The sequence below is a fragment of the Thermobia domestica genome, chromosome 1 (assembly GCF_964235325.1).
Source record: "Thermobia domestica chromosome 1, izTheDome1.hap1.1, whole genome shotgun sequence".
Taxonomy (NCBI): domain Eukaryota; kingdom Metazoa; phylum Arthropoda; class Insecta; order Zygentoma; family Lepismatidae; genus Thermobia; species Thermobia domestica.
In genome coordinates this window covers 34,939,560-35,227,917 of record NC_137454.1, presented here as the reverse complement: position 1 = coordinate 35,227,917, position 288,358 = coordinate 34,939,560, and the positions used below count along the sequence as shown (strand labels likewise).

The 288,358-nt window shown below is 35.8% G+C and overlaps 5 protein-coding genes across 11 annotated transcripts; 3 read left to right on the top strand and 2 right to left on the bottom strand.

The window, feature by feature from the left end:
• Positions 1–59,155: 59,155 nt before the first annotated feature.
• On the bottom strand, positions 59,156–59,503 carry LOC145679050 (histone-lysine N-methyltransferase SETMAR-like). The gene has a single exon (XM_081749671.1). It carries the CDS (start codon positions 59,501–59,503, stop codon positions 59,156–59,158), a length of 348 nt encoding a protein of 115 aa, XP_081605797.1.
• Positions 59,504–68,004: 8,501 nt separating this feature from the next.
• Positions 68,005–101,241, top strand: LOC145665994 (gamma-glutamylcyclotransferase-like). Of its 2 annotated transcripts, XM_081733100.1 has the most exons (5): positions 68,009–68,129; positions 78,273–78,371; positions 78,601–78,790; positions 93,467–93,600; positions 100,862–101,241. In XM_081733100.1, exons 3-5 carry the CDS (start codon positions 78,605–78,607, stop codon positions 101,169–101,171), a joined length of 630 nt encoding a protein of 209 aa, XP_081589226.1. In that variant the 5' UTR covers positions 68,009–68,129; positions 78,273–78,371; positions 78,601–78,604; the 3' UTR covers positions 101,172–101,241. The 2 variants fall into 2 exon arrangements, with proteins under 2 accessions (XP_081589231.1, XP_081589226.1); XM_081733105.1 differs by lacking the exon at positions 78,273–78,371 and having other exon boundaries at positions 68,005–68,129.
• Positions 101,242–124,192: 22,951 nt separating this feature from the next.
• LOC145684442 (gamma-glutamylcyclotransferase-like) lies at positions 124,193–147,104 on the top strand. Of its 3 annotated transcripts, XM_081756838.1 has the most exons (5): positions 124,193–124,380; positions 131,655–131,696; positions 134,425–134,620; positions 139,118–139,251; positions 144,809–147,104. In XM_081756838.1, exons 3-5 carry the CDS (start codon positions 134,519–134,521, stop codon positions 145,104–145,106), a joined length of 534 nt encoding a protein of 177 aa, XP_081612964.1. In that variant the 5' UTR covers positions 124,193–124,380; positions 131,655–131,696; positions 134,425–134,518; the 3' UTR covers positions 145,107–147,104. The 3 variants fall into 3 exon arrangements, with proteins under 3 accessions (XP_081612964.1, XP_081612955.1, XP_081612974.1); XM_081756829.1 differs by lacking the exon at positions 131,655–131,696; XM_081756848.1 differs by lacking the exons at positions 124,193–124,380; positions 131,655–131,696 and adding an exon at positions 131,713–131,859.
• Positions 147,105–149,587: 2,483 nt separating this feature from the next.
• On the bottom strand, positions 149,588–225,431 carry LeuRS-m (Leucyl-tRNA synthetase, mitochondrial). 2 transcript variants are annotated; one of them, XM_081756774.1, is made up of 12 exons: positions 225,079–225,431; positions 211,778–211,987; positions 206,789–207,031; positions 201,629–201,771; positions 198,195–198,983; positions 196,631–196,797; positions 183,430–183,603; positions 172,548–172,730; positions 168,988–169,229; positions 156,411–156,575; positions 155,942–156,010; positions 149,588–149,869 (listed from the first exon to the last, which is right to left on the bottom strand). In XM_081756774.1, exons 1-12 carry the CDS (start codon positions 225,190–225,192, stop codon positions 149,633–149,635), a joined length of 2,736 nt encoding a protein of 911 aa, XP_081612900.1. In that variant the 5' UTR covers positions 225,193–225,431; the 3' UTR covers positions 149,588–149,632. The 2 variants fall into 2 exon arrangements, with proteins under 2 accessions (XP_081612900.1, XP_081612910.1); XM_081756784.1 differs by lacking the exon at positions 225,079–225,431 and adding an exon at positions 224,986–225,007.
• Positions 225,432–225,728: 297 nt separating this feature from the next.
• On the top strand, positions 225,729–247,962 carry RpL13 (ribosomal protein L13). Of its 3 annotated transcripts, none has more exons than XM_081756799.1 (5): positions 225,729–225,884; positions 234,623–234,875; positions 239,305–239,481; positions 242,652–242,783; positions 247,789–247,962. In XM_081756799.1, the coding sequence occupies exons 2-5, from the start codon at positions 234,630–234,632 to the stop codon at positions 247,897–247,899; spliced, it is 666 nt and encodes a 221-aa protein (XP_081612925.1). In that variant the 5' UTR covers positions 225,729–225,884; positions 234,623–234,629; the 3' UTR covers positions 247,900–247,962. The 3 variants fall into 3 exon arrangements, with proteins under 3 accessions (XP_081612925.1, XP_081612933.1, XP_081612943.1); XM_081756807.1 differs by having other exon boundaries at positions 225,833–225,961; XM_081756817.1 differs by lacking the exon at positions 225,729–225,884 and adding an exon at positions 226,076–226,099.
• The last annotated feature ends 40,396 nt before the right edge of the window (positions 247,963–288,358 follow it).

The window sequence follows — 288,358 nt, the reverse complement described above, 5'->3', positions numbered from 1 at the left end:
AAAAACAGGTTGAGATTATTTAAATGGTATTTAAAATAATAATAATAATAATAATAATAATAATAATAATAATAGTAATAATAATAATAATAATTTCAGAAAAGGCAGCATTGCGGTTGCCTCTTCACAGTCCACAATCGATCTATGGAACAAATGCCAGCTTAGACACAGAGTACGTGACTATTTTTTATGATCTATAGCGTAAAGTAGCATGCAACCACAAGATTGGAAATTTTCTTGTTCTGTTTTTGTTTTTGTTTTTAGATTTTTCCGTACTTGTGTTTTAAATTTGATTTACTTTAATTTGATTTATAATCTTTGTTATGCTTGGGAATGAATACTTCTTTGATTATGATGGAGATTTAAACCCTATTTTTCCTAATATGAAGGATATTCAAACCCTACATACTGGGTCGCATAACTAACAGGATAAACAAAAGGGCAACTATCCTAGATTCATAATTTCTTCATATCTCCATTTTGTTCATTTCCCCCATGTTGATTTCTTTTTATTATGACTTCATATATAACTTCATGACTTCATGACTTATTATGACTTTATTATGAATATGCTAAGACATATTCTCTATAAAAACGAATCCAACGACTCCTTTGTTTAAATCGTTTATGTAAGTTTCGGCTGTAGAAGATAACAAATTAATATACATACATACATCTGTGAAACTCAGTTCTCGCGTTGCCGTAGTTGGGTAATTCAAACAAGATCAACAAGAATTCCCCTTGTTAATAATTTATGTAAATAGCAAGCCGCTATATTTGTAGTACCTTACAACCATGTTGATTATTTCATTCTTCTTTATATATTGAAGTGATATGAAAAAAGAAAATTATAGAAAAAACTGAAGTGAAAAATTCAAATACAAAAAAAAGAAACAAAAATACGCGTCGCCTTGCCACTCACTCACTGTAGCTATATTGAAGAAACCTATCAGGAAGAAACCTGCGGCATTACTGACTGCCTGTGCATCCGCGCATAAGAAAGCATTAACGCCAACAAAATCGGAGTCGGAGCCGATACCGACATTGTCGGCGACTAGGGCGACTGCATTTGCCGGTCCCGCCGGCTTTTTTGCCGGGTCGGAAGGCGTGTGCAAACTACCATTTGATTACATTGCCACCGATTCCATCGCCGGCATTGTCGGAATCGGAACCGCCATTGCCGGGGACTTGTGCAAACGCTGTTAAAGGGAAAACGAAGGATTTAGTGGTGGTACACACATATGCACCGACGACTTCGCATGCAACAGAATAAGTAGAGGAAAATTATTAGAAAATAGAAGAAATTAAGATAGGAAAAAGAGTGGTGCATGCGTAATTGTAATAGGATTTTTCAATGCAGTTGTGAGAGAAAAACAAGAAGGTAGTATTGTAGGCAAATATGGTTTGGGCAAAAGAAATGAAAGAGGAGAGGGACTAGTGAACTTCTGTAGGCAGAATTCATAGAAACTGGGACCACTAGATTGAATCAACACAGAAGTAGAAGATATACAAGGAAATCACCAATGGACGGTGGAAGATATCAAATAGAGTATGTTATGATTCAGGACAGGTATCAGAATAGCTTAAAGAACGCAAAGACCCTTCACGGGACTGATATTTATCCGATCCTAATCTTGTGCTGGCCGATGTAGATATCCAACTGAAAAATGTAGGCAGAAGAAAAGTTGATAACAAAATGTTGAATACTGAAAAGTTGAAAAACGTGAAATAAGAAATCCTTTGGTTGAGGAAAGAATAGGTGCAGATAGTAACCCACGGTGGGAACACATTAAAAATTGCTTTCAGCAGGCTGCAGAGGTAGTAGGTTACCGCGAACACAAAACGGCTAAGAAACCATGGGTTATAGAGCAGATGTTGCAGAAAATGTGGGAAAAGAAGACGTGGAAAAAGTTTAATACAGAAGAGGGCAGAAAGATGTACAGAAAGGTAAATAATGAGTTACGGAGAGAAACAGTCAGAGTGAGGGAAGAGTTTTACAAAACAAAATGGGACGACATAGAAAAATTAGAAAGAGTTGGGAAATATGAGGAAATGTATAATAAGGCGAAATCTATGGGATTTCGGAGGAAACAAGGGACTATTAGGATGACAGTAGAAAATTAGAATGGGAAGGTAGTCAGGTAGAAAAATAAGGTCGTAGAAAGATGGAAAGAATACGATGAAGACTTATATGAGAGTAGGGATAGACCGTGTAGCCTAAATGTTGAAGTAGAAAATTAAGTAGGCGAGTATGATAAAGGATTTTTTATTTGTCGGGATGAGTTTGAAAACACTATATCTGAAATTAGGAATGGAAAAGCAACCTCGATAGATAATATATCAATCAAATTCATTAAAAATATATAGGAGACAAGGGAAAGAGAATTTTTCCGACTATGCAATTAAATACATGAAACAGGGGAGTGCCCAAAAGACTTTCTGAAGATGATCATGATATTGATGGCTAAGAAATCGAACCCAAAGAGATTTGAGGATTATAGAACTATTAGTCTCATATCTCATGCAGCTAAAATTTTGCTCCGAATACTAAACCAAAGGTTATATGAAAGAAGAAATGAAGAAGTTGAGGAAGAGCAGTTCGGGTTCAGAAGAGGTAAGGTCACTAGAGATGTTATTGGATTATTAAGGGCGTTCTGTGAAAGACATAAAAAAGCGGAAAGAAGTGTATGTTGTATTTACTGATCTAGAAAAGGCTTTTGACCGCGTGAATTGGGAATTGTCGTTGGGAGTTCTGAAGAAGATAGGGTTGGAATGAAAAGATCGAAGACTGATAAGAACCTTATACATGAACCAACAAGTAAGTGTTAGGATATGGAAAGAACTGACGGAAGAAAGTGCAATTGGAAGGAAAGTTCGAGAAGGATGCTGTTTCTCGCCAACACTATTTAATGTCTATCTAGAAGAGACAGTGAAACAGACTTTACATGATGATGACGGCATTTTGGTAGGAGGTATAATGATTAGATGCATAAGATTTGCAAATGATATGGCGCTTGTTGCAGAATCTGAAAAAGAAATCAATAAAATGTTAGAAAACCTCAAGAAGGGCTTTGAAGAATATGGAATGAATATAAATGTTAGAAAGGCAAAAGCCATGGTGATTGAAACGAAGTGGTCTGTGTCAAATATAAAAGTGGGAGAAACGAAAATAGAACAAATGAATAGCTTTCGTTATCTGGGTAGATTTTTAGCAATGACATGAAGTGCAAACGTGAAATAAAAGGAAGGATAGGAATGGCGAAAGAAGCCTTTAGGAGGAAGGAAAGTCTGGTTTGTTGGACCTTGAATAGAGAGCTGAGAAAAAGACTCATAAAATGTTTCGTGTGGAGTGTTGTACCGTATGGGGCGGAAACGTGGACATTACGTAAAAGTGATGAAAAAGGAAAGGAAGACTTCGAAATGTGCGTGTGGAGAAGAATAGAAAGAATTAGTTGGGTCGAGTGAAAAGCGAATGAGTGGGTGTTACAAATGGTGAGGGAGAAAAGAACACTTTTAGATATTATTATGAAGAGGAAGAGAAACTGGTTGGGACATTGCCTAAGAAGAAATTGTTTCATGAAGGACGTCCTAGAGGGTATGGTGGAGGAAAGAGAGGGAGGAGCGAAGGAGACTACAATTCATGGATGATACAAAAACAGAAAGATCATACGTGAAGACGAAGAGGTTAGCAGAGGAGCGTGGAGCATAGAAGCTTCTCAGCTGCTGCAGGTGACCTGCAAGTAAGGGCAGAATTCCTATGTTGATGATGATGATGATGATGATATTGCTAAATTGCATACCTCTCAAAAAACTAAAAAAGCAGAAGATAAATTAGCAAAACATACCTCATAAGTCCCTGCACCACTCTTCATTTAGTCAAGTATTTTTCCTCTTTCAACCACGGATAGCTGGCGGGGAGGAAACAAATTTGTTTTCACTTTCTCTCACCTGATGTCGCTAAAATTAAAATCTTACGGTTTTCCTTTTCGAAACAGAGCATGCTCTAAACACAAGAATTCACATGGGATCGTTCAGAATATAGGAAATGTCATGTGATCTGATGCTATACAGGTTGAGATTTTGACTCTAGGAAAAATCGCGAGACATTTCCTAAAATCTATCCTATAGTTTACAGCTGGCCTTAATGTTGGGCATTCATTGTTTTGTATTGTTTGTTATACTGTTTTCCATGACCATGATAGAATAAAACTTAAAGTAATTTTCTATAGAATCCGTACTGGAAACTAACATATTTTCTTGATATAGGAAGAAAGACAGTAATATAATATACATAATTTTATATCATTTTGTTCAATTATAATAATGGTGTAAAGAAAATATTCTTTTCTTTAATAAAAGAAGACAAATTCTTTTAATTATGAACCAATTCGATATGTCTTAACTTCCTTTAAAAGCTCTTTTATTTATTTTCGTCTTTAGTGATATTAATTTTAGATTTCCTAAACTACGTGTTAGACTTATGATAGGTTTGTGATACACTTTCTGTACTATAAATACAAGTATTTGGTATTTGGAGAGTTAATAATGTATTACTGCTAATAGCCCTTTAAACACTTTGGAATTTTTAAAAGAAATTGTACACTTTCAGTAAAGTAGTACTGCTTCAGTAGTGTTCATCAGAAATTGCTGGTATGGACGTCATTTTCTTCAGAAAAAAAGAAAAGATTGCTCCGCACACGTAAAAACAAAGGGAAATTAGGGAAAAATTAGAAAAATCACTCCACCCTTGAACGACCACGGATGAAAGTGTGTGAATATACCACGAAAATGTACGGGTGTATTCTAAACATTTTCACTAAGAACCAGTTTGATATTGTTTCTAGTTACGAGAGAAATATATTTCCTAATCCTGTTGTAATATACAAAATCGTAGAAAATAGGTAGGATCTGAAATAAAAATTTCTGAACAGAGCAAGCAATATTAATTAGATTTCATGGTTGTTGTATGATTTTGTCAGAACAAAACAAGGTTTTAGTTGGTATGATTCCCACTGTCTCAAGACGTACATGGATGTGCTAGCCACTAAGCCAGCGGGTAGAGCTAGCCACTAAACTACACAGGCAAGTTATAAAGTCAGCTATAAAGTCAGCAAGTTATAAAGTCAGTCCTACTATAAATACTCGAGGTGTAGGTATGCACTTGTAATTCCTTGCGTGATTTATTCGAGAGAAGCAAAGCTCTTTTCCTTGTTTTGTTCTTATTTTGTCTGCTGTTTATATTTTGTGTGCAATGCATGATGAAACAAATATATTTTTCGCTACGATGTCAAGGAGAGAGATGGTGTGGGTCAATGAAAACTTGACCAACCATCCACTGACCCACCACCCATCATGACCCACTACCTACTGTGACCCACTCTGACCCACGACCGAATGTGATTCACTCTGACCCACGACCCACCGTGATCCACTGTGACCCACCACGCACCATGAACAACTCTGACCCACTGTTGCCCATCAAAACCGAAATTGGAACGTTCAATTTCAAAATCATCTTGCTAATCACTTGGCTAAGATAATAGTTACGTAGAGTTTAACGTCGCTGAGCGTTAATATTATATGAGAGGTGAGCTAAGATTCTAAAGAGGATTCCAAGCCTTTCGTAATATGTTCAAGGCTGTTTCATCGGAAAGCGAGGTGGAATGATATATGTTAAATTTGATTTCTCACCGCAGTTAGATCAGGTTGTGAATGTTTCATGATTTTATAGTGAATTCCACGAACACTGAAGCGAAATATGTAAAATGATGTGATTCACTGTTTGAAGTGTCTAGTGTACCAAGGCTGGTACGGTAAATAGTTACACAATTACTCAAAATCTCTTTAAGAAACAACCACTATTACACAATTTCATTTTCACAAACCTGTTATTATAGCAACTATATCGAGTTTATAATTAAGTTCAATTTACAATATAGATAATTGTGCCTTGTAAAGCAGGTAATAATCATGTTGTAAAGTGCAATCATTCGTTGTAAATGAACAACAGAAGTAAGAGTAGTAATTGCCCCACTTGGCCGAAGTTTGGACTTTGACCCCGACCTTTATGACGTCATAGGTCAAAGGTCAATGACCTTGGCCCGGGGTCAATGACCTAGAGGTACTTAGGACCACCCCCTCTAAATTTTGGCAGGGGTACCTTGGCCCACCCTCTAAATTTTGGCAGGGGTACATAGGACCACCCCCCTTAAATTTTGGAAATTGCCAAATCTAAAAATTTGGTATGGTAGCCTAGGACCATAGTATGTACCTCTATCAGTATTGAGGGTCTATGTCGTTCCCTTTCATGGGTAAATAATTGCCAAAAATTCAAATTTTGGGGGTTTTTGACCTAATTTATCCCCTTTGATGAGGTGTTATTACCCTATATGGTTATACAGGCGTATACAGGGGTCCATTACCTTTCATAAAACATGGGTATATTAATGCACCCCTTGAAAAATTTGGAAGGGGTACCTTGGCCCACCACTTAAATTTTGGAAATTGACCAATTTAAACATTGGGTATTATAGTACAGGACCCTAATATGTATTATGATAAATTTGGGTGGTCCACCTCATTTCCTTCTAGGGGTACAAAATTGCCAAAAATATAAACGTAAGCAGTACGTTATACCATGTGTTTGGTTTTTGGTCGATTTTATCCCCTTTGATGAGGTGTTATTATCCTATATAGTTATATGATCATGTATAGGGGTCCATTCCCTTTCATAAGATATGGGTATATTTGTGCACCCCGGGAGGGGTACCTTGGCCCACCCCCTTAAATTTTGGAAATTGCCCAATTTCAACATTTGGTATTATAGTACTGGACCCTAACATGTATTATGATAAATTTGGGTGGTCCACCTCGTTCCTTTTTAGGGGTACAAAATTGCCAAAATTTTAGTACAACCACGTGTTTGGTATTTGGTACATTTTATACCCCTTTGATGAGGTCCTATTACCTTATATGGTTGTATGGTCATGTATAGGGGTCCATTATCTATCATAAGACATGGGTACATTGGTGCACCCCGGGAGGGGTACCTTGGCCCACCCCTTAAATTTTGGAAAATGACCAATTTAAACATTTGGTATTATAGTACAGGACCTCAATCTGTATCATGATAAATTTGGATGGTCCACATCGTTCCCTTTTAGGGGTACAAAATTGCCAAAATATAAACGTTGTATCACGTGTTTGGTTTTTGGTCCATTTTATCCCCTTTGATGAGATTCTATGATTACAGGGGTCCATTTCCTATCATAAGACATGGGTATATTGTTGCACTCTTCTTAAATTTTGGCAATGGGGGTCCACTGAAATTGTCCAATTGAAGCATAGTACAGGACCTCAATATGTTTCGGTGGTCCTATTGTCAAATTTTTAAGTACAACCACGTGTTCGGTTACTGACTCAATTTATCCTATTTGATAAGGTTATAAGGTATGGACGGGTATCCCCTTTCAATTTGGTAGGACCCTTCGGGTGTAGTACGGTCACGTGATCAATGATTTGGTTTTGATGCGCGACGAGGTCCCTGGTCAATGTTCTCTAGGAATTAGGTGGAAACTTTGAACAAGATTCATGCCATTTAAAACTTTCTTTTCAACTTTCAAACTAAAAAAATCAAAGCAAAAATTGAAACGAAAACTTTTAAACAAAAATCTTGAAACTAAACAGTTTTCAAAACAAAAATTTGAAACGCAAAAATTTCAAACAAAAATTTTGAAACGAAAAATTTTCAACAAGAAAATTTGAAACGAAAAATTTTCCATCAAAAAGTTTTGAAACAATAAATTTACAAACAAAAATTTCAAACAAAAAATTTGAAAAAATTTTGAAACAAAAATTTTCAAAGAAAATTTTTGAAACAAAAATTTCAAAACAAATTTGAAACGAAAAATTTTTCAAATAGAATTTAAATGAGTGATCAGCTTTTACGGTTAACCGTTAAATGTTATCCGGTTTTTAACTATTCGATTAAAAAATAAACGGTTTTCAACTATTCGATAAACAGATGAACGGTTTTTTCCTTTTCACACCAGTGAGTGCAAGAATTTACAAACTAAAACAAAAAAAATTGTACTCGCTTTAAATACGCATCATTTTTGAAACAAGGTGTTAGTGTTCATCATGGATACACAGTGGAAACATCCATTTACCTGTATTCTCGCAGGGCCTAGTGGGTGTGGAAAATCGAATTTTGTGAAGCGATTACTGTCACATCTCCCAACCATGATCAATGCAAAATTTCGTAAGATATACTGGTATTATGCAGAATGGCAAGACGTGTATGCAACAATGCCGGTTCCAGTAGAATTTCACGAAGGACTTCCACGAATAAAAGATTTTCAGCCTCAAGATGGACCACATTTGATTATTATTGATGACCATATGCGAGAAGTGAATAGTGATATTGTTGATATGTTCACAAAAGGATCACATCATCGAAATATTAGTGTGATTTTTATAACACAAAATGTATTTCATCAAAGTAAAGCAAATAGAAATATGAGTTTAAATTGTTCGTATTTGGTGTTGTTTAAAAATCCACGTGACAAGTCACAAATCAAGCATATGAGTTATCAAATCATGCCTGAGCATCCACTGTTTCAACAAGAAAGTTATGCAGACGCAACAAGAAATCCACATGGTTATTTACTGATGGATCTTAAACAAGATACACCCGATGAAATGCGATTTCGTACAAATATTTTTCCCGACGATTTGCATCATTATGTTTACGTACCAACAAAACATGTTTAAATTATTGTGCATGTGAAAAGAATGACTTAGTCTGTCACGATGTCTCCTACAGTGAAACACGCTGATCTGCTACGTGCTCTGCACAAAGCTAAACCAAGATTGCGTAAAGCTATTATTGCCAATGCAGACGCTTCATTAATTCATAGTATTTGTGAATGTTGTTATAATGTCTTAAAAGGCAATGTTCCACTGACAAGTGCGCAGAAATCAAGATTAAAGCGTTACAAGAACACGCTCCGCTATCTCGTAGACAATACAAAATCATTGGATAAAAAGAAGAAACATTTAGCCGTACAACAAGGAGGATTCTTACGTGCATTACTTGCACCTATTGTAGGAAGTGTGTTATCCAGTATTTTGTTTAAACAATAAACTTCATGGAACATAGCAAGAAGATGGTTTTAGTGCCACCAGAAATGCTTGAACGAATGCATGCATCATCATCCCGTGTGAGTGAAAATCGAGAATCTAATCTCGATCGTGAAATGCAATCTATATTGAATACATCGTATCCAAGTGATGAAGAAAAATGGAATCAGTACAATAGAATATTACAGAAATATCTTTATGTGATACGTAAACAAGAAGAACCAATACCACTTACAATTACATCAATGAAACCTGATAGTGGCGTCCCGAATGTTGACGATAGCACGAAACAAGAATTTTTAGCCGCAATACCACAAATGTATCGTAAGAAAGCCGAACTACTATTCCGTCGTTTAAAACAAGATGACGCAATTACGTGGGATCATAAAGGAACAGTGTACATCAATGATAATAAACTACATGGATCCAATATTGTAGATTTAATGTGCGATGTGACTCGACCGAGGAAACATTCTAATCCTCAAGGCTGGGAATTGTTTTGCAACTATCTTGCATCGTCAAACACACCTCAAGAATTGATTGGTAATCCACGAAGATTAAACTATATTATCAAGCATAATACTACAACAGCATCTGAAGGATCTGCACCACCAAAACCGGCACCTGAATTATTTTCTTCCGGAGAAGAAGAAGAAGAAGATGATGATGATGATGTTTTAGAAGTCCGACCAAAAAGAAAACGTATCATTCCACAATGGTCAACGTACAAACCATGAACAAAAAGTTGAAATCCATTTATTACAATCCTGCACATCCTGCATCATTTTCTACTGCAAAGAAATTATGGCAAGCCACAGGAAAATCTATACCTCTAGCCAAAATAAAACTTCGGTTAAACAAACAACCTACCTACACGTTACATCGTCCTGTACGTCGTCGTTTCCGTAGAGATTTTTATCTTGTTAACAATATTGATGATCAATGGGAATGTGATTTAAATGATTTACAATCACTTCAAAACTATAATGACAATTACCGCTATATTCTTACGGTGATTGATGTGTTTAGTCGGTACGGATGGGCTGTACCACTAAAATCAAAAAGTGCCGAGGATATAGTGAATGCATTTGAAATGATTTTCCAGGACAGGAAACCAATTGTGCTACGTAGTGATCAAGGAACTGAATTTACCAACAAGACAGTACAAAAGTTTCTCAGGAAACACAACGTGCAACATGTTACAACAAAGGATCCAGATATTAAAGCCAGCATCGCAGAAAGATTTAATCAGACATTGAAACATCGTATGTGGAAATACTTTACCAAATATCAAACATACAATTACATCAAAGTATTGCCTTTACTTGTAAAATCATACAATGAAAGTCGGCATTCCAGTATTAAAATGGCACCTGCAAACGTTTCTCAGGACAATTTACTGTAGGTGTGGCATAACTTATACGACAAAAAGCTACAACGTTCAAAACAAGATACGGATTTATCTGTTGGTGATACTGTTCGTATAAGTAAAACAAAACGTATCTTTGACAAGGGTTACCTCGAGAACTGGACTTGGGAAATATTTAGAGTAAAAGCCATTGTACCAAGAAACCCACCAGTGTATCGACTAGAGGATTTAAATCATCAACTCATCGATGGTGTTTTCTACAGAGAAGAATTACAGCCAGTGCCGCTCCCTTCGACGTTCCTCATCGATAAAATATTACGTACAAGAACAAAAGGTCGCAGAAAGGAGTATCTCGTCCAGTGGAAAGGATATCCTTCCTCATTCAATTCGTGGATTCCTGCAACTTCATTGAAGAAGAAGAATGGAACCTGATCAAGATTTTTACGTTACACTTCCCAGTAATAGTTCCATGGATTATTTTCCAGAAAATACATTGACCTCATATATTACGAAATTACAACGACGTGTAGAGTTTCGCCAGAAATGGGATGTGGCAATTGTAGAGATTCATTATCCACATTCTTTGCTGAACATTAACAGTAAAAACAATAAAATATATTACAAATCATCAAGTAGTAATGACCAAGAACCGTGGAAGGTTGTAACGATCCCTGTACGCTATTATAACAATATACGGGATCTTATTCATGCAATTAATATACATCATAAAGAAACCAATTTATTTATATCTCATGACGCAACTAATAATATATGCCTCATAAGACATCCCAAAAAGGAAATCCATACTTCTGTACAAATCTCACCAAGTGTTAGTTTAATGCTTGGATTTGAACCGAAAAGTGATTTAAAAGATATGGAAAAGGGACAATATACACCGGATGTACGATTAGGTTTACCATCACAAATGTACGTCTATTGTGACATTATTGAATCTGTCATTGTTGGAGACACAATGGTACCCTTGCTACGAATTGTCAACATGGATCCTGTGAATCATACTTTTGGAAGTCATGCAGTACAAATCTTTAATCCTGCACATTATGTTCCGGTGGAAAAAAAATGAATTTTGAGCAAATACAAATCGATATAAGGGACAGCACAGGTCATCGTATGCCATTCACCTTTGGAACGGTGTGTACAAAACTACATTTCCGTCGTCGTCATGACTGATCCGTATTTGCAATATTACCAAAAACAAGCGTTGTCCGGTATCGGCAACGTCTATGTGGGAAGTCCCTATCAAGCAGGACATGGCATTGGAAGTTTCCTTGGTGGCTTATTTCGTTCAGTGTTACCACTTGTGAAGCAAGGCGCTAAAACTGTGGGAAAAGAATTATTAAAATCAGGTGCCAATATGATTAATGATGTGGTGATCTCGAATCAACCGCTGGAAGAATCGTTTCATCAACGTATGCAAGAGGCAAAATCAAATTTACAAGAAAAAGCTAAAAATAAGTTGAAAAATATGCTGGGAAGTGGATATCATAAACGAAAATGGGATGACTGCTCAGTTTGAGGTTGACCTTCCAACGATCAACAACATCATCAATCCTACGAAGAGACGTAAATTATCACATAAGAAGAAGAAGAAATCATTGGCATCGTCACCAGATATTTTTGATTAATTCAACGATGGCTTTCTTACATCATCAATCCTGTGAATGTGTAAAAAGTGAATTGGACATTTTTTCAACGTTACCCACGCAAACCAGTGTTCTGGACAATCGTATTATAGGCTACAAACCAATTAGTTCAATAGCTGAAAATTCACCAATAGAATTTGTAGTGAGTGGTAGCAGTGATGAATATATTGATTTGCCACAAACCTTATTATACATCCAAGCACAAATTGTGAAACCAGATGGTTCCTCCTTCACCAATACGGATAAAGCAATTGCACCTGTCAATGATTTTCTAAATGCTATGTTTAGTGAAGTACAAATCTACTTGAACAATAAACTGATTTCATTTCCGTCACATAATCATCCATATCGTTCGTACATGGAAAAACTGCTCAATTATAGTGATGGAGCTAAAAATACACATTTACAAACAGCAATGTGGTTTCAAGATACGGCTGGTCATATGAACGCAACCACAAGTGAGAACAAAGGATTTCAACAACGCTATGAACTGACAAAACAAAGTATGAAATTCGATATGATTGGACATCTTCATTGTGACATTTTTAACCAAGATAAATTTTTAATTCATGGAGTGGAATTACGTGTGAAACTTATTCCTGCAAAACCAAACTTTTGTCTCATGGCCGGTGAAAGTGGTGTCAATGCAAAAATCAATATTCTAGATGCATCGTTGCAGGTGAAGAAAGTCAGCATCAGCCCTAGTGTCAAATTGGCACACAATAAAATTTTACAATCTACACCGGCAAAGTATCCTCTGACAAGGGTTCAAATGAAATCATTTACCATCCCGGAGGATATAGAATCCAAAACTGTTTATGGGAACATTGCCAAATCGCATTATTGTAGGATTTACATCGAATGAAGCATCCAGTGGAACTATTACCAGCAATCCATTTGAATTTCAACATCTAAACATTAATTTCTTTACATTGTACGTGGATGGAAAAGCTGTACCTTCAAAACCATTGCAACCCAACGTTGAAGAAAATCTCTACATTTCATCGTACCACATATTGTTCTCAGGCTCTGGCATACATTTTACCAATACTGGAAATACAATTTCAAGAGCCGACTACAAGAATGGATATACACTGTTTGTATTTGACGTAACTCCCGATTCTTCTGCTGGAGATTGTCACTATTGGAATTTACAACGACATGGAGCAATCCGATTGGAAGTTCATTTCCAAGAGAAATTAGCAGCACCTGCAAACTGTATTGTGTATGGGGAGTTTTCCTCACTCCTAGAGATAGACCACCAGCGCAACATTATCCTGGACTTTTAAATTACAAGGTACGTATACGTTATATATCATTTCCATTCACGATGTTGAATACATTACAATTAGCTAGTGCTTTAAACGGTAGTCCATTGTTCAGAAATCATTTTACTGGGGTATTTGCAAGCGATGAGTTGCCCTCACGGATTTCTCTTCCTCTGGCAATCATTGTAAATACAGATCCATCTACAAAACTAGGAAGTCATTGGATTGCAATTTATATTGATAATCGCGGTGTTGGAGAATATTTTGACAGCTATGGCCTTCCTCCTTATGTACCACAACATGTTGCATTCTGAAAACTTCATTGTATGTACTATAAATATAATAATAGCCAAATGCAAAGTCTTGGTTCATCCGTATGTGGCTATTATGCTTATTTTTATTTGTGCTGTAAAGCCCAAGGAAAATCTCTGCGTGAAATTCAATATTTGTTCACAACAGTACCCACGGTTAATGATCGTAGACTGCTGCAATGTACATTCCAGGTAATTTTATCATATTTATCATTGTGTATTTGTTTGTGTATTTGTTCTGTTTGTTATCAAGTGTATTTGTTTTATCATCATCTATTTCTATACTAATCATCTTTTTCCTCGTTCTTTTTTACAGAATTCACAATACGAAGCTTTGCAAACGGGCGCTATGCTGCAAAACATGGAAACAAATCATTACAATCAAGAAGAGGAGGCGGTCTAATGAAGAAACCCAGCTCAATATACAAACATTGTCAATACCTTAGTGTAACAAGAAAGAAAAAGAAGAAACCAAAAAATTAAGAAAATACAATTTATGCTTATTTATGTATTTTTATTGTCCATTCCACATATAACGTTATCAGATTCTCCTAAAAAACTGTGCGATATAAGACGAGAACCCTGGGCAAAGTTTCCACCTAATTCCTAGAGAACATTGACCAGGGACCTCGTCGCGCATCAAAACCAAATCATTGATCACGTGACCGTACTACACCCGAAGGGTCCTACCAAATTGAAAGGGGACCCGTCCATACCTTATAACCTTATCAAATAGGATAAATTGAGTCAGTAACCGAACACGTGGTTGTACTTAAAAATTTGACAATAGGACCACCGAAACATATTGAGGTCCTGTACTATGCTTCAATTGGACAATTTCAGTGGACCCCCATTGCCAAAATTTAAGAAGAGTGCAACAATATACCCATGTCTTATGATAGGAAATGGACCCCTGTAATCATAGAATCTCATCAAAGGGGATAAAATGGACCAAAAACCAAACACGTGATACAACGTTTATATTTTGGCAATTTTGTACCCCTAAAAGGGAACGATGTGGGCCATCCAAATTTATCATGATACAGATTGAGGTCCTGTACTATAATACCAAATGTTTAAATTGGTCATTTTCCAAAATTTAAGGGGTGGGCCAAGGTACCCCTCCCGGGGTGCACCAATGTACCCATGTCTTATGATAGATAATGGACCCCTATACATGACCATACAACCATATAAGGTAATAGGACCTCATCAAAGGGGTATAAAATGTACCAAATACCAAACACGTGGTTGTACTAAAATTTTGGCAATTTTGTACCCCTAAAAAGGAACGAGGTGGACCACCCAAATTTATCATAATACATGTTAGGGTCCAGTACTATAATGCCAAATGTTGAAATTGGGCAATTTCCAAAATTTAAGGGGGTGGGCCAAGGTACCCCTCCCGGGGTGCACAAATATACCCATATCTTATGAAAGGGAATGGACCCCTATACATGATCATATAACTATATAGGATAATAACACCTCATCAAAGGGGATAAAATCGACCAAAAACCAAACACGTGGTATAACGTACTGCTTACGTTTATATTTTTGGCAATTTTGTACCCCTAGAAGGAAATGAGGTGGACCACCCAAATTTATCATAATACATATTAGGGTCCTGTACTATAATACTCAATGTTTAAATTGGTCAATTTCCAAAATTTAAGTGGTGGGCCAAGGTACCCCTTCCAAATTTTTCAAGGGGTGCATTAATATACCCATGTTTTATGAAAGGTAATGGACCCCTGTATACGCCTGTATAACCATATAGGGTAATAACACCTCATCAAAGGGGATAAATTAGGTCAAAAACCCCCGAAATTTGATTTTTTGGCAATTTTTTATCCATGAAAGGGAACGATATAGACCCCCAATACTGATACAGGTACATACTATGGTCCTAGGCTACCATACCAAATTTTTAGATTTGGCAATTTCCAAAATTTAGGGGGTGGTCCTATGTACCCCTGGCAAAATTTAGGGGGTGGGCCAAGGTACCCCTGCCAAAATTTAGAGGGGGTGGTCCTAAGTACCTCTAGGTCATTGACCCCGGGCCAAGGTCATTGACCTTTGACCTATGACGTCATAAAGGTCGGGGTCAAAGTCCAAACTTCGGCCAAGTGGGGCAATTACTACTGTAAGGTATTTAAGATTACTGGAATTTCGATTTAATTTGAGTTTAAGCAATATATATTTTCTACGTGACTTTTAAATTCCTTTATAAAAATTATATAATGAATTATACTAATCTTTTAATGAAAAATACAAGTTTATATAACTAACTAACTACTGTATATGGCCTATAGAACCCGGAGGTTCAATGCCGCGTTTACAAAAGCTCTCCACTGACTTGTATCCTTAGCTAACTGCATCCAATTTCTATTTTGCATTACAATCTCTGCGAGATCCATCTTAATATTGTCCTCCCATCTGCGTCTAGGTCTTCCAAGCTTATATATATATATACTAACTATCTATATATACTAACTATATATAAAACTACGTGAGATTAGATACATTATTGAGCACTCCCTGTAGGGCTACAATGATTAAATTTGGTATGGCTGTAGCTTTCCGGAACTAACCGACAGGAAAATTGCCAAAAGTGAATATTTTTAATTTTTAGGGGGTCTAAAGAGGGGATGAGGAGTTTCTCTATGTTATATAAATGGGCCTTTTTTGGACCGTTAATCTCATGTTTTAGGTACTTAGAATTTGGAATAAAAGCTTGAAATTTGGTATGCTTGTACCTTTTCGTTAGTACTATCTAAGTAAATCAGTAAAAATGAAAAATTTCAAAATTGGAATAGTTTTATAGAGAACTCAAAAACCTTTCCCATGTTATTTATATGGAATACCTTTTATACACCCAAATTATTGAGCACTTCCTGTAAGTCTACAATGATGAAACTTGACATGATTGGAGCATTTAAAAACAAACCCACAAGAGAATTTCCAAAATTGAATATTTTTAATTTTTATGGGGTGTAAAGAGGGGATGAAGAATTTCCCCATGTTATGTAAATGGGTCTTCTTTGGACCTATAATCTCATGTTTTAGGTACTTAGAATTGGAATAGAAACTTGAAATTCAGTATGCTTGTGGGTTTTCGTTAGCGTTACCTAACGTAAATTATTCATCAGAAATAAAAGTTTCTTAATATAGAAAGATTTCATGGGGAACTAAAAAATCCTTCCCATATTATTTACATGGTACGTCTTCTACGCCCCAAAATGTTTACGCACTACCTGCAGGATTAGAATGATGAAATTTTGCATGATTGCAGCCTTCCAGGACTGACAGGAAAATTGCCAAAAGTGAATATTTTTAATTTCTTAAGGGTCTAAAGGGGGATGAAGACATTCCCATGCTATTTAAATGGGCGTTTTTTTTTCGGATACAAAATCTTATCTTTTAGATAGTTGAAATAGGAAAAGAAACGATAGAATTGTGGGTTCGAGAGGTGCGAGGCCGTAGGCAGAAGAAAGACAGTGTATGAGGGAGAAGCTCCTGGATGGGAAGATTCAGGAAATATAAGGAGCAAGTTCACGAAATTCACTGTTGATGCAAAGGCCGATAGATAAGAAAGGTGAGGTCGTAGGCCGAGCAGACTTGGGGGTCATATATATATATATATATATCAGAAATAAACTCTCAACTCAAAAATCTGTTCTCATTATAATAGGTTTACGTTCTTCATTTTAGGGTTTCATATATAAATGACGGACATGTCGAATAAATTTGATTGAGCCTTGAAACGGACAGTTCATCCGATTTTTTTTTCTTCAAGCACTTCAAAGTAGCGATTTATATTTTAAAAAAAAAGGATTTCCGTATACTAAAAAACGCATTCCGCATTCAGACTCGAACTGTCGATCCTATATTCGAGGACTCAAACATCCTGATTAAACCCGCTTGCCACGGAGGCAACTTACGAGAGAGTGTGCTGAAATATTGCTAATAGATAGCTCCAAGTGCATGTTCACACTTGGAGTTTTAAATAGACATGTTCTAATTTTTCAGTAATTTCAACTTCAGATATTGATTGATTAGGCATATTGGAACTGTGAGTGAAGTGCGAATTCTATGCTGATCCCAGAAATATGCAGTTTGAACGTCTAATCTTCTTTACATTTAGCATATATTTTTGTGAATGTTCCGAATACCTGCGCAGTGTGTCGAGTCATTTTCCCTGTAATTTCCGTTGGAATATTCTTCGCGTAATTATTTGACTGATTAAGGTTTCATAACAATAAAGGTGTTTTGCTTAAAATTTTCTTGTTTTGCATTATTTCTTTCTCGAAAAGCATAAACATTTATTCATTACTACACTTCCTTGTCAAAGAAAGCACAAAGAAGCAATAATATCTGGAGAAAACTGAGTTATTAATGGAAATGTGGAAGTTACAGTATATGCGAACTTTTTGCGGAGCTCAGTACGTGCTTATAACATACCTTAAAAATGTGCGATGGTATTCTATATATTTTCACTGAGCACCAGTATGATATTGTTTCTATTTACGAGGGAAAAATATTACCTGATTATGTTAAAGGGTACAAAAACATAGAAAAAATAATTTCTTTCGTGCTGCAGAAGTACACAAACCAGACAGGAAAATGTAAAAGATTCCTTGTCACTAGCCCACACAAGCAAGAAAACAACGTTCTAGCACATACAAAATCCTTCAGACCAAAGAATTGTTTCTTATCACAAATGCGAAGTATGTTTTTCTCCAAACAAAGCCCGTATAACCTAATGGAGGAAGGAAGTGGGGAAGGGAAAACCAGAGTAAAACATATGAGACTGTATCTATGAACTCAAGCAGTAACAAATTTTAAACATCACCAGCAACACCTTTTGCCCCTTTTTTTCTGGAAAGAAAATTTTATCAGCAAAGCTCTGCCATGAGCAAATATTTTTTAAGTATGACCTTATCGCCTCAGAGTGTAAACACTTGTCAAAACTGTGTTTATTATTTTTGTATTACATTCCTTTAGACAATAGAATAGGAAAAAGCGATGAATAGAGTAGGAAGTAGATGGATAACAAAGCCTAATAATGTACTCTATTAATCCATGTTGTCACGTTAACGTGTAAAAAGGAGTAGTCATAAAGACGTTTGCTATAAAATTAACACAGATTGTTAAGTCCCGAAATCTATTCACTGGAGTCAAATTTAGGACAATGCTGCAGAAAAAACACAATATTAGCAGACCTTCCGGATAGTAATCTGGTTAAAGGAGTAAAGATACTTTCATACTGTATTAGCTTTTTATGAATGGGTAATCTACAGATGATTAGAAGTACTATTCCAATATTATAATATTCTTTAAAATTTCAAAGATATAATTATATCATGATGATATCATTATAAGCAAAATATGTAACTAAGAAATTGAGATCCTTTAGGTTCCAATGTTTTAACAAAAATTTCAGAATTATAATTTCACCAATGTGTGTTTTGATGAATATTTATTGAAATTCAATATATTCTATAGTGTATAATAACCTACTTCTACATTACAGATTTCTAACTGATCATACCCAAATCTGAAGATGGAACAATATCTTCCGACATGGCAATTCTCAATAAGAATATTAATTGTTCTGAACATTGCTGAAATTTGTCATGCCAGAAATTATTTGGGACCAGACAATTTTACAAGTAGTAATTGTCATTGGGGAATGATAGATGCACTTTCGACGATTTGTTCAATACATTGCAGTAGTTCGAATCAACTAAGTATTATTAGTTTGTTTGATGTCTCGGGTGATATCAGTTTATTTTTGAAATATTTGAACCAGAAATGTCACACACCTTTAACCTTACATTATTGGACAGAAAAGAATGGAACAAAGGCAGAACTTCCCTCCTATAAATACAAACCAATTGGTAAAAGTGAATGTTTCGTATTCTTCATTCGTGATGTCAGTTACATTTCCAACATTGTATCTGGAACTCAGCAACTAGATTACTGGAATGGGAGAGCAAAAATAACTGTTTTGCTCACAGATAACACGGTAAATACCGATTTTCGTAGAATTTTTAATATATTTTGGAAAATTAAATCTTCGAACGTAGTAGTTCTGGTAGAAAACCAATATTGCTCGACGCTACATGATTTGCCTAAACCACACCGAATAGTTTGCGTGTCGTACAATGAATTTAAGAGGAAAAATCATCAACAATTCGATATATTAGAACATAACATGTCAGATGCATCCGTTCTTTTCCAAGATAAGACAAAGAATGTTCAACGCTACCCTTTGGATGTTTTGGTATTGAACCTAATTACAGTAAAAACAGTCCAAATGAAAAAAGATGGAACATATTATCTAACATATAAAACAATTCGTACAGTGGTAAATAGTATGAACTTTACAGTAAGGCCCGTAATGAAGGATGATAATCAAATTTTGGAAGCTGAATTTAACGAACTGGCATCTACGTTAAGTTCCTCTGCAGACGTCTTGAGTAGTCCGATCCCCCTTTTCCTTGGCTGGTGCGATGTAATAGAATATACGACAATACCGTACTTTACAGCTTTTACTTTTGTTACCCCGCGAGCGACTCCTGTTCCACAGTGGAAGAACATTTTCATGGCGTTCAGTAAGCGATTATGGGCTATAGTTGCTGGACTGATCATCTTCGTTATATTCTCAATTCATTTCAGCAAATACATACTTTCACAAAAGTATCAACCTCTAAGCATTATTGAAACCATTCTGTATGTGTTATCAATTGTTCTGGGGATATCTGTACCCATTCCTCACAAATTAACACTGAGAACAATATTTATTCTTTCAGTTATGGGATTTCTAGTAATCAGTACTCTGTATCAAAGTCTTTTATTAAGTTACATTGTCAATCCTTAGTTAAACCCTGCAATTGAAACAAGGGAAGATGTTGCCAAATCCAGTCTCCCAGTTGTATTATATCATGATTATATTGGTCTAATATCCGACAAATCTGACCCAATAATGAGAGAAATATTCAGACGAAGGAGGTTAGACACTGGATTTAATTCCATTCCTGCACTTGCAGAAAAGCAGGACCGAATTGTAATTGAACTGGATAGTTTTGCTAGATCGGTAGCTAAAAGTACCAAACCACACAAAAGTGGTCCTATCTTTCATATTTCAAGCGATCATTTAGGATCAGTTCCTCTATCTTATCCTGTGCCTAAGCATTCTCCATACCTCCCGAGAATGAATGTTCTGATGCAGATACTCGTAGATGGAGGTCTTGCTCATAAATGGAGGAAGGAGCAATATGAAATTAATAGTTTGCATGAAACTTATTATCGTGCAAAAGAGGAAGATATCTCGTTATCTATTTATCATCTTCAATCATCATTTTACATTCTTGCGTTTGGACTATTCCTTAGTGTCATCACTTTTTCCATTGAAATGTTTCCAAGGCTATGCAAGGAACATAACAGACACTGATAGTCATGTAGGAAAATATTGCTTCCTATTACGTTAGGACAAAGAAAATTAGAAACAATATCAGTCAAAGTAGTCTCTGTTACCTTAACAAGTTGAGAGTGCTCCAAGAGCATTGCCAGAAGGAAATTAAAAAGAATGGAGAGATGGAGCAGGAAGGATAGCTGTGATTGTTCTTACATATAAAAGTAAATCTTTTTATCAACACCTTCTTCTCTTTCGTGCAAAAATTCGCAAAATATCATCTCTCTATGATTTACGGTTCCCAACACATGGCTCCTTAAATCTCCGAAAATCGGCCATCTTTTTTTACTGATATCTTGGAAACGATAAGAATGACGCAAAAAATGTAATCACTTTGTAGGATAGTTTTTGATGCTCTATCGAATACAGAACTCAAAATTGAAAATATCGCAAATAACGGGCATACGGACAGATAGAGGGACACACAGACATAGAAAATTCAGTAACGAACGTTTTACGTCCGTTGAAAATATACATAAGGTTGTTTTATTTTATGATAATTAAAGAACATTTAATTCACTTGTTTCTCTCAGCTGAAAAAGTGAAAGATGAGATATTATCCTACAAGGAACTACAGGTTCTATTCAATTCATCTGTTCGATTGATAAAATGTCTTAGCTTCCTGGTGACTATCTAACTATAAAATAACCAAAAAAATAAGAATTGAAATACAAGTGTCCAAGTGTTCAAACTCTTCTATTTTTGATGGTATTAAGAAGGTAATAATTCAGATTATAAATCTATTATCGTATTATTAACTAGAAATTGTGCAGATATGTTAATATCTAATCGGTTGGATTTACGATACGAGCTGTACTATTTATTAATAAAAATAAACGTAAAATATTACACCATTAGTAGTAGGTTGTCTTAAGGATTGTTAAAAGTGAAAGACATTTTTTTCCACGTTGAATCTGAACTTTAGATTCTCCCAACATGGAAACTAGTAACGACTAGAATTCAAGTAAGAAATAAGCGTTGTTTAATACTTAACACCAGCCTTTCCCAACCTGGGGTAGGCAAGACGATATCAGGGGGTCCGCAAGCCAATTTGAGAAAGGTACACACAGTGGTGAGAAATAAATAATTTCAAGTTAAATGATAGAATCAATAATGAATTTGCGCGATAAGTGATATATGACCTACAAGAAGTTGCCTATAATCCAAAGGCATTTTTAGACAGAGCCAAAAAAAGCGTGTAGAAAGTGATGTACGTGTTTGTAAAATATCTTCAAACAAAATTCTGCTTTGACACAATAGATGACTCGAAAAGAAAAAGGGAATGATTATATTATTATATTTGTTCCGCAATATTACTGTTATTTTATACTTAAAATTTAAGAAAGGGTAAGACCAACAACAACTGTTTTATTATTCTTACGAGACTTTTTGAGACTACATTGCAACAAGCCAACTTTATCTTCTCTTGCACGAAGAATTTTCAGGACATGAAAAGTAAGCAACATATTGTGACAATTGTCTAGTGTCCAACACAATTGTATTATAAAAGATTTTGTATGAAAATGTATAATGCTGCTATAAGTACACACATAAGACATAATTGTTTTGTTGAACAAACTTTCATGATATTATAATTTGTTAATATTATAACTTATTAATACGAACATGATGTGGCAAATACTGTAGCAATATGTTATCAAATACAATACATTGATTGTGGATTGAACGGTGCAACTTTATTATTGATGAAGTTCTACTAAAGACATTCTATCTCGTCAAAATCATTAGGGAAATTAAGGTTACATTTCATTATATTCGTATTTTGTGAAGAGTTTATTGTGGAAGATTCCAAGTTCTACGATTTCTTGATCCCATATAACCAGTTCTACAAGTTTAAAAGCACCTATAGAATAAAAGTCGCATGAGATATGTATGTGGAAGATATCGTATTCTATCAATATCTACTATATATACTGTATATCAATATGTACTGTATATTGATAAGTGTAATTGCCATTTCTATACTTGATGTTAATACTTTTGCTTATACAGGGGAAACTATACAGTCGTGGGCACTCTGATAGTGATGGGCACCTATGCAAATTATTTTCAAATAATAAGAGTCTGAGCGCCTGTAGCGAGCTATTGACGATTTTCAAATGTTGGTACGCTTTTCTTCTTTACGTACACTCACAGTTTGTCAATTGTCTTCCTTCTTTCGTGTGTGTGGCGGAGTGTAGAAAGGTGCGCGATGTGAAACGTTGTGATGGTTGTTGTTCATTTCTAAAGAATTCTTTTAATCAGATAGGTGTACTGATTAAGGTTTTGTTTCATTATAAATGAATTGGAAATTAAAATTTTGTGTTTTGAGTGATTATTAAACGATAACAGCACTTCATGCTAACGAGATGTAAGTCTAAATGAGTTTTGCTCTCAAATCATGAGGTGCTCACCACTGTATTTTAATTTAATGGAACATGACAGTGATGGGCACATAGTGCCCATAACTATATTTTACTATATGATTTTTTTTGTCGTTATTTTAAGCCTAAAGTGCATTTCAGGCTGTCGTGTTTCTTGCACGAAAATTTCATGAAATTTAAAGGTTATTTAACAGTGATGGGCCCAGTGCCCATTACTGTAAACTCACTATGCCCATCACTGTATGTTTATATTGGATTAAGCCACGCCCTCCTTTGTTATACAAGCCAGGACCTTGAATGTGGCAACTGCGCAAATCGGCCTGCCATAGACTATCCATCTTCAACAGTTGGCAGTCCACAGACTATTTCTCTACCATTTTAGCGAGGATCCTCCCCTTCTCTAGACATTAATGCAGAGAATTTGGGCAGCCGGCTGTGCTGGGTGGATAGTCTGTGGAAGGCAAAAAGGCGCAGTTGCTATTTCAAGACTGGCTTGTATAATAATAAAGGCGGCCGTGATTAAGCATAACAAGAGAACTAGGCTTATTTTATAGAGACTCCTTTCTGGAAAAAATGTACAAGGGAGTGTATAACTACGATCTCGGTATAGGGCCCATTGTAATCAGGTTACTTAAGTAGATTTAAGTTTCTCATGTATCTGGTTACATTTAATTTTAGGGAAAAGGAGGAAATCTGCACTCTTACCAATATAAAAGGAAGGTTTCGACGCTTCGACTCAGCTAGACCTAGATCATGATCCCAAAAATGAACAAGAAGGGGAAGCACTCCACAAACGTCAATGTGCGTTGGAAGTCCGAAACCTCTTTTTTCATATTGCTAAGTGTACAGTTTTTTCCTTGAAAATTAATAACAAGGCCTATTCATATTTATCACACATGATTACATTTAAAATATAGCTACAGTCCTCGTGCTAGGAGATACGCCAGTGACTTACGTTGTGGCCATGTACAGTACTTACACGTGAAGTTATATTGTACACTTATTGTACGCCATCACTTATTGTACGTATGAAATAGGCCTAGTTGCTTTTTAAGCTGAATTCTGTGATGTAATGGCCAGTGTCTATCGGTGATTTTTGCATTGATGCCTCGGATGTGATTATTCCGCACATCATTTGCCACTGCTGTTAATATCGGCTTTTAAGAAACTAATCACAGCGTTTTCACTCAGGTAGCTGCCCAAGTTAGTTTGCGGCGCTGAGTGAGGACTGAATTATTTTCAAGATTATTTAAATACAATTTAAATGCAATCAAGTTTTCATGATTTGACTTATGAGAAGTATTGTGATTTACTTGGGCCCGAGAAGTATAACCAGATAAAACAGTTTACAGATAAAGCTGCAAATGGCCATGAAGAAAAATGTGAAGATTTTCGCCTTCTCTGTAAGATATTTGAAGAATTTTCTAAAGATGAAACGCTCATAAAAATCCACACAAATGATGAGTTGCCGTCAGATGAAGCTTCAAACTCACCAAGATTACAACAGACTGAAAGTGCTTTAGCAGAACAACTTGAGGAAGCAAGCACTTCTCTACAAGTTGAGGTGACACCAAAAGATCAAAACAGAATTACTGACCGGGTTAATATGCCGCTTTTAAAGGACTGTTTGGTATGGCCATAAACACCAAAGCGGAAAGGTCGCAATATTCAAAGATTCCCATTTGTAATAACATCAGATAAATGGAAAGAGTTGCAAAGAGAAAAGAAATACAAAAGAAAAACAAGAAAGGAAGAAAAAGGAAAAGAGAAGTTAAACAGTCAGGTCCAGCTGGGAAAGTAGAAAAAAGACACGAAGATACTCCTAGTGTTAATCTACTGTATTTTCTTCTGAACGTACAGGTATAACTGGAGCTGATGTGGAGAAATTACCTTCTGCCCCTCTGGCTAAACAAGTGCTTTTTGGCGAACTGCAAGAGAACAAAAATGAGGGAGTTCATTCTTCTTCAGCATCCAAAGAAGATTCAAACATATTGAAAGTGAGGGTGTTGGAAAACAGTACGGAAGAACAATTAGAAAACCGCACTTTTTTCACTTTCTGGATTGTATAACCAGTGTGGTGAGAGTGTAGGAGCTCGTATAAAAGGAATGAACTACAAACGCTGTGGACAGGCTTTTCATAAAGTTTGCCTCCTTGCTGTGAAGAAGCCTACGATGATGATGTATGTTATTGTATCCAGCGTTTGCAGATCTTAGACGAAACTGAAAGTGACAGCGATTAGGCAAACAGAGTGCCTGATTTCATAAGTTCTTAATTTTTTATTAAAATTGTTACTACAAAACTACAAAACATCAAAACGAGATGCTGTATTATGCATTTATGTAACAAAGTAATGTATCTTGACATTATTAAATAATTTTAGAAATTTCTGCACAGGTGCCCATAACTGTAATCAAAAGTGCCCAACTCAGTCTCTGTAGGGCCCATCACTATAAAAGTTATAGTACTTTTTAAAAAAAATATTACACGCACCTAACGTTACACTTCAGTCCGATATCATATTTATTTTAAAGCCCATACTGTAACAATATTATTTGACAAATATTAGATACATATGGCCAAACGTATAAAAGTTATAAATTAATTACTTGATAAAAATGCCTTAAGGTGCCCACGACTGTATAGTTTCCCCCATTTGATTTTATCTGTGAAAACTATATTTTTTCATTAATATGGATGATATTTAATTGCATTCATATAGTAGTCAGAAGGGCTTTGTTTGACTTTTGTACTCAGCTCTGTTCTACAGTTTATAAGAATATACCAGAAAATACTATTTTCTTTCCCACTAATCTAAGATTTATTAATACTTATAAATTACTTGTGTTTAGGGATTTAACTTTATATTGTAGATTAATTAACTTGAATTTTTGCTATAAGATATTAGTTCTTCTAAAAATAGAGTCGGGTAATCGTTATAACCAATTATCACATTTTATACTTCTCTTTTACAACTATTTTCCTCTTTAATAAAAGAAACTGATGCTAAAACTCAATACTGTGGAACGACGCTACTTAATTATGTTACAAGTTCCACGTCTTATACAGGGTGTTTCAAAACAACACCGACAACGTTTGGGAGGTGATTTCTGACACCAAGATAAGACAAAAATATATACCAACCTGGATGCACAAATGCTTCCTTTCGGAGTTATAGGCTGACGAAAATATGAAAAAAATTAACTTTAAAGGTCCATAACTCCAAATCTATGGGATCTACCGTAGTCGAGTCAAAACTTCACTTAGGAACTAGTATGTGCAGAATCCAAAAATAAATGTTTCAGAATTCTAAGGTACTCACGCAGCAACTTTTGCAGAGGGAGTTTGGCTACTGGTATATAACTTGAAGTACTCACCAACTACCTCTATGAAAACTGTTACGGAAGTACCGAAGGATTCTGAAGCATGGATAGCCTTGAAGCAACACCTTGAATAGCCTTGGTGCTGAGAGGAACCCTATAATCTAATCCACTTAATCAACAAACTATAAGGATTTATTGACAAATAATGTCTCCATGGCTTTAGAGTTTTTATTTGTTAACAGAATTTCAGTCTTTTTCGTACCTTGTAAGTGTAATTGTTCTCTACGTTAAGCACTGTTCACTCTTCAACCATGGAAACATTACTTCTTAATCGATCCTCATATATTTCGAGATTTAACTTCGATTTGAGTTTATCGCCTCTTTCATCAGTGAGGCTATATGAGACGTGGACTTACAACTTAACCTGGGATCCCAATCATATGAACTCCAGCCGGAAATGGAACCCGTGTCTCCTACTCCAGAGACGTGTACGGTAACCGCTTAGCTACGAGGGACACAAAGATATAATTTGTGATAAAGCTTTACCCCATCATCTTTATATAGAAGGGGATTCAAAATATATAACAGTTTATTTTAAGTTGATAAGGATTAATTCACAAAAAAACGTTTATTATGAAAAGTATTGAGAAACCCAACATTAGAGGGTAATATCAAGCTCCTCTTTTAGCTAGAATTTTCTTTCCAAGTGCAAATAAATCACTTGTCAGTGCAAACACATGTTATTTATGCAAGACGTGGTATTGTTTACAAGAGTCATTACAGCAAAGGATACACATGAAACAAGGAAGACAAGAAGAAAGCATGACGGGAACCGAGGAGGAACTAGCCACCCAGAAATGGCCTATGAAAATGGTAGTAGCAATCAAAGTAGCAATCAGTAGTAGTATAACAGTGATAGTAGGAATCAAAGAGGGATTCTGGAGATATAAGCTACATAGTTTCCAAGCTCGTCGACTCTTTGGCTGTTTAAAATAAATAAAAAAAGAAACATATATATCAGCTGATTTGCGCTAATCATGCATGGTTACAGTAGAACAAGTTATTCGCAGCACAAAAGTATCTAGATTTGTAAGTAAGTCAACAAGTTGTCTTTTAAAAATGACCAAAAGAGTCGCTAATCGGAAACGTTATTCTTTCTTGTCATCTTACAAGTTAAACCCACTAGATTTAACGACTTTTTCCGCAAATTGGCAACATTGGTGCGAATGAGTCAGAGATATTTTGGACTACGCTTTGCGTCATCTATTGAAATTTTGCTTATGCTTAATCAGGGGCCATGCACGAATGAATCAGAGGTACCTTGATCCGGCGAACACGTTCCTATGACGTCACTGAATTGCGATTTTTGGATCAGAGGTTTTGGTGGTTTATTTTTCTTTTATGAGTATAAAATTACTAAAACAAGGTATTTGATCTCTTCTTTGATGATTTATTAGGTTATGAATTAATATAGAGTTTTTGAATGCTGTTCATTTCGTTTCATTTTCTTTCATAAAATTTGGAGATTTTTATCCGCTTTGATAAGATGTTATTACCTTATATCGTTATCTTTGGAGTAATGCTGGTGCGAATGAATTAGAGGTATTTAGTCAGAGCTAATATGTTTGTATGACATCACTGAACTAGATTTTTTAGTTTGGAGGTTATGATGGTTTGTTTCGTTTCTTTTACGGTATAAACTTAATAAAACCAAGGTCTTTGATCTGTTTTTTGATGATTAATTTCCTTATGAATTAGTATATAGTAATAATATGAATTAGTATTAGTATTGGTATAAAAATCGAAAACTTTGGAAGGAATATTTAGCTTTTGGGTTAAGTTTAGTTTTCATTAATGGGACTCTTGAAACTCGAACCACGATATTTAATTGTCAAAAACTGTGTCCATGAAAGCTTAAATTTATTTGAGACGCATAAAAGAGGGCGAGGAGCGATCCTGGATCTCGCTAAGACCTCTTAAATAACAACCATAATTTATATCGTTCTAGATCGTGAATTAAGTAAAAATGTTCCAAACTATTTTTTAAAAACTTCTTCTTGTATTGGCTTATAATCATATTTTTAAAAGCAAGTGTCAGCTATATCGTATAACATGTGGTTGCGTATTCGTTGCTAGGATCGTTGACATTCTTTTATTATTGCATATCGAACATACACGGTCTACAATTGTCAAATAGTGCGTAATGGTTTTCTTTGAAAGGATACATTCATTTTTGAGAAGGTAAGAGAAAAAAGGGATGAGGTACTTTTGGACCTAGTTACTACCTCTCGTTTCCGTTCGTGAATTAAAATAAAAAATAACGTCACATTTACTTTTTGCTTAAATCTGATTGGTTCATTGTAATAATTAATCATACTTATTTAACGAGATAACACCGAGGAGTTATTTGTTACAACAGGCAGATTGAAAGCGTGAGGTATTGTAACAGCGCGATATGGTATACGACTGTTAACATACATTTTTTTAAAGCTAGCCAACGGCTAGCACCCTGTTAGAGGGTTACGCCCTCTTTTAGGTAAGGGAAATTCGAATAATTATTGGATCAAGGATAATGGTTGGTCTAAGGGATGTTATGGAGTAGAAAATCTTTATTTATGTAAACATATTAACAAAAACAGAGGACTTAAGGCCATTTGCGACCTTAATATATTGGATGGAACAGGAAAAGAAGACAAAAAAAACAAACAAACAAAATAAGTACAATATATGCTGTAATAGATACACAGAATCAGGATATTACACGACATACATATTGAGAAAGAAACAAAGTATTATTCATATTATTAAGCAAGGGTGATTGATGAAAGGAAAGTAATGATGATGTGAAAATGAGGCTAGCGGCATATGTTTATATATAAGATAAAGGTTTCGATATAGGAATAAGTCTTGTGATTATGGAGATGAGGAATGAGATGAGGTGCAAATCACGCCACAACACGCAGGTTATGTACGAGCACAAATGAAACCATCTTCTTGCCTAGGGGCTACTCTAGGCTATAATGGAGACAGAGGGAAGCCCATGTTAGTTAAAAGGGAATGTCACTGTGCACTTTATGATGGGAAGATGAGAGGGTGATGAAGGTGAGTATGAAAATCGTCAAGTAGAGGAATATCAGGATGATTCGGTGGAAGGGTGTAGCAGTACAGTGTGAATAATAGTGACAGGAGTGTGTGCATAAAGCGAGAAGGTGCGGGGTGTACTGCTGAATAATGCATCGTATCCAACAAAAGAGGATGATGATCTTGGTAACGTCGAGTGATATAATTTACCCTGAGTTTCTCGATGTGGTTATGTAAGGTAGGAAATGTAATGAGACGGTATAGGTATTGTGTAGGACTGCGTAATTTAATCCGGTAAGCAATTCGGAAGGCATGTCTTTCAAGTATGAGTAGTTTCTGATAAAAACTGTCTGGAGCTGTATGGCCATGTGTAAGGGTCGGACGCAAGAAGGCTTTGTAAGTATTGAGCACAGTGGCAGGTTTTAAGCCCCAGGTTGTGCCAGTTAAACTCTTCAGAAGATTTAGGCGATTGTAGGCTTTACTAGTATTCGTAGTAAGGTGTTTCTTCCATGTAAGATGGCGATCGAACGTTACACCTAGGTATGTTGCTATCTTACTGGCTTGTATTGGGACGTCGTCTACCTGAAGCGTTAAGCGGTTTGGATTACGCCGTACTTTGGTTGACTTTTTCGGCGGTAGGAAGACGATAGCCTGAGTTTTAGAAGCGTTAATTAATAAATGCCATTTTTTGCACCACTGGATAGGAATTATCTATGGCTGTTTGTAAGAGTGTATTGATTTCCTGGACTGTATTACAAAAGGCTAGGAATGCAGTGTCATCAGAGTACTGAAACATGTGCAGTTTTCTGGAAGTTGAGGCATATCCGTAACAAAGAGGAGATATAAAAGAGGCGATAACGCAGAACCTTGAGGGACACCAGAAAGTATAAAAATTGGATGTGATAGATGATCGTTATGGAAACGTATGCAAGACGGCCAGTCAGAAAGTTGAAAATAAATCTGATATAAGGGATTGGAATATGAAGGCGAATAAGTTTGTGAATGAAGCTAGATGCCAGACTTTGTCAAATGCTTTTTCTAAATCGAATAGTAAAAAACAAAAGGGTTTGACACTATTATAATGTGTAGTGATCAGATTCGTAAGTCGAAGAAGTTGGTCGCTGATGGAGAAAGCAGGTCTGAAGCCGGCTTGATATACCGGAAGAATGCTATGATGAGCAAGGTATGTATGGAGTCGTTTGACCAGTATCTGTTCGAGGATTTTGCTAAATGTGGAGGTAAGCTGAATTGGACGATATGATGAAACATCATCTAACGGTTTGTTCGGTATAGGAAACATAAGTGTTTTCGAAGTTTTCCATAGTGTTGGGAAATATCCAGTGCGGAGAATGAAAGTATAAATCGTTATTAAAAGAGTTAACAGTGATAACGGGCATTCTTTGATATGGCGGTAAGATAGTAAACAAATATTTAATGAGAGCTCCCTCATGGCTAAGCGGTTAACGTACGCGCCTTTGGCATGAGTGACCTCGTTTCTTTCTACGACTTTTCTTTCAACCCCTATTTAACATAGCAAAGATTACAACTACTATGTAAGAAAGGGTATAACCACCTTTGAACCCCTTACTTGCAGAATTTCGCAATTCCTATTTAACATAGCAGAGAATACATAAGGCTACGGAATATTTTCTACCTCTGAAGAAGTATGGTCCTGGTACTCCGTAACTACCTTTCAAGCCAAATGTAACATTTTTCTTCTGTTTCCGAACAATGTTTCAACCCCAATTTAACATAGGAAGGAGTCCATGAACATTTTTATGATCCTATGTAACATAGCAGAGATTACAGGTCAAAGGTTTAATGTAACTCGTTAACGGCGTAAGACATTAAAATTTCGTTTTCGCATTTAGCAATAGGACTATGACTTCGAGGTTTAAGTTCAAGTATTTAAACGTGTATAACATGGAAACCTTACAATATACTAAAATTATGTTTCCAGTTTCAGTATATGGACATTAAATGGTATCTTGAGGTCAATGGTTAAATCATGTTCAATTTTTCGAATTTTGCCCCATTGTTCTCAGAAGCATGAAACTTTAGAATATATGTTATTTGTCATGGCAATGCAGAATTTGAAAACTGCATGTTCCTAGCTATTAGAGTTCTCGTGATGTTGCGGTTCGAATCTTTTCAAATTTGCCCCTCTGGTTCCGGTTTGTTACGGTAATGTTGAATTTGAAAACCGTACTCTCTATGTTAGCTTTTCTCGAGATATGATGGTCGATTTTTTTTACCCGTTGTCCTCGAACTATGAAAGTAATATTGCATTGTTGCTGGCACTATAAATTTTAGAGAGGCCGCTAACTATTGATTCAACACTAATATCTGCTTTCTTCATTTCTTTTCCATGTCAAAAAATTACCTTCAGGTTACTAATGGAGCTGAATTTAAGACATCTGCAGTATCACATTTGATATAAGCCACCTCGAAAGCTATGAATTTGACACTAATATGGATCGTTTCTTACCATTATATATGCTCCCTTCCAATAAACCCTAAGAGTGCTAGAGGGTCTTACTCAAACTGGAAGCTGACTTTGGACGAAAAGAGCACGAAAACCGTCACCAAACAATTTACGGAATATGGCAAATATAGATTCTACACTAATATCGTTCATTTTCAATTATTTTCACATATCACCCCTCAGGAATACTAATGGAGGCTGAATTTGGATTCAAATATCATCGGAAGTGTCACTGTTCATCTCAGCTACACCAAAAGCTATGGATTCCAAATTAATATCTATCGGTTTCGATTATTTTTATATTTTTGCCCATTCTTTTCCCCATAGATGCACAAGGGTGCTCTTATGATGACAGTGCTTTTTTTCCAGACTGCAATTAATGTGCGTACCACGTGCCATTGAAATTGTTCCAGCAGTTTCAGAGTTATGTTGAAACAGAGACATGCATCAATCCATATATATCAGAGATATTGAAACAAACAACTTGTAGTCAATTTCAACTTGTCAGTCAAATTTTTATAGTGTTGTTCATGTCGGTAGATAGATCAACGATAAAGAATGGAGTAAAATTAATTTCAATAAGGATGTAGAAGGCTACTTACGACATTTGTATCCAATATTAGTTGAAGGAAGATTTATGGTATTGGTTACCTGTAGCGAATAAATATGGTAATTCTAAAGAAAATTTAAGAACCAAGCCCGTTTCCTCGTCTGTTGTAGCAAATATTCCTATGACAGTGAAAATGCTTATTGGAGTTCGAGAATTTTAGATTCTCCCACAAGAACTGAGAAAGTGAAGCTTGCCTCTTTTGTAAGCAACAAGAAGCATCTGATCTCGAATAGTGTGATCTCATCGTTCCAAGTAATGATGAGAACTTTCGGACAGACTCATTTCAAGAGGAATTTCCCAAAAGATTTTTAAGAGTTGTAACAGCAATTGCAAACTAATGGTGATAGTGACTTTATGTTTCATAGTAGGACTACGGTTGTTAGCGAAGAGGTTCAAGAAGAAATTGCTGTTGTTGTTGAAGGTGGTGTCAGTTCAGTTAAGGAAGGGAAGTCAAACACTTCTTAATTCAAATATTGGCAGAGTCAGAGAAGCTTCCATGATTTCCTGACAACGTCTGTTATATTTCTCCATGTGGAATCTAGTGTAGGAGACACCTATTATACGTGAGTGAACTTTGAGGCTCGTATCATGATATCTGTCACGATAATCTCAAAAATTCTATTTGACCTAACACTAGCTTCGTCAATGTCATCTGTAATAAGGCAAATAGCAGACAGTTTAGCACTGTTTGTGAAACATTCCTTATTTCGCCTCTATCGTACATGTATCTAGATTTGCAATATCATTCAAGGACTTCAACATGGAGAATTCCCATAGGATTCGATGCTTATACATGATGATTCTTTTCACACATCTAATCTTACAACGATACTTATATTTCATCACTCTTTATTATATTTTTATTTGTATTTGTGGGTAGAATATACTTTTAAATTATGCACAAGCTATTCAAGAAAAGGATGAAGAAGTATATGAAACAAAAAAGGATATATAGATGTAATTCCTTTGCAGTTGATATATGTTGCTGTTTTGTTATAATAGAGATTCGTTGTCATGACAACGAAGAATAAATAAGATAAAATTCCGGATCCATCATTTGTAAACTACATGCCTAATTTAATGAGTGAATTCATTTAATTCACGATGTGCCATAATAAAAGGTAATATTTAGAATGCAATGTGTAAAATGATTTATGGTGGTTTTCGTAGCCTTGCTTGTATAAAACCTTTTGAGTAACGACGTTCTATATATATTGGTGGTTCATCGCAGAACTTTATTTTGAATAAGTGTCGTTATAATGTTTGAAGATTTGTACTGCCGATTTTGTGTTCCTTTCTGAGTCACCTGTCTCCACATACCTTTAGAATTAACATTGTTGCCATTATCCACCTCCATCTTTATTTAATCACGGTGTTGAGATATTCACTTCCTTAACACAGCATTTTTAAACCTTTAGTTACATAACCACTTCTATTGGTTTAAAGTATCATCATCCCTCTTGCATTGACAACAACGTTTGGTGAGTACAACGAAGGAAGGAAGGAAATAGTGTATTGTAACTCAGTGGTTCGTCTCTATTACAAGAGATCCCACTTTTGATCCCATGCAGTAATTTGTGATAGAGAACGCCATCTTCGCCTTTTATTTTATATTACTTTTACAGCGAATACTTCCATTTCCTCACACATCGTTATTACACTAATTCTCCAAAATTCTTAAATAGCATTAATTATATGTCTTATTTAAATCATAGGCTAAGATCGTGGATTATTGAACTCAATATCTTTACTAATTTCATGTTATCCTCTGTAGAATTCATGCTGTAATTATGCAACCACGCATAACATATTCGATTGGTTGGTTGATTTACTTAAGCCTCTCCCTATCTCAACACTAAGGCTATATGAGACCTGGACCATGAGTTTAAGGCGGAATCCGAACAACATGAGCACCACAAAAACCTTCGCCACCTTAATTTATTTATTTATTTCATAAGGACAAGACAACAGGCTTAATGCCAAGTTATAATGTTGTGTACATAATTTTCTAACATTCATTAATATATTTACACATATATACATCGTTTAATTATGCAAAATTTACTGTCTGGCAATTGTTTTGAACTTGTTTTCGGACGTACTACATACACCTATTACATGACATCTAATGATTTCGTTATATGAAGCACACATTCTCCACAGAGGAGACTTATGTAATATCTTAGTTCTTGCTTTTCTACAATACAATATTCCAACGTTTGCTCTTTTAGTCTTACCTGTTGTGACACATAATAATACTTCTGAAACTAATTCTAGACAATCAATTTTACCATGTAGTAATTTCTGTTACAACAAGAAATCAAACCCCATCTCGTTTCTTCTAATGTTTGAAAACTAAAATTCGTTACGAATTCTTCATAGGGGACTACTTTGGGTACAAACCGATTTTAATGTATACAAGCATTTATAACAATTTAAATTGTATATTTTATATTCCGTCAAAGTATTTAATGACATTTGGTGCCCAAACTGTATAACAGTATTTTAATTTTGACCTTACATACGAAAAGTATAACCTTATAAATGTTGTTTCATTGTAGAAACCATGTTCTATGCTATAAATTAAACCTAGGTTTCTACATGCACTACTCATTATTGTGGCAATGTGTCAAGCAAAGATTAACTTGCTATCAAATATAACTCCTAGATTTTTGATAGTATTTGGGATAGACCAGGGAGTGCCACTTATTCTATAAGTAAAGTTAATTGAATTTTCTTTACTCGTGAAAGATACAGATTTACATTTGGACACATTCAGAGCTAATTTATTCTTAACACTAGAAGGACGGAGCGGTCAATTTTACCGTTTTTTCTAACTTTTCCCTCTGCTCTTCTTTAACCGTTTCACTTAGAAATCTGAAAGTCCCTGAATTTTTTCATTAATAGGGTAGGTTATGTGTAAAAATTTTGGAGATTGTCACATCATTAGGGGGCGCTATGCCGCAATACCCCTAGATGGACTAAGCGGTCATTTTGACTGTTTGCGTATACTGACACTGAAAAAATATTTTATTTGTAATTAGTGTTTTGTAATTTGGTTGCGATTGTGGTGTGTGGTCATTGTACCTAAAACTAATAATACTTTTGTTGGTAAAATCAAGCCCAATAGAAAGGAAATTCCAAAAGGAATTACCCCCCCCAAAGAATAAGGAGTTTATATAACTGACATTTACAAAGACAGTAACGATAAAGCAATGACAGCATACAGATTCAAGAAGAACAAGATCATTCTTCACTCTTTCGTCACTTCACTCTTTTCAGTACTATGCATAACATATTTCATGTGTCACAAGTTAAGGAAAATAAACTTGAGAGTATATTTTATTACAGAAAAACAAATTTGGTGTCGATGACGTTTTCCAGTTGCTTCAGAAATACTCTCTGAAAATACCAAACAGATTAGTGTCAAATGAAACTGCTAACAAATGTTACAGTACTTCATTTCATACATGTTATAATTACAAAATATGAAAATAGGAGAAATCAGTTCAACATTCATCACGAAGCACAAAAATGTTACTTGTGGTGGGCACAGTGGGCAAACACGTACACAGACTTCCTTTGATTAAGATTGGAATATTATTCGTAAGACCACTCGCATATGATACAGGAAATCCTCATTTCACCGTTTGGTGTATCTAAAAACAATTTCCCATTGAATTGGCTGGGCGTACCCATGAGCGTGGATGACATTGATGCGAATTTCTAGCTTGTTTTGTGTTCCCGTGCGACATGACATATGCTCAACAACTCCGGTTACGAAATTCTAAACGATAATGCAAACGGTTTGTTAGTAGTCTATAACCGCCAACTTCTGTCTTACCTCTGCAAATGCTTTTTTTACTCAATGTTACGTGTTCGCTTCTACATTTTCTTTACCCAACTTTAAAACAAGCAGCAAGTGTGAACGTTCACACTTGCCCTGTACACTCTCGCCCCTCTTCAGGCATCTTCCAATAATTGCCAGCCATCTCCAGCCAGAGCACGTTTTTCTTTTGTATGCCACTGATAAGAAATACGAACTTATACAGCTTTTCCAGGAAATATTTCCAATCCTGCATCTTCAGCTGAAATTACTTTATAAACTGTGGCACTTACCTACTCTTTCACTTCTTTCCTTTTGAAACAAACTTCCAACTCTACTGCTCTTCACACCGCACGCAAACGGCTCCCCTCCTTTTTCGTTCCTACATGTATCATGCCGAATTAATTTTCAACATTCGTTTGTTTACCGACGTTGCCACTTCTTCGTCAACAGCATTTTCACTCTTGCCCCAGCGTTCACTCTTGCCCTGGTTACCCATATATATTACATACTTATAACACTCTAGTAAAAGCATATTCGGCTATATACTAAGTACGAAATTTATATTTCTGTTTACTTATTATGAAATAAATAAACCATTAAAAATTATGATTGGCAAATTGAAAATCGGATGCCATAAAATATTATCAGAGAAAATATTCAATAGATCGCTAGTAACCCGCTTCCACCTTCAAAAATAATGTAGCGGTCAAATTGACCGCTTCGTCCTTAGTGGGGATAAATTTTCCCAGTCCTTCTAGTGTTAACACACCATATTTGAACTCTTTGTAAATCCTGTTGAAGTTTTACGCAGTAATCAATTAAACTTATTTTGGAGTATAATTTTAGATCGTCGACAAAACGAAGAACTTCATTCATTGACTTTTTAAATTCACAAAGGAATGTTTAATAACAAGAAGAAACAACGAGGGACATAAATGAGAAGCTTAAGGGACTCCCGTTAAAGTATTGAACTTCTCATTAACAAATCCTATGTATGAAACATATTGTTTTCGATCATGCAAGCATGTTACAAGATACTCCATTTCTTGTTTCGAAAAATTCAGGGATGATACTTTTAGGAGCAAAACATCATGATCAACGACGTTATTTTCTTAATTTGATTATAAGTAAATCAACATGGATAACTTCCGCTGATATGTCTTTTAGGTGGAACATATACAAAAAACTATATTGTCAATTATTTAATAGAAGACTCTTAATCCAATATTTACATCATTCAATCGCAAAAGGCAATCCCAGTTTACTTTACGTTCGATTGTGTTCGAGATACCGATATTCTGTGAAATAATTTTTGTTACTATGTGGGTCGTCATAACACGTAAGAAATTGCACCTATCTTTCCTAACAGAATATTCGGGAATCCCTCTTTTACTGTGAAATTTTTTTTCGCAGTTACCAAACAAGTTCTGAATCTTGAATTTTTGTATAGAGCAGTTTACAAATCTTAGACGATAGCGTGTCGCCTCAGCTCAATGTGTAGTACTTTTGAGTTCAATTTTCCATGCTCAAACTTCATTTTGCATCAGCCTATAACTCTGAAACTAAATGGTGCTGAGTAAATATTTACTGGAACGCTTTTTATCTACGTAAATATGATCATATAAATTTGATTTGTTGACATCCCAATTTAGCCCCATTAGATATTAACTTGTGAGCTATTTTATTTATTCTTTCGTAATTATGAGAGATATTTGTACCCTAAGTAATTAAAATAATAACAGTAATGATCAGTAGGATAAAGGAACACCAGTGGTACTAGTAAATACGGGAATGATGTCGAATTATGAAGTGCTTTATTCCATTATAGATTATTCAGATATTAGATATAGCATGTACGTCCAGTACTACAATTAGTTTAGTAATATATAAAAGAAACGAATTTTCTTGGTCTCTAGAATGAATAAAGTATTGAAAATATACCTTTACTAATGTATTACATATGTCGTAGTTATAGCTCTATTAAGCCCTTTTAGTCACGCGTATTATTACAGCAAATGGAAGTTAATGGAAGTGCCCCACAAAAGAATTTTCAAACAATGATAAACATTGCTCATTTATCGATTTGGTTTTACTGTGGAAATGTCCTTCGAAAGCTAAACAACCCATATGATGTACATGGCTCAGTTTCTTTATCATAAAAGTCATTTTCCTTACGATTACATTTATTTGAGGTACACAATTTAAAAATTACTTTTCCAGTAATTCCACCGTAATCAGGATGTAACCTACGATATATTTAAGAGATGTTACATACAAGATGTTTTGTGATTATTTTATGGTGCTCTTTCCAGACGACTGAAATGCCAGGCAAGTAATATATTTTCATGCAACTTTTTTTTTCAGCTTCTTGATCAGTTTCACCATTTTGATAGAACAGAGCGAGCAGACACAACACCAGACAAAACGAACAAGAAGATCCTTCCCTTAGAAGCACTTGGAAACCAGTCAGCGAACATTTCCTGTTACGCTGAAAGGAGACCTTCGTGCTGAACAAACCACACCCCTTAATGCAATTCTTTCTTTCTTTATCCAACAGCACGTACTTTGAGCAACCCAAGAAACAACTTTGAAAGATTCCTTTTTTAATTTAAGGAAAGAAACAATGACAAAACGTAATCTTTCCAACAACTAGTTTCAACTAGAGTTAAACACAGTCCAATATTTCTTCTCTTCGTACATAATTGACGAAATATTTATATTTTTTTTCAATCTTTGTCGAGTCCATTTTTCGAAGGGGTCTGGAACTTGAGAAACATGACTCGTTACAAAACCTGTTTCATTAGCTTTCAAACGAGGTATAATATGTAACATAACCCAACTACAGGGTGTACTGGAATGTTTCAAACGAAAATTGGCAAGTGGAAGAGGCAAAAAAGTTACCCGCACCCCTATCTCCGGAAAGAGGAGGAATAGACCCTATGTTCACATAAGCATTTCTGCTTAGAATGACCTCCCAAAATCTTTGACTTTAATCTCTCTCTTTCTCTCTCTCTGTATGTATATATATATATATAGAGAGAGAGAGAGAGAAAGAGAGAGAGAGAGAGAGAGAGAGAGACAGACAGACAGACAGAGATAGAGTTGTGCTGTATTGTTAAGATAGTAATGAAATATTTAATGAGAGCTCCCTCATGGCTAAGCGGTTAACGTACGCGCCTTTGGCATGGGAGACCTCGTTTCTTTCTACGACCCTTCTTTCAACCCCTATTTAACATAGTAAAGATTACAACTCCTATGTAAGAAAGGGTATAACCACCTCTGAACCCCTTATTTGCAGAATTTTGCAATCCCTATTTAACATAGCAGAGAATACATAAGGCTACGGAATATTTTCTACCTCTGAAGAAGTATGGTCCTGGTACTCCGTAACTACCTTTTAAGCCAAATGTAACATTTTTCTTCTGTTTTCGAACAACGTTTCAACCCCAATTTAACATAGGAAGGAGTCTATGAACATTTTTATGATCCTATGTAACATAGCAGAGATTACAGGTCAGAGGTTTAATATAACTCGTAAACGGCGTAAGACATTAAAATTTCGTTTTCGCATTTAGCAATAGGACTATGACTTCGAGGTTTAAGTTCAAGTATTTAAACGTGTATAACATGGAAACCTTACAATATACTAAAATTATGTTTCCAGTTTCAGTATAAGGACATTAAATGCTATCTTGAAGACAATGGTTAAATCATGTTCAATTTTTCGAAATTTGCCCCATTGTTCTCAGAAGCATGAAACTTTAGAATATATGTTATTTGTCATGGCAACGCAGAATTTGAAAACTGCATGTTCCTAGCTATTAGAGTTCTCGTGATGTTGCGATTCGAATCTTTTCAAATTTGCCCCTCTGGTTCCGGTTTGTTACGGTAATGTTGAATTTGAAAACCGTACTCTCTATGTTAGCCTTTCTCGAGATATGATGGTCGATTTTTTTTTACCCGTTGTCATCGAACTATGAAAGTAATATTGCATTGTTGCTGGCACTATTAATTTTAGAGAGGCCGGTAACTATTGATTCAACACTAATATCTGCTTTCTTCATTTCTTTTCTATGTCAAAAAATTACCTTCATTCTACTAATGGAGCTGAATTTAAGACATCTGCAGTATCACATTTGATATAAGCCACCTCGAAAGCTATGAATTTGACACTAATATGGATCGTTTCTTACCATTATATATGCTCCCTTCCAATAAACCCTAAGAGTGCTAGAGGGTCTTACCCAAACTGGAAGCTGACTTTGGACGAAAAGAGCACGAAAACCGTCACCAAACAACTTAGGGAACATGGCAAATATAGATTCTACACTAATATCGTTCATTTTCAATTATTTTCACATATCACCTCTCAGGAATATTAATGGAGGCTGAATTTCGATTCAAACATCATCGGAAGTGTCATTGTTCATCTCAGCTACACCAAAAGCTATGGATTCCAAATTAATATCTATCGGTTTCGATTATTTTTATATTTTTTGTCCATTCTTTCCCCATAGATGCACAAGGGTGCTCTTATGATGACAGTGCTTTTTTCCAGAGTGCAATTAATGTGCGTACCACGTGTCATTAAAATTGTTCCAGCAGTTTCAGAGTTATGTTGAAACAGAGACATGCATCAATCCATATATATCAGAGGTTTTGAAACAAACAACTTGTAGTCAATTTCAACTTGTCAGTCAAACTTTTATAGTGTTGTTCATGTCGGTAGATAGATCAACGATAAAGAATGGAGTAAAATTAATTTCAATAAGGATGTAGAAGGCTACTTACGACATTTGTATCCAATATCAGATGAAGGAAGATTCATGGTATTGGTTACCTGTAGCGAATAAATATGGTAATTCTAAAGAAAATTTAAGAACCAAGCCCGTTTTCTCGTCTGTTGTAGCAAATATTCCTATGTCAGTGAAAATGCTTATTGGAGTTCGAGAATTTTAGATTCTCCCACAAGAACTGAGAAAGTGAAGCTTGCCTCTTTTGTAAGCAACAAGAAGCATCTGATCTCGAATAGTGTGATCTCATCGATCCAAGTAATGGTGAGAACTTTCGGACAGACTCTTTTGAAGACGAATTTCCCAAAAGATTTTTAAAAGTTGTAACAGCAATTGCAAACTAATGGTGATAGTGACTTTATGTTTCATAGTAGGACTACGGATGTTAGTGAAGAGGTTCAAGAAGAAATTGCTGATGTTGTTGAAGTGTTGAAGGTGGTGTCAGTTCAGTTAAGGAAGGGAAGTCAAACACTTTTTAATTCAAATATTGGCATAGTTAAATTGGCCATGAGAAGCTTCCATTATTTCCTGACTACGTCTGTTGGATTTCTCTATGTGGAATCTAGTGTAGGGGACACCTATTATACGTGACTGAACTTTGAGGATCGTATCATGACATCTGTCACGATAATCTCAAAAAATCTAGTCGTATTTGACCTAACACTAGCTTCGTCAATGTCATCTGTAATAAGGCAAATAGCAGACAGTTTAGCACGGTTTGTGAAACATTCCTTATTTCGCCTCTATCGTACATGTATCTAGATTTGCAATATCATTCAAGGACTTCAACATGGAGAATTCCCATAGGATTCGATGCTTATACATGATGATTCTTTTCACACATCTAATCTTACAACGATACTTATATTTCATCACTCTTTATTATACTTTTATTTGTATTTGTGGGTAGAATATACTTTTAAATTATGCACAAGCTATTCTAGAAAAGGATGAAGAAGTATATGAAACAAAAAAGGATATATAGATGTAATTTCATTTCAGTTGATATATGTTGCTGTTTTGTTATAATAGAGATTCGTTGTCATGACAACGAAGAACAAATAAGATAAAATTCCGGATCCATCATGTGTAAACTACATGCCTAATTTAATGAGTGAATTTATTTAATTCATGATGTGCCATAATAAAAGGTAATATTTAAAATGCAATGTGTAAAATGATTTATGGTGGTTTTCGTAGCCTTGCTTGTATAAAACCTTTTGAGTAACGACGTTCTATATATATTGGTGGTTCATCGAAGAACTTTATTTTGAATAAGTGCCGTTATAATGTTTGAAGATTTGTACTGCCGATTTTGTGTTCCTTTCTGAGTCACCTGTCTCCACATACCTTTAGAATTGGCATTGTTGCCATTATCCACTTCGATCTTCATTTAATCACGGTGTTGAGATATTCACTTCCTTAACACAGCATTTTTAAACCTTTAGTTACATAACCACTTCTATTGGTTTAAAGTATCAGCATCCCTCTTGCATTGACAACAACGTTTGGCGAGTACAACGAAGGAAGGAAGGAAATAGTGTATTGTAACTCAGTGGTTCGTCTCTATTACAAGAGATCCCACTTTTGATCCCATACAGTAATTTGTGATAGAGAACGCCATCTTCGCCTTTTATTTTATATTATTTTTACAGCGGATACTTTTATTTCCTCACACATCGTTATTACACTAATTCTCCCAAATTCTTAAATGGCATTAATTATATGTCTTATTTAAATCATAGGCTAAGATCGTGGATTATTGAACTCAATATCTTTACTAATTTCATGTTATCCTCTGTAGAATTCATGCTGTAATTATGCAACCACGCATAACATATTCGATTGGTTGGTTGATTTACTTAAGCTTCCCCCTATCTCAACACTAAGGCTATATGAGACCTGGACCATGAGTTTAAGGCGGAATCCGAACAACATGAGCACCACAAATACCTTCGCCACCTTAATTTATTTATTTATTTATTTCATAAGGACAACACAACAGGCTTAATGCCCAGTTGTAATGTTGTGTACATAATTTTCTAACATTCATTAATATATTTACACATATATACATCGTTTAATTATGCAAAATTACTAGCTGACAATTGTTTTGAACTTGTTTTCGGACGTACTACATACACCTATTACATGACATCTAATGATTTCGTTATATGAAGCACACATTCTCCACAGAGGAGACTTATGTAATATCTTAGTTCTTGCTTTTCTACAATACAATATTCCAACGTTTGCACTTCTAGTCTTACCTGTTGTGACACATAATAATACTTCTGAAACTAATTCTGGACAATCAATTTTACCGTGTAATAATTTCAGTTACAACAACAAATCAAAACCCCATTTCGTTTTTTCTAATGTTTGAAAACTAAAATTCGTTACTAAGTCTTCATAGGGCATTTCTAAGAATTGATACTGTATATTTTATATTCCGTCAAAGTATTTAATGATATTTGGTGCCCGAACTGTATAACAGTATTTTAATTTTGACCTTACATACGAAAAATATAACCTTATAAATGTTGTTTCGTTGTAAAAATCATGTTCTATGCTATAAATTAAACATAGGTTTCTATATGCACTACTCGTTGTTGCGGCAATGTGTCAAGCAAAGGTCAACTTACTATCAAATATAACTCCGAGATTTTTGATCGTAATTGGGGTAGACCAGGGAGTGCCACTTATTCTCTAAGTGAAGATAATTGAATTTTCTTTACTCGTGAAAGATACAGATTTACATTTGGACACATTCAGAGCTAATTTATTCTTAACACACCATATTTGAATTCTTTGTAAATCCTGTTGAAGTTTTACGCAGTCATCAATTGAACTTACATTCGAGTATGATTTTAGATCGTCGGCAAAAAGAAGAACTTAATTCACTTTTTTAATTCACAAAGGAATTTTTAAGAACAAGAATAAAACAAGGTACATAAATGAGAAGTTTAGGGGACTCCCGTTAGAGTACTGAACTTCTTATTAACAAATCCTATGTATGAAACATATTGTTTTCGATCACGCAAGTATGATACAAGATACTGCATTTCTTGTTTCAAAAAATTCAGCGATGCTACTTTTAGGAGCAAGACATCATGATCAGCGACGTCATTTTCTTAATTTGATTATAAGTAAACCAACATGGATAACTTCGCTGATATGTCCTTTAGGTGGGACATATACAGAAAATATATTGTCAATCATTTAATAAAAGAATCATAATCCAATATTTACATCATTTGATTGCAAAAGGCAATCCCAGTTTACTTTACGTTCGATTCTGATCGAGATACCGATGTTCTGTTAAATTATTTTAGTTACTATGTGGGGCGTCATAACACGTAAGAAATCGGACCTACCTTTCCTAACAGAATATTCGGGAATCCCTTTTTTCCTGTGATTTTTTTTTCGCAGTTACCAAAAAATTTCTGAATCTTGAATTTTTGTATAGAGCAGTTTACAAATCTTAGACGATAGCGTGTCGCCTCAGCTCAATGTGTAGTACTTTTGAGTTCAATTTTCCATGCTCAAACTTCATTTTGCATCAGCCTATAACTCTGAAACTAAATGGTGCTGAGTAAATATTTACTGGAACGCTTTTTATCTACGTAAATATGATCATATGAATATGATTGGTTGACAACCCAATTTTTCCCCATTAGATATTAACTTGTGATCTATTTTATTTATTCTTTCGTAATTTTGAGAGACATTTGTACCCAAAGTAATTAAAATAACAGTGGTGATCAGTAGGATAAAAGAACACCAGTGGTACTAGTAAATACAGGAATGATGTCGAAATATAAAGTGCATTAGTGCATTGTAGATTATTCAGATATTAGATATTGCATGTACGTCCATTACTACAGTTAGTTTCGATATATATAAAAGAAACGAATTTTCTTGGTCTCTAGAATGAATAAAGTATTGAAAATATACCTTTACTGATGTATTACATATGTCGCACTTATAGCTCCATTAAGCCCTTTTAGTCACGCGTATTATTACAGCAAATGGAAGTTAATGGAAGTGTCCCACAAAAGAATTTTCAAATAATGATAAACATTGCTTATTTATTGATTTGGTTTTACTGTGGCAATGTCCTTTGAAAGCTAAACAACCCATATGATGTACATGGCTAAGCTTCTATATCATAAAAGTCATTTTCCTTAGGATTACATTTATTTAAAAATTACGTTTCCAGTAATACCAACGTAATCAGGATGTAGCATACGATATATTTAAGAGATGTTACATACAAGATGTTTTGTGATTATTTTATGGTGCTCTTTTCAGACGACTGAAATGCCAGGCAAGTAATATATTTTCATACAACTTTTTTTTTCAGCTTCTTGATCAGTAGCGTGCGCAAACAAAATTTCAAGATTTTCCCAATGTTGATCAAAATAGCATGGAAAAATAAGTATTTACTATATTAAGATTTGTTTAAAGCACCAGAAATTATATAAATTTGTGGACTTAAAGTTGATGAAGTTGATTTTCAATTTAACATCCTTTTTCAGCAGCGGGACTATGAGGCGGGACCCACTGATTAACATAAAATCCGAAACATATAAGCTCCCGCCGGAAATCGAACTCAAGATTCACCAAGCCAAAGGCGCGTACGCTAGTCGCTTAGCCACGAAGGAGCTCTTGTAGGCTTGAAACCTCCTTAGACAAACATCTGCGTATGACAATATTGATATATAATCAATAGTGCTAGACCGTAAAAAAGATGAGTTATTAAATGTTTTAAGCGAGCATAATTAAGGACTGACATTCATCTCAATGCATGTTTTCTAGTTGTTGGTTACATTGGAGTTTCGACAAGTCCTTCAGCATGAGCCCTATGTGACACAGACATTCAGCTTATCGTGCGATTTGAATCACATGAGCTTCTACCTGGGATCGAATCCGGATTTCCCTCACTAAAAGCACGTAAGAGAAATATACTTAGAATTAATTGCTAATAATTAATACCATCTATATTTATGTTATACAATATAAATTAATTACTTTGGTTTGAAAACAATGAGGAGCAACAGCTGAATCCATTCCATCTGTTTAGAATTTTGTTTAACGTTAATTTTCCTGTAAATAGTCTGGTTTTCAAATTGCATGCCAGATATCCTCTTAGTTGTTTCAATGGGAACTATTGCTTTGGGGACTAGTTACATTGAAATCCTAATTTTAAAAGTGAAGCTTTCAGAGTAACTCCTGTTCTACTTCTACTATAACTACTACTAGTACTTTTATAATAATAATAATAATAATAATAATAATAATAATAATAATAATAATAATAATAATAATAATAATAATAATAATAATATCTTAATGTAATACCTACACTTTCAAATTTATTTCAAAATTTAATTCATTATTTATTAGAGACGAGTATATAATATTATCTGCAGTGCAACCTTTGACTTCACTTACACCTTAAATTGTTTCAGTTTCAAATTGTGCTTGTAGTGTTCGTTGCCTTCAATTTTTCATTTCCCTTCTTATTTAAAGGTTGATATAGTAAATTTGTTTCATATATATATATATATATATATATATATATATATATATATATATATATATATATATATATATATACACTTTTGTGTTGAATGATCTTATTCTATTTTGTTGTTATGGCAATATATTATTATAGAAATCGCATTGGATCTACTTCAGTATATAATCTTGTATATTTCTTCAGTGTAAGTTGACTTATTTTGATTTTGAAATGTTATTGTAACATAAATTTAGTAACTACGTTGACAACTTCCCATTTGTGTGTTACCATTAAATTATTGAAAGTGAAAGGTTCATATCCCAGTTTATGATGTAGGGAACTAATTTACACTTATCCCTTGAATTCGAGCCTCCTCGTTTACATCATGAGCATTGATGTGTATCTTTGTTTTTCTTATTTCAGACTTATTCCTATTTCAGGCACTGTGCCTTAGTGATAGGATTTACTTCTGGTGTGTATGATCCTGATTAGATCCCCGCCAAGTAAGTTTTTAGTGGAAAACACCGCTAACGTGGGTTTCCTCAGGGTATTCCCGTTTCCTCTTAAATTACAATTCCACTGAATCTTCTATCACGATTCACTTGCCTTATCACCCATTTCATTAGCCTAAAACGCGTAATCGACGAATGTTAAGCTGAAAGACATTATTTTCGCATTCTTAGTTGACAATTTGGTTGGTGTTAAAGACGTTCCGAACAGTAAATGGTAAAAGAAGTTAGAAAATTTAATTTGGGTCCATATCCAATGCTGAAATTGATTCTATAGTTTCTCAGTTTGAAAACTCATGATGTACCAATAACGTATCCCAGCTCTAATCTTTTATTAAATTTCAACTGATTTGTCTTTCCGTAGTAGGCCTACTCTATGTTGTTCACTTGCAACTCACATGTTCTCCAACACGCTGCTAAAGAGGTGAGAGCCAAGTTTCCGGAGGTCAACTCTCTTATATCTTCCACACCAAAGATATTTTTGAAGCCACCACAACGTGTGCAAGTTTACAAGGAGCAATGGCAGGCGAGCCACTTCCTCCGGAAACTACCATTAGTAGATATGACACCTGGATACGGGAAAGTCTGTTTTACAACGAACATTTTGAACAAATTAAATCTGTGCTTGACCCATTTGTAGTAGGCTTATCTATATCGGAACGCTTAGCTCAAAATCTCTTCAAGGACTCCAAACTTGTTTACGATATGACATGCATTACAGCATTTGTAGTTGTATTGCTACAATCATGAACAAACATGAAACTATTCAGCTTCATGAACAGTTAACCCTCCTAATTATATTTCTCCGAACCGCATTTACTGCTTCGGTTATTCTTGAGACGCAAAAAGAAGTTTCTCTGCGCATCAAAAAAATATTCTGTTCGGCGACAAACATTTACCTGTAAACACTTGAAAATGTACATAGGAACATATTGTAAGTTAAATCATTGGGCATATTCTAACGGTGCAAAGTAATTTGAACTTTTGTAAGTATATTTTGTGTGAAATATGTGAGCAACAGACAATTAATTCGGAATATTTTGCTGTTTATCTGGTTGTGACATACTGTAAATTAAATAATTAATTATATTCAAGCTCTTATTAATATCTGAATAAAAACAAAAGAATAAGAACAGCAGAAGATCAATAACACTTAATGTAAACATTCTACTATTGTAACTTGAATATTTGTAAGTCCTTTCAATATTTCCTTTACATATTTCAGACATTACATATTTATGTACATGTTTTCTGGGTTTATATTACATAAAATCAGTGTTCTTCTTAATCAATGACGTTATGTTAGTTACCGGTTTAACCGATGCACTCTCTCTGGGAATCATTCTAATCTCTGGTGTTAAAATCTAACACTATAAATATTTAGTTCATAGGGAAGTTCATGCTTGAAACTCTAAATAACATCATTTTACAACCATTGCTTAAAAAACTATTATGGTGGATTATACAAGTGTTGCAGTACAAAATTAAACGTGTATAACATTTTTACTAACATATTTCCCTAACTTTCCTCATTTCAGAACCAAGGCAATGATTGACCAGTGAAGAGAATTTTAATAAGTACAGTTTCCAATCGAAACAACATGAGATTAATCTCACAATTACATATTTCTCTGCTCCTATCAGTACAATTATATAACATGGTTAATGGGGAAATTATATCTTACGAAACTGATTGCGATACTGATTGTCATTGTGATATAAAGGAAATCTTAAACGCTATTGGACAACTAATAGTAAAGGACTTTACGGACATTGAAGAAGTAACAATACTTCATGAACAACAACAACATGCAAATATAATTGCACATTCCCACCAAAATTTTCTGAACTATAATGTGACCTTAAAGATAACTACTGACGTGTATTTTATTCAAAATTTAACCATGACAGAAAATACACACCTAGTAATCAGTTTCATACAAAGTTGGAAAACATTTAAATTTTGGATGCAGAACTATGAATATTTTACAATCAATAGCAGGTCAAGGTATATTATTATATACATGCCCTTAGTTTCTCAATATTATCCACAAAATCTAAATGACATTTTGCCAATTAGTATTGGAACACAATTACTGCGACTTCTTGTAATATATTTATATAGATATGATAAAAACTTGTATGAATTATGCTCTAGATCTTACAAGTTAATTCCTACTACTGTAGTTTCGTATGATCCATTCATCAAATACCACCATTTGGAAAATGTTACTATAGGAAAACTGGGGGACTCTAGAATGGTATTTCTGAAAGCATTATCCTTCAACAAAATACGAAATCTTCGTGGATATCCCTTACGTGTTAGTACACTTTATGCAAATGACTTCCCAGCTTTCCATTTAAGAAAAACAAGCCACGGGTACTATTTTGAAGGATATGTTTTCAAAGTACTGGAGTTCCTTTCAACACAACTGAATTACACCGCTAACTATAAGAAAATTCACAATATCGGAGAATATGGCAGAAAACTTCCAAATGGAAGTTGGACTGGTGTTATGGGTGATCTTGTAAAGAGAGAAGTTGATATAGGTTACTCAAATTTATTAATGAATAACGAGAGATATGAAGTGATAGAATATTCTGATTTCTACTACATAATTCTTTCTTCAATTCTGGTACCTAAAGGTAAAAGAAGACCTAATCGGATGTCTTTTCTCTGTGTTTATAAGTACGAAGTACTTTGTGCAATTTGTGGATATTTCCTTACAGTAGTGGCCATCACAATTTTAACTAATGGTGTGCAAACCAAGAATGATAAGTTCTTCATAAGTTCCCAAATACTAAGGCTATTTGGAATCCTTCTTAGAATGTCTGTGCGACAACCAACACAAAATTCAATGAGAATCTTGTTCTTTATATGGGTGTACTTTTCACTTATAACAGCAGCGATATACGAGGGAACGATAGTAAGTGAATTAACGGTACCGGAGTATTATCCAGATATGAATACATTTCAGGAGTTAGTGAGTTTCAAATTTACCCCTGTAGGAAGCCTAGCTTTCAAAGCTTATCTTGAAGATAGAAGTAATCCTATACTGTGGTCTTTATATGAAAAATATATCAAGAATTTGGATTACAAGAAAATTATATCAATGATTGCTGAAGAGAAACCCTTCGCTTTTATCAGTTCTAAGCCAAATCTAGAATATTATACTACCAGTCTTCGTCCATGTCCTTGCTGCACGGAACATTTTCACATAATGAAAGAACACTTAGGTATATTAATCCGCGGATTAAATTTTCCTAAAGGGTCGCATTTTCTTCCTCGAGTTAACGTACTCATCGGGAGAATGAGACAAGTAGGATTGGTTGAAAAATGGTATTCTGACGAAATCAATAAATTGCGGATACGTTTTACTTGTAATAAATCATGTGCCATACACAAAGTAATTTCTATGCACGATGTACTATTAGTGTTCTACACATTACTGGGTGGCATCGCATTAAGCGTTCTTGCGTTCTTCGCCGAAAAATGTTTTAAGAAGTGCAGAAATAAACTTTGCTTACGTAGATCAAGTACTTGATAATATCCCATACTCAGGATATAAAAAATGTTTCTCCTTGTTTACATTTAACTACTATATTGAGCTTGGACCTATATTATTGTAATAAGGTCCCATTATGTACGAAGTATATCATCCAACAAGGAAGAGAAACCAAGTCTCCTGTAGCAAGCATAGCAAATATGGCATTTAAAATTGAGAATGTGTATAAAATGTTATTGTTACACTGTGTGCAATGAATACAAGTCTATCTTGATTTTAGATTTCAAAGGCAAACTACTCTCTTCTGATTGTTTTCTAAGTTGTTTGAGAAGCAGATACTTCTTAAAATATTTAACTTGAAATCAACTTCAGCTAATTGCAATTTTGCTAAATATATTTGTTTCAAATATTTAAACCTTAATATTCGTAGCATATTGCAATATTTTCATACGTCATTATAATAAAGCCCAAAATATCAATCTTGTTGAAGACAGTACAGTCTTTATTAATTGTTTCTGGGTTTCATATTCTATCCTGAAATTTTACCCATTAAAGAGGATTCCAGGTACTTAACGCAAGTATTAATCACATTTCACGCATGTGACTTAATTTTCAAGATGGTAATTTATGATTAAGTGGAAAAGCAAAACTTTATTATATTGTTTGTAAAGGAAATACATCCGTTCCTTTGTTAGAAACAAATTAGTTTCAACAATATTTGATTGTGCTGAGTACTTTAAGCAAAGACATATTCTATTGCTACCACGTAAAACCTTTTTTGTAGCTTGTGAAATACAACATATTCAGAAATTAGAATCAATAAGTAAGTAGAAAATAAATACTATTGATTAATTTCAAGGCTTATCTACACAAAAGGAGATATTTAATCGTTGTCACACTTGGAAGAAAAATATGCTGCTTCAGGGGAAATTTTCCACGCGTTCTCCTCATCAACATTTTAAACAATACACGAACAACTCATAGCTCATATTTTAGTATTATTTTCAGTGCACAACTTTTTGCACAGGTTTACATAACTAACTCAATATTTAGATTGAGCTAAGACCGTGTATCCTAGTCCTAGAGTCCACTAAAGTTTTGGTCAGGACGTTTGACCAGGTTTTAGCTTAAACTATTGGCAGAGCTTTGACCAAGAAAAATGTAAGCTTCTGTAAGAGGATTTCTTACATAAAGATTAAATGTCATGATCAAAGTTAGTGTAATTTTTACATTGGAATATTAGAATAGAACAAAATATAGCACCAGGTATTTACTAAAATTATTTTGTAACTACTTAGAATGGTTCATTTCATTTGCTAATACTTTACAAAACAAAACGAGAAAAGGTTTGGGATCTTCTTCCTTCAATTCTACGTATTGTCTTTGTATTTCTTATTTATTTACTTGTACGTTAAACATAGTACGTTCTTAAACATTTTAGCTGCAATAGTACTGGTCCCTTTTCACCTTCATGTGTGAACAGAAACATTTCAAGTGCCTTCCAAAGCACATAATTTCTTAAGGGTACATAGGACCTTTCCCTCTAAGTTTTGGCAGTCTGTTACGGCTCAGTCCCTAAATTTTCGGAAAATAAATACGATCATCCCCACAAATTTTCAGAAACAGTCAATTTTAAATTTTAAATTATAATATAGAACTCAAGTATATATCTTGGCAAGTTTGATTGGATCTTTACGTTCGCTTCCATTGGTAAGAAAAAATCAAACATGTAAATTTCAAAGCTTTTTTCCTAATTTAACCCCTTGGTAAGGCTTCATCAGGCCATATTTGTTATATGAATGAATCGAGGTGACCTTGTCTTTCATAGGGTATAGGCAAATTCGTGATAACTTGTCAACATTTCGGACGGATATGTTATCCTACATCTATCGAGAATTGTCAAAAATTTAGTAAATGGGCTCTGGAACTCAACCATAAAATTCTGTAAATTCAATTTGTCCAATTTGTGCTTTTCTATGGAGTAAATTAAGAAAAATATATTTATTTGTCATGTAATTGCTTATTGACCAAATTTATCATCCTTTGATGAAGCTTTACTATAACCTATAGTTATATTGTTGAGCACAGGATCCATTGTCTTTCACAAGGCTTTAATACATTGATGTATTCCTTTTAATGTTCGATAGGGGCACATACAATTAACGTTTAAATTGATTATGAAATTAATGGTAAAAATATTAAATTTGAAAATGTTCTCTAGGAAGCAAATACATATCTGTGTAAAATTAGTTAGTTCTGTTTGATTTTATGTGTATAACTTAATAAAACATTCTCTTGGTCTCCATTGGTAAATTGTCTCTATAACTAAAATATCCACTAGTGTAAACTTGGATGATCCATGTTGTTTCCTTCTATTAGTAAAAAAATCAAATTTAAGACTTTAGTGACAATATTCTAGAAGATATGGTTTTATTGTAACATTTGATTATATGGAAAAAGACAGAGTCTCATTTTTGTTCATTATATATGAGTATATTGAGATATTCTTCTTAAATTTTGGGAAAGGTTCACTCTCCAAAAATTAAGGGAATTGTCAACACGATAATTTAGTAATTGTTCTCTAGGTCTTTGATATATAAGGCAAAAATTTGAATAGTTCACGTTTATCCCTTGCTTGGTTTAAAATATCAAAAATTGAAATGTGATATTTTGACCTCATCTAATATGAGAAACTTTATATATTACATGATCAAATGAATGACTGGAAGACTTAGTCTAAGGTCATTGAGAAATTTTATCTTTGGCGAAATCTGATTCGTTGATTCCTATTTCTAATTTGAGGCTGAGACCATTTGATATACTTCAAGAACATCAAACATTAAACCACGACTTGAAACTGTAATTATTAAAACCGATTAATATGTAACAATTCACATTTTGGACTTCATTTGTAATTCATATTCTTAGGATTCTGGTATATAGTTATCCCTGGTGCAACCTGATGGGCAGATCACTTTGGACCACTTGTTTGGAATTTTCCAAAATTTATTTTGAAGAAAAGCTTTTATTCCTTTTAGTTGGAAACAAAGTGCTTAATCGAGGTTTAATTTTTTTCTAAAAACAAAATCTGTTTGAATGTTTCGAAAACTACTATTGCCATGACGACTCATAGTATAGGATTATTGATGGAAAGTTATTGTTTGAATATTCAAATTGGCTGATTACTTTCAAATAATTGTTTATTCTTTTAAAAGATTAGAAAATTTTATTTAATGTTTTTGTTTAAAAGTTTCGACTTATGTTTTATATCTTGTTTGAGAACTTCTGAACTTAGGATTGTAATCACGACTCGTAGTTTAAAGTTATTGGTGGAAAAATTAGAACTTAAAATCTAATAGTTAATTTTTAAAACCGATTAGTATCTAACAAAAACAATTTGACACTTTGAAATGTACTCAACTTAGAGTTCAAGACAATTAGTGGAAAATCATCCTTGGTGCAATGTCATTAGGTCATCACTGAAATTTTACATTACAATGTTCAAATGTTGAAACTTTATGTTTAAAATTGTTTGATTATTGTTATTAAATTTTGGTTTGAAAATTCGTTGAACTTTAATATCTTAGATACCACTCATAGTCTGTGATGATTGTTTAAAAAAAAAGTACTAGTGGAAACCTGGTAGGCAATTATTCAAAAATGTGATAGATAATAAAAACAATTTCACTCTAAAATTTAACAATATCTCATGGTCTAAGACCATTAGCGAAAAGCAATTTCATTAACTGAACATTTTCATAGTTTTTTTTTAATTTGTACTACTTCTCTGACCACTCTTTTGCGTTTTTGTTTCAACTTGCTTGTTTACTTTTAAGGTTAAAATTTTTGTACGTATTAAAATTTATTAAATTTTAGGAAATATTTTATTAAATTTTAGGTTAATATTTTGGGATTCTAAATATTTTCGAAAACTTTTCGAATATTTCATAACTCTTACAGATTTGATTTTTTTTTCAAGCTTGAACATGGTTTATGATAGAAGGGGATCGGACATCTCCTCCAGTACTGTTCTATCATAAGAAATACATTTAGGAATTTCCAAAATATAAGGCGACTAATCCTATGCACCCTTCAAAAACGTTTAGGGATATGGCCAAGGTACCCAAGCAAATATTTAGTGAGGTGAGCATAGTCATTTTCTGTAGTATGCTTGGTTTCCGCTAGATGTAGCTAGTTTGTTGTAAAAGGCTAAATGATGCAAAAATGTAGGTGGCACATTGGGTTGGGATACTGACATGAAGCTGGCAGCTAAAGAACTAGTTTTACTACTGTATTTTCACAAAAATGTATTAGTTAAAGTCAGCAGGGGGCACATTTTTTTTTCTAGCCGCGGACCTTCAGATGGGTTAATCCAGTCCTGACTACGGTAAAAGAACAATAATGTGAAAAAGATTTTTAAAAAATGTTACGTCATTATTGGAGAAGAACTTGATCTCATTCTTCGTGATGATGTAAAATATAGAAGAAAAAGCATGGATGATAGAGAAATATAAATTTAATGATAGTGTTAATGGTATAATTTCTACATTAAGACAAAGTTCTCTAAGGATCGTAATGCATAATATAAAAATGCAGAAAGTGATGTACCAGTTATAACCAGTGATCCAGTGATAACTCATTGTACTGGTAGAGGTAGAAACGGTACTTTTTTTCAGTTTTATTTTCTCCTTCCATTCTAGAGTTGTTTCCTTCCACTTGTGTTAATCTTGATGTTTTTGTCAATAATTTTGTTGATTTCCGTTGCACTGTATACGTTGTTCAGCTCTGTTTGTTTGACGTGGTTATCTTAGGCGTTGATCTCATTGCTAGTGGTGGCCACAAAAACCGGCATTTTGGTTTCCGGTTTTCGAAAATGATCAAAAACTGTTTTCACCAAAACCGGTTTCGGTTTTCTCCAAAACTGGTTCGGTTTTCACCGAATTCGGTTTTAGTTTTCTCCAAAACTGATTCAGTTTTTCATCGGAACCGGTTTCAGTTTTTTCAAAACTTCTTCTATTTCTGAACAGAATAGAGTTTCATTGTTTTCCTGAAAACGATTCCGTTTCCACAGAAATAGTTTTATGTGTTTTCCAAAATAGTTTTGGCTTTTATCGTTTACTAAAACCAGTGCGATTTTTCCGAAGCCGAAACCAGTCGGCAAAAAAACCGAACCGATTTCGGTGAAAAGCCGAACTGGTTTTGAAGAAACCGAAATGTCGGTTTTTCTAAAAACTGGTTTCGGCTTTCTCCAAAAACTGGTTCGATTTTTCGCCGACTAGTCTGAAACTGAAATTCAAATAAAATGTCTCGGCTACAAGCATTCACTGTAATACGAAGAAAACTGTTTCAATAAGTCTTACGATATTTTTCAAGTTTTTGCTAAAAATTTGCAACCAATCTCTTCATACATCACTTTGTCCGCATATATGATCCTTGTATACTAGATTAGGTACATATAACTAGTTGCAAGCACAAGCTTCTATTATTGATTATTCACTGAATTCACACAGAATGTCATGAGATCGAACATCTAACCTTGAACTTCATAGTTATTGATCTGTTACGAGTTTGTATTTTTATACTGAGAATGACAATAAAAAAATAATTGTTTAATACATACTGTATATGTTATATAGCTATATATAATTGAAATTTATTCCCGAAAAACATTAAAATAGAAAAGCAACGGCTTTACTAGTTGTGATCAAAAAAGACTATAATTGTAACATGCTCAAAATACAGTACAGGCTGATAGACAATTATATCCCCGTTTTCATTTCACTATTATTCTGTCGTTAACAACGTTACATGGTTGCTGTCAATTCTATTATGTACTATGGTCCTTGGTATTTCATTTAACGTAGGCACCAGCATTAGTAGCAACCGTTGCAGTCAGGGCCCAACGTTCCTCACAGACTGTTGCAACATGTCGTTTGGTACCCGCACACACTATTCCTTAATGACTGCTTCCAAAGTGTTCAAATCACGAGGTTTTCTGTGATATACTTTCTCTTTCAAATACCCCCATAAAAAATCCAATGGGGCCAAGTCTGGACTTCTTGGTGACCACTCAACATTTTCGCAACGTACAATAACGAGGCCTGGAAAAGCATTGTCAATTCCTTCTCGCGAAATTAACGTAAAATATGAAGGTACACCATCATGCATAAATTACAAATTCTCCACTCCATCCCAACATAAACAAACGTTTGTAGCATGTGCACATACCTTTCCGCTTTCATTGTTTCACAAAGGATGTAAGGAACAATAAGAGTGTCATCACGAGTACCACACCACACAGTCAGCGAAGAACGTGACTGCAATTTTTCAATTGTAGCTTTAGGGCTCAGTAATGACAGTTATGGCGATTTGTGAACCCACCCACATGGAACACAGCTTCATCTGACCACAGAATGTTACTCAGGATATCTGATTCTTCTTCCATCCGTTGTAATGTGGATTCAGCAAATTCTATCCTAATATCACAGTCTTCCAATGACAATGCCTTGACAAAATGTTGTTTCCATGGTCTACGATCGATCCTCTTCATTAGCCGTTGGATTGAACTATACGAGCAGCGTTAGCTTTAGCCTCTTAAATGACAACTCTCATTGCGAACCCAATACCCTTTTGTTGAGTATCCGAACCCGTATGCAACAAATTCGCATGTAGTATTTTTATTGATTTCACATCCACAGTCGCGTGTCTCCCCTTCTCCCATCTCCACTATCTTTGCACCATCACTGCCATACTTCCATCATCGCTGCAATCCGAGCACGGTCAGCAATGTTCAGTCTCTGCGCCATCTTCACTTAATTACTGGTTAGACCTGCAACAAACAGCAATAACGTAACAATTACATAAGGACACGTAATGACATAGAATGGAGCATAATATAACGGTAGAGTTATTTATATTACATCTTTTATGATAAAATAGCAGTAAAATAAAAATTGGGACATAATAGTTGATCACCCTGTATATTCAACATTAAGAAAGCACTAATTTTGCTTACATTGAATTTTACTTTATGTTCCTAGGTCGTATCGAAATTATGAAAGATAAAACCAAGCATTAAAATGGAGTCCCGGGTTCGATGCCGTTGTCGTGGTCCTGTACTACAACTGTTTTTGAATTCTAGAAAATGTGGTGAGGAATGGCTTAAAGATGAGGCTTGATCTTGCATAGTTGATTTGTAACTGCTAACTGTACTTGTTTGAAAATCCCGTTGTGCTTTTGTTAGTAGCTCCCATCTTTCATTACCAAGTGCTGCATAAGAACGGAAACCAAACACGACCTCCTCTACGCGTTTCGATTTTCATGTTTGGTTTCCAAACTGAATTGAGCTTGCTAGAATGCATACCCGAATTGAATGCGCTAGCAACAATGCTAGGAAAGAGTCAATATTCTGCAAATGATTCTGCTCTAATTGTTGTCGATCGGCATATTATTGATGGCTATACACAGTATACCAGGCCCGTATCCAGGGGGTCTAGGGGGCCGCCCCCTAAAATTTTCACGGTACGTTTGCAAATGAACTATAATATGATGATGAACTATAATAAGGTTGGATCGGACACCCCATAACTTCAGCCCCCCACTACATTTTTGGGTTGGCTACCGGCCTGCAGTTTACTACACGTAATTTTAATATGCAGTATACTCTAATCATGCTGCAACCTTGTGCGAAGTAGTTCTCTCCACTTACCTAATAGTTCCATGGTTATATCCGTTTATATATATATATATATATATATATATATATATATATATATATATATATATATATATATAATCGCAAGTTCAGTTCTCTTTACATATTATAAAGCATACAAACGAGCAAATTATCCATTTCTTGCCGGCAAATTTTCAAAATTTTGCTAGAAACAAACGACCAACTTTGGAAATGTTGGGAATGTTTGGCTCTTGGAATGTTTTTGTGCAATGTTTAGCTCTTGGGCAATCAACACAGTGCTTACATGACGGTCAGACGCGACAATGCCCATGATTTTATCGACATTTTCGACACTTGGCCTTCCAGTGCGTGGTGCATCTTTGACATCAAAATTACCGGAACGGAATCGACGAAACCAAATTTGCGCGTGATTGCCTGTTACAGTATCAGAACCATAAACACTATTCACATTTGCAGCTGCCTGGCTTGCGTTTTCGCCTTTATCGAAGAAAAACTGTAAAACATAGCGTATTTTCTCTTTGCTAGTGTCCATTTTGACTCGCGCTCACACAACACTGACGAGGAAGGTCCATAAACCGTGAGAGTTGAATTTGAATGGAAATTTGTGACAAGATTCAGTTCGAGCTGCTAAGTAATGTAGTAATAGTCACTCGATGCGCAAATGCTTCGTTGAGTTGTTACACCGACGCCATCTTGAAATCAAGTAGGCAATGTCAAGAATACCCTTTTGGCACAAAAATGAAAAAGCTTTCGATAGATCTGAGTTCAGTATTGTAAACCAAGGTGGAGCATCTATATGTGGGAGTACTTCCAGTGCATGATCGCCATCTTGAAGGCGCCATATTGAATCGCGGTCAAATATGATAAATAGCAAGGGGACATGTGGGGGTATCAAATAGCACTGGAATTTACTCTTGAATCCACTTCCGCAACCAAATTTTATATATCTGTTTTTACTTCAGACTTAAGAGCTCTGTTACCCACAGGAACTTATAAAAACTGTGTGAGTTAGACTTGTGTTATGAAACACGGTCGTGCAAGCACTTGCAGGGTTTTAACTAATGCAGTTGTTAATGTAGTACAATAGTCATTATACCAATCAGATCTTGAGACTAGTAAGAGAAATCGTTAATTAAATTGAAATGCCTGTAGTGAAAAATGGAATAGCAGCATGCTACAAGATATACCTATTTCAAAGTGCGATGGAATAGACTGGTCGTCGATGAAACACACGCCTAATAGTAATGACGAGCAGAGAATACCAAAGGGTTTGTTCGCATATATATTAGAATGATAGAAGTTGGTGAATATTAGTTGAACGACCAAAATGGTTCGGATTCCACTCTAATCAGTAAGTCCACCTCCTTTAGCCCTAGCAGGCATAAGTGAGGGACGTTGGTGCCGGATTTACGTATAAGCTAAACAAGTTATAGCTTAGGGCCCCATACTCTTGGTGGCCTAAAAAGTTCAAGGAAAAAATTGAATGCTCATTTCCAAAATATAAGATAAACAATAAATAAAATAGCATCTACATACAGCAAAAGTGCTTCGTTTGTGTAGGCCCCTATGATGTAAGTGATGGGGCCCCTTCTGCTAGTCTGCTTCCTAAAATATCACTGGTTTCTTCATTTCTATATATAGGGTCTTACGTTCATCTGGACACATAAAGAGCCCCATTATCTACAGTAGCTTAGGGCCCCAGCAAACCTAAATCTAGCTCTGTTCTGGAGATTAGAAAATAGTGTCTATGGTCATGAAGATTGTGACGTAAGTGCATTTGTTAAGTGTTCGTACTGCTCCACGATACTGTGTGCTAATCACTTCATTTTGGATCTCCAACATCAGAACTGAAGAGCAAAAGGTTAATAGGTTAATATTTGCTTGTGTGCATCAGTTTATATTATTTTTTGATTAATTTTCTAATAACTTCAAGACATACTCTTGTAAAGTCATATGTGCCGTTGCACTTAACTTATTATATAGCATTTAAATCCATGCATAATCGCAACACACACAGACTCATATATATGACGCACTTTGAAATAGGTATAATTTGTTACAGTGCTGCTATTCCATTTTTCACTACAGGCATTTCAATTTAATTAACGATTTCTCTCACTAGTCTCAAGATCTGATTGGTACAGTGCCTATTGTAGATCAAGTGACTACTACTACATTAGTTAAAATCCTGCAAGTTCTCGCACGACTACATTTCATAACACAAAGTTTACTTGGACAGTTTTTATACGTTCCTGTGAGCGAGAGAGCTCTCTGAAGTGAAAACAGATATGTAAACTTTCGTTACGGAAACCGATTCAAGAGTAAATTCCAGTGCTCTTTGATACCCACATATGTCCCCCTTGCCATTTATCATATTTTACCGCGATTCAATATGGCACCTTACAAGATGGCGATCATGCACTGGAAATACTCCCATATACAGATGCTCTACCTTGGTTTACAATACTGAGGTCAGATCTATCAAAGGCTTTTTCATTTTTGTGCCAAAGGGGTATTCTTGGACATTGCCTACTGGATTTCAAGATATATACGTATGAACTCACACTTCACTACACATATGATATGAAAAATTCGTATGTGTAAAATGATGGTTCTAGTGTCATATAATAAATTGACACATAATAATGCATAAGTTTTTTTTAAACATAAAATTGAAATTGGAATCATATTTTCAGTGTACATTTTCGTACACGGATGGTGAAAAATAGTAAACAGAAAGCGATAACATATGGTTAAGATTAGTTGTGTGAATAGGAAAACAAACTTTCCCATCAAAAGCAACAACAAACAGCCAGTTGACCTCTACGTAAGCTTCTCGGTCCGTTGCTTTTACAAAATATAAACACATCTGGTGACGTGATATAGAAAACAAATGCATGGACTTTCCAGAAGAAAAATAGCAGCAACAGAACTACTTTTTGATAAACATTTTTTTTATTTATTTTTCTGCACGTTACATCAGAAGGTTGAATAATATAAAAAGCACGGGCAAGAGGCATGGATAATGGCAATTAACCTCTCCGTCGAATTATACGTACTGAGTCAAATCTTCATTAATCGCCATGGAGTTTGGGACGCTTGCTTTGTAAGTACCTTTTCTTTTCCTATGATATCCCTTCTCCACTTTGCGGAGGAGTTTCAGTAAAACTCTGCCATCTGGCATGTATGAGTAGTAAAGTCATTCATCATTGTGGGTGCAAGTTTCCTGGTGACACGCAACCCACTGTACAGTTCAGCTTCAAAGATTTTATTTTCATTTTTGTACGATTCAGGCATAATAAATTGTATTTGCAATGGGGCCTCATGTTATCATTTCAAGCCCTGATATTTAACAACACCCAGAAATTTAGGTTGGTTTAAATTGCACTTAAATTCAGTTTACCTATATACTTATTTACAATGTGTTGCTCTTTGCATTTTTTAAATATTTTAATAGATACTGAAATTTACGACGTTTATATTATAATGAATGTATTTAGCAAGTTAATAGAATATGACGGAAGTGCTACAATTCTAATGCGAGACTATGGCTTATTATTTAAATTGGATCAGCTGCTCGTAAAATATAGTTCATGTATTAGCTGACGTAGTTCTATGGTGCTGATGTCTACTATTGAAATATGTTTTAAATTCGACTGAAAATAACCTCATTCCGTGAAATATCGTCCCTTGTATTCGATGTTTAACTGAGACTTTGAAGGAATGGTATTTTTTTATTATCGATGCAATACATATGTGCTCTTCTTTCAGGAGTTACGCCATTTAAATAGTAATTAGGGAATTAGGTATCAAATTTCTTTATACCTTGTAGGACTTCCTCGACGCGCAACGTACCCGCCTCTTACATGAAACTCTTTCTGCTATCTTATAATTGATATATAATAGCATGTTTATATTATACCTTAATAGATTAGTCGAAATACTTATCTTTCCAAATGGCAAACATGCCGGATTGTTATAGGATATCGCCACTGATGAATTCACATATTATCTCAATGAACTGTGTTTTGGACTTCTACAACACCACCCCGTCTTCTCCAACGGTGTACACAGTTTCTGGTCACCCCGTCTTCTCCAACGGTGTACACAGTTTCTGGTCTCTGGAAATCGTTCAAACCGGAATACATAATTAGCGTTTGTACACCGGCAAGGAAGTCTTCTCCATTGGAAAGTGGTATTGTCGTCAAATACAACACAATCGATGGTGGAAGAGCGGACTCTTATAGGTAAATGAGCACTTCAAAGTTGTGCTAATGAAAGCCTATTAGCTACTGTATCTCATTTCTCTCAAATATCTATGAGAACTAATTATTTAACTGAAATATATTATACACAGAAGTAGAAGAAAGATATTAAGAGAAAGATCACTGAAAACATATTTACAGAAAATTAATCCGTTTATGTCTGATTGATTTGACAACGCTGCTGTCACATGTGTACGTGAAGCAGAATTATAAACACGCCATTGTATCTCATCATGTAGGTGTTGAAGTATTAAGTAGGTGGTATTAAAATGCCGCCGAAAGTGACTCATTATTAGGAAGTTTCCAGGCAGTATTATTACCATTTTGTACCGCTAAGAGTCAGCAACGAGCACTAAAAGAGATCTTTCTGTGTATTTCATTATAATGTAAAGAAGTTTGTAATTAGTGTGCAACAGCATTTCCGTACCAATAATTGAAGAGTCCCACCTATGGGGAAGGCCATTCATTAGTGGTAGGTAAATAGGGTTGCCAAGTTTTGAAAATGAATATCAGACACCCTCCTGGAGCACATACACTCCGAAGATTGTGACGTCATCGGTCGTCAAAAATGTGAAAATCCTGAAAGCGGGTACTTCACACAAAATTGAGTGATTCGGAGTTCGAATTTAATGACTTTAGTTACTTTTGAAGCATTAACTTATTTCAGTTTTGGTTCAGTCAGTACATGTAATTTTTGTAGTTTACCGTCAATAATACAGGGTGATTTTTTTAAACTCACGGATTTCATTTGGAACTAGAATTTCTAACGGAAGTCCGATTTTCATGCGGTTTGTGACAAATGATCAACTAAGGATGGGAGATTTATGGGACTATGTTTACTGGTTAAAATTCACCCGGGTTAATATCGATCACGCCTCAAGAAAAACAGCAAAATTTGACCAGTGTACCTTACAATTTGAACTAGGTGTCGTGCGATGTGGAGATTTGAGTTTTTTCCGTTAGATGGCAACCTCACCAAGGTCAAGAAGAAACAGGAAACTGGGAAACTGTAATGGGAATTGTGCTCTATTGTTATGTACTACTGTTTGGGTATGATCAGGACATAATGAGAATAGTGTATTCTTTGGAACAACACGAGTTTGTCGTTAAAATTTTGGAGAACGGAATTTGTTTTCGCTATCCAAAGGGAATTCAGAAACAAATTTGCTTCACGTTCTGCCCCAGACAGGAACACAATATGGTCGCTAGTAAATAAATTGGAACAAACAGGATCGCTTCTGAGTGAGACAGGGACGCATCGGACCCCGCAGCTGGCTGTTATGGAAGATATCAGTTATCGACTTTTTAGATCGCCAAAGAAATCTCTCCGGCGTTAGTGGCAAGAAACCGGCTATAGCTATCCACATGTGATTTATGGGTGTTACTACTAACACTTAATTTGTATTCTGACTAACACTTAATTTGTATTCTGCAATTTCGCTTAAAAAATCCAAAACCTCATGCCAGTTGTAAGGTACACTGGTGAAAATTTGCCGTTTTTCTTGAGGCATGATCGATATTAACCCGGGTGAATTTAAACCAGTAAACATAGTCCCATACGTATCCCATCTTTCCTTGATCATTTGCCACAAACCGCATGAAAATCAGACTTCAGTTAGAAATTCTAGATCAAAATGAAATCTGTGAGTTTTAAAAGAATCACCCTGTACATAGTATTTAAAACAGAAAATCAAATTGACAATACTATCATGGTACGCACAAAATATACTTGAAAAATAAGTTTCACCAGCTCCGCTGAGACTGGTAATGTCTCATAATGCCTGCATAAGAAACTTCCATAAAATTAAGGCTATATAACATTTTGCATATTTCTATGGCCCAATGCCTCTCTAAATATACTAGATTTAGCCAAAAATAGGACAAATTGTCATCACTACCACCTTGCAAACGATAACATCATTGCAACGGAACAACAAAATCGTTGCAGAATGGAATTGTGCTATGGTCGTGATCAGCGGGTTGCCAAATGCGGTTTATTTTAGAATCCAAATTCAACAAAATCTACTTTCCACGGAATTAAAAGAATAATTTAAATAGAATAGAGCAAAACGAAAACTCACCGGACTTTTAACGTCCGGTTTCAAAAACGAACGTCTGATAAAATATCGGACGGTTGGCAGCCCTATGTGAACATTTCGGGGATTCGGGTTGTATCTGTAAACGCAAATCGACTGGCCGTCCATCGACTACTGAAGAGACAGAGGAACTAGTTCATACATTTTCGGCATGATGTGTGCCGTGCTACGCGAAGTGCTCACATAGAACACTTGACATGTTTGAAGAAAACTGTCTCAGTTTATCTTTCTTAGTACATGTTCTGCTAGAGTCGACCAAAATGTCTCAGTTATAAATATGATTAAGGACAGTGTTGTCAAAATGTTAACACAGAAAGTCGCCAAATGGGAGATTAAATGACTCTAATATAATGCTTATAATGTGTTAGACCAGTTTCAGGTCATAGCTGTATCTATTTTACAAAAGCATAAAAGAGAAATGAATTATATGTAGCTAACAATAAATGTTCTATGTCACTGAGATTAAGCACGTTAGCAATAATTTCCTTTTCAGTACTGTATATACTATAGTATTGTATGGTCAACTTTACTTCAATTAAATAAAAAAAAAGCATCACTAGAAAACACGTACAATATTTACAACACTTTAGAAAAAATGTGCAAAATAAAGAAAATGTAATCTTCACCCACTTCAGTTCCATACGCACTTCTATAGACATCTGCTAACGCTATGTTATTTGTGCCCCTCAATGGAAGCTCTGAAAAATTAATTGACATTAAAATCTCCTGAGGTACATGATAGGTACATGTGATTGGTACTATCTGAGAGCCTACTCTATTCTTACAAGAGCGACGCATGAACCATAATCCTACGATAATTAGGGATGAAGCTGTACCTTCTTGACTGAAAGTCAACAAAAGCACTTAAAAACCCCATACCTTTAAAGGCTTAAACGATTTTCATCATGCATTCTCATTCACACCCGAAAAAAATATCTTCGATTATTCTTTCTATCACTGAAGGTAATAATTTCTATTTCTTCTTCTTTCATTTGTATACACATTATCATTTTTTCATTATTATGTCACTTATTTCTTCTTCGTTAGTTTTGTATACTTATTCTTATTTCTTTATTTGTTCAATATTATTATAGATAAAACTAGCAGCGTTCACCCCGCTTCGCTGCGGTCACCCCGGAACGCAATAAACGTTGTTACTTAGATAATTTTTACTTTTTCGCTTTCAAGTGATATGATAAAAACCATAGAAGATTGCAGTAAATGTTAACATTATATCGCCTGTCATTTATGTTAACCCGCCCCGCTTCGCTGCGGTCACCCCGGAACGCAATAAACTTTGTTACTTAGATAATTTTTACTTTTTCGCTTTCAAATTGCAGTAAATGTTAACATTATAGCGCCTGTCATTTATGTTAACCCGCCGAGTCACATGGTCATGCGGGTTGCATATAAATACGTTTATTTTTACCTATGATGAACTAATAACAAAGGATTTGTACGTATGGACACTTGAATGGTCAATTATCTCAAGACACTGGTAATTAAAAATTAAAGTGATATGATAAAAACCATCTAGGGTCCAAATCCTAACAACCCCCCAAAAATGAAAGAAATTGGTTCAGCCGCATTAGCGTGATGAGTTCACAAAGGATTTGTGCGTTCTCTTTTATATATATAGATAAATTTTAACTTCTACCTATTACTGCAGGTTATCATTTCTCCTTCTTCTTTGTTAAAACTTGTTTTAAACATATTATCATTTCTTTTTCTTCTTCTTCGTTTGTTTTGTATGCATATTATCATTTCTTTATTTGTTCATTATTATAGATAAAATAAATTTTGTTGTGTTTTTCAATGTTTTCATTTCAGAGATTAAAAGATCGTCAGCGTGTGTACGGGCAGCATCATTGTACAGTATGACTTCTAGCTACGTTTCATCATCATCGTCAATATGGAAGAATATTATTTTAGTGTATGTGTAAAGTAACAAACTGAGAACAGTAACAAACCTGTTCGAGCTTCCGAAGCACAATTTGCTCATAAGGGGGAAAGCGTCCCACCTTCCCCCCCTGATGGGCACCCTTGACAACGAGCGTGCTGATTATAACAGAAATTATTTACAACTACGCAATTACAATTATTCTCTTTTGGACTAATGCTCACTTAAAAATAAAATACATAAATTGTTCTAAAACAAAAAAGCGTTTAAAATTACATGTTTAGTGTTCAGCCTTTGTATGTTTAGGTAGCCTACTTTGAGTACATAAGTAGTTTCTCCAATTACACTCGCCAACTTCAAGTTGGGTCATTATCAAATTCTACAGATCTAAAAACGATTATGGGACATAAGTATTGCATTACACGGGACAGAAAATTATGAATTCATGAGCTGAACCAATTTACAGTACATGGAACGCTATTTAAATGTAGCATATGTCTTGTGAAATGTTTTGTATGTGCAGATCAACATATTTTACATTTGGGAAAGCTTTACATGCTTTTGCTAACTTAAGTTAAAGAAAAATGTAACATTTAGTAATTAAGACAAAGACATTTCCGCGCCATGCTATTACAAACAAGCATAATTACATTAATTTCTCAATTTTGAGGTGAGATAAATATAATTTCCAGTTCGTAGCCAATATAGATGATATGTCCTACCACCGAATATTAAATGCCTTTGTGTTTAGAAGATAAGGAAGAAAATTGAGGATAGTTTGGTATTATTGGTGTGATTTCTTGAAGACAGATTTTGACGCCGTATTGCAGAAAATAGACATTTTTACGCATATCTCGCATAAAAATTGATATCTGATTTATGCCTGATAGATTCAAGGTAATATATTAGACCTATAATATGGATTTTTCTTTTCATTCTTGATAACATATGTGTACAGACGTACAGTTGGTTTAACTGTTAGAGGTAGTAGATAAATAAATAACAAATCTTGATAATAAACGTTTTGATGATAATTTAAAATACTGTTAAATTGGAAGGAATCTTATGTTTCGCTGCTGTCTCAGTTTAGGTAAACATATATTTGTAAAATTTACGAAAGAAATGCATGCCCGTATCCAAGGGGGTCTAGAGACCGGGCCACCCTAAAGTTTTACTAGCCCTCTGAAATTTTCATGGTAGGCTTGCAAATGAACTATAATATGGTGACGAACAATAAAATCGTTGGATTGCCTTCCCCCCCGCTAAATATTACCGGGCCCCTTACATTTTTAGGCTGGCTATGAACTTAAAGAAATGTGATGTATTATTTTGGAAGATCAATGTATAAGTACTGGAAATGTTCGGAATTTACCTCTTACATGTGCAATAAGGTAGAAATATGGAATGCAAAGAGTCAAACTTACTATGTCACACATCATAAAGAACCCACGATGAAGTGAGGTGCTATGTGAAGGCAGTTACAAAGTGAGGGTTAACTGTCGCAGATGGCAGCCTCGAAATGCAAACTTTACGGAAAAATGAACAGATCAGACGAAATGACAGCATAAGAGTATTAAAAAAAACAAATACTATTAGTATAGGTCGTTTAATAAGAGGAAAATCCCAGTTAAATTCTGGACTAGCCTATATGAATTCCCCTATTAATGTAATATTAGGTATACCAGCAATAGAGCATAATATGGCCCTCTGCTGCACTTGAGCCCTAGCTCAGTTAGATAGAATTCTAGCTTTTACAGGGCCACTTAGCAGAAGTTGGTTAGTTTTTCTGTTAAGTACGTATGGCGTAACTCACCACGCTGTATTTGCGCCCAATACACTAAGCCATCCTAAAGGAAATTTGTACTCAGTCATACAACACCTCCCTTAAGACTCACTTTCTAAAATACTAACTGTAAGAGTGGAATTCTTGATAAAAAGAAAGGAAAATATCATGAATGAATGTATGTTTACAAGAACGCCAGAAAATCATCCCGTAGTGTAAAATGTGATTGTGAAATGATTATTTTCTTAGTGTAGTCTTGCACCCTTATCATATTATTGAGGTACTTTTGAGAAACAGGCGATATTAAAACACTACCAAATAAAAGTTTAGATTTAAGATGTTCTTTATATATGTCGTATCACTAAATGACATTAGTTCCTATTTTTCTATAACTCTTATGATGTTTGAAATCTGCCTAGTTTTATTCGAACACGGATTAGTGTGAAATATTCAACCTAATCCAGAATTAAGGGAAATGCCTAAATATTTGAAGGCAGGGATATCCCTTTTATTACTAGCTTTGAATTTAATATTGCGTTTTTTGTGAACACAATGATATTAGTATTGTCCCAATCTATTATTAAAAAAATATTTGTTTCACCTTGATTGTATGACATGAATTAATTCTCATAAATTTGTGATACTTCTATTTCTTAAAATTTGAACGTAAAAATGATGAAATCATTCGCATTATCAAATAGACACAAGTGTTGTTTTTTTTTTTTAATTTCAGTGTTAATTTAAAGATATTTCACTCTCCTAAACTATTTTTTCGATATGCTTACCAAGTGTTAATTTTATTCAAAAGGTACAATATGGGTTGTAATTTTCTTTTGATGCACATAATCTTATTTTCCACCTAATTTAGAAACTAATTTATGTAAACCCAAATGATATAACTGGGGTACTAACGTACAAGTAACAGTGCAACGATTTCCAGTATACCTTGAAAGATAGTTTCTTATCAGAGTAGCTTGATTCTTGTGTAGAGATTCACTTTAAGAGGGCTTAACCCGTATACTGCACCAGTACTATATGTATAAATACAGCATACGGATACAAATGACATTCATTCATTCAAATATTTATTTCGTCTTTTTAATCATACATATTGCATGATTACGTGCTTATTAATAAGGCTCGTCAAAGATACAAAGATATGAAACATACACAGTTATGACAAATATATATTGATTAAATTAAACTATACATCTACGATATAAAAGAACTACAAAAGTTATATATTCTCAACACATGGGCGCTCGAAGGTGCAGGCAGGGTGGGGACCGGGCCCCCCTCTGGCTCACGAAAATGTATACGTAATATAGCAAACCACGTATATTTAATACCAGAAATACCAGACGAAATATAGCAACCATGGAGATTGCCCCCCCTCTAGAAAATTTTCTTCTGGCGCCCCTGTCTCAATACCATTAGTAGGCAAATTCAAGTGCCCAAGACATTAACTCACGTGTGCTAGGTGTACACTAAAAGCAAGAAATATAACTAACAGAGTATATTTATCATTTAAGTTAATCATTTGCCTTGTTTAGCATACTTAACATAATCTTAGGGAATAACACTGAAAAATTTGATTACATTTATTAACCCTTTAACGGTATACAGTACTATCCTGTACATTATTGCAACGTCCTTTCGAATATTTACAGGTAACTTACATCATCAACAATTATTAATAATAAAATTACTAAATAGATGTGAAGTTGAAATCTGCTTAACACTCAACAGATGCATGTATTCCCTTTAATATTATTCCCGTCAATACGACTGTTTCAATACAGGGCTGTAAAAACTTTTTCCTTACTTCTTTGTGGACCACAGATTATGTCAAAGTAAGATTTAACACTTCCATGACATTAATATATTAAGGAGATGATATAAACTCGGTCATGCTTCGGTCAGATTATACCGCTTGTAACCATTTAACAGGTTGAGTTAACACCTGAGCAGTATTAAGATGAAGATAGGGTGGAAGAATAGGTCCTGCCCCCAATAGAGATAAAACTTGGACCTTCAGGTTGGTAGGTAGTAGCTTTTCAATATGCCATTCCAGCTCTTAGAACAAAGCCATACGAAAAAGATGGTGGGGGGCATTGTTTCGTAAACTTTAGGAAGAAACATGAATTATGATCTCAAAAAATAAACATATAAGAAATCGGAATATATGTGGATCTTCTCTGTAGCATGCATAAAACGCGAGAATATCTAATACAAAGTCTGCACTTGTAAGCACATAAAAACGTACAGAGTGAGGTGCAAGAGTATGCACATAAACTTAATTTCGATCTAGCTGCATTATATTGAGAACTAAAAGAAAGTTTCAAACATGAATGGAAATATTCATCCTTGGACAACCAAATGATACAATTTGTGGGTCCAAGGTACATAGTGTGCTTCAGAGAAAAACAATTAAACAAAACGAGTCAAATGCGTACTCTTAGATTGCTTGAAGTCAAAGAGTGCGCAAACAAAATGTGTAAGAGTGTGAATTAACAGTAATCACACACGAACGGTCCCTGTCCTTCATATCCCGAATAAGCGTCGTGTCACCATGTTTTGCACTGTCCACACTGAAACCAGTCATCAAATGATTCACGACATCGCGCACAAGAGTTATTTCAGCTTCACTTAATTCGTTCTCTTAGGTTGAGAATGGTCCTGGAACTACTAGTTGTTCTTCCTCTGGAATCTTATTGGCCTTTGACCTCGCTTTTTCAATTTTTTCCTCTTTGTATCGTTCGCTTTGTTTTCTTCTATCTTCCGTAGCAGTCTTTTCTTGCTCGGTGATGATAATATTTCAAACTGTTTCAGTGTAGCTTTTCATTTCTTGGTGAGCGAAGCTCTTAGTAATATACACACATCGAAAATACTTTGACGCGGAGACACTTTTGTGCAAATGGACACGGGGAAGCTGTTAGTGTTGGCAGATGTTGAGGACTGTGGAGAATTGACGATGCAGATAAATGCTTGCTGGTCTGAGACGATGATTGAAGTGCTTCATCAGTCACATTGTTATGATTATCTATAGTCTGAGCAGGTGAAGCATTCTCGCACTCAGTAGCGTTATCATCATCCGTAACCGTAATTGTTCGTACCTCTGATGAGGTGAAGTCTTCATCGGAAAATATATCATGATTGAAATGGTAAATGCAAGTTGCTGAGAAAGCATTTTCTGCTTTCTGAACATTCACCACTCTTGTATACGCAGCGTTGGAAAGCATTGCAACGTATTATTACTGTAACCGCTTTTCTAAGATTAGATGTGAGCCATTTGTCAACATTCTTATAAGCATTCATCACCATCATGGGTATTCTGCTCTTACAGGCAGGTCACTTGCCGCAGCTGAGAAGCTTCCATCCGCCATGGTCTTCCAGTAACGTCTTCGCCTTCACGTATAATCTTTGTTTTTATATCGTCCATTAATTGTAGACTCCCTCGCCCTCTCCCTCTTTTTCGTTCCAGCATACCCACTAGCACGTCCCTCATGATACAGTTTCTTCTCAGGCAATATCCCAACCAGTTTCTCTTCCTCTTCTCAATAATACATAAAAGTATTCTTTTATCCCCCATCATTTCTAACACCCTTCCATTCATCTTCCGTTCGACCTTCAATTCTTTTCCACACCCTCATTTCAAAGGCTTCCAGTCGTTTTTCATCACTTTTACGTAATGTCCATGTTTCCGCTCCATACAGTATAACACTCCATATGAAGCATTTTATGTCTTTTTCTCATCTCTTTATTCAAAGTCCCACAAAACAAACTTTTCTTCCTCCTAAAGGCTACTTTCGCCATTCCTATTCTTGCTTTTATTTCAAGTTCGTATTTCATATCATTACTAAGAATACTATCCAGATATCGAAAACTATTCACTTGTTCTATTTTCTCCCCTCCCACTTTTATATTCGACACAGAGCTCTTCGTTCCAATCACCATGTCTTTTGTCTTTCTAACATTTATTTTCATCCCATGTTCTTCAAAGTCCTTCCTCAAGTTTTCTAACATTCTATTGATTTTCTTTTCTGATTCTGCAACAAGCGCCATATCATCTGCAAATCTTATACATATAATCATTCTACCTCCTACCGAAATACCATCTTCACCGTGTACTTCCCTCTGTCAGTTCCTCCCCTATCCTAACACTTACTTGTTGGTTCATATATAAGTTTCTTATTAGTCTTTTATCTTTCCATTCCAATCCAATCTTCTTTAGAACTCCCAACAACTATTCCCAATTCACGCGGTCAAAAGCCTTTTCTAGATCAATAGATAAAACATACACGTGTTTTAATTGAGCCGAGCTGAAAAATCCTTTGTCTTGTGTCTGCATTTTATGACTCGCGTGAGATGAAATCAACAGAAGAGTAATATAATAAGCTCGATAAAACAGTACTGCACCAAGAGAACAATGAGAGACATGATTATCTAAAATGAGGTTTGGTCATGGCTTGATGTAGTTAGCAAAATGTTCCAGACACGTTAAAAACCTTTTGCATTGGACTTCGTTGAATCCAACAGCTCTCACAGTACCACATTGCTCCGTTGTCCGTAAGGATAGATTTTGCCTCTTACAGAAACTCAGCAGCCAGTCTTTTCCTGCTCTCTTCTTAGTTGCGTTGAATCTGGAATGAATACCATTTCTTTCCGCGAATTCATAAGCTAAATCCATGAGTTGCCTGCGAGTTAACCCATGAAATCTTTCATCCATTTGTCGAATATATGTAGCTAATTCTTTCTCCAATTCCAAATCAAACACATTGCAGAGTCTTCCCAAAAAATCCGGAATAGTACCCAGAAACGACACAGAAAAGAAAGTGCATTGCGTTTAATGTAAACCTAAACAGAGTTGAGTTGAATTGAATTTGAGTTTAACGTCCCTTTCAGCAGCGACGCTATAAGAGACGTGGACTTACTGATTAACGTGGAATCCGAACCACATGAGCTCCCGCCGAGAATCGAATCCGGGTCTCGCACGCCAAAGGCGCGTATGCTAACCGCTTAGCCACGGATGAGTTCTAAACATATACAGAGGAGGATTAAAGATGAAAACACAAAATATAAGTAATTAATCGAAATTCAGTTGTCTTGTACTTTTATCTCATGAAAACCGTAGAAATAATATTGCAGAAACTGAACATAATTACAAGTGTCTCTGAATAATATGAATGCAACAGTTGAATAATGATAGATATTCGAAGTTTATAATTCAAATTACCCTTAGTAATTATAACTGCCAGTTTACAAGTTTTATACGACGTATAGACACGTGACGTTATGAGCGTGCTATTTGAAATTATTAATCTCGCAAATTTTGAAAGTATTATTCTGTATCATCTAATATACTTTATGCTTACAATTCTTCTCTGCAACACATCACTGGTTTAGTAAACTTAAAATACATTCGTGCGCATTTAACTACTATTGTCAAGGGACGAATTATTATGGCGCTTCGGAGACATTTAATTCCGTCTCCAGCGAAACCGTTGTAGCCAACAATTTGGTCACAATTTGCTGTAATGCTTGGATCACAACAACTTACCTTAAGACAGAATCAAACTAGTCTTCAAAACATCATAAGTACTTGATCCATCACAGCACGGTTTGAACGTCAGAAAATACGTTTCAATGTACCTTTAGGATGTGATTATGCACATTTCAAAAAGATGTCAGAGAAACTTTCTTTCCGTTTCCATGTGAGAACTGGCGTCCCAAATGTTTTTCACCGAGGTTTCTTACATCCCGTATGTCTTATCAATGGTTAGTTGAAATACGTTTGACTGATTATAGAATGTTTAAAATAAGGTCGCGAGTTCGTATTTCATAAGATACTTACAATGGGCAGATAAGGAATGTGAACATTGACATTTACAAGCGTAAAACTAAAAATGTCCGCACTTTCGCCATAATTTTCTTTGTGTTGGCCACACTGCCTTCTGCGCTCTCATGCTGCAATGTAGTACCCTTGTAATTACGCTACAGGGGTGCAGGAAGTGATGCATCCACGGATGTGTGACCAATGAGATACGCAAATTTATGGACCGATGAAGAGAGTCCTATTTTGTACTACGTTAAAGAAACGAGAGTGTGGATAACTTTAGATTTACCCTTGTATGTAAGTTACTTTTCAGAGAAGACGTTATCAAGTATTTTCATTTTCAGTCTCTTTCCTAAAGTGCTTTCGTTAGTGCCGATATCTCTCTTCGACTTTCCTAGTTCTATTCTTTGACACGCCTCTTCCAATAGTTCTTGTGTAAATACAAGCTTCCGTTCTACTTGTTTTTTATACTTTCCCATCCTTTAACACCTGTCACAACATTACATAACTTGTTAACAGTCTTAAAGCTTAAAGAGGATAACGAACAACAAACTAGCTGCAGATTTTTAAATGCCATAACCCACTTCTCCCTAATTTAGTAGTGGTAATATTTAGGTCACTCCACGTAAGTTGGAAAAATAAAACAGAAATTGGTCACTTTTAATATTACAGTCAAATTTTTACATTGAAACAATCTACTTGAAACATATTGAGTGGTGACCAAGAGTACACATGCGCACTCTTACCCGTCTCGTGCATGCGGATTCTTACCTGCACCCCACTTGCTTCCTGAAATCGTCCTACATAACAAAATGTTGGCACTGACAGAAACATTACAGTCATTTGTGATATAACAACCCTGGTGTAATTACTATTCTACACAGAAAGTTTAGAGTAAGTTCCAAAATCATAAACTTATATCAAATGTATGCAAAACAATTCTTTGCCTTTTTTTGTCTTCTGTAGACCAGTTTTAGTACACTTCCATACAACTGGAGGGACTCATTCAAACACATAATGTATTTGATATCTCGATCAGTGTTACCAATTGCCCAGAAACACAGTCGCGCCCTCTTAGACGCTACATACGCTTATCCCCCTCTCCTTTAAGTCGTAATCCTTAAAGGTCAAAGTATTTGAAAGATATCCAGAGAGTGTCCGACTCATTCCAGTGAGCTGTCTGAAGTATGGCATTGGCAGTGATGATAGTGTCCTAGAACAGTGTTAAGTTATAAAGGACCTGGCTGGTGTCGTGGTCAAATATCTAAGAAAATTAATACAGTAGCTTGAATTATCTGATATGGGAAAGGATAAAACATTTGGATCTCAATGAATTCCTAACGTTCAATTCCTCATATTCCTAGGATGTACGAAAAGAATGTAATGTTTTTTTTTTTCAATTTTGCTCAAGTGAGATGTAATACCTGAGCAATTCGAGGAGCATATCAAAATTAACAAAGGGAAATGAATCCGTTGATGGCTTAACGTGGTACTGCGTTGACGCTAGACGTGAAATAAAAGAAAGAAATTTGTAATGAAAAGGTGCAGAGGGAAGAATAAAGAATTGGTAAAACTTTCTGTGAAATGCAAGCTAGTTTTGTTGTTGCATATACAGTACGCACATATTCACCACCGGTGATGCGCCTGCTCCCTACAGACTCAACCGTCGCTAGGGTCCCTTTGCTGCGCATCTACTTTCAAAGGTTAGATTAGTTTCGTGCATTTTAGTCGCCACCTATTAGAAAAGAGTGCATTTTCTGCTAAGAGAAGTTCATATTTCAAGAATATAAGTATGCTCCCATAAAATGGGATAGCACGAAGAAGTTTTTGTAGGGCCTCTTGTTACAAATATTTTAAAATGGTAAAATATAAATTATAAATATCAGTCTTGAAAGTACAAAAAATAGAAGTACATTTAATTTTAGGAAATTCACAACGCATTTGCGGTCACAAAAACTTAACAATAAAAAGAAAGAATCTAACTTACTTGAATGAAAGGTTGCATTTACATAATATGAAACTTTAGAACTCAGTCTGAGTCACATATGTAAATACATCGAAAAATCGGTCTGTCATACAAGTATCATCCTATCTGCTCATTTGCCTATTATAGGTTCAAAAGATCCAATATATTCCAATCAAACTTTTCTCGTATGCCTTATATCTTGAGAACTAAGTATAGTGTATCCAAACCTAAACTATCACTTAACTCAATATGATGTTCTTATTCCGTAGAAAATACGAAAACTCAATTTAGGGGCCGATCAAAAATCTTGTGGCCTCTGCTAAAGAAACTAACAATATCTTTCAATCAAAAATTTTCTTGTAGGCCTTATATCTGGAGAACTAATATTAGTGTAGCTAAACCAAAAACCATCACTTAACTCAGTATGGTGTTCTTATTCCGTAGAAAATACGAAAACTCAATTTAGGGGCCGATCAAAAATCTTGTGGCCTCTGCTAAAGAAACTAACAATATCTTTCAATCAAAAATTTTCTTGTAGGCCTTATATCTGGAGAACTAATATTAGTGTAGCTAAACCAAAAACCATCACTTAACTCAGTATGGTGTTCTTATTCCGTAGAAAATACGAAAACTCAATTTAGGGGCCGATCAAAAATCTTGTGGCCCCTGCTAAAGAAACTAACAATATCTTTCAATCAAAAATTTTCTTGTAGGCCTTATATCTGGAGAACTAATATTAGTGTAGCTAAACCAAAAACCATCACTTAACTCAGTATGGTGTTCTTATTCCGTAGAAAATACAAAAACTCAATTTAGGGGCCGATCAAAAATCTTGTGGCCCCTGCTAAAGAAACTAACAATATCTTTCAATCAAAAATTTTCTTGTAGGCCTTATATCTGGAGAACTAATATTAGTGTAGCTAAACCAAACACCATCACTTAACTCAGTATGGTGTTCTTATTCCGTAGAAAATACGAAAACTCAATTTAGGGGCCGATCAAAAATCTTGTGGCCCCTGCTAAAGAAACTAACAATATCTTTTAATCAAAAATTTTCTTGTAGGCCTTATATCTGGAGAACTAATATTAGTGTAGCTAAACCAAAAACCATCACTTAACTCAGTATGGTGTTCTTATTCCGTAGAAAATACGAAAACTCAATTTAGGGGCCGATCAAAAATCTTGTGGCCCCTGCTAAAGAAACTAACAATATCTTTCAATCAAAAATTTTCTTGTAGGCCTTATATCTGGAGAACTAATATTAGTGTAGCTAAACCAAAAACCATCACTTAACTCAGTATGATGTTCTTATTCCGTAGAAAATACGAAAACTCGATTTAGGAGTCGTTCAAAAACTGTCCCCCCTGATCCAAAATCTAATTATTACTGGCTAAGATAGGAATCTTTTAATTTTTTTACAAGTCCTAAAATTCTTGTTTTTCTTAACTAAATTAGAACTGAGCTATGAGAAGATTGTGAGGTTACAACATGGGTTAAGGAATTCCGACTCCAGACTTCTTTCGCTACGGAATCCAATTTTTGGCTGAGCGACATGTAAGTATTGTTGTAAATAACGCCTATTTTCATTAATTGGGCATTCTAGTTTTCATATGTTTGATCTTTGAAAATGATGCATTCAGGTTGGATATTTCATTCTCATCTACCTACTATATATTCTAGTATGATGTGGGAAAAAGTAGTTATTTATAAAAATTATGAAAGTTATAAATTCAAGAGTTAACAGCCAAACCATCTCAATGTGATCGTACTTTTCTTATTATAGTCAAATGTTATTACTTCCGTGTTTCCAACAAGGAATAAGTCTTTTGGGAAAACCAACTAAATCAATTGGAGGAAAAGCAACGATATCCAGTGCTACTTTTTTATATTTTGCATACGGCAGCAATCTCTTGGCCGAAAGAATGCATATTAATAATCCCTCGGCGGTAAGAAGAGGACCAGCAAAATTACCAGTGAGTGCCTTTTTGATAATATTACGGTATTTTAGATTAGATTACAATCTTGAATGTAAAATGTATATCTATTTTCAATTTAAACTTAATATTTTGTAAGTCCTGTTACATGCTATAAAGCGATATTCATATGCCTATAAATTAATGATCAAATTAAGTTTTTTAGAAATCAGCAACTACGTCGTTTCACTAACAATATGCGCCTAAGGTTCTAATTGCTTCTGTTGACTTCACTGGTGATGATGATGGAGCTGCAGACAGACAAGCTCATATTTTATGCTAACAATGTACTACCATGAGCAAAATAAATGACGCGTCTCTTTATTTTGAAGTTTTTTGAAAATATCTCCGTTTTCTTTATATGTTCGAAATCTCGGAAGGTTTCCCCAGCAGGACAGATTAATAACAAACCCGTTTTTAATATTTGTGTTAGATATTAGCTTAAAATAAAGAAATTAGAAGCAAAAAACATTAAATCGACAGAAATCTCGAGAATTACCAACTCTGCTAAAGTGGGAAATTTTCAAGAACGCGAGGGAATTCTGCAGTTCAACACGAAGCAGCGACATCTATGTCAGTGAGAGAAGCGTGGATTAGATCTACAAACGAAAATTTTAACGAAATATTTCTAGTATGTCTTATTATATGCATAATCAGCGAACTCCAAATATATGAATCTATGCTAAGTATTAACGTATAGATAGTGCAAATAGTGGAAATTACCTATGGGAAAAGACGAATTGTTAGCCCAATCGTAATGAAAAATCGTCTTTACTGTAGAACAGATTCAGCTTCCGTAAGAAAGCAAATAGCTCAGTTAGATAAAGCAACGAGTTTGTATACCGAAGGCATACGGTTCGAATCCCGTGAAGGACTGTTGTCATTTTTATCACTAAGGTTATTTTATTTATTTTTTATTTGGGAAAGAATCAAATTGTAACATATGTTAAAACTCAGGACGATACAAAAAAAAAAAAAAAGAGAGAGAGAGAGAAAATATCGTCGCATTTGCATTAGTGTCTCTAATTTTTGTTTGCAAACAGATTCGTAATTATTTCCCCTGTGCTCACTGATGCATAACGAATGTTTTCCAGTAAATGTTAATTCTAATTTGGAGAATTTTATAGTTTCACAATTCCTCACTACATAGTCTTCTATCTACGTGTTTGGATATTTTGATAACAGATTTCCCTATTAAATGTTTAATTTTCTCTATAAATATTTGTCTTAAATTGAAATTGTTTTGAATTTACTACATAAGCAAAGTTGCCCGAAGGAGGAGAGCTCAAGTAACAGATATTCTACGTGAAAGCAACCTATTGTAGAATGATGATGCTTCTTACCTTCAGCACATAATCTTAACGTTAGAGTGTCAGAGAGAGAAAAATCCTGTTTTTCCTCCCCTATGACCACTCATCTTAAAGCTCTACCTATAATGATTCGTGTCACATACTTTCGGCTCTCCAAAGACATTCATATTTATTATTATTATTATTATTATTATTATTATTATTATTATTATTATTATTATTATTATTCCTGTGACTTTTTGGCGCCCTTCCCCTAGTAGTAGCCTATATTTTACATTTTATCATAGTGTTTTTAATTGTTTAAACCAGGAGCGTCATTTCAGATTTTGCTTTGGGGGGGGGCAAGACCTCTTGATATAAGTAAAATTTCGCGTTTTTCACTGATTTACTACTATTCTAATGATAAACTCTATATACATCTCAAACTCAGGGGGGGGGCAAATGCCCCTCCCTGCCCTCCCTAAATGACGCCCCTGTTTTAAACCCATTTTCAAAAAGAAATCCTTACCTAGGAAAACTTCACAAAGAATATGGCCCGCTATAAACAATACCAACTCCACCCCCCCTGGTCTAGTGGCTAGCACGCCTGCCTTCTGTGGTACCGGGTCCAATTCCCGGTGAATTACTGTTGAACGATAAAAGTGGTTCGGATTCCACTATAATTAGTATCCACATCTCCCTTGCCCATTAAGGCATAACCGTGGAACGCTAAACTCAAGCAAACAAACAAACAATACTTAATTCCCGGCACTCTTTATTCTACATGCCATCTCTCAATTTTTCGATACAGCCCCCTTAGTACTATGAAACTCTCTTCTTCCATAGTGAAATGGAAAAAGATCATATAATTGCCACTACTTTACAAGAATATAAACCAAAAACGTCAGTAGAAAGCACATTATAAAATTTACTTTTTGAGGCTCGTTTTGGTGCCCCTCTTTCTCTGGCGCCCCGGGCAGTCGCCCGGCCCTTAGTCCGCCCTTGAAAGTACGGACGCATAACTAAGGACTGCGGAGGAGAGGTTAACCTTCATGTTATGCCACTGGTTTGACGTGTTTGAAATGTTCAGTAAGTGATCGGTTAGTGAAATAATTTCGACAGTTACTGATGTTTAAAGTTTAGCTAAGACAAAGCTACCTAATCAAATACATTTGATATCGGGATGTCACAATTTGATTTTTCCTCACATAAAAGAGATAAAAACAATAGTAATAAAAACCCTTACTCGTACTGGGCTCCTAACTAACTAACAACCTAATTCTTACAGACTAGTTGCTCTGACCAACTGAGTTTCGATTTCTTACGCGAAAGAAGTCTGTTATATTAAGAGGCATGCTTTTCATTATCAAAACTGTTCGAAGTAATACGAACATGGCTTAAGAACAGAGACGGAACTGAATTACCACTCGATTGACCTTGAGGGCAAATCACCAAAGCGTAAAGACGTAAGTTCAGCATGCATTTCTCTGGAGTTGTGTTCAGTATTCCTATCTGCCAGTCATGCTTGTTCGTAGAAGTAATATGTTACAAACCTGACCTTTCGATACAGCACAATAGCAAAAGAATAAAAGGGAAGGAATTCTTGCCCTTGTGAACGTTGGATACCACCATGTGCAATAAAACTGTCGCGTCTCCTTGAAGTGATATTTTATCGAAAATAACTCGTTTTCCTTTATATAGTCTATCCGAAGTTTTTGAGGGTTTCAAAATGAGGAAATTTTACTGACAAACAAGGACGCATTCAGGGGTGGGTCCAGGGGGTCCGGACCCCCTCTGAAACCCCAACTTTTCTGTAAATTTAGCCTAATTTTGGGGATTATCTTTTAAAATTTTATTACAATTTATCCTAATATTGAAGTCGGACCCCTCCCGAAATAAATTACTGCATACGTGTCTCTGACAATTTTCAATATATTCGTTAAATAATAAAGTAAAATAACTAAATTAGGAGCAAAAAGCTTTAATAATAATAATAATAATAATAATAATAATAATAATAATAATAATAATAATAATAATAATAATAATAATTGAAGCGAGCTTAACGAGTTTCAACCGTACGACTCAACCAACGTTTGGGTGCCTGTTCGTTCGTCTGCTCCTCTCATAAAAGACATTTCATTTTAATGAAACTAGTAAGTGCCTTCTTTTAGCTCTGCGGAGTAACTATTGCTTGGAATATGAATCTGCAAAACATAAGAGGTAAAATTAACCAAATGGTGCAAGTTTCCACTTATATATATAAAACAATTTTGCAATATCAACTACGTGAATCTTGTCCCATAAAGAAGCCGAAACCCCTACACCGAAGAGCCCTCCGAGATTTGATCATTGTCCACACGGACTGAAATTGTCATTTGAAGCCAAGACTTTAATATGAAGCCAATAATTTCTTTAAAATAGACGGAAAATTCGGAAGTTATAAGCATTTTCATATTTTTGCCTTTTCCCATAAGGGAGCCGTAGCCCCCTATACTGAAGAGCCCCCCCCCCGGAGATTTGATCATTGTCCACTCGGACTGAATTTGTTATTTGGAACCAACACTTTAATACGAAGCAAAATATTTCTTTAAAATAGACGAAAAATTCGAAAGTTATAAACATGTTAACAATTTTGCCTTTTCTCATAAGGGGGCCGTATTAGCCTACACTGAAGAGTCCCACGAGATTTGATCATTGACCACTTGGACTGAAACTCTCATTTGAAACCAAAACTTTAATATGAAGCCAAAAATTAAACTTTTACATCAATTTAAACTGACTGGGTCCCGGTTCCCCCCACTATTGTTTAGTTTAGTTAAGTGGTAATTTGTGACAGCTTCACATCATCAAAAGAATGTTTCACTTCCCCTCCCCTCCCCCAGGAGTTCGTGCTGGATCCACCACTGGAATCAATAGACACTCTTCCTATTCTTTTTGTCACCCTTGATTGTGTAGGGGCTCCTTCGTACAAATAAAGAAGCGGTAATATTACAATCAAGGGGCGCTATATATTAGGTATTCTTTTAGTTACATACCCCTAACCGCACAGGGCCATCTTTCGTAGAATAAAAAATATTACGTGATATTCCAATCATGAAAGGGGAGAGGATGCTGTAAATATATTTCTTATTCATTTTGTCTGTCCTGCTTATCAAAAATTACTTTCTGTTGGAAGGGTACTGAAATGAGAGGGGCAAAATAAAAAGTCGTACCCCCTCCTACATGGTTGCTCAAATAAGTACTAAAGAAAGCATTTTAAACTAAGATATTTAAGATTTAAACTAGGAAACTAAGATATCCTTACATTATGTAAGGATGGCATATTCAGGATTATTATTATTATTATTATTATTATTATTATTATTATTATTATTATTATTATTATTATTATTATTATTTGAATGTTTTTGGAGCACCGAAATTTTGTGAGACAAACAACGATATGTAGAGGTTTAAGATGGGTGGTCATAGAGGAGGAAAAACAGGATTTTTCTCTGTCTGACTCTCTAACGTAAAGATTATGTGCTGAAGGTAAGAAGCATCATCATTCTACAATAGGTTGCTTTTACGTAGAATATCAATTACTTGAGTTCTCCTCCTTGGGTCTACTTACCTTATGTAGTAAATTCAAAACAATTTCAATTCAATACAAATACATTGTAAAACTTTTCCGTAATTAAACATCTAGGGAAAATTAAACATTTAATAGGGACATCTGTTATCAAAATATCCAAACACGTAGATAGAAGACTATCTAGTGAGAAATATTGTGAAACTTTATAAAATTCTCCAAATTAGAATTAACATTTACTGGGAAACATTCGTTATGCGCCAGCGAGCATATGGTGAGCAGTGAGCACAGGGGAAATAATTACGAAACTGTTTGCAAACAAAATTAGGGACGCTAGTGCAAGTGCGACAACGGCATTTTTTCTTTTTTTGGTATCGTCATGAGTTTTACACATACGTTACAATTTGATTCTTTCCCACATAAAAAAATAAATAAAATAACCGTAGTGTAGTGATAAAAATGACAACGGCATTTCCAGGGGATCGAACCCGCTACCTTCAGCATACAGACTCGTTGCTTTAACTAACTGAGCTATTTGCTTTTTACGTGAACTGAGCCTGTTCCGGTAAAGACGATATTTCATTACGATCGTCCTACCAATTCGTCCTTTTCCATAGATAATTTCCACTATTTGCTCTATCTTTATGTTAATACTTAGCATATATTCATATATTTGGAGTTTGCAGATAATGCATATAATAAGACATACTAGAAATATTCGTTAAAAGTTTAGTTTGTAGATTTAATCCACATTTCTCTCAATGACATAGATGTCGCTGCTTCGTGTTGAAATGCAGAATTCCCTCGTGTTCTTGAAAATTTCCCACTTTAGCAGAGTTGGTAATTCTCGAGATTTCTGTCGATTTAATGTTTTTTGCTTCTAATTTCTTTATTTTAAGCTAATATCTAACACAAATATTAAAAACGGGTTTGTTATTAACCTGTCCTGCTGGGGAAACCTTCCGAAATTTCGAACATATAAAGAAAACGGAGATATTTTCAAAAAACTTCAAAATAAAGAGACGCGTCATTTATTTTGCTCATGGTAGTACCTATCGCATGTGGTTGAAATGACTTGCATCGTCTGTAAGAAACACTGAGTACCAAGGCTGCTGATGATGAGTGTATGTCAATTGAGGAGTTAAATGTAATAAGAGCGTAAGCAAGTTTACGCCCTTTGCATCAAACGCATTTGTGGCTTTTGCCATGCTTGTTTAACCTCCTGGTAACATTTCAATTTAATATCGGAATAAAATGCTGTATATTACATTGTTTTATGTAAGAAAAAACACTACTTAAATTTTCAACATCGTTTTTTTTTCCAACTGCATGTTTCAGACGCCCTTATTGCATGGAACTCCCACGCATTACATTAACTAGAACCCACTAAAGAGTCCGCCTTGACCATTGTATAGTACAGTGTATCGAAAAAAAACGCTCTTTTCAGAATAATGTTACACTTAACGACCATTTTTGGCCAAATGGTGTTGATATAACAGAGAAATTTCAGATGTATACCTAAATTTTTTGAGGTGCCGTTATTCATTTAAAATTCAATAGATAAATAAAATTGTAGATAAATAAATTACCTAAAATAGTAGTTATTAAATTACAAGGTATTACCCTGATTTATGATTGGCCTTGAAATAGTTCATATATAATACAGAAAAAAATCAGAATGATACCTCCAGTTTTTTGGTACAGCCATTCCTTTGAATTGTGAAAATTCCGGGAAAATGTTTAAATCTATTAACGAATATTTTCATCTTAAGTATAATACACTATAGAATATAAGTAAATAAAATGGAACTTATTCTAGTTTTCACACATTTGAAAATTCTAAAATATCTTTAAAATTGTAGCTCTGTAGCTTTCAACAATGAAAATAATTTATATTTGCAGTACCATATCCTTATTCTTGTAATTATGGAAATATGCTAGAAAATTACATTTTCGAACAGATAATAACTATTTATGTGGTGGACTTTTATATAACCCTCCCTTGGTGCACGATGTTACGCGCAACTTCTTGGTGCACGTAGGGTAAATAAGGTCATGAATTTTAACAAACCAAATGTCGATATATTCTTTAATAAATATATACGTGTATTAGAAGCGAGAAGTTTGAACCTCAGAACACTCAAAACATTGGTTAAACTATATTACTACCCTCCAAACGTCCAATAAAATTGTCGGTTACAAAGGGAAAAAAAGCAAATACAAGTCATTGTAAGTGTTGATAATAGTAGCTTACTTACAATATGTTTCGCAGTGAATGCCCGTTGAACAGTGTCCTTCCAATGTTCGTGTTTTCGAGGGTATATTATCGTGATTATTTCGTTAGAGGTGATCTTCCAGATTGTATAGGTGCAGTAGATATAAATCCAGATGGACGTAAGCCGCAAAATTTCTTTCATCCATTAAGCATTTTGCAAAATATGTCAGGTCTAGTTTGGAGAAAAAAGTGCTAGTTTTATTATACAATCCTGAGCCACACATAAATTCCAGTCATTGACTTTTGAATGGAAAACGGAATAGTGTTTCTATCATTTCTGACTCACTGTTTTTATAAACTAGAACCGCTTGATCGTGGAGTTTCGTCTATTCAAGGAACAAGTGGGTTCTGCCATTGATCAGTGGATGAAAAATAATCCAGATAAACGAATATCAGTGTGTGATATCTCCGAAATATTTCTGTGGCATTACCTCTTACTGCCACTCCTAAGAACATAATGTTAGGATTTCCTGTGAATGGAAATTGGCCGTTTAACAGAAGTTTGTTCGATAAAACTGAACTTGTTCTACCATTAGTTACTGATAAGAGTTGTAAAGCTGACCCCACTTATGCAGCTTTACTGCTGACGTCTTGCCACGTGATAATTCTTCTATGTCCTCAGTGTATGAGATACTCCTGGCACTTAAAAGGAATTTTCATCAGTTGCTTTCCGTCCTCTACCTAAGAGGCCGTAAGCACCTCAGCAAGACAATAAATCCTGCAGGCATTAGAGCCAGGAGATAGGGAAAAAGATATCACAGAAACCCAAGGAAAGGAGTAGGAACAAAAACGGGGAGAAGCATTAACTATTCTGTTCGCCCCAATTCACAATTCAGTCTACAGAATGTTAAACGTTTCCTGACATTCTTATTTTGTATTTTAAGAAGGAAAAGAACGTAGAGCCAAGAAAGAAAACTAAGTAGAATGTCAGGAAACGTTTAACAGATTAGGAGACACCCTTTGTTTAGTGTTTTCGGACTATTACTAAAACAGTTTACCCAATTAGTATAGGAACCAATATATTGAACGATACGTGTGTAAATACATTTAGAATGCACTCAGTAATCTTCCTTTTACATATGCCATGACTGCCTGTCAGAATGAACTGTTCACAAATTTTCTTCCTTTTACGTATAAAATTGAACAATATTTCATTTTCAGCTGTAGGAGCTACGCGTATTTTTAGTGCTCAAGAGAAGACAAATATAGCAATACTGACACTTAGAAAGTGTTGAAAGTATAAGTAGGGCCTATTGCATTTATACTTATACTTTCAAATGTCTCTCTCTTTACATCTAAATTGGAATATGTATATTGTAGCCTAATACTATTCATTTATATACTATACAGTATATAATAATACCTTAATTGTTATTAAACCATGTATTGTTTCGCCATGTCATAAATCATGGGTGGCGAATAGGGGGGCAAAGGGAACAGTTGGAAATATAAAGTTTTTGTATGCATTAATGGTTCATAGAATAAAAATTGTGCCATAAAATATTTGCCGTTCCGTGAGAACGTATTGGTTGTCTTCCTCCGAAGTTAAGAAAGCTACAGAAATTGCGTTTTAATTGGCACGAAAAATGGCCCAGAAATTAACCTATTGAAGCGCCACAATTCGAGTGTACTTTCATTTCTCCTTACAAGGGCTCGACATGTTAGTCAGCCACTTTGGAACTAATTGAGAAAACATTTCGCAAAAAAAAAAAAAGTCCTTCACAAGCAGTGTTTCAGAAACAATGTTCCGGGGATCACACTTAGTATTGCAGGAGGCCACTGCAGGGACTATTCTAATTATGATTATAGACGTATTATTTTCTCCATCGGGGGCACTCTCAGAGCTTCAGGGGGCAGTGCCCCCGTAAAACATGTGTAGGAGAAACACTGTTCAAAAGTTATTCTTTAATTAAACAAAAATCGGCAATTCCTAAAATGTCTTTTTCTTCTTTCTAATAGTAAGGAATATTTTGATTTTTTAAAGTTTAACATCCCGTTCAGCAGTGAGGCTATATAAAACGTAAACCAACTGATTAACATGGAATACGAACCACATGAGTTCCCGCTAGGAATCGAACCCGGGTCTCCCACGTCAAAGGCGCGGCATTGTTTTGCAGTGTAATATACGAATTTAGGGGTGTATATATACAATTTTGTATATACAATTAAATTTAGTGAATTGAAGACAATTCTAGGTTTTAGGATTATTTTGTATAACCGGAGTGTGGAGTGATTCTAAGTATTGTTGAGTTTGATGTATTCCAAGAAAGTGAAAAATGTACCTAATGGCAACGAACATGTTTCGGGAAGCTGTAAAAGTATTTCTTTAAATGTCGCAGCATATACTTGTAGTATTTACTGTCTTTCTAAGAGTAATAACATTTAATAGCATGCGTGGAATTAAGAATATAAGCTGTTCATTAATTCCCAGTTCCAACATAACTTTTGCGAAACAAGCCTCATTTTTCCATTACTATTCGATTAATATTATAGTTTCTGTTTATTTCTCTTGCAAATTTATTAAATAGGCCCCTAATCTGATCACACAATTTTCCAGATAGAATTTTAAGAGGTTCAATAAGCAAGGAACCAAATCTCTTCTTACACCGTCGTTGTTTAAGAGTACAAAGGGCTAGTATCTACTTGCGTTGTTCTTGTCAATTTACTTAATAAAATATGAAACACGATATGCGGTAGTTTAACTGGAAAAGACAGTATCCTAATAGTTATATAACCTTTCGTCAAACAAATTGTTAGAAGCAACCAGGAAAACTCATATACAAATATTGAGATCATGTCCCCCTCCCCCCTACACACACACTTTTACGTCCAACCGCCGCCACTGTCATAAATATTGTGTTTTCCCTATAAAATCATCATATTTCAATTGCCTCGAAGCACTGTTACAACTACCCCGCGCATGGGTACGTTTGTAAGAAGACAGATGTTGTAACATGCTTCGTAACTTTCCATTGTAGAAATTGTTGTCATGCACGAAGAAACAAATGAATGTAGTAACAAATCTACACTCAAGATATTGCAGAATTTTCAGATTTGTGGACCATTTGTGTGAGAAAATTTGTTATAATTGTTCCAGGTGTCTTCTACGTTTCACTCATTCCGTTAGCAATGATCTAAAATTGCACCAGTGTTGCCACAGTCCTAGCTCTGGAGTGGGCAAAAACATAGTACCAAATTGAAACAAAAAACAAATGAATTCATTATTTCATAGCACTGTAATGCATGGCTCTACAAAACATAACTACAAGAGGTGAAGTTCTAGAACCCCTCCCCTCTTCCAAGGGACCAAATCAAGAAAGTTCTTTTTTTAAAAACATCCAAATAGGAGGACCTTGAACAACCGCGGAAGTAGATGAAACTTTTCTGACAGATAGTAGTATTTACATGCAGAGTTTCTTTCAGAAAAAAATGATCCAGAGGGCCATACTTAGTATTCGGAGAGGCACGTATTTTCATACGGTACTATCCTATTTATTATCAAAATATAGACGTATTATCCTCTGGGGGGCACTGTCAGACAGGCCTGTAGCCAGCCCAAAAATGTAGGGGGACCCGGCTGAAGTTAGGGGGGCCGATGCAACCATATTATAGTTCATTTGCCAATCTGCCGTGAAATTTATGGAGAGGGCAGCCAAAACTTAGGGGGATGCGGCCCCTCTAGACCCCCCTGGATACGGGCCTGCTCTCAGAGCTCCGGGAAGGCAGTGACCCCAGAAATATGTCTGGAAGAAACAATGCTTACTTGAGCACACGCTGGTCTTTAGAATATTCAACACTTGATTCAACGGGTATGTGCTTCTTTCTATTTTTAAGATTTTAAGCTACAATTTTCATCACACTGCTTCTTTCTCGTATCCTACATGCGCGGCGCGGATGCGCCCATCTAGCATCATTTCTTTCCTTGTATAGTTCGAATCGCGAATTTTGCATACAAAGTTCGTAACATGCTGTGCCACTTCACAGAATGAAAAAATGAAATCTTTGAGTTTTACGTCCCACGATTATGCCGGTTAGGCTAAAGGAGACGGTGATGATGAGTAATGAATGAAATGGTGGAATGAAGAAAGTGGGAGGAAACGGAAGAACCTCGAGAAAACCCACGCACACGGTGTTTGTCCACCACAAAGTCCACTTGGCGGGGGCTGGGATTGAACCCGGGACCCCAAGCACCAGAGGTGAACGCTCTACCACTAAGCCACCGCAGCCCCTCTTCACACAATGAATTTTCAACAACATTTTTAAGAGTCCAACTCACAGTATGAGTAACGTGAGATGACGGAAAAGTCTTACTGATAGTTTTGAGAATGTGAGAAGTATTTGTAAAATTGTGCTCAATTGGGTAGAATTGTACTACTTTTTCAGAAAAAAGCCTAAAATATCAGCTTGGTACCATCGGGCCGATGACTGACAAAAAGGGCTGAATTTGGTACAATAGTACCATGTGTTGCAACACTGAATCGCACTAATATTGACTCTTTGAGACCAAAAAGTACTATATTCGTACTGATTCGATGGATCTCGTTATCCCCTCATAACTCGATGCATTTTTTAATTTGGTGATGAGAGGGGAGTTTACATATAAATCAGACAGTGAAATTAACCTCACACAACCTCACAACACAACCTCAGTGTTGATTTCAGAAGGCTTTATTCCAGAGGATAATTTAAATTCACTCTAAGTGAAAATTAATTTTACGAAAATGGGAAGCTACATTGATGAGCACGATAGGATATTTTTATCCCGGAGAGAAATTTCATGATTCCAAGGAAAAATTCCACGTGAGCTACTTCCTGAAATCATCATTTCTATTGAGCGAACAGTGTATGAGACTGTAGCAATCGCTTGGCATGGTCAAGCGATGAAATATCAAATTTAGGTTGGCAATGGCAGAAGTTCTATGTTGCGAGTGAAGCATGTAGCCAGAATTTCATTAGAGGTTTCTGCTTCACGAATTTCCTTTACAGTCTATACGTTTACACGTTACGACTGAGAAGTGCACACACCTAAAGTCACTAAATTTTAATTTATTTACTATGTATTAGTGAAAAACCGAACCTCTCATTATCTTTAAAGTATAGGCATACTACAAAATACAAGGAGTGAGCTGCTTCGTGCCTAAGTGGTTAGCGTATGCGCCTTTGGCGTGGGAGACCCGGGTTCGATTCCCGGCGGGAGCTTAAGTGGTTCGGATTCCAGGATAATCAATAGGTCCCGTCTTATATAGCTTCACTTTTGAAAGGGACGTTAAACTCAAAATCAACTCACCTCAAAATACAAGGAGCATTCAATAACTTTTGCACAGATGGTTATAGTATTGTTAGTTGCAATGCGATGATGAAATTTTAGGTTAGTATACGTTGATCCTTTGGACACAAGACAATGTCACTAAATGTAGATTCTAATATGCTGTGATCCACGCCTCCCGTCCAACCTTCTTTCCATGCCTTGAATACACTTTGATAAAATTCAGTTGGCTGAATTTTACACTATGGGAGAAAGGTTATTGGAAACATCACGGAGTATGTGAGGGAATAACTTAGAAACAAACAAGGTCAGGTTATGCTTAAGTAGATGGGCTGATACAGAATTACCTTACTTAAAGGCTGACTTTGTTCTGAATGTTCAAAGTACTAACAAAGGCATATGTTCTTATAATTCAAAAAGTTAAACATAAGTACAATGTTCTCGTCGTCGTTGGAACTTTGAACATTTAGTAAATGGCTTCTTGTAATGCCCCTATCCACCTGTCTCCGCAAACAAACCCAAAGCAATCTGACAAAATAAAAAAATAATAAGATTACCTGATTGCTCCGGACTCACTCGATGAGAACTTCGGTAGACGGAGCTACGAAGGAAGCGCAGATCTCAGCCGAGTCCTCTTGCAACAGATATCTACAGGGTCGTATCCAGAAGTAGTAGGACTGATTCTTTCCCGCGCGTGCGGAGCAATGTAAGGGGGCTGCAAGGCCGGATGTTATGGAGGGGAGCTTTGGGAACAGGTGTCGACCAGCGGCATTCGCCTGCGTGCGTTAGTTGAATGTGGACCACTGTGTTAGTGACCTCATGTTGTGACACCTCGGCGTCAGTTGCGATGGAGCGAAATTTGGAGCAGCGGTACGCCATCACGTTTTGCGTCAAACTGGGAAAATCAGCGACCGAAACCAAGGACATGCTTATGCAGCCCTACAAGGAGGATACCATGAGCCGCACAATCACCCCGTAAAAAGAAGGCCAGAATGTGGAAATCGAAAGTGAAATCGATGTTAATTGCATTTTTTGACCATCGTGGCATTGTCCATAAGGAGTTTGTACCTCCCGGACAGAGTGTAAATGCAAGATTTTACGTAGAAGTGCTCACACGGGTGCGAAATCGGATCACACGTGTGCGACCAGACCTGGTGGAGAAATGGAAGCTCCACCATGACCACGGCGCGTGAATTGTGAGGGATCTCCTGACCAAATTTGGCGTATCTACGTTGCCTCATCCCCCTACAGCCCTGATATGGCACCGCCGCAATTCTTCCTGTTCCCCCGTATCGACTCGGTGGAAGCGGTCCAAGCGGCGGCGACGAGGGCGCTGAACGGCATCCCGGAGGACGACTTTCAGAAGGCCTTCGCGATCTGGAAGGCTCGCTACCAGAAGTGTTTGAATGTCCAAGGGGCCTATTTTGAAGAGTACTATATCGATGTACCAAAATGTTCAATATTAAAAAAAAAATCAGTTCTACTACTTCTGGATACGACCATGTATATAATCCATTATTCTGGCACACAAATCAATATTCAACAACAAAAAACACAAAAATCAGATTTTCATATAACAATTTTATTACAGCCAAATCTGCGAAGGTGAATATGCAGCCAATTGTCAGTTGACCATACCGTTAAACACCGTTAAACAAGTCAAGTCAGATAAAATAATTCAAATACTTGAAATCGGTTAAACAGAAATTACCATAAAGAAACTAAACATACATGCAAAATTCAAGTCTCGAATCTCATTAATTCAGTTTCAGTTTCAAATCTCGATTCTAATAAACTTAAGTATTTACAAGATTTAACTACAAAGCCAAATATGTAAAGGTGAACATGTAGCTAATAGTCGACCGTATATTGAACGTCTACAGAATACAAAATAGTAAAGACAGTTCAAAGATAACAAATCTTGTCAAACTAAGGAAAATTATGGATAATCTGGGCTTAATTTACTAATAGCAATTGAAATTCCTATTAAGATTTAAAATCCAATATAATTTATAAATTTCAAGCCTAATTAACCTCCAATTATAACGAATTTTTGTCACTTTTGTAATTAATATTTAGAAATTCAGAAAAAAATATCAAACAATCTATTGCACTCAGCCTTGCTTGGTTCACTTTACAGAGTAAAGTTGGGGACATAAAAAAAATTCACCTATAAATTTTATTTCCAGTTCATCTATTAAATTTGTCCAAGCTGTATCATTGTTTATTTTCAGGACGGAGTTCAGTTCAAATTGCTATACATTTTTTTCAGAACTATCGTCTCGATTTCAATGGATGGTCTGAAGCTTGGGGAGGAGCAGCAGCAACTATAGAGCCAGACGAAAACCAATGTGTATGGGGTGCTGTTTGGGAGATTAAGTCGTCTGATCTTGAAAATCTTGATAGGTTGGTGTTTCCGCTTGTTTTATTGCTTTATAATTATTCAAGCAAAATAATGTTTACATGAACAACATAGTCTCTTACTTACCGTTAATTTTATTGATCACTTGAATAAAATATTCCTCGCTTTTCAATTGTTTGCGCGAGTTGTATCTTGTCTTGCTTGAAAAAAACTATTTCCAATTTATTATCTTCCTATAATCGATACGCAATTGATCCGCGCCTCCTTCGAAGTCGTGGAAAATTTACTTCAGATGGCGAACTATGTGATGAAGAAGCAGAGCAGTAACTACACCATCATTTCTGAAGTTTTGCCCTACTTACATATTACTACACATAGTAATCGTACAAATAACGTACTTCTGCAACCGATCTTTCAGCTTCCACAGCCCTTCTTTATAGAATGAGTCAGACTGACTAGAAAATAGTGCTCCACTTCGAAGACGACCTCTGTATCTGAAGAAAAACTCCTTCCTTTCAGCGACTCGTTCATTTCGGATAGCAAGTAAAAGTCTGATGGCTCGAGATCAAGATAATATGACAGATGGGGCAGTAATTGTTAGACGAAACCTTGTTCAAGATTCCTTGCTTCTCGGACTTTGTGGACGGAAGCATTGCCCACTTCCGCGAAAATCTTTGATGAGCATACCACGGCGCTTTACCATAAGGGGATCATGATTTTTTTTTAAATAAACCCTGTTATATGTACCAGTCACACTATTCACATAGTTTAAATAATCAATAAAAATAACGCTCTTGCAATCCAAAAAATCGTTGAACAAGGTCTACTATTTTCAGTTCGTTATCCAAACTCAATTGTCCACATTTCAGCTGTCTCTTCCATGGTTTAATACTGCTTAAGGATGGGCACAGGTTACCATGAAAAGATTTTATCTCTCCATGGATCTCCTTGGCTTTCTTCCCTTTCAGATGTAAGAACTGTATGGCTGCTCGATATTGCGCTTATGACAGTTCGATACTTTAATTACTTTCAGGCACCATATCTTCAACAGATTTGAACTTAGAATCATGAAAGTTCTTGATTAGTCTCATGATACGTTGGATCATTTTGCGTATACTTTAATCTAAATACTTCTAATATTTTTATAATCTAAATACCTCTGAAAGCATATTTTCCGAACCTCGAATTTTGAGATTTCTGTTCTGAGTATCGGAAAATTGATGCGAGATATTGTTAAAACGTAGATCATCAAACAGAAAGGAAGTGTGAACCAAGGTATAAGGGAAGCAAGCACTAATACTAGACATCAAAGAGAAATAAATATAACTCCACTGAAATGGATGCGTTGCATTTTTCCCGATACTACTTTAATTATGAATACAAATAGAAACTTATTTAAGGAAGCTCAGCAAGAGCTAAAGCATCTGCCCAAATTAAGATACAGAAGATGTGATGGTAGGTGTAATGATTTTAACCTGACGGCCATGGATATCCAGAACGTCTCATATATGTTGTTGAAATACACAGTGCTCATCTTACTAGCGTGTATAACTACCCCAAAGTCATACAACTGTTTCGTCAGGTAGCAGTCATAAAAAATCCTGAATTTCTGTCTCAGGTACAGTACTCCACGCTCACTGTAGTACCGGTACATTTTGAAATGCAAAATGGATGGTCCTTGGTAGAGCCCAACTAGTGATCAGGTGCAGTCCCACCATGCATCAGACATACTCGGTACGACTTGTGTTTGGAGACCTATCAGACCAAGATAGAAGACATATGTAGAGTAGAGCACGCTGGGTTGCCTTCGTTATCTGGGGATGCGTGTTGTCGTGCTGAAAGAAAGGGTTACACAAAGTGTATACCAAGTTTAGATGACCAGAGTAACAACGTCACGATTTTACAACTACTAGTCATACTCTCCTTAGCCAATACAATAGGCGACTAATAAACTCTCTCCTCACATAAGAATCCCATATGTGTGTCCTCCGTGGCAAGAGTGAAGACAGTTAGATCCTTCCGTTTAGCAGCAGGTCTATGGACACGCGTTCGACTGTCATTGTAACCTAGATATAAATGATTCTCATTGATGAACTCAACTGCCCTCCATTCGGCTTGCCGCTACAGTCTTTCAGGACACCATCGAAGATGTTATTGTTGATGAATAAGTGGCATTGGTGTGCGAAAGCACCTCAGAAACGTAGGTCTATTTCTAACCATTGATTGTTCAGTGTATGTTCTCTCATACAGGGGACACGAGAGTTCTCATTGCAATGTTGGTCGCAATTCATTTCTGGTTCGACGACGTATTTGCTGAGGAACCCTTTGTTTTGCATGCTATATTTCACGAATGGACCACTGACGTTTCATGGTTCATGAACGATTATCCGGTGTGTCGTAGGCTCCTTGTACGCGATGGATGTTTGTTGTCATCATCCTAGTACTACAGATATACACTGTGGTCTCCACAGAACGGATTTAATACAAGAAGTAACTCTTCATTAGTCCGACGACAGCATCCTACAGCCTACACTGTGTAGGCGACCAGCGTGTTGGTACCTTGAGACTATGATTGCCGTGTAGTAGTCTACAAGCACTCTTTGTTTTACTTATTTTATAAAGCTGGCCAGAGACTAGCATCCTTTAAGAGGGCTACACTCTCTTTTAGGTCAGAAGATTTAAGGAGTAGTGTAATAGAGAATTAATGAATGAGCGAGCCAAGCGTTATTTTTGTATTTTATTTATTTATTCTCGTAACCAGGACATTACGATATTCTCAACCATAATCATTCATCATTTGCGGATTGAGTTTTTCATTAGGTATAAGCCTAATAGTATGAACGAAACTGGCTAGAAATATGCAAAAAGATATACATTAATAGAGATAATAAAGGAAACTATAAGAAAGTGAACACAGAAATGAACATGGAGAAAAATGATACATTTAGATAAACAATGAAACGTGAATACACATATTTACGATTGTTGATTGATAAAGATGTTGGATGGACTTCGGACTCACTCATGTCAATTAGATAATATATATGGAGTGGCTGTAGTAAAATAATAGCAGAAGTTAGAACAATATGTCAATAATGAGAACTAAGGTACAGAAAATGACACTTCATTTCTTTTTATTTCAATGTTGTATTTTATCTAATTTACATGAAGAGTTTACTCAATTAGCAATAAGATTTACTTGACGAACACGAACATTCAACGTAAGTTACTTTAAGTGCACTTCTATAAGTCAAGAAGCTACACTTTGTCCACTTACCAAAAATGCTATTCTGTTTAGACCAACACAATAAATTTATCTTCCAGCCACACTTTAATTTTTAAGACTTCGAAACTATGCTGTCCCTGTATAAGTATGAATAATCTCTTAGACTTACATCGCCATTAGCAAGTGCCGTCACACGCTTTTGGTTTTCCATCTATGGTCGATATTTGGGCTCCTGTCACTGGTGCGGCTCGATTTCGTATTCGGACTGACGCCGGATAACGTGCGATTAGCCTTTTTCCGAACAGGAAGCGGCACTATGACAGTAGACCGCAAGTGACTCATAAAATTGTTCCTAAAGCTGAGGTCGGACATGTTCGCTTTGCGTTGCCAACTGCTACTCATATGTCTGTGCGCATATTATATTTATTCGTGGCATTAAAAGCTGTGTAAATTTGTTCCGTAGGGTACAGTTATACATTTAAGGGTTCAACATTGAATTTGGACTCGGTGGTTGGATTTTTGTTTATAGTTGAGGGTTACCTCAACAGGGAAGGGGAGTTGAAACAGATTTTGGTATCGAGATCGAGACATAATGTACAAAGTTACACGATTTTTACCTGTGGGAAGTAACTTACAATATTTTTAATTATGATAGAATCACATAGAATCATCTTTTTGGGAGGGTATTCTTCTACATTATTTCTTTTTCTGTACACAGGGGCTCGACTCTTTTCCATGCTCTAATTACAGCATCAATGTTCCTTAAAGCTTGGCCTATGCCTGAATTTCTTTACCAACCAATTGATATCGAAAGTTCGTTTTATTACAATTTTCATTGTTTAAATGATATCAGACTTTACTCATTTGTGTGTGGTCAAATTTCATTCCCATTAGAGCAGTTTTTCTTTTAACTTGCTTTGTGTTTGTGTGTCTTAGAGTATGTTTGTCTGTGTGCATTTGTCAACATATTTATGTATTATATAAACCTGCATTTTGCTCTCTAGAAACAAATCTGACAACACGACTGTTGACAGTTGGCTTATTCATATTCGCATCGATCACAAGCTTCCCGTTTGAATGCCAAGATACCTGAAGCAGAGATGGAGTCCATGCGCTGCTCTTCTCTCTTCGGGAACTCCATCGTGGCTATACGGTTACCTTACGCACTTTTGCCTCTTGAGAGCAGGGCTCGATTCCTGATGGGAGCTCATGTCGTTTGAGCCCAACTTTCAGTTGTACGGCCACGTCTCATATAGTCTTACTGGTTAACAGGACGCTAAACGTCGAATTTTCCTTTCAGATTGGTGTATGTCCAGATGAACTTCTGCTCAGCTAACTAACTCCATGGCCTATGGAACCTGAAGGTTCAATGCCGCGTTCACAAAAGCTCTCCATTGACTTCTACCATTATCCAACTAGATGCAGTTTCTATTTTGTATTCCTATTTCTGCGAGATCCATCTTAATATCGTCCTCTCATTTGAGCCTAGGTCTTTGTAATGGTCATTTTCCAAATGGCCTTCCGGTTAAGACTTTGAAAGCGTTCCTACGTTCTCCTATCCTAGTTACATGACCTGCCCACCTGAGCCTCCTAGACTTGATGACCCTAATAATGTTTGGTAAACCATATAAATTATGTAGTTCCTCGTTATGAAGTTTCCGCAATTCCCCATTCCAGTTCCTCTTGGGTCCGAATATTCGTTTCAGGATCTTGTTCTCAAATACTTTCAGTTATTTTCTCAGAGTAAGCGACCATGTTTCGCAACCATACAGGACAACATGGATGATTATAGTTTTATATATTTTAAGCTTCGAATTCCCCGACAGAATTAGCGACGACAAGAGATTTTGAACTGAATAATAACACAAATTCCCTGCTTTTATTCGACATTTAATTTCTTCGTGAATATGGTTTTTGTCTGTTAATATTGATCCTAGATATTTGAAAGTATCTACTTTACCAAAAATATTATTTGATATTTTAACGCATCCGTAATTTGCCGTATTACGATCCCGACGAACTTCCATGTATTTAGTTTTCTCTGCATTCTCGTATTGTTTTCCCATCATCCCCTATTAAGTTTACATCATCAGCATAAGCCATAGCCTGGTGAATACCATTCAAATAGGCAATTGTTGATATCTTTGATTTTCCTTATAGAGTACTCCAGAACAAAGTTGAATAATAATTACGACAATGCATCTACTTGTTTCTGGCCATTCTCGACTTCAAAGTTCGTGAACAAAAATTTTCCTACCCGGACTTGACTTCGGGATTCATTTAAACATGCCTTAATTAATCTAGTTAGCTTTTTCGGTATTCCAAATTCTGTAAGAATTTTGTACGATGTTTCTTAACTAAGTTGTAAGCCTTTCTAAAATCAATAAATAGTTGATGTACCGTGGTATTGTATTCCCACTTCTTTTCGACTATTTGTCGAATGGTAAATATTTGGTCGATAGGTGATCGATTTCGTCTAAATCCGCACTGATAATCTCCAATAATTTAATATTCGTATGGGATCAATCTTGCTAATAGAACGTTTGAGAGGATTTGATAGGATGTTGACAGAAGGGAAATGCCTCGATAATTATTACAATCAGTTTTTTCGCCTTTCTTGTGTATTGGGACAACGATTGATTCTTTCCACTCTTGTGGCGATTCTTCCTTGTTCCAGATAAGGAGAAAAAGTTTGTTTATTTGTTTCACAAATTTTCGGCTCCAGATAAAATTGACACGGGTGTAAGTTCGTCTACACCCGAAGATTTGTGTTTCTTACATTTCCTTCCCACCTAACTTCCTGAACTCTTACTACGTCCTCCCAGTATTTCCATAACTCACTCGTTACGAATTTTAACGCGCCTGTTCTATAAAGATTTCTAATATTCCATGTTCTAAATCTCATGCCCATTTTCTTTTGCTGAGGTTGTCCCAGTTTATCAGTCCTGGTCCGAGACTTCTGTGAATGTTTCTGAACAAGTGCCTTCTTTTTACAGGATGAGGTTAGCCTCCCAAACCCCCAAGAGGACCAATCCTTGTCGTCTGTCCGTGACCGCTTATTCAGTATATTCGCAGCTAACTTCTATATGTAGAGGCCTTTTTCTCGATCCGCAACCTGAGAACGCGCCATGTCGTGGTGACAGGAATCCACAATACACAACTTCTGCTCAGTTAGATTTAAGAAAATGATAGCCTTAGAAGTAGTAACAGTAGCTGACTGCCGACTTTCGTACCTGAATTCGGACGAACATTCCATGGGCAAAAATTTCTGGGTATGCTACTTACAGAGAGAATATTTTATGATCGCCGTGAAAATAAAATTCTATACCGTTGACATTTTCAAGAACTGGCGATTATGCTATTTTCCACACATCAAGGACCGGAGAATGTGCAAAATTTTGATGTCGAAAAAGAAAGGACGTTGAAAGTCGCAAATTTTGCTTTACTTCATAATTACTGAAGAATATATTAAAATTCGTGAAAACATCGACAATATGTGTCTGTGTATTAAGAGTTAGAAAGATTAAAATTATTGTTGGCACAAAAAATGATAATGTCCGAATTAATGGCCTAAATTCTTCGAAGTACACAGATCCTATCAAGTAGTAGGCTACTATAACATACAACAAAATAAATATTTTTGTGTCTTTCTATTTGCAGACAGGAAGGTGTTCCAAAAGGCTTATATTTTCCCGTAAATTTACAGAGAGAATATTTTATGATCGCCGTGAAAATAAAATTCTATACCGTTGACATTTTCAAGAACTGGCGATTATGCTATTTTCCACACATCAAGGACCGGAGAATGTGCAAAATTTTGATGTCGAAAAAGAAAGGACGTTGAAAGTCGCAAATTTTGCTTTACTTCATAATTACTGAAGAATATATTAAAATTCGTGAAAACATCGACAATATGTGTCTGTGTATTAAGAGTTAGAAAGATTAAAATTATTGTTGGCACAAAAAATGATAATGTCCGAATTAATTGCCTAAATTCTTCGAAGTACACAGATCCTATCAAGTAGTAGGCTACTATAACATACAACAAAATAAATATTTTTGTGTCTTTCTATTTGCAGACAGGAAGGTGTTCCAAAAGGCTTATATTTTCCCGTAAATGTTGTAGTAAGCAAGTCTAATGGTGACTCAATGATTTGTAGGACATACCGCTTGAGCAACTCACCTCCTAAGTTGTCAGAAGGTGATGTTCTACCAATGGAAAGACGACCCTCAGTTGCATATCGTCACGTGATCCTCGAGGGCGCTCGCCAATCGGAACTACCTCATTCTTATATCAGTCAGTTGAAAAGAATTCCTCACAATGGTTACTGTGGTAAAGTGGATATTCCATTGTCAATAAATTTGCCAGACTGTCAGAAAGACAATTGAGTTTTCAGTATAGTGTTTATTATCTGTAAATCTTAAAACGTTTATAAATAATGTCATTAAATAACTGTTTCAGATAGTGTATGCAATTCTTATAACGGTTCTTTACAATGTGATGCACATTTTAGTTGGTCACCTGATTATACTCAGAATGTCGTCAAGAGAGAGTTCATGAGTTCATGCACTCAGTGTCAAGCCAAGCGTGATATAGGCTATATATATAGCGCCGGCGGACAACAGAGCATTAATCTGCAAGTCAAAATAAAGCAAATATGTATACAGGGTGTTTAATAAGTAATGGTCATAAATTAAACCGTAGATAGTACACGCCAAAACTAACAAAAAAGTCTTAGTAAACATGTGTCCGCAAACGCTTCGTAACGGAGATAGGGGCGTCGAAAGTGTGGGAAAATGAAATTTAGAAACGAATATCTCAAAAAGTATGATTCGAACAGAGGGCGGTCCAATGAATGACTATCGAGGTTAGACCTCCGCTATGCAGAAATGCATGGTTGATAACTCTGCAATGCGCGCGCAAGGGATTCCCGGAAAATTGTCCAAGGAAATGGGGCTCGAGATGAACGTCGAGAGCGAGTCTAGCCACCAGTAATTCATAAATCGTGGTACCAGGTCGAAAGTTCGAAAAGATACAAAATGGCGAACAATGTTTACGTGCCGTGTGTGGTTGCATAACCAGCAGGAAATGAGGGAGGCAATTGAAGTGTGGTGATGTACGTTGTAAATGGTTCCAGGAAGAATTCCGACAACTAATGCATACGTACAAGTGTAGCAGCACTTAGGTAAATCAAACGGTATGCAAGGCACTGATGAAGCATTATGTGCTAAGCAGTTAACGAATATCCGCAAACTGGGTTGCAATGGGAAAAGCATTACAACATTCGAGTATGTGGGAGGCGAATATGAAACATTCCACATGTTGAACGCGTACGTGTATTACAACAAGCGAAAAATGATGGACATGTCGTGTTTGTCCATATCAACAAACAGAAATCGTCATGTTGGTAATGTGTACAGTATTAATCATAAGGTAAACAGTAAACACCCAGATGTGTAACTACAGAAGAGTTGCATAAGAAATTAACTTATTTAATCATTAAAGTAAATGTTGGAATGTCGTCCATTCATGCGAATGCATGCTCGTACCTGTCTTCGCAAAGATCCACGTACTCGTGATAACATGTTGGCATCCTGTTGAATATGTCCGCAATATTGTTCAACCCTTTCTCGAACGTCTTCTAATGTTGCAACATGGGTAGAATAAACTTGCGATTTCACATGGCCCCAGAGAATGAAATCTAAAGGATTTAAGTCCGGGGAGCGCGGTGGCCAAGCAATAGGACCCCCACGTCCTATCCACTTTCGTCCGAATCGGGCATGTAAATGTTCTCTGACACGGTTAAAGAAATATGCTGGCGCTCCGTCATGCATAAACCACAGTCGCTGACGCCTATCGAGAGGTATATCTTCGAGTAGAAGCGGCAAATCGTGTTGGAGAAATCTCAAATATTTGATCCCTGTTAATGCATTAGGAAGAAAGAATGGCAATACGAGCTGATCACCTAAGTGCTACCCACACGTTTAAGGAAAACCTACGTTGATGTCCTAAATTCACTATTGCAAGTGGATTCTCAGTGGCCCAGATATGAAATTTGTGAAAATTTACAATGCCATCCTGAGTGAATTGTGCTTCATCAGTAAATAGTACGTCATCAGTGAAATGATGATTGCCAGTAATTTGTCTTCGGAGCTACTGACAAAACTGCATTCTCACCGGAAAGTCTGTGGGGGTCAGAGGTTGGACACGTTGCAGATGGTATGGTTACAACTGCTGTTCATGGAGAATGTGCCGTACGAAAGCATTGGATACGCCTTCGGCAAGTCCCACACGTCTTGTGCTCGTTCCTGGGTTTTCGTCCACTGCCTATAGCACGCGTTCCGGGAATCCCTCCGTTTCTTTGGGGAATCCCTTGCGCGCGCATTGCAGAGTTATCAACCATGCATTTCTGCATACCGCTGGGCTGACTTCGATAGTCATTCATTGGACCGCCCTCTGTCCGAATCATACTTTTTGAGATATTCGTCTCTAAATTTCATTTTCCCACACTTTCAACAGCCCCTATCTCCGTTACGAAGCGTTTGCGGACACATGTTTACTGAGACTTTTTTGTTAGTTTTGGCGTGTACTATCTACGGTTTAATTTATGACCATTACTTATTAAACACCCTATATATTTGTATATCTTTCGAGTTTTCATTCGGAGACACAAACTGCACGACGTGGGAACGTCGCAAACAAAGAATCATAGATTAGACCTATCAATATGTCAAATAGTTATATCGATTCTTTGCAGATGGCAGCTAAAGTCGATATTGATTGACACTAGTCACTTAGGGCCTTATGCAGAGTCATTTTGACGCTTGATTAGTGCCATACTAAAGAGATCGACTAACATAAGTTCCCTGCAATAGTCAGGTCTTAAGTTTGACGCTAATCTTACGTCAAAATGACTCTGCATAAGGCGGTTATTAGTGTAGCAATCGATTCAACTGCTTGTTGTATTCCTAGAGTAATACTAATACTAATGGCTCGAAGTTAATCTGCGACGTTGCCACATTGTGAAATTTTGATTCCCCATAGCGGCTGAAGGAGGCCCCGGAGGGCATATTATCATATAACGTTTTTGCTTTATTTTGGCCTGTAGAATAAATATAATAGTGCTCTGTGGTCCGCGAGCGCCATTTTTAGAACACCCGATATATATATATATATATATATATATATATATATATATAGATAGATAGATAGATAGATAGATAGATAGATAGATAGATATAGATATAGATAGATAGATAGATAGATAGATAGATAGATAGATAGATAGATAGATAGATAGATAGATAGATAGATAGATAGATAGATATAATATGATAGAAGGGAAATATGAATTTTTTAAGTTGTACGTCTCACGGTTATGCCGGTTAGGATAAAGGAGACGGTGATGATGAGAGATAAATGAAATGGTGGAATGAAGAAAGTGGGAGGAAACGGGAGAACCCCGAGAAAACCCACGCACACGGTGTTTGTCCACCACAAAGTTCACTTGGCAGGACCAGGGATGATAGAAGGGCATTGCCACACTTGATAGTTGACGATGAGAGGTCATATGGTTGGGATCCTACGTTCGGCTGCTGATGCACGTCTTACATTGTCTTAATGACGATAAAATAACAGTAGAGGTCTAGGTTCGATTTGTGACATTTGTAGATGCAGGTCTTATGTCGTCTTAATGCTTGGATACCATTGAAGGCATGTGTAAAAAAATTTTTGGAGTTCAGGGTTATCAGTTTCTTAGCACAGAGGACATAAGATAAGTGAATGAGGTGGAAAAATTGGTGGAATGAAAATGTGGAAGGAATGGGAGTATCCCGAGAACACCACGAACACAATGTCCACAAACTTACTTGTCCGGGAATCGAGCTAGGGTTCGCATGTACCAGAGGTAAGCGCTGTATTACTGAGCCACCTTGCCATCTTTGATTTTTTTAGGTTAACGTTTCCTGTTTATGCCATTAGCGGTAAAGGAGACGAATGGTTAATAAAGTGAATGGTCGTGAAACTATATTTTTGTGCTTCCATCGGGAAACAAACCTAGGACCACGTGCGCTTGATTAAAATTTTTAGTTTATCGTCCCACTTTTCTAATTTTTATGCTAAAAGAGAGAGATGATAAATGAAATGGAATGATTGTGAAATTAATTTCTTCTGCTCTTTTACAAGGAATCGAATCTAGGGCCACATATACTAAACGCACATGCGCTAGCATTAGGGCAGAGGGGAGGTGGCTAGTATTGTAAAGATGGGGTAAAGTTAGAAATAAGGGGCCTTACGCAGAGTCGTTTTGACGCATGATTAGTGCCATACTAAAGAGTTTCACTAACATATGTTTCCTGCAATAGTCAAGAATTTAGTATGACACTAATCATACGTCAAAACGAATCTGCATAATGTGGATTGTTTTTATATTTATATTTAGTCTTAGCTAGTTTCTCTAGGGTAAGTCATGTGTTATGATAGCTCAGTGAAAGAGCGCTCACCGTTGATGGTAGTCATCGATAATTTGGTTGTAGACCATTAAGTTTATGATACACATTTTGTTCGTGGATTTTCTCGTTGGCAGAAGCAATGTCTGCGTCTCAGTTAGGAATGAATGTATGTTAATCTTAGAAGTGTGTGTCACTGTTTTTTTTTTTTTTTTAACTTTTGGTGATGTACGTTGTCATCATCATTAGACACGAAACTTTTTCGCAAATGCGATATTTGCGAAATGTTAAATAAACGCGTATATGTTTCAGAAAACCTCAAACTTTTCGTTTCAGAGCCAGAAATCACGTTTATATTATCGCGAATTTTTGCGAAATTCGGAATTACTGCGAATAAAAGCGAAAAAGTGAAATTCTTGCTAATTATTGCTAATAATAACTAAAAAGCGCATTTGCAATACTATTTAACTTAAAAATTGTTGCTTTTTCCAAAAACGTGCACCACGCTAAATTAAGTTCTGCATTAAATCTATAAGCCTGCATGGCGTAATGTCACTTTCTGGGGTTTCCAATGCCTCACAAAGTCCACACGGCGCGAGCTCGGATCGAACCAGGGACCCCAAGAACCGGAGATGAACACTCTACCACTGAGCCACCGTGCCCCCCTTGCAAAATAAATTTGAGTTAGCTCAAGCAGGAAAATTTGGGTCTACTACTGCAGAGTTAATGAAAGAGGATGGTACTTCTCAACAGGCTGAAATTGAAGTAAACTTGAAACTTTCGTGTCAAAAGTATTGATGAAGCTGCAAAATTACACGCAAGCAAGTGATGAGAATTCTGTGCGGAAAGTACGAAAAGCTCTGCGAGTTACTGTATTTGATCCAGAAACTGTCTCACTTCATAAAGATGCAGTGGCGGAGCCAAGGGAGGACCTGGGGGCCAGACCCCCTTGCTCAAATTCTTGGCTCCCCTAGTGGCCCCCCTTACACAGAATGATATTCATATGTCGACAAACGGTGAGTTGATAGTGGCTACAACTGAAACTACTACCGAAACATCTCTCGAAAACAGAGTTACCAACTGCAGAATACCGTATGTTGCAATAGTCTGCATTCCAAGTAAAAAGCTCCAGGCTCGTTTTTGTAGTAAGTACAGCAAGATCTAATTCATCGAAATCTATAAGGCCCATGCATTGACCTCACCATCTGTATGTTTCTTTTAACCTCCGTCCCTTATCTGGTTATCTTCTTTGTTTTCGACAAAGAACCAGAAGAAAAGCTAAATCAATCGGCATTCTCATTAGTTGCAATGTTGAAAGTCATACTAAAATAAGAGATGCTTAGTTAGATAGATAAAATAGATCAAATAGATAATAGATGATAGATAATAGATAATAGATAAAATAGCATGCACTGCAGTAAAACATTACACTTGTGTTGGACGAAAGAAGTCTTCGTACACTAAGTACTTAATTTCTATTGATTATGGCGCCATAGAATAAGTCCATAGCACCCATTAAATATTTTGGTATTATTATTATTATTATCAAATAATATCGAGCCGTCGTGTTTAATATACAGTAGAGGAAGAGAACAGAAGTTTTTATTATTTCTGTCATTCTCTCTGCTGTTCGTATCCCAATTGTTCGAGAAAATTAAGATACTAAATACTACCAACACCTACTATTTGCTACTGACACTGATTCTCCTTCTCGACTACCTTCTGGTCTTGTCTCTAGTATGTCTAGTTTCCTAACGCTCTTGGTCATTGGAAATTCTGTAGAAACCTTCTTTTGCGATGTTAACAAGCGATACTAGCGATATCCAAGGAAAACGGAGTCAGCACCTGGTGGACCTATACTACTAACTAAAGCCTGGGGAAATTAGGCTAACAAAAACTAATGATTCTTTATAAAGAAATCGTTCAGAAGTATTTTCCTTAAACGATTTTAACTGTAGCTTAATCCCAAAACTGCTACTACTACAGAAATTCCGAAGTTTATCACAGAGCCAGTGTTGCAATCTCCTGATTACTAACCATCAGGTATGATACCGAGATGATACAACTTAATTACGGCAGTAATGCTATTTTGTGTAAAAGTGGTAGTTATTCCCGTGGTTGTATCATCTCGTTATCCGATGTTTAGTAATCAGAGATATATATCAGGACTTTGTGGAACTGATCCACACACATTCTATTCAATAAGTTCAGTCAGTGCATACCCATTTTTGTCACAGATTTGTATTTGTTCTTCTTCAAAATATGCATTTCTGAGAACATTAAGCAGTAAGCATTTCTGAGAAAATTACATTGTAGGAATTATGCAGAACACTAAATCACTGGTGACATGAATTTTCAACATGGTATACTAATTAATGCCCCTCCAAATCTAATCTGCAAACTAACAATATTAATTCAGCATCGACTACAGGATAGTAGCGTTAAGTTATTTCAACTACATTTGAATTTATTTTAAGGCTTTGAAACATACGAAACTCAGAGGATAGAAATGAGGGAAATGAGTCAATAGGGCAATAAATTTTTTGTCTAGTGACACCAAGGAATCTTCGTAAACTCCTCAATCGAAATATTTATCCACGAGGGATCGATCACACCGAATCTTATGCTAATGTTCTACCCCTGAGGGTGGGTGTGAAGTGTTTGTGTATTTGAATTCACGTCAAATTCCAAAAACTAGTGAAGGTAAGCAAACGAAAGAAAGAAAAAGGCCTCGTATACTTCTTTTGCTGTAAGGAGTCCCGATTGAAATGTCTGCTCTGACACTGTTTGATATTAGGGAAACAAAAACACATTTCCTCTTTTTGCTTCAAAGAGTGTTCACTTCATCATTTGAATGAAGTAAAGCAAATTCATTACTCAGTAAAATAAACCAAAAATAATTTAACTACAGCCAGATTGAAACAAGATGTTGTAACCGATTCAGTTGCCCCGGGTGCCAGCAAACTAACCTGTCTGTTTATTGGTGTAGATGCAGATGAAGGAGCGCTAATCGCAAAATTTACCCTGGGCACCAAATGTCTAATTTCGTCACTGATTAGGCTAAATGAAGTAAAGGCAAATTCATTGCTCAGTTTTAGAGCTCAAGGGTAAAATAAACCAAAAATAATTTAACTACAGCCAGATTGAAACAAAATGTTGTAACCGAGGCAGTTGCCCCGGGTGCCAGCAAACTAACCTGTCTGTTTATTGGTGTAGATGCAGATGAAGGAGCACTAATCGCAAAATTTGCCCTGGGCACCAAATGTCTAATTTCGCCACTGATTAGGCTAAATGAAGTAAAGGCAAATTCATTACTCAGTTTTATAGCTCCAGGGTAAAATAAACCAAAAATAATTTAACTACAGCCAGATTGAAACAAGATGTTCTAACCGAGGCAGTTGCCCCGGGTGCCAGCAAACTAATCTGTCTGTTTCTTGATGTAGATGCAGATGAAGGGGTGTTAATAGCAAAATTGGCCCTGGGCACCAATGATCGTATTCAGAGTCGATCTGACGCGTGACTAGCGCCATACTAAAGAGTTCGACTAACATATGTTTCATGCAGTAGGCAGGTCCTTAGTATGACGCTAATAACACGCGAAAATGACTCTGAATATGGCCCCAAATGTCTAATTTCGTCACTGATTTGGCTAAATGAAGTAAAGGCAAATTCATTACTCAGTTTTAGAGCTCAAGGGTAAAATAAACCAAAAATAATTTAACTACAGCCAGATTGAAACAAGATGTTGTAACCGAGGCAGTTATCCCGGCTGCCAGCAAACTAATCTGTCTGTTTATTGGTGTAGTTGCTGATGAAGAAGTGCTAATCGCAAAATATGCCCTGGGCACCAAATATCTAGTTTCGTTACTGATTTAAAGCCTGAAATCGTGACTTTTTTTCTGAAATATTAACAATACATGATAATTATTGACAATTTACTTTAAAGTGAAACTTAAGCTTCAAGAGCAAGGCTTAAAATTTAAAGTGGACTGGGACATCAAATCAGTGTCTTGTTAGAGTTCAGCTTCTGTTTCTGTGCGACGTTCGTCTCATAAGAACATTTGTTCTTATCCATTACATTTTGCTTTATTATTATTATTATTATTATTATTATTATTATTATTATTATTATTATTATTATTATTATTATTATTACAGTATTAATACAGTTTACCTACCAAACAACTATTTATATTATTATGCGGTATTAAACCAAATCTGGAACTTGTTATATTTATTTACTTCCATCATTCCATCCGGCAAATAGTGTGATCTGTACGAGAAGGAATGTTTTCGGGCTGGTAAAATTTGAGAGTTATAGCTAAAGTGCTGCCATGCTATAACTTTGAGCTTCACCTTATTTCAAGTAGATGCAGTAGATGCAGTAGATGCAGATGTCGGAAGGTTTGATTCTTGTAGATTCACTAGTTCAAAAGCTGTCGAAGATGAGATCTGGAGAATAAGGCTCTCAAAGAAAAACATTCGAATAAATGTAAGCATTCGAATAAATCATTCTCTTTTAAGTAGAACCTATAAGTTATTTTCTTCACCCGTAAATGTATTTCTCTGATTCCACTTAAATCAACCAGCCACACATATTTTAAACGCAGTAATTAAGTAACTACTTACTTATATTAGAAATCAATTGTATTAATGTATCCTATTTGTTTGAGGTAGTAAATTCTTACATTTTCACGGTAAAAGAGTAAAATCATGAACAATAAAAATGAAAACATTCACTCACACACACACACACACACATATATATATAAATATATATATATATATATATATATATATATATATATATATATATATATATATATATATATATATATATATATGCTGTGTGTATGTGAATAAAACTTTTTCATTCATTGGAGATGGTCCCCTCAAAATTTTCTTGGGCCCTGCATTGCCCCCCCCCCCCTAAAAAAATTCTAGCTACGCTACTGTAAAGATGTAAATATCAAAACTGAACTTTGTTTAAAGCGTTGACTGCGTTTTGTGGTGAAAATGTTCATGATCTGTTGATTGCTTACGGTGAATTTAAAAGTAAGGTTATTGAAATTCTCAACAGTGAGAATAAGGAAGTTGACATTGTATCATTGTTAAACAGTTTAAAAGTTAACCACAGGTCATTTACTATCAGCTCGTTACGTTCAATATGGTTGCCAGTCTCGAGTGTTGAAGACGAGAGATTCTTTTCTGGTATAATTTCTTGTTGCATGCTATCTTTTAACTGAGGATGAGGTTAGAGCAAGTATTTCATATTTCAGTGAATACATTGGCTAGAATGTACACCTAATTAAGGTACAGTATATCCTTATTTTTGTATTAGATACATCTTACTACCAATAATATGCTGCTTACAAGTACCATATTTAAAAAAAAAAACTTTGCCATGTTTAAAAAATAAATACGAAAACTGTGATAATTAATGCTTCAAAATATCAAAATTGTTGCGAAAAAGTTTCGTCTCTAGTCATCATGCATGTTAGACATGATTACTCTATTAGGGAGGCATCATGCCTCTTTATTAGTTTTGAATTGTATGATCACAACATAGATTTTATTTTTAGTTTAATGTGTCAGATTACACAACTAGGGTAAGGGAGACAGTAATTATGATGACAAAGAGTGAATAAAACGGTAGAATGAAAAATGTAGAAGGAAACGAAAAACTATGAAAGGACAATAAACTAGCTTCATTATTCTAGAGGGCAAAGTAGCTCATTGGTAGAGTTCTTACCTTGAGTGGTAGAGATATTTGGCTCTCATCTCTTTAACTTCATAAAAGCCAACTGACATTCCTATGCAGAGAAAAATACGTATGTGGCGTACGTAAAAACATAGGTTACATGCGTAAATCCCGTAGTTTCTGGAGTTAAAGTAACATCCCATAGCAAACGTATAACTGAAATCGTACGTTTTATAATATTGTCCGTATAAATGTTTCATCTATCTGTATACGTAATTTCCGTATAACTGTATATAGGTGGTAAGGATATCGTATACAGATGGACGTATATAATATGTAGCTTATATGTATGTAACATATGAATGCGTATATAATATACTACTGTCTGTTAAATGCAAGACATCCTGCGCCTGCGTGATGTAGCATCTAACAATAAGCGGGAGAAAATGCAGTACGTATGTAGCATCTGAATTTCGTACAATTTTCTGTAGTGTATGGATTCCGTATATTTGTACAATGTAACGCTGTCCGAATAACGGATTTTTCTCAATGTACTTGAGTTGATGCTCTACGTATGATAAATGGATTTGAAATTTTGAAGAGTATGGCAGTTCAGTGGCAGAGCGCTCACATTTGGTGTTACAGAGTAGTAATGGCCCCACTTGGCCTCACTTTGGACTTTGACCCCGACCTTTGTGACGTCATAGGTCAAAGGTCAATGACCTTAGCCCGGGGTCAATGACCTAGGGGTACCTAGGACCACCCCCTCTAAATTTTGGCAGGGGTACCTTGGCCCACCCCCTAAATTTTGGCAGGGGTACATAGGACCACCCCCCTTAAATTTTGGAAATTGCCAAATTTAAAAATTTGGTATGGTAGCCTAGGACCATAGTATGTACCTCTATCAGTATTGGGTGTCTATGTCGTTCCCTTTTACGGGTAAAAAATTGCCAAAAATTTAAATTTCGGGGGTTTTTGACCTAATTTATCCCCTTGGATGAGGTGTTATTACCCTATATAGTTATATGGGCGTATACAGGGGTCCATTCCCTTTCATAAGACATGGGTATATTAATGCACCCCTTGAAAAATTTGGGAGGGGTACCATGGCCCACCCCTTAAATTTTGGAAATTGCCCAATTTCAACATTGGGTATTATAGTACCGGACCCTAATATGTATCATGATAAATTTGGGTGGTCCACCTCGTTCCCTTCTAGGGGTACAAAATTGCCAAAACTATAAACGTAAGCAATACGTTGTACCACGTGTTTGGTTTTCGACCTAATTTATCTCCTTGGATGAGGTCCTATTACCTTATATGATTATATGGTCATGTATAGGGGTCCATTACCTATCATAAGACATAGGTACATTTGTGCACCCCCGGTAGGGGCACCTTGGCCCACCCCTTTAATTTTGGAAATTGCCCAATTTAAACATTTGGTATTATAGTATAGAACACTAATATAGATCACTATAAATTTGGGTGGTCCACCTCGTTCCCTTTTAGGGGTACAAAATTGCCAAAATTTTAGTACAACCACGTGTTTGGTATTTGGTACATTTTATCCCCCTTTGATGAGGTTCTATTACCTTATATGATTATATGGTCATGTATAGGGGTTCATTATCTATCATAAGACATAGGTACATTGGTGCACCCCGGGAGGGGTACCTTGGCCCACCCCTTAAATTTTGGAAATTGCCCAATTTAAACATTTGGTATTATAGTACAGGTCCTCAATATGTATCATGATAAATTTGGATGGTCTACATCGTTCCCTTTTAGGGGTACAAAAATTGCCAAAATATAAACGTTGTACCACGTGTTTGTTTTTTTTTGGTCCATTTTATCCCCTTTGATGAGATCCTATAATTACAAGGGGTCCATATCCTATCATAAGACATGGGTATATTGTTGCACCCTTCTTAAATTTTGGCAATGGGGGTCCACTGAAATTGTCCAATTGAAGCATAGTACAGGACCTCAATATGTTTCGGTGGTCCTATTTTCAAATTTTTAAGTACAACCACGTGTTCGGTTACTGACTCAATGTATCCTATTTGATAAGGTATGGACGGTATCTCCTTTCAATTTGGTAGTACCCTTCGGGTGTAGTACGGTCACGTGATCAATGATTTGGTTTTGATGCGCGACGAGGTCCCTGGTCAATGTTCTATAGGAAAGATTCTTGGCATTTAAAACTTTTTTTTTCAACTTTTCAAACTAAAAAAAATGAAAACAAAAATTGAAACGAAAAAATTTCGAAACAAAAATGTTCAAACAAAAAATTTTAAACAAAAAATTCGAACATTTTTTAAACTTAAATTTCAAACAAAAAGTTTTTTAGTTTGAAACAAAAAAAAATTTAAACAAAAAGAAATTGGAAACGAAAAATTTCAAAACAAAAATTTCGAACAAAAAAAAATTTAAACAAAAAATTTTGCAACAAAAAAATTAAAAAATTTCAAACAAAATTTTGAAAACAAAAATTTCAAAACAAAAATTTTCAACAAAAAAAAATTTCAAACGAAAAAATTTTTAAACAAAATTTGAAACAAAAATTTTGAAACAAAAAAAAATTTAAACAAAATTTTTGAAACAAAAATTACAAAACAAATTTCAAACGAAAAATTTTCAAATAGAATTTAAATCAAACAGTGATCAGCTTTCACGGTTAACCGTTAAACTTTATCCGGTTTTTAACTATTCGATTAACAAATAAACGGTTTTCAACTATTCGATTAACAAATAAACGGTTTTCAACTACTCGATAAACAGATGAACGGTTTTAACCTTTTCACACCAGTGAGTGCAAGAGTTTACAATCTAAAACAAAAAGAAAATTTGTACTCGCTTTAAATACGCATCATTTTTGAAACAAGGTGTTAGTGTTCATCATGGATACACAGTGGAAACATCCATTTACCTGTATTCTCGCAGGGCCTAGTGGGTGTGGAAAAACGTATTTTGTGAAGCGATTACTGTCACATCTCCCAACCATGATCAATGCAAAATTTCGTAAGATATACTGGTATTATGCAGAATGGCAAGACGTGTATGCAACAATGCCAGTTCCAGTAGAATTTCACGAAGGACTTCCACGAATGAAAGATTTTCAGCCTCACGATGGACCACATTTGATTATTATTGATGACCATATGCGAGAAGTGAATAGTGATATTGTTGATATGTTCACAAAAGGATCACATCATCGAAATATTAGTGTGATTTTTATAACACAAAATGTATTTCATCAAAGTAAAGCAAATAGAAATATGAGTTTAAATTGTTCGTATTTGGTGTTGTTTAAAAATCCACGTGACAAGTCACAAATCAAGCATATGAGTTATCAAATCATGCCTGAGCATCCACTGTTTCTACAAGAAAGTTATGCAGACGCAACAAGAAATCCACATGGTTATTTACTGATGGATCTTAAACAAGATACACCCGATGAAATGCGATTTCGTACAAATATTTTTCCCGGCGATCTGCATCATTATGTTTACGTACCAACAAAACATGTTTAAATTATTGTGCATGTGAAAAGAATGACTTAGTCTGTCACGATGTCTCCTACAGTGAAACACGCTGATCTGCTACGTGCTCTGCACAAAGCTAAACCAAGATTGCGTAAAGCTATTATTGCCAATGCAGACGCTTCATTAATTCATAGTATTTGTGAATGTTGTTATAATGTCTTAAAAGGCAATGTTCCACTGACAAGTGCGCAGAAGTCAAGATTAAAGCGTTACAAGAACACGCTCCGCTATCTGGTGGACAATACAAAATCATTGGATAAAAAGAAGAAACATTTAGCCGTACAACAAGGAGGATTCTTACCTGCATTACTTGCACCTATTGTAGGAAGTGTGTTATCCAGTATTTTGTTTAAACAATAAACTTCATGGAACATAGCAAGAAGATGGTTTTAGTGCCACCAGAAATGCTTCAACGAATGCATGCATCATCATCCCGTGTGAGTGAAAATCGAGAATCTAATCTCGATCGTGAAATGCAATCTATATTGAATACATCGTATCCAAGTGATGAAGAAAAATGGAATCAGTACAATAGAATATTACAGAAATATCTTTATGTGATACGTAAACAAGAAGAACCAATACCACTTACAATTACATCAATGAAACCTGATGGTGACGTCCCGAATGTTGACGATAGCACGAAACAAGAAATTTTAGCCGCAATACCACAAATGTATCGTAAGAAAGCCGAACTACTATTCCGTCGTTTAAAACAAGATGACGCAATTACGTGGGATCATAAAGGAACAGTGTACATCAACGATAATAAACTACATGGATCCAATATTGTAGATTTAATGTGCGATGTGACTCGACCGAGGAAACATTCTAATCCTCAAGGCTGGGAATTGTTTTGCAACTACCTTGCATCGTCAAACACACCTCAAGAATTGATTGGTAATCCACGAAGATTAAACTATATTGTCAAGCATAATAGTACAACAGCATCTGAAGGATCTGCACCACCAAAACCGGCACCTGAATTATTTTCTTCCGGAGAAGAAGAAGAAGAAGAAGAAGATGATGATGATGTTTTAGAAGTCCGACCAAAAAGAAAACGTATCATTCCACAATGGTCAACGTACAAACCATGAACAAAAAGTTGAAATCCATTTATTACAATCCAGCACATCCTGCATCATTTTCTACTGCAAAGAAATTATGGCAAGCCACAGGAAAATCTATACCTCTAGCCAAAATAAAACTTTGGTTAAACAAACAACCTACCTACACGTTACATCGTCCTGTACATCGTCGTTTCCGTAGAGATTTTTATCTTGTCAACAATATTGATGATCAATGGGAATGTGATTTAAATGATTTACAATCACTTCAAAACTATAATGACAATTACCGCTATATTCTTACAGTGATTGATGTGTTTAGTCGGTACGGGTGGGCTGTACCACTAAAATCAAAAAGTGCCGAGGATATAGTGAATGCATTTGAAATAATTTTCCAGGACAGGAAACCAATTGTACTACGTAGTGATCAAGGAACTGAATTTACCAACAAGACAGTACAAAAGTTTTTCAGGAAACACAACGTGCAACATGTTACAACAAAGGATCCAGATATTAAAGCCAGCATCGCAGAAAGATTTAATCAGACATTGAAACATCGTATGTGGAAATACTTTACCAAATATCAAACATACAATTACATCAAAGTATTGCCTTTACTTGTAAAAGCATACAATGAAAGTCGGCATTCCAGTATTAAAATGGCACCTGCAAACGTTTCTCAGGACAATTTACTGGAGGTGTGGCATAACTTATACGACAAAAAGCTACAACGTTCAAAACAAGATACGGATTTATCTGTTGGTGATACTGTTCGTATAAGTAAAACAAAACGTATCTTTGACAAGGGTTACCTCGAGAACTGGACTTGGGAAATATTCAGAGTAAAAGCCATTGTACCAAGAAACCCACCAGTGTATCGACTAGAGGATTTAAATCATCAACTTATCGATGGTGTTTTCTACAGAGAAGAATTACAACCAGTGCCGCTCCCTTCGACGTTCCTCATCGATAAAATATTACGTACAAGAACAAAAGGTCGCAGAAAGGAGTATCTCGTCCAGTGGAAAGGATATCCTTCCTCATTCAATTCGTGGATCCCTGCAATTTCATTGAAGAAGAAGAAGAATGGAACCTGATCAAGATTTTTACGTTACACTTCCCAGTAATAGTTCCATGGATTATTTTCCAGAAAATACATTGACTTCATATATTACGAAATTACAACGACGTGTAGAGTTTCGCCAGAAATGGGATGTGGCAATTGTAGAGATTCATTATCCACATTCTTTGCTGAACATTAACAGTGAAAACAATAAAATATATTACAAATCATCAAGTAGTAATGATCAAGAACCGTGGAAGGTTGTAACGATCCCTGTACGCTATTATAACAATATACGGGATCTTATTCATGCAATTAATATACATCATAAAGAAACCAATTTATTTATATCTCATGACGCAACTAATAATATATGCCTCATAAGACATCCCAAAAAGGAAATCCATACTTCTGTACAAATTTCACCAAGTGTTAGTTTAATGCTTGGATTTGAACCAAAAAGTGATTTAAAAGATATGGAAAAGGGGCAATATACACCGGATGTACGATTAGGCTTACCATCACAAATGTACGTCTATTGTGACATTATTGAATCTGTCATTGTTGGAGATACAATGGTACCCTTGCTACGAATTGTCAACATGGATCCTGTGAATCATACTTTTGGAAGTCATGCAGTGCAAATCTTTAATCCTGCACATTATGTTCCGGTGGAAAAAATGAATTTTGAGCAAATACAAATCGATATAAGGGATAGCACAGGTCATCCTATGCCATTCACCTTTGGAACGGTGTGTACAAAACTACATTTCCGTCGTCGTCGTCATGACTGATCCGTATTTGCAATACTACCAAAAACAAGCGTTATCCGGTATCGGCAACGTCTATGTGGGAAGTCCCTATCAAGCAGGACATGGCATTGGAAGTTTCCTTGGTGGCTTATTTCGTTCAGTGTTACCACTTGTGAAGCAAGGAGCTAAAACTGTGGGAAAAGAATTATTAAAATCAGGTGCCAATATGATTAATGACGTTGTGATCTCGAATCAACCGCTGGAAGAATCGTTTCATCAACGGATGCAAGAGGCAAAAACAAATTTACAAGAAAAAGCTAAAAATAAGTTGAAAACTATGCTGGGAAGTGGATATCATAAACGAAAATGGGATGACTGCTCTCAGTTTGAGGTTGACCTTCCAACGATCAACAACACCATCAATCCTACAAAGAGACGTAAATTATCACATAAGAAGAAGAAGAGATCATTGGCATCGTCACCAGATATTTTTGATTAATTCAACGATGGCTTTCTTACATCATCAATCCTGTGAATGTGTAAAAAGTGAATTGGACATTTTTTCAACGTTGCCCACGCAAACCAGTGTTCTGGACAATCGTATTATTGGCTACAAACCAATTAGTTCAATAGCTGAAAATTCACCAATAGAATTTGTAGTGAGTGGTAGCAATGATGAATACATTGATTTGCCACAAACCTTATTGTACATCCAAGCACAAATTGTGAAACCAGATGGTTCCTCCTTCATCAATACGGATAAAGCAATTGCACCTGTCAATGATTTTCTAAATGCTATGTTTAGTGAAGTACAAATCTACTTGAACAATAAACTGATTTCATTTCCGTCACATAATCATCCATATCGTTCGTACCTGGAAAAACTGCTCAATTATAGTGATGGAGCTAAAAATACACATTTACAAACAGCAATGTGGTATCAAGATACGGCTGGTCATATGAACGCAACCACAAGTGAGAACAAAGGATTTCAACAACGCTATGAACTGACAAAACAAAGTATGAAATTCGATATGATTGGACATCTTCATTGTGACATTTTTAATCAAGATAAATTTTTAATTCATGGAGTGGAATTACGTGTGAAACTTATTCCTGCAAAACCAAACTTTTGTCTCATGGCCGGTGAAAGTGGTGTCAATGCAAAAATCAATATTCTAGATGCATCGTTGCAGGTGAAAAAAGTCAGCATCAGCCCTAGTGTCAAATTGGCACACAATAAAATTTTACAATCTACACCGGCAAAGTATCCTCTGACAAGGGTTCAAATGAAATCATTTACCATCCCGAAGGATATACAATCCAAAACTGTTTATGGGAACATTGCCAAATCGTATTATTGTAGGATTTACATCGAATGAAGCATCCAGTGGAACTATTACCACCAATCCATTTGAATTTCAACATCTAAACATTAATTTCTTTACATTGTACGTGGATGGAAAAGCTGTACCTTCAAAACCATTGCAACCCAACTTTGAAGAAAATCTCTACATTTCATCGTACCACACATTGTTCTCAGGCTCTGGCATACATTTTACCAATACTGGAAATACAATTTCAAGAGCCGACTACAAGAATGGATATACACTGTTTGTATTTGACCTAACTCCCGATTCTTCTGCTGGAGATTGTCACTATTGGAATTTACAACGACATGGCGCCATCCGATTGGAAGTTCATTTCCAAGAGAAATTAGCAGCACCTGCAAACTGTATTGTGTATGGAGAGTTTTCCTCACTCCTAGAGATCGACCACCAGCGCAACATTATCCTGGACTTTTAAATTACAAGGTACGTATACGTTATGTATCATTTCCATTCACGATGTTGAATACATTACAATTAGCTAGTGCTTTACACGGTAGTCCATTATTCAGAAATCATTTTACCGGGGTATTTGCAAGCGATGAGTTACCCTCACGGATTTCTCTTCCTCTGGCAATCATTGTAAATACAGATCCATCCACAAAACTAGGAAGTCGTTGGATTGCAATTTATATTGATCATCGCGGTGTTGGAGAATATTTTGACAGCTATGGCCTTCCTCCTTATGTACCACAACATGTTGCATTCTTAAAACTTCATTGTATGTACTATAAATATAATAATAGCCAAATGCAAAGTCTTGGTTCATCCGTATGTGGCTATTATGCTTATTTTTATTTGTGCTGTAAAGCCCAAGGAAAATCTCTGCGTGAAATTCAATATTTGTTCACAACAGTACCCACGGTTAATGATCGTAGACTGCTGCAATATACCTTCCAGGTAATTTTATCATATTTATCATTGTAAGTGTATTTGTTTAATCATCATCTATTTCTATACTAATCATCTTTTTCCTCGTTCTTTTTTACAGAATTCACAATACGAAGCTTTGCAAACGGGTGCTATGCTGCAAAACATGGAAACAAATCATCGCAATCAAGAAGAGGAGGCGGTCTAATGAAGAAACCCAGCTCAATATACAAACATTGTCAATAAGAAAGAAAAAGAAGAAACCAGAAAAATGAATAAAATACAATTTATACTTATTTATGTGTTTTTATTGTCCATTCCATATACAACGTTATCAGATTCTCCTAAAGAACTGTGCGATATAAGACGAGAACCCTGGACAAAGTTTCCACCTAATTCCTAGAGAACATTGACCAGGGACCTCGTCGCGCATCAAAACCAAATCATTGATCACGTGACCGTACTACACCCGAAGGGTACTACCAAATTGAAAGGAGATACCGTCCATACCTTATCAAATAGGATACATTGAGTCAGTAACCGAACACGTGGTTGTACTTAAAAATTTGAAAATAGGACCACCGAAACATATTGAGGTCCTGTACTATGCTTCAATTGGACAATTTCAGTGGACCCCCATTGCCAAAATTTAAGAAGGGTGCAACAATATACCCATGTCTTATGATAGGATATGGACCCCTTGTAATTATAGGATCTCATCAAAGGGGATAAAATGGACCAAAAAAAAACAAACACGTGGTACAACGTTTATATTTTGGCAATTTTTGTACCCCTAAAAGGGAACGATGTAGACCATCCAAATTTATCATGATACATATTGAGGACCTGTACTATAATACTAAATGTTTAAATTGGGCAATTTCCAAAATTTAAGGGGTGGGCCAAGGTACCCCTCCCGGGGTGCACCAGTGTACCTATGTCTTATGATAGATAATGAACCCCTATACATGACCATATAATCATATAAGGTAATAGAACCTCATCAAAGGGGGATAAAATGTACCAAATACCAAACACGTGGTTGTACTAAAATTTTGGCAATTTTGTACCCCTAAAAGGGAACGAGGTGGACCACCCAAATTTATAGTGATCTATATTAGTGTTCTATACTATAATACCAAATGTTTAAATTGGGCAATTTCCAAAATTAAAGGGGTGGGCCAAGGTGCCCCTACCGGGGGTGCACAAATGTACCTATGTCTTATGATAGGTAATGGACCCCTATACATGACCATATAATCATATAAGGTAATAGGACCTCATCCAAGGAGATAAATTAGGTCGAAAACCAAACACGTGGTACAACGTATTGCTTACGTTTATAGTTTTGGCAATTTTGTACCCCTAGAAGGGAACGAGGTGGACCACCCAAATTTATCATGATACATATTAGGGTCCGGTACTATAATACCCAATGTTGAAATTGGGCAATTTCCAAAATTTAAGGGGTGGGCCATGGTACCCCTCCCAAATTTTTCAAGGGGTGCATTAATATACCCATGTCTTATGAAAGGGAATGGACCCCTGTATACGCCCATATAACTATATAGGGTAATAACACCTCATCCAAGGGGATAAATTAGGTCAAAAACCCCCGAAATTTAAATTTTTGGCAATTTTTTACCCGTAAAAGGGAACGACATAGACACCCAATACTGATAGAGGTACATACTATGGTCCTAGGCTACCATACCAAATTTTTAAATTTGGCAATTTCCAAAATTTAAGGGGGGTGGTCCTATGTACCCCTGCCAAAATTTAGGGGGTGGGCCAAGGTACCCCTGCCAAAATTTAAAGGGGGTGGTCCTAAGTACCCCTAGGTCATTGACCCCGGGCTAAGGTCATTGACCTTTGACCTATGACGTCACAAAGGTCGGGGTCAAAGTCCAAAGTGAGGCCAAGTGGGGCCATTACTACTTACAGGTCACTGGTTTTCACCTCTTTAAGAAAAACAAACTGGTTCTTGTACAGTACTTCTGAGTTCATGCTTTACGTACGGTAAATGGGTTTCAACTTGTAAATGTGAATTCTTTGTGCGATAAAAGATTTTCTCTTTAAGTTTTAGAATGCTTTCCCTTGAGAACCGATAGCAGATTTCATGCATAACATAACCTATAGCAAAAGTTCTTGCATTACCAATAATAGTGTTCTCGCATAAGAAGAGACAATATGAAAAATAAGGGGGTCTCGTTTTGATCTTGTTAGGTAATTCTTTCTCATTTCACCGATTTCTCGCTTAAACTCAGAAACAACACAACACGAGAAACATTAAGGGTTTTCGTCTCGTTTGATAATTTTTGTACAAGTTTCGACTCGTTTTAAAGCACAAAGAATTCTTTCTATTTTTGTTTGATTTCTGTAGATTCTCAAACGTGTGTAAAGTCCTGTCTCCTCTCTATTCTTGAGAAATTATGTTTCGTCTCGACTTTATTCGCTAGTTCCTGACTAAGATTTATCGTCTCACTTAACAATTTTTATAGAAGTTTCGTCTCTCTTAACATTTTTTTTATAGAAGTTTCGTCTCGCTTAACCTTTTTATAGTAGTCTCGTCTCGCTTTGATTGATAAATTATTGTCTCACTTAGATTCTTGTGCAAAGTGAAACAAGATAAGGCAGGCATTAAGTCCTTCTTGTCTTGTTTCATAACTATTGTAGAAATTTCGTGCCATTTCACCTCATGTGAATGTACGCTTATTAAGACGAAAGGAAAAACACATTTGAAACGAAAAAGTATTCTCCGGGATTTAAAATGAGACGAAATACATAATATTTAGTATCACTAATAATGCTTCCACATGAGACGAAGCAAGATGAAAAATTTGGATTTCTCTTTGTGATCTTGTTAATTCTTTCTCGTTTCACGGATTTGTAATTTAAATATAGAAACAACAAATCAAGAAATAAATATTAAAGTTTTATAACATTTTACAAGTGTCGTCTCGTTTCGATTTACAAAGAAATCTTTATATTATTTATTTTATTGTTTAGATTATGTACCGGTTGATTTTTGTCACAATTGATTCTTCAAAAATCGTGTAGAAGTCACGCCTTGTTTCCATTCTTGAGAAATTCTTTTCGTCCCAACTTATAAATAATTCGCGAATTTAAAGGATTAACCCACCTCTGGTGTTTGGGGTCCCGGGTTCGATCCCAGCCCCCGCCAAGTGAACTTTGTGGTGGACAAACATCGTGTGCGTGGGTTTTCTCGGGGTTCTCCCGTTTCCTCCCACTTTCTTCATAACACCATTTTATTCATCTCTCATCATCACCGCCTTCTTTAGCCTAACCGGCATAACCGTGGGACGTAAAACTCAAAGATTTCATTTCATTTCAAAGGATTAACCAAGGATCTTATAAAATAGAGGATCTGCCCTTACAACAAAATCTTGAAGCCATACGTCACAGTTTTTCCACCCCTACTCTGCCCACTCCGCCCAATAAGATTGCAATGTTTTGAGCCAACAATCATGGCGGAAACGAAAGTAGCGAATCAGACGATGGCGAAACGAGAATAGCAAATTAGACTTGCCGATGCTCGGTTGTTATTTGGCTTCATTAATTTAATACGATAAAGATACACATAGTCAGATCCACTATTTTATCTGTGCCTTTAATGAAAAGAAATAAACCTCGTGTGAGGTGGAAGGAAAGGAAAGGAAAGGAAAGGAAAGAAAAGGAATAAGGATCCTTTATTTTATAACATCCTTGGGACTAATTTTAATTTCTCGTCTTCTTTAATGACTTTCATGGAAATTTCGTCTCGTTTTGCTTTGTGAAGAATTTTCCGTCTCACTTAGATTTTTGTGTAAAGTAATACAAGATCAGATAAACATTATGGCTTTCTCGCCTCATTTCATAACTTTTGTAAAAGTCTTGTTTCATTTCATGAGTAACTTATGCGTAATAATACGAGATAGAGGAGCAAGATACGAAAAAGTATCCTCCTAAAATTAAAATAACACGAGACGTACAATATTTACATTAGGAAAATAAAAAAAGTTTATTTTTGGTATCGTCTTATCTCCTGAGCAACATTATCTAGTATTTGAAAATTGAAACAAGATAAGAAATACTACAGAATCCAAACAAGAGTAAACTTCTGCAAAAATACATTAAAATTTTATTTATTATCTCATCTCTTTACTGGACATAATAGTACGACATTAAACTACAAATAAATTTTATCTTATGGGTAACTAAAATCACATTTGAAACGAGCAAATATTATTCGATATTTAAAATGAGACGGAGTGGAACGTTGGAGTACAAACTAAATTAACTTTGTGTATCACCCTGAAACGAGAAACTCCTTTTGCCTATCCTCCTGCATATAAAGTAAAATCTTACCTTTAATGCGCATCCATAAACACAGAGTCAAAAATATATGCTTTTTGTATGAAGTTTCTTAAAGAACTTCAAAAACTATTGTCTCCCTTCTACTGTACTTTTGTTTCGTTGCGCTGGAATTGCCTAAACGATTATTTCCTGCTTCGATTGTACGGTACAAGTAAAAATGGTATGTGACCTGGCAATGCTGTAAGAAACCATAAAACATGAAAACAAATGATAAACGGTATGCGACTAAAATAAACAGCTGATTTATATTGAAAACTAGGATAAAAACTCTGATGAGGAGCGTACTTCTAAAATAACATTTGTTCTGCAATCATTCCTGCTCTGATTAGCACTTACTGCACATGAAATTAGATAAACCATAATTTATATCTAAATTGTTATGAGGTAATATGTTTTACAGTTGCTCGTACTCATGATTTTTTAGTTTAATAAATAGTTTCATGATAAATGTCTAGAGTAACGACACACGAATCTGAAAAATATGCGGTAATAGTATACATGAGAACGTCGTCATCTGCGTTTCTTCTGTGTTCTATTACCACTTCTACATGAAATACCATAAATTTTCTACGTAGTACAATACTAAGAAGTATCCAGGTGCACAAGACATGCGATATGCGTTAAATTCCCCCTCCCCTTACACACACATAGTCATAGATAAAGTACAAGGGCACTACACATGCAGATATGAAGTACAGGTACGTTCTGTTTTATTTTCGTATCAGTCGATAAGTAAATCAAAGTCGCGTTGTTACCCCCTTGGTAAGTTCGTAGATACTCAATGAATAATCCCTGAAAGTATGAGCGTCCAGCTCCTTCGGGAATTGACGCGGCTTTACGTATACTATATCCAAATATGCATTCAAAAGTTGAGGTTTTGGTATAGAAAGATATATTTACCAGCACAGATTTCTGCAGTGCTGTGATAATAAAATTCAAAATTTGCCTTCTAGAAGAAGCAGAATCTATTACGGCCTTTGTGCCGCAGAGTAAATCATCATTTTAAGGCTATTATGGAGTAAACTAGGTTATAGTAGTTTAGTTCAGGTTTAGGTTAGATCGGGTTACTTTACTTTCCGGTTAGGTCCAACATTACTGGGCCTATTCTGTGACAGTTAACCCTCCATTACAAAGGAAGTGTGGGATATAGTATACGTAAGACCGTCTGAGTTCCAGAAGAAGCTGGACGCTCATACTTTTAGGGATTATTCATTGAGTATCTACGAACTTAGAAAGGGGGTAACAAACCCATTTTCATTTACTTATCCACTGATACGAAAATAAGAAAGAACGTACCTATTTGCCCTTGTACTTTAAATGCTATAGCGCATTACATTATATGCAACAAGGATTTTGGTCTGCATCATTATATAAATTTAAAAATATATAACATTTTTCGAATCGAAATCAACAAAATTTATTCTAGAAAGTAAAAATAGAATGTTAAGCACATATAATGAAGACAACGCAGTGATTTAATTTGGTAACGTATAAATATATAATATGAAGTATCCTCGCGCACGGAAGACAGGGGGTTCTCATGTATACTATTACCGAAGTGTGAAATAACAATCTCGATACCCTTTCGCAAAAGATTTCCATTCGGTGATAATGGAATTCATTTTGGTTCGTATGGGTGAAGTTTTAATTACCACAATTACATATAGTATATATAAAATCGGTGCATAATTGCATCTAGCTATAGGTAAATTTCAGGTGAACATATCAAATATGACTGTTTAAGTATAAGTAGGCTCTGTATTCATTTTTGAAAAACTTGCAATTTTACGAGCTGTCCCAAAGTGAAGTAAAGATTATGTTCTAGCACAGTGGTTCACAACTCTCATGTCACGCACTACCATACGATGTGTCGCCGAAAATTTAGAAGTTAAAAATTGTGAAACGTTTCATTAGTTAAAAATCAATTTTGATACAGACTGAGACTGTAGACTACCAGTAACGCCTTCATCAGTATATAACAAATCGTTTCAAGTCATTATGTTTATGAAATATAGTATATGTTTATATAAACCAGATTATCAGAAGATTGCCAAATTCTTGTTTTGCGGCCAACCAAAAATGAAAAAGTCGACATTGTTCAGCTTAAATAGTATATTACAAAAAAACAAAAAAAAAAAAACTATATATGATTAAATTTATGAGTTATATTTGAAATCATAGAGTCAAATTTTCATGACTGTTTATTCGTGCCGATCGTTAAACAAAATACATCATAACAGATTTAAAAAAAAAAAAAAAAATTTCGTTATCAAACATTTGCCTCCATCGCGGTATCTCAAAGACACTTCATCGACATTTTATGACATTATGTTATTGCAGTGGTTCAACATATCTAAATTCTCACACATATTTCGTTAATACATATAGAAACTCACTACACTCAAAGAATTGGCGATCCAGCAATAATACTCAGTATAACATATTCACTACTTTATAGAAAAAGGCTTACAGTATTATGGTTTACATTATTATTCATCAAAATCAAAGAAGTGTGTCACAAGACCGTGGTCATTCAGTAAAGTGTGTGAACAGTCAAAAAAGTTGGGAACCACCGCCTTATTGCATTCTACTGTGTTAGTTTCTGGGCGCACCCCAAATGCAGGGTGATTCTTTATAGGGTTTAAAACTTCAATCAGTTACAATACTTGGTTTATATGTCATTATAGTCATTATACTGCAAAACACTTCAAGTCTCTCTCTCGTGACAAATCCATTATAGCTCAAGGTGTGCACCTACGGTCATTCGGGACACATCCCAACGAAAGTCGATTTCCTGCCGAACAGTAGCCAGCGTTTCAGGAATAACGTCAGCTATTGCTCTTGTAATGCGTTGTTTCAAATCACTAACATTATCAGGTAGGGGAGGTGTGTACACCTCATCTTTCACAATCCCCCACAGAAAAAAGTCCAGTGTCGTGCAATCTGGAGACTGTGGCGCCCAGGCAATTGGTCCACCACGACCTATCCACTTATCTGGGAAACGCTGATTAAGAAATTCCGTTACGTCTATCAGGTAGTGCAGCGGGGCGCCATCATAAGCGGCCATTTTGGTCATTTTCATCTAACTGTGGAACAAGGAAGTTCTGGAGCATATCAAGATAGGCAATGAGTGCTCTCAGCAAAGAAGAATGGTCTATACACCTTTGATCTGGAAACAGTGCAAAACACGTTCGCTTTGGGGCAGTCACAAACCAGCTCCACGTGCGCATGTGAATTTTCCGTGCCCCAAATAGCCCACGACAATTGCGTGTGTTGATTCGGCCGGAAAGGTGAAAAATTGATTCGTCACTGAATATCATATTGTTCAAGAATGACTTATCACCACTAATGTGATCCAACGTGGTAACACAGAATTCATGTCGGGTATGTTTATCCGCATCACTCAGTGCTTGAACCAAGGACAGTCTGTATGGCTTCATGGACAAATGTCTACGCAATACACGCCAAACAGTGGTCTGAGGGATACCAGTTTCTTGTGATGCATGTCATGTAGATATTCAAGGACTGCGGACAAAACTCTCTCTAGGTGCTTGCATCACATCGTCAGTCACAGGTGAGCACTCTGGAGCCTGTGCGTGTCGCACAGAACAACCTGTTTCAACAAATGTCTGGTGTCATTTGTACACCGTTGGTCTGCTGGGTAGTTCCTTGCCGTATTGTGTGAGAAACTTACGCTGTAGACTCGTTGCTGACTTCATTTCTTCAAACCAAAACACGCACTTAGCTCTTTCCGCACCAGTAAAAGTCTATATTTTTAACGACTGACCGGTGGCGCTGCGTGTGGTCAACTCCGCAGCTACTCACTATGTGAGTCAAACTTAAAGTGTTTTGCAGTATAGTGACATATAAACCAAATTTGTATGTGGTATCAATAAATATAACTGATTGAAGTTGTAAACCCTATAAAGAATTACCCTGAATAGATTGATAATATGTTAGCAAACTAATTGTTATGCCAAAAAAAAAACTGTTATTCGTGCGAAGAATACGCACCAAAGTGGTAAATTGTCACTATAAACAAAAGTTGTATCTATTCGGTGCAAAGCGGGGGGAGGCTGGTGGATACATGCATTGAGGTGCGTCTGTATTAAGAAGATGCGAAGCAACGGAGGCTTTACGCTTAAACAAAGATTTTGTTTGTAACTACAGTCGCAACTCATATTTGAACTTATTTATTTTTGTCTCGTGTTCGAATTTCGTAATACTTAGCAGGTCTGTCAGTATGTCACATTCAAAATAATGTTTGGAAGGTGCCCAGAAAAGTACGTAACGTTTTGATAGAGTACATTGTACAGCACTTTGTAATCATGGCGTTTCGCGTGCAATTCATTCATTCATCCATGTCGTACATTATTGGTCAGAGACCAGTACATAAGACTTGTCAAGCGGTTATTTATGGTACAGTATTTAAGAAATCATTTGCTCTGCAGGGCTTGGATATATCTAGCAGTAGTCCTATATAGACAATATATTCGTAAATAGAATAGGTTAACAAAACAAATCGATTAACACCAATTTTTGTCGACTTCAGGAAATAATTGCAGGTTTAGAATCACAATCCACTTTCCTAAGCCAGAACATTTTTACTTATTCTGTATAGAATCAGTAGAGGTAATTATGAGACATTGCCTATGGAGGGTGAGGGTAATTATGAGACACCCCTCACTGATCTTCATCCATTGTAGGTAAATACAAATTAAGAGCACAGGCATTTAGTAACATCCCTCACAAGTCTATATTTTTAAGTTTAATTTACAAAATTTTGGATGTACCAATTTTTTAACAAGCTCATTCAAAAAAAAAAGTTTTCGAATTTGAAATCCTATCATTAACTTTTATATCTGCTATAGTGCAGTAATATCACTATGAAACCAATGGGTGCTGGTGGAAGCTTGGTAGGTCAGCAGTTATAGGTTAAGTTGAATTTGTCCCGTGGGCTTTTGTTTCAGAGTTATAAATTTTTGTTGGTGTTGTATCTCATTTTGCTTATATGGAGGGTAATTTTATGAGACGCATGCTAGATTAATATATATGAGAAATAACTCGAATCTTTCTCTGTATCCTAGTATGTTAAATTTCAAAAAGCTCTGTTCTGTAGTTTAGGCAGTCCTATAATCTTGTTTCTTAGTAACTTTCAAAATTGTAGACTTACATTTTTTTGTTGAAAGTAGCCTTTTTTTTTTTTTTTTTTTTTTTTTTTTTTAGTGAACAGCTTAGAACTTGGTCTAAATTTGTTTCATAAGCCTGTTTTGTAACCTGAAACTATCTAATATAGGCTATAGGCCTATAGGCCTATTGTGGTCAACTCACAAAATTGTTAAAATAACATCAGTAGCTATTTTCATTTTCTTTCTTAGTTACTTTCTTGTAACTCAGCCAAATATTTGTATATCTTTATGTAATAACCACAAAATAACGAAGACTTCTCACAAGTAGACTCCTCCATACCTCAATATCACATTCAGAAAGCTGGGGACAACAAGTGTTTCATAATTACCCACCACCCGGTGTCTCATAATAGTCCCTTTTGGAGGGAAATTATGAGACAGCACAAATTTGACATTTACTCATCAATCTATGAGATCACAGGAAATTTGTTGGCAGCAAATTGTTACTCTATTGGCATCATAAACCGCTGCCTAGGTTAACTGGTTTCAAAACTAATGTAAGCTGAGTAATGTGGAAAAGTTGTGAAATCTGTCTCATAATTACCCTCAATGACCCTATCTAATATGCACATCGATCAATTTAGGATAGGATTGGAATCGGTTAACAATTTTGGCCACTTCGGGCGTAGAATCAATATTGTACAAATACCGCTAGGGCAGTAGGTACAGCAAATTAACACAATGGACTTTCTCCCACGACTTATTTTATTACAAAATTTCACTGGGATACAATTGTACAGTTTGAATGGTGGTTCAAAGACTAACAGGGTCTCTAGTTGGTTTTTGATGAATAAGATGACCCACGGCCAGTCACACCCAAGAGTTGAGTGTATGGTGTCTCTCAGGGCCCAGTCGTAGCCAAGAGAAAAGGATAGTTGACTTCCAGGTTCCAGTGAGAACCAAGGGAAAGATAGGTAATCTCAAGGCTAATCGTAAACAGGAGAAGGGAATAGAGTGATCAGTCTGTTGAGAATGATGTTTGAATGTCCTGCGGCGATTTTTATATCCTCTTCGTAGATGGTGACGGCACTTGTGTTCCTCTTCGGTCACGTTTCCCATTGGTGATGCTGATATTCATCTGCTGAGGAGGAGGAGGAGGAGGAGGAGGAGGAGGAGGAGTAGTAGTAGTAGTAGTAGTAGTAGTAGTAGTAGTAGTAGTAGTAGTAGTAGTAGTAGTAGTAGTAGTAGTAGTAGTAGTAGTAGTAGTAGTAGTAGTAGTAGTAGTAGTAGTAGTAGTAGTAGTAGTAGTAGTAGTAGTAGTAGTAGTAGTAGTAGTAGTAGTAGTAGTAGTAGTAGTAGTAGTAGTAGTAGTAGTAGTAGTAGTAGTAGTAGTAGTAGTAGTAGTAGTAGTAGTAGTAGTAGTAGTAGTAGTAGTAGTAGTAGTAGTAGTAGTAGTAGTAGTAGTAGTAGTAGTAGTAGTAGTAGTAGTAGTAGTAGTAGTAGTAGTAGTAGTAGTAGTAGTAGTAGTAGTAACAACCACAACAACGAAGCACATGGCTTTATTTGCAAATACGATACGAGGCACGTACAGGGTATAACACCTCCAGGCCAGTTTTTAAGAAAATAAGCCGTTTTGTCTTTTTAAATTTCACTAAAGAGGATCAATCAGCTCTGGAAAAATTCACTAAACATTAAAACACTAGCACTGGATAACACTAACACTTATGAAGAACCCGTAACTTTGTATGTAGACTTCATGATGATGAGTTTATTAACAATCTGAAAGCAACCCCTTTACCTGCACTGGAAGATATTACTGATCATAATGATTCTATTAGAGTGTCAGACTTTTTATTGGTTGCTATTACAACTGAAACAGAGTACGTAAGTCTAAAATGCATCTCAGAACGAAACATTTTGTTAGGCAAGTAAAAAAACAACCTGGAAGTACGAAGAGAATGTCTTGTGAAATTTCCGACAAGAGAGGAAGCAAGCTAATTTTCCTGGCCTTCAGGAAGATGTTTCTTTAGTATTATACCGAGATGTCAAGAGAAAAATTCCCCAACCTATAGTTGACAGATGAGAATGTCTCATATTCCCTGTCAGATTTGATAGTTTTGTAATGGGTTACATGTGGAGCCTCTCATGTAAATAGTGTAAATAGTGCCAGTAGCTTATAAGTGAGTTATTGTGTCGTCTTACGCAAACTACCATGCTTCACACTACATGTACCGTAATGAGCTTCTATTATATATATATTAACCATCTTTTGTGTCAACTGTAACAACGATTGTTTCTGAAACTCTTCTGAAAAATTTGGACTCTTATCCAGGTATGTACGTGCTGTCTTAATTTGTCATTTATTGTACATTATTCGTATTGGTCTGATTTTCGAGAAACACCTTCTTTCAAACGTTTGCTCATAAATTTCTTGATTTTTGCTTTAGAAATATTTTAAACATACCCTCTAAATATAGAATCGTTATTTTTTTTATTAATTTATATATTTTTTATGATTTAATTTTTCAGATTGTACAAAGGAGATGTGGAAAAAATCATGTAAAATCTAGGGTATGTGAATCTAAGAGTACTTACATTTCAAAATTTGGATCCTAAACATTTTTTTATATACATGTTTGTGTATTGTTCAGTTTTCAAATCTGATGACAATATGAACGTACGTCTCACAGATCATGCCTTACAATGAAGATTCATGTTGACCTCCACAACAGAGGTAAAGACGAACACGTGGTTTTATTTTTTAAATCTTTTTCTAGTGCATTTAATTTTTTGTTAACTGATTGCGTAACATCACTGGGACCCAGTTTAGAGCTGACAAAAATTATGCATCCCAACTTTGCAAAATGGAAAGTTATTTCCAAAAAAACTCAAAATTTTCTTCATCTTCACCTCACCTGACGGTACTACAAAAGAAATAAATAAATAATTTAGGTCTATTTGTGTTAATAATAATCAAAAAAAAAAAAGGGTCAAATTATGATATTTGTTTATGTGTTATTCTGAATGTCGAGATATTAGATACGTATCCTTAGTTTAAAATTATCCTTTGATATTAGTGTTTTATTACACTCCAAATACAGGAAATTCGACTCATAATAAGTATTTACAGGTCGAGAGTAAACTTATACTCTAAAAAAATAAAGAGAAGAGCCTTGGTTGGTTATGAGGATGGAGACTGATTAAAGATTATTTTTTTTCTAAACCTAGCGTTATGTGGTGTCACAGCTGAAATACGAGCTACACGGTCGATCAGAGTACTTCATGAACTCTTGGGATAAGAAATTTAATGTTTTGTTTCAGTACACAGGTGAGGTGAATTACAGGAGAGAGAGATAAGAAAGAAATTACATTCATTTCAGTTTTCTTTGATTACAAATGAAATGAAATAGTGATAAAATTTGCTAAGTACTAAATCAAACTTCGGGACGCTATAGTTCACGGAAAGCTTAAGTCAGCCAGATGACTTACATTGAACTGGGTGATGCATAGCCAGCGCATCGGTTTCCAGGAACCATTATTTCTGACTGTCTGGATTGGATTCGCTGCCTTTTACTTCAGATAGCTCCCCTATTGCCTCATGATGCTGGGTCGGAAAATGTTAATGCTTTCACCGAGAACAAGACTAGAGCTCATGTACATCGACGCACTGCACGCTAACAATTAGGCTAATCAGAAGTCAAATAATAATAATAAAAATAACCACACACAGTCTTTTTTAATGTTCTCGCACCCACAGGTAATAGATTTTATTGCATATGGTAACGAAAAAGATTAAGAATACAGTTTATAACTAATCTGCTGAAATCTTATATAGGGTTAAAGGTAGAGCTTACGGGAAGTAAATTTTTAACATGTCTGTGTAATGCTTGTTTTTCGTGATAAATTTCGTAACATCGGGGTTACAAATTGAACATACTACATAAGTCCAGAATCCATTTCGAAATCACTGTACTAAAGGCGGGGTGAGGAGGGGGTTTGAACCAAGTCAGCCCCCTGCCCACGTTCTGACACTGATTAACCATCAGCTTTGTTACTCTCATGTATAACTGCATGCAGACAGTTGCGAGTGTATTACCATACTATTGCGTAACAGTGTCTGTGAGTGATCTTATTTTCTTTTTTGATTTTTCCCCCATTTTTACCGTATTCTTTATATCTAAAGGCGAAGTCAAGGAAATGGACTTCCTAAAACATTGTTTCTTATGTTACGAATAGTTTATTGGCACATTTGCTATAACCAGATTTCCTATAACCTGTGATTTTAATTTTTCACAGTGTCAAACCTATGTTTAAACTACGAATATAAAGCTCCCTCGTAATTAAGCAGTTAGCATGCGAGATACGGATTCGATTCCTGGCGGGAGTTCATGTGGTTTGATCTTTACGTTAAACTGTAGGTCTCACATAGCGTCGCTGCTGAAAAGACGCTAAACTCAGATCAAATCAAATAATATGTGCACAGTCTATGCATGGTAACTAATTAATATTTTCACATCATGAAACAAGACTTTCAGTTCGCTTTTATTCTGTAAAAGTCCGATTTTCTTCCAAAAGTCATGGACTCCCCGTAAAAAAAAACTTGCTGGGTACACCCCTTATGAGACGAATCCTAGTTTTACGTTTGAAACGACTTCTCTATTATGATTTGAAGTCGTATAAGTTAGAATGAGGTAACATACTTCTAAAATGTTCTCATTTCTGTTGTTTCTTGACTTGAGTTGCTGTTTATTTCAAAATGTGTGGTACAAATCCAATGACAGAATTTTTTCTAACAGCGTCTTTCTGGTTTCGTTCCAACGAAGTTTATATAGCCTTATTTACACTTAATACGGCCCTTGTCTTAATAATAAACAACAAACCACATTCCTGTTTAGCATTATCATTATCTAGTTTCAAATAAAGGCACGTAGTGAACATAGGGGAGCGGTGATTGTTAATTATTAGGGATTAGCGTTACTCACGGACTGAGATTTTTTTATTATAAATAGATTATTGTTTTTTCTTTCCTTGAGAAAATGTAGGATAAGCACTCTACCTCTGAACCACCGTGCTCCCCTTTGTTCTCAAGAATTCATTGAAACTGGTTGATGTAGAGAAATTCATGCTTAAGCGTGTATACTTTTCACATACAGGTTACTTGTATCGAGTAACAGTAGGTGATTGTACATATCTTTGCTTAAATGTAACTTATTGTCACATATTGCTATTGTACATATCTTTGCTTAAATGTAACTTAGTATCACATATTGCTATATTGTTGTTCATTCGTGTTTTTCAGGCTGAAAGTGACGCCACTTACAATATATTTTTGTTGGCTGTTGTTTGAATGTGAAGTATTTGGAAGTACAAACACGGAAGTCAAAGAAAAACAGATGTCAACGTTTTTATATTTTGCATATGGAAGTAATCTCCTAACAAAAAGAATTCATTTGGAAAATCCATCAGCTGTAAGAAAGACAATTGCTAGATTAAAAGTAAGTAAGTTTGTTACAATTGTTATTAACTAATAGCAGGATTCAGTATGGTTCAGTTTCTAGGAGCTTTATACACGTATCAAATCGGATGTGTTACTTCGTTTGATAGTGAATTTTCTTTAAGTTGTTTATGAAGATTTATTTTATATGTACGTGTGTCGATATGTCTCAGGAATCTTCATCTGATATTGATTATGAAAAATGAAATGAAATCTTTAAGTTGTACGTCTCACGGTTATGCCGGTTAGGGGAGACGGTGATGGTGAGTAATGAGTGAAACAGTGGAATGAAGAATGTAAGAGGAAACGGAAGCACCCCGAGAAAACCCACGAGCACGGTGTTTCTCCACCACAAAGTCCACACCACAGCGCGAACTGGGATCGAACCAGGGACCCCAAGCACCGGAGGTGAACGCTCTACCACTGAGCCACCGCGCCCCCCGATATTGATTATGTTAATAAAGAAGTAATATTATGGTCGGTTTTGTTATCACATATAAGAGAAGGGTTGTGTGGTTTCCATTAGATAACTCCATTGATAATTATTTACATAGAATGCAACCTTCTTAGTATCCCTGTGTAGACAATGTTATTTCAGTATCGATATTTCGAATAAGTTAATCGAGTACCCATCATCACAACCTAAGCACCAGCTTTGAAATCTCACATTTACTTAGCCTAATAACTTCAACCATTGCTATAGATAATAATTAGTATTACGTAAAATATGAAATGATTTCTTTACAGACTGTCTCGATATCTAACTGTTTTTCGAAATTATTGCATTTAGTTAGGATTGGTTATACATAGTAATTATATCTACAAAATTATCACATTCTGGTAACTAGTCAACCAGTATTTCGTAAGCAGATTTCATTGACAGCTTTTCAGAATTCAAGTAAAATTTACACAAATAAAATTTGAAGATAAGTTTTATTGCTTTTACATGTCTGTTACGTAAACCGAAAGTTATACTTCAGCACTAATAGCATAAATATGTAGTTTTCTTGTTAATTACATGAACAGCGACATGGCAATCGAGCTACAATCAAATGGAACGAGACTTAAACTTTAAATCACATATGTTGTATCATTTCATCTCATACTTAATTCATACTCATAGATTACTTAATTTGTAGCTTATTTTTAATTGATATAATCAGATTTATCATTTTTCTTTTAATTACTTACTTTGTAGCTTCATATTATGTTTATATGTAGTATTTAAACTTCGTAGCATTTTAAATTTTCTGATACATCAACGTAACATTCGGCAACTCCACGCGACTGTTTGTACATAACAAAGCCCACTTGGCTCGAGCTAGGTCGAACCAGGGACTTCACCCACTAGAGGTGAACGCATTCTCACTGAGCCACCGCGGTCTCACATTAACTGATAAGGTATCTTTACAGGATACCTATATTCAATATATATTAAGGGGCCACGGTGGCTCAGTGGTAGAGCGTTCACCTCTGGTGCTTGGGGTCCCGGGTTCGATCCCAGCCCTTGCAAAGTGAACTTTGTGGTGGACAAACACCGTGTGCGTGGGTGTTCTTGAGGTTCTCCCGTTTCCTCCCACTTTCTTCATTCCACCATTTCATTCATTTCTCATCATCATCGTTTCCTTTCACCTAGCCGGCATAAGGTGGGACGTAAAACTCAAAGATTTCATTTCATTTCAAATATAATATACTCAAGTTTGGGTATAATTTTGATCTTTGCTAAGACACTTTTTTGATCATTTTTATTTTCTGGTGGGTTTTCTCGGAGTATTCCCGTTTCCTTTCTCGTTCTCATTCCACCAATTCTTCCATCATCACTCACTTGTCTTAATCATCCGTCTCCCTTAGCCTACAAGACATAATAGTGGGACGTTAAACTTAAAGATTTCATTTAATTTAATAAAGTGCCATTTTGTTCTTCTAATCACGTGTTTCTTCTTGTTATTTACCTGTATCATACTGTAGCACTACTTTCTATGTATGGTTCAAATTTCGCCGATCAATGTTACTTGGGAACAAGACGGAATGCGAAATTTACTTTCGTCCGTAAGTTTTGCACACCAGTGTATAATGGTACAATTAATAGGTGTTATTAAAATTGAACATTTTAAACTTCTTAATTTTTCTTAAGAAAGCTGTTTATATTGACATTCCATTTCTTATTTAATTTCCTTTATCCACGTTCTGGACTTTTATTTGAATGTACCTATAGAAAGATTCAAATACTTATTATCAGGGCTTGAAAAATCCACTCGTCTGCTCGCCAGTGGCGAGTACCTTTTTACGTTTGGGGAGTATAAATACTGTCACTGCAAAATGGCCTGGTTAGTCGATTTTGTTGTTGGCTAGTACTTGCAAGCAAGATTTTTCAATCCCTTTTGTGAAATTGATTTGTGTAAAACATATCTATCCTTTATACTGTAATTACTGGTAAACAAATATTTAGACATTTATGTATGTATTTACTAATAATCACAGTATAAAGGACAGACATCTTACATTTGTATTCTTTATATTGTAAGTAAACAAATATTCACAGAGGCTGAACCTGTTTCCATCCTAGCAATTTGGAGACAGCGATACCTATGAAGCCGAGTATCACACAGCAACAAAACTGTACGTACACGTGTGTTAGTCTCTCAGCTATTGTGCAGCAGAATAAAAGTGTTGTAATAAAATGCTGCCAAAAACAAAATAAAACAAACAAACAAACAAAAAAAAAAAAAAAAAAACCTTCAGAAGGATACGTCAATCTTCAACATTTCCCACATAGTAGAACAGTGTCGGAACAATAACTTTGAGCTCCCTTGTGGTTAAGAGGTTAGCATGCGCGTCTTTAGCGTGGTAGATCCGGGCTTGATTCTAGGCGAGAGCTCATGTGGTTCGGATCCCATGTTAAGCTATAGGACTACGTCTCATATAGCCTTGCTGCTGAAAGGAACGCTAAATTCAAAATCAAATCAAATCAAACAATAACTTTGTAGTAGAACGAGTCACTGTTAATGTTACAATTAAACGTTATGCACACCACCCTTCTTCACAATCCACACCCCCAGTGAATTCGCATCGAAACAGGACATAAGTGAAACTCTCGATATCTGTGTTAAAGTGAACCTCTCGATACCTGTGTTGAAGATTAAACTCTCGATATCTGTGTTGAAGATGAAACCCACGATACCTGTGTTGAAGATGAAGCTCTCGAATATCTGTGTTGGAGATGAAACTCTCGATACCTATTGAAGATTAAACTCTCGATACCTCTGTTGAAGATGAAGCCCACGATACCTGTGCTGAAGATGAAGCTCTTAATACCTGTGTTAAAGATGAAGCCCACGATACCTGTGTTGAAGATGAAGCTCTGAACAACTGTTGGAAATTACTCTAGCGGAGCGAAAGAGCTATAGCAGGAGACTGTACGGACGCCACTTAGCTAATAATTGCTGGGAATTTTGTTGTAATAATGGACAAGGCATGGATCTATCTACTCGTAAATGACTGGAAAATTTCGGATCATCACCCACAGAGATGTCTGTGAAAAATACGGGCGTAACTTTGTGTGACAAGAAACGACAGTTTTTTTGAAAAGTTTGTGGTTCTTACTTATTTTTACTACAGAGGGAAGCTCAAGGTTCGTAATGTCAAAGTAATTTCAAAATCAGTGCTGCTTATTACGAAGAATATCAGGATCCCGACCGACCTGAAAATCCTGGAAAAGTCAGAGAATTCAGCTTACCCGTAAAAAGTCTTGTTAAAATCAGGGAGACTCATGAAAAGGTGATTAAAACCTGAAAAAGTCATGGAATTTTATAGGTACGAATTGTCTGCCTTATCCCACTATTTGTAGGGAATATGTTATATAATAAATTTTGCCTCCCCCCACAGACACCCACCCCGCTGGCCGGGAGAAATATTGCTTGTTTACATTATATATAGACCTGGAAAAGTCAGGAAATTCCTGCTCGTCAGGTAAATGGAAATCCGAACTTATCCTATCTTTAATTTAGAGAGACATTATATGGCGAGACTGTTTGGGACTACAAAAGGACAAAGGTTTAAATTACAGTCAACCTAGCCTTGACCTCACGCGTGGAGCTGCAATTGATATCCAAGTTATTCCGTTCGAGGGAAATCTCGTTGTAAAAGTCCAGATTCCAGTCTCATGGATTATTAAGATTCTGGATTTCTCAAAAATCATCTTTCATTACATCGTGTTTACCCGTGTCTCTAAATACCTACAAGCAGTATTTGGACATATACCTCAGGTACAGCTATAACAGCATCTGATGCAAGTGAAAACTTCGATGTCGTGCCATAATCCGTAGCTGTGGTCACGACATCAAGCAAGATCAGTGGTAAAGAAGTGGAATATTTTAGGTAAGGAACAACTTCAATTTGCTCGAATGGAAGCGGATCAGCCTCTGTAGAAGTATCATTATACAATGTATTTGGATTATTATCTGAGAAATTTTTATTATTTTGTTCTATTTGCTCACAGAATTATCGCCTTGATTTCACTGGTCACTCACAAAGATGGGGTGGAGCAGTTGCGACTATAGAGCCAGATGAAAACAAAGAAGTGTGGGGTGTTGTTTGGGAACTTGATAACAAACATTTAGAAAGTTTAGACAGGTACTGTATGCTTACAATACCAATTTCAACTTCCGTATAATACTATAATATCCTGCTACCTTGAGCATTGTCTTGTAGTACTTTAACACTCGTCCAGCGAAGATACTAGAAATAACGTATCCAACGAACATAGGGTCATTTTTGACCCATCAGTAATTTAATTGTTTTTTAAGAACATAGTATTATTACTAGATTTCCAATAAATTTAAAGTTTGATATTAGTGGTGAGCATATTGGTCTTCAGTGGCGGATTTAGAAGGTAAAAATTGGAGGGGAGGACAGCCAGAACCCAGAATATAATAGCTTCAGCACTTTCTTCTTGCTGTGTAATCAGTACACGAAATATCTCACCTGAAGTTTTCGCACAGAGAACAGACACGCACACTTTATTTACATTTCTCGTCTGCACGACTGAAATTGGACTAAAATGTTTGATATTTACTCTAAACGGCAGTATTACCAGTTCGTGAAGGGAAATTTCCCGTCCGTAGACATGAAATTTTCCAATATGATTCACTATTTGCCGCAAATATATAACGCATGCAAACACACCGAGATATGCATATATATTACCATGCGTTTCCATTGATATATATTTTGAAAAAAAAAAAAATATCTCATATCGTACATATTTGAAAGGAAAATATCCCGCATACCTGCCACTGATATGAATTCCCGTTTTGTGGGAATTTCTTGCCCTGACAACACTGCTGACATGTTGGAACATGCTAAGGAAATAAACAAAGTAGAAATGGTCATGCAGAGTATGAAAAATGGCAACAAATCGGACGCTGTGAAGTAGACAAGACAAATAAAATATCCTTCACGTAAACAGCTAAGACCGAAGGATATTTTATCTACTTCATCAGTCAAAATTGGTCAAATTTAATAAAGAACATAATTAACACTCGCCCAATGGACATCGGGTCATTTTTGCCCCATAAATGTTTTATTTTAACTTTTTTCTTATTTCTTGTTCCTTTTTCCGGTCATCGGCCTATGTATGCTTCTATTACCCTACGTACCATGCAAGACCACACAAAAAAATGTTTATTTCTGGTTGACAAATAGAGAATGCTAGGGTAATAGAAGTGTCACTGCATGGTAGGTAGGTTAAAAGAAGCATACTAGGTCGATGACTGGAAAAAGGAACAAGAAATAAGAAAAAAGTTAAATTAAAACATTTATGGGGCAAAAATGACCCGATCTCCGTTGGGCGAGTGTTAATTATGTTCTTTATCCATATGAATATATATGAAGAATAATCGAAAAAAAGTTACAAAGGCTATTATGGCTTTCGTGACAGGCATAATTGGAAGATTAACACATGATAGAGGGCATTCAACACTAGTCTTCCATGTAATCACTTGTTTTGTTCTAGCACTTGATACAACGATAGATGAGATTTTCAATACCAGTCTGCTCAGAAATCTGCGTCAAGTTCTCGTAGCCACCAAGAACCAGCGGTTTTCACATCATCACATACCAGATAATGGTGGCCAGCCATTCTGCTTTAATGTACGAACAAAGTGAAAATCACTGTGGGCTAGGTTAAGACTGTAAGCGATGCTCTAGTCGTACCCAGAGTAAACGCCGAATACACTTCAACAGCTTTTTGTGCTGAATGGTGTCTTGCATTATCACCCAACAGAATCACACCACGGCAGAGGAGAACAGAACGTTTTCGTCTGATGGCATCTAGGAACTTCAGAAGTGTGTTGCAATACCTTTCAGTATTCATGATTTCTCTCTGTTCTAGATAATCGATCAGTAGCACACTTGATATGTCCCAGAGTACAGTGCACAAAGTTTTTCTGAACGAAGCAACCATTTAGAGTTTCTTCTTCCGTGGAGAAGATGCGTATTTCCATTCCATGGATGTCTGCTTCCTTGGTGGAGTGAACTGATGCAATATTGTTTCATCACCAGTCACTACCCAGTAAAGAAAATTGTTCCCGTCCACTGCGTAACGCGACATAGCGACATCACTATTCTGGTTTGATTATGGTTCTCGGATAATGCCCGTGGCATCCATTTTGTGCACACTTTCCTGTACTTAAGACATTAATCCCAAAGTTTTACAGAACACCATATGGAAGTTCCAACTCAGTTGATAATTGAACGTAATGTTCTTCTTCTGTCCACACGAATATATTCATTCACATTAGAACAGTTCACGTCAATGGTTGAGGGCACTGGGTCTACCACTGTACCCAAGGTACACGCCTTTGGCGTGGGATATCCGGGTTTGATTCCCGGCGGGAGCTCATGTGGTTCGGATTCCACGTTAAGCTGTAGGTCCACGTCTTTTATAGCCTCGCTGCTGAAAGGGACGCCAAACTGAAAAATCAAATCAATCATAAACAACAAATTTATCGAGAAATCTCATTTCAGGTTTAGAACCAGAAGTGCAAAAATGTATATGAAGTGATGCGATATTACAAGACAACAAAATAAGTTGTTGGAATTGTACGGGAAAACTCTTATAGATGCAATCAACTAAGGGTTTCACTTATTTCCTTCACAATTATAATAACATTCCTTGTATATTCAAGAATGCCTATGCTCAAAGGCGCAACTAGTCGTGGGGAACTGTGAACAATATTGACTTGTGTATACTCCGTGAATGCTTACTGAACAATGTATCTCGCTCTTGCGACATATGATGTAGTTTTTCCTAATTGAACAGAATCAGAGTTTTTATTAAGCTCTGATTTTACCCACTTTCTTACCTACCACTTTAGCCCTGAACATTCACGGAGTCAGTAGACTCTTGCAGTGAAGAAGACTAAGGTAGGTTCGTATCTGATTTTAGAGTTTCACCGATCTGGTAAAGACAGGAAATTCAGCTTACTCGCAAGAAGTCTTGAACTTTCATGAAAAACTGGAAAAGCCTTTAATAGTCAGGGAGTTCTACATATAAACTTTTTCTCCTCAAAACTGATTGTTCTAAACCAGTTTTGCTATAGCAGCCATTTCTTGTATAATGAGTAGTGAAAAAATGGGGACTCTTGCGACTGGAGCCAGTGGTTTAATATTTTCATGTCTATGCATAGAACAGAGCAGGTCTTTCCCTGACAGTATCCATAAAATAATCTTACTTTCGTATTTTTCAAAGGCATAGTTACTGAATCTTTGCACGCACTACGACCTAGAGACAGTTTTAGAAGTTTGTGATCCTATTATTGTAGCGAACAAAGCTCTAGCAAGGTACGTGTCTCAAAATAAGATATCAATGTGAACCCTGTTATAATTCGAAAATTGTTCTTGTTTATTACAAAAGATGTACTAGGGGAGGGTTCTACAACACTGACCCGCATCTCCATTGAGTTGAAATAAATAAAGAAAAGAACCTGGCTACTAACTCTCCTGCAGTCGCTATCGCTCGTCCAGGGTTACTGTCAATTGAGTATTGAGCTTTAATAAAGACCTGGTTTTTACGTTATATAAAGACCTGGAAAATTGTAAATCGTAACCTGAAAAAGCCAGCGAATTCGTTCTCGCCAAATAAGTGGAAACCCTGGTTGATTTTTAGTGTAGATTTATAGTAAATTCTGAAAATATACCTAGTATGTGCTGTAGATGTATTTTCAACGAACTTAGAAAGTTCGTTACTGAATTCTCTGTGTGTTATTTGCGAATTTTTCAATTTTGAGCACGCGTCTTCGTAAAACAACGTATCGTAGAACGTTTTAACAGAACTCTTAAACAAAACACGTGGAAAAGATTTAGTACTCAAGGAAAATATAAATGGATATTTTACAAGAATTGTTTAATGAGTATAACAGCAAAGTACAAAGAACAATTGGTATAAAGCCTGAAAAAATTAATAAGAAAAATTAATTCTTTTTAAGTGCGTTCGTGCAATGCTCGTGGAGCATTCACAACTGGTTTGTAATGCTTTGCTAAAAATAATTAATTAAATAAATAATTAAAAATAAAGGTAGTCTTGGATTCAGAAATATGTGGTAATTTATTGTATATTTGTTGATTGAGAATTCCTGAAGTAAGTTTAACAATGTGCATCCTGAACAAGGGGAACAACAAGAGTACTTGAAATTATCTTATCGCATAAACAAAAAGTCACAATACGATTAGTTTTACCAGTTTACCTTGTTTAGTCATTAATGACATTTTAAAATTATTTTTCCTCTCCTCGTTTAAACTACTTTTTACAATGCTTTCCGTCTTGGAATGAGACTCCACTACTGGAGAAATATGATCTTATCCTTTAAATGGGTCTGAAGTCAATTTTGAACTACTCCTTGAGTGACGACTCTTGGATGCAAGCATCCTTACCTGTTGGATTAGGAGGTCTTGGTATTCGACGATCCGTGGATAGGGCGATTCCTTCCTTTTTTAGCGTCCTACCGCGGATCTGTTCGTTTAATCGAGGCTCTCCTTCCGCAAGGTTACCTCCTGGACCCAGATGGTACAGTTCAAGAAGGCACTAGCAAATGGAAAAAATTAACAGTTACAGGTCGTCCAGAAATTAACAAAAGAGGTTCTCAGGCATCTTGGTATACACCAATTGCAGCCCATTTCCATGAGCTTCTCTTACATTCAGTTATTGCTCCACAGGATAAAGCCAGGATTCTTGCTGCCTCATCCCTCGGGCATGGTTGAATGTAATACTCTCCCAACCATTAGGTCTTTATATAACTAGTAAAACATTTCGAATCTCTGTCGCCTTAATATTAGCGTTCAACCACATCGCTGTCCAGCTTGCGGGATCAAGTTAACCAACGTGGCCTGCATGGCCTTTCATGCATGAAGAGCATGGGCAGACACGCTAGACACTCCTCTGTTAATGATATAATTTTACGAGCCCTTACCACAGTTGGAATTCCTTCCATACATGAACCCGCAGGCTGTTGTCGTTCAGATTATAAACGACCCTATAGCAAGACGTTAGTTCCTTGGATGAGAGGCAAATTACTAGTATGGGACTTCACATGTTCAGACACATTTGCCCATTCAAGTCTTCCTTTAGCTGTTATGCTGGAGCTGTTGCTAGTCGTAGAGAGGTAGAAAGGCAAAGGAAATACAACACCTTCTTAAATTTATTTTTGCTCCAATTGCCATCGAGACTAGTGGTGCTTTAGGATCTACAAGCCTTGATTTTTATTAGAGAAGTAGGCAGACGCATTTCTATCGTTACTGGAGATGTTCGTTCGACATCTTTTCTAATTCAACGCATAGCTATTGCTATCCAACGTGGGAACGGTTCTTGGCACCTTACCACATGGAAAGGAACTAGATGAGGTGTTTCTTTTCTAACATAAAGGACAACACTGAACATTTATACAACTGGACGACATACTGTACGAATAAGGTCAATTACATCAGTGAAACGGAAAAATAGCAGAGGAACTTTTGCGAAGGGAGAAGTCTGCTTAGCTAATTTAATAATAATTTATAAAGCAATTATCACATGTCCTGCTGAGATATTATTTTTCTGTCATACTGTGGTATATTGTCAAATTTATGTAGCAATTATTATATGGATGCTAAATTATAAAATAATAAATTTTAAAATTATTATTTCTTTCCACAGGCAAGAAGGAGTGTCTAATGGCATATACAAACCTATAACAGTAACTGTGAAAACGCCGGAAGAAACTACAATAACATGCAGATCATATCGTCATAATACACCTATAACGTACAGTGAAATTCTACCAGAGGAAAGACGTCCGTCCATATTGTATCGAGAAGTGATATTAGCAGGTGCCCGGGAATCGAAACTTCCCGACTCTTATATTAAAATATTAGAAAAGATTCCCCATAATAACTGCTGTGGAGAAGTAAACCTTAAGTCAGATTCTCTACTTCACTTAAAATTAGATTTGTAATTTCTTTCATGTCTTTAGAATGAAATTTGTTCCCTTATTGATGAATTAGTACATAATGATTGCAGAATGTATCAAATTACATCATAAATTCATAGGTATTTACATTATATGTCCGGTCCAAACCAATCCTGTCGCTGAGTTTGTTCATTGAAATCAAATAATTGGTATAACGTACGTAATTTGTGTATTTTCCAGAAACTGTATTCAGTTGGGTCCTTACATTCTGAAGTTATCAGTCAAAGAAAATAACTTTTGCTTTCAATTGTATCAAGAGAATTAGTAGAATAGATTATCTTTGTGTTAAATCGAAGTATAAAAAGAAAAAAATCCCATTTATTTTTTACTATAAATAGATAGGTAGCAAATTTTAGTTGTATGTAAATCCATGTGTAGAACTAGACTGTTTGATTTTACTGTTATTTTCTCCCAAATCAATTACATTCCAGTAACTTTGATTATACAGTAATCAAAAGGAAAAAGTACAACAGCTTAGAAATGCATTACAATAATAACTTTAAGTAATGAATTCTTTTAAGAAATCCCACTAATAGTAAAAAGTTGATTTCGCTGTTTGATATGATTATTTTAACCAATAGCCATATTTTTGTTTCATCTTTGAAATAATGCCATATGTAATGTGTACAGATATTTCATCCAAAGCCATGCAAAGAAATCGCAGTTCCTCGAAGAAGAGAGCCCACTGTACTTGCAGGAAAAACAATCATATGACTCCAGTAGCAAACAAGAACTCCGTTCCGCCAATGGTGTGGGAGAGCCAGGTTCGAGCACATGTTCAGATTTCACGATAAACTGTAAATTCAAGTTTCAATGAAACTTCTTACTGAAAATGGTTGTTCAACTCAAGAAGCTGTAATCAATTAATATTCAGAATGATATAAATACTGTGTATGTGTTTTGTTCATAGTTTCAGGTTAAAACTGACATGCTCATATTCATTTATAATGATGTCGTTTTTAGTAGATATGCTTTTCCTTTTCCGAACTCTCTAACTAATTTGTATACTTGAATCTTTAATGTTTCGAAAATGTGTAACAGTTTTGTTCTAAATGTTTAATACTGAACTAACGAGTGTTCTAAATATTTAATAGTTTGATTAAATGTGATTCTTAAGCTGGTAATACAGAAGTGTCATTGTGATAACACACAAAGCTGTAATTCCATCAATACAACAGCTAATCTTTAGGTACGCAGGGTATAAAGGCTAGTAGTTGTTACTCTTAACAAAATGTGCCAGATTTTGGTTAGTGGTTGTTAACTTGTAACGAAATGTGCCAATTTTATGTTTGTTAAAATATAATTCCATGACTTACATAATTTTACTGTTAAGGGACGTTTGATCATCTAACAGTAATCAGTGTTAAAATGACTTTACATTAGTCTTCATTATGATAGTATTTCGGAAATTAAATTAGTAAAAGAAATCTTGGAAAATGTAGAATAGTTTTGGTATCATAACTATGTAAAACAGATTCACCTTTGTTAACTGCGTACATACAACATTGCATTGAAATACTGCCACATTCTTCTGGTATTATATTACAGAAACATTTCTCCCCCCCTTTTTTTCCTGTTGAAATAATCTACAAATAGGGAATCCGAAAAAAATATATTTGAGTTGTATAAAATATAATCTAGTCAAGTACAGCAGGTTTATTTCCTTATTAACAAGTTCTCTAGTTTCAAACCAAAGAATAAATCTTGCCTAATATATTTATGTTACTGTGCGTCCTAGGTTTAAATTTGAAACTTTTGATTGAAAACAAAAATAGTCCTATCAAAAAAAGTCATTCTAAAGAAATATTTTAAATATAGTGAAAAGTTTGATTGCAAAGAATTTGTTCGCCCGACTTCTCCCATTTGTTTGTGAATCGGGGAATTCTTTTTTATCGTTTTTATATATCTGAGTTGCTTCAAATCGTTTTACTGTGTACTTGTTACAAAGAATGTGATAATTTTAATAAAAATATTTTGACTATTTTTCAGTGTTTCATTATTGCCGTGTACTGATTAATGTTTCGGTTTTATATATTATGTATATATGCGTGTAGTTTTTTAGTAATTACTTGTTAGTGATTCAATACTTACATTAAGCTTCTAGGTCTTACATTAACCGCGAAGCAAACGGTTGTATAGGAAATTGTTTAGTTGCTTCGCTGTACCTCATGCCTTTACTACTGCCCCTCTTTTTGCATAAAGTCCATATTATTCGAGATTAGTCAGATCCACATTAGCTCGGATAATCGAAGCTCTACTGTAGTTTGAAAGATGTAATAACCTGACGTAATGACATTTGAAAACATCCACCTTTATGTTGGATTAGCATGGAAATACTATTTACTTAGTGGTGTAGGAGAGTATGACAAACAATTTCTTCTTCCTTCCGACATTTGCATCATACGAAATTTCAGTTCTTTACATGCGTAAATTAAAATGTTGCAAGGTCTTTTAAGAGGAATGGTACAACTATCATATATATACATCATATACTGGACATACATCATATATACTGTGTAAAATACAAGGTGTGTATAAATAAAGTAATGGGATGGTAACACTGCGCATGAACCGGCAATGCTGGTGACGTGGGATTTGAAGGGGAAGTGGATGAACATGTGATGCATCGTCAGGTTAAGTGAGAACTCGCTAGCCCCACGTTGTTGTTCCATGTCATTGTTTTAATGAAGAATGGTTTTCTTTGCGTTCTGACATTGTGACACGGGTATCGAGCAACGGTATGAGATAAGGTTTTGCTTAAGACTTGGAGGACACAGTACAATGGAAACTTTTGTATAACTTCGCCAGGTCTATGGGGACAGTGTTTCGTCAAGGGCCCAGGTATTGCGTTGGTTTAAGGCAATTGCAGAAGGAAGAGTGTCAGGTGAAGATGAACCCCGCAGCGAAAGGGCTCAGATGTAAGAACTGTTGCAAATGTCGAAAGTGTCCGGGAGTTTGTGCGTTGCGATCATCGGTTGACAGTCAGAATGATCGAGGTAAAGTTGAATTTGAGTCACAGCACCACCCATCAGCTGCTGACCAATGAACTGGGGATGCGAAAAATCGCTCCAAACTGGTTCCGAGAATTGAAGACTGTTATACAGTAAAAAGAGAAACGCATTATCCAAGTGGAGTTCCTGAATCAATTTCCTAAAACAACACATCTGCTTTATTCTAGATCGCTCAAGTTCGGTTCCTAGACATCGCTTTGCTGTTTTCAAAAGAGCTGTTCTAAAAGCATTAACAAGTATGCAAGAGGATAGTTTTAATATTTTTATCATCGATAGAAAAGTAACTTGTCTTAACTCGTCTAAGCTCAAAATTTCCAAACAAAATATTCGCCGAGCGAAAGAATTTTTAGAAGCGCAAACATTTGGTAGTAGAGCTTCTGCCTCCGATACTTATAAAAGCTTGGAAAACCTACTTTTAGATCTATCGCAACCAAAGATTGTTTGTAATGCCATTTTATTAACCGCTGCGAAAAATACATTTAATTCCACACTGCAACAACAAACGGTTCTCACGCAGGAGCGAAAGGACATGCGGAGAGACAGGTGCATTGATTTTTGGATTGGATTGCAAATGATCCCCATTTTCTGGGACGTGTCATTACGGGTAACGAGACTGGGTGTTCCAATACGACTCGGAAACCAAGCGCCAGAGTATGAAATAGCACACCCCAAGCTTTCCAGGTCACAAAGAGTTCGTAGCTCCAGGCCAAGGGGTTAAGCAACACCGTTACCGAGAGATTCTAGAAAGAATGCGAAAAAGGATCATGTATGTGCACCAAACATCAAAATGAATTGTGTGTTGCATCACGACAATGCTTCCTGACACCAAGATAAGGCAAAAAGTATAGACCAATCTGGGTGCACAAATGCCTTTCGGAGTTATAGGCTGCCGAAAAAAATGAACTTTAAACTTCAATAGCTCCAAAACTATAGGAACTACCTTAGTCGGCTCACGACTTCACTTAAGAACTAGTATGTGCCCTATCCAAAACTAGATTCAGAATCCTGCCGTACTTCCGTAACAATTTTTATAGAGGTAGTTTTGAGACTTCAAATTATATGCCCGTAGCCAAACTCTCTCTATAAAAATTGTTGCGTGAGTACGTTAGGTTTCTGAAGTTTACGTTTTGGATAGTACATATATATTATTTTCTAAGTGAAGTCTTGACCCGACTACGGCAGATTCCATAGTTTTGAAACCATGGACCTTTAAAGTTCATTTCTTCATGATTTCGGCAGCCTATAACTCCGAAAGGGAGTTTGTGCCTTACATACCAAGATTACATGTATCTGATTCTGCGCTGGAAGGTATATGTAATACTTTCGCTAACTTGAATTTTTAATGCAATGTGCATGTGGTTCCATTTTTTATCCTATTGTTAACAATTCGGATACCTCTTATCTTCTAAGGAAATTTGCGTGCAATTTCTGCTTACTGTACAATAAAAATGCATATTTATTAAAAAAACAAATTTTATTTACAAACATGACAACACACTACTAGCCTTTCCTTTCTTCCACCTTCCTTGGCTTTTCTCTTTCTCTACTCTCTGTAATAATGTTGATGGTGGCACGGTAACTCGGAACGATTTCATATAACGTCTGAATGATCTTCCTGTTGGCAGTGAAAGAGTGAACAGATTCATGTGAAAGTGCCATTTCCAAAGCATCATCACGGGACATACGCTCCAACACTCTTCGAGGAACTTTAATGGTACATTTCTCAAATCCATTTACCTAAAAAGAAATAACATATTCAGTCGTCTCATATATTTATACGATTTATGGCGATTGTCAATTACTGAATTTAGTTTATAAGTCATCATTATTTCTGCTTAGATTGAACGCTTCAGTTCTTTTACACTAATATATGGACACCCTCCTTCATAAGAGCTTGTATTTAAATTATCTAAAAGCTTATTTCGACAAACACAGACTAAGAAAAATACATAGAATAAGACCCCTATTTCAGCTATGATCGCATAGTTCGCCTCGTATAATAGTTACTCTCCGTAACCAGCCGTATTATGTTTTCTTCAAAACACCTGGTATCTAGTTTTGAATAAGTTATTTATAGCTCGTGTCATAATCTTGCCAAAGTAATCTATTTTGAATTTAAATTTGTTGTTTTCAAAATATAAATAGTTCTTTAAATACATTTTCCATATACGAGGGTGATTCAAAAAGTAATGCCTTCAAGCCCACTGCTTGGCCAATAGTACTGCAAATATTCTGAACTGTCTATCATTAATGCACTGATATTTAAGCTACAGAACGTCACTTGTTTCACCTTCCTACATCTTCTTGTCCCAGAGTAATGGGACAATCTTTGGCATCCAGTGATGACGTCCAGTTGAAACAGCGGGCTGTCATTGAATTTCTGACAGCGGAAGGTTGTGCGCCCAGGAACATTTCTCGCCGGCTACGAGTCGTGGATATACCATTACGACCCAGAAACGAAGCGTCAGTCGATGGAGTACTGCCACACGTCCTATCTTCCATCAAAAAAGTTCAAAGTTGTCCCGTCTGCTGGCAAAGTGTTGTTGACATTCTGCCTCAACCTGCCTATAGTCCGGATCTTGCACCTCGCAACTTTTAGCTTTTCACCTAATTTAAGGATCACTTTAAGAACCATCGCTACAGTTGTGACGCCGAGGTGAAAACAACAGTTCGGCAATAGTGTGGCCAGCAGCCACCACAATTCTTTCCCGACGGCATGAAAAGACTTGTTTCGCGTTGGTGCAAGTGTATTGCCTATAATTGAGACTATGTTGAAAAATGATTCCACCATTTGTATCTGACATTGCAAGCTTTCCACTGATATCTGTCGCCTTGAAGACATTATTTCTGAATTACCCTCGTAAAATCATCTCCTGACAAGTATTTCAATACAAAATATAAAGATCCATACGTATTTAAAATAATATAACAATGCCATATTTCTAATATACTAGTGATATATTTCTCAAGTGTAAACGTCTTTTCAGAATCTTACTACTTTATTTGCGTCCCCCATTAGATTCCTTCCTCAAAAGTCAATCAATAGAATACTATATATAATATGAATTCAGCCGAACTCAACCGAAGTGGATCAAACTTGGCATTGTGCTAGACCCTGACCTGTTATTCAAACTTGTGAAATAATATGATTCAGAAACATTTGGTTCGTAAGCTATACGTAAAATAAAAATTAAATGAAGGCCGATTACGCGAGAGTTTCAACTTGTATAGTACTTTCTAAGTTCTAGAATGCTATATTTAATAGCACAACACAATGAATACACTTTTAATACGTAACAAACGCAACAGGTTAAATTTTGAATGTTAGGATGGATGTCGGGAAATGTACGTTATTTAAGTTTAACTGAAAACACGAATACTTTAAAAAATAGTTACCTGAATTTCAAAGTAAACTTTAGTTAAGTACAGAAAAATGCACGTATTCGAAAACTCATTTTGTTCTATTCTGATCCTAATAGTTTCAACAGACAATTCCTCGATTGGTAAATAATTCTCGCTAAATGCTTCTCTCGTCCAAAATTATTGTGTTCTATTCATCGTTTCAGTTCCTGGTTTAAGAACAGTAACTTCTAAATATGTGAATATTTTTTTCTTTCAGAATTGAAATTCGGGTTAAAGGATATAACGACACATTTTTTAGATACGTCCATTATTTTTTTAATCCAACAGCATGCGTCAGTTACGTATTTCCTTAGTTATCTACGTGGAAACGCACAAGTATAACAAAAAAAGGTACAATCACAGGATAAAACAATTAAAGTTTATTTCGAAGTTTGGACAAATAGTTTTTAAGGTATTCGTCTGTTCAGATTAACTTAAAACTAACTTACATTCCCGACCCATTCTAGCACTGATTTCAGATGACTGCAACATACAACAATCGAAAATTTAATATACTTTCTTCTGTATTAGATACGAGGGCGAGTCAAAAATTATCTACACTTTTGTCATAACTTTACTTACATTGCGCACTTTGTCTTCTGTCCTCGGATATTTTATTATTATACTGTTGTGGTAATGCTATGAAAGTATGATCTTAATTCCTCCATTTTCCTTCCTTCTGTTGCAGATATATCATGGTTGTTCCATTACACGTTTGCACCAAAGAGGAACAATGAGCAGTGACCCGATTCCTCTGGTCGGAGGGTGTCAAAGAAAAAAAAAAATGAAATGAAATTTTTAAGTTTTACGTCCCACGTTTATGCCGGTTAGGCTAAAGGAGACGGTGATGATGAGTAATGAACGAAATGGTGGAATGAAGAAAGTGGGAAGAAACGGGAGAACCCCGAGAAAAACCCACGCACACGGTGTTTGTCCACCACAAAGTTCACTTGGCGGGGGCTGGGATTGAACCCGGGACCCCAAGCACCAGAGGTGAACGCTCTACCACTGAGCCACCGTGGCCCCGGAGGGTGTCAAAGGGTCAGACATTCATTGCAGACTATGATCGCAATATGGAAGAAGTGCACTACCACGTTAAACTGTGTTTTTGTGGCTCGAGACGTTTAAAAGTAGTCGAACAAGTGTAACGCATGAAGAGGGAGCAGGACGGTCATTAACCTCCACTACAGATGACGACATTCAGCAAGCTCTAACGAATAGGCGAATCACTATCGATGAGGTAGCATCTGCTTTGAACATCAGTCATGACTCTGCCCATCAAATCATCCACCACAAGCTCGGTTTGCCTCAGATTTACACGGGGGCCGCGGTGGCTCAGTGGTAGATCGTTCACCTCTTGTGCATGGGGTCCCGGGTTCAAACCCTGCTCCCGCCAAGTGAACTTTGTGGTGGACAAACACCGTGTGCGTGGGTTTTCTCGGGGTCCTCCCGTTTCCTCCCACTTTCTTCATTCCACCATTTCATTCATTTCTCATAATCACCGTCTCCTTTATCCTAACCGGCATAACCGTGGGACGTCCAACTCAAAAATTTCATTTCATTTTCAGATTTACACGTGCAAAATGCGGTGCAAAACTGACTTCACGACCAACCAAAAACCTTTTATTTGGAAGGAATAAGTACGCTCGTTGACCGTTCAGCCAAGTGCATTGATAAGGGAGATTACGTAGAAAAATGATGTGCATAGTATACCCCAGCTTCATGTAAATAAACTGTAGAATGAACATTGTAGATAATTTTTGACTTGCTCTCGTATTTGTTTGTAAGCTTTGTTGTAGTACGCTTTGCTGTCTGGAGTTTAAGTGTGCTTTTCGTTGATCCTCCCATGTTGAAAGAGAATAATGTTACAGATTCACAAAATGTTTAAAGCCTAATGGAAAATCGAATCCAGGACTATAAGTAACAAGAATAATGAAGTATCATAATTCTGTTACTCACAAAAATTGCAACTGGAATAAATGAAGGGTACAAGGGAAAAGCACGCTAAATTACAACTGGAATAAATGAAAGGTATAAGGGAAAAACACGCTAAGTCCAAATTACATGATTTTGAGATATTTGTCCCTTCAGACAGCTAAAGGAGCCATCTTGTCAATAGTATAACAACAATGCGAAAGTAACAGCTTGATTCCATTTTCTGAACGATTAAAGAAATCCCACAACGGAAGAACCCGCTTTGTCCATACTTTAAAACAGCTCGCCTGAAAAATTTACGAAATGTGACTTTTTTTTCCCCTGTACCCTTTAAATATATAAGGATGGTATAAATTATTCAGAATTAGTATACTAGTGTTTGCAGCAATATCTGGTGTTGTAAAAATAAATTATGAATTTATACAGTGATAATAGGTTATATAAATTTGACATACGGTGTATGTTATAAAAATACAATTAAGAAGATAACCAAGTTCTAGAATTAGTTAGATTTCAGACTCCAATTGTTGTTTAAGAATCGTATTTACGTGTGCGTTTTACAAATGCTCAAGCAGAAAACTTAAAATAAAATAAATTTCCACAATCAAAACTTCTCTGCCTTCAATGGAATTGACAGAGTATAAAGATACTTAGATTCTAACAAGAAACAAAACGAAATTTCTTAATTTTTTTTCGAAGAAATTTCCCTGAGGTTTACACAACACGTAATATATATCAATTTAACAAATATACAGAGAAACTTCTTCTTATTATTATTTTAAATCTATTTAGTAAATTCAATAACAGGGCTCATAGTGGTCTAGTCTCTTCTAAATAGTTAAAAAGTGACCAAAAGTACACGAAAAATTTACCAAAATCTTATCGAAAAGTAACTTTAAACCTTGATGCCAAACTTGGACATAAATTGAATTTTACATTTCTTTTTTCTTTTCTTTTTCAACCATAATAGGGCTGAATTGTAGCTGAAATACGTAATGTTTTAACATGTTAAGATTAAAAATTATTTTACTTAAGTTTGTCAGCTAATAAAAAAAAATGGATTACTTGTGTTTAAAGGTTCATTATAATTACATACTTTGCACGATTTTGAATTTCAACTTTGGTCTAGATGGGGTAAGGCCATTTTTTTTTTTTTTTTCCAATTTTCATTATGTCCAATAACGCAAAATAAAGTAATGTAATTAATACATAACATCTAATTAACATTAACTGGTAATAAAATTTTGTCTTGTCGAATAGGTTTGTTACAAATTTTCTTGTGTACCACATGACTAGCAAACATCTATTTAGCCACTGCTAAGAGTTCCTGAGAAATTCTCAAGTTGCTCGTCACTCAGCAAATCCAAGTCAATGCTGAGGGGAAGAACTTTTGCCAGATTTGTAATATACATGACACTCTCAAATGACTTCACATTTTCCGCATGAAGACAAGTATTTTTAAGTTCTAGGGAAATTTCAATGGTTTTCGCTATGTGTTTATATACTGCCACGTAGTGGGACTTTACATTTTTCTTGAAACTAAGCACATCCTTCTTCTTCCATTTACTGAATGCTAACCTTGCTTATTCTTCACATTCCACTGCACCAAAGGCAACAGATTTTCCTCATACCACTTTCATCCAGTTTACTCCAAGATGTAAAGCAATTTCTTTGTTCACAAATCACAGTAACAAAACCTTGGTAACAGTTTGAAATTTAGAGTACAGAACATGTACACGGGGCTCCTTCTGAAGCAGTTCTGTGATATCCTTGAAAAGTTTTGCACTTGACATGACAAAATTTAACTGCGCTTTCCTTGATGGGTGTTCCAAAGGTTTAGAAATTGACATATTTTCCGGTAGCCATGAGATTTGATTTCTTTAGGGGAAGAAGCTTGAGGAAATACTCTGCAGAGCACTGAGTTCAGTGAAATCTACCCACTTTGATGGCCAACCCTTGAAAAAATAGTACACATCGATAACAAAATCAGTTATTTCAAGTCCAAATTCTTGGAGTCCTTTTCGGGACGTGTTATAAACTTTGTGTATATTACATGTTCCTATATCAAGCAAACCCCTTTTCCTAAATGTTTTCATGTCCTCATTTATCATTCTGTAAACCTTTTTATTGGTATTTGTTCCATCACTACCTAACATCAAGAGTTTCTCTCTGGGAAAATTTGCATTGTCTATTGCTAGATATATGTTTCAAGAATTGTTCTCATGTGGTTCTTCCTAGGTAAAATGTCTTTACATGGCCAATTTCAATGAAAAATGGCTTTACCCCCTCCCCCCCAAAGTAACTTTTAGTGACCAGCCTGTAAAAAAGGTAACTTTTAATTAAAAAAAAAGTGACTCGCTATGTGCCCTGCAATGACTTTATTACCTCTTAACCGTCTTTAAGCACAGCTTAAGAAATGGCATTCATTTATCAAAATTTCCTTACGACCAAGGGAAGAAAATGTATACTTACATGACACATAAGCTCAAGATTATAATCCATATCAACCACTGGCCACGACTGTTCTAATGCTGATTTCTCCTACAACAAAACAGCAATCATAAGAAATAGAATTGAGGTGTATGAAAGTATTATCAATTTGCAAATAATATTATCATATACTTCTCGTAACGCAAGAATACTGAATATAAATACAAGGTTCCTTCCAATGATACAAATTAACGACTTCCAGTACATAGTAATGTTCCGACCATTTATATCCGCTCAGTCTGCTGAGTCTTTTAACTGTTATTGAGCTCCAGCATTGAAAAAATAGTACACAAAAGGTACATGCCTGTATAGAAATATATCCGTAACAACTAGTGATCACAACATACCTCTTACCTAAAACGCTGAACGTTAATTTTTTTCTTTTATCTCTTTTTTCTTTTAATTTAGCTCACTTTTATATATGTACACAGTGAATTCACTAAACACTCACCCAATTAATTTCGCCAGGCACTGCATTCAGGCGACAAGGCGCTGACACAAAAGCTGACCAGAGTTCTTCGGCAAAGTGTGGTGCCATCGGCGCCAACATGATTATCTGTACAGCTAAAGCTCTTTCAAATTGAGGGCCTCTTGCAACTACATCAATCGGTGCCCGCTAAAATGTACAAAAGAAACAAATAACAGAAAATTTCTCGCTACATTTCATTAGACACTCACAGACCACTTACCAGTAACTGTAAAGAAAAGAAAAAAAAATCATACCCATATAAATTAAGGAATTTTGTAATTTGCACACTTTCACTCGACTGTTAGTAAATACTTCTCTTAAAAACTGTGACGGTATTTCCAGATATATTAGAAGTATAAAATACATTGGTACCAGCATAATAAAATGTAACAAAAAGTTGTAATGCACAGAATCCAGCAGCACTGCACACCGGTCACTGTGTGTTATAATACTTACATGTGTGGTCGAACATCTGAAATTGGTCAAATAGGAGTCATAGGGCAGCTGATTCATATTTGCAATGTAACGGGATTGAATGATTGAAAACGGTAAATCACAGATCCAGAGATCCTGGTGACGCGTACTCTCACTAGTGGCATATCGACACTATAGAGATCGTTGTAACAGGACCGAATTGGAAACCTATGTTTTAGTAATCGACCTCACACAGAGACAAAGAAGATATTTAATGTTCTCCATTGCAGCACGACACAAGAACTCAATTGAACCTTACAGCCATTCAACGTTCTACGACATAACAGGCATGGAGTCAGTAATGTCAGTGTTGGAATACGTACATTACGCCATGTGTTAAATTGAAATGCGGTACCAGCCTAAATCTGGAAACGTCTTCTCTTAGGTATTATTAAAACTTCCTAAGAAGAACTTATTAACACTTTCTGAGACTTCAATCCGATCTCAGGAGGACATCGTTCTTCTTTTCCTTCATACCTGTGGAGCGAGTGTTTTTTCAAGCTCGAGTCAACTCCGCCCCCCCCCCTTTCCCGAGCAGTATCTCTGATGTTATCTGATCTTGCCCCAGGCGGTAAGACTAACACGTTCCGATCTCAGGAAGACACCATGAAAACTGACATTTTTTGGGAAGCTTTAGAAAAGGCAACATATTATCATAGATTATTTAACTTATTAATTAATCTATTACTAGTAAGTAGGAACTGAAGAATTTGGATGCTTTAAGCAGTATCACAAGCTTACGGGCTGCTATTGAAAGAAACAGGTTAAGAGAGTTTCTTCTGAACTGGAATCTTTGGAAAAATTCGAGTCGGTACCAACCCAAATCAACTAATATTTAATATGAAATATGCAGTTTCGATGGTAATTTTATAAGCATTAATTTGTTTAATTTCTTTGACTTTTGTAACTTTTTTTTTTTTTTGTTAAAAATAATATTAATGAATTATGTTCTGCTTTTTCTAGTTTTTCTTTTAAATCAGTTAATATTCTTATCTTCCTCTTTTTTGAAGTCGGTTATTAAGTTTGTTTAATGTTTCCACTATTTCATTATCTCAGTATTTAGCTAGGTGCCAGTATTTATGCTATTTTCTGAGTTTTTTAAAAAAATAAATTGCAGGAATGAGATATGCACACAGCTCTTTTGAATATACTGTGGTACTGGTCCATAAGTTCCTTAGATAAGATAATCTCAATTTTGACAATTGTGATACTGTTAGGTGGCAGGTTTTCGCAGCACCTTATAATATATTAAAAAAGCAATTATTTATTTTGTTTTTATCGTCAATTCCCGTCAATAGATTTACTTTTAAACATGGCAGTTCACATCATATATACACGTACGACTGTGTCCTTAAAAAAAAAGAAAACTTTTGGATTGCTCCGAATTATTTTGGGCACTGTTAAAAATACAATAACTGCACGACTAGAATAAAATATGCGCTGAGAAAAGTATACTATCTTTGATAGAAAAGTATGCTATCAAACAGAAACCAAACAAAAGTAGAATTTAATAATCCGCGACAAAATAAATAAGTAAATAAAAAATAAAAATAAAAAACATAACGATAAACTACCTGTTTGCCAAAACATTGAAGAATTGCACCTGGCACGATATTTGTTATTATAGTAACACTACCCTACCCGGTGAAAATTAAATGAAATTCTTCATTTGACGTCCCACGAAGGGGACGAAGGGAAGAATGATTGAAGTTTAATCCACACATATTGTGCTGTTCCCATGCCGTGCCCCGACAAGCCACCTTGAAGAGAAAAACAAGCCCGTTCGTGGCTCGTCTTCCGCGATCCTTTGGTTTTCTTCGGAACACGAAGCGACACGAAGTGTTCCTCCTTGCAATCCATTTTCAGAAATGGTGTAGAAAGCAACAACAGCACGGCACGGCATGGCATGGTAGAGTATGGTATGTGTAAATGATCACGGCCGCGGCACGGAAGAAGCGTATGGCAGGGGAACGGAATGCGCACGGCATCCTGTGTGAATCAGCCTTAAGTCGAATGAATGATGATAAAAGAGATGGTGAAATGAAAATGCGAGAGGAAACGGGAGTATCCCGAGAAAACCCATAGACAAAATGTTCACTACAAACTTCCTTAGCCGGGGATCGAACCAAAAACCCCACACATCAGAGGTAAGCCCTCTGTCACCGAGCCACTATGCCCCCAGACCTAGTTGGTGTTAAAATCAACAAACTATTGCTAATAGGTTTCAATCGGATGCAAAGAGCCGCTCTGTGTAATTACCTGTATTTAGGGTAAGTATGCCTAATTTCGCACCACTACATAACGTGAAGAATTACGAACTTGGGAAAGGTCATGAAAGTAGTTCTCCGCATGAGTACTATATGGCAGATACTCCTTCATGAGAAGAAATGTTGCCCTGCTTTTCCATCTGCAGTCTCTCTCAGAAACTAGTTAAAAAAGAGAAAGCAGTGGAATTTTTCGTGCTTGTTGGAATGTGAAGTACAGCTGCTTATTCACTAGGTATTTGTAGCATAGATGTTAGAGCACAGTATATTATGTGTGTGTAAATGTGTAGAGAAAATTACAAGTCATGTAATGATATATGCAAAATATCCCTAGTCATCGTTTAAAGCTCAGTACAGGCTTAAGTTCGGTAAGGCTGTTTTGTAGCCCTGGTACACGAGAAAACAAAGGCATGGAGACTTCGTTGTAACAAGCTCTCTAGGAGGCTACGTTGTCAAAGGCTTTCTCAAGGTCCATGAACTTTGTCAAGACTATGCGCCTAATTTCATGTGCCTTTGTTGCAGGACGAAAGATGATTAGCTTTTATATTCTTTGAACGTTTGATTCTCTTTCATTTGATTTGTCATGTTTACCTAAACCTGATTTGTTTATAGCCTTACTGGAGCACTCAATTCTCTTCGTGTTCTATTGTTTCATATTGCAGCTATTACCACGTTCCAGTGGAAAAAAGGGACAAAATTCAGAAAAAAATTCTTTTTTATTCAAAAAAAATTCTAAAAGAGAGGCATTAAAAACTTTAGTGAACAATAGAAAGAAGTAACTTCATACAAAGCAAAAACAATAACTGTCCTTAGCACGGAAGAGAATTCTTCGCAAAACTATTAACAGCCACTGCAGAGAAAATCTGAGTCTTTGAGTGACGTCACAGTCAAAAGAATCAGAAGAAATAGGTTCTTCGACGGAAATACATCTGAGCGTCCTCATTACAAGACGGATGGAAAGCGGTGACCGAGTTTAGAAATATCAAAAATAATATTTTGGCGAAAGTGGAATAGGATAAAGGGCTATGACGTAGTTGGGTCAAAGTTACGGTTTGTAATGTGGAAGAGAATTGAGATGGTTTATAACGACTTGTTTCAGCTCATTCGAGAAGAACTACGATTCAGACCTATGTGTGAGCTGGATCTCTCCGCACAGTCTATCGTGTTCATAACCCGCAAAGACCAATCCGTGATCTGTAGGGCAAGTAAATAATTAGCTCCGAGACTATCTCATTTAGTTGAATTAATTTACGGCCAAAGTGTACTTGTGTTTAAATCACTTTCTATAGTCGCGAATTTTACTCGTAGATACATTTTGTTTTATAGTGTAGGAATGGTTATAATTATGTAAGTACAACAAGTATTACAGTTCAAGTATGCATAACTGATTAATTAAGGTGAATCAAGATAGAGTTAACTAGGACTTATGATGACGTTGGCCCGGTGTATTCTGGAGTAGATAGGGAGCTTAATATTGCTTTCTCTCGAAATTCGTCTTCATGGCGAATGACTCTTTGGGTACACTTATGATTACACTGTGTGATAATTATGTTACATATTAATGCTGTCAATCTAGGTTGGAATGTTTTATGTTTTGGACAGCACGATCTTAGAACCCAGGATCTTTGATACTTTATACTACCTTTGTTATGATCCTTTGTAATTAGCTCACAAAAGAACAATAATTTACTACAATAAAATGAATAGGAAGTTCCAATTGACTTGCTTTCATTTAATGGCTAATTGGTAACAATGAATATCTGCAGTATAAATAATATTAGCTAATGTGTTAAGTAAACCGTGACAACTTCAAACACATCATAACAGTTCTAATATTTCTAGACTATGTTCTAAATTTATATAAAACCTACTAAAATTCAAATTCTCTACATTTATTTTATGTAGAACTATTTTATCAAGTTTAATGTTTTGGAATTAGTTTTAGTAGTAGCTTTTGTTTAGTCAAGCTAATTTGATTTCTTGTGTTTTGACCATTTGATTTTCTAACACTTGCTCTTTCATGTGAGTTAAATAATGTTAACCTATATAAGCCTGTTTTGTTTCTAGCCTTGTTAGCACTCAATTCTCTTCATGTTTTACTGTTTAATATTGCAGCTAGGCTCTATTTCATCGTATGTAATGATTTTGAATTGATTTCAGTAATAGTTTTTTTTTTTTCTGTTTAACTTAGCTAATTTCTATGAAATGATGAACGTTGTGTTTACATAATAATAACAATAATAATGATCAATAAGATGTAGCTATGATGAAAAAGTATCGGTGTGTGCACATATGTAATTCTGATCCTATCAGTTTGTAACACTTAAATCAAATAGGCGTATAGGATAGTGAAAATAGTAACAAACTGGCACTACTGCGAAATTAGGATATATAACTGCAAAATTGGGACCAATTGTATTTTGCACTTCGACGGAACATTACTAAATTTCTAAACACAGCAAGAAAGCAGCAGCATACGTATCTTGTCAGGTTAATGTGTACCTCCAAAACAATCAAGTCTGCTGTTATTTGCCAATTATATATTTGGAAATATATATGCAAATGTAAAATTTATTGCGAAATTGTACATACTTGCCCTATATCTATCACGAGGAAATATTTCGGATTAATCCAAATCAGAAGATAAGAAAAAAACAAGCCCGAGATAATACGAGTTGATCCATTTTTATATATGATATTAGAGACGTAGGAACAACATTTTTAGGAGGACAAGAGTTGGATGACTGTCTTTATTAAGGGGGTCAGTTGGTTTATACAAGCCAGAAACCTCGTATTTCTAAAGTTTATATTAGTTTAAGTCATATAAATTCACCTCGAATTGTTTAAGGATACAATCATACGTCTATATAATGAGAACTGCTATATTTAAAAGTAAATCTATTGACGTGAATTGAGAATAAAAACAAAAATAAATAATTGCTTTTTAATATATTGTAAGGTGCTGCGAAAACCTGCCACCTAACAGTATCACAATTGTCAAAATTGAGTTTATCTTATCTAAGGAACTTATGGACCAGTACCACAGTACATTCAAAAGAGCTGCGTGCATATCTCATTGCTGCAATTTATTTTTTAAAAAACTCAGAAAATAGCATATATACTGGCACCTAGCTAAATAATGAGGTAATGAAATAGTGGAAACATTAAACAAACTTAAAAGAAGAATAACCGACTTCAAAAAAGCAGAAAATAAAAATCTTAACTGACTTTAAAGGAAAATTCTAGAAAATGCAGAACATAATTTATTACTATTATCTTTAACAAAAAAAAAAAAAAAAAAAAAAAAAAAATTAATGCTTATAAAATTACCATCGAAACCGTATATTTCATATTAGATATTAGTTGATTTGGGTTGGTACAGACTCGAATATCTGTCTTTAATTCTCCTTTGATAAAGGAGCCCATTAGGGTGCGCCTGGGCACACCCCATAGCTACGCCTATGATAGACACCGCACTTTCTTCGATTCAGTCCACTCCTTTTGAATTTCGCTTTGCTCGTCCATCTCAGGATCTACGTTCTACGTTACATTTATTTATTTAGTGGTATATATTCCTTGTTTTATACGTTTTAATCTTTTTTTTTTTTTTTTTTTTTAACCCTGCTACTGAGGAAGGAAACAGCTGTGAGTTCCGAAACGTCGGAAAAATATTTAGGCTTTCCAAGGGAGGATTCATTGTTAAGTAGCCAATTGTTTGTTAATTTGAATCATCCTCTCATGCACCCATATAATTAAAAATGTTTCTTAATTATTCGGTTCATCCTAGTTTATTTGAATATTTGCAAATAGTTGAGAATTATTCTTTTAAAATGTTAAAATTATCAAGAATTTTATAAAAAGAGTAAACTTCATTTATAGTCATTGTCATAACCGGAAAGGAAAACTTATAAAATATCTGAAACTTTAATGAAACATTACTAACTTCGAATCGCTTTTGAAATGTGTGGAAAATGGACACAAATAATGAAGTAAACTATTTATCGATTAAGACTATAATAGGGTAGTTTTTCAACCCAAGTAGAAAATTCACCTTTTGGTCGTGAAAATAATAAACATTTTACGAACTTTCTTTAAACGTTTGTTCCTTTGTTGTTAATGTTTAATTGTAAAATGACTATTTTGCTGTATCTGAAATCTTTTTTTTGATAAAAAAAAATAATAAAATAAAAAATAAATAAATAAAATGCATATTATGTATAATATGATCATTGCTTGATAGCTCATTAAACAAGAATTTTAGGAATGATGAAGAAAAAAAAAAAAGAAGGTTCAAAAGATTGCGATCTTGGCGAAGAATTTCAGGAACGATCGAAAAAAAAACGCATCAAAAGATTGCGATCTTGACCAATAATTAGTTTTTGGATCAGGGGTTAGTCACAACATTTTTGAATGACCCCTAAATCAAGTTTTCATATTTTTTATGGAATAAGCACATCATACTGAGTTAACTGGTAGTTTGGGTTTGGCTACACTATATATAGTTCTCCAGATATATGGCCTACAAGAACATTTTTGATTAAAATATATTGGATCTTTCGATCTAGAAACACTGAAATTAAAAGTTATTATTAGTGAGTGTAGATAGCCGGAATTGGTAATTGTAGACACACATTAGACCGAGGGGGAACCTTTATAGTGTGTATCAGGTAAACTACCGTCTTGCTGTATGCCATGTTGAATCTCGTTCAAGAAGTTTAAATGGAAGAGTCCTGTAGTACATGAAACAGAGGTAAAATTTTAAGAGAAACTTAACGGTAAAATCAGATTTAACATAACTGCAATAACTATGAAGTAATAATCACACGAAACTCAGCTTAACTCTTGCAAAATGTGCTCAATGTACGTGTTGCGCTATGCATGTTTCCAAACGTATTTCCCAAGCTGTATAAACACGGAGCAATGTCTCAGGTGTCATTTGTATAATGTATTTTGTATCCGTTGCTCCAAATGATCCAGATCCCTAATCTTTCGCCATATACCACTGCTTATAAGGACTCCACAGGTAGAAGTCCAATAGTGATAAATCAGATGATTTAGCAGGCCATTCCACTGCACCATATCGACCAATCCATCAGGAAATCCAGATACTGACGACCCTGCAGTCAGTAATGACGTGGCGCCCCATCATTTCGGTAAAATAAAGGAAAGCTGCCATTCGGGGCCGACAATGAGGGATAATGAATTGTTCTAACATTTCTAAGTAACGCTCAGCAGTTAAGGTGCCAGAGATAATAAATGAGCTAATGATACGTGTCCCCTAGTGTAAGTTTCCCTGCAACATTTTATACGGATCTATCCACTTGGGGTTATCTAGAAATCAGTAGCATACTTTTTGTTTGTCTACCTCCTCTGTAACATAAAAATTTTAGTTCATCGGTGTGCAAAATTTGCACCTGGAAATAAGAGATAAATGTGAGTTTCATGTGATTGTAACTTCAAAGTTATTATAATTATGTTAAATCTGATTACAGCATTAAGTTTCTCTTAAAATTTTAGCCCTGTTCGCATGACCCCCATCCAATTTAAACTTTTTGAGTGAAGTTCAAAATGGCGGACAGAAAGATGGCGGTCTTCACCTGACGAACCATAAAGGTGCCCCTTGGACTAACATGTCTTTACCAATACAAATTCCGGCTATCTGCATTCGTTTTCATTTCATAAGGGCCGGTAAGAGACTTTTGTCTCGCCCTGTAGACAAGGCTGACAACGAATGAATAATTTTTCACGAATACTGATAGTATAAACTAATTCTGATGAAGAGATGAAGCTGATTTCTTTCATATATGAAAACATTAAATAAAAATGAAGTACAATTATGTAGCTGCTCATCTTAAGACCTTTATATACAAAGATGAATCAAAAGGTTTGCAATATCTCAATGACTTATTTATTTTATACGTCAAATTATAATAAAAGCTACCTAGCTCTCAAAGCTGACCCCATCGTTTTTCACTCTCTGAAGTAATATTTTGTGGAGTTCTTCGATTTCACACCGATACAGTTTCTATCCTTCGAGTTGCATAATTCCTGCACTGCAGCTGCTACCTCCTGTTGGTTGTTAAAGCATGCACTTGCGAGCACAGGAAGTGAGTCACGGATCGGAACAAGTAATAATCCGAGAGTGTGAGATCCATACTACATGCTGGGCATTGCATCAGTTTAATTTTTTTAAGAGCTTGAAGTTAATTTCAGAATTTTCGCAGAGGTATGAGATTTAGTGTTATCTTGTTGAAGAAGGGCTCACTTTCTGGTTACCAATGCAAGATACTTTTCGCATATATTCGATACATCAGCTCCAAGTATTTCGTGTACACGTTGGCATTGACAGTTCGACCGTCCAAACCAAACTCATACACAATTATTCCCTCATAATTTTACCAACGCAAAGTATCATCTCGTGTTCGAAACGCCAATGTTTAGCAACAAATTCCGGCATTAGCCCCTTCTTTAACCACTACTTATGCATGCTAGTGTTTCCGATATATATATATATATATAGATATAGATATAGATATAGATATAGATATAGATATACACTTACATACCCATTTGCATTAGTGTTTGAGCTGGATTAATTCGTGAAGTACAATTCGGAAGTTCCGTTTGTTTTAGCTGAAGTCGTGAGAATGACGATTCACACAGTACTGTGAGGTACCGAGTACGCCTGATCATCTCCGAGTATGACTAATCGAATTTATCTGTATAGCCTGGAATCTACGACTTCGGAATCCAGGCTTTTCACCCTACCTGAGCATGGCTGATGCACGAAGTTCTTGTAACCCAACCGGATTTTTTGAACCATCTGGCTAGTGCGCTGTGATGAACTCGCACAAAAAAAGTTTCAGGTTGCTTCCGTGGTATTATGGCCCAGTTCGAAACTGTAAAGCCTTACGAATTAGACTGTTGCATCTGTATGATTGCAGCTGTTAAGTCACACATGGAACAACTGCTGCATAAGCTTACAGGCCACAAAACACCACTATGTTGGCTTGAATTGATTCTGTTATATGAAATATAAACCGCAAAGGATGTACGTATGCTAATATTGTTAAAGTTAGTACTCATTTTTGTATGATAATAATGCCCATTATAAACAACTTACGTTAACAGCAATGTGAATATTAATTTGCCTTAACATTACAAATAACATAATTTTAACAAAAGAAACACTGACCAAAGCTTAAAACACACTTTAAAAAATATATATATACATATAATAACGGTTTCGGATATCTAACATATCCTTCTTCAGACAATATCGAAAATAAATGAAAATACGTTATTATATATCAGGGGGTGCTCTTAACCTATGTCCCGAACCTCTACTTTCACGCTCTCTTCACAGTGACGTCACCAGCGAAGAACTTAGAGCTTGTCGTCTGCTTGGCGCACGAAGATTTGCTAGTAAGACCACAAACAATTCTTTATTTATTTTGGGTTTTTGCTGTGTTGCTTTGTTTTCTACTGGCATCTTTCTATTGTACCTTTTTGAGTACGTGGACGAATATTATTTAATAGAGAAAAGGTCTAAATCTCGGAAGATTTCTTTACGTGGGCTTGGCTGTACAGACATGCAATATTGCAAGATAGTGTGGTGAACTTGAGTACGTGTTACATCTGTATTTTTACGTGTATTTGTCTTTCATCTCCAAGTGTTCCACATGATAGAATTAGGGATGTACCGATATATCGATATCGGTAATATCAGCCACTTTTGGGAGTATCGGTATCGGCATCGGCAAATGAACACAGATATTTACCGAAACATTTTTCGAACTATTTTCAATTTTGTTTAATATTAAGAGTGACACTTATATTTTATCGGTTTCTTTTAGAGTTAAAAGTTGTTCTAAATTATTATCAATTGTACAATCAATCGATTTCTTTATGCATGTGTACGCCTTTGATTTGCACTATTCATACTCAAGTGATAGTTTTAGTCCCTCCATGCCAAAATAGTGGTGAAGAAAAGACAAAGATCCTCAGTCAGGATCATAGGCACCCGAAGAAAATTTTCTAGGGGGGAGCCCATTTCCCGATTTCAAAGTAAAATAAAGTAAGTTTATTTTACTTATTCATTTTCATAAATTTCTATGTATCCATGAAATTCATAATTTAAAATGTTATTTTTCGATATTTTTTCTGCTTATTAGTCGTCTAGATGTTTATTTGAGTTAGAAATCAAAGTAAAATTCCGGGACGTCGTGTGGGTAGAACATGGGGCTGTTGTCCCACTCCTTGCACCATAGAATGAAAGAGTTAGACCGTTGAGGAAAAGTAGCAGGTTAACTTTTTCTAATTCATTGTTGAGATTAGTGTTGTACACGAGACGAGACCGATAAATGTCTCGTCTCGTCTGCAATTCGAGACGAGAAGCATCTTTTAAATTCGAGTCTGAAAATATGGAAGTTCTCGTCTCGTTTTCGAGGCAAGATGAGAAACTTCACGAGTCTCATTGACAACACGAGTTCACCCAAGTATTAAAGCTTAAACTGATTTAGTGTTGGGTGGTTCATCGTTTAAAAAACAAACTACAAATTGATAAAGTGGTTACAAGAACACAATGAAAAGCATTAATTTATCAACGTTTAAAGATACACAAGTCATTACACAATATACTCCAATAATAAATATGTTTTAAACGTTGTTACACCACACCCTTCGTGGATCTCTCGTGACTCGGAAGGATTCTCATAACTACTACTTGAAATTAGGAAGTCAGGACATAAATTTTGTACACAAATTTATACAAGAGGCTAGAGAAACTTCGAGGCGAGATGAAAAAAGCTTTTTTTGAGAATCGAGTCTACAAGACAGGAAAACCTAATTTCTCGTCAAGTCAACACTAGTTAGCATGCAAAGTGTTTAGATATAAACCAAATACATTTTTCCAGACTGTACTATCAATGTCACGGAGTGCAATCATAGCGTCAACAATGGGTACATTAAATATAATCTGTGGTGGATAGTCGACATGACGTTTAACACGGATGGGTTTCGTTTTAATAATCATGTGGGGAAGATATGAATTGGCAATTTTAAACTTTAAGCCTGAGTGCCGTATATTGAACAAAATAAAATGCTAAGCATCAAAGGGCTTCCGCAACTGAATACATCGACAATCTATTATTATTATTATTATTATTATTATTATTATTACCCATGATTTTAAGTATTTGAGATATTTCTATCAGTAATCACAAAGTAATCTATTCATGCCGGCTGTGGAACTCACCTTAACATTGGTTCCGCAATCTAAGTCCATGACCCGGAAATTTAAGAGATTTTCCTGGTAAAACGCATATTTATCTGCAATTTTGCATAAATACATTCACAGTAACATTTCAGATATAAATAAATTTAAAATGTAATTATATTTCAACAATTATCTATCTCATCAAAAAATAAATAAATGATCATGCAACATAGGTACACCGTTAATTTTCTATAATATAAATTGCATTGAGAAGATGTTCTATTTATTGTTGGCTTATTTATTTATTTATTCGTAGTTTGTGTGTAGGACAATATTGTGACAGCGAAAATGTTATGCATAAAGAAAGAAAAAAAGACATATTGTCTGCTTCGTACACCTCTATACTTACTTGCGGCTCCTCGCTCGTGACGTCACGCAAAACGAAGAGCAAGGCGTCTGTGCGTACAGCCCAACCATTCCTTCTAGTAACCTTGATTATATATATATATTTTTTAAGTGTGTTTTAAGCTTTGGTAAGTGTTTCTTTTATTAAAATAATCAATCCAAAGCCATGGATAGTCTTACTAAATAACATAATACTTACTCGTAAGCTATTTGTTAAGCCTTGCATCTTGGATATGGCAACACTTAATTGATGTGACTCTTGGTAATTGAAAGTTGCTCCTTTCACATAGTAATTACGATTGTCAAACATCTTTTCTTCCTCTTCGTCAAAGTTAGGGCAGACGGGTATATCTTTACCAGCTTTTACATCAGATCTTGCCTTCAAAAATTGTCCAATGGTCAACCACAGTCTTCTCTGCCAATTTATGATGCCCGGAAACGCTGGTAAAGCACGAAAATATTATATTACCATAAATTAATTTAAAACGCTAACGTACCATGTACATATGAAAGAAGTTCTGTATGTTGTAAACGAATTAAACGAAAATAAAAATCTTACCTTGAGAACTCCCAAAATCTAAAAACATATTTTGTATACCCCCAGATGTACCCTACCTTTTAAATTAATATATACAGGGTGTTTCAAAACAACACTGACAACGTTTGGGAGGTGATTCCTGATACCAAACTAAGACAAAAAAGTATAGATAAACCTGGAAGCACAAACACTTCCTTTCAGGGTTACAGATTACCGAAAACAGGAGAAAATGAACTATAAAGGTCTATAGCTCCAAAACTATGAGACCTACGATAGTTCGGTCAAGACTCCACTTAGAAACTCCAAAAATACATGTTTCAGAATCCTTGGGTACTCACGCAACAATTTTTATAGGAGTTTGGCTACGGGAATATGATTTGAAGTATTTACCAACTACCTCTATAAAAATTGTTGCGGAAGTATCGCAGGATTTTCAAACATGCATTTTTGGATAGCGCACATATTAATTTATATTTATTTATATATATATATATATATATATATATATATATATATATATATACCAGACAGAGGGGAGAAGCAGAAAAAATAAATTCAAAACAGAAAAGTGTAAAATATGAAAGTTTGTTTAACCGAGTCGTTCGTGATGGTGTTTAAAAAAGGAACCTCAAGGAACATATTACAATGACAAAAATCAAGTGGTTTCAAGATTACTGATATACCTAAATGAAAAAAAAAAAAAAAAAAAAAAAAAAAAAAAAAAAAAAAAAAAAAAAAACATTGTGTACAAATCTTCCTCACCTCGAAAACAAATTTATGAATCCCACTGCAACAGGATTATGAACTGAAAATTAAATCTGAACGAAGGTAGCTTATACAAGTAATGAGAGTGTATCATAAACTACAATAAACTAGAAAATCCTATATTTTTCAGTATTCCAACAAAAGTTTCGTAGTGGTCCAATTAATGAACACCTCACAACCTTTATCTACTTCAATGTCAATGGACATGGAAACAATGTTGTTTTGACAAGATGATAGCCGCTTTATGTTGATTGTATAGTGTTTTATACTTGTCTCATTTCAGAAGTGGTAACGGTTACAAAACTGTTAATTCTGACTTCATGTGAAACATCAGGAGAAAAAATCAATATGGAATAAATAGCAATTCAAGAAATATACCCAAAGCAATAACATACTGGTTCATAATGACAGATATAAAATAAACAAATATTGGAGTTCTTTCAAACGCCACGACGAACCACTTAGATAAAGAAACTTTGATCTTTAATAGAAAATAATGTGCATACACTATCAGAAGAGAAGTAATTGAGGTACACTCATGTCCAAAATTATTATCGCATGTCTATAAATATGTTGTTGTAGGAATATAATTTGATAACGAATTCGCTCGGTATTTCTTATAATGTTAGTATGTGTATAATCGGCAAAGATATGTATATGGCAAATTTCATGTCAAAAGAGAAGTAAATAAAAACAATAAAACGAAAATAAAACTTTCTTGTTCATTTAGCAACATTTTGTTTTACTCATTCCAATTTTCGTACTTATAATTCTTTTCCTATGAATTTTATCACAAATATACATTTCCCGATTATACTCATAGTATCAGTATTAAAACTACCCTGCCAAACCAATATCAAATTATATTCTTACAAGAAGACAGTTATAAATGCGGCAATCATTTTGGACATGAGTGTACATAAAGTTCCCTAGATTTTTTTTTATATAGTATAACAACATAAATGATATGATAAAATAACAACAGTTATAAGAAATGAAAGTAATACAAAATACATAAAAAGTACAAAATCAGAAAAATCTAAAATAATAGTAAAAATAGAAACAAGTACATGAGAACTGGAAGGAATGGAGTGGGATAGCTGCAAACGATTACGACCAGCAATGTAATTCGCTAATAAGATGATGTTTATCCATCTCTTCTGAGGAACATGAAAAAATCTGACGAAAGGTAAGGTGGGAAAAAATTTAATCTAAGTTTTACGTCCCACGGTTATACCAGCTAGGCTAAAGGAGGCGGTGATGATGAGAAATGAATGAAGTGGGAGGAAACAGGAAAACGCCGAGGAACCCCATGAACACGGTGTTTGTCCACCACAAGGCCCATCTGGCGCGAGCTGGGATCGAACCAGGAACCCCACACACCAGAGGTAAACGCTCTACCACTGAGCCACCATGTCCCCGTGAAGTGGTGGGTATGAGGTAAGCAATATGAATGCTTCCGCAGGGAATGGGAAATTGAGATGATACTGAGCAAAGAATTTCAGAATAGAGGATTTTACTTTCGTGGTGTTTTATTATTATTTATTTTATTTTCAATATTGAATTGTTCATGAATACGGTTGGGTAAAAGTGACAATGCAGTTGCAAAGTGATGATGAAAATACCTTGAGATAGCTGTTAAGGATATGATGAAGCAACGTAACATCTACGGATTCCCGAAACGCCAAGGGATATTGTAAGGTTCTCTTAAAAGTGGAGATGCTGCTTCCCTTGGTTGCTTGATGTCTACGTCACTCTCGAGACACTCGCACTTCTTGGTGTTCACACTTAGGATCGTGACAATTTCGTTTCGGGAAGTTAGATGAATTTAACAGAGTGTTTGTTATTTAGGAATTATACGAATAGCTCTAGTGCTGATTCGCTGTGGTTCCTTTTCTTTTTTATTAAAATCTACGAATTAAATGAAAGATCTGAAAAAATGGTACGAAATTTCCAATTTTGCATCCCACGTTATGCCTTTTGGAGTAAAGAAAATTTAATGATAATGAAATAATTGATAAAATTACAATATTAGAGTAGAAAGAGAAAACCCACGGAAACTATGTTGTCTACCACAAACTCATATGATTGGAATCGAACAAGGGACCCCCTAGCATCAAAGATGAATGTTCTACCACTGAGCTAACATCTCTCTTCTCCCGGTCCTTAATTAAATGTCTGAGTGATGAAAGTGGAGAATTTTCTATTGCAAGTTTTCAATAAATGTGTGTCTACAAATTAGGCAAATATATATATATATATACCCGTATTAAGTTCAAATCTAAAGCATTCTCAGCGGTACTGGCTTTATCTATATTAGAAATAAGTGGTAACTGTTTCCTTTTAAAACTGAAAAATGTGCTCAATGATGTTACTTTATGAATTATGTATCATTTTTACTGACTAATCATCTTTCGAATTCTACACACTAACGCGGAAAATACGTTGCTACCTACTGACTGTATTCCAATTCCTTTCCGACGTAGGAGCAACATCAGCTAGTATGAGAAGACGCGTTGTATCAGCTCCATGCTCATCTATCACTGTTTCTGGATCCACTCCGTTGTGTTTGGACTTACTCATTTTCTCCCACGTTACAACCAACGGCTTTCCTGTATCTTTCTCCACTGGACGCTTTCCTATAATATGTACAAAAAAAATCAGTATAATCAGAAGCTGACCACACATACATTTTTTTCTTACTGTAATAAAATTTATATTATAAGATCTACTAAATAAATTCGTTCATATCATATCTTCAAAATATAACATTAACTCACTATTTGTAGGAACTTAAGTAACGAGGTGTGATCTCAGAGTACTGTGAATAATTTTATTACACACAAAGTAATAAGCTTACATGGAATTCGATTTAATCTCCTTCAAGTACTGCACTTGGCTAGTAATGCACTTATTGCAACGTTGCATCTATGACTGGAAGCATTTCTGGAAGGCTTCTTTGGGAAAGGCATTCAGCTGCTCTGTCGTGGCCTTCTCAATGTCAGGAATGGTGTCAAAACGTTTTACTTTAAGCACGGTTTTAATTTTTGGGAAGAGCCACAAGTAGCATGGGACTAAATCTGAAGTAAGGCGGATGTGGACAGATAGGAACACTTTTTTTCAGCCAAAAACTCGCGAATCAAAAGCAAGGTGTGGCACGGCGCTTTTTCGTAGTCAAGAAGGAAGTCATTTGCTCATTTACTCAGCGGTTAAAATGCTTTTCTTTACGGGCCCAAACGAGATGTTTAGTTCTTCGGAAAGTTCTCGAATAGTCATTCACCTGTTCGAACAAATCATTTGTGTCACTTTTTTAGACGTTTTCATCTGTTTTTGACGTTGAAGGACGTCTCGGCTGTTGCTCGTTTTCAACCGACTCCTTGCCGCTTTTGAATCGCTGTAAACAGTCTTCAGTGGTACCGATTCATCGTCATACCTGATTTTGACATTTCGTGAGATTTTTTTTTTTTTTTTTTCAACTTAGAACGAAACTTAATGTTGGCGCGCGATAGACACTTCACACGTCCTCTCTCTTTTGGCCCTGAAAGCCAACTAGCATGCCACAACTCGTTCAAACCCTGTACCAGAGGTTTAGGCTACCGAGTTTACCAGCTGAAGTTGATACCACATGTAGATGGCACTGAACAACTTCTTTTTGATCACATCTTGTACTATCATTATTATTTTTTATTTTTTAAAAAGTATATTTTGGATGTCGTAATTCTCTATCTACCTCTTCACACTAAGTACGTGATTTCCAGTTTATAACACATTCTTAAATCGAACGAGAAAGCAACTAGCCTATCCTGTACATACTCCACTTGTTATTATGCTCCGCATCTGGACGATCGGTAAATGAAATGAAACGAACCTTCATAGAGCATTCACACTTTTACGTATTTCAAGGTTACGCTATTTATTTCGACTTATTTTACAGTCGAGGTTAAGGTTATGATAAGTCTCACTTATCGCCTATACATGACAAGGTATGAGTATTTTCCAAAGAGGTGTGAAAAAATTTGAACCAAATAATAACAAAAATGAGAACTGTTAACGCGAGTGTCTAAAATAATCATATATATTCCAGGGTAGACCATTTATCTTAATACGCTCCTATCTTTTACAAAGGTTGTTCAGCCTACGTTTGGCCGATTTCGTTCCTTCCCCCTACCGGGCAGAATGAACTCACCCGACCTGGCTCGTGGCGTCCGGCAGTGTTGTGCAGTGTTAAATTTGTTTCCAAGTGTGTGGCTTTCCGCTCTGTGACTAAAATGCCGCCCACTTTAGTGTTTCTGTCATTAGAAAACAGTGCAAGAAGAATGGTTGCAACATCAGTTTAAGTGGAATAAAAAATGTTATTAAAAAGTACAAGAGCGACCAAGCTCTACCATTTGGATCACCAATGAAGTTGCCTAGGAAGCGGGAATGCACCAAGGCCGCCACCACCATGCAGAGGAAACTTCGCAAAATCGCAATGCAAGAAAATCCGCCAACACAAAGGTGTATGGCTAATCGTCTTGACGTGTCTTTGGGGACTGTGAGCCAGACGTTACACCATCAACTCAAGCTGGAAAAAGTCATGAAAGCTCGCGGTCATCTTCTCATGGATGCCCACCTAAAGGAACGAAAGTGTAATGCCCGGAAGCTGTACGAACGGCATCTGGCAAAACAAAGGTGGATGTACGTCGTCACGCTCGATGAAACATGGATTTACCTTTCCGACTGCGGCAATCCGAGAGCCATCATGTACCGAGAGAAAGGCGCCAAGAACTTCAGAAGGTGGATCCGTGTCTGTAAAGAATCCTTTCCAAAAGGGTTCATGGTCGTTACTGGCTACTGTTACCGAGGTAAACTGAAGATTCGTAGGCTGGCGAAGAACTGCAAAATAAATTCGCAGTATTTTCAGGAGCAGATCATGCGGCCAATCTACGAGCATGAGATTCCAACAATGTACGGGAATGACGCCAATCTGGTGCGCATTCACATGGACAAGGCCTCATCACATACCTCACGATCGTCCCTCGCATTCTACAGGGAGATGGAGGAGGCAAGTGGTATATAGGTGATACCTTTCAATGAGATACCTGTTAAATCTCTAGATGCAAGTCCTATGGACTATTGTGGATTCGGATTGCTGAAGCGGGCTTTGGGAAAATGGCGTGTGACAACTGTGGAAGGACTTTGGAAAGCTGTGCAAAGGGAATGGGACAAGATTCCCCTTCCAGTTCTTCAGAGAAGCCTATTACAGTGGAAATTACGCTGTCGGGCTATTGTTAGGAAACAAGGGAAACACATCGAGTACTTACGGACCTGGCGCCATGGATTCTTCTAAATTTTTAGGTAAGTCGAAATTGGCCAAATGTAGACTGAACAACCTCTGTAGGATTAGGAATTAGATTTTTGAGCTTTCGGCGTCTATGGCTATGTTAGCTCGTCACGTATGAGTAATGACGTCACTTGACGATCACCCTACCTGAGGAAAGGGAAGGAAGGAAACGGCCTGGGATCTGTATGATAGATAATATCCCGGCATTTGTCAAGTATGAATGAGGAAAATCCAGGAAACCCTCACTCAGGATGGATGGCATGAGAAAACTTCTACACTTTTTCGACCGAGTGCCCCCACAAATAATCGAACCCAGAGTCACTTGTACCAAAGATGAGAGAGTTAGGGACTACACTACGCTGGGCCACGGCCTTATCTTAAACTAATAGATACAAAACGCTGAAATTTCGCACCATACAAATATCGAGAGGGGGAGACACTGTCTGTTATATTCTGCAATACAACTAGACTTACAGCGTTTCCAACCCAACAAAAATTGTCGCTACGTCACGTCATTATATTTCAAATCTACATGTAAAACGAACACTTACAGTAGCATATTTATTATGCAGTGTTGTAAACTAAGGATACTACAGTATCACAAGCATTGATAAACAACCAAATACTAAAGGGTTCTGCAACAGTAATAATACAGGTGACACGGACGGGGTAATGCACATTCAAAGTACTTCAATGTCGAATACTACGGTCATTATATGACGTGTTTCAAACAAACAGGACGAAAATTACATGGAACTGAAACGTTGACTTTTTTCAAAGAACTTTACTTTGAAAAAGTATTCAGATAAGTATCATATCCAATTCTGTGCATGGTTTTCAATAAGATTTTAAAAAAATGGTTAATTTTGATATTTTGCTCCAAATGGTGTATTTGGCGGTAATTTTTAAAACAATTTAATTTATAATATTACAGCAATGCTTTTTCTTGGGCGTAATTACAAGTTCTCAGAATTAAATAACTTCTCAGAATAACTTTAACCAGTGTCGCAAACCTTAAAATAATCTATCATATCTCCAGAACGGTTTGAGGTATCGAATTGGTATAAACGGCATTATGATCTTCACGTCAATTGAGGGCCACTTGTGTTATTAGATGAGGTACTTATCTAACTAGTTTATCGAAATAAAGGCTTTTGAAAAAAGTAAAATTTGCAATCCCTTTTATTTTTGTTCCTATTTATTCGAAATCCGTGAAATTACGACCACAGTATTAGACACTAATACATTTTGGATCTGCATTGTCTAATCCGTCTCACCTCCGTTATTACTGCTATAGAGAAGACCAATACTGTAGTATTTTGGAAGTTTGTGGTACCGGTATTGTAGTGTCTTTAGTTTGCAACACTAAAAAGTAAATCAGGGTGTCTACTGGAATACCAGAAAGTAAATTCATGACTTTTTCATAACTTTTCATGACCTTTTTGTTCAAATTTTCATGACCATGGCAATAAAAATTTACCATTAGTAATAATAAACCCCTACCATCAGTGGTGCATCGGAACTATGCGGGTTGCTAGTCTTAAATATCACATATTGTGAATCTTAAAGAAAGAATCTAAAATTCTGCCGCCTTATGCTCGAGCACAGAATAGCACTTACCTAAATACGGGCCTGCTCTTACCAGTGAATCACTCTATACTGTATTTGAAGTTTTAATTCTGAGTAGAATTCCATCTAGCAGAAATTTGAAATTAAGCACTCAGAGAACTGCCCAAAGACAAAACAAATTATAAAAGAAATTCGTTTTAAAAATATAGATCATCAAATTTAAAATCTGCAAACTCAAACGAATAATATTATTTGCATAAGTCTAAAGGCCCAAAAATACACAATTTACATTTCTTAGAAGTAAAGAAATAGCAGATCAGAAAGTTGGACAGTAAAAAGTTGTTACTATATTACAGAGACTAGAAGATGAAATGGGGAGAAGCTAGGAAGACAGTAAAGTACCAGTTAGCCAGCACTAACTGGTGGGGGAAATTCTCATAATTACTGACCTGATACAACTGTTTCAGTACATGCAGTATGAGGTATAAAAGTATGAAGTATAAAAATATACTCTGAGATTTCAGATTTTCATGACCAGTTGGGTAAATAAAGGACTTTTTCATGACTTTCATGACCACTAAGCAAAATATATGACTTTTTCATGACTTTCATGACTTTCATGACCAGTAGACACCCTGTAAATGTAATATTTTAAGTCCTCGCTTGGCATGTACATTTGAACTATGAAATAATGAAGCAATACTGTTTGGAAAAAATAGTATGTATGTATGTTGGGTTGGCATCACTGTTAACTTGGTGATACCCAGCGTTTGTTGTCTATTTGTTTAAAAGTTACAAGAGAGTGTTAATGAGTTGATTTTGAGTTTAATGTCCCTTTCAGCAGCGAGGCTATATGAGACGGGACCGACTGATGAACATGGAATCCGAACCACATGAGCTCCCGCCGGGAATAGAACCCGGATCTCCCACGCCAAGGGAGTATTAAGATTTAAAAAAGAAAGTTATTAGTTATACAGTGCCTTTCAGAAGAACAACTAAGTATATCGTGCAATACACCGACTATGCGCAATACTATGTTTTGCCCAATACACAGTTTAAGACTACGAATATATTTTCAGTATAATATGGTGTTCTGTTGTTAGTCACATGTACGTGCAGTATACGTTCTTGAATAAATAACCACTAACCAAATGAAGAATAAAAATTACAGCATTTTGTGAATGAATAAAAGTTAAAACAAAGTAAAATTTACAAATCACGAAAAATAAAATAAAATAAAATAAAACGAAACTACGACTGAGGCTCACAAATTATTATTAGGAACTAACTAACTAACTAAACTAACTAACTCTATGGCCTATGGAACCCAGAGGTTCAATGCCGCGTTCACAAAAGCTCTCCATAGACTTCTTTCTTTAGCCAACTGGATCCAGTTTCTATTTTGTATTCCTATCTCTGCGAGATCCATCTTAAAATTATCCTCCCATCTGCGCCTAGGTCTTCCTAATGGTCGTTTTCCGACTGGTCTTCCAGTCAAGACTTTGAAAGCGTTTCTACTTTCTTCCATCCTAGCTACATGACTTGCCCACCTGAGCCTCCTCGACTTCATGACCTTAACAATGTTTGGGAAACCGTATAAATTATGTAGTTCCTCGTTACGAAGTTTCCGCCATTCTCCATTCCCATTCCTCTTGGGTCCGAATATTCATCTCAGGATCTTATTCTCAAATACTTTCAGTCTATGTTCTTCCCGCAGAGTAAACGACCATGTTTCGCAATCATATAGAACAGGCATGATTATCATTTTATATATTTTAAACTTCAAATTCCTCAACAGAATTCGCGACAAGAGATTTTGAACTGAATAATAACACGAATTCCCTGCTTTTAGTTGACATTTAATTTCTACGGAAAAAAAAGAAAGGAAAAACGTAAAAAAAGAAAACTAATATAAAACATAAAATATATAAGGGTCAATTAAGCACACATAATTTACTGAGAACACTGCTAAAATTCTCATGTTCTCTTATCTAATGAAAAGAAACAAAGAAAAGGTAAAAACAGTTGTCTTAAAATTACATTTTAGTTTAATGTTGCTGAAGTTGTTGCCTGATAAAATCAGTCAGGTCTCATAAAAAATTTTCTTGCTTAATACTGTTAGTCTCAATTTATATACTTAAAGAACTTTCAGTCTTATTTAAAATTTCGCATTTCCAATCTAGAGGAACTAAAATTGTGCTTGGAGGAGCTAAACTTCTTCTTTTGTTATGATTTGGTATTTTGAAACTTAAGTGTGGTAAACAGTATTCACTAATATATACATTATCAAGTAACTTTAGCATGCATATTTTATCAAATCTTTTCTTTTATTTGTAAAGCTCTCTAAACTCCAGTAATCATTCCAGTACTCACAGCTATATGAATAGTAGCTCATTTTCATTTTAAAACATAGCAGTCGAAAAATGAAATCCTTAAGTTTAACGTCCCACGGTTATGATGATTAGGCTAAAGGAGACGGTGATAATGAGAAATGAATGAAATTGTGAAATAAAGAAAGTGGGAGGAAACGGGAGAACCCCGAGAAAACCCACGAGCACGGTGTTTGTCCACCACAAAGTCCACACGGCGCGAGCTGGGATCGAACCAGGGACCCCATGCACCGGAAATGAACGCTCTACCACTGAGCCACCGCGCCCCCCAACATAGCAGTCGAATAAAACATTTTTACACACATCCTATTTTGTTTGTCAAAGTAACGCTGTTCCATATTACCGATCCAAACTCCAGTTTTGGTTTTACAAGTAATTTATATAAATATTACTTATTTCTCTTTTCTCTTTGAGAAACAGGCTACTGTTTAAAAATAAAACCTACTCTCCCCCTGACACCTTGTACAATAAAAATTAGGTGGTAGCAAAATTGTAATTTACTATCAAATGTAATACTAAAATCATTAATGATGTTTATTTTGTGTATTTGTACACCATTCACCTCGTATTTATTGCCATAATATTGAATTTTATTTGTGAGTGGCAGAAATTTTGTTTTCTTATCATTAATTTTTAGTAAACTGTCTCTACACCACGTATTTATAGCATCTAAATCTTGCTGTAATAAATAGCATCGTACTCATTGCTGACAACTTCATATTGTCAGCATAAAATAAAAATAAACAGGGTCCCAAAGGGCGACCCTTGCGGTACCCATTTTTTTATACAGCCTGCATAAAAATTTAACTTCATGTGGACCAAATTTAACTTCGTATGTTCTATTTGACAGGTAGCTTACAAACTAGCGAATGTACAAGAGTTATAAGTAGGGACGTGAAGTATTCGTTTTATTTATCCCTGAAGTCGGTGTTATTTTTTGCTCAAAATTGGTATTATTTTTTGCGATTTAATACAAGCAAATAGGGGTTATTTGCTTTATTCTATAATGGTTTTGAAAAGCAAGTATATTGTAAACATAGAAAAAGTGGTTTGTGAAAGCAAATTAAAATAAAATATAATTTTAAAATTAAACGAATAGTTTAATAATTTTGACATCTTAAATTTAAAAGAATAAATTATATATTTGGACTTACCATCTGAGAAAAATGGCTAGATATCCCTCCTAAACTTGGATTTATTTAATGTATGACTTGAATACATATATCGACTAGAAACCACACTGCAGTGTTTCTTAACATTTTCCTCACTCAAAAAAAAAATAAAAAAAAAAAAATAAAAAAAAAAATACTTATTTCAAACGCAATTCATATCATTGTCAACACACATTTTCTCTTAATGGTGAGTTTAGTTTCTTCAATGTTTCTTACTTTTCAAAGGACAAAATAGTCACTATTTTCACGTTTTCTTCTTTAAGGTTTTCTCCTTACCGTAACTACGGAGTTGTATCCTGAAATATATCTTTCAGAATCAACGTTGCAAGCTGGCAAAGATATTGCTTAAAGAGCACAGGCAGCAAGATCTCAGGGACAAACTTTCACTAACCAGGGTGTCTCCTAAATTCCAAAATGAAATTTCGTGACTTTTTCGTGACCTTTTCTTTACCAAATCACAAAATTTCTTAACATTTTCAAGAGCGAATTTGGGTGCGAATTAGGCCGAATTTTCATCCATGCGATAGAAACGTACTTTGTTTGCGATTTGGTAGCGTCTAAAGCCGACCAGAGACATTTTTGGTGGTGAATTTTGACGTTTCATAGAACAAAATTTTCCAATCTGTACTTACATTTGTACAGTTAAAAAAATCGTCACCCAAAAGTTAAATTTCGTGACTTTTTCGTGACTTTCGTGACCGATAGATACCCTGCTAACAAACCGGTCTAAAAATAACAGGACTGATAGCGTTCTGTAAATCACGTTTTGTTGCAAAGAAAACTTGTGTTATTTTATTAGTATTACCGGCTAACATGGTAATTTCGCGAATCTGTCGATTTATGCAGTGCATTTAGGTGTTATTTTGAAAGAAGTACCAAATTCGCGTTATTTCGCGATTTAAAAACACCAAAAACAGCCTTCTGTCATATATTTAGGTATATCTATATGCTTTACTTTGCCTTTTTCAAGTTTTCGATGTTATCATTAAAACGAAAACTTGACGTCCCTAGTTACAACTAATATTCGATAACTTGCTTGTAAGATATTTATGACTGAGAGAATAAAGAGCCTTCGAAGTATCTATGTATATTACATCGATTTGCATTTTATTCTTGACTGCGTAGCAGACAATGTCCTTATGATAACAATTAACTACACTACATTATTTTATGGTCTTCAACTTTATTTCATTTATTTTTTACTTTTTTTTTTTTTTTTTTTTGACTATCCAGATTTTCACCTGTTACCAACAGAACCTGTCACGGAAAAAGCAGGAGAGAAGCCATTTTACTACAACCAGAACGAGTTTTCACACACTAAAATCAAATACATACATTTCTGAACATTGTTAACAAGTATTAAGTATAAATACACTTAGTTCTATAATGAAACAATAAGTGTGTCATTATATCTGCGAAATTATAACGAATTCCAGACGTTTTCTTAATCGATGAGATTTGCTTCTGAGTACCTCAACCCAGTTTACAAAGACAGTAGCAGAAACTGCCAAAACAACTACTTGTATTAACTTCTTGTGAAATAATTCGAGGATCCGGGTTCGACTCTGAATTTAGTAGTGAAATTTTTCACTCTTTGTATGCAAGATTTATATTATCACGTTTTTACCTCACATATAGTGAATAAGTTAAATATTAAGATCACAAACATTCCACTTGAAACCAATTCGAAGAATGTAACGCATTTTATTTTTCTTGTACAGCGGATTTCCCTCGTAACTAGCCCTTAATGCAGAAGATCCTGGTTCAATTCCCGATTCAACTCTCGCTTCATGTAAATAAATAAAAATGCAATTTTGTTGAAGTTTTGCATGCTTTCCTTCAGAGGCTTATCAATCATATCTACTGCCTACAAATAGCAGTAAAAATACAACAACAACAACAAAAGGTAAATTTACTCTCAAGTTAGAAGAATACAGATGTTCTATCTAATTCAGAGAAAAAAGTCAAATTTTCATTTAAAATATGCGTCATTTTTTCCAGGCTTATCAACCATCTCTACTACATAAGTTAGTCTATGATAAGAGGACTGAGTTCACTTCTACCACAATTTTCTAATTTGGAAAATGCACTTTGCTCGATTTCACTGTATACAGCCATTTTAATTATTCACAGTCTTTCTTATGGTACAAGGTATAATACATTAAATACTAAATATTAGTTTAATATTAATATGGAAAGTCAATAGTCATATGGAAAGAAAATGTATTCACAGGCTGGTTTATATATTTCTAAGCTGTTTAATTAGGGAAAATTTTTTAGACCAGTCGTCCTGACTGAAGTTTTTCTGGGTTTTCGTCATTCATATCAGACAAATGCCGGGATGGTACCTAACATAACAGTCCCAGGCCACTTTTTTCCTTCCCCATCCCCTTCTTCCTCTTCAATTCCCCGGATAGTGTGATCGCTGAGACACATCATCCTTCATACGTGACGGCAAACATGACTATAGCTGCTGAAAGCCCAGAAGTCTAATTCTAACCTACCCTAATAAGAGAAAGAAGTCCGTTTTCATTATCTAAAGTTTAGAAAGCGTATTTAACATTCTAGTGGGAAACCAACTAATGTTACATTCTAGTGGGAAACCAACTACTGTTGTACGGATACTTTAGTTGAGTTGATTTTGAGTTTAACGTCCCTTTCAGCAGCGAGGCTATATGAGACGGGACCTACTGATTAACGTGGAATCCGCACCACATGAGCTTCCGCCGCGAATTGTCATATGGATAGTGTTTTCATTGCCTTAGCCATATGGCTTCTACTGTTTAGTACGATTAATAAATCTGAAAATGCAAAGAAGAATAAGGTGTTAATATTTGTTACCACAACTTTTGTTTTTAATGACACATTATGTGTTCCTACCAACCAGAAAAGTCGATCTGATCTTGCGTCAAATATCGTCCAGTGCCCTTCACACGATAACTTCGACCTTTCACAAACCCTTGCACAAGCATTCGTCGAAATGGCTCTCGGTGCGACACCAGTCCAGCCCAGTGTAAGAAGTGAGAGAAAAATCTTGCATAGTACAAATGCAATACAGCTGCAAAATAGAAAAAAAAAAAAAAAAAAAAAGAGTGTAAACCATTATAAAAACATAGAAACATTTGATTAAAATTCTACTTACTATTACAGCATTTACATAATACAACACTAAAAGTATTTCCTTTCATTTTATTGAATTTTGTGAGAAATGCGTAACTACATGCCAAGATGTATACTTTATATATTTTAAACGGTAATGTGTACTTATCAGTACTAGAGATGCAAGGGCTCGGAAAAAAAACGGCTTTTTTGGAAAAAAAATCGGTTTTTTCTGCTTCGCTTTTTAGCTTGGGAAATTTTGGGCTTTTTTCAAAATTCTGCTTTAAATTGATAAATCAGATTTTCTTTCGCTTCTCTATAACACAAAAAGTTATTTAATTAGTAGTTGATGCCGATAATAATATAAAACCTCGAAAATAAACCATGAATTTCGAAAAGATATTTCATACAATTTTACTTCAACATATTTACATTATGAATTCCAAAGGATTAACCAATGTATATAATAAGATTTTTTTAACCTCCTATATACAAAAGTAAGCAGGGTTGAGAAGAACCATGGTTGTTTTTGAAAATGCCAAAAACTTGTTTTTTTGGGGGGAGTTTAAACTAGGCTTTTTTGGCTTAAACCAGGTTTTTTTGGGTTTAGATATTTTGCTTTATGTATTTATATTACATATTGACAGAAATAAGTTTCTTACGCCTTGGTGTTATTATGCAACAACGGGGTTATGCTGGAAGAGGTCCCATAAGCTTAAAGAAGTCCGGTCAGTAAATTTCTTAAATTAGGAAACTCCCGTCGTAGCCATCGGGAAAATCCCGTCATTACTCTAAATGTAAAACAATAACGGAAAAATCCTGTTATTGCTTTGCATGTAAAATTTAAAGGTCAACGTATCATAATCAGTACGCTAAAATTGAGGTATTAAATTCAAATTTAGTACGTACATATCATTGAAAGTCCAATCCAAGCTAATGTTGGAAGCTACTTAGGCAATCGATAAATTATGCCAATTTCTATCAATATATTTAAGCAACCTTGGCTTCTTTATAAAGCAACAGGCATTCAGGCATGCAGAAATATACAATTTGGTTTTGTTTCGTATGTTCAAGCTTAACATCCTTACGTAATACCGAGGTTATCAAGGAGAAGACTTTCGCCTAAAGTTACATCCAAACCGCTACTTTGTTTACGCATGAAAGAAAGGTTGTGGTTCAACCGAGAATTGAATATGGGACACCTTGATCAAAAGGTGAAAAGGAAATAAAACTACTGCAGATTGTTTGATGTGTGGAAACGTTACCGTGAAGTTCACACGATTCGCATTTTTCGTTCTTTTTATTTTTTTATTTTTTATTTTATTTTATTTTTTTTGGTTTAAACCAGTTGTTTATTAAAAAAAAACAGCTGGTGTAAACCAGCCAACCCTAAAAGTAAATACTTCTTTAAATAAAATACACAAATAACTAGCAAAATTCTATGTAGTATTTTTACTTCAAAATATTCCATGCCCTCTTTTTTTGAACAAAATAAAATTAAAATAAAACATAAGAGAAATACTTAGATTTATATAATACACTTACAGGCTGCACATCTAGAGCTTTTGGTTCTGTATATTCTTGAAATTCTATAGTTTTGTATAACCACCATCACGGTTTACTCAGTCCTCAAGTTTTCAAAATTTTAACAAGAGGGATTAAACATATGAAGGGTGTGAGGCAAGAACATGGTAAGCCACAATTTTACTATTTTAAGAAATTAGAGATTTTCTGCTGCACAATCCATTTTGAAAGTCGGAAAGCTGATTTTTCACAAAAGACTATACATGAAGGACTAAACGAAGCGGTATGCGTTGCTGTCTATCTGCTGCATAACTCAGCAATTGAAAATTTGTTGGTTACCATGTTCTTGGCTCACACCCTTCATATCAGGGTTAGCAAAAACCATGGTTCTTATTGGGAAATTTTTTTTTTGGTTTAAATAATTTACTCTATGTATTTATATTAGATATGGACAGAAATTTGCTTGTTTCTCCTTGGTGTTATTATGCAACAACAAGGTTATGCTGGAAGGGGTCACACAAGGTAAAGCGGAATCCAAACCGTTTCTCGGCTTACATCCAAAAGAAATTGTGCATTTGGACACGAAACCGAGACTAATTGGTCACAAATGCTATTGCCGACTCACTCACGAGGGATTCCTGATAAAAATACGTTGTACTCATCTTTACATAGGCCTACTTGTTAATATAATTGTCAAGAGTCATTTCAGAAGGACAAAAAGATAAACAGTTACACAAGTAAAAACATTATACAGAATTATATACAAATCGGGAAACTCCCGCCTTAGCCATTGGAAAAATCCTGCTATTACTTTAAATGTATTTGTATGTAAAATTTTAAGGTCAACGTATCATAATCACTACACTAAAACAGGCATTAAATTACAAACTTGGTATGTAGATATCATTCAATAAAATAAAAACCAAGTCAAATCCAAGCTGATGTTGGAACTACGTAAGCAGTTGATAAATTTTGTCAATTTCTATCAATATATCTAAGCAACCTTGGCTTCTTTATAAAACAACAGGCATTCATTCAAGTAGAAATATATATAATTTGGTTTCATTTCGTATGTTTATCGGGAAGTTCGGGATTCAACCCAGCATTCGACCATTCTGACAAAGCTTTTCTTCATTCCACCTGTGAAGTAGAAATAGTGCGTGTACTGTGAGTTGGCCGACTTCCCTTCTTATTGTTTTTAAATCGTTATTATTACTAATTACCAGCAGTGACGGTTTTGCGAAGGTTAGAGGGGCGGTCTTTCGGACTGAAGCCTGTTCCCCAAAATTACGGAATGTCTAAAACAAAGGAAATATCTATTAGTTATGCCTTTACTCATAAACTTTAAGCTCCCGTCAAATAAAAATTACGGATGTTTAGAAAAACTAAACATTAGTAAGAAAAACCCTCCCAAAATACTCTTCTAAATCCGCCACTGATTCTCAGTATAAAATGATCTTCAAGGTTGTATTCGGAAAATTATCGCTAAATATATAAACGAAATGAACTATTATGCCTGTACTCATAAACTTGAAGCACCTCCCAAATAAAATTAGGACATTTTAGAAAACGAAACAATCAAGAAACCCCTCCCAAAGTACTTTTCTCAATCCGCTACTGATTATTTGTATAAATTAGTATTCAAGATTGTATCCGGAAAATTATTGCTAAATCGTTGCACAGCTATTGTCCGTTCACTCTAGGATGGAAGATTGTTTACAAACAACAATTGTAGTGCGAGCGTCAACACCTTGCTTCTCACCCCTACATGGTAAATTCATGGTTGCCAGGCACATGAATCGCCGAACCGAATGTACCTACTTCTGCACAGTCATAGAACAATTGTTATTACTACATAAATTGCTGCTTTTGGGATGACTGAGATATTAACGTTATGACAAATCGAGTTAGTTATTATGTAATACAATCTTACATATAATGCACACTCAATTTTGTACAAGTGTTCTTGTTCGAAAGTGTGCGAAAACCTTGTACGCCTGGCAATACTGGAAACATGCAGCTTGTATTGTAAACAATAAACAGAGAAAGCGAACACCGTTAGGTTCGCTGGACAGTGTTGTTTTCATGATAAGGCGACAGAAACATCTTGTACTGATTGTAAACAGAGGCTGGGAATTTCGATGCGAGTATAGGTGGAAATATTCTTGCCACATTATTGCCTGTTGGTGAAGGTTTGCAATGTTGCAAAACTGCCAAGTCTAGGATTTCATACTAATTGAACGAGCTTTGAGAAGGATTAGTATGATGCAATAATTATAAATACTAACAACCACAGACTTAAAGTATTAGGAAATAAAGCATGCTGCTGTAAGAAGAATATAATACACATTGAATTATGTGTTCAAAGTACAGTATAAAGCGAATTTTCACATGTAAATATTTAAAAACAGTACGCATTTACCCTGTTTGGGTGCCCTTACCAGACACTGTCCAACACACACACACACACACACACAAAAAAGGCATTAAAATAGGTAGATCGAGCGTGGGCATGAACCCAGCTCTGGCTGGTATTCCTTATTAAGGTTTTACTCAGTCCCACGAGGTGAATGCCTAGACGATAGCTTCTGTAAGGCAGGGGCGGATTCAGGACGGACTTCTGGGGAGGGCGGTGGGTTTTAGTACTGCTACTTAGAGCTACTTTTAAGAGCTCCAAACTCTGGGATGGGTTTTATTTAAATATATAAAATAAGAAAGTTTCCTCTCCGGGGGGTCCTGATCGTCCCCTGGATCCGCCACTGCTGTAAGGCCAGAATTGGGCTAAACACTGAGGCCCCAGAATTGGCGGGAAATATATTACGCCAGAATGTTGCCAACACTTCTACAAATATTATGGTGGTGGGTTCCGATATCTCTTTTTCGTTTATATGTGTTTAAATTCATTATGAAGTAAATGTAGAAGTGATTCTTTCATTCTCTTTCTTTCTTTCTTCTCATTTTTCTCATCCTCGCTCTCTTTTCCTCACATTCTTAAAATCTGAATACTATCCTCCTGTAAGATTGTTTCTCTCCACGACCCAAGGTTTAAAGAGACCAACCTGATATAGTTAACTATTAGCAGAACTGTACCAATAAATTCACATTAGAGAAAGCGCCGTAACTTAGATTTTTTCTGGGGGGCAAGCATTAATACGTGTATTTGGGCCTCCTAGAAAAAGTTTTTTCTCATTCTAAGGCCCCCCTTTTCTATCTTTCTCTTACTATCTATGTCCCCCGGAGCCTGTGGCCCTCCCTCACGGCAAGGTTTGCGGGGCCGTTACTTACGCCCCTGGGCCGCTTCCATACTTGACAGGGGACAATATTGACAAATCTCAAAACCATACGAATAAATGTTATTTCTAGGGCCCCTAATAGTAGACGCTTTTTACTGAAGTGGGCCCACGACTCACTTTTGTTTTATTTACATTTTGTGCGCTGCTTTATGTAATGTAGTGAAACTGTTTGATGCTTCATTTATAATTTCATGTTCATATCGTATATGGATTAAGAAAATTTTGCCTCAAAATGGGCCCCTTCGAACGGCGAGGAATCTCCCTGGGGGGCAGTTGCCCTCCCCTGCCCCACACAAATTACGGGCCTTGATTAGAGAAGAGGTAAACTGTTTCGAAATTTACGCAACTTGCAAATACCAAACTCTACTACTATTCATTTCATAAAGATAGGCCCCTGACTTCGCGGTGCTGCCGTGACGTCCAGTCAAAACTTATATTGCATTGTCGTACCTCGTTGGAATTGCTGGAATGTTGTCTTTTTAATACTTAAGACATAAAAATTTTCTTTGTACTATGTAGTGAGAAAAAAATAAAAATTAATGAAAAAGTGCGTATTTTTTCGTATTTTTTTGGTAGATCAATGTTTATAGAGCTATATCTCAGAAAAGAGATCACGTGAAATAATTTCCTGTGTACAATATGTAGATGCATCCATTAACTGTAAGTTGTGAAAAGTTCAATTTTCATCACTTGATATTTTTTGTGTAATTAAAACAAATGTGCGAAGCTCTGATCTCCTTTACCATGATAGGTAGAGAAACGTACAAAATACTGTTCGAAAATTTGGAAGTCTAGTGTTCCAAATATTTGGAACTATTAACAAAAAAGGGTTTAGTTGGTAGAGTATTTATTTTTTAAAAAAATATGTTTACTTCAACATGTTCTCTGCGTCAAGCGGTGAGCCATGTTGCAACCCAATCTTTAAATTCCCCGCGCTTATATGAAGAAACAGCATACAGTAAATGGAAGTGCGGCAACGCTGTCGTGCAGTGTTGTCGCGTTCAGGAAGCTTGTAGCGCGAAGCCTACTTCATAAGAATGTAATAGGAAAAAGTATTTATTATAACCTTTCACAACATCATAAAAACATTAATGCATGTACACTCATGTCTAAAATTATTGTCGCATGTCTATAAATATGTTATTGTAGGAATATAATTTGATAACGAATTCGCCTGGTATTTCTTATAATGTTAGTATGTGTATAATCGGCAAAGAGATGTAGGCTATGTGGAAAATTTCATGTCAAAAGAGCAGTAAATAAGAACAATAAAACGAAACTAAAATTTTCTTATCCATTTAGCAACATTTTGCTTTACTCATGCTAATTTTCGTATTCTTTTCCTATGAAATTTACCACAAATATACATTTCCCGACTCTACATATAGTATCAGTATTAAAAGTACCCTGCAAAATCATTATCAAATTATATTCTTACAAGAAGACAGTTATAGATATGCGACAATAATTTTGGACATGAGTGTACACATCTCAATGTAATCGAAATAAAACGTTGAAGTAACACATCCAAAAACTCATCTCTTAATCTATTTACTTCATTCACTTTCGTCATGACTTTGTTGACTCATCGCTGCTCCTGCTATCTTCCCTAATATTTATAAACAATTGCTCCATTTCTACCTCAAGATCTTCACACTCTCCAGCTTACGAACATGTTAAAGGTTAAAAAGAAATGTGCCTTGGCAATCACGTGTTCACCCAAGTTCTGCGATCAATTCCCTTGCCGAATGTACAGTAACACAGAATGGGTCCTTTGTTTTCTTTCAACGAAAGAAAACAATGCAATGAGTAGGTGACGAGGGCTGTATTTGCGTCTAATCACGTCGCACTGATTAAGTCTTCAATACTTCCCTTCGGTTCGTAGGCGTCAAAAACTTACACACGCATTCATATCATATGGGTTCATTGCAATGAGACGGACGAACGGGCATTTATATTTTCGTGAGTATATCTTGTGCTTTTTGATTTAAAAAAAAAAAAGTGGATATTCCTTCACGAGCGGCGGTATTACAAAAAGAAGATTGATTGATTGATTGTTGAGTTTTACGTCCCGTTCAGCAGCAAGGCTATATGAGACGTGGACCTACTGATTAACGTGGAATCCGAACCACATGAGCTCCCGCCGGGAATTGAACCCGGGTCTCCCGCGTCAAAGGCGCGCATGCTAACCGCTTAGCCACGAAGGAGCTCTACAAAAAGAAGAGGCAAAATGTTTAGCGATAATGAAATTGCAGAACTGATTAATGACTCTGACTCAGACGGTTATGAGTTAGTAATTAATAGTAAGGACATTGATTATTCTGTGCTCAGTGGCGTATCCGGGAGTGAACAAGATAGTAACTCTGTTTCAAGTAAACCTGAGGATTTTCTGTGAATTGTAAACTCAATATTACATATCAACTAAGGTTGTATCATATAATAAACTTTGTGCGTGTTTTTGTTTCTGTGCAAGTGTATTTTGTACTGCGTGCAATAAGTGAAGAACTGACAAAAATCAACAAATTTTCGAGGACCATCACATGCAAATCCAAACAAGATAAGAGTTCGCTTTTCTAATTTTGAACACTTGGTACATTTACTGTATATCCTGTTAATTTCTAAGAAATTGGTTTAAAATCTGTGGAGACATTACATTTTTAAAATATCTCTAAAAAGTGACGGACAGTGCGTAACAAGTTTAAATACCCGTCCGGCTGAGAGTGTATACGCGTCAGGAAAATGTGGCAACGTAGCACTCCGTATAAACTGCGATAGTGAAGGGCGCAAAGCAGAGAAAATCATAATGTCATATTTGTAATTGTTTATCTTTTAAAACAAGTCAAAACAGTTTGGTTGAAAAAGCTACCTTAAGATCTTTCTAAAAGTTTTTTCAGATTGTTAATACACCGCCGCAATTCAGAGATAATGATGACTCACTTTTTGCTGAATAACAAGAAAATTACTACGTGTTGAGTAATGAAATTTTCAGAACTTGCAGATAATATATGCATCTACATATCTTGCACAGGAAATTATTTCATGTTAACTCCTTTCCGAGATATAGTCCTACAAACATTGATTTACCAAAAAAATACGAAAAAATACGCACTTTTTCATTAATTTCTATTTTTTTCTCATTATACAGTACAAAGAAAATTTGTATGTCTTAAGTATTAAAAAGACAACATTCCAACAATTCCAACGAGGTACGACAATGCAGTATAAGTTTTGACTGGACGTCACAGCAGCACCTCGAAGTCAGGGGCCTATCTTTATGAAATGGATAGTAGTGCTAAAGTTGATGAGTTAGTGCCACTGTTACCACTGCGATAAGGGGAAAGAAGGGGAAGGACTGCTAAGATTCGCTAGCCAGTTTTTGTATCAAAACACAGCGCCAAGCTACAGTAAACGGACAATACAGTATAACAGAAATGTGGAAGTACGTTTTGACGGATATATTGAAAAACGTACGCTTTGACGGATATATAGAGAAACATAAGTTTAACTTTTGCGCTAGAAGCTAGAGTACTAAGCTCTTAGAAGTGAAACACGGATGACAAACTATAATGATCTAGAGAAAAAAAAATGTCGATAACTCAAAAGTTAAAATAAAGTTAAATAACCTCTAAAATTGCCCCCCCCCCCCCCTAAATACTACAGTCTTCATGTTAGCTTTAATTCGTAAAACATGTGTTCCATCCATCTTAATGGTGAATTTCAGAGCGAAATATGGCATTTAGGTCATGGAATTCTTATCTAACTATAGAATATACTACAAGAAAGCTATTTAGATAGAAAAATCATGAAAATGAAAAAAGCCAAAATTTCCAAAATTCTCGGTTTTTTTCCAAAAAAGCCAGCTTTTTATGTGAAAAAAACCATCGATTCAAAAAAGCCGGCTTTTTTGCATCTCTAATCAGTACACCTTATCATATTCAATGATTGCTCTTCAATTCACTAAATATTCTCATTGTTTACTGGAATTATGCACTTTTATTTTAACAAATAGATCTTCTCAAATACATCTACTTCCTTTACAATAATACAACACATGATCAGTGAAACCTATTTCACTCCTTAACTTATAATTCTGATCTTCACCGAGTTATCTTCCTCACTAATATAAAATATATCCTATGTAACTACGTAAATAACTTGTTAATAAATTTTAATCTTGACCTCTTTTCTCCTATGTGTTCTGTTGCCAATTAACTCCAGTTTTGCACAGAATTTCTTCCAGACTACTGCTTAAACCTCTAAATTGCTGGCGTTAACTCCATAACAGTTTCATCTCCACATACGAGAAGTGCTCCATCTCTTTGCATTTAAATCCATTTTCATTCAGTGGGGCCTTTGGGATGTCGATATAAACATTATTGTTATCCTGGTCACCTAGCTGAGTTCAACTTTTGATATTTTGGATATTTATGTAACAGTGATCATATTCCGTGCATTCATCTGATAAATCTCACGCGTTTGAACTTCATCTTTCTTGATTACATGTGACTGTTCTTCAGTGTGTTCCATATCACATACATGTTTCAATGGATTGTGCAAAGACTATTAGTAAAGCCACCAAAGCTGTTTTCGCGTTACTTTACTTTTTACTTCGAAGAGCACTTTGTCACGTAAAGCATCATTTACATTATTACCATTGCCTACCTTTTTAACAGTAGTACACACTGCTTAATTGACTGACATTCTGCTTGTTTCATTTTATGGAGTTTGTATCGTTCTGTGAAATAGTTAAATCTACGTTCATATTGCTGAAATTTACTGTTGCAGCTTCCGCCAATCTCTTGCCTTTACACGTAGTGGACAAATATAAGTTTCGCTGTTCTTATTATCGACATATCCCTCAGTACAGCCATTATTTTAAATTTTTTTTCTTGATTGGTTGGCAAATTAAAGCCGCATAATTGTTCAATTGGACAGCAATATACTTGTATATTAGTCGACTCTGTATCAAAAGTTCCAAAGGTTACTAGCTGTGACATTTTCTTTCCTGTTGGCAGCATAGTTCAAAAAACACATTATGCTTTCTATTAGACTGCCACACGTATGTATGTATGTTGCTGTATTCCCGTAAGTTCAAGTACTCGTCTTTGGTTTAAAAGTAACACTTGAACTGTATATCTTATTTGACAGACGAAACAGCAGCCAATATCTATTTAATTAAATCAAACAATGAAATTTATCTCAACCATTAACTTACAACTGCAATATATCCATTGATTGATCTTACTCGTTTATATAAGCTATATTCTCCGTAACTTAAGGAGATAAATGGACGCATATTTGAATTGTGCAAAAGCTTCCCTAATTTGCGACACTAATATTGTATACACAATCACATGTTCAATTTAAGAAGATTAGTGTAAACATTAGTGTGCGGTTGAACATCTACCAAAATTATTGTCTGACAGTGTAATTTGATCGTGCTCTAGTATGTAAAAGTGTTAAAGTTGTAAGAATTTAGTGTTACAAGTGACTGTCATTTTACCAATGAAAGGATACATTATTTATATTTCTAAAGTTTCCAATAGCTTTTTTATTCTTCCTTTCTTCATTAGTTTCAAGCACTCACGTGATTTATGTTGTCACTCACATCAACAGTTTACATTTTTAGTTTACAGAAGTTGAAAGTAACATTCCAAACTGTGATGTGTTTTGCAGCTTAAATTTCTTCATTTCCACTAATGATTACAAAGGGTTGCCGCTAGAACTATATGGTCCCGGGTCCATAAAATATTAAGTAACTAACTCTATGGCCTATGGAACCTGGAGGTTCAATGTTGAGTTCACATTGACTTCTGTCCTTAGCCAACTGGATCCAGTTTCAACTTTGTACTTCTATTTCTGCGAGATCCATCTTAATATTGTCCTCCCATCTGCGCCTAGGTTTTTCTAATGGATGTCTTCCGATTGGATTTCCGGTAAAAGCTTAGAAAGCGTTCCTATCTTCTTCCATTCAGGCTACTTAATCTGCCCACCTGAACCTCCTAGACTTGATTACCCTAACAATGTGTCGTAAACGGTAAAATTGTGCAGTTCCTCGTTATGAAGTTTCCGCCATTCCGTTTCTCTTCGGTCCAAACATTCATCTCAGGATTTTACTCTTAAATACTTTCAGTCTACATTCTTCCCTCGCAGTAAAGCAACCATGTTTCGTAACCACACAGCACAACACGCATGATTATCATTTTATATATTTTAAGCTTCAAATTCCCCGACAGAATTCACGTCAACAAAAGATTTTGAACTGAATAATTAACAGTAATTCCCTGCTTTCAGTCGACATTTAATTTCTTCGAGAATATGATTTTGGTCTCTTAATATTGATTCTAGATATTTGAAAGCATCCATTTTGTCGAAAGTATTAGTTGATATTTTGATGCATCCGTAATTTGCACTATTACGATCCTGGCGAATTTCCATCTATTTAGTTTCCTCTGCATTTATTTCCAAACGCATATCCCTGAAAGCATTTAATAACGCCTCTGCATTCACAATAAATCCTGCTTAATTATGTAATTACTCTAATAAATATTCATGTTTAAAAAGATTTTTTTTCTCTCTCTCTCTGTGTTCCATTGACAATAATCGTATACCCTTCATAACATTCCTTGAACCTCTAGTACTTCAACGCATACAATCGCATTTATATTAAGTGTCATTAAAAGAACTATCACAGATATGTTTAGTAAACACAAATAAATTATAGGTGGAGGACACGGTGACTCAGAAGTAGAGCGCTTAGCTCTGGTGTGCGTGGTCCCTGGTTCGATTTCATTCAAGTAAGTTTGTGGTGAACAACATCGTATCTATCCCATAAATTCTTCCATTATCATTCACTTGCCTTAATTATCCGTCTCTCTTAGCCTAACAGTTATAAACGTAGAACGTTACACTCGAAGATTTCATTTCATTTCGTTTTACAACTAAATTACAACACACAACACATAACTTCTGATTCATACTAGCTTTGCTATATTGATTAACTTATACTAAAAATACAAATATCTGTGCAAAGCAACGTTTATTTAAAAAAAAAAAAAAAATAAATGTGTAACAGTTTCGCCAACTAACTAAACATTTTGGCTTCATCAGACACTCTCCAGTCTCAGTTTCAATGTTTAGTGTCCACTGACAGTGACAGATGAAGGCAATATGTTCAGTTAGTTGGCGAAACTGTTACACATTTATTATTTTATAAATAAACGTTGCTTTGTTCAGTGAGTGTCTGATGAAGCCAATATGTTCAGTTAGTTGGCGAAACTGTTACACATTTATTATTTTATAAATAAACGTTGCTTTGTTCAGTGAGTGTCTGATGAAGCCAATATGTTCAGTTAGTTGGCGAAACTGTTACACATTTATTATTTTATAAATAAACGATGCTTTGTTCAGTGAGTGTCTGATGAAGCCAATATGTTCAGTTAGTTGGCGAAACTGTTACACATTTATTATTTTATAAATAAACGTTGCTTTGTTCAGTGAGTGTCTGATGAAGCCAATATGTTCAGTTAGTTGGCGAAACTGTTACACATTTATTATTTTATGAATAAACGTTGCTTTGTTCAGTGAGTGTCTGATGAAGCCAATATGTTCAGTTAGTTGGCGAAACTGTTACACATTTATTATTTTATGAATAAACGTTGCTTTATTCAGTGAGTGTCTGATGAAGCCAATATATTCAGTTAGTTGGCGAAACTGTTACAATTTATTTTTTTTAAATAAACGTTGCTTTGCACAGCGATTTGTAGTTTTAATGTAAGACAACACATGTACAAAAACTGAAAAACCATTGTAAACGATTGTTTGGATATTGCCCTAGTTATGACATTATCTCGAAGAACTGTCTTCTTTAATTTCCTGTAAACTTTATCAGATAACAAGTAATGGGAAAACTTATTACAAAATTGTAGTATATAAAACTCTCTATAAACATATAAAACTCTATGTTCCATGTGATCAGAACTGGAAGAACTGAATTTTCTGACATCAGGATATGAAAACAGTTATGTGGAACTTACTATATACAATTTTAGTTACGTAGAATACTTCAGTTTTCATACATTCCTAACAAATACACTTCCATTTCCACAACTGACCTGCTAATACATCAAATTGCGAAATATATGTTTTGCATGAAGTATGAATACATACCATGTTCTTTGCCACCAATATAGATATCCACTGGCATGAATTTATCTGCTTTTTCAGGATTAAATGGTTGTTTATCATTTGTTACATCAAGATATCGCAAAAAGTACCACGACGAATCTACAAATGTATCCATCGTGTCTGTTTCACGCGTTGCATCACTCTTGCACCTGGAAGAAAATTCTTTCAATAGTAACACAAGTATACGAACTCAAGCACCAAGTTTTTCTCATTTCAACATAAAGTTTCACACAGATTAATTTTTTCTCTTTTGAAAATTCTTAAGGGAACCAATTAATGATTAAGAGTAAAACTTACACATACTTAGTTAACACTGTAGCACTTTACAAATGCCTATTTTCTGACGTTATATTTAAAATACCAGCAGATACTAGAACAAAGAAATCCCCCAAAAAGGATATATTAGAGGCAGAGGCGGCTTGTGAGGAAACTCACATTATTAAAATTTAAAGTGTTATTGCTTGAAACTAAGGCAGAAAAGGTTACCTAATGTATTAATTGTTGTAAAAGTTCCAAATTATTAATTAAAAAAAGAAAAAAAACTTGTATTTTTACTGGTATGACTTCTCTCACGAGACCTGTAATTAGAAAAGACAAGACATTTCACTTATACACACAAACAAAAGAACCGTGTGCGCTCTCGGAAAAATGCTCCATCTACCAGAGGGGTTAACATTATGTCCTACAGCCGAAGTGGTGACATTTGATCGTATTAAGTTACGTATTGATAAGGTAATGTGACGTAGTAAGGGAGGGTGGAGTTATGTGAAAAAAAGTAATGAATGAACAGGGGATACGATCATTTGATATCATAGGCAGGAAGTATAGCGCATATATATACACAGCAGGGTTCTGGTAGCTGCTGTTGACAGTTTCTAAGCAAAGATAGGGTCTTTTGCTTTTAATCTAATAGTTAAGCTTAATACCATATCGTCAATATATTTTTGCTACGATGAATGATTTAGAAATTGAGACCGGACAGAATAATTGACAGCATGAAAATAAAAAAGGTATATGGAGAGAAGGCACGTGTGACATTCCAGGAAGAAGATAAAGTGATTTCACCCAATCGTTGAAGCAGATAATGGTGTAATATTATTTTATTTGAAAAGTAAAAATATTGGTTTAATTTATAAACTGATGAAAATAAATTTGTCTGGATGCAATATGAATTATTTCGAATTCATAGAATTGTCATCATCACAAATGTGAAACTAAAGAAACATGATGAAACGAATGTATAGTTATTTTGTTCTCTGTAAAATTCACCATATTTTGGTTGCTCTGCAGCAGTAGAAAATACAATGACAAGCGGACCAGAGAAGTCCTGAAACCGTAATGTTGTGATTTTCATCTCCAGGATGGAAGATAAGAAAGGGCTCAAAAGTTTACTTTCTTTAGTACTTGGTGATAATATGCTTTAATAATTAATATTAGTTTATGTTGGCTGTGTTAGTACTGGAAGTCACGACAAAATTAGCGATTGTTAAACAACATATTTTGAAATTATCAATACCTATTAATTTAAGAAACGAAGAATACTTACTTTGGACATGTTGTCTGTAGCCACTCCTTGGCTTCAAGTAACGGAGATTTGCCCTTTCCGGACAACTGTTGAAGTTTAGGCAACACAACCGGAAGATCACTATAAGGTACAGGCACAGCACCACAATTTGAGCAATGAATTATGGGGATAGGCGTACCCCAGTACCGTTGTCTTGAAATTAACCAGTCGCGTAACTTTGAGCTCGTAGGGTATCCTCCTATGCCACGCTGTTGCGCTAAAGCACAGATCTGCCTTGCAGCTTCTTCTACTTCTACTCCCGTAAACTCTGCAGCTGACGCAAGCCTCACTTTTGCCTCGGCGTCTACATGAATCACTGGTGGTCCGACAGGCAATTTCACATTAGCCGCAAAAGTACTATCACTTTCCGAAACACCTGGTATTCCTAGGTGACTATCAGCCTTTTCAGCAAAGTCAACATGGTCTGTAATAAAAATGGGAATCAGTCTGCTGGTGAATGGATGAACAGCTTGTACGCTCAGTTTCTTACATACACTACCACCTGAATTAGGGACATTCAAATGTAGTTCTTCTTCCACTAAATGGGGTTGGTCTAACACATGTCCTGGCACTAAAGCAATAAACTCAACTCCAAAAACGTATTCGGGATGTTCGGTCCAAACTGTTAAGACCTGTTGGTGAGATGGATCGACTAATGTTACCAAAAAGTCAAAAGTGGTTCCGTTGCATTCACCAATCCAATGTTGTTGGAGCTTCGTTATATCTTTCCAATCTTGCAAAATAGGGTCAGATAATCCATCCTGTAGAGACCTAGAACAGAAACAGGCAAAATGTAACTAATTAACTCAATTACTCTATTGTGCCTTAAGAAATGCAAAGGTTCATTACTATAGAAATAAAGCTTCGTTATTTGACCCCATCCTATGCCAATGCGAATGCGAAAACCTATGATTTATGTGAGCAAAATGAGACAGATGGATTGAGAGCGAGAATGAGACAGAGAAAGAAAGAATTTCGTCTTTAACTTACTCAAACATTACCAAGAGCCGCGGTGGCTCAGTGGTAGAGCGTTCACCTCTGGTGCTCGGGGTCCTGGGTTCGATCCCAGCCCCCGCCAAGTGAACTTTGTGGTGGACAAACACCGTGTGCGTGGGTTTCCTCGGGGTTCTCCCATTTCCTCCCACTTTCTTCATTCCACCATTTCATTCATTACTCATAATCACCGTCTCCTTTAGCCTAACCGACATAACCGTGGGACGTAAAACTTAAAGATTTCATTTCATTTCATTTTCAAACATTACCAGGGCTTTTTTCTTTAAATTCTAATAATTTCCGTCTTATTCAGTAGTTATGCAATGAAAATAGTATTTTGAATTCACAGCGCACTCTGAACCGCTCTGTATTAATTCAAACTTAAAATATTTACCTCTTTAAGTATATATATCGTACTTCTCATAGGGTGACCTAAGAAATATGAAAACTTTCCTAATGTTCAGAATACGAATTTTTAAGTAATATCCGGTATCAATTTACACCACACTATAGCTATCGCCAGAGTACTATTGAAAATGCAAACATAGTTTTGTGTTTAATGTAGTTTTAAGTAAGTAAATCAAAATAGTGTAAAAAGTCGCCATTATCGTTAAAACAGAAAGTAAAACATTATGTACCTTACACTTAGAACAATCTAATAAATGGCTATCCATTCCACTTTAAGTAAAGTTTATGAATCTCTATTCCGCGTCCGGTAAACCGAAATATTAGTAGAAATATATTCTCAACATTAAAGTAATCTTTTATATTTCTTTAAATATGGTATAAATGACGTAACCTGAAAGTAATGGACTACACGACAGAATAAAAAATTAAATGAAATCTTTGAGTTTTACGTCCCACGGTTATGCCGGTTGGGCTAAAGGAGACGGTGATTATGAGAAATGAATGAAATGGTGGAATGAAGAAAGTGGGAGAACCTCGAGAAAACCCACGAGCACGGTGTTTGTCCATTACAAAGACCACACGGCGCGATCTGGGATCGAACCAGGGACCCCAAGCACCGGAGGTGAACGCTCTATCACTGAGCCACGGCGCCCCCCACGACAGAACAAGTGTATTATTATTATTATTATTGAGGAAATTTATCATTCCTTATAAACTACAAAGTTTAAACGAGTGAGCATATATCAATTTTTCATTTTTCTTACGATTCTTTACAAAACTAGTCCCTTACACACACAAATCCGACAAGTTACTGGAATTGAGAATTCACCATGATAATGTTGAGAATGTATTCTTTGTTTTCGCTTGCTATATGAACGCCACTAACTCACCACGATTTTCCAAATGCAAGAAGAAGCTTGGTATACTCCGCTATCTTAGAGCTATGAATTGAATTCGCGACTGGTTACAGACGTGAAGCGAAATAATATAAATATAAGTAAACAGTTTGTCACAGTATCCACTTACGTACCCGGAAATATTTTCTGTCATTGTTTGTTTTGTTCTGTTCTGTAATTTATACAAAATATGCGAATAAAGTAACCGAACCTCGCAAAAGCAGCCAACTGTCTTTAAAATGTTACCACAGTATAACAACAATGACAAAAATTGTCTTTAAGCTTTCTACTAGTGCCTGTTTAAACCGGTTTGATGCTGTTTGTATCTAGATAGGCCTACAACAAATGCATGCAGTGTAAAGTGGTCGTACGGAACAAGCGATGGAAATAGAACAACATTCTAACATAAAGTTTTGTTACATATTGGATAAATCTTTTACCGAAATGTTACTGAAGTTAGGACACTGTATGGTAACGAGGACTATCAAGAGCTCAGGGATATTCATGACACAAGTTTCATATATGGACGCAAAAATGTTGAGGATAAGCCATGGTCAAGGTGCTTTGAAAATCTCAAGGAATGAGGTAAATATGGAGATATTTCGTGCATCAGTGGAAGCTGATAGATACATAACCACACACCAACTGTCAATCACCCTTCAGATAAATACAGTAAAAGCTTACGTTAATTTTAGCCAAGGACCTGAAAATACGGAAAGTGTGCTTGTTTTGCAAAATGCCTCTGCTTCTTGATAGAACAGCAAAAAGCCAGTAGAAAAGCGTATGTGAGGTTTTGGTGGCTAGTACAGCATAGAACAACAACAACTTAAAGTGAAGGCTGGCGGGTAATGAAACTTGGCTGTTCGTTCCATACGATGACTACATACTACATGGAATTTATCACATACTTACGCAGATACAAATGCATAAGGCGGGTTTTAAAAGATACTGATAGAAAGTTTAAACAGCTCTTTCAGTGCTGTCATACTGTAGTAACACTGTTAAGGAATTAGTTGTATTTATAAAAGTTCGGTCACTTTGTGGGTGCGCCTTGTATAGTTTAACATATGTGCAGAAGAAAGTGCATCAATAACGCCTCTTGCCATGAAATGTACTTACTTTGAAAACCTTGTACTACGAATGAACCACTGATTCAATAACTTCTTCTCCACTTTAGCTCCAGATCTCCATGAACGTCCATCTTCATCAACCTGCTCATCTGCTAACACAGTTTGGTCTACTGGATCCCAGTTCACCAACGCCTGAAATTCATACGTTTAGCTTTTACAAGTTCATCCGTTTCACTAATCAAATACTGGTTACTTCCATATTTTCCTTTGGAAAGAAATTGTGATATCCACAAATCATTACACATGCTGACATCTCACCACGAAAGACATGGGGTAACAAGAAGTCAAATTAAAGGCTCACATAAAACAAATTGAACTCAAAGAGAAGAAACACAAACTATAAAGACAATGGTAGTTAGCATTAACAACTAATAGTAAATATTAACGCGTATATTTAAATTTTATATAAATTCATTATATTTATATATCTGTGCTATACGAATTTTCGTATGTTTCTTGTTTTAATATTTTAGAAACAATTTATGTGCTTATAGAAAGTTTACAATAACATTAACGTTTAATATATATATATATATATATATATATATATATATATATATATGTATGTATATATATCTATCTATTTATATGTATAGTCAGATTAGTTTTCCGTCTGGATTTTGAGATAGATAGATTTCTAGCATTCTGCTACTTTATCCAGTGATTTTGTTCTCTTTTTGTGTGTGTGTGTGTGTGTGTGTGTGTATATATATATATATATATATATATATATATATATATATATATATATATATATATATTTATATACGTTGAGAGAAGCCTAGGTTTTTGTGAAGACTGTGCCATGTGCACCGGATCTGCTTTATTTAGTGGACTCGTTTGTGTTGTTCATGTGGTTCGGACTCCACCTTACGGTGTAGGTCCATGTCTCATATAGTCCCGTTGCTGAACGAGATGCTAAACTAAAAATTAAGTCAAATCAAATCGTTTGTGCAGTTAGCGTTCTTCCTTGTGGTTTATGTGTTCTTCCATTTTTTTCTGAGTATTCTCTTTGTCTGAGCTTCTTGTTTCTTTGTTAGTGTTCTTTGTTTTAGTTAGTGTTCATTGTTTTTGGTTAGTATTCTTCTTTATTTTAGTGAGGGTTCTTTTTGCTTTCGTAAGAATTCTTTTTATGTTGTAGTTAATGTTCTTTTTTTAGTTAGTGTTCTGTTTTAATAAGTCTTCTTCTTTGTTTTGATAGTATTCTTCTTTGTTTTAGTTCCTGTTTTTCTTTTTTTTTTGTTTTGTTAGTATTCTTCTTTATTTTAGTTAGTGTTCTTTTTGTTTTGTTGGTATTCTTCTTTGCTTTAGTAAGTGTTCTTCTTTTAGTTTGAGTTCTTCCTGGAATGTTTTGTTTTGACTATGCTATTACGCTGTATCCGTTTTGAACCCGCACAAGTCGGCAATCCCGGAATTTACTTGTGAAAAACGAATGTTGTAAATTAGTTGTTCATGTTTCTAGTTTTCAGTGTGATATCTGTTCATAATAGTAGTTTGAGAGAGAACACATAAATTGTCTCGATACATTATTGATCATACCTATCGACAGATTTCGTTGAGAACAGAATGACATGGATGAGGTAAATGTGAATCTGTAGTGTCTTTTTTTTTTTTTTTTTTTTTTTTTTTTTTTTTTTTTTTTTTAATCGTAAACCTAAATCTATACGAGAACTATGCCATCTCACTAGCAAGATGACAGTACACAGTACGGTTAATGAGTAAGCACAAATTACGATTAACTCTTATATTGTAATTTTTGTTTAACTATAATGTATCAATTGATAGATTATTGAGCTGAATGAAAGATGCTTAAGGGTACATTTTGAACTGTAGTTTCCAAGAAAACTGAAAAAACTAATTTTATATCGTTAAATAATATAACGTTCGTTACCAACAATAACTGATAATTTTTAAAATTATTATTATTCTGCTGGAACACAATGTTTACTGTTTACCCTCGGACCTTAGGTGTCTCTCCACACTTATGCGCATGACAGAACTAGAACAATCCATTACAAGATATAGGTATGTGTATGTACGGACAACAAGTGTTCAGTTTTCTCCTCTGGGAGCGAGAGAAAGAAGGTTGAAAGTTTAAACATAGTTGTCAACCTACGTAAATTGGTTCCAGGTCAGCAGTGCATTCTGGTCAGGCGATGATATCATGCAGTGAACAGAGCGCGCGCATTTTAAATGCAGCCTAGCATTGTGTTTTTAGGGACTTCGATACTCGGTTGATTGCACCAACGACTCGCGGGAGGACTTAAGTTATTGTCTTTTTCTACAATAGACATACATTTGTGCTTGTGCAGTTTACTGTATTTTACAAGTTCTTTGTCTTACCTGTTTCGTGTTTATGCTCGCGTGCGCACATGTGTGTATGTGTACGTGGATCATTTATTGTATATTTTATTTATGATGGAGCAAAATATTGTGCTTATCCCCTTCAACAAATTTTGGATTCATCTGTTGTTTTTTGTTCATCTTGCACTGTAGATCCCAGTCATGCCCTACGGACAATAATCATCCATTATCGTGCTTTCAGTGATGTAGGACCACTTTGATTTTATTATTCATAAAATCTTATTAGGTATAGATTTATTGTGCCGGGCTGCTAATACTGTTAAAACAATACCTTTACCGCCCACGCGAATAACCAACGCCTTCCTTTTTTTCACTTCTATTCTTTCATTAAGATAGACTCTCCTTGGCACTCTGCCAACTAGAGATCTCAGCCGAATAAGCAGACAGTATTCATTTAGGTACTGTATATGTGAAAATAATGCACTGCTAAATAGCTGATTGTATTTACTGTTGTCTGTCTTCTTCTAACTATGACGTAACACACTACTTACAACACACACAAAGCAACATAATATTGTTTCTCTCCCTCTATTTCATAGAAGTTAACCCCCTACCTGTTGAAATTGCAGCCGTAGGCCACGTATAGGAATTTTCCTTCTTAAGATATATATATATATATATATATATATATATATATATATATATATATATATATATATATATATATATATATATATATATATATAGGGTGTTTCAAAAACAACACCCACAACGTTTGGGAGGTGATTCCTAAAACCAAGATAAAACAGAAAAAAAAGCACAGACCAACCTGGGTGCAGAAATCCGTCATTTCGGAGTTGCTGCCGAGAATATGAAAAAATGAACTTTAAATTTCCATAGCTCCAATACTATGGGACCTACCGTAGTCGGGTCAAGACTTCACTTAGGAATTAGTAGGTCCCATTTCTAATATCTATGTTTTAGAATCCTGCGGTACTTTCACAACAATTTTTATAGAGGAAGTTTGTGAGTACTTCAAATGATATGTCCGTAGCCAAACTCCCTCTATAAAAATTGTTGCGGAAGTACAAGAGGTTTCTGAAACCTGGATATTTGGATAGGGAACATATTAGTTCCTAAGTGAAGTCTTGACCCGACTTCAATAACAGCCAATTGAAATACATTAACAGAAGATTCAATATATTCTGTTCAATACGTTCTGGCCGTGTATCGAACCCGAGTTTCCACCTATCGTACCTGTGCGTTAACTACTATTCTACTCAGTTCATGCCTTGAACAGCAACACATCTTCATCCTTGAGATTGGTGGAGTTTTTTTTGTGACTGACTGATTAGCATTCGCGCCTTCGTCGTGAGAGATCTGGGTTTGATTCCCGCTGACTCATGTGGTTCGGATCCCAAGTTAAGTTATAGATCGACATCTTGTACAGCCTCGGTGTTGAAATGCGAAGTTAAACTACAAACAAACCAGTAGACCTTGAAGTTAGCGCTCAGCCATTTAGCACTGAACCATAATTCCTGTTATGTTTTGGACAATCCAGGGTTTACAAACTAAAACCTGTTCATGTTGGCCAGTCTATGTTACTGATCACAATGAAATCTGCCAACTTACAGAAAATAAGTGTGATTGATATTATATAGAACAAAGACTTTTCGTATTGTAGTTGTAATGACAATAAGCAGAAACTCGTATTTTAGTTAATTAATATACAATAAAAATATAGATGTTTTAAAAACATATTTTTACAAGTCGAATTTCTTGCTAACAGCTGTCAGTATTGTAAAGACTAGAGCAGAAAGATGAATCTATTTACTTTCCTAAATATTTAGCTGCCATACATTCTATCCCAGTAAAATACCTTTCGTTGTACAAGTCTTGACACTGCTGATCACTGTCAGCGAAAATTTAATGTTTAATATGATTTTTTAAAGCATCTATAATAATTTTGGAGACTAATGTAACACAATTTTTAGTTTATTGATATGTACAGTCTGGTACATATATAACTGCCACAAACCTTCCTCTGAAAGACTATATTCTTGTGAAATCGGTTACTTCGTCATATTCTTGTAACCGTAATTAATAACTGTCTATATGATTCATTATTATAGCTATTGGATTGTCCAAGGATAACAGATCTATGCTCATTCATGTAAATTCACGTGCTTTCAATGAATGAACACAGATTTCAAGAGTGAAAAATGTGTAACTCATTAGGGAATGAACTAGATAAGATAGTGGTTAACACACCGGCGCAGTAAGCCGGAAACAAGGGTTCCAGTCTGGGTCTAGTCTTATAGTTTTTACTGACAATTTTGTAAAATTAATATTAATACAAAATATGGTGTGACGAAAAAATCCATGGTTTCCTTAATTAATCATGTAATAAATCATATAAAGTTCATGAAAATTTACTAGTTACATAGAAATAAGACCAAGTTAACAAGTTTTACTCTATTAAGAACACCTATGACTGTTGATTGAATTGAGTGGAAACCTAACACCTTAGGTATGTATCTGAGAAGGGTACATTTACCAGAAAACGAATAAAATACTGGGACTTCGCGCATTAGCAACTCGGAGGTATATCTATCACGGATGAAATAGATTGCAACTTGAGAAAGACGTATATTGTATGTTTTATACAGCAAAATACTGTATAGCCTTTGTGAAGAAATCTTCGTGTTCTTCCGAATCACGATAATATATAAGACAAAGTAAACAAACTTTAAGTAGCTCATTAGAAATCGAACATAATATAGTATCCAGTAATAAGTGTATCACACTGTACAGTATAAGTCTGAAATATAAAATACTATCATACCTCCTTCTGGTATATAAGGCCAGCATCATACAGTTTTAAGAAAAGGTACTGCGTCCATTTGTAATATTTGGGATTACATGTCGCTAATTCTCTATCCCAATCAAAACTAAAGCCCAATCGATGCATTTGATTTCGCATGTGCTCGATATTTTCCTTCGTCCATTTATTTGGCTCTATACCATTTTCAATAGCAGCATTCTCTGCTGGAAGACCAAAGGCATCCCAGCCCATAGGATGAATTACCTGAAATTACATAGAATGTTATTGATTTATAACAATATGCAATTGCAAAATATGATTTTATTTTTTAATAGGATGACACCGAACCGACTGATATGTTTCATAAGTAAATTTGGCACTGGCGCAATGAAGTACAGTCGTTGGTGGGGATGGGGAAATAGAGAGAAGGCGTTATTTTATAGACTCAGTCCAAATGGGTCAGTGGTTCATGATGCATCGCAACACTGCCATTTGTTGAGATGACTTTAAGTTTTGATTTTTAACTCCTTATGCATCATCGGGGTTATGAAGGACAGGACCTTTTATTAATCTTTTCAGGACCAACGGCTCAGAGGCTGGGCCAGCAGTTTAAACCTCCGTAGCTTGGCTCCTAATTAACCTAGAGAGATAATTTAGGTATTTCTCTCTTCAGGAAGGATAAAACTTTCCAACGGCGTGCATTTAATCCACATCGGGGATCCCGCAGCGGAAGGGTAGGAGGGAAAAGTTGGATGTTTTTAGTTCCCCTTCCCCCAGCATTTGGCGGAAACTCTCTCCACAAAGGAGCTACAAGCACAAAACTGGTACCAACAAAGATAAATGAACACACTAACTAGTGATACCCTGTGTATATGTAAAAACTTTTTTCTTCCGTACGAAAAATAAGTGTTGTCAGTGTCCCACAAACTTTGATTTTTTTTAAAAAAATTTTATCTTCTTCTACTTCTTCTTTTACGGGTTGGGCACGGGAGGCACAAAAGTTACGTCGGTGGAATCTGCGTCCCATAGGCTTTCCAACGAGGTATGGCTTGTATCTCTGTGACAGTTAGGAGTACTAGCGCTGCGCCGCCAACGCAAATATTTACGATTTTCTTGGAACTTCTGTCTGTCCTGCAAAGGTTAATGGGCTCCAAACCACAGGGCCTTGAATCTGGTGCAGCTGGCAGGCGCACATACCATCAACCCTCGAGTATAATCCATTCCCCACCAAAGTATCTCGTCTCCAAAATAGATAGATTACACAAAGTTTTTCTTGTTTTTTTCTTAATCCTATGATATGTTAAAGTGTAGGCTTCGTTGAGACGTCATTTTAATGGTGATCAATTATCATTTTGGAATACAATATTGACCTTTCTAAATCTGAATGGGTAATGCGTTAGATGTAAAACAATGATCTCCGAACAGTGGGAATGCTTAATAACTTGAAAGGTGAGGGAAAATTTCCAATGCAGTCACCGGCTCTCAGCGTGCCAGCAGTCCCACATTTCAAGTGTGACTCCAAATTTTTTTTTTATTTTATCATTATATGAATACGAATTAACTCCCTAAAAGTTGGGAACTGCTGAAAATCATTCAAAAAGTGTCAAGAAAGCAGATATGCCCAATATGCTGACCAAGACTATTTTGAATAATTTGTTATTAATCGACGTATCCCATTTTCATCTGCTCTGATGCATCAGCAAACAGAACAGGAGATACTAATCATCAGTGAATTCTTGATACAGCATGAAAAGACTGTTGAACTGCGCTAACGATCATGTGGTTTGATATCAGTGACTCTAAAATTATTGGCTCGTATATCTCCTTGAAAAAACAAAATTAAAAAATACTACCGTAACTGTGAATTTTAAGGACTAACATCAACATCAACAGACCAAAACCGTATTTACGAAGAAAGTACATGTCGACTGAAAGAGGCAATTCATGTTATTATTCAGTCCAAAACCTTTTGTCTTCGCGAATTCTGCCGAAAAGTTTGAAACTTAAAATATGTAAAACGTTAATCATGCCTGTTACGCTGTATGGTTGTGAAACATGATCGCTTACTTTGAGGGAAGAACGCAGACTGAAAATATTTCAAAATAAAATCTTAAGGCAAATATTCGGAGCCAAGACGGACGGGACTGGGAAATGGTGGAAACTTTATAACGAGAAACTGTGTAATGTAAACCTTTTATCTAACATTGCAAGGGTGGTTAAGTCTAGAAGGCTCATGTGTCCAGGTCAGGTCATGTAGCCAGAATAGAAGAAAGTAGGAACGCTTTCAAAATCTTAACTGGAAGACCAATCGGAAAACGACCATTAGGAAGATCTAGGTGCCGATTGGAGGATAATATTAAAATGGATTTTGCTGAACTAGAAATACAAAATAGAAACTGGATCCAGTTGGCTAACGACAGAAGTCAATGGAGAGCTAATGTGAATGGTGTATTGAATCACCGGGTTCTATAGGCCATAGGGCTGGTTAGATAGTAACTGTGTATTATTACGGTATCATGCTGGAATCCTTTATGAATCACAACACAACAGCACAGTAAATTCTTGAAAGCACTTTATTTCCAGCAAATCTGGATAACAGCCCATATTACACGACTATGTATGGTCATTGTTCGTAGCCTATTCAGAGTATTATTACCCATTCAAGGATATAGATTTGCTGAACAAACATTTTTTTCTTTTTCTTTCTTTCTCCACGAATTCACGATCACTATTGAGGAATATGAACAAATCATTGTTGAGGTACCGCGTATACGGTAATTTCCAAGAACTTCTAGGAGACCAACGCGCGAAATGGTTTTCAAAATTAAATGCCTAATACCTGAACAACAAATGGCATAATTCAATTCATGAGGAGGGACTTCATTTATTTTATGTCATCTGATATTTGTCAGTCGGCCCGACGTCAGCCTGAGTAAGGCAATAAAATATTAGAGATAAAGTTATCACAATAATGTACTACACGTGTTCATAAAGGCTAAATTCAATAAATACTTTTTGAAATACCAATGAAGCACTTTATTCCTTTTAATATCCATGTAATTTCACCTTATATTTTATATGAGAATTTTACCCCAATTTACACACCACTAGACAATGGATATTTTATCCAAAATTAGAATTCACTCCCCACATCTTAAAGGTAAGTACCTTCAAAGTGAGTACATATTGTATTCTTCAACATATAGATTAAATAGTTTTTTAAAAAGCGGAGGTAAAATTCATTCAAGAAATAAATATATAATAAAAATAATAAAACCAAGAAATACGAGATAGAAATTTACAGGAGTTGCTGAATTGTCAAGGCAAAGCGTAATTTTACAATGGTACTTTCTTGACGGCGTAGCACATAAACACAGCAGATCGTTCTGTTCAGGACTGGTGTGGTATATAAATATAACATCTAAACGGAGAGGAACGGGGCTTTTGTGCTTAATTTGTGAAAAAAATTATTCAATATCAATCATAGGCTCGGATACCTTTTAGGTAGGGTGATCAGACTTAGAAACAAACAAAGAAAAAAAAAAAGCGTGACACTAAGAAAACCGGCATAATTTAACAATCCACCCTATTGCATCGTCATTCATGCCAATTTTTATTTATTGAATCATATTGTGTTTTTAATTTTTATGTTATAATTTTTAACACTTAACAAGAACCAGGATTAGAGACATCGATTGTCTTTTGAATGTCATTATATATATATATGACTGAATTTCTTGTAGGAGAGTTGGTCTTTCTTAAATAAGAAAGGACAATTTTGTTAAAAACGGCACGACTGATCATTCTAATTATAGCGCGTCCGTCCCTAATGGGTTAAAGGCTCTATAATGTAGAAACTCACAAGCCTATGTTCTATTTTCAATATTAGTAGCTTATAATTTCAGCAGCTTTTATTTACATTCGCCTGAATATTTGGAAAGAATAGGTATTTTGAACTTTTCAACAATTTTAGACAGTAACCTACTTATGAAGAATGAGTTACGGCTTAAAAGTTATTTATCATGCATTTTTCATCTTTCTTTTTCATTGGATAATTTGACAATGAGCGAGTAGAATTTTCCTTCATATAGTTTCAGCGTGTATTCGTCTATATTTCTTCGATTATAAAGGACTTTGGTTTACCAAAATTCCTTTATATATTTACTGTTTGTCCGTGAAGTTGATTTTGAGTTTAACGTCCCTTTCAGCAGCAAGGCTATATGAGACGGGACCTACTGATTAACGTGGAATCCGAACCACATAAGCTTCCGCTAGGAATTAAACCCGGGTCTCCCACGCCAAAGGCTCATACGATAACCACTAGGCCACAAAGGAGCTCTACTGTCTGTCTGCATGTCCACCCGGAAGACAAAAAAAATCTGAAGAGCTACTGAAATCAAATCTGGCTAGCTTTAATAGTGAAAGGAATTGAGTTCATTAACGGAAGTGATACTCAAACCGAAAGAGGCAGAAATCTAGTTTCAAGTTTTACCGTTAATTACTATCGAGCAAAAATAGTAACAGTTAGCGGGAAGCGATTTCCTACAATCGATTAAGTGTCCCCAAAGTACATTTCATCTCCATCCGTAACTCTCTACTAAAACCGGAAGTGATAGAAGTTCATTATAACTTTCGGTTTCAGTATTGATCTACATAGAACAAACATGGTAACAGATATCGAGAAACGGCTTTCTTATAATCAATTATTCGTCCCGAGAATATTCCATCTCCATTTTAATAAAACCGAAATAATATTCTCTACTAAAACCGAAAGTGATAACAATTTACTACCACATCCGGTTTCAATACCATTGTTACCATTGTGAAATAATCACGCCATACAAACCAAACTCCTTGACGTGGTGTACACGTGACACTTCTACTTGTTATATTTCCAGTTGGTAAAATTTAAAAGTCATTTACTCATGGGTAATAATTCATATTAACTTTATATTAGTCCCTGCTTATAGTTTATACTTATTACAAATCAATCCGATTAAGCCCCCTTACCTGTTTTCCTTGCATCCTATAATACCTTGCGAGTGTATCGCTGATTGTATATACCCTCACATGGCCCATATGGAGACGTCCAGAAGGATAAGGAAACATGGATAACACATAAAACTTGGGTTTATCCCCTGTATCGACAGGTGTAGCACATACTTTATCATGCCAAAACTTCTCAATTTCATGTTTGTTGGACTGTGTTAGCTCTTCATCCTACGATAGAAATAATAGACAAAAAAAAAAAAAAATCAACTATAATAATCCTAAGTTGTAGTCATACACCTGATACTAAAATAATCGTAAAAGGCAAACTGGAATAAAAATTTTGTAATAGAAATAATAAAGTTTACCACTTATATACAGGATGAACATAAAAGAATGTCAGTGTTTTAAAGTTGTATAAAACTTCTTAATCTTAACTTACAAGAATCAGACACACACAAAACGAAAGAATGCCACAATTTTTCCTTACAAATTTTCAATGTGAGTACCTTTCTTGACGCGGAACATATCTAGCAGATAGGCGAGTTCATTCCATCCTTTAAGCACGTTTGCAGCGATGGAAGCGATAGTTGCTTCAATCTTGAGTTACAAATTGGGTAGGTCAGTAGATAGTGGAGATAACTATGAACTAAAACACTCATGTTCGCTCTTTGATTCTTGCCGTGAATAAATACAGTACATCTCATCTTAGACACATTATAACAAATTGAAACCCCGATATTCTTTTAAGTAAACGCTGTAGATAGAATGAAGTGGAACAAAGGCAGATCTTAAGTTATTATTGACTTTATCTCATTTTCTTGTAACAAAATACTTTTCCAGCGGTCCCGGTGGGGACACTCAGGAGAAGAATTATAAAAGATTTTTCAGGCCAGCCATCCCGAATAAGGATTTCCTCATGCCACACCAGGCAAATGCCAGAATAATACCTACCATACAGATCCCAGGCTGCTTCCTTCATTCATCAAATCGTTTTTTTCTTCCCTTTCCTGGTATAGCGTGATCGCCGAGAGAGTAACCCCTCAAAGCGCAGAAATCTAACTTTTAATCCTAAGCCTAACATGCCTTTTCAGCATTTATATAAAACTTATGTAATCAGTTAAAACAAAAGTATAATCCATTTTATGTATCATTTATTTATTTACAGTTCCATACAGTATCAAGCCACTTGATTGAAACTGAACAATGTAACAATAGCAAATAAAATAAAAATAAAAAATAAATACAAACACACAAAGTTCACCTCAAAATTGACAATGTTCTCTTTGGCTGAGTTCTAACGTTTTGTTCAGAAGTAAAAATATTACATCCTGTCAGCAATGTATTGTAATCATGCGCTACTCTAAAAACGAGGAGCGTTTTACAATTAATGATGATACATATTAATTTTATCGTCATTTTTTGTGCTATAACAAATTTGTTCTCAAAGGAGAAGGAAGATTTCTACTTAAACTAGTGAATCCTCCAGTACTACTAAAACAAAACTGACCAAAGTACTAAACATATATATAACACTAATAATTGTGATACAAGTGTTATTGACATATATTTAGTGCTTTGACTAGGTTTGTTTTAGTAAAACTGTCTAATAGTTCCGAAGCTATAACAAATAATATACTAGTGAATCTTGTTAAGGATTTCGTAATTACTTATTTAACAATGTAAAGATAACTTTATCCTTTTTCTGGTGTGTATTATTTAGGTATATGTCAATAATTTCGATCTCCTCAGTTCTTAAGTCTTCATCTGGACATTTAACCTAGAAGTTTCTAACCAAGTTGCAACTATACTACAGCGTGGTCCGGAAGTCGGCGTACCCCTAATTGGTGTTTTCTGACGGTTTTAGGTTTTATCCACATTTGTTTGGTAACATTGCTTGCCTCAACTGGAAGAAAATGGTATCAAAAACACTGTTGTGATACAGCAGGATGGGGGCACTTCGCGACTCGCGTGCGCAATTACCTGAATCAGACGTTTCCTGGTCGCTGGATTGGAAGAGCTTGTGCATCTTCACCAGCTCCCTTTGCCTGGCTTCCGAGAAGTCCCGTTCTGACGACACCAGACAATCCTCTCTGGAGTTTTATAAAACAACAAGTAAGAAACACTCGATAATACAAAACGCAGGAATTACGAGCAGCTGTGGAACACGCCTTCACCCTCGTGACTCCGGAGTATCTCCGCAAAACATCTGCGAGAACTTGCCGCAGAATTCAGCTGTGTTACGATATAGATGGTGATCATACCGATGTTTATGACTCTTAGGACTTCAAGGTAACTGTGTACACACATTCTACCATAACTAACACTATACTGTTGGAACTAAACGCGAGGTACGCCGACTTCCGGACCAACATGTACATTTACTATTTTTTTTCTTTTTCCATTAATATACTGTAGGTTATAATGTTAAATCCTGTTTGAGATACTAACAAGTCCTGTTTTTGAATTATAGTTAAAAGTTCCACTATATATAAAAATTCACAATACTTATTGCGTAATTTTTAATCAAGTACACACTATTATTACTCTTCACTTATTTTCGCATTGTTTTAGCGACATATAAATAAATAAATAAAAAGAAAACTAAAGTAAATTTGTGGAACAGGGTAAATGTGTGCCTGTAGAGAGTCTGGGCCTAAGAACCGGTTTAAGGCATTCATGGGCCTAAGAACCGGTTTAGGCTGGCTTTCTAGACCGAAGTTCGCTACTTCATTCTCTAGAGTATCCCCATAATTGTCCTTACGATGCTAGGTGAGCATCGCAATGCCAGAAACCCATCTTATCTCTGACCAGACCCTGCATTGTTTAACTGGCTAATCTTACGAGGCTCGAGAGTTTCAATACATAATGCGCACTAGAAAAATGTAAAGGTAGTTTTATATTATTCTACCTATATTAAAGGTGTTTCAATATTCTAAACTAAATAATTTCTACAAAAATGATAATGAAGCAATTGTTCAATGATTCAACCATCCCTTAATAGAATAAGGTAATTATGCAGAACTTCTAGATGGCTTGAAAAGTAACAGGTCCAAGTTTTCTAATTTGACTCATTCTTCATGTACGTTACATATTTCGAAAACGTAACATTATGCCAATTTATAGTCAATGTAATATTATGTATTGTATAAATAAATAATGAAATAAAAGTGAAAAAAATAATACATTGTTGGTTTCTTTTTCAAACTATGTTGCAGAATTGTAACACAACATGAAATGGGAATCATGCTTTACAAATAAAGAGAAAAGAACTAACAGTCAAGCATGCTACAAATAAATATTTATAGCATAAATTTAAGTATAGAGTATTTAAAATTGACTTTTACTTCTACATGGAAACAAACGAATAAAAATAGTTCTTGTTCTGGGTTTATGATGCTTATTTGTCAACTTATTGAATGATATGCATAAAAGTGAGATCTTACTCTTTACTCAGGATTTTGAGATTAATCTCAAGGTCGTATGCATAAAAAGCGCGACAACGTGACGTCATTTGAGTTTAATCTCAGGTACCTGACTAAATGCTTGGAACTTACGAATGACACTGTGATTTCTCACTTTTCGTATGCATAAAGTTGAGTATAATCTCAACTAGTCTACAAATTATATGAACTACCTCAGAACGTGTCTCACAATGTATGAGAGTGGATCGAAGTGGGTAAATTTATGAATGTGGAACTTAAAAGAAAAGTGTATAAAGTACGGAGAGACTCTGATGTGCATGTCTATAAACGTCTATATAGATTTGAAGAACAAACAATAGATGGCACAGCATTTTCTTGGGCATTTACTGAAATCAGAGCTGGGACTTTGAATAATGAGAAGATGATGAGAGTTTTCTTGCGTTATATTGGAGACCCTGGCTTTCAAACTGGCGATGCAAAAGATGTCGGGACAGGACGTTTGGGCGCCGCCATTTGGGCGCGGACGTTTTGGCGCTGCCGTTTGGGCGCAAAGCCGTTTAGGCGCCAGACGTTTGGGCGCGAGGTACATAGTAAAAATCACAATTTACGACATATAAAGTAAGCTAGGCACTGAAAACTAAGCGCCAATCAAGATATATATACATTTCCTACACTTCTATCTTTATCTCACCTCATTTATCTGTATATTTTATATCTCTATCTTATTTATTCATCTAAATTAAATAGTTTAATGCGTTTCTGGCATTTGTTGCCTAACCTCGTCATGGATTGATTTTTCGCTTGTCCACGATTCTTGTACTTCTGATCTAATTTTTGTATTATATAAGCAAGCTAGGGAATAAAGGAATCAGACGAACTGTTAATTTTCTTAATGTTAATTAAAACATATTGATTTAATTTTTGTATTTTTTTAAAGAAAGTTAATAATTACATATTTATGAATATTAAAATTTGTTTTCTTTCGTATTACGTTTGCCAAACTCTTCTCTTCCTTAAGTCCAATAAAGAACTACCAATAAAAGATTGCAGCGTAGTCGCTAACACTCTCGCCTTCGCACAGTGCGTCGAGCATATGGGAATAATGGACAAAAATAAAACAAATCATACTGAAGCTTTTATCACATGTTTAATTTGTTGCAAGGCGTTCTTTGCTCACTTAAACTGAAGCAAAGTTGTTCTTGAAGTTATCGAACTTGACAACTGTACTTATATAGAAAATAATATCCCGTTCAGGGAGGTAAAAAAAAACTATGTTAGACATTTAAGACCTTATGCAGAGTAGTTCTGATGCGTGACTAGTGACACACTAAAGAGTTCGACTAGCATATGTTTCCTGCAGTTGTCAGGCCTTTGGTATGACGCTAAACATATGTCAAAACGACTCTGCATATGGCCCTTACTGTTTACGGCACTTGTAAACACGAACCCATACGACTCAAAACTACATAACACTAAAATATAATGAAAATCAGTGCATGAAATGACTGAAACAGTTCTAGAATTTTTTTTTCTTTATCAGTCAGTACCATCACTATCTAAGTTATCAAATTCCATAGCGACAGAATTATGAAGCTAGACAGCATCAACAGCATCAGTTCTGAAATAACTTTCCAGATCCGTATCTGTCCTCCTTTTCTTTGCGTGAATCTGTATCTTGGAGGAGACAATAGGGTCAGATAAAATAAGCATATGCTTCATCAGGTCTGAATAAGTATTGAAGAGAAAAGTTTTCCGTATAAGATATAGCCTAGTGTGACGGAAAACTTTGTGGGGGGCTTCTAAAGTTTCTTCCGCATAACCGACAATCCTTTGGACTATTCGTCATTCCTTGGTGTATTTAATTTCACTGCTGCTTCTTTGGCAACAAAGGCAAGCTCCTCTGCCGATTTAGTCGCTACAAGAGGATCTAAGCTCCTTTTCTTTGTTTTTACTGAACACTCTGCAAACTGTTTACTGGTTCTACCGCGAGTAGAGCAAGCTACATCGGTCTTCACGTTGCTGTGATACGAGCAGTTATCACTGTTGAGACAGAGTCCAGAAGTGTACATGCATGATCAAACCACTCTTTATTTTTAACTAGGAAAACCGACCAAACTCTGTGCGACATCACCCATTTTTTTTTTTTTTGCTCAAGGTCATATTAATAACTTACAAAATTTCTCTAAACTGTTGTCCACATCTTCCGTGGCGTCTTCAAGTTTATAACGACTACAAATAGCCTACATGGTTTCCGCTTTCTTCCGACTAGCACTGGTGGTTATTATTCATCTTTCAAAAATGTCCTTGTTTTTCATGGCGTCTTCTTGCGCAATTTCACTAATTACAGTCGATATTGCGGACACTTGCACACACACTATAGCTAAATCCAAAGGAAATCATTAAAGGAAGATATTCCTGCAGAGATCTCAAGACATGTTTAGGCTTTTTTGAGATATTCCAAACATACCAGTAAAAAATGATTACCAATCGTTCGTCGTAAAGGAAAGAACGTACCTGTGCTATAGCTGCTTCCTAGTGACAAAAAGTCTCACCTTTCGCTTTGGTCTGAAACACCAGTGCGATCGCTGTGGAGATGATGACTCAGGTCAGTTTAATATAGTAGTTGTGCATGCGAATTGTTATCTGTAAGAGTGTCATCTCGACTCGGGTCGGTCTAATGTGGTAACTTTGCGCGCGCCTCTGTAGGCTGACGGGTTCTCATCAGTTTGTTGCTAGGGATTTCTGTCTTGTGAATCATTTGTGCTTCATACCATGCTATTTGCAAGTCTGAAGAAAATTGTTCCTTTTCTCATTTTTGTCCATTGGTCGACGCACTGTGCTTCGGTGCGATCGGTCCCGGGTTCGATTCCCGGTGGGGGCACTCGGTCGAAAAAGTGTAACACGCTCTTTCAGGCCAGCCACCCTGAATGAGGTTTTCCTGGGTTTTCTTCATTCACATCAGGCAAATGCCGGGGTGGTACCTAATTTATAGGTCCAGGCCGCTTCCTTCCTTCCCTTTCCCTGGATAGTGTGCTCCCTCAAACGTGACGGGCTAAATGGCCTTAGATGCCGAGAGCCCAGAAATCTAAAAATCCTATATCCTAATCGAGTTGAGGGAAAGATATTTTGCATACATGGTGTGTAAGACATATTTTGCATACAGGATGTCTAACACATTGAGTTTAGGAACTGTAGTATGCCGTATTTCTGGTATCACTTTTTTTTAATTAACATTCCAATATAAAAATCAAAACTTAACACACATTTTTTTCGTCCCATTGTAAGCATTTAATCTGCATTAAAGAAAGTGGCGAAAGAAAAAAAAAAAAAAACAACGATTTCAAAGTGAAAAATAATAGTTAAGTGTACATATATTGGTCATTTAGCCACTAGAAATGTGTTTGACATTCACACTTATTGCGTAACTACAGTAGAAGGCCTGCTTTAAGTTTTTTAATGGAATAGGTTCACTATGTATGTAATGCAGTCAATCATATGTAGTCTGGTCGACTTACATTTGGCTTGAAAAGTTATCAAATAAAAAGCACACTTAACTTTCGTTGAAACTTAAATTTACAAAATTTAATTGTTAATTCAGTTTTTATAATTTTGAAATTCCAGTATTTCTAGTATGTAAAACAAAATCCAGTATAATTCAAGGACTTCCACTACAGTAGACACCTTGTGATATCTTGATTCGAACTTAGTACTCAGCGCCTAACATAACGACTTTTTAACTCGCGCCCAAACGTCTGGCGCCCAAATGGCTTCGCGCCCAAACGTCCAGTGCCCAAACGGCGGGGCCCAAACGTCCGCGCCCAAACGTCACGTACCGAAAGATGTTGGCATTCACCAGTCCACATTATCAACAACTATATGGGAAGTTATGGCAAAAATTAGAAAACACACTGAACAAGGATAAAATTCTTCAGGATGCGAAAAAGGTATGGCGTGTAAAATATAAGTCCTCTCAATGTTGTAGGGGTAGTGGACTGCACACACATTCTTACCAAGAAACCAACTGAATATGAGGATCAATATATTAATAGGAAAGGAAGTGGAGAAACAGTATAGTGCCAAGAATTGCAAAACCTATCACGCTGCACTCTTAATAATAAATATAAACTAACTAACTAACTAACTAACTCTATGGCCTATGGAACCCGGAGGTTCAGTGCCGCGTTCACAAAAGCTCTCCACTGACTTCTATCCTTAGCTAATTGGATCCAGTTTCTACTTTGTATTCCTATCTCTGCGAGATCCATCTTAATATTATCCTCCCATCTGCGCCTAGGTCTTCCTAATGGTCGTTTTCCTATGGGTCTACCAGTCAAGACTTTGAAAGCGTTTCTACTTTCTTCCATTCTAGCTACATGACCTGCCCACCTAAGCCTCCTAGACTTCACGACCCTAACAATGTTGGGTAAACCGTATAAACTATGTAGTTCCTCGTTATGAAGCTTCTGCCATTCCCCATTCTCGTTCCTCTTGGGTCCGAATATTCTTCTCAGGATCCTGTTCTCAAATACTTTCAGTCTATGTTCTTCCCTCAGAGTAAGCGACCATGTTTCGCAACCATACAGAACAACAGGCATGATTATCGTTTTATATATTTTAAGCTTCAAGTTCCTCGACAGAATTCGCGACGACAAGAGATTTTGAACCGAATAGTAACACGAATTCCCTGCTTGTAGTCGACATTTAATTTCTTCGTGAATATGATTTTCGTCTGTTAATATTGATCCTAAATATTTGAAAGTATTCACTTTATCAAAAGTATTATTTAATATTTTAACGCCTCCACAATTTGCCGTATTACGGTCCCCACGCACTTCCATGTAAAATAAATATAGTAAATAAAAAGTAAAATATTGAAAAAACATAAAAATAACGTGCATAGAAAGTAAATATGATAAATAAACACACGATGATCTAGGGAGGGGCCATTTCTTCTTCTTTAGCATTTCATAGTAGACACCACCTTAGGGTCACCGGTGCCCGATCCATTTCCGATTTCAACATGCCCGGCCTAGTAACTTTTTTTTTTTTTCAGAATAAGAAGTGTCATGTCACGCACTCTGCAAACAGCAATTTACAAATTGATTTTTTGTTAAATGGTATATGCTTTTGGAATAAATAAAATGGAATGGAGTATAAAGAAAGAAAAAAGAAACTAAACTGTTCTTACCAGAGCGCCTCCATTGACTAAAGAGCGGAGCAAACCGATTGGACTCTGATTACAGTACACAAAATGAGAAGATAACAGCCAGTGACTAGGAAGAACAGAACTTTTTTTCTTAATAAAAAATTATACTATAAAGGTTTTTTACGAAGGCACATTGTAAAATATCTTACTTTGATTATTTTCTTTATTACATCAATATACTACAGCTACCTCAACCTCGCCAGCTTTGAACATTTCCCCTTTAATTGCATACCTTTATTTTCTTAATCTTCTTCAATTTCGTTTCCCAGCTACCGTAAAAACCAACAACTTAACTTGATCATCGTGAATTTTGTCAGCGTCTATACAATCTTTGCTGTAAGTTCACTATATTCAACTATAACGGAAGAAACCAGCCACTAGGATGAGTGATGTAAACAATGAGGACGACTAGAAAGCCTGAATTCTTCTTCCATTGACGACGAAAACATCCAGACGTCGTCGGTCTGACCGAACTTTGCCTAAAAACCGAGGGCGAGATTTCCAGGATATCTTTCCGGAAGAGTTTTTCAAAGGTTAGCCTTAAGGACATAATCATCAGGGCGGAAAATTTCGAAGTCAGACACACTCGCCAATCCAAATATGATGATCGCCAGTATCTCTCACGTACAAATTATGAGTTCCCCTCCTCCCAACGGGCTTCGGTTTGACAAAGAAAGAGATTACATAAGGGCATAAAATTTCAAAATCAGAAAATTAGGCTTAGATTCAAAATAATCAATTTTGAATTGGGCAATTCATATACATGTTAAAAAATATTTTACCATAGGCCTTCACGTTTGGGTAACGCTCTCTCTCTCTCTCTACACTAAAGTACCAGTTGTCGATTGCAGTTTTCGGATCAAAGTCCTTAAGTGAAGGACCATTGATGGAAATTGTCAGCAAACCATCCAGTGTGTCAGTCTTCAGTGAATTCCTGTAGGCAGTCTTAACTCTGTTGAGACTGCTGAAGCCTCTCTCACATGAAGCAGTATTCACAGGTAAATCTACAAAATGTCAGAATTGGGAATCTTGAATGAAGTTTTTCGATTGAGGGTGGAAAAGGACACTTTCCATGTTCGTTGTGAAGACTTAACATTCCGTGTTTTCTCTCAGTAAGTGGCAATTATTTTTGTGCGAAACAGTAACTAAGTATGTCTGTGAGTTTAGGCAGAAACCATTCCTAGTAAACACTGGTCGCCAGCTCTAAATTTCTAGTCGCCAATGACGACCTGGCAACCGGAAATTCCGCGTCCTGTAATCATGGTACATTATATTCCATTTTTTAAAATGGTTTCAATCCTGAAGATTATCAACGGAAGTTGTAGATGTCAAAGTACTGCGTTCATGATGTCACTGAAACCGTCCCACTACACGAGGAAGACAGACCGAAAGTAAGTACATACCATCATGTTTGGCATAGCTACTTCGTGCGGAAGGAATGAGTTAAAGCACTCGAAATGCTAAAACCATCTGGGAGATTTCGGTCGAGAGAAGACAGAAATACTCCATTCGAAAGAAGTAAAGAGGGCCGCAGAAAAATGAAATTTTTCAATTTAGGGTCCCACATTTACGCCCTTTTAGGCTAAGAGAAACGATGATAAAAGCATGTGAATGATTATGGAAGAAGCGATGGAATGAGAATGTTGACGGAAACCGGAGAACCCTGGGAAAATCCACGGACATGACGTTATCTACCACAAACTTACTTCGGCAGGGATCGAACCAGGAACCCCACGCACCAAAGATAAGCACTCGGCCACTAAGCCACCGTGTCCCCCAAGAGGGGACCACGGAGTTTACATCTGTAGTCACTAGGAGCAAAAGGAATGACGTAAACTATGGCCATCATCTACTAAGATACAGTGCCAGTATTGGGAAAAGAATGGTGGGAAGTGGTAGAAACGGGAGAACCCCGATAAATCATACTCACAATGTGTTTATCCACCACAAAACGAATTTGACGGAATTAGAATCGAACCAGAAACCCCAAACATTAGAAGTGAGCGCTTTACTACTGATTCACCGCGGTCCCAAATAGGATTTCTTCGATAATATCCTACTGGCCAATCGGAAAACGACCATTAGGAAGACCTAGGCGCAGATGGGAGGACAATATTAAGATGGATCTCGCAGAGACAGAATACAAATTACAAACTGGATGCAGTTAGCTAAGGATAGAAGTTAGTGGAGAGCTTTTGTGAACGCGGCATTGAATTTCCGGGTTCCATAGGGCATAGAGTTAGTTAGTTAATATCCTACTAAGCTGTATTTCTCTACAATAACCTCTAATGAAGGTTATAACATTAGATTGGATTCAGGATATCTTTTAGTTTAACTTCGCTTCAAGGCTAAGGGGATAGTGATCATGATAATGAACGAAATTATGGAATGAAGAAAGAGAGAGGAAACGGAAGAACGTCATGAAAACCTAAGCACGTAACTTCAAATTTTAAAATATTCAATTATTTCGACAAAACAAACATGCATGCGAGTTATCTACATTTGTGTTTTAAAAGTAAAAGAGATTTGTTTGTTCGTTTGTTATTTAGTGATCTTCCTTGTTAGTGAAAGTTTAGATGTAGTTTCCGAAAAAGAAAGCGTATTTTTAAAAACCTAAGTCCAATATTTAAATACAATTGTTTTCTATTTTTAAATTAGAATGAAAAATAAGCATAATTATTTACCATAGTGGAAAACCAGTGATCGGGCTTTATTCTTTGTGAGGAGATCAGTAATCATGGTATTTTATATTTAAATATAATAAAATCTATGAATGTGCCGCGAGAATTTAAGTTACACCCATAGTGTGCCGCAAGTTGAAAAAGGTTTGGAAACGCTGCCTTAGAAGCTCGTATGGATACTATTAATGTCCATATAGTTTCCCTACATTTCATTGTACACACTGACAGTAGGTCAAGATCACGATTAAATATAATGAGTATACCGGCTAACATACTATTTGCGCGTGCAAGACATGTTTAGGCATACCACTCAAAATAACAGTTGAAAAGTGCCGCAAAAGATTTGCGACATGCCAATGTCCCACTTACCATAGGTGAACTTCAAGTGAGCCACCAAAAGTAACGGTTTAAAAATTGAACATCTTTCACGATTTACGTATAAATAAAGCATCCAAACATACTCTATTAAGTATTACAGTGCAAGAAACAAGCCAACCTGTAGTAGGTGACCACTAAAAGCTACGAATGCTATCTAACCAAGTCAGGGCAAGGTGAAGCTGGTTTGCCTGCGGGATATCGCGGGGTGATCTGAAGGGAGTAGACGCGTGAGCGATGGCATTGAGAACACATGCGTTTTCGCAGTGATACAAATTCCAGTAGTATATGTAATGGTTTCACACTAGTAACGCTACATTTGTACAATAAAATACAGCCTTTGTCTCCTGAGCAGAAATACTACGCTGTCAGAAAATAATATATACCTAATACAGTCCTTTTAAATATCAATTTATTCTTTAACTGTCGTATAGCAATTGTAATAGTTTTAATAGTTAATCTACATTTATAGAAAAGAAGCACACCTCTTACTTATTATCTGATTTGACGCCGGCAGATATTTATTTTTCAAAAAAACTTTCCGTTCTGACTATTGAATTTTGCCCGTACATTTTAAATATCTCATGTTTCTAAACCTTATTCGGTTTACTCCAGAAGACCAAATACAAAATTTATAGGTAAAATACGATGTGAAACATTTTTTGTGGAAGAATAAGAGTGTGAATATAAGTAATTACTGTCACTGCACAGCACACTGAAATTTGATATTTCACTATCACTGATTTTTTGAGTGGTAGTGAAAGTATTTTTATGTGTAAGCGTGCTCTTCTACTATCTTCGTTTATGCGTCGCTGACGCACATACTCTCTACGAATGTACTCCCTCGCTACCGCTCGCTCCTGCTCTGACTCGGTTAGATAGCATTCGTGCTCTGTAGTGGCCACTTAGCACAAATTGGTTCGTGTTCTATACACTGTACTTTTTATCCCACACTGTATTTATACAGAGCCCTCCTGAAGTCAATCTGCAAGTAGTAGTAGCTCTTCATTCAGTGCATGCTCTGCTAAGAGAAAAACAAAGCTCTAACCCAACCTTAAAATGTGCCAAAATTTGGTAGAATCGTCTGCCCGAGTAATGCCACTTGATCTGTAAACATTTGAGAAAGAAGCTCTTCAACCCATCAAATCTCGCACCGCATTAAGCTTTTGCACTCCTCTCACCTCATAATATTTATACAATGAGTAAGTTGGTATACATATCTATTTTTTTTTTTTTTTTTTACGCAAACCTATCAAATTAACCAAGTGTACTCTATAGTGGTTTTATAATTCTACTAGACGCACTTGAATTAGTGACTGCTTTTCTAACGGAGGATGTTGGAGCCGGAGCTCTGGAAGTAATTTAAGAGAAAAATTCGGACGCCGAAGGCAGTATTTGTAATGGTCATATCTATATAGCATACCTAAGTTTGGTAGGCTTACAGCGTATCGGGTTCGATTATACATGTATACGCACATCTTTTAAATGGATACAGTACTTTCTGTGAAAGTTATCTTTTTTCCTTAAGCATTTTAACTTTACCTATAAAATTCCTACTATGCCATCCAGATATCCTCAACCTGAACTTTTAACAATTTTCTTCATTAAAAAATATATAAAACTATTTTAACGTACCCACACACCGCTCACAGTAAATATCTTCCTTGTACTGAGAATTATGGAACGTCTTGAACCTAGTACACGGCAGGTTTTCGTAAAATTGAATGTTGCTTGGTAAACGTGCCTCATTTCTGTTTTAGAAATTATGACAACTCTAGTTAATTCATATTAAATGTATTCAACATGAACCTAGTATCTACAAGTTATATTCTGTACAATGTTTACTTCTTCAAAACACTTTTCACTCTTTTCTCGAACTGCAATTACGGATAGTGACCGGACAGTGAACGAAGTGTCAAAATACTGTTTCTAAAACCAAGTCGCACAAAGGTAGGTTTGTTTATAAATCTTTCCTTGTATTTCAAACTAGCCATGATGAATTCTCGCGGACTTGTATCTAGAGAGTACTATGACAAACGGCGAGGAGATTTTATAGGATAGCTTAAGTTCATCTTACTTTCATACACATATTACAACAATTAATTAAACATTGAAGGCGCATCCCTGGTCAATCCCATGCTAGGGGCTTTTTTTTTTTTTTTACCTCTGAGATGATTTAATACCATAGTAATAAATGTTTCTGATTTTTTATCATTTCTTAAAAATATTAACGTAATTAGTTTACATATTATGTATTTTCTTAGCAATAAAAGGATTTTAGCGATATTTTCAGTCATAACAACTTTCAGTGGAATATTGGTAGTTTGGTTTAAGAAATTGATGAAATTTTGTGCTTTCCTCTTGGCCACACTGCGTATAATTCTACTTCCGTTCTTAGTTCTCTAACTCTTTCCGGTTTATGAAAAGTAGGTGACTGCTTGGTAAGTCATTGTGTAAAATATATCTAATATATCGTAGGGAATCATCGCATGTATATTATTCGATAATAGAATTTCAGGTAATCTGCGTTTAGTGGGAATGAAAATTAGGTGGATTTTGTAAATATTCGATTCATAATTTAAATAACTATGTTGCCAACGTGTTGAAATTTGTAGTACCGGACGTCGATAGAATATCCATGTGTTTTGTTTTAGAAGTAAGTTAAGAAGTGATAATTATGTTTATAGTTGTAAGACTGCATCACATGGCGAACCTATCGGATTGAGTCAATTTGTATATTTATTGTAAAAAGTTCCAAATTTCTGTAACTTTTGCACTTTGTATAGGTTGAGTGGTATATATTTTGTAGAAATGTTTTCTGGAGAGTATTATTAATCCGTGCAAGGTAATGTTCAGTAATAGCTTTGCACTTAACTTTTTTTTAATGTAACTTTTACCGTATTTCTGTTGGAAGTGTACATACGTCTCGGACCAGTTACTTTAAAATTCGAAACTGTATACACTGCAATCGGAATGAATCACGCGCAACAAATAGGGAATAGTTTTGGATTGGAGTCTGCGTGTGTGCAGAAATAGGTAAAAACGATTCACAGGAAAGTTGAGTTCATATTACTGAATTGTTATTCAGATGTTCAATGAGACAAAATAACATGCGTGTGGGACAAAATCCAAGAAACAGTATCATGTACGTAGCTGTGGTATGTGCCTATGAACACCCTGATTAAATTGTATGTTTATTTCTTCAGTTGTCATGCATTCTAAAGTTTTATCTATAATTCTTCAATTTACTGAAGTAACATTTCATTTACTGTTAAAGAACTGAAAATCCAATAAAACATGTAAGATTGTCACAGAGTACAGATGAGCTTTAATTACTCATAAAATATTCTGGTTTCTGCTAAGACATGCCCAGGTGGATCCAATTTAGGGTGATCAGAAATATTTTGAATAAAATGGTAGGATATAGTATACGTAAAGCCGCGTCAGTTCCCGAAGGAGCAGGACGCTCATACTGTTAGGGATTATTCATTGAGTATCTACGAACTTACCAAAGGGGTAACAAAGCGACTTTTATTTGACTGATACGAAAATAAGAAAGAACGTACCAATCTACATGTGTAGTGCCCTTGTACGTTATCTATGACTATGTGTGTATGTGGGAAGGGGGGATTTAACGCGTATCGCATGTCTTGTGCACATAGATACTTCTTACTATTGTACTACGTAGAAAATTTATGGTATTTCATCTAGAAGTGGTAATAGAACACAGAAGAAACGCAGATCAGGGGGTTCTCATGTATACTATTACCGCATTTAAACGTAAATGATGCGTGGCAATGGGTAAAAAAAAACTCAGCATTCTACCATTACTACTTTCACATTTTGATCTTGATTGGTACATCTATATTTTACTTATTTAGAATATATATGCTAAACACGAGAACTACAAAAACTCAGCATTCCACAACTACCGCACATATTTCACATTTTGATTATTTGTGACAAAAATTTGATCAGTACATCAGAATTACATATTTTTTAAAAATCATAAAACACTACCAACAAACAAATCAAGACTTCTCTATACCACGTCATAAGGATAAAACTAAAATCATTCAAGGAATGGTTTTAGAACAATATGCTGAGTGCCTTAAATGTATTATATATAATAAAATTTATGAAAATACATACTTTTACAATGCATTTGTACAGCGGGAAACACTTCTAAATGGTACAGCCATATGGAGATTTACGGCTAAGGTGTACCATTTAGAAGTGTCCCCCGCTGTACATACATACATACTTTTGTATGGATAAGTAATTAAAGCTCATCTGCACTCTCACTGAGACAATTTTAAATCTTTTATTGGATTTTCATTTCTTTAAAAGTAAAGAAATGTCATTTCCATAAATTGAAGAATTACAGATGAAACTTAAGAATGCATGACAATTGAAGGAAGAGACAAACGTACAATTTAATTAGGGTGTTTACAGTAAAATACCACAGCTACGCACATGATACTGTTCCTTGAATTTTGTCCGCGCGTCAGGTAACATAGTGCATGACTTTAAAAGCCGTTGCCGATCTCAACAAACCGTGAAGGTAAGTATTAAGTTAACCTATCCTGAACTATCAAAAAATACGGAAAATTCAGCGAGAAAACATGAATATTATGGCCCCCCAAATCCAGCATTATGCCCAAATAGGTTGTTAAAGATCTGGAAGCCCTTGAACAGCCTGATCCTAATTAAAAAATGTGCAGATAGAGAATATGAAGGTACAGAGCTGTAACATTTTACCTTAACTGTTTTACATTAAATATACCCTTAAATGTTCTGTAGGACCTCTTGTATCTAAGCGATTAACGTACACGCCTTTGGCATGGGAGACATGGGTTCGATTCCTGGCGGCTGATATAGCTCGGATCCCAGGTCAGTAAGACGCAGGTCCAAGTCTCATATAGCCTCGTTGTTGAAAGGGACGCGAAACCCAAAGTCATAACATTGTTTTAGTATGTTATTTCTTTGTGCATACAGAGCGCTGTTTAATAAAATTCACCCTTTGAATCGTTTGACAACCATGGTTAAGAATTGTAGATTGGTTAGGCATAATGATAGGTTTTTTCGTTTTATCAGCGCATATAAAACTAATTCTTCTAATAGCCTTTTTAATACATAGGCAAAAGGAAATATAATTTAAAGCACCATTGAGTGATGGATTATGAAAGGAGAATAACCCTGAAAAAAAGATTGTGTTCGTCTACTACAAAGCCCACTTCACGAGAGCTGGGTTTAATTTGGGCCCCACTCATCAGAGGTTAGAGCTCTGCTATGGCCACCAACTAACCTGATTAGTGCTGGATCTCCAGACCAATTTGAAAATCGAAAAAAAAAAGAAAAAAAAAAGTACGAAAATGTACTGCGTTCTGTTATATTTGGTTGGATTACATTAACTTACTTTAGATTACGTTACATTGGCGTGCAATATTATTTTATTGAGTCCATAGCAGGGTTGGCTGGTTTAAACCAGCTGTTTTTTTTTTTTTTTTCTCAAAAAAACGTTTAAACCATAAAAAAGAACGAAAAATGCTTTAAATCATGTGAACTTCGTGGTGACCTTTCCACATATCAAACCATCCGCATTACTTTTATCTACTTTTCACCTTTTAATCAAGGGGTCCCCGTGTTCAATTCTCGGTCGAACCACGACCCATCTTTCAAGTGTAAACCAAGTAGCGATTCGAAGTATCCCTTTAAGCGAAAGTCTTCTCCGTGATAACCTTGGTATAAGGATATTAAGCCTAAACATACAAAATGAAACCAAATTATATATTTCTACTTGCATGAATACCTGTTGCTTTATAAATAGTTGCTTAAATATATTGATAGAAATTGGCAAAATTTATCAATTGCCTATGTAGCTTCCAACATCAACTTGGATTTGACTTTTAATTTTATTGAATGTTATCTACATACCAAATTTGTAATTTAATGCCTCAATTTTAGCGTAGTGATTATGATACGTGGACGTTAAAATTTTACATACAGAAGTAATAGTAAAATTTACAGGATTTTCCCAATGGCTAAGGCGAGAGTTTCCCGATTTGTCCTTCTGAAATGACTCTTGAAAATTATATTAACAAGTAGGCCTACGTACAGATCAGTACAACGTATTTTTATCAGGAATCCTTCGTGAGTGAGTCAGCAATCGCATTTGTGACCAATTAGTCCCGGTTTCGTGTCCAAATGGACAATTTCTCTTGGATGTAAGTCGAGAAGCGGTTTGGATTCCGCTTTAAGCTTATGTGACCCCTTCAAGCATAACCTTGTTGTTGCATAATAACACAAAGGTGAAACAAACTAATTTCTGTTCATATCTAATATAAATCCAGAGTAAAATATTTAAACCAAAAGAACCTGGTTTCTTGTTTTTTTCAATAAAAACCATGGTTTTATCCAACCCTGGTCCATAGTATAAGTAGTAGTAGTAGTAGGAACGGGTTAGAAGCCCCACAAGGGTTGGGTTCTGTTTTCGTCATGAAAAGGGCAAATTAAAGACTTGGCCCAAGTTTTTCTGTACATTTTACAATTACGGATCCGTATAGTAAAACAAGTGTACCTCTACGCGAAATAGAACATCCGCCTCCAAATAGTGCCGCTTACATGAAAAGCAACCACTTATTAACTTTTACTATTCCCCGTACATGACTTTCACTCATTCTTCCTCACAAATTTAAATATATTCTCCAATTGACGCGATAAATTTCTCTAAATTGGTCCGGCGATACAACACTTAACCCCTGATTTCAATAAAAGACTTAAATATAGCAGTTACTTCATTCAACAGTATAAGTGATGTAGTTTGTTGTGTAGTGAAAACTATAATCAACCAAGTTTTTTTAAAACCTATTTGCTTTGGTTAATAAGCGAAAAATATCGTAATTAATTTTGAGAATCTTCGTTACTCGTAGGATTGCGTATATTAATATAGGTTTTTAGTGCTCCTACGCCGATAGTCCAGGCCTAATTCGATTCCTGCTGGGAAAACATTAAAATTCGAACACATTGCAGCATGGCGCAAAATTTCAGTCGGACGCACCCGCCAGTCCATAAATGATGGTCGCTAGTATCTCTCACGTACGAATTATAAGAAGTCTCTTCCCCTTACCTCCACGGTGTTTTGTTTGACAGAGAGATTACATTGGAGCTTAACATTTCAAAACCAGACAATTAGCTTCAGGATAATCAATTTTGAATTGGACAGCTCATATATATGTTAAAAAAAAATATGTATCTTAAGACTTCACGTTTGTGTAACGCTCTCTCTGCCCTGAAGTACCAGTTGTCGATTGCAGTTTTCGCATCAAAGTCCTTAAGTGACAGGTCATTGATGGAAATTGTCAGCAAATCGTCCAGTGTGTCAATCTTCAGTGAATTCCTTTAGGCAATCTTAACTCTGTTGAGAATGCCGAAGCCTCTCTCACACGAAGCAGTACTCACAGGTAAAACTGCACAAAATGTGACAATTGGAAGCAAATATGGGAATCTCGTAATGAAAGGAGGGGCCAATTACAACGTTGTGAAGACTTCACATTCCGTGTTTTCTCTCACTCAGTAGCAATTATTGTTGTACGAAACAAAGTGCCCAGCCCTGTGTGTTCAGGGAGAAATCATTCCTATTGAACACTGATCGCCAGCTCAATATTTGTAGTCGCCTATGGCGACCGAACATTTTGCGCCCCGCATTACAGTATCCGGATTTTACATTAGATGTAGACTCGTCCAGGGTTGGCTGGTTTAAATCAAGGTGATTTATTTTTTCTTTTTTTTCTCTCTCTCTTTTAACCAACTCGTTTAAACCAAATCACGAAAAATGTTCGTAAAAGGGTAATTGTTCGTAAAAATCTTGATGAACAGGCATTTGTGAGTTACCACGTTTCACTCCCGTGTATTATTCGTTATATTCAGGCCTAAATTCTCCATTCATTACTCAGAGCTTATACTACAAAAGCACTTTTTTTCTTTTTTTTGAAGTTTATGAATGTTTCTTTTATATATATAGTTTATTATTATTGTTACGCAATTGCAATCAAAGAAACATTGTAAATATTGTTTCCTTTGTTTACTATTGATAAAATATATCGAAATGCCATATTTTTTGGCGGGGTAATACAAACTCCACGAGAGACATTTATTGAAATCAGAAGTATTTTTGATATCTAATTATGTACAAATGGGTCAGAGCCCAAGTGAACTCAAATAATTCGTATCTTTATTCATTTTTTTTTTCTGATATGCAAATTAAGTCGTCGTATTTCTTGGACGAATAAAAGTCGTAGTAAACTAACTTGGACTAAATTAGATTTTCTGTACTCTGTAGTATTTTGAAATTGCCCATATGTAAGTCAATAATGGTTTCCCTTGTGCAACTGTTTCTTTTTGTCCTTCTGAAATGACTTGACAATTATATTAACAAGTGTGTAAAGATCAGTACAACGTATGTTTATCACGAGTCCTTCGTGAGAGAGTCGTCAAACGTATCGCATTTCGGCCAATTGGTTCCGGTTTCGAGTTCAAATGGAAGACAGTTTCTCTTCCACAGCGGTTTGGATTCTGCTTTAACTGGTTATTGCATAACACCAAGGCGAAACACTATTTCTATCCATATGTGATATAAATACATAGAACAAATTATTTAAACCACAAAACCTGGTTTAAACAAAAAAAAGTTTAAACCAGACTTTTTTTAAAAAAAAATAAAAACAATGCTTTTGCCAACCTTGCTCGTGTCAAATATAACCTAGGTGCAGAAAAGGATCGCGTAACATTAACCAATCAAAGATTTTTTTATTGTGTTATATCAGGCTACTTTTCAGAGTGATTTTGTTTATATTTAATGCTAATTTTCCGATGATTGGAGCCCCAGATGAGACCCACAATTACTTGACTCATTTCTCTCTTCTAAATACATATGCACATACATTGTATTACTCTTCAGAGGTAGTACATTTAAACGGTTAAGTATTGCAAAATGCACACTGTTCACAAATAACGCAATGTATCCTTACCTTTTAACTATGATTGAGGAGATAGTTTCTAAACTACTGCTACGAATTCAATTCTGTCCGTTTTTTGCTCGGTGTTTGTTGGGATATTCTGCCAAATATCCATCGAAAAGGGTTTGGATTGGGCCCCCCTACAAAATCTCGCTGCGTTAATACATCAAATCTATAACGAAAACGTTTCTTGTTCATTGAACATACAATGCATGTTCCTGGGTCGTCAAATATTACAAAATTCCGACGAAATGACTTTTTACTAGGTTGCCGTACAAGGCAAATATGCATCTAGGAGCAAGGTTGTACAAAACAGGTCCACCTTTCCACTCAAGCTGTTATAAAGACAGAAAACAACGTATCGTGCGGGGCTCTAGCCCGCCTTCACTCGCATGACAACACTATGTAAATTAAATATTAAACGTTGGTACAGAAAGGAACCAACCTAGCTACTAACCTATATGGGGGCGGACCTATGTTCTAAAATCTTCCTGTATCTAGGCCCGACGTGTTAGAGGTCGCGCGGCCATATGTCAAAGGCAGTGGGGGGAGAATGGCCAGTTGTGCGAAAGTATGAGGAAGAGGGAGAGAACTGGGACATTCCTTGGTTCATTCTGGAATCATCAAAGAATGGACTTTCCTACATCAAAAAGTACGTTAATCTTTACCATGTTTGGTTAAGATGAAACTTCGATTTCATTTGCTTCCGCTCTACATTTATGTATTTTCCTCCATTATTGCAGCATACAAATCTTAGCTTAGTTAATATCGATACATTGACACATTATGCTTTATTCTCAGTTTACCTGATATCGCCATCTGGGTGAATTCGTGTAGTCTACAGTATAACTTCATTGTGTTCGGTGGTATGTGCGAAGTTTGTAGTAAATAACATTGGCATAAATTCTAATTACGGGGAGCCAGATTTTTTCGTAACTACAGCCTAAGTTTGATTAGGTTAGATTACATTACGTTCTTGGTTCATAGAGATGGACAATGGCTTTCAAAAAGGTGTGCACTGTGTTCTCGTGTTTCAGTGTTCTTTCTCCATTGCACATACTGTATTTCTATTCCACTTACTTCCCATGTTACTGACCTTCACTCCCAAGAACTCATTTCTCCTGTAATTTTTTTAAAACTGCATTTGGTCCCCCACAATTAGAAGTAACGCCAACATTGTTTTAAAAAGAGTTTTTCTCTGACTATATGATGATTAGGTTCGATTCACGGTGGGGACTCCTGCGATTTAGATCTCAGGTTGTAGATTCAAGTTTCATATAGCTTCTTTGATGAGAACTCCGTTTATTATTATTAATCTAGATTTTTAATTGAAATTTTGATTGGACTACGAATTTAAGTTGTAATTTTAAAATTATTTATTAATACCAAATTATCTTTAAAGAACTTTTAAAGTTAGAAATATCGGAACTCGATGGGGGCTATTAATGCGCATAAAAATGACATGGGGAACATTGCTATGTAAGAGAACATAGACCACCTCGAATCCATTTTCTAACAATGCTCTGTTGTTGGTGTGGTAGGGGCTCAAGGGAACAGTCTACCAAACTGGCAACGTTATTTTTTCATTTAACATAGGGTACTTTACAAAACAGTTGGCGCAGTTAAAAAAATATCTACTTTTTCTTAATAAATTCCAGTTTTTCGTGGCTTTACTCACAGACCTAACTTCTTGATACATCCGTCAGATTAACATAAATCAGCTTCTCACCACTTTCCACGCTGGTCTAATGACTAACGCGTGCTCCTTTTGTGCACAGCGTCCAGGGTTCGATTCTTCGTGGAATAGTTTTGAAGTCACAACCTTTACGGTAGTTCGGAACCACGGTACACAAAACTGGAGATGTCTTCTATGTTTACGTCGTACCTTTATCAATTGGTAGGTTCTGTTGACCAGGGATAATACAATATAGGTAGATTTTCTTGATCTAATGTGATCTTACTTAAATTTATAGAAGCTATCAAAAAACTTAGCGTTCCTTTAACTTAAAAACGAAGTCACATAAAGCGTAATGGTCTAAAGTTACAAGGAAAAGAATTATGAGAAGTAATTTTGCACTTTTGTTACGTGCATTAAATTCAATGTTCACATTTTCAATGATAGTAATATAAATTTGCGGTTACACGTTTTTTCTTGCTTTCAGCGTCACCATGGCGCCTAAAAGGAATAATATGGTGCCCAATGGGCACTTCCATAAGGATTGGCAACGGTATGTGAGGACATGGTTTAACCAACCTGCACGTAAATTCCGCCGAAAACAAAATCGCATCAAGAAAGCTAGAAGAATTGCTCCACGGCCGGCTGCAGGCGCTCTACGTCCTGTTGTTAGATGTCCAACCTTCAGGTATCACACCAAGGTGCGAGCAGGCCGAGGATTTACTTTAGAAGAAATCAAGGTAAATACATTTATATATTTCGTAAATTCTTTATAATTACAAATGAGTGCTCGTAAATTTCCTGAAACTAACATTCGTCAGCATACCTTTATTCTGCTGAAGATGATTTGAAAGTACATATTCATGTACAAGAAGTTAGTAATAACCAGGGTTTGAAAATCCACTCGCCTGCTCGCCAATGGCGAGTACTTTTTTACATTTGGCGAGTTAAGTCTGATGAATCAAAAACGTGAATTCAAGAATAGCAGATGTCACACATTTTTTATTTGTAAAGGACATGCCAATAAGCAAAACAGAAATTTATTAATATGTTTACTATGTCGCAATGATTTTTGTTTACTTGTATAAACACTAACTGCAAAATGGTCTGGCTAGTAGAATTTTTGACTGGCCAGTACTTACAAGCGAGATGTTTCAAACCCTGGTAATAACGTATATAAATGCACACGTGGATTAACATCCAACAATAAGCAGCAGCGGAAGGAATTTTACTGAAGAACCCTCCAAGGAGGATTGAAATAATTTAAACATAATACTTTTGGGGGGAGACAAGGATAATTCTTAAATTTTTAAGTTAATATGTGGGTGTATTTTACGCGAATAAAAATTGAAACATACAACGCAAGGTAATATGTTCGAACAATACTTTTTTCAAAAAATAAATGCCTGAAATATTTTTTTTTCTAACACACCCAATAAAAATCGATTATTTTAATTAATAACATGTTTATTTCAAGAATCAGACACTAATTTAAATGTAAATATCAAGTTGTCTGAAAAGTGTCGAGTCTTTGGAGATCAAAATTAAAAATATATATTTGCTGCTATTTAAAATAATACCTGCATTGCTCAGAGATTGTGCATAGACTGAAACAAATTATAGTCTGACAGTACCAGGTATTGTGATGGTCTCATTAAAACCTTCTGGCTAAGTTCTCCCAATTTCTGACGGGTCGTTAAAGATGTATGCGGTGTGGCGTTGGTAGCGTGGATACGATACACTTTCTGTTGACCAGGCTGTTTCTTTTTAACTGCTAGGTGCATTCGCGCCAATTATCGACAGACAGATCGTTCTATCCGGCGGTTCTAGCTAATGATGTACCATTCCCTTCTAATCTCACGAAACGCACAGCATAACCTTCTTGGGCATCAGTGTGGGTTTTGCCACAAACTGAAGCTTCAGACTTGGGCCACGATCTTTTCGCACATCGTTGTCACGGGTTATCCACATCGTTGTCACGGGTTATCCATTTTTCATGAGTCGTGAGCAACCGCTTCAGAAACGGTGCGAGTTAATTTGCAGTAGGGATTTACAGATGAAAATTCGGTTGGAAGATCATGTAGCAGCTAGGCGTCGAAATCCTTTCTGTAGCCAACTTTCTTCAAATGGTTTAACGTCGTTTGGTGATGGATATTTAGGTTCTTGGCAATGTCATGACTTCTTACATGCCAAACTTGCTCGGCTTTTGCCAGAATATCATTCATTTCTGCTGTGATTGGCGGATCATTGCGAGCAGCAACTTCCACAACGAAAGCGACTGAACCATCTTCCGGCTGTTGCTTTTAACGACGTGTCTTGCCCATAAACAACGGAATTTTCTTCACGGGCCTGCGTAGCATTCTTGTCTTTATTGGAATGAAATTGTAAAATGTAGCACAGTTTTGTAGAAAGTTTGCTCACCTTCACGGCGCAATATTTTACTTCTCATAATAGGAATTCGAACAGCTTTTGGACATCTACTGACTTCAACAGTCAGCTGTCTAATGATGATAGGTCTGAACTGCTAGGACACACACACACACACACACACACACACAAATTGTATATATATCAGGTGTTCTAAAAGTGGCGCCCATGGATCACAGCACTTCTACAGGTCAAAATAAAGGGAAAATGTTTGATGAAATGCTCTTCGGGGTCTCCTTCAGCTGCTATGGAGAAACAAAATTTCATTATGTGGCAACATCGTATATTAACTTGGAACCATTAGCATTGGTCTACAAATCCATCAACAGTTACATCGATTGTTAAGGTAATAAGTGGTGCGTTGTTAACGTCTGTTGACTTCCAACTGTCTTCTGGCAAGAATCCATGTAATTATTTGATAGATTAGTAGATTTAGTCTATGATTCTTTATCTGCGACATTGCCACTTTGTGCAGTTCGCGGATCCAGCTGAAAACCTGAAAGACTCTAACTTGTAAAATATTGCTCTGTCGTCCGTGGGCGCAGTTTTTAGAACATCCGATATATATGAAAGATACAAGGGAAAAACACGCTAAGTCCAAATTACGTGATTTTGAGATATTTGTCCCTTCAGAGAGCTAAAGGCGGCGCCTTACCAATACTATAACAAACATGCGAAAGTAACAGCTCGATCCCATTTTCTGAACAATTAAAGAAATCCCATATAAGGAAGAACCTGCTTTGTCCATGCTTTAAAACCGCTCTCGTGAAAAATTTACAAAATGTTACTTGGAGTATTTTTCCCCTGTACCCTTCATATATACCTTGTGATTTGGAATTCTAACGCCATTCGTACACAAAAAGCAATACTTCCTGGGAGAGAATATAGTTTTCTTTTTGACCATAACTTACAGAAATTACCTTTTTCAAAAGCATAATAATACTCATAAAATAATTATTTAAAAAAATATTTACAAAATTACTGTCAGAGCTGCTATGAATGTGAGAAGAGTAATAAGCCACCTGCTCTACTCAGTCCAAAAGTCGCACTGAAAGTTTTTGGGCTTTTTGTAGTATACTTTATACATACGTCTATACGTAATGTGATTTCACATTCCATTCATATCTAACTAGAAATTTCGGAAATACGAATGAGTTTGTTACTTGTACCGAACAAGCATTGAATTATGACCAGCTATACTTGATAGTGTAGGTGTTCAGCTCAGCAGTTCCGCATTCAGTATAGCAGAAATGTAACAAAATATCAATCTACACATTTATATGGCCAACCAAGTTTTTTGTAATATGGGTGTTTCTAGACGGGATGTCCCGTTCTGTGGCGTCCTGAGAGCCCTCTGTGGGGTTGAAATCCGGTGAGTGAGAGAGAATAAAGATTTTGAGAAGTCGAACCTTTCTTTGAAACAACGTGCTCACTATACCGGACATTAGGCATGTATTCATATGCAGTCACTGGTGGTTCGGTTTATTGACATTTTGTTCTCTGTGTAATATATTAGCAATTAGTTTCCTTAAAAGTGAGATTTTATTTCCACGTCTTTAACGAACAGTGGGCATTACTGTTCAATGTGATTTTTAGCCGGCTGGACTGATAGATGTTACTGCTACACAACTTACGTTGTGTGCATTTCCTTTCAGACCAAAGTGAAGTGAATTCACCCAAAGATGAGATGGACAACTGTTTTTGACCAGCGATTTGATGTGCGACTCAGTCCATTTGCTGGACAAACATACATTTTATTTCATTCTGTACATATCCGAAATAAAATAGCAAGTGAGCTGGAGACCTGCATTCTAATCTCTTCCGGTCCCTCCATCCTCCCTAATTTTAATCGAATTCGCATCTTTCCTTCCATATTCTCATATAATGTTTTAGTAGATGTTTGTATGATTTTTCAGACTTTTTCATTACGAATCAATCTATTCACCTTAAACTTGATAAATCGTATACGCGGGTATTCACTTTTGCTGATATTTGTAAAGAATACTCGATAAACCAGAAGCTTTGTTTAAAACCACGTTCTTATTGTGTTACATTATTATTTCATCCCTGAATGAAACAAATGCGTAATATATCAATTCGAACTATTCTATTTGTAATACCAATTACCTTGTATTTGAGTTATGTTGAAGAATGTTAATATTTTATATGTGTATTTAAAGTTGATAATATATATGAAACCATAATTACCAACTCTAATACAAAGTAAAGGTTGTTAGTAAATTCATGGATCTTCTTACGAGAATGTTTGTTCGTGGTGAAAGGAAATTTCACGAAGATATAAACAGGTTTTATAAAAAGATTATTAGAAGAATAAATAAATAAAAATGAGAAGTAATGTGCATTTTAAACTAAAAGCTCTGTATACGTGCTGAATACTGAATTAAATCTACAGAAATAACTTCCAGCACAGACAGAACCTTACTGCAGTTTGTTCTGTTGAGGAAACTTGACAGATATAGACAAAGACAGTATAGGTGGTGCATATGGAAGAAGAGCAAAATAGCAGACGTTCTAAAACTGTCACAGGACCTCTATCTTTATGTCCAGTTGTGTTCGGTTAAAGCATGTCTGCAATAATCACTCATAAATACTGATATGTGTTTCTCTATGAAAATTTCTTCTAATTCATTTGTACGTTCAGAAACTCATTTAAAAGGTTATTTTTAAAATACAGCAAGTAAATTTACAAAGTACTTATGATTTACTTTTTTGTTTTGTTAGGCAGCCGGTCTGAATCCAGCTTTCGCAAGGACCATTGGTATAGCTGTAGATCATCGAAGGCGTAACAAGTCTGTGGAATCCTTACAACAAAATGTACAGAGACTTAAGGAGTATAGATCCAAATTGATCCTCTTCCCTATCCATGCTAACAAGAAACTTAGAAAGGGTGAAGCGACGGTAAGATAATTTTCAGTTATTACAAAGATATTGTAGTTTTATAGTCTGTGATGCTCTTAGAACTGTAATGATGAAATTTGCAACTGACGTTCTCTCTTAAGAATTAAAACACATAGATACATATTTTCTTCCAAACTGGTTAATTTGAAAGCGTTAAATTATTACGTTTGAAATTGATAATTTTTGGTGAACAGAGACTTTCTCGTCTCTATTTCTGAGAAGATTAATCAGATTGGTCCATTAACCCTGCTTACACCAAAGTGGATTAAAAATTATCCACAGTTTTATTAGGATAAGAGTTGTTATGGATGTTTATTTAGTATCATAACTCAGATTTTGTGTCAAAAGTATTATACATCTTATTTTCTATCATTCAATAGTTTTAATTTCTAGAAAATCAAAAATTTGAAAGAAAAAAAAAATCGTGTTGTACAGCGGGGGACACTCATGTCCAAAATTATTGTCGCATGTCTATAAATATGTTGTTACAGGAATATAAGTTGATATCGAATTCGCCCGGTATTTGCTACAATGTTAGTATGTATATAATCGTCAAAGACATGTATGTGGCAAATTTCATGTCAAAAAAGCAATAAATAAGAATAATAAAACTTTCTTGTCCATTTAGCAACACTTTGTTTTGCGTATTTTAATTTTCGTATTTATAATTCTTTTACGATGAAATTTACCACAAATATACATTTTCCGATTATACACATAGTACCAGTATTAAAATTCCCCTGCAAAATCATTATCAAATTATATTCTTACAAGAAGACAGTTAAAGATATGCGGCAATCATTTTGGACATGAGTGTACATAGAGAGTACCCTTCTTTGGTGTAACGTATCACACAATGTGCGTGAGGTTGTTTCCAGTTAAATTTGAAGATTCTGTCAGTAGGCGTCGCTTCGGGCACAAAGCGTCGTACACCTAAACAGACAAAAAAAAAAAAAAAAAATGGTTTCAGTGATATTAAAAGTGGAAAAATGGATTACGCGTAAACCACACACCAAGGGAGGCTTTAAAAATGTTCTCCAAATAAATAATTATTTTCTGTTCTAAAAAATGTAATATTCTTCATTTGATGCCTTCAGTTGTCTTCGTTTGTAATTAGTACAAAGCAGAGAAAAATGTTACATTTTATGGGACAGAAAATGATTTGTGGTGGACATTGGTGTGCGGTGTTACGCGTAACCCCTTGGTGTACATAAGGCTAATTTCTAAAGTTATTAACTAAATATCTCTTGTGGGATGGAAAGGTTTTGCTTCTATAGTGACTGTGTAAGCTTTGTGAATGTTTGATGTATTCTTATTGAAAACTAAGAGAGAATTGATGTAGAATAGTAAGTCTGTGAAAGTTGCAGTCATTAATGTTTTAGCTTGAGAGAATCCATTTCATTAGTGATACTGAATGGTTGACGTCTCCCATAGTCTAGTGGTTTCTTCAATTTCTATCACTATAGGATGTTAGAAAGTATAAGTGACTAATCCTGGGGTCGAGATCAGTAGACACACTATTCGGAAAGGGCCTCAGTTGATCCTGAGGTAATTAACTTGACATTTTCTCAACAGTACTGAGGTACATAAAGTGTTTCTCAAAATTGGATGGTTTATTTCTTCCAGCACAAACAGAATCTTGCTGTAGTTTTTGTCTGTGCAGATTTTTCTGTGCGGCAAGAACCTGGACAGCTGAGATAGTGCTTATGGAAGAAGAGCAAAGAACAGATGAGATCTCAGCTGATACAGGACCTCTATCTTTATGTCCAGTTGTGTCAGCTTGATCGAATCTTTTACAATTATAATACAAGGTGTCCGGAATGGGACTGACTGTTTTTAAAAGTGTCAGATTTAAAAAAAAAAAAAATCGAACGAAAACTCAAATTTTGTTCAGCAAGTTTTCATACTGGAACAACTACCGGTGACGGCGCTAGTATCGCCGATAAACAGAAATGGCGTCGGCAGTCGAAAAGGCGCAATGCGTGTGCCTCTACGTTCTCTTGATGTTACCCTCTGGACTTCTTCCTGTGGGGGTATGTGAAAGACCTTATGTATTCTGGTGAAAAGGTGCGTAACCTTGATGAACTGAAGAACCGTATTAGGAATGTGAGTGCTTCAGTAACACGTGTTTCAGAATACGTGGGGAGAGATAGAATTCTGGCTAGATATTGTAAGAGTTACAAATGGAGCTCACGTGGAGTTACGCTGAGTTAGAATGACTTGTAAAACTAAATAAACTTTTCGAGTTCTCTATTTTATTTATTTTTTGTATTATTGTTATTGTAACCATATTAAAACTATACACTTGTAAAAACCATCAGGACACCCTGTACATGTATATTGAAACTATTTACGAAAAGGGAGTGGTGAAGTATTGAAAATGAAACCTGTAAATTTTACTGAAAGAAAATGGTCGTGGCTTGGAATTCTTACATCTCCCGTTGAAACTACTATTCTCAAAGGTATAGTCATTTTATCTGTAGGTGTGAACATTAGCATCCGTTATGAAATAATGAATAACTTCAGATGTTGTGATGACTTAGGCTGGCGAAAGTAGGCTTGGCTGTCGCATGTTCAAATGCCGCCCAGGACATGGTTGTTACTTCGTGTTCTTTGATCATTCACTTCAATGTCATTTTTCATTTCTTCGTTAGCCTAAAGGGAAGGACGTAAAACTCAAAATAAATTAGGATAACTTGGAATGGCAAAATTGGTTAAAACTTGAAACTTTGAGAAAAAATCCAGAGAGTGGCGTGGTTTATTTATTTATTTATTTATTTTTTTTAATTTTCTTTCTGTAGAGTTCGTTAGTTGTCACTTCGTCATTCTTACCATTATCTAAAAGTTCGTAGGGGGCCGTGGTGGCTCACTGGTAGTGTTCATCTCTGGTGTGTGGGGTCCCTGGTTCGTTCCCTGCTCACCCCAATTAACTTTGTGGTGGACAAATACTGTGTGCGTGGGTTTTCTCGGTGCTCCACCGTTTCCTCTCATTTTATTCATTTTTCATCAGCGTCTCCTTTAGCCTACTCGGCATAAGAGTGGGACGTAAGACTGAAAGATTTCTGGAAGTTCGTAAATAGTTTTCCTTTGATCAAAGTTATGTGATGTTTTTGTTGCTTTCTATTCGTGTTAAATCCAAGTGCCTAATACTGAATTTTGTTTTTATATAGGAAGAGGAAAGGAAATTGGCGTCGCAGCTGACAGGTCCAGTGATGCCAATTAAACAACCAACAGCCAAGACAAAGGCTCGCAAGATCACTGACGAAGAGAAGAAATTCTCTGCTTTCACCGCCTTACGTAAGGTAAGTTAATTGAAAGTTTGGAGTATTGAGGTTTTCTTCTTCACTAATACCTTCCAGCACAAACAGAATCTTACTGTAGTTTATGTTACGTGGGTTGTTCCGTGTGACATAGACTTGGACAGTGGAGATAGTGCATATGGAAGGAGAACAAATTTTCAGACGAGGTCAGTGGCTGACATAGGACCTCTATCTTTATGTCCGAGTGTGTCAGTAGGTCGAGTCTGTAACAACCAGTGAACTAACTACAGTTTCGCTGATTTGTAAGTGTGAGCATAAAATCTTTTGAGTTATATGTATGAATGTTACACCACTATGTACTGAGTGTAGAAACTGAATCAACGATTATATGAAGCCCTTTTATCAAAAGCAACAGTTCGTCTCAAGTTGTCACTTCGAAAAATGCTGATGTTCTACAAAACATGAAAATGTAGTTCATTTTAATTTCAGACAGCTTAATTATCGTAGTATTGTAGACCTGTAATGAATGTAATATAGATTATATCTGAGGTCCAGTAGATAGTATAGAGTAGATAATCACATCAGGCCTTTCAGTCGAATTAATATTCGCGAACAATTGGATCGGGGGATTTCCATCTTCAGAATCACTTTAACTTATAAAGCCGACAATCTTACACTTAATAACTAAAACTTTAAAACTCCGCAGCAAAAATTCTTCCATTTCTTAAAGGCTTTGTGTGTCTGTGGAAGACTTTATTTCATTGAAGCATCCCTAATTGTATCTCAATCAATAGGAGTTTGTAAATTGTTCAAAGTCAAGTTTTTCAGAATTAATTTGATAATCTCTAAAAGAGAATAAGAAGTTAGCTCATTGATCACCTGCTTTACCTTGTCCATGTTATATGGAAACTATTCCTTATACATGTTTTTCTACTTATCCTCCGTGAAGGATAGCTTATATATCAGGACACTGTATGAAATTGCTTTGAAAAAAGTGTTAGCAAATAGTAACCTGAGTTAACTATTAATGGTCTGTTTTCATATCTGAATTTTCTTGATTTTTTCACTTTAAGGATTTCAGCGCGGTCTACAAATAAGACTTGCATAAATGGAAAATCTCATCTTTGAAACGTATGGTCACAAGTTATATAGATAATTTCATTTACTGTAAACTTCTTGGTAAGAACGTTGTTATGGGTTATTTTTATTCCCTTGTATGGAAGTAAAATTGTCTGTTCCTTTATAGGCCCAAAATTGTATCGAATAGAATATAATTTGTAACCTCAATCTAAGCGGATGGCTAGGTCTCTTTTCATTTCACTTATTTCATCCTTACATTTAAATAATACTTAGTGTGTAAAACGTCCGTATGCGCACCTCCGTTAGGTTGATAACGCCTCCATGTCCTCCTCATTCGCTCGTCACATGCTGGAAGGCTTCAAGCATATTTGCCCGCATTGTTTGCTGTCAAAAGGTTCGGACTTTGACAGGGCCAGGGATAAGGGTCCTACACACTTGCCACTAAGCAGTCCTCCAAAGTCATGTCACTGGTATCTGCCATTGTTGTTCACCAAACACGGAAACGCGAGACAATGAACAGATCAACGCACAGACTTTATTCTCCTCCCACCGGGGTCAGTTACGCAGCAGCCACGTGACAGTTCATGAGTTGCCATATCAGTAAATATCTTAACATGTTACATTGTTATACGCATTTATTTCGGGTGTAAAGGGACTTTGTGATCACCCTGTAGACGCTGTGAAATTCATGAAACTTCTATTTTGTTTCTTGCTATTTTGCATTATGATAATACTCCTAAGTCTGGTTTCAATTTTTGTTCTTCAGTTTTGATGTAATAACGTTCATAGATTAGTCTTTTTAAGAGACGAGGCTTTATGTCGGATATTATCTTTCTTGATGGCTCATAAAATCGTAGGACTTGTGTGTGAGAAATCAGATTAAGCTTTTTCATTCATTTGTGCAAGTACGATTCACTTTGACATAGTAGTCCTTGTAATAAATTAATTCGTCGTGCATAAATAATTTCTTTGGTTTCGTTTTTAATAGTATATAGTATATTTTTAACCATTTAGATCCAAGCGTGGCATATAAACCAGCCAATGGTTCGGTAAAGACAGGTGTGGTTTATAAGCCTTATTTGTGTTTGTCAAATAAGTTATTCAGTATCCAACCATAGTCTGAGATGAAAAACTGAATGCCGTAAAAGCAATCTCAGAAAAAATCTGATAGCCGTTCCTAAAGTGTTAAGAAATGACAATGGTAAATAACAGGTATATCTTGTGGTGAAACTGTGGCATATATATATGTATAAAATATAGGGTGGATAATTTATTTTGATACCCCTTATAACTTTTAAACTAGTAATCAAAGTACTGAAATTTTGTACCATGTAAACACTGGCAAGGGGGGGGGGGGAGACGTCCGATATACTCCGTTGTACTACCAGATTACCAGTTCCCAACCCAATATAAAATTATATGGCACTACGTCAGCTTATTACATAGACATTTTGAAACGTCTTAAAAACCTTGGGGGAAGGAAGATATGGAAAATTGACCTATTAGCCTTTTCCTCCTAGTGCATGATAGTGAAACAGATATTTTCTCCGAAATCCGGTGTTGCCAAGAAATTCTAGCTAGCTGACAATTCTCGACCAGAGGAGTGCGTATTAGTCTCTGTCACTTGAGACAGGTTTTGGCGGAAAAAAAAATAAATAAAATAAAAGTAGCATGGAAACTCCGAATGGTTTGTGTTGTTTTATTATTTGATACTTTGAGTGGAAAAATCTTCCTTCTTCCTTTGGAGAGAACAAAATTCGAACTGGACGGCAGCTCTCGGCGAAAATAGGGTGTGTGCAAAAGCTGATCTTCTGCGTCACATGAATAAGGAATGGAATGCCTCAAATGTTTTGGTGAAGAAAAAAGTTGTCTGGAAACTCCGTGTGCTTGATGTTGCTTTGTTATTTGACATTTTCAACCTGCTTTCAAAGGAATTTTGATTGAGGTGCAGGCAAGTTGGTCAGTGTTTATTTCCCCCTTCTCTGTATAGGAAGAAAGAACCCACATGTGTAAGCCATTAATCACAGTGTAATGGGAACCAAAGCTATGGCAACATTGTTGAACATAAGTTACAATGTCACTAGTAAGAGTATATGATTGTTCGGACAGTTCCGATTACCACCCACTAATGTTTTTAAGATTCTACCAGTTCTATAATGAACATCTACATGTTAAACGAAAACACAGTATCACATTTATTATTCAGTGTTGCAAACTGAAAACTATACAAAATCACAAACATCCAAATTTTGGTGGCTTCTATAGCAGTAATAACAAGTGAGACGGATGGGGCAATGCAAAATTCGTCACCCAATGACAGATGGCTTTCAGTAGATGTGAAAATCATAAGACTGTTTACAGTAATTTGATTTCAGACTGTTTTGGAGATGGGTGAAGTTTGCAACTTGATTAAAATTATGTAATATTATAGAAGCGGTCAATCAGATTTAAAAAGTTTCCACAAATACGCCATTTTAAGCATAATATTAATTTTAACCACTTTTCTCATCCCCAGAATGGCTTCAAATATCAAATTGCAGTGAACGGCTTTATAATCTTCGTCTGTTGAAAATCATTTACGTATAAGTTTGTTTACTCGTTCGACCGTAGTATTTTATACTAAGGTAAAAATTTGTATTTGGGATATATATATATATATATATATATGGAATCTGTCTCACTTGCGCCATTGCTTTTGTAGAACTCTCCAAAATTTGGTTGTTTTTCGACGTTTGTGATACTGTAGAGTCCTTAGTTTGAAACACTGCATAATGAATGTGGCATTTTGAGTCTTCGTTTTGGAAACATATAACTTTAACAGTGTTGGGTTGACAACACTGTTAACCTAGTACTATTGTAGAGTATATCAATCAGTTTTCAGTCGATATTTCAGCATTTTGTATCTATTTAGTTCAGGGCATATCAAGAGAAATGGCCCACCCTATATATATATATATAAATAGAAGATGTTCATACTTGTGAGTGATACTTAGAAAATTAATACTAAACAAACTGAAGAGTATTCCCTACCAATATGTTTAAATACATTTCTTTCTTTTCTTTAAACATTTCGTTACGTTTTATGGTGTAGCAAACTTAAACATTATTACCATTACCTTCTACTGTGTCCACAGATTTATAAAGCGTTTTTAAATGTAAATTAAATTTATACGTTAAAAAAAAAAAAAAAAACTGCGTATAGTTTTGAAACATTCTCACCTCTTTGAGACACTGAAGAAACTGCCACTACGCAAAACATGATTAATATTTGATATGTTTTTTGTAATGTAAAAATCTTGTTTTTATATATATATACGACCGGAAATAATACACTCAATAGGCAATTTTGAACAACACTCAAGAAAGTAACAAGTTGATTCCTCGTTTCTATTTACAATTTCTTATTACACAGTAAATACTTCTTGAATGTATAAATGTAAAATAACTGAATAGTCATAATTGCTCATAGAACAAAAGGGCCACATTATAACATAATTTTTCTGATTGTTAATATACCTCTAAGCAGGCCGATATTGTTTCATAGGTCCTAGATATTTCAGATACGTTCAGCGATTACCCATCCTCAGGACTATAGGACTGGTTGAAATCATAATGCAATAAGCTCATCACATGTAATTATAGCAACAAAGTTCCTATAATTTCGTTACATCCAGTGGTGTTGATATAATGAGCATGTAATGAATTTATTGCATAGCATGATTTTTGTGAAATATATCGCTGAATGTATGCAAAATATCGAGGACCTGTAAAAGTCTAAACTGAACCTATCGCTTTTAATATACAGGATGTACAAACTAAGAATCCCATACGTCACTCCTTTTATGTACCAAAGAAGTGCCTCAAAAGTGTACGCAGATTTTCTCTTTTGGACTTGTTACAATGTATATGCATCTCATTGTATCAGTAATTATCCGCTCCTTAATATTGCATTCCTGTATTTTCGTAGGCAAGAGCAGATTCAAGATTAGTTGGCATTCGGCAGAAGCGTGCAAAGGAAGCCGCCGAAAACCCAGACGAAGGTTCCAAAGTAAAAGAAGGAAAGAAGAAAAAGAAGTGAACGGTTTTGTGTTAGTTCCTGTTATTGGAAAGACACTTGTAAAATAAAAACGGAATCAAAATATGTTGTTTTCTTCTTTTTTCAGTTCCGTATATTTAAGTTCTCTATGTATTATGGTGATGTGGGTAGAATAGTTCAGGAATTAATTTAGAGTGAAAAGTTAAGCTAGAAATAACGTTGTTTGACACTATGCTGAAAAGGCATACATAACCAAAACATGCTTTCTTTCTTTTTTATATTCTCGACTGGCATGTTTCCGTTGATATTTTGTCAAACTTCGGTGGAATTTTTTTTAAGTGACAGGGAGGAAATTTAACAAGAACGTGCTGTTTTAATTTTTTTCACAGTGTCTAACTCTGGTCTTCCGTTGAACTTCTTCATAAAACATTAGAAGTACAAGGATGGACAAAAATATGAAAACACCTGAAATTTGCACATTACCTTTATTAGTAGCGAGTAGGACCACATTCGGCACGCTGCACGGCCTGCAGTCGACGGTGAATTGAGAAACATGGTCGTGTATATTTGTTAGAGATGTACCATTCTTCCACCAAAGCAGCTGCAAGGTGTTGTAGAGACGACGATGGTGGGCAGCGAACTTATACCTTCTGCAAAACTGACCACGAGGACTCAAATTATACTAAGGTCTGGCGATTGTGGAGGCTATGGCAGATGTGACCTGTATGAACAGGGGCCCTGTCATCTTGAAACGCGACATTACCATCTGGAAACAGTTTGCTACATGGGATGCAACTGATCACTCAAAATGGTTACGTAGTCCTTGGTAGTGTCATGTCCATGCAGAGTGATAATGGGTCCGGCAGAATATCAGGAAATGACTGCCCAAATCGTCACTGAACCACTGCCATACTTCACTCTCGGTAACAGACAGCCTGTGTCGTACGCGTGTGTTGGCGTTCTCCACACGTAAACTCGTCCAATAGTTTGAGACAATGTAAAGAAATACTCCATCCGACCAGATGACAGCTTTTCACTGGCCCATTATCTAGGTTTTATGGGCGTTGCACCACTGACTTCGTATAGCAGCATGGGCAACAGTCACGAGTGGTTTGGGAATTGCAGATTTGCCATAAACACCCTGCTTGTGGAGTTTTTCTGACTTTTAACACTAACAGGGTTTGTAAGCACTGAATTGAGCTCAGCTGTGACTTTTGGAATCGTGGTGATCTGCTTAGTCACAATCTTACCCAATGTGCTTCTGTCTCTGTTACGCAATACACATCTACATCCACGCTGGTGGTTCGCTGATGAGGTTTTTTGCGGAACACTCGCAGGCAGTCATGATCTTCATAGGCATCATGTTCCTCTTGATACACCAAACACTTCCGCTTCTATATATATGTATATATAAATCATTTCATTTTAACCGTATGCTTCACAACAGTTATTTTTTTGTAGTAATTAAAACGAAAGAAGGGAATGATTTAAACGTACTTTTTAAGATTTTTTCTCCACACAATTTATAATTACGAGTGGGCATGTGCTGGTGACGACGTCTCCTTAGTTCTATCAGGTAAATGCCAAAATGGTACCTTTAAATATACAAGGTGGACTATTTATCTTGAAATGCCATTGGAACTTTTAAACTGACAAAAATGCCGAAATTTTGTACCATGCAAGTATCACCAGGAGATGGCGTTGACACTCTTCAGTACCACCAGGTTAACAATGCTGCCAACCCAGCATAAAGCTTTTTTCTATTTCAAATAGCACAACGTCAAGTACACATAGTTCAAACCTACATAATAAACGAAACGATACCACAGTTATTGTTCAGTGTTACAAACCAAGAACGCTATACTATCACAAACATCGAAAAATATCTAATTTCGGAGGCTTCTATAACAGTAATAATGTGAGATGATGGGGTAATGCACTTCCACTATACTTATTTATGATCATGATGTCAGGTATATTGAGTAAATGGGAACAGTTACAAAAAGGGTAGAAAGTATGAGTTTTTTCCAAAGGGTTTATTTGAAAAAGAATAAGGTGCTTAGGTAAGTACATCCAATTACACAGGTTTTCAGAAGACAGATATAGTGCCGGTTAAGCAGTTTGATGTCTCAAACATTCCAGAAATATGATAAACATTGGTGAAAGTTTGCAGTGCTATTTAAAGGCATATAATTAAAACTTCGTGTATAATTACAACTACCAAAAGCTGTTATTGTAATGTTAAAGAAACAGTAGTTTTAAAGATTCCCAGAAATACATCATTTCAAGCAATATAGCAATTTCAGCCCATGTTAATTTATAGAACTACGTGAGATACAAATTGTACAGTTTGATATTGTAAACGACAGTATATTATTTACGTCTTTCGAAATAAACTGTGTTTAGATGTGATACGAGGGCGGTTTGATAAGTCCGTGCAAAATTGAAAACTACTGCATTTCTCAGGGATAACATTATTTTATTTTTCAATGTAGTCTCCTTTGAGGCTGATGCACTTCGTCCAACGCTGCTCTAGTTTGTTGATCCCCTCTAAATAATATGATTGGTCCAACTCGGTAAAAAATACGCACTAGTTGCTGCAACCACCTCCTCGTTTGACGAAAATCTGCGTCCCGCCAACCATTTCTTCAGATCGGGAAACAAGTGGTAGTCCGAGGGGGCCAAATCTGGCGAATAAGGGGGATGTGGAAGGAGTTGGAGTTTTAATTCCATCAATTTTGCGGCTACAATGACACATGAGTGCACTGGGGAATTGTTGTGATGGGAAAGAACTTTTTTGTGGGCCAATCGTGGACGTTTTTCTTCCAGCTCAGTTTTTAAACGGTCTAATAACGATGAATAATATTCACCTGTAATAGTTTTCCCCTTTGCTAAATAGTCGATGAGGATTATGCCTTGAGAATCCCAAAAGACAGTCGCCATAACTTTCCCGGCTGAAGGAACAGTCTTCGCCGCCTTTGGTGCAGATTCCCCGTTGGCAACCCATTGTTTGGACTGTACCTTGGTTTCAGGTGTCTAGTGGTGTATCCACGTTTCGTCCACAGTGACGAAACTACACATAAAGTCCTGTGGATTCCGTTGAAACAGCCGCAAACCGTCCTAGGAAGACCTCTCACGATTTCGTTTTTGATCCACTGTGTGCAATCGCGGCACCCATCGTGCGGATAGCTTTTTCATGTCCAAGTGTTGATGCAAAATATTACCGTAAAACGGGGCTACTTTGACAGGTTTTGGACTAGTTTAGATGTGTACACGGGACACTTTCTGCAACCAATGAATGATACTATTCTCATCATAACAATAGGTATCTAGGCTATCACATCCACTACTAAACCTAAGTCTCTACAAGTAAGTTTGGGCGGGAATAAATTAAGAAATACCGGTCAAAGTAGCCCCGGGGGTGGGGCTACTTTGACTTCTTATGTATTTGCTGCATAAGGTCAAAGTTACTCAACGTATGGAGTTATTTTGACATGGAATTTATGTAAAGTGTATAAAACACGGTTTTGGTCATGTGTAAGGTACGGTATGCTGTATACTTGATAAGCACGAAATCTTTATTTTGTTGTGATACATCATTATACACCACTATACAAGTTTTTCTAAAGCTTTACTTTTAACATCTTTTACTTTGAACATCACGGTGCTTTACCTTACATTCTTACTTTATTTTTTACTCTACTTTACTTTTAACATAATTACATATGTACCGGTATGTTATCTTTACATGTAACAATGGAAAGGAAAACCTTAACCGTCAACATCACAGTCGTAACAAGCATACTGAGGATTTTTTGATCCACCATTACAAAACCCTCACACCCATTCTTTTCACAGGACACATTGAATCCACTCTGATCCAACCTTCCACAACACGTTGATATATATCGTCAGAGAACGAATTAGATTATTCATTTTGGGGGGAATAAACAGTGGCGGATCTAGAAGTCCTTATATTATATATTAAGGGACAGGAAGGATATTGAGAGGGGGTAGAAATACAATGGGAGAAATCCCTCATCCCCTCCGGCAATTCGCACCGTGGACACCATATCAGCCTTTACCTATGAAAGTATATGCAACAATTCTCACAGGAAACACGAATTGCTCATCTGTCAAAGTAGCCCCACTCCATGTCAAAGTAGCCCCGTTTTACGGTATGTACCCTTTCACTAGAGATGCCCACATCACTAGCAATCTCACGCACCTTCACTCGTCTATCTATCATCCATGACCATATGGATTTTCTCAATGATTGGTGTAGTGATCTCGATAGGGCGTCCAGAACGTTCACCGTGACTTGTGCTCATATGGCCACTCCGAAAATTTTGAAACCACTTATACACTGTTCTAATCGAAGGTGCAGATTCACCATAATGTTTATCTAGCTTCTCCTTCGTCTTTTGAGGCGAAGTACCTTTCATAAAATAATGTTTGATCACCACACGAAATTCTCTTTCATCCATGTTCGTGAAACTCACTCGACTTAACCAATTTAACCGCACGCCAAACACAGAGCACTAAACAGATCTGGCTGCCACTTGGTGTATGTTCTTCCAAGAGATGTTACTAACTGACAATCACCTCGGTACGCATCAGTGTTGCCCTCTCTCAGACTTTGCACGGACTTATCAAACCGCCCTCGTATCTAAGAATGTTTCCAAATAATGCCTTTCGAAAAAGTCAAATTTTCAATTTGTAACTTCGTTTCTACTTATTCATAATATATCATAATCAGTGTACCGACACTAAAGTATTTAGGATGTATGTTGCCCTGTCCGTTCAGCATCGTTATCATTGTCTATAGAGAGCTCCAAATTACGAACATTTGTGATACTAGTAGCGTACTTAGTTTAACATGTCAATGTGTTGTCCCAGTTTCTAACATAGCTAGATGATGGCCACTAGACCAGTATAGCATTGATACATGGTGGGCAGATCCCCAAGACAATTAAAATGAGCAATATCATATTCACAAAATTTCAGATTGTCTTCATTATTCAGACATTCATTTGCACACGTCGATTGATATTACCCGATATAAGTCTAATAAGATAGATCATTGAAAGGTATTCGTATAATAATAAAAATCATTCTCCCAGGAACATATGCTTTCGGTGTACTTTCGAAGTTTGTGAAAGGATCCTTTTGCCCATTTTTCATATAATGTTCCTGGACATGATTCCCTTTTGTGTGAGGCTCTACAAATGGTGGTCCTTGGTCGAGTCATTTTTGGGATTTGGAAAGCTTTTGCAGCATAATTCGAGGGGAAAGCTACTTGATTTGATACCAACGTTGGTAGCCGTCATTTTAGACAAAATTTGGGTCAAACTGTGCGAAATATAGCAGGGTCTATCGGTCACGAAATCAGAAAACGGCCATGAAAGTCACGAAATTTAGCTTTTGGGTCATTTTTACTACAAATGTAAGTACAGATTCAAAAATTTTGTTCTATAAAATGTCAAATTTCACTACCAAAAATGTCTATAGTTGGCTTTAAACGCTACCAAATCGCAAGCAAAGTACGTTTCTATCGCATGGATGAAAATTCGGCCTAATTCGCACCCAAATTCGCTCTTGAAAATATTAGGAAATTTTATGATTTGGTAAAGAAAAGGTCACGAAATTTCATTTTGGAATTTTGTAGACACCCTGTATAGTGTATAAAGCTGAAAATTTGCAGTTTTCTTCTATTGGAGGTCCTGATCAACATAGCGTACGCGCCTTTGGCGTGGGAGACCGGGTTCGATTCCCGGCGGGAACTCATGTTCGGATTCTACGTCAATCAGTAGGTCCACGTCTCATATAGCCTCGCTGCTGAAAGGGACGCTAAACTAAAATCAACTTAACCTGATCAAGCTGAAGTGCTGGAAAAGCAAAAGTTATGACTGGAATGGCTGTTACAAACCGCTAAACCCACAAAGCTAAAATAGATCTCGAATAAAAGATAAGAATAATAGGGCTTCAGTTCAAGCTATATGTTGTTTTAATTACACATCACCCAGGGCCGCATGAAATGATTGAACCCCTTAAAAGTGGAAATGAAACGAACTTGCATTTTCTTTACTTAGTTATGGACGTTTTGCTATCGCAGATACCGTAAATCAACCCGAATGAAAAAAGTTTCAGCAAACTTTCGTCTTTCCAGCGGTATCTTTGTAGTGCATACACGACTAATAGTTACTGAACTACGTGCGTTTAAGTGACGCGCGCTGCACTATTGCTCACTATTCACGCGACCGTTATGTGAACACTTGTAGGTCATACTTTATGTAACAACATTACAAATAATTGTGTGAAGATGAAAATGGGTACATTTGCTCTATTTGATGTCATGTCATGAACATGAAAACTCCCCTAATCTCCCGTGGTTGCTTCATGGAATTCCAGGCGGCTGAACTGCTGGAACACTGGAGAAACGCAAGGAAATCGCTCTTAAATCTAAACGAATAGGCCTACGGAGTTAAAATAGGGCTCAAATGAAAGATAAAAGAATGGTCTTTATTGTTAGGTGTTCATTTCACATAATATGATGTCGCACAAAGAAGGAAAAAAAACTTACAAAGCAACTAAAATAGCCCTTGGTTTTTATTCCGGGTGTCTATCGGTCACGAGTCATGAAAAAGTCACGAAATCAGAGCACGGTCATGAAAGTGAAGAAAAAGTCACGAAAGCTAGCTTTAGGCTCATGATATTTATCTGTACGAATATAAGCACAGACTGGAAAATTTTATTGTATAAAACGTCAAAATTCACCGCCAAAAATGTCTATTGTCGGCTTTAGACGTTACCAAATCGCAAGCAAAGCACGCTTCTATCGCATGCATGAAAATGCGGCCTAATTCGCATTCAAATTCGCTCTTAAGCATGTCCCTTCAGCTGGCATCATTGAGCGGTGGAGATGTGTATCGTATCGCCGAAACCATGTACGCATCTAACTAGTTTATTCAACTGTAAGAAGATAGCAACCTTTTATCACTCCAAAGAACAGCCTTTGAAGGGGTAGAGATAAGTGCTAAAGAATATATATATACTGTTATTAGTTTTTAAATGTTACGAAATTTTATGGTTTGGTAAAGAAAAGGTCACGAAATTTCGTAAGCCTTAGTATCTCAGGTATTGCGAAAACGATGTAGATCTTTTGAAGCAAACCTGTCTGCATTCCGTCATGGAACACACATCAAGATTGCATTAGACCACCGTTCATAATGCAGATCACATACTGACGTCTTATCCTTAATTAATCTGGACCCTGGGAATCTGAGTGCATTGTACTTGTACATAGTTATGTAGTTTGATCTCTCTATTTGTCACAAGAACAAACAACAGTCTTCCTACATCACATTTGATCAACCGTTGTAAGGCAGTCGAGATGGTTCCTTCTGCGTGGGGAGGAAGTGATTTGAAAAACATTGTTGTGCGTTTGGGAGAATTGCATTTTCTTATGTCCTTTATGGAAGCGACAGGATATATCATAGGTGACAGTGGCTTAGCTGATCTGTGGAGCGAGGTATATGCTAAAGCTTGAGTGGTCCATATGCTGACTGGACACGCATACGCTCGAGCTTTAAGAGCACACTTTCTTAGTCAAGAGGCCTTACTCCAGGTTCTGTGTTCTCGTCTAAAGGATCTTTGCCCAGCCGATATGCAAGAGGCACTACTCAAAATTCATGAAAAATGAAGTTTCTTATGATGACGTCTGCAAATCCAACGCTCTCACGACACTTTCATCTAGGAAAACGCATGCAACGACCTATCATCTAACAGCCATACTTCAGCACTTTGGTTATAGTATATTAGGCAGATGAATTTGATTCGTCAGATTATTATGGGAGATCGGGAACTACACCTTCACAGCTTAAAAAGTATGTTACCTCGTCTCCATGCTATACCTAGGTAAGTCACCTAAATTATGCTAAACGTGCACATTTGTACGTTTAGGAGATGCAAAATTTGGAGTCAAAATCCTGCAAAAGAATATAAGTTCGCCGTTCTATGTTAATTCACGATAAGAAGAAGTGACAATTTTTGGGATGGAGTATGGAGCGATATGGTTGTGGAACAAGAATTAATGTGGGCATTTAATACCTCAGAAGGATTTACGAGAGACCGAGATATAACGAACAGTACCCTGGCTCAGTGGGTGCTTTCCATACCTGGAACTTTGCGGATGTGTGAAGCCTTCGAAAACTTCAGCGGCATCTCATCATCGTCCGAACAACATGTCGATCTCCGAGAATCCCGGCAATAACGCGACTACAAGGATCTTGAGAAGTTTGTTCTATGGCTCAATGACCATACTCCATTTGATGTGGACACTAACAATCTTAATTTCTATTGCAACTAGAGTTGTTCCTGATGCTGCGGTTAACTGCAATTCTGCGGAAGCGTTGGGAAAGCCTGTACAGAGAGAATGGTTGGGAAGGATTTTGAAAACAGATATCTGACCGAGTAAAACCTATTTCGTACACAGGTTATACACAGTTATTAAGGTCCATGAAAATGTGGTCCAGGTAGATACGAATCAATTGTTTATGCTGGTAGAATATGTGATGAAAACAGAGGAAGATCTAAACAAGTATCTAAAGTACGAGTTATCCCCTTATCCAACGGCGCTGTTCCGAAACGTGAAATTAAGAAAAATAAACAAGTCTTCAATTAGTGGTCTCTTCCAGTTCAGCACTCCTGGTGATGATGATATGAAAGAAATGTTGTCCCATGAATATGAAATTATAGTGAAGGGAGGTATACTGGTTTGAAAAGTTGTTTGGCCAGGTTCAGCTGCGTACGAACAAGTTTTTGAATCCTATGTGAGCTATGTGAAAACCCTCTACACTTAATTATCAACTGTAATTTTCGATGGTTATGGTGATGCCACCACAAAAGAGCAAGAACAAATCCGAAGGTCAAGGAAACGTAGCTATTCCAATATTTTAGTTGAAGGTGCAAAAATGGTTACAGGTAGTCAAGGGGATTTTCAAACAAAATACAACTAATAAAACAATTGAAAATTCATCTTGGGATGGAAGAAATTCACGTGAAGGAAGCCAAGGGAGATGCTGATGCCTTAGTAGTTCCTGCTTCGGAAAAATGACGAATGTAATCGCAAAATGACTTTGGTAACTTCAGATTGTGACAGTCTGGTAATGTTTCTAGCTACGATCCCTAATGGAGCAACCATCATTCTCCTCATGACCAACATGGGTTACATGTGGCTCGATTATACAATATTTCATATATCCAAAACAAGATTTGTGGTACGAAAATGCATATAGGGCCTTATGCAGAATCGTTCTGACGCATAATTAGTGCCATACTAAAGAGTTCGACTAACATGTTTTCCTGCAGTAGTCAGGCTTTTCGTATGACATTAATCATACGTCAAAACGACTCTGCATAAGGCCCATAGTCTTTGTGCAACCGATGGGTAGAAGTGATACTACCACTGCTATTTACGTGAAAGGGGTAAAATGGCTTGGAGTATACTCGAAAACAACCCACAACTATAGGAAACGGTGGATACATTTAACACGACTGACGCAAATTGTGACGGTATCAGAAGCGGGAGAGAGAGGTTTCTCATTGAACTTTATAACTGCCATGATTTTAAATCATTAGATTAACTGAGGGTTTACAAGTACAACAGACTTGTGATCAAGACCGTAATAAGCACCTCAATGAATTTAGCAACTCAGCCGCCAAGGTCAGCTGCAGCACATCAACATTTCCTCCGAGTGTATCGCCAAATACAAAAGTGCCTAGGAAATGATCTGGACGCTCCACAATGGGGATGTAGACTTTTAAATGGCAAATATATTTCTGAGCCCATCATACTACCGTCTGCATCTAAGGAGCTACTACACACCATATCTTGCAACTGCAAGGGAGGCTGCACCAAAAGAAGGAACTGCAAATGCAGAACGGCTAGACTCTCATGCTCCGAAACGTGTGGACGATGTTATGAGTTGTACGTACGCAAATAAGTAGTTGACTATGAAGATGAAGCAGACGAGATCGAACTTCGTCACTAATGAAACAAGGTAAGAAAAATGTTTATCTTTAAAAACGTTCATTTTTACTTTGTATGTCACTGCCACCGTGCTTCCTAAGCACCCGTTGTATTACGTTAAAGTAACTCAATTGAAGATTGTAAATGTGTCCTTTACCCAGGGGTGTAGCCATGGGAAACCCATCGGGGACAGCTCCCCCCAGATGATTTCCTGCCCCCCCCCCCACCAAAAAAAATAAGCAGCTTTAAAAACATCATCATAAGATTACCTCGCTTCAGTCATTTATAAATAAAGAAGTTTACGTATAATTAATAATTTATGGTAAATTATTTCCGATTCTTACCGATCGAAAAATAGTCTGGTATCTCTTCCATATACCGATCGGAAAATAGTATGATATACTTTTTGTGACAGCAGATTACACAGTTTATTGCGATTTATATTTGACAGTTTCAAGGCAAATGTTTTAACAAGGTACTATAAATATTTATTTATTTATTTCATTTTCCGCCGTAAGAACTTAGCGTTCATGGCTTCGTCAAGAGATACAGTTACTATTACAAGTTATAATAATAATAATTGCAAGAGATACGCTACAATTAGTATTACAATTATTAAAAAAATAATATATAATAATACAATATATAAAGTAATAATATAAAATATATACGTAACAATAAAACAAACTAAGTGTACTTTTAGAGAAAATATAAATTTACCTTGTTTTATATATTTTAAAATTCAAATAAATTTTGATATTTACATTATAAAGAAAGATCACAGTGAAGATATTCATCTAAACCATAGAAAAGATGTTTGAGTAACAGTAACTTGAGGTGTCTTTTAAACTGCAAGTTTGGCATTCGTTTGACACGATCTGGTAATTTATTATAAAGTTTTATTCCTATGTGGTGTAACGAATTTTGAGTTCTTGTTAGACGGAAATTTTGGATATGAATATGATTGGTTGTTCTTGTGTTGTATTCGTGTAGGTCCGAGTTGAGTTGAAAGTTTCTTTTATTCATATGTATAAATGATGTTGTTTCTAGAATGTATATACACGGCAATGGTAATATTTTAAGTTTCTGAAACAGTGGTCTACTTGGTGTATGAAACGGTACTGATAACATTATTCGTAACATTTTCTTCTGCATCGTAAACACTTTCTTTGCATAACAGGTATTACCCCAAAAAATGATTCCATACGATAGAATTGACTGAATCAATCCGAAATAAATTGTTTTCAATGTTTCTGTAGTTAGAATCTTACTAACTTTACGTATAAGATATATTTTTGCACTTAGTTTCCTCAACAAATCATTCACGTGATCGTCCCATGTTAACTTCGAGTCCAATTTTATCCCTAAAAATTTACAAGAGTCAGATACCTGTATGAGTTCCCCGTCTATACGTATTTGATGTATATTTAGAGAGTTCAGTTTTCCTTCATTGAAACTCATTATAGTTGTTTTCGCTGCATTTAAGTTAAGTTGGTTTGCTTTTATCCATTCTGTAATTTTATCTGTCGTGTTCTTAAATATGATTTCCTCGGAGCAAATGTTATTTGGAATTTCAACTAAAATATTTGTATCATCCGCAAAAAGTACGCTTTTGTTTGGAACTATATAATCAGGAAGATCGTTAATGTAGATAAGGAAAAGTATAGGACCTAATATTGATCCTTGTGGAACTCCGTGCCTAATGTGTCTTACCTCTGACTTGGTTGGACCTATTTCTACATATTGCATGCGGTTAGTCAAATAGGAGTGGAACCATAAATTAGCATGACCTCTAATACCATAACTATGCAATTTATTCAATAAAATTTTGTGATTAACAAGGTCAAAGGCTTTTGTGAGATCCAGAAAAATTCCATATATTTTATTTCTTCTCTCTCTCGCTTTATATATATCACTTAGAAAAGCAACTACAGCATTGTTAATTGATTTGCACTTCCTAAACCCGAATTGGCTCTTCGTGAAGATATTATTCTTTTCCAAAAAGGGCACCAATCTGTTATACATAACTTTTTCTAAAATTTTGGAGAAAACAGATAGAATAGAGATAGGACGATAATTTCCTGGGTCAGTAGTTGATCCTTTTTTGTGTATAGGTCTTATTTTTGCAAGTTTAAGATCTTCTGGAAATGTTCCCGTTTCAAGAGAGGAATTGCATATATCAGTCAACGGTATAAGAAAATATTCGGCACACATTTTAAGCAAGTAATAAGGAATATCGTCGGGCCCAGAAGATTTTTTCGTCTTCATTTTTTTAATAATCGATCTTATTTCTAACTCTGTGGTAGGTATTAAGTATATAGATACAGAATTACTAGATAATTTTATGTTGTTAGTCTTTTCAGACTCAGAATTTGAGTATGTTTTCGCAACGTTGGCAAAAAAATCATTAAGTAGGTTTGCAATATGTTGTTTATTTGTTATTTCTCGGCCATGCTGAATTATTTTTTTAATTTCTATTTTTTGCGTTTTTGATGCGGTTGATTGTTCATTTACTACTTGCCATAGTGTTTTGTTCTTGTTATCAGATTTAGATATCCTATTTGATGTGTGCATTTTCTTTGCTTCTTTTATTACACCTTTAAGAATACTCCTATATTTATTAAAATATTCTTTTAGTTTCCTATTATTCGTCCTTTTTACAATTGTATGTAGTTGTTTCTTTCTCATGCAGGAATTAATTATGCCTCGTGTTATCCAGTTGCATCTAGTTTTGTGAGAATATACCTTTATCTTTTTAAGTGGAAAGGCTATTTCGAAATAGTGCCTAACTGTATTAATGAACTGTCTGTATTTATTGTTTACGTCATTTTCTAGTAGTGTGTCCGTCCAGTCTTCCTTGCTAAGAAGATATTGAAAGTACTCCACGTTCGTTTCATGAAAGTTTCTTGCCCACTTACATTCTTTTCTATCAATTTTCCGATCTTGGGGTTGAAGTGTTATGTTTATTTGAACTGCATTATGGTCGGAGAGTGATGTGTTAAGATTATTTGCTTTAAAGGAAGTAGTTTCATTATCTATTATAATTTGATCTATACAAGATTCTGAGTTTTCTGTAATGCGGGTTGGAGTGTTTATAATGTGTTGTAGGCCGAAGGATTGCAAAGTGTTTGATAATAATGTTAGGTGATTTGATGGTGTCAGGAAATCAATGTTTAGGTCGCCACATAATACGATTGGTTTACTTTCTTTCTTAACTAGAGTTAACAGTTGTTCTAATTTTTCAATAAAACGGGGAAAGGAGCTGTCAGGTGTTCTATACATGACTATTATAATGAACCTATGTCCTGATTTTTCGATTTCTATTACTGCATGCTCAAATGTCTGTTCCTCATTCAGATACATGCTGTTGTTTTTTACCTTATACTTTAATATTTTTCTCACAAACATTAAAGCACCACCGCACCTACTGAATGTCCGGCAAAATCCACCAACACATATATAATTTGGTAGGACTGTATACTCTATTTCATCTTCCCTCAACCAGTGTTCGGTAATACAAATTACATCTGGGTTCATCAGCTCAGTGTCGTTTCTGATTAGTATGTCTAGTTCATCTATTTTATTTCTAATGGATTGTATATTCTGATGTAGTACCTTTAGTTCAACTGTATTATATTGGTTTGATTGATAGCATACTGACCTAGAAGAGGTATCAGTGTCGATGAGTGGAGCATTTGTTATCTCTTTGATGCTTAGATTTTCATCAAACTTAGATACATGTTCCCCATTAACTACTTTATAAGTGATATTATTGTCTCGTCGCATAAAAAATCATTATTCCTGAGTTTCTCGGGTAATCGCCTTTGTCGATTGGTCACACGCGTACTACTACTTGGGGCGCCTATTGTTGAATGTGTATGTTTCTTTTGTGGTGTCATGCATTGAGAAATTGGGAGGATAACTTTTGCGTTTCTTTTGTTGTGTTCCGAAACGTTTTCATTGCCTTCTGCGTTACCATTAAAGAAAGCCATGGATTGCGAACTCTCAGTAGATGTATCTGTACTCCTTTTTTTAATGTTACATGTTTGGTTATGTACTGGCTTTTCACTATTAAGATTTACTAGTGTCACTGATGTACGCCCCAAATTGTGAAGCATCTCTTTTGCTGCAAACAACATTTGGCTATCCTCACTGTGCATTTCAAGCAGTCCATTCCCCATAGCTAAACTAAAACTTACGTTGGAGAACTGAAATGTGTTCAAAGCTCTAGAGGTATCTTTTACAACTGTACATTTAGACGTTACCTTTGTATTATTAGTAACCTGTTTGCAGGCTAAAGATTTTGTTTGCCCATTTCTATACTGTACTGTACTATATGATTTTGCACTGGACTTATTACTTATTAATTGATTTACCTTGTCTACAATGAAAAGCTTACCTCTGCGGTTTAAATGTAGACCATGCTGAGTATGGTGCGTTCGGTCGAGAGACGCAAGATCGACAATATGTACATTAGTATACTTGTTACATAATTTCATGATTTCCTGATTGGTTTTCCTCACTTCTAAATTGACACAAGATTTATCAATTAAGTCGTACCGGTGAGGGACTGTACAAGCCAGAACATTGGTATTACCTAATTTACCTAATACACTTTCATAAGCAGCTATTACACTATTTGCTTCGTTTTTAGATACATCATTAGTTCCAGTGATTATTAACACATAATCCTCTTTTGTGAGTTTTTCTGTTTCTTGTACGCAGTCCTTCAACACTTGCTCAGATCGAGCTCCTGGCTTAACAAAGTTAACTGTTCTTACCTTGTTTAGTTTGTTGCTCATAAGTGTACCTAACCCACGACCTTGGCTATCTGATAATATAACTAGTTTCTTCAGGTCACTTTCCTGTCTATTACTCCCTTCAGCATTCCTATTTCTTCTGTTGTTTTGTCGAGTCACATTTACGTCTAATTTTGTTCTCAGCTTGTTATGGGTTTCACCATCTTCAAAGAATTTCGGAATACTTTTCCTGTCCTGCGACGTACTACTTTTAAAATGTTCTTTGACCATTTCACCTTCAAGCACTACAAATCTATTCTGAGTTCTAATGCCTTCTGGTGAACCTACCTGTTGATATTGTGTGGTTTTTACATTACGCATAGTTTGCGACTTCAGATTATATCGCGGTTTACTTTTATTTGTTTCGACCTTTTCTTTGTCCTCCAATAACTGCGTTTCGTATTTACTGTTGTATATTACATTTACATTGTTTTTCTTCTGCCGAACATTTCCAACAAATTTCGATGAGTTTTTAGCTATTGGTTGGTTGACACTATTATGCACTGAATGAGGGACATTGTTTCTTTTCACCTGTTCAAGGGTGTTGCTTTCTTGCGAGTTGGGGTGTACATTAATATTGCGTTTTACAATTTCACTCCAGGATGCACTTGTATTTTCTTTTTGAGAGATCTGTCCATTATTTTGCAGAATGTCTTTAGATAATATGTCTATTATTAAATACTACCATAAAACAATGATACTAAACTAATAGGTAAGTACATTATATTTTTTATATGCTGTAACGTGTTTTAAAGACATTTTTTATCAGATGGAAAATTTGGTGAAAAGTTTTCTTTTTTCAGTATTTCACTTTGGATTTCATTCCCTCTTTTTAATGCTACTTGGTGTAAAACAGGAAGTGAGATATAACTGTTAATAAAATAATTACGTTTTTTAGTCACGAACAATAAATAAATATTTTTGTCAGGAAATCTTAAAGAAATTAAGTGCAATTTCAAAGAAAATCAGTCTTATGTATAAAGGTTACCAAGAAAATTATGTCGCTTTTTATGGAGATCTTTGTTCAATTGGCCCTCACACCGTGAGTTGAATGCGAATTTAGATAAAGCGAAGGTCAGTTGTTGGTGTGAATATATCCAACATGTTACCTGGTTGTGGCAGTTCAGTTACACCGTGAACTTGCGTAAGGACAGAGTGAACATGGAACCTCCACAGACCGTCATAAGGGCGTGTATGCTGTACGAGTTCAGACAGGTCAAACGCCGCTGCAGCGGGGCGGAAGATATCCTAGATCTTTGGTGAGGGTGTCGTGACTACGTGGACAGTGCAGCGGTGGTTTAACAAGTTTAAGGACGGTGACGAAACACTTGAACAGGCACCGTGTGCCGGAAAACCAACACATGTACAAAATGATCTTCAAGCAGCAATTGAGGCGAACAGTGGCCTGACATGCGAGGAACTGGAGAAACTATTTCAGCACCTTCATCAACTGAGAAAACACTACAAGTAGGATCGATGGGTCTCACATGATTTGACTCCGGACCAGAAGGCAACGCGAGCAGACAGCTGTTTGTTTGCTGCCTCGTCTGAGGAAAGAGACATTTCTGGACAGGGTGTTGATATGTGACAAGAAGTGGGTCCTGTACGAAGCTACACGGCACCGTCATCATTGGTTAGCATCCCATGAACCAGTTCCAAAGCAGCCGAAACCAGCACTTTACCAAAAGAAGGTCCTCCTGTGTGTTTGGTAGACTGCTCGCGGCGTCGTGCATCGTTAACTGCTACCAGCTGGTCAGAGCATCAGTGCAACTATGTACTGTCAGCAATTGAGCCATGTTCAAGAAAAACTCAAAACTTTGGAGCCAGCATTTCTGAATCGCAAATGGGTCCTCCTGTTACATGACAACGCTAAGCCCCACGTAGCTAGGATGACCCGGAACACTATTCTACGCCTTGGATGGGAAACCCTATTGCATCCGCCATACTCCTCGGACCTTACACCGTCCGATTATCATCTATTCCATTCCTTGGACAATCACCTTAGAGGGCGCCAGTTCAAATCCCTAGTAGAGGTCGAAAATGCACTTTATACCTTCTTCGCTTCACGGCCCACCAAGTTTTACCGCGATGGAATCCATGACCTTCGAAAACCTCGACAAAAGGTTGTCGATGCTGATGGGAACTATTTTTGATGTTCCAGGTACGTCTTAGCCCCACGTGACATATCAATGTTCGAAGATGGTGGGTAAGAAAGCGATAGAACTTACTTGATTACCATTATTGATATATTCTGTGTAAAACGGCTTATATTGAAATAGTTATGCACAAAGGTGTAGTGTTTGGTTCGGGTCAGTATTTCTTGGTTAAACATAATAAAAATTACCTGGGATATAATTTATGGTGAAAAGCAAAACACAAATAAATAAATAAAATATTAAATAAAATAATAATAATAATAATAATAATAATAATAATAATAATAATAATAATAATAATAATAATAACACTAGTTAACAAAGGTTTTGTTACATAAAAGGAAATACCTGTTCTTAAAGGAACTTTTTGCGCTGAATTCGAATATGCACTCGGTTTTTCTCCATCATGTACGATTTTCCCGTAACAGAGGGATTTTCGGGAAAATCCCTCAAAAATTTCCCTTTTCGTTTATTTTACACCCCAAGATCTTGTCCCCTTGCATATACTAACATAGAAATTATACCTAAGTATACTTTGATTCATATTTAACAAACCCTCCAAGTTTCGTAATAATCGCTTTATTCTTTCTAGAGAAATAAATATGTTTGTATGTATACTGTGTGTATTGTTTATTGCACCTTATAGTAATGCTTTCAGATCTCTTAAGTTGAGGTAAAACGTTTTGCTTTATTACCACAAACACATATATAAAATATAATACAATATAATTTACAAGTGTGACAATTTACAATAAACAATAATACAAATGTACCAAAAGGTCATGAAAAGACAATCAAAACTATCACAATATATGAAACTTCTATTGGGTTACAAAAACGTACACTACTTCCTTCTTTTGTAAGAAATGTTGCATTCTCTAACAAGACCCCAACAATAGTCCCCCATCATTGAAGGATCCCATCGTCCCTGGTACCTTTTCTCCATTGCCATTATATCTTGGTGGAATCTTTCCCCCTGTTCGTCGCTGAGAGCACCAAGGTTAGCAGGAAAGAAGCTGAGGTGGGAGTGCAAAAAGTGGATTTTTAAAGACATCCTACAACCCAACTCTGTGTTTCTGTATCATGTCCTGTACGATTTCTGTGTAACTCTTAGCTTTGTTATTGCCCAGAAAGTTGCGCACAACACACTTAAATGCTGTCCAGGCAGCTAGCTCAGCACTGTTTAACTTGCTGTCAAGGCGATCATCAAGCATTAATTTCCTAATTTGGGGACCAATAAACACTCCCGCTGAAATCTTAGCGTCACTCAGGTTAGGGAACTTATCTCGCAAACACTTGAAACCTTCACCAGATGTGTCCATGGCTTTGACAAAGTTTTTCATAAGTCCTAACTTGGTATGAAGTGGCGGTAGTAATATCTTATTAGGATCTACCAAAGGAGCGTATTTGACGTTGCATTCTCCAGGTACGTAATTCACTTTAGGTTCCCATTCCTTCACTTCATAATGTTTGTCATCATCTCGGCTATCCCATAAACATAAAAAACATTGGTACTTCGTGTAACCGCACTGCAGTCCTAATAAAATACCAACTACCTTGAGATCACAACATATTTGCCAACAATGGTCCTTGTAATTTATAAGATTTAGCAAAGTTGACATGGTGTCATAGGATTCCTTAATCTTCACTGAGTGCGCAAGTGGTACAGAAGGTTTTTTATTTCCATTATGTAAAAGGACAGCTTTAAGGCTGACCTTTGACGCGTCGATAAATAACCTCCATTCTTCTGGAACGTAAGGAATTCCTAGCTCCGCCATCAACCCATTTATATCCGTACATACGCACACATTATCTTGCATTGAGAAATAGCTTGAAAATTGAACATGCCTTTTCCTGTACACTGATATGTTCGTTTCTGCATCCAATAAGTTCCACTGCTGGAGCCTTGATCCCACAAGTTCCGCCTCTTGTTTTGTCAGGTGCAAATCACGGACTAGGTCATTAAGTTCACATTGCCGGATGAAATGTGGCTCGCGAACAGTCAGGGATGAACGTTGGATCCTTGGATGTACATGTTGATGTCGATGGTTCATCAAGGTCATGATCATCATCATCAGAGTCTTTTGGCCATATATCTTCCCAGTTGGTAGGGGGCTCGGGAAGTGGAAGTTCATCCCCGTGCGGAATAGGTCTAATTGCGGATTTAACGTTGGGATAACTTATTGTGTATTTGCTTTTTTTTTTTTAGAATGTCCCTTAACTACTGTGAGACAAAAATAACAATCATCCAGATGGTTGGTGGGTTCTCTTCACACCATTGGTACAGCAAATTTCATGAACCTCCGTTTTCCTTTGGCCAATGCAAGTAAAGTGACGTAGCACGACGCACAAATTATGTTGGGTGCCCAAGTTTTGTCCTGATCTCCCACACGACATCCGAAATATATATAATATGCTAGTTTCACCGATGGCGTAATGGATCTACACTGTCCTTTAACTACAAACTGGCCACACACATAAAAACTATTTGGTGAGTTAACACACGAACGCCGTCCTCTTGACGCCATTGTACTGATCACAAACTAAACTTCTGGTCTTAGTTGGGTATAATGCCGTTAAGATCAAACATGGAAGCACTCTTAGCAGCAAAGACAACTTTGAAAGTGAAGTAGTACTAAACCACACGTCAATATAAAAATGTACAAAACTCCCTCACCAGGTGTCAAGAACACAAGAAAGAAAGAAATGCGCGGGGGGAGGGGGGAAACGATACCGTAGTGGAAAATTCAGACTGCATTAGTTCATTGTTGTCAACAATGAGTCTGTATTCCATTCTTTCTTTCTTTTGCATTCTGTTACATTTGATAACAAATATAGATAACCATTTCATGAACAAAACGAAAAAACTTGGAGAATTGTATATATATGTATTAAGATATACACATACTGTACGTTTAAAAAAAAATATACGTTGGAAGTACATTCTATTTTTATACACGTTTCTAATTTACAGAGAGCAATACAAGTGTGTTGTTGACTATTGTAAATATTCATTTTTATGTCTGTGTTTGTAGTAATAAAGCAAATCGTTTTTACCCCAACTCAGGAGATCTGAAAGCATTACTATCAGGTGCAATAAACAGTGCACACAGTATACATACAAATATATTTATTTCTCTAGAAAGAACAAAGCGATTTTTACGAAACTTTTAGGGTTTATTAAATATAAATCAAGGTATACTTAGGTATAATTTCTATGTTACTATATGTAAGGGGACAGGAGCTAGGGGAATAAAATATCTGAAAAAGGAAAATTTTTGAGGGAATTTCCCGAAAATCCCTCTGTTACGGGAAAACTGTACGTGATGGGGAGAAACCGAGTGCATATTCGAATTCAGCGCAAAAAGTTCCTTTAAGATCAGGTGATTTTTCTCATGTAACAAACAAAAAGTTTAAATTTGTTAACTAGTGTAATTAACTAAATGCCAGTGTGTTTAGTTTTCCGGAAGAAAACAACAATTTCCCGGTTTTTTTAGGCCTCAAAAACACTAACTGCAATCCATTTTTTGGAGGATATACATTGTAGTTGGCTACCCTTCAAAACCAACGGGTCCTTCCTACATAAACCTGCTGGCTACACCCCTGCCTTTATCCATAAAACGCAGAAACAAGAAAGTAACGGAGAAGATGACGCAACCTACCGTCAGATAAAATCGGGAGGTCAGCGGTCACGCGAATGACGTGAAAGGGCGACGTGTTTTCTTTAAATATTTATATACACTCAATTACTGATCTTATATATAAAATATATATGACATTGGATTTATATAGAATTTTTACAATACCAGAAGTACTAAGGCTTCTACAGTAAAGAAAGGAAAACCAAAGGGGTTATTTTAGATGATTTTATAAATATTATTTCTTTGTGTGACAGTATATGATATGAAATGAACACTTCACAATAAAGACCATTCTTTTATCTTTCATTTGAGCCCTATTTCAACTACGTAGGCCTATTCGTTTGGATTTAAGAGCGATTTCCTTGCGTTTCTCCAGTGTTCCAGCAGTTCAGCCGCCTGGAATTCCATGAAGCAACCACGGGAGATTAGGGGAGTTTTCGTGTTCATGACATCAAATAGAGCAAATGTACTCATTTTCATCTTCACACAATTATTTGTAATGTTGTTACATAAAGTATCTGGCCTACAAGTGTTCACATAATGGTCGCGTGAATAGTGAGTAATAGTGCAGCGCGCGTCACTTAAACGCACGTAGCTCAGTAACTATTAGTCGTACATGCACCACAAGGATACCGATGGAAAGACGAAAGTTTGCTGCAACTTTTTTCATACGGGTTGATTTACGATAACTGTGATAGCAAAACGTCCATAACTAAGTAAAGAAAAAGCAAGTTCGTTTCATTTCGACTTTTGAGGGGTTCAATCGTTTCGTGCGGCCCTGGATGGTGTGTAATTAAAACAATATACAGCTTGAACTGAAGCCCTATTATTTATCTTTTATTTGATACTTATTTTAGCTTTGTGGGTTTAGCCGTTTGTAACAGCCATTCCAGTGATAACTTCTGCTTTTCCAGCATCCAGACTTTAACCGCCGGGAATTCCAGGAAGCGACCACGGGAGATTAGGGACTTTTAATATGTTGATCAAGACATCGAATAGAACAAATCTACCAACTTTCAGCTTTAGACTATTTTCGCAAGGTTCAAACCTAAAATGACTGAGCTATGGTACATGCCAAATGTCCTTACTATGTAGGACTCCTAGATAAGCATAAAATATGAAATTATCACACATAAGACAGTTATAAAATGTAAGTATAGAAGTTGCAACATTTCTTTTTTTGAGTAACCCACGGAGGTCTCCAGCCAGTTAATGTCGTAATGCTATATTTAGAATTGAACTTTCACTCGCTGTTGTATCAATTTCTCTAGGATTAATTGGTATTCCGTATAATTCTTTAGGCAAGCTATTAGCACGTTCCCCCCCCTTAGGGTCATAGTTCAGTGGCAAGTGCGGGGACAATTTTGGTAGTTTCATTGAATAGAGTGTTTTGAATGTCCTTTTTCGATAAGAAGACTACATAACACGGCACTTACTATTTAACCCTTTCAGGCCGGATTTTATTGTAACCGTTGAAAGAAATATTTGTGTATTTCGGAGAATTAAAAAAGGAAATAGATGGCAAGTTATTCAATTAATGGTGGAATTTAGTATCAATCTAAGGCACCAAGTGTTTTGAATTACAGGATTCTTACAAATCTGAAAAAAAAAACAAAACAAGGAAAACAGGAAAAAATCAGGGAAATGAAACGAAGGACAAATGTCAGGGAAAATGATGCTTAACCTGGAAAACCTGAAAATCAAAGAAAATTGGGAATTTTTCTCAGGAAATGAAACTATTGTTCATCTTACCTATTTGTTAAAATAAGCCAATATTTCAGTCATTATTCGTTGAAAAAGGCACTACACATAAATGATTTTCGTTGAGTTGTACAAAAACCCATTTCGTACAGTCTTCTTAAGAACTTCATGGTGTACATGGTGCTATTCCAAGTGGCAATAAAACCATTGCAGACCTTTCCAACTATATAATATTGAAGGAAGCTAGAGCTGCTGAAATTATGGGGTGATTTAGACTCATCAGGGCAACCAATACCAGAAGTTTTGGTGTCAGGTGTTCTGGAGATGACATATGGCGAGTGGTAGTGAGAAAGTGAATTTAATGAACATATTATAAATTAAATCAGAGTTAGTGGTGCAATTTCATCACTTGTGCTAAAAAAACTGAACAGTTTGGTGAGATCTGTCCACATTTCTTGCAAATGTGGTTCTTTTAATCGACTTATGCTTGTCAGTTGTTATATTTAGGTGTTGTTATAAGTTAGGCCTAATTTTATTGATATCAATTTCTAGGTATATGAACAACTGTTCTTCTTCATTAGAATTTCTTGCAAACACAAATGGCACCTTGCCATCAACGATACAGATAAATACATGTAATAATTCTAACTCTCCTGAAATCATGGATATTTCTAACGAGGTTGAAATCTCCAATAATGACACTCAGCCTCAACAGGATTCGGAAACGGTACTTATAGATAACGTAAATAAAGGTAATTCTAAGGACATTCCACTATATACAAAACATCAAGATTATGAGGTTAATCTCTATGGTAATCATCACTCTGCACCGTTCTTTGTATTTTTGAAAGGTAATAACATGGAAATAGGAAAAAAGCATATTATGACAATAAGCAGGAAACTTTACTTAGCAGAAATTTCTGGTATCACTAAAATACAACCAATAGGTAGAAACCTCCTCAAAATCTCATTTAACACAGCTATGGAGGCAAATCAATTTTTAACTCATCCTATTCATAAAATGCAAGATTGGTCATCATTCATACCTAATCACGCCTTGTATTCCACGGGCGTAATCAAAGATGTGGACATAGATATATCTACAGAAGATTTATTGCAAGACCTTGACTCTGAAATACCGATAACATCGGCGAGACGAATTCTTCGTAAAGGGGAAAATGACACAAGAATTCCTACTAAAACAATTATACTCACTTTCAATTCTAGACAGTTACCAGCAGAAGTCAATCTTTATTTTCTCAAACTTCCAGTAGAACCATATATACCGGCAATCAGACAGTGCCTAGGTTGTTTAAAATACGGTCATACGATACGTTCGTGTAAAGCTAGGATTCAATTATGCATAAATTGTGGCCAAAATCATACATCGAATGAATGCACCAACTCCCTACAATGTTACCATTGTAAATCAAATCATAAAGCAAATTTTGATCAATGCCCTGAACGACTTCGACAAAAAAGAATTGTACAATTAATGGCTAATTTACATATATCTTTTAATGAAGCAAGTACCTTAACAACCCTTCCAAAACAAACCCATACTTCTACAAGTGTCATGTCACCTCATACACTTTATAGTGAAATGGTACGACAATCGGTTGTTGACAATTCATCTTCATCACCTAACAAAGGAATTACAAATCATTCATCTGCTTCATCTACCGGCTCCGAAAATCATATTCATTCAAATTTTGACCCCTCCTTTACTACTTCAGCACCGCCGGAAAAAAGAAGGAAAGGCACTAATAGTGAACAATTTTCGCATTCTCAAGCTAATTTAAACAATAAAAGAAGTCACTTATTCCCTGCAACGGTGCCTTCTACCTCTAATCATCCTTCTTCCCATTTTCCACCCTTGAAACATACTTCATCAAAATTTATATCTGATAACAAAGGTACTTTTCGCATAAAAGGTAGAACACCTTTTCGCAATCTGCACGCACAAAATAGTCTGACTGAAACAATACACTCTGTTGACAATACCATTGTCGGTATTAATACTTCGGAATCTTCATCTGGCACTATTAACAATCGTCAAAATCATAGCATTCTTACTGAAACAGAACAACGTGCAGTTAGAGAATCGGGAATTATCCCGTCTTAATGACATTCTCAACAATCAAATAAAAGCTATAAAACAACTTCTAACAACAGCCTCTCTTAGTTTTACTAATGAACCTAATCCTAAAATATTGGATAATTTAATACAACAAGTTACTAGTATACTCAACACTAAATAACTTCTTAATGGCTTTACAATATTTTGAAAATCTATTACTTCTTCAGTGGAATATGCAAAGTGCAAAAGGGAAGGGTTATGCATTGAATCATCTCATAAATTTATTTCATCCACATTTATTAATGTTACAAGAGACCTGGTCTAAACCTCATTTTATGCTACGTATTAAAAACTACCGGATCATCGAACAAGTTCGTGAAGATGGGTATGGAGGTATTGCCATTGGCATCCCTCATGATATACCCTATACTGAACTCCCAATACATTTAACTCATAAACCTCATACCGTCCAAGTTTTAGGATTACAAGTACAAAATTTTAATTTTGCCAACATTTATATTCCTTCTTCGGTCACTGTTCAGTCAGATTTCTGGCAAGAACTATTTCATAATAATAATTTTGATGTCATAGCTGGTGGCACCAATACCCAAGGAATATGGTGGGGTGGAGTCCGTACTAATACAGCTGGTCGACAATTAATCAATGCTTTATCAACAAGTGATTATCTTCTTCTAAACGATGGTACACCAACCCGCATTTCGTATAATTTAGCTAGTGCACCAGATATTTCCCTCATTAAAACAACTCATTATATTCATTCCTCATGGCATGTTTTTTACGATGCTCTAGGAAGTGACCATTTTCCCACTCTAACGGAAATATCAAGTTGTAAACTACCTTCTACTGAAATTAATCACATGTCTCTTTTCAAATCGAAATAATCTTATATTACCACAGCTGTACATTGGTGTTCATATGGCGAGTTTATTACTTCTTATTTTCAAAACAATAAGTTGGTTTTCAATTCCCTTTTAGACAAACAGAAAGCAGCAAGAAATTTTGATAGTCTTCTTAAAACAGCAGTTTGTCATTCCAAACTTCAGTCAACATATTCTTCTAAATTATCGCCTATTCGCCGTCCTTTAACCAAACCTCCTTGGTGGACATTAAAATGCCAACAATGCATTAACCTCAGACAAAGAGCCTGGAAAACTTTTCTGCACACCAAAGAAAAAGTTCATTTTATAGAATATAAAAAAGCGAATGCACTTACTAAAAGAATACTTCGTCAAACACAACGTCAACATTGGCAAGAATTCTGCAACAACCTTTCTTATCAAACTCCTACACCCTCCATTCCAAAAGAAACCGAACTTTTGAAAACAATTAGTACCACTAGTGCCATCTGTTGTAATATTTTACCGGTAGATGGCGTAGTCCCTCATTGACAACTTGTATAAATGTCATGACATTTGGATTCACGGCAACAAAGTTATTGCGTTTCAACTGTCAGTGTGTTGTGTACATCGGTCGGAAAATGAGTTTCAAACAACGAGCTGCAATTGAGTTTTGTGTTAAACTGGGTAAAACTTTTAGTGAAACGCACCAAATGCTACAAAATGCATATGGTGATGAGTGTCTATCCCGTACGCAAGTTTACGAGTGTTTCAGGCGATTCAAATCGGGTACAGAGACGCTGGATGATGACGAAAGATCAGGCCGTCCCAGAACCGGATTATCGGAAGAAAACATCGAAAAAGTGCGTGAATTCATCAAACATAACAAAAAATCGTCGGTGAAAGTTATTGAAATGGAATTAGGCATTCCTCAAACAACCGCATACCGCATTTTGACCGAAGTTTTGGGCCTTAAGAAGGTTAATTCGCGGTTTGTACCACACAAACTCACCGAAGACCAAAAAGTTGATCGAATTGCGCATTGCAAAGACATCGTTAAAAGTGCTCGGCAGGATCGAAACTTCTTAAAATTGATTGTAACTGGTGACGAGACGTAGTGTTTTGAATATGAGCCCGAAACAAAGCGGCAAAGTGCTGAATGAAGAGCGCCGGATGAAGGAACACCCAAAAAAAGTCGCTTGGTGAAGTCAAAAGTTAAGGTGATGCTGATTTGTTTTTACGATTCAAAAGGAATTATCCACAAAGAATTTGTTCAGCCCGGCCAGACAGTCACTGGAGAGTTTTACTTGGGCGTCATGAAGCGTTTGCTGGCAAGCATTCGTCGTATTCGGCCCGAATATCGCGAAATCGGCAGTTGGACTCTTTTGGACGATAATGCACCATCACATCGTTCGAGACTTGTAACTGAAATTTTGGTCAAAAATCACATTATTCGGTTGCATCATCCGCCCTATTCACCAGATCTCGCTCCGTGCGATTTCTATCTGTTCCCGAAACTGCATTTGGCGATGAAAGGAAAGTGGCACGCATCGATTGATGCCATTGAGAAGGCGACGACCGCCGTCCTAAAGACCATTCCAATAAAGGAAATGGAGAAGTCGTTTGACAACTTGTTGGAGCGTGCAAATATGTGTATCGATGCAGAAGGGGAATACATTGATTAATAAAAATGATTTGTTCCAAAATGTACATTGCTTTTTTTTTTAAAAAAAAACGTTCGGTTTCTTTTGGAATGGAGGGTGTAAAACTAAAATCTGGAAATTTATCAAACACTGTAAAAAACAATCTATTTCATCTGTACCAAATAAAATACAGCTTTCTGGAAATGCTTGGATCGAGGAATTTCATCAACAATTGACACCGTCTTCTATGAATAATAATCGTCTCGATTTAATAACATATTTTTCTTCTCGCTCACACTTTACATTAGAACAGCCGTTTACAATGGAGGAACTGATTTCAGTTCTAAAATCATTAAAAGCAGACACAACTCCAGGTCTGGATGGAATTCATTTTAAACATTTAACATCTCTTCCTCCCGAGGGAATTGCAGCATTATTGGAATTATACAATATAGTTTGGAAAACTTCACAAATACCGACCATGTGGAAACAAGTTTTGATTACTCCTATAAAAAAAACCTAACAAACCCATTGGCAAAGCGACTAGTTACAGACCGATAGCATTACTATCATGCTATTTAAAACACTAGAACAGCTGATCCTCACCCGCTTACAATGGTATCTGGAACACAACCAGCTTTTACCCTCCAATATGACTGGTTTTAGAAAACATACATCAACAATAGATGCTATCAGCCCACTTATATTAGACATATGGACTAGTTTCCAACATCGTCAATATCTTATGGCTGTAAGTATAGATCTTCAACAAGCTTACGATTTAGTACAACTAGATATATTGATTTAAAAAATGGCACATTTAAACATTCCGGCCTCATATATTCGATTTGTGCACAATGTTCTTATAAATAGACAAATATATATTAAAATGAGCAAGACATATAGTACCTCTCGACAAACTTCTCTCGGCCTTTTACAAGGCAGCAAACTCAGTCCTACTCTATTTAATATTTATATGGTGGACTTACTTCAAGCTCTCACAGGAATTGTTTCTGCGTATTTTAACAACGACTTATCACTGGATAGTCGTTAACCTGGTTCGGCTAAGTAAGATATACAAATTTCGAGTGGTAGTATTTCTTTGCATGTAAAAATTAGCTTCAATAATTATATACTATTAATCTCACCTTTTTAATAGGAATGATAACGTCTATGAACGGCGTTAAAAATGGTTTATTAGTTGATATACTTTATATCTTTTCCTTAAAACTGTCAAGCACACAAACTTGCTGACTAGGTATCCATAAACATGTACATAGCAACAACTATCCCATAATAATACTTTACATATCTTAAAAACATTCTTCTTTTGTTAATATGAAATTAACATTCTACTAAGTATAGTGCACATGTATGAGCACTTTCTGCCCAAGGTACAGGTAATTATTACTCAATCCAAAGTATTTTGTTATATAAAATGTCGCCCGACAATTGGACTGAATATAAAAGTCATGAGTAAGCTTGGCTTTTATCTTCAAGAACCACTGGTCCGTTTACAATAGTGTTCTTACATTGCATATGTCCATCACATTTTGATCGCACCTCGTATATCTCTTCATTACATTTCACATATATATATTTTTAACAAATCTTACACTTCATCAATACTTATCTTTTATTACAATAATTATATTTATTTCATTATTATTCACTATATTATTATTATATTTTCTTATTAAAATATCGTCGCTCATTTAATTAATCGTTGAAGGGTGCGAATTCAAAAATCGTAAAGGACAAGCATGAGTTACAAATAGTCAGGGCGCATTATATAATAAATAAGTTAGATGTTTCAAAATAAACATTGGATTCCTAAGGTATCAAAACATAGAAGAATCTCATTCAAGATAGTCGTTGAATAATTAGTTTTATAGAATGGATCTTATTCTTAACATAATCTTTGACAATTAAGTTTTCAACGCAAGTCAATCTAATATAAATAATCTTTGCTTTTAATCATTTATGAATTAAATTATAATTCTTACATATATTAAAAACATTTGAGAATTATCATTGATTAATGAGAATTAAAGAGAATTAAATTGAATAAAAATAAAATAAATGTTCATGAAAATCTATAGCTGATATGGATTTAACCAAATTTCATTAACGGTAATCAGGTTACATTCGTACTGGCATACGATTCTAATAAAGTACATTGTACTGCGCAATCATGATGAGGTTCTACAATATGTTGTACATGTATTTCTTCGTGATTCTGATTTTGATATGAAATGCCATCTCTTGTTCTCCAATTACGTCTATCCACGTAGTTCGTTGTATTCCTGTAATTTCGCTCAGTACTTCGATTGTTTTTATATCTACTGCTGTTGGGTGATCTGACATCATGATTACCATGATTAGTTAGGTTAGGCGGATTCCCTACATAACTTTGCCTATTTTGCGCGTTTTGATTGCTAGAATATACTCGGCTTAGGTTATGTTCCGTATTGTTCACACTTCGGATATTCAAATTCCGAACTGGCACAAAATGATCTGAATTATTCTTATTTTTACCCATTCCGGCTTGTTGATTCATAGCATGGTATTGAGTTTCATAGCATTGGACAAGCATTAATAAATGGTTGAAACTCATACACTGGGTGGAAAATAAGATCTGTTGTAACTTAAATGGAAGCAAATTTCGAATCGATGCTATTATTCTCGATTCCGATTGCAATGGATTAACGACCTTTAATTCGTTGTATGTATTTACAACAAACTCTACAACAGATTTATGCAATCGAGGATTGAAGTGTTGATTTCTAATGGTGGCATCTCTATTTGCCAGCAAAAAGTCATTTTCACAATTTGCGATTAGTGCCGCTTTGAATTCTTCATAAGTACTGATGTGATCACGTACTGCTTTAAACCATAATGAACAAGGTGGGAGTAATACATGAGGGATTAATTTCATATATTGTGATCTATCTATACACATAATATTGCACTCGTCCTGGAATTTTTCTAAGAAAGAAGTAGCATTCTCGTCACACTTACCACTGAATTTACTCATGGCTCGAATTTCACTCATCTTAACACTTAATTTTACCTTCCTTTTATCATTCCGTGTACTTGTTGAGTGATAGTTCCTATCCATTACGTGATGTGTTGTTACACCATCTATGTTTCGCCCATCTGTACTCTTCGGATGTATTTCGTCCAATATAATATCCTCATCAGACCCCGGCGAAGGTGAATTCATCACTGGTGAGTGGGGAAACTCCAAGCGATCACTACCCAAGTTATTACGGTATGTGTTGTCCTTAACCTGTAGCGTTCTAATCTCTTCCTGTATAGTAGCTAACAATTGCGTATTTACACGTATGTTGTTAGAATTGTTGATGATCTGGATCTTTTGTTGTTGAACGGAAGATTCTATTACTTCTAAATCTTTTTTTACAGCACTGATTTCTTGGTTTTGGTGATTGTGCTTCTCCTGACAATCATCGGATATTCTTTTTAACTTTTCCTCGAACTGTGAGGATATGTCATTCACCACCTGGACAATTGTCTGTTTCGTTTCGTCTGACTTCTGTTCTATCCGTCTACTTAATTCTTCATATTGCTTGTTAGATTCGTCGAACTTCTGTTCCATTCGTCTACTTAATTCTTCATATTGCTTGTTAGATTCATCAGACTTCTGTTCTATTCGTCTACTTAATTCTTCAGAGTTATGTTCTATCGTCTGCTTTAATTCTTCGTATTGCTTATTGGATTTTTCGGAGTTCTGTTCTATGGTCTGCTTTATCTCGGTAGACATCTGAATCAATTGTCGCTGTAAAGCTAACAAGATTCGGTCTTCCGATGTCAATCCTGGTGTTACACTAGTTTCACCGTTGTCACTATTATTTGATTCATGCTCCGTTGTTTCGTTGACCATTTTTCTTACAATTATTTTACCACTTCTCAATACGGTCAAATTTGTATTCATTAACTAAAAAAGTAAATTCACTCCTACTATGCTTCGGGATGAGAATTTACAGTATATCCCGGGTGAGGTAAACCAAAATTTTTAACAACGACTTATCACTGGATAGTCGTTAACCTGGTTCGGCTAAGTAAGATATACAAATTTCGAGTGGTAGTATTTCTTTGCATGTAAAAATTAGCTTCAATAATTATATACTATTAATCTCACCTTTTTAATAGGAATGATAACGTCTATGAACGGCGTTAAAAATGGTTTATTAGTTGATATACTTTATAATATCTTTTCCTTAAAACTGTCAAGCACACAAACTTGCTGACTAGGTATCCATAAACATGTACATAGCAACAACTATCCCATAATAATACTTTACATATCTTAAAAACATTCTTCTTTTGTTAATATGAAATTAACATTCTACTAAGTATAGTGCACATGTATGAGCACTTTCTGCCCAAGGTACAGGTAATTATTACTCAATCCAAAGTATTTTGTTATAGTATCTATATGCGGATGACCTACTTATTTACGTAATCACTGATGATTTGCATAGTGGACGAAAGAAAATGGAGCATACGTTGGGAAAAATTTCAGACTGGTGTCAGGAAATCGGTTTACTAATTAATTGGACCAAAACTAAATATATTGTTTTCACCAGAAAAAAAAAACTAATAATTTTCCACCTCTACGACTTTCAAATTTTGAACTACATAGTACAACATGCATCAATTATTTAGGATTATATCTTGACTACAGATTAACTTGGAAAACGCATCTTACTCATGTTATACAAGAATGCAAGAAAGTACAGGACATTCTTCGCAGCTTAAGTTCGAAAAAATGGGGAATTCATCCACACACATTATACACCATTTTTAAACAATGTATTGAAGCTAAGATTCTCTATGGAAGTATTATTTACTCCATCACAGCACCTCAGTTCTATATAGCTCTTGTAAAACTGCAGCATTCCACATTAAAAATCATACTTGCACAGCCTCAATTCTGTCCAAACAATGTTCATACTTGCACAGCCTCAATTCTGTCCAAACAATGTTATCTTGGAAGAAACAAGTACGCTTCCTTTACCTATAAAAATGTTCAAACTGGCATGTAAATATCTTTTACTCAGACTCACGATTACTAATTCTCCGCTCTTCAAAAAATTGGACAAATTAGAAGTACAGAACAAACATAACAAGCTACCATATGGCTCCAAACTACCATGGCTCTATAAAGCTTTTCTATTTTTAAAAATCTTGCGTTCAAAAATTATCAAGCTTCTGAATCTACCATGCTTCAGTTTTGCATATGAAACCAATACGACTACGATCAAACCTATTTTTCCACCTTATGTTGATACTAAGAATAAACAGCTCTCTCAAAAGTTAAATAAAAATATTTGGTATAGTGTTATAGATCGGTTTTCATCGAATATTGTTTTTCTCTACACAGATGCATCAAAAGTCGAAAATAAACCCGTTGGTGTAGCAGTTTTTATTCCACAATTAAAAATTACTAATCAACTGAAACTTCCAGTTTCAACAACCATTTTCGAGGGTGAAGCCTTTGGTATACGGCATGCATTATTATTAATACAACGTCATAATATCCAGCACGCATGCATATGTACGGATTCTTATAGTGTATTGAAGGCACTTTCTTCTATTCATTGGAATATCAAATCTACTTGGACTTTACTTAACATCAAATCTATTTATCGTAAATTACTATTTATGGGTTATACAATAGATTTCATTCACGTTCTCAGCCATATCAACATAAAATCAAATGAAATCGTTGATAACCTATCTAAAAAAGCAAGAGACACAGGAATTATCGCCAATATCAAACTTCCCCCTTTAAATTTTAAATATTACATTGATCAGATGATTTCTGAGCAATCAGACATATGGAAAAACAAAAACCGAACAGGTCCTGGAACCTATTATTGGGAAATTAATCCCGTTCGCTCTAAAACGTGGAATGATCTGTGTTCTTGGTCTAGATCCAAAATTGTTCTATATTATAGACTCAGGTTCAATACAGCAATCACACCTTACCGCTTATACAAAATTCGCAAGAATACTTCACCATTATGTTGGTATAATGAACAAGTAGGCACTTTGGATCATCTTCTCTTTCACTGCTCTCTCTTATCCAAACATAGGACAATAGTTATGAAAGTTTTACATAAACGCTATGGCTACGGCCCATTCTGAATTAAACAACTTTTGACAATAAATGATTTAGATATTCTACACTACATCATTACCTTTATTTAAGATAATGGTCTTACACTCTGAAAAACTGTAGTACGCTGATCCGGAATCTAATAATAAAAATTATAATTTAACATATAAATATTTAAGCATCTTTTCTTCCGGTGGGAAAAAAATAAAAACTCGCTTAATTACACTTTACATAGACCTATATTCTTACAAACATAATAGCAGAATTTTATTACCAAACTGAATTGTTACTCAAACTCATTTTCTCAATTTCACCGGAAAAGGCCTAAGAACACACCTTGCAACTAACAATCATAATTTTACAGCGTTTTCTATATTAAGGACGTGGGTGAAACAGACTTAAGTCTGCACTCTTCAATTTTTAACACCTACTGTTAGGTGAAGTGGAAGTGGAAGAAGTGGACTCATCAACTGCAAAGATAGTTACAATTTGTGTAAAAACGATGGCTTTCTCTTTCAGACTATGTTTCCAGACAATAACATAGCAAAGAATTTTCACATAGGGCCTGTTAAATATAGCTACACTGTATGTTATGGTATTGCCCTATTTATCCAGAAAAAACTTACAAGCAGCTTGGAATATTTTGTTGTTGCATTTGACGAGTCGTTTTAACAAAATTGCTGGGAAGGGTCAAATGGATCTGCATGTGCGATTTGAGATCAAATTGAATATAGTGTTATAACGTACTTGATCTCTTGTTTTTTTATATAGGGCAACTGCAAGTCATTTATTGTTGAAATTTAAAGAAGCTTCCCCAGAGGGTTTTGACTTGACCAAGATACTCCAAATAAGCATGGATGGAACCAGTGTCAATTGGAAGTCTCTAACTTCTCTACAAACTGAAATTGAGGTACAGAGAAGTGATTGGATTCTGTGGTTTGCATGTGCTACACGTTGCTCTTTTAAGGGGACATTTAGTGGTTGAATAGAACCTCAACAAGTTTTTACGAAGTCTATTAATTATGCAGTAAGTCACCAGCCCGAAGAAGAATGTTTCTCATTTTGTAGGAACAGTGAAAGTTCGATGGGTGGAAAATGCTGATTGTGTAGACAGAGCTTCAAAACAATTTGAGGTTTCATTGAAAGTTCTGATATTAAACTTTCACAAAATTCCACCTCGAACAGAGAAATGAGGTATTCAAGATTCCGTCATGCCTGCTAAACTTAAATTTTTCAAATATGTGGCGTTGGAGCTAGAACCATTTTTAACTAAGTTTCAGGCCGAAAAATCTATGGCCTCTCTCTTATATGAAGAATTGTTTACTGTTATTGTAAATTTATTGAAGCGTTTTCTAAGAGAAAAAAATCTTCACTTTATCGTAACGGCAAATACGTAAGTTAATGTCTATGGATCTAAAAATTAGAAGTAATGTAAAAGCTCCAAAGAATGCAGATATAGGATTCGGAAAGGATATATATATATATATATATATATTGAGAAGCTTAATGATGTGAAGGAAGTAGATTCGTACAGTTTCTTCAGTAATTGTGTAAAAAAAATAAATAAATAAATAAATAAATAAATAAATAAAAAATAAAAGATAGGTACTACTGAAAAAATACTCGAAAAATGTCCTCTCAGATATCCTCTTACTCGTACTATTTCATGCCTTGATCCTGAGGTTATAGTATATTAATCTAAAATTGCCCGTATAAGGAAGACGAAGTGCTTGGAAATACTCCATCAGTCGTCTCGTCTCGATGACGTTAAAGCATAGTTAGTTCAAAAAGACTTCGAGTCTTTTCTTCAGCAGTCTAAAAGTGTGTTGGCGTCTTATTATAATTCAGATGGAAGCAAAACAAATCTTGATGAAAATTTTATAAATAAATTGTAAGTGGCAAAAGTGAATTCAAACACTTCTTGAGTCTTGTGAAAATGATATTATTTCATATGGAAATGCAAGTGTAGAGTCTGTTTTTTCTATTAACAAAAGTTTATTGGTAGAAAATTTGCAAGAGACTTCTTAGTAGCCCAACAACTGGTAGATTATTTGTCCTACATAAATTTAGGTGGAATTAGATGTCTTAGTGCTTCAGACCCAAAACTCTTTAACTTCTGTAAAAGGTGCAAGAACAAGATGTAATTCGGCTTTGGTAGAAAAGAGAAAAGAAAGAGAAAATCAGAGGTATTAGGCAGTACTGAAACGGAGGAAAATGGCTGAGTTAAAAGAACTAGAAATAAAAAGAAAGAAAGAAAGAAAGAGAGAGATTAACTTAAGGAAAAAAAAAAAAAAAACGATTTGAACAATACAGATTGAAAGTGAGATCAAAACTTTCAAGCAGTCAGTCTAAGTAACTGAAACAAGTAATCATAGCTATTATTGTTAAAAACTTTTAAATAGTGTTTCCACGTACTTAATATCATTTAAGCTCTTATTACCTTTTAGTATGTTGTACAATATATATATATATATATAAATAATTAATTTATATTCTATTATAATAACAATTAGGATCTATTGTAATAACTGAAAAAAACTCGGAACAAGAATTGGAGGTTAGGGAATTGACATGGGCAGCCATAATGTCCGCTCCCCATAACTTTCATTACGTTACTTTCAAAAACTTTTGCGTTTGAGGGAAAAAAAAAATTCAGAATTGCACATTATTTTGAAAAGTTAACTCATTGTTTCATTTTTTCATTTTATTGAATTCGAAAAAATGTTGAGAAGTTCTATTAAAGTATTGTTTTTCGTTTGTTTACTAAATTTTTAGGAGCGCGTCTTAATTTCTTCGAAATTAACAGAAGCAATTTGTTGACATGTTATTTAAGAATTCTTAAGTTACAACTGCTCATTGGGAGAAGGGTGGCCAATTTGTCCGCATTTTTCTTTTCTTTTCTCTTTTTTATAAGAAGTTTAACGTTAATGTGTAATATTATTCGAAGATGTCTTATAAAGTTTCTTCACTAGCTCAAATAGCAATTCTTTGGTTAGCTTACGCTGGTTTACTTATCTACTATTATTAGCCATTTGTATGGCTCTGTGTTTACTGTATAGTGTTGCAAATGGAAAGTAGCACACAGGTTGAGAATCACTGGCCCAAGCCTTTATTTAGCTCTTGCAGGCATTCATCATCAGTACACCATTATCTTATAAAATGTCGCGGGTCAGGGAAATTGTTTGGTCTTGCGCCTGGAAATGAGGGAAAAGTCAGGGAAAATGATGAAAGTAATTTTGTAAGAACCCTGGAATTAGAATATTCCAATAAACTGGATGTCCATTGGTTCTGAAAAGATTAAAGAGGAATTGTTACTACTACTGATTCGATAACAAGTATACCGAAAGCACTACCGCCATCTACTTGGCTTTGATTTAGCAGTATCTTGTAGCAACTCCTTAGCAGTATCTTGTAAGATGCTGATCCAGTATCTTGTAGCAACTCCAGAGTTTGAGTTAAGAGGGTCTAGAAAGCGTGAAATTATGGCACTGGGAGCTTCGTTCCGTATCGGTCGTAGAAAATTTTGCAGATCGGAATTTAAAAAGCAATCAACTTATGACGGACCACAACACAACAGCTTGAAACAAGCCATTAGTCTTATACCGATTATCGCAAACTAAGATATATATATATATATATATATTGCGTTGTGTTGGCTCAAACCCGTACGAAATGAGACCCGCAGTTTTCGAGATTGTTATTTCCCATCCCAAGTTTTACAATTTTGCATTTACGCCTCTCACTGTCTTCATAAGCCTAGTAAGCCTAAGAGGTCAAAAGTAGGAGGTATGCCCTAGACCGGCTGCATGTTGACAAAAGGCATGAGTACATGGATCATGTGTAGAGAGCTTTGTCCAGCATGTATTCGAGTGAATGTGCGGTACAAGGCTTCATTGCGCTATTCAGCTATACCTCGGCTCTCCTGTCTTGTCCTCTGATGAAGGTGCGGACGGCTTAGTCGTAGAGCTATACCGTTCCTGGAGCGAAGGGGTCGTAGGTACTAGTGCATGCAATATAAACTCTATTGGAGTGGACAAGTTTCTTTTACTCTGCAAAGTACAATATGGAATGTTAAAAAGATTTCACAGTGATTCAAACCGACGTGTGACAATATAGTAGTAAATATTCATCTCATGCATAAAACGTGATCAGGAAAAAGTGTCTCCGAATACAAATTTAAAGCTCTTTATTGTAGTTTAGTTTCCCAATGCTCTAGAACAACTCTCATGCTTTCTAGTATGTCCCAGTTTATAACTATGCATGTATAGAATGTTACTGGAAAAAGAAAAAAAAAATCAGTAATGAAACCATGAATGAAAGCAATAAAAAAATTTACTACTTTTTAATCATAAATTATCACGATTTCTTAACGTATACCATTGTTTATATTGTTAATTCACTAACATCTTGTTTCTTCCGTTAATTAAAAAAAATATATATATGGGGCCGCGGTGGCTCTGGTAGAGGGTTCACCTCTGGTGTGTGGGGGTTCCTGGTTCGATTCCAGCTCGCGCCAAGTGGACAAACACCGTGTGCGTGAGTTTTCTTGTGATTCTCCCGTTTCCTCCCACTATTCATTCCAGCATTACATTCAATTATCATCACAGTCTCCTTTAGCTAAGCGGCACATCCGTGGACGTAAAATTCAGACTCCATTAAAAAAAAAGAGGAGGGGAAAACTTCACTTGGACCGACACATTCCCAATTAGTGTAAAAAATGAACTATTTCGCAATTAATACTTAAAATTCAAAATGAAATAATTTCAGTTTTATATCCTACGGTTATGCCGTGTTATGGTGATAATGAATGAAATGGTGGAATGAAGATGATGGGAGGAAACGGAAATAGTCCGAGAAAGCCCAAGCGCACGGTATTTGCCCGCCATTTCGCAAGCTGGGCTTGATCCCACGCATCAGTGGTAAACGCTCTACCACTAAGCCACTACATCCCATGAGAATTCAAGAAATCATAGGTTTCGTTAAAAGCAAACAATCATTACACTTTCTGGAAATGTATTTGTAATGCCTTTATACAATATGTACAGTAAAAACTTCTGTAAGTAAATTTATGCTAATACATGTAGACTAGAGAAAGGTAATAATACTAATAGTAAGTAGGTACAATATTTACATACATTGTACATATATAAACAGTACGTTAATAATCACAGAACACAGTCCAATCACAAATACTGAAACTATCACTGCAGTTCTTTCTTAAATCTGTTTTGCTTTCTATAGTGAAAAACAAAGATAACGAGTACTCAAAAAACACATTTACATTAATGCACATATATACAAATGGTGCTTAACGCGCACAACCCATTAAAAGCTGAGCGACTTAATCGCCGCCAGGGATTTAAAAATATATATACTGCTTTCTAATATAATTTGAATACCGATTTCAAATACAGATCACAATTTATCGTCGAAACGAGAATTGAACTTTACTTTTGAAATAATTTAAGCACGTTACGGTTTATAAGTACACAGAAATAATTTAGGTACCAAAATTACACATTTAAGAAATTATTATCTCCGTGCAACATTAATTGTAATTTTACACGTCAGCTGTAAGAATACTGATGAAATTCATTTTGAACAGATCGTACATAGTCCAGCTAATGTGGTTCACACCTGTTCAGATTTACAAGTGACAAATGATTATGAGCAAATGTGCTGTAAGCGATGTTCGTAGTTTCGTGTTTGATTATTCTGAAAGATACACAAGTTCCTGTATTTTAAAACAGTTGACAGAATGGACATTGAATTGATATTAATGCATACTGAGTACATGTTTTTTCGTCGTAACAACGAACTCATAACTTTCATTGTTACTATTTTTAATGATGATATTGGGCCTTATGCAGGGACGTTTTGACCTATGATTATCGTCATACTAAAGGCTTGACTAGTGCAGGAAACATGTTAGTCAAGTCGACCACTTCTGAATAGAAATGTGACTATTGTGACTAAACAAACAAGAGTAGAAAGAGAAAACAATTGCGGAATGAAGATTATAATTTTTTTGAAACACAGGTCGAGTAATTCAAAAAAGGTAAGCTACGCGATCCGAACTTGGAATCAATTACGAAACAAAAACGTTAATCGTTCACTACTCCTGCGTTGGCAGTTTATCACAAACGCATTACTTTCGTTTTTAAATTTCTTCTATAAGTGTTTTAAGGATCACTCTTCAACTCAATTTCAGATAAGCACGGTGTTGAGAAAAGTGTTACTGATTGGTTTTGTGAAAAGATGGAAAAGAATAAAAAGTCTTCCAGCAACCGCGGTCCTGTTACTGCATTTCCACAAGACTCCTCTCCTCTGTATCATGCAACTTCAAAGATTATCAAAGGGAAATTTTAACAGCAATATACGCTGTATGGAGGCGAATCGTTTTCCATTTTTTCGTTGCAATACAAGCTGTATTTAAATTTCTCCCATATACATCATAGTGGTCCCAGCTTTATATTTGTTTTACTTTTTACCGATCCACCCGCCCCATTAGTTTTGTCTTCCACTAAATGTAATCTACCTTTAGTTCCCCTTTGATGCCTGGTGGCATTAGACGATTGAAATTCCACCTTAAACTATGGGTCCACGTTTCATATAGCCTCGATGCTGAAAGGGACGCGAAATTCCAGTCGCCTTAGTAGCACTAGCCCTGACCCTGCATTTCAATATTGCATCTACAAAGCACCTCACTGTATTTCTCTGTTCTGTAATTCTTCCCCTTCGAAGTGCTTGGCGAAATTGTTTATAGTGTACACTATAATCCCGTTTAACTGAATCGCTACGAAAAAGCCTTTCCTGTACTGTGTGTCTAATAGCTATTTATCAAAGAGTAAGCTCATTCTACTTACCCACCTGCCAGTTGTGAGTAGTAATATTGTATATTAGTACACAAATTACAACTGGCAGGTGGGTGAGTGCAATGAACTCACTCTTAGACAAATTGTAGAGGAAAGGCTTTCTCTTAGAAATTCGGTTACACGGGATTATAGTCTGCACTATAAACAATTTTGCCAAATGCTTCGAAGGGGAAAAATTGTAGAACAGGAAAATACAGTACAGATATATATATATATATATATATATATATATATATATATATATATATAAACCTCTACGCCGATTTAACTGAATTTTCGTTCAATAGTGTGTTTTGTAATGTTTTGAACTATGTTCTGATAAGTAATTCACTACTATGTTCTGATAAGTAATTCACTACTATGTTCTGATAAGTAATTCACTATGTATACAATTGCTTTACTTGAGAAGCAGGGTAGGCTGGAAAAGAAGGAAAGAAAGAAAAAAAACTCCTCTTTCCTTTGTAAAGTTTTCGCCTTTCAAATTGATATACAATTTATATGCATCGATTTTTCTGCTTTCATGGTAGCAACTGTGACGGTCAGAGTTTGATTCTTATTGACATACACACGCACA

Coding starts and splice junctions, on each gene's coding strand:
- LOC145665994 (XM_081733105.1), top strand. CDS start 78,605: ATGTTATTACTTCCGTGTTTCCAACAAGGAATAAGTCTTTTGGGAAAA. Junction 78,791..93,466: donor GAGGACCAGCAAAATTACCA/GTGAGTGCCTTT, acceptor CATTTTTTTCAG/AACTATCGTCTCGATTTCAA. Junction 93,601..100,861: donor GATCTTGAAAATCTTGATAG/GTTGGTGTTTCC, acceptor TTCTATTTGCAG/ACAGGAAGGTGTTCCAAAAG.
- LOC145684442 (XM_081756829.1), top strand. Junction 134,621..139,117: donor AGACAATTGCTAGATTAAAA/GTAAGTAAGTTT, acceptor ATTTGCTCACAG/AATTATCGCCTTGATTTCAC. Junction 139,252..144,808: donor CATTTAGAAAGTTTAGACAG/GTACTGTATGCT, acceptor TTCTTTCCACAG/GCAAGAAGGAGTGTCTAATG.
- LOC145679050 (XM_081749671.1), bottom strand. CDS start 59,503: ATGGACACTAGCAAAGAGAAAATACGCTATGTTTTACAGTTTTTCTTC.
- LeuRS-m (XM_081756774.1), bottom strand. CDS start 225,192: ATGAGGCACGTTTACCAAGCAACATTCAATTTTACGAAAACCTGCCGT. Junction 156,011..156,410: donor TGCCTGGCGAAATTAATTGG/GTGAGTGTTTAG, acceptor GTTTTGTTGTAG/GAGAAATCAGCATTAGAACA. Junction 149,870..155,941: donor ATCTTGAGCTTATGTGTCAT/GTAAGTATACAT, acceptor ATTTCTTTTTAG/GTAAATGGATTTGAGAAATG.
- RpL13 (XM_081756799.1), top strand. CDS start 234,630: ATGGCGCCTAAAAGGAATAATATGGTGCCCAATGGGCACTTCCATAAG. Junction 239,482..242,651: donor TTAGAAAGGGTGAAGCGACG/GTAAGATAATTT, acceptor GTTTTTATATAG/GAAGAGGAAAGGAAATTGGC. Junction 242,784..247,788: donor CTTTCACCGCCTTACGTAAG/GTAAGTTAATTG, acceptor GTATTTTCGTAG/GCAAGAGCAGATTCAAGATT.